General features: G+C 39.1%; 2 protein-coding genes across 2 annotated transcripts; both read right to left on the minus strand.

The window, feature by feature from the left end:
* Nucleotides 1–35,709: 35,709 nt before the first annotated feature.
* LOC137503224 (zinc finger protein 32-like) lies at nucleotides 35,710–36,210 on the minus strand (the record flags this gene model as incomplete). Its single annotated transcript, XM_068230764.1, has 1 exon — nucleotides 35,710–36,210. A coding segment is annotated over exon 1 (501 nt), but the record flags the coding sequence as incomplete, so codon positions are not given.
* Nucleotides 36,211–36,405: 195 nt separating this feature from the next.
* LOC137503225 (zinc finger protein ZFP2-like) lies at nucleotides 36,406–36,939 on the minus strand (the record flags this gene model as incomplete). Its single annotated transcript, XM_068230765.1, has 1 exon — nucleotides 36,406–36,939. A coding segment is annotated over exon 1 (534 nt), but the record flags the coding sequence as incomplete, so codon positions are not given.
* Nucleotides 36,940–288,358: the final 251,419 nt, after the last annotated feature.

The raw sequence follows: 288,358 nt of genomic DNA on the forward strand, positions 1-288,358 counted from the left end.
AAGAACATTCCACATCATTCTAGGCTCTGTGTTGTGGTGAGGCATGCTGTGACGTCACCCGCTCTCTACGTCACACGCTCGCCGTCCAGTCAGTCTTTCGTAGCCGGCCCGGAGCGTAACGCGTAAGTTTTTTTAAAGATTTCTATTACGGAGACTTAGTTTTGTACCGCCGTTACCGGTACAATATAAAGAGATAAAAGATTTAATACAATGTGTAAAGGTGACGAGAATCTAATTGTGATGGGAGACTGGAATATAGTGGTATGCAAAGGAGGATAAAGTAATATAGTAGGAGAATTCGGACTGGGACAAAGGAACGAAAGAGGAAGTTGGCTGGGTGAATTCTGCACTGATCATAATTTAGTCCTTGCTAATACTTGGTTCAAACACCACAAACGAAGGCTGTATACGTGGACGAGAGCTGGAGACACTGCAAGGTATCAAATAGACTTCATTATGATTAGGCAGTGATTCAGAAACCCGGTGTTGGGTTGCAACACTTTCCTAGGAGCAGAAGTGGACTCCGACCACAACTTGTCGGTCATTAAATGCCATCTGAAGTTGAAGAAACTGAAGAAAGGAAGGAATGCAAGGGGATGGGATCTAGACATGTTGAATGAAAAGAATGTGAGGGATTCTTTCAAGGAACATTTTGCAAAAAGGATTAAATGAAAAGGCTGAAGGAAACACTATAGAGGAAGAGTGGATAGTCATGAAAAAAGAAGTCAGCAGGGCTGCTGAAGAAATGTTTGGAAGGAAGAAAAGATCAAGTAAGAATCAATGGATAACTCAGGAGATCCTAGACCTGATTGATGAACGACGAAAATACGAAAATGCTAGAAATGAAGAAGGCAGAAGAGAATACAAGCGATTAATGAATGAAGTGGATAGAAAGTGCAAGGTAGCTAAGGAAGAATGGCTGAAGGAGAAGTGCAAGGATGTCGAAGGTTGTATGGTCCTAGGGAAGGTAGGTGCTGCATACAGGAAAATTAAGGAAACCTTTAAAGAAAGGAAATCTAGGTGTATGAATATTAAGAGCTCAGATGGAAAGCCACTTCTAAGAAAAGAAGACAAAGCAGAAAGATGGCAAGAGCATATCCAACAGTTGTATCAAGGTAAAGATGTAGATGATTTGGTTCGGGAACAGGAAGAGGCTGTTGATGCTGATGAAATGGGAGACCGAATTTTGAGGTCAGAGTTTGACAGAGCTGTGAGTAATAAATAGGAACAAGGCTCCTGGAATTGATGACATTCCCTCTGAATTACTGACTACCTTAGGAGAAACCAGCATGGCAAGGTTATTCCATTTAGTGTGTAAGATGTATGAGACAGGAGAGTATAATTAATTTATCTCCCATTTAAAAAAATATAAGAGCGGAAATGATCAATCAAATCAAAATCACTTCAAATGCAATGGAGGTGTCTACCTTGGTGGCAAATGGCACAGAAAAATACCTTACTATGAAGCATTAAATTGTCAATGAACAGACAGGAAGACAATTTCCTAAAATACAGCATAATACAATTTACACTAACTTTTTTCTTTTAAACACACAGCTCATCATTAATAAATTTACAATATTTACAAAATTTAACTAATGATGATGATGATGCTTGTTGTTTAATGGGGCCTAACATCGAGGTCATCGGCCCCTAATGGTACGAAATGGTATGACAAATTAAGTCCAAAATTCTCCACTGACCAGAACTCAATACGTGAGGACGAAGAATGAATGAATGGACATGAATTTAAAGCAATCAGTGGATGCGACCCGCAATGCCTTACATTCACAGAAACTTACGTAAAACAATAGGATTACTGACCAAGGGACTGTTGCTATAGCGTAACACTGAATGGATGATGCTTGCAGTCTAAAGGGGGTCGAAAATCCAAGTTATCGGCCCCGCATAACGCTACTTACCTCTAGGAAGGTAGAACATGGTATATGTCATGTTGCGGTACTAATCAAAAGTAGCAGAGACTCGCGGTATTCCACACATTATGGTACTACACACAGGTTATGAAATTCGACATGCAATACAGACCTATGGGTTTTCTCACCTTGCAGCGCCATTTACAGGCAACGCAAACCTATGGTGTTCATCACATAAGAGTACTAGCCACAGGGACCTGCACTATCCTGCGGTGTTCCTCATAGAGTGGGTACTAATAACAGACAAGGCAGGACCATGGTAGCTATCATCTCATGGTCCCGCTCATATGGTGGTACTAATCACAGGTACTGCAGAAGCCGATCGCACGGTGCTCCTATGATACTAATCACAAACCTATTTGGTACCTAATATAGTGGTACTACGCGCAAGTAAAAGCGAACCATGATGTTCTCCGCATGGTGGTACTAATCACAAGTAGTTTCGGAGTTCCTTGGTCGCCCCTTACGACAGGCAGGGAATAACGTGGGTGTATTCTTGGTCTGCGTCCCCCAACCCACAGGGGGGTTGTGTGTTTGGTCCGCGAGAGGTATTTTATTTCCCTCAAATCCGCCAGCAAGCCGCTTAGGACCCCCTATCCGCCAGCTGGGACGCGCACCGTGGGAGTATCACTTCTCCCCCTGCTACGCCAGCGTAGTAGGTTCGTGGAAATTTTACTCATAATATCCTCTGTATTTAAAAACATTATCAAATATACAACATGTGGAGTTATTTCAAACATACAACTGCTATTAGATTAAAATTTACGTTGCATTTATATATTTTATTTTCTTATACTTTTTGGAACCTAACTTGCATAGCGACCTGCTGCGTCTTAACCCAAGTCCTTTCGCCACTGCTTTTTAGACAACTGATAAGAGATAGGAATGTGAAAAGCGACACACTGTAGGATAGCAGTAGACAACTTAGCGTAGAAAGAACGGAACATTTGTAAATATGTACATTTAAAATTACCTATATATTTGTGAATATTCAGCGGAGAATATGCACACATACATACGGGGATGGAGGCACTTCCGTGTATTTGTACATGTACAATTTTAGGAAAATAAATAAATAATAGTATTAATAATAAATACTATCTCCAAAATATTACCCAATACTATTCCTTGCTTCCTTTTTCCTTTCTGCTGATCCCTATTTCAACAATGACTAGCTATTTTATTTATCCTCTTATTACCGGAGTAATAATGTATATCCTCTCTGTGAATACTTCAGTGCTGGCGGCATGGCCATTGAAATTCGTGTCTTTAATGTGGTTTGCCGCTGCGTTATTCATCAAGTGATTCATGGTCACAGATACTATGGTTTTCAATATTTATAAACATTAACTTCCACCGGCTTTAAAGTTATTAATGAGCCCATCTGTGGTGTATGGCCAGACAGTGCCTTTTCCAGTATTCTTCTGCATTCTAGTGTCGTCGGTATGAACTATCTCGCCACTCTCCCCCTCCACCGAGCGAGTATGCGCACGTAAACATTGCGACTGTGGTCTGACTTCTGGCTTCCGGGTTGTCGCCAATAAGGTTCTGTGATGGAAGGACGGCGTGCTTCTCCGCTTGGCGGGGTGGATAGACCCAGGGTGAAGTTGGTTTGATAGGGCTTACGCCCTCGTCAACTTTGCAATTTAATTTCAAATTTTGTTATCATTTAATGCACCTCGCCTGGAATTTTTGAGTGCACTCTAAGAGTTACCTTTACCATACGTAAGTAAGGATATTATGCTGAAGCGTACTGACGACTACGGCAAGATACTACACTGTAAGTGGTTTTTTTTTCAACTCATCGTTAACTTGTTCCAACTGGTGAACTGAATATTTCTAAATGCCTTGTTCCGCCATTGTGAGGGAATCCTGAAACGTGAAATTTCTGAAGCTATTTCGAAGAATATAAGGATTACGGAATTTCATGAGCTTGTACTATCAAAATTTATTCCTTCATTAGCACTGCAAAATTTGTTTCCTCAATATTGTTTTAGGACTCAACTATATCTTAGACTCGAGGTTTTATTGCAAGGTATTTCGAATTTCGGCGCAAGAAGAAGAAATGGTGGCACATATTCTGAAAAGTTTTCCTCCCTCCAAACGATCCTACCTCTTCCTCAGGAAGAGTCCGACTAATTTTGTGGAATTAGAGGCTGCTTGTACCTTTGCTGAATATGTCAAGCACGGGGACGCGGCCAGACCGATCTGCCACCCTCCTCCTTTTAACCCGGCCTCGCCTCGATCTAGGGATAGTGGAAATCTTAAAAATGGTATAATTTTGGATTACGTGACCACCTTCGGAATGCTCGCCCGTCAATAAAGCGTAGTACTGGTCCTTGTTCTTATTTGTGTGGGTCGAGGCAGCATATTAAGCATAATTGCCCAACCTCTTTAAAAAAACGCAAAAAAAGTCTAAAGGTTAATAGTAATACTTGTGAATCTTGCCCCTGAATTTTCTGTGGATTCAGAGAGTGTTATTTGTCGGCAGGAATGTAATATAAATCTCCGATTTGGTTGAGTCTAAAAGTACCTTCGCGAAGGCAGAGCTGAATAATGAACCGATTGTTGCTTTAAATGACTCAGGTAACGTTGTCACTTTAACATATGATGATGCTTGTTGTTTTTTTCTATTTGCTTAACGTCGCACCGACAGAGATATGTCTTATGACGACGATGGGCTAGGAAAGGTCTAGGAAGTGGCCTTAATTATGGTACAGCTCCAGCATTTGCCTGGTGTGAAAATGGGAAACCACGGAAAACCATCTTCACGGCTGGCGACAGTGGGGCTCGAACCTACTATCTCCCGATTACTGGATACTGGCCGCACTTAAGCGACTGCAGCTATCGAGCTAGGTGCTTATCGTCTTTCACCTCCTCACATCGAAGGTCAACGGCCCACATTAATTGATGCCAGTTGGTATGATGAAATAAGTTCCTCTTGTAAACTGCCTCAGTTGCAGAAAGTCAAAATTGCATGTGTCACGGCTAATAAGGATAATATGGAAATTTTTGGATCTGTTGACGTGATATTGCGTATTGGTAATTTTACCTGGAAGGTTCATTGCTTGGTATCTCCGAAGCTAGCTTGTAGTATTATTTTAGGCACTGACTTCTTGTCAAGGACCGGATTCGTTTTAGACCTCCAGGCTAGACAATTCTACTTTAAATTTTCCTCAAATTGTAACGTCGATATCACTGATGCTCCTTTGGGTACCTTCAGAATTTCTTTTGTAGGTAGGCCGCTACCAGGGAAGAACAATGAAATCGATCAGTTGGATCTTGATCATTTGGATTATCAACAAGCTAATAAAGTCCGTAACTTGTGCCATGAATTTCCTGAGGTATTTACCAACAAGTTAGGACTGACGGATGTATTGGAGTACGATACTGAACTGTCTGACAACCAACTTGTTAGAACTCCTCCTTACCTCTTTCACCTCCTCGCATGCTAGAACTCTAAAGGATTATCGACCAAATGCTTGCCAATGTTGTCATCAGACCGTCCATTTCTCCTTATGCCTCTCTGGTTTACCTGGTACCTAAACCCTCTGGAGGATACCGTGCCGTTATCGATTACAGATCCCTTAATCGCACAATCATCCTGCAATCTATTCCTTTGCCAGATTTACATGTTTTGGGTGGTTCTCCGCCCATGTTCTTTACCGTGTTAGATCTAAATCAATCCTATTATCAGATTCCGCTCTCTAAAACTTATATTTCCCTGAACCGCCTTCATCACGGACTGGAATATTTATGAGTACCTCAGGTTGACGTTCGGACTATCTTGCGGAGCAGCTGTTTTAACTAGATTTCTGAATTCTACTCAAGGGGATATCAAGTTTAAGTTTGTTTTCAATTACCTTGATGACATGTGATCTTCTCGAATACCTTTGAAGAACACGTGGATCATGTCACGGAAGTCGTTGAGCGTTTGAAATAGGCTGGTCTTACTGTGAAACTATCCAAGGTAACCTTCGCCAAGCTATATATATCCTTTCTTGACCATGTCGTGTCGCCCGACGGAGTCTCCGTTGATCAATCTAGGACCCAGGCTATCAGGGAATTCCAACCACCTAAGGACGTAAAAGTTGTTGCACGCTTTTTGGGTACGGTAAATTTCTTCCGCAAGTTTATCCCGAATTTTGCTGTGGTACCTCACCCCTTAACTATCTGAGGCGTAAGGATGTCGAGTTCATCTGGTCCCTCCCAGCAAGAAGCCTTTGAAACTCTGAAACTTGCCTTATCGAATGGTCCTTGTTGGCCATACCCGACTTTAGTAAACGTTTCATTGCACAAACTGATGCCTCTGGAGAAGCTGTTGCTGGTGCACTCTTTCAGGAACATGAGGACGGTCGTAGACTCGTTGCCTATGTGTTTAGGATACTCAATAATCTGGAGAGTAAGTACTCAATCTATGAGTTGGAATGTTTGGGCGTACTGTTTGCACTTGAGAAATTCAGGCCCTTTATTGAACATGTAATTTCGACCTTGAACCGACCCAAAAGAACGGGCAGAATCACTAGATGGGCACTTAGGATTCCCGCTTTTAGTTTTCAGGTTAAGCGTATCAGAGGTTCGGAGAATGTCACCGCTAACAGCTTAAGTAGAATGTTTGACGGGAGCTTTGGCCTTGATGTAAAATCTGAAGTTGAAGAAATTGATGAAACTAATATTGTTAGTGTGGGCGCCATTCTTCCGGATCTACCTTTGTTATACCATGAGTTTGGCGATCAAAAAGCTGATCCTGAGTTGAATGAAATCACCGACAAGATTAGTGACGGAATGGTAGTAAAACCTTATTCTCTGGTGAAGGGTGTTCTATGTTGAAAAGGTCGAATTGATGCTAATTTCATTATTGTTCTTCCCAAGGTCCTAGTGCCAATCATCTTCAAATATTATCACTGTTGACGCATTTGTGGTCACTTAGGCACATTTAAAACTAGGCAGAAAATTAGAAAATTCTTCATTTGGAAAATGGTTAAGTCCTGTAAAACTTGTGCCATCAGTAAACCCAACCTGAAGAACCGTGTTGGTTTATTTTCATCTTCAGAAGCCTCTCGGCAGATGGAAAGGTCATTCATCGATTTTGTAGGTCCGCTCCCTCGCTCTACCTTGGGAAACATTCATATCTTTGTGTGTATTGATGCGTACTCGGTTTTCCGGGATTATTCCCACCAGATTTATGACTTCTCGTACGTCTATTAAGTTGCCTTAATTCTATCTTCGCATCCTTTGGCCCTCCCAAGTTTCTGGTTTATGACAATGCCAGTGCATTCACTAGCCACTTGTTTAAGAAGTACCTATTCCAGTTGAGCATTTCCCATGTTACTACAACTCCAAACTATCCAAACACATCTTACGCCGAGAGAATGAACAGGAACCTGAAATCTTCCCTGATTGCATATCATCACAATAACCAATCCAAGTGGGATTCTTGCCAACACTGGTTAGCCCATGCCTTCAATTCTGCCTCACACGAATCTCATAGTAAAACTCCCATGTTCCTTATGTTCTGTTACACCCCGTATTCTCCTATGTCCAACGAACTTGGTATTGATAATATTCCCGACCTGTCTAAACCCAACTATGTTCAGAAGAAGAAATTGTCGATATCCTGTAAGACAGGCAGAGATAAGTACAACGAATGTAGAAAGTCAACTAGGTTGAAAGTTGGTGATCAAGTTTTTGTCAGGTCCTATACCATTAGTACAGAAATTAACAAATTTTATGCTAAGCTTGCTCCTAGGTATCAAAGTCCCTGTACTATTTTACAGTTTTTGTCTCCAGTATCGGTACTGGGGAGTGACCCCATCACCAAGAGGATTAGGTGATCCCTCTTCTCTCTTAAGGGCTTCTTGATAATACGTATGGTATGTAGTTCGGACCTGCGAATGAGGGCTACATTTCAGTGAGAAAATTTGTTTAATTATCTTTAGATTATTTTGTAACTATTCTGGTTGCGTGTGAATTTTATTTAGTAACTTTTCCATGTATAGTATTTTTGTTTTGAGTATTGCTTCCTGGCCGTATGACCTTTTTCTCTCCAGAAATTGTTGTTTAGTAGTGTGCGAATTAATTACAACGTGTTATGATTTTCTGCACCAAATCTTCTGCATTCATGTCTCATGTGAATCTTAATATCACTGTGTACTAGCTTAGTACCGTGTACTTGTTACCATTGTATTTTAAAATGTGATTGTGGTTCGTGGCGTGTGGATACTTTCACTGGCGCTATTGGCACCTATTTATTTAATCGTTAATATCTCATTGCTCCTTTGGTTTGGGTGCATGCCTGCTCTGTCCATCATAAATTGATTCTATCCTGATCATTGAAGATTACTAAATTTTCATCATTAATTTAATTACTATTATGTAGTAGCCTTTGTCTTGTAGCAAATTTTGGAAAATTGTATATAATATTAGGTCTGTGCATTGTTGTTCACTGGTATGAAAACTGTTAAGGTGTCCTAGCCTGTATTTATCTTTAACTGTTCTAGTATTCTATTGCCTATGTCTTGTTATCCGACTTTAATTTGGTGATATAACTGTCTATTCCGGTTGTGGTATTGTTAGGTGTGCATTAAACGAACCGAGTAATCTGTTAGGTTAGTTTCTTTATTTGGGGGTAGACTAGGAACTGGATAGTACCCGGTGTTAGATCCTATTTGTTGAGTTTTGGATTTGCCTGTGGATATTGGTTATTGCGGAACTCTGTCGATCGGACTTGGTGGTGGTTGGCTGTTTGCCTTTACGGCATGGACTTAACTGTCTTCACTGCTTTCGGTCTCCAACTTCTGGTGGTACGATTTCCTAATTTCCGATTGGTCTCATGCTCAACTTTTAATCATTTCTGTAATCAGTTGTGAATTACCCGTTAACTGAGTGATCTATTTCTAGTCATTCCTGTCCTTTTGATTTTCTGGTGAGTATAATTTTACCCTATGTACCTTCTCAAAATTAGGCATCTGGGTTTTCCTTTCTGGTAATGGTGGTTAACTACGTTGTTATTTGTTGTATTTTTGGGGTGCATGTGGTATCAATTCTGCATTCTTCTACAGAACTTACTTGCCTGGTTTCTGGCTCTAAATTGGTGTATTATTCATGAAGTGTGTTAATCTATTGAGTTGTAACGTCCATGTCGTCCTACCTCGTCTACTTGTTATGGTGGTGTTATTTTTCACAAATTGCACCAATGGATCCTCTCCTTTCGAACCTAGTAGGTAATGGTTTTGGTCCTGAGTTAGTTATGTTGTAACGGTACGTGATTTCGTTTTAAGGTTGCATTGTGAGGTGGCATGATGGCTTCACGGCATGTCGTTGAGGATAGTTAGTGCTCCCTTCCCCCCTTTTTTGCTAACGCATGTCCGTTGAGATTCATTAAGGTTGTATTGTTATTGTGCTGTATAATTAAATTGTTATAACACTTCGGTATGGTCGGTATTGCATTTAATTTACCCCCGTGTGCCCGTAGATTGGGAAATAAATCCCGGCATGGGTTTACCACTCTTCTTAGAAAAAACCTGGTCTGCTTGCATGTAATTTGTGATTCCTGTATGACCTGGTCTATTCTTGTTTTGTTTTAATTCTCTGCATACCCAGGTAATCTGACGTCATCATGTATTTATCCTGTAATATAAAGTCCATTTTGGATTAACCTGCCAGTCTATTGGTCCTTTTCTCTCCGGAGTGTTAGTATCCGTTGCTATTAATTTTTGGTCATCTTGCCGTTCTGCGGGGCGCCAGTTGAGTATGGGATTAACTAGTGCTTCATAGGTGGTATTGAAGCCTCCCACTATTCGATGATCGGGTCTTTTCGTGTTGTTTTCTCCTTCTTCACAGTTCTATTGAGCGTTTTCCGTCGTCCTAGTTCATAATCTACCATTTAAATTTTATTTACCTTGTATCATATATATTTCGCACGGTATCTGTGGCTGTGTGGCTACAGTGTGAGTCTACGGATGTCACTTGTTACTATTTCGGATTTGTCCGAGATCCCTTGTGGATAACCGGTAGGGAATCGTGTCAGGTCTCTGCTCTCATTTCCAAATTGGCCACTTAATTGAGGGGTATTTCTAAACCATTTATTTAAATGAGTATTCCATTGTTGATGTATATGTTTGAAAATTCGGTGAAGTTGTGAGGAATATAATTTAAGATTGGGTGCACTTCTGAATTTCTTTCTGTCATTTTCTGTCCTGCTCCACGATAGTGTTAATGATTGTGTTATTATGAGTTCCTATATCCTAATACTATTCTTGACTTGGTGTTGCTGATACGCGTATCCACCATCTGAAAGATCTTGAAGTCTCCAACTGCAGCTAACTATATTCATCTTGCCTTGAGTAATTATTTACCGTAACCCATGGATATTGATCTTTTTCTCATATCCAGTTTCTCAGTGTTTCTCTTATTTGTGAGTATAACTATATCTCATCTTATCTCTTCATCAGACGGGTTATGCATGGAGTGTATACGTAGCATTAAAATTGATTAATTGCAAAATATAATTACTAGATTTTGGTCTTGTATTTAACCCTCAAGCACACGCGCCAGATCTTAGGACGCAGACACACGCGTGGGGGTGCTTTCCACCCCACATACCATTGTATTATAAAATATGAATTACTGTATTAATTTGATATTTTAAGATAGATTATGTAAGAATGACTCTCTCTGCGGGGATCCAGCCAGAAAGGTACAAGAGCGGGGTGAGCACAGGAAAGTTATTTGTACATTTCACTAGGAAATAAAATGACCTGGGGTGGATTCCACCCCATACGCGTGTGTTTGAGGTTTAATGGGTTAAAAATTTATATATTGGCTCACTGATTAGTGATTCTACTCTACTGATTTAAAAAATTAATTGTAATTTTAATTAACTTGGATTACTGTGTAATGTGTTATTGCTTCGCAACATGTTCTCCCTTGGTCAACGTCTGGTTATTTTGAAATTATGTGTGGATTCCTGTTCTCTTAGTATTTCAATTCTGGAAATGATTTGACATCTCTGGTAGGTCGTCTATATGAAGAGTACTGTCGGTGTGGCTGTGTTCGATAATTTGATGTGTTTCTTGCTGTGTTGTTATCATGCATTGCTGGATCAGCTGTTATGATCTGTAGCGTGTTCTTACTTGATTGATGCCTGGACTTATTGAACTTACCATGTTTGTGGTTTGTTGTAATCTGTCAGTATCTTCTTTCCTAAGCTTAACTTATTTCCGTGTATTGTGTATGTTTGAAGTTGTATGTCTATGCAACGGTAGCCTCTCGTTTTCATTGTTGCTGGTGGTGCCTTTATTATGTGGCATTCCGATAGGGTTGCTGACGTGCACAGAAAACTAATTTGAGGAGATGACTATCTTTAATTTTCAAGTTAATTTCTTCCTTATATGTTGTGCATAAAATTTCTGCCGATATATTTAATTTTAGCATGATATATTTATGGTTATATATTTCCTAGTACCTGGTCAAGGGCCGTTTAGGTAATGATTGTATTCTATTTGAATCCTGTTCTCCTTTTGCTTCTACTAGTAGTTTTTTTTGCTAGGGGCTTTACGTCGCGCCGACACAGATAGGTCTTATGGCGACGATGGATAGGAAAGGCCTAGGAGTTGGAAGAAAGCGGCCGTGGCCTTAATTAAGGTACAGCCCCAGCATTTGCCTGGTGTGAAAATGGGAAACCACTGAAAACCATTTTCAGGGCTGCCGATAGTGGGATTCGAACCTACTATCTCCCGGATGCAAGCTCACAGCCGCGCGCCTGTACGCGCAAGGCTAACTCGCCCGGTACTAGTAGTTTTATCCAATGCCATACTGTAGTCTTAAGTCAAGTTAATCCAGTTTAATATTATGTAAAGGATTTACCTGTTGGATCTTGTGATCTTATTACATGCTCACCAATTTTGTTTTCCTATATTTGTTCAGTTTTTCTTGTCCTTCTGGGCGTTTTTAATTTGTTAAATTGGTTTATGCCACCCTGGCAATAATAATAGAATGGAAATCAAATGAAGGCGTTTCTTAACTTACGCAAGTCCGATAAACAATACTAAAATGAATGTCTAACATGTGATAATCTCAATTTGGGTTTATAATCGCGTACATTTAAATCTAAGAAGGTTTATTATTCTACCAGTTAACATTTAAGAAGTTGTTCAGTTGTGTGTGTGAACCACAAAGTAACGAAATCTTTGGACAGTTGATACATATGAACTTGCGAGACTTGTTCATTGGAATTAAAACTTAGCAAATGATCTGGAGCATGAGTGTCACCATTTATCTAGAACATTAACAGATTTACCTGCGACTTGCGTGTAGCACCACTTTAATGCATGGGACTTCTTAATGATTGAAAGTAACTGGACAGCTAGTGTCATTGAAATGCACTCAATTGTTTTTTACTCAATTCATATATGTTTTGGTTCTTAATTGACTATTGGATTCATCTTGCTGGTGGTGCATAAACTGGGACATGTGATCGGTGGTCATTTTCTTATTCGGACTATTCCATTAAAGACTCAGCATGTATCCAGACCACCACCTTATGAAAGTCATTATATGTTGTATATGTGGAGCTTCGGGGAGGGAGACTATTACCGGATTAAGAATTTATACCTCTCTGTGAATACATTAGTGCTGGCTGCATGGCCATTGAAATTCGTGTCTTTAATGTGGTTTGCCGCTGCGTTATTCATCAAGTGATACATGGTCACAGATACCATGGTTTTCAATATTTAGAAACATTAACTTCCGCCGGCTTTAAAGTTATTAATGTGCCCATCTGTGGTGTATGGCCAGACAGTATTCTCATGCATTCTAGTGTCGTCGGTATGAACCATCTCGCCACTCTCCCCTCCACCCAGCGAGTATGCGCACGTAAACATTGCGACTGTGGTCTGACATGTAGGCTTCTGGCCAGTCGCCATTAAGGTTTTGCTAGTGAGCTGTGATGGAAAGACGGCGTTCTTCTCCACTTGCCGGGATGGATAGAGCGATTATCATGGACCCATGGTGACGTTCGCTTGATACGGCTTATGCACTCTTGAGCTGTGAAAGTTAATTTTAAGTTTTATTACCATTTAATGTACCTCGCCTGGAATTTTGGAGTGCACTCTAAGGATTACCTTTACCATACTGTACCATTACGTTACATTTGAGGCTGTAACTATTATGGAAATACAGTGGACAAATATGGCGCAGAGCAGCTTCAGGTGGCGTAAATGCGAACGGAATATAATCTTACTGCAAATCGATATTGATCAGTAGGCGGAGGTCGATATTGACCAGCAAAAGAGTAAAGAGTTTCCAAGATTGAACAACTATGGACCATGAAATAATTGAATTGACTCGATTCTTGGATACCTTGAGAAGAAAAACTGCGTGAAGGAAGAACTGTACGTTTTACAACGAGATAGCGAAAGAAAATCAACGAATTATAAATACTAAAGTAATTTATATATAATAAATCGAAGGAATAAACCTCCAATATCTGCAGGATAATTAAGGAATCAAAGAAAAACGCCAAGATATTGAAGTAAAGTGTGACTGCAGCCGAGTCAGATATCGACGTAAAGAAAAAGGCCGGAATAGCATAATAGGTGGCCAATCTACACTAAAAAACGCAGAAAAAACTATTTCAAGTTATAAGCAGTACCTGTTTAGGCGACATAATTGACGAAAAGCAGACCAAAATTAAGGAAATATATAATTTAAGAGAAATATTTCTATCAGTTATAAAATATATAAACTCAAGTACACGTATTGGAAAACCTGCAATTCATCAGGAGAAATATGTATTCTACAAAATATTTACTGTCTTTTCGTTGCATGATCCCTGGTGACGTAATGAATCTCGCCTAAACGGATGGAGGAAGATTGCGCAAGATGAACTCAGCTCAAGCCAAGATGCCCAGCCGAATCCAGCCGTGACGTGATCCTGGGACATGATTAACTACTCCGAGATGTCCTAGTCGATGAAGGAGCCAGCAACGGGAAAGTCGACACGAGATAAGTAATATGGTTTCGAACTATACATTATAAAATTTTAATTATTCGCTAGGATATACTTATTTGAGTGCAGAAGTGCCTACAGATATATATAAAGTGCCAATAAGTGAATACTATGGTCTGGATTTAAATAATTAACCGCTGACATGTGCTATTTTAAGTAATACAAACCCTGTGCTCGTGAGATATTTGTAGGTTGTTATAAACAAGATCAATATGAGCATATCCATGTTTTATATGCTAATCTACTTGAGAAGACCGATTAATATCGAACTATTTGTGGTTAAGAGGAATGTATGCGATGTACGTAACGTAACCTAGTTTTTATGAGCACTTGATCGGCAGACATGGCCAGTACGATTATTGTATTGAAAGGAAATGATGAAATATTAGGGAGTTGCAGTTTATGAATGGAAACTCAGGCTATTGGACTGTTTTCACCGTAACACAGAGGTTATTGAAATGAAGTTGAATTTGTATTGTTTTTATATGAAGGTATCGGGAAGAATTGAAATATGAGAATTGCATAATGTTGTTAGCCTGAGGAAATGTGAATTGTTCTCGGCGTAAGAAAAGCCTAGATGAGGTTATTGCGAGTTTCTGTGTCGGTTACGGTTTTTAATATAGAGGTTAACAATGCAAGAGATGGAATTAGGTCATGTTTATGTGAATGTATGTTACAGTCCAAGCGTTATATGATCGATAAATAGCATTGATGCCAGACATATCGCTAGGTTATTTGTATATTACATGCAATATAATCTGAATATACGTACAGATGAAGGAACATCGCATAACTAAATGTCTTATTATGTGAATGTATATCGGTAGAGTAGGTTTTTAACCTAATTTTGGCACAGCGGTGAATAACATGAGAGTTGGTTTTATATGCAATGGCACGTATTTATGAAAACATTTGGCACAACTTACGCGTTTACAACTGATTGATCATCGTAATGGTGGCACTCTATAGTAAGAATACTTGAATCAATCTTGCACATATGAATGTATATAATTATAATAAGCTTGATATCGGTATCGATAGGTACATTTATAGTTGCATTGATATATTTTTAAAACCATAATTAAGAAACATATTACTTATCTCATGTCGTGAAGAAGTTATAATGAAAATCCAGACCAAAAATTTCAAATGAGAATCCAGTGGATGTCCCAAAGCTAGCCCAAATAATACTAACAGGAAGATATACCACTCCCTCCATGATAAATAAAGAATTATCCCTCTCTTACCCAATGAAACATATTAAAATAATGAAAATGGTTATATGACCGGATGATATTCAGTTAAATGAATATAATATGATGAATTCAATTAGGCTTACCATGAAGATTACGAGCCCAAGAATGATATTATAATATGAATCCAATTTCTTTTCACTATTGCTAATAATTTAATTCCTATTTTAATTATAAAACATCAGAATGCTAATAAATTAGATCTAGGCTTATTTATCTGTTTCTTTTCCCAAAGTAACTTATAATACGTAGAAATAGGATAGTATTAGAGCTATTTAAGGTTAGATATGCTGAGTAATGAACCTCATATCAGGTTTTCACCTACTCGCGTGGGAATTGAATGATTGATTAGAATCATGACTACTCTTCAACGGAACTTACGACTGTTTTGTATAATTTGAGAGTTTAATGAGATGTTTTACCCTGAGAACCGAATGTATACCTCCGACCATCGTACTTATACATGCGAGAGACCCCCGCGTACATGATGGTTATCTTAGTTTTGGGTCATTTGCAGCCGAGGCATGATATTATGATCGCCCAACGAGAGTTATGAGTAGATAGGTGCCGATGACAGGAGAGAAGTTGGTAGGAAAGGTGTAATACGTAAGTAAGGATATGACGCTGAAGCGAACTCACGACTATGGCAAGATACTACACTGTAAGTGTTTTTCCAACTCATCCTTAACTTGTTCCAACTGGTGAACTGAATATTTCAAAATGTGAAGTGCGTACCGCAACAGGATGTAACTTTGCATCAACTAAACTCTACATTTTAGCCCTGCGGTGTTTGAACACTTTTCGAGTCAAAAACTTATATATAAACTACTTTTGTTTACCAGGGACTTGCACCTGCTGTGAATTAATATTAATTCTTATTCTTGGAAATTGCAAATTGCAAATTTAATACTCAATGATTGGTAGCGGCTTTCTAGCCCTAATAAGTAGGGGTTAATGCAATGTTTTGGCAGGGTTATTAACCAAGCGGGTTGCTGCAAGGATGTGGAACAAACGTTCGTTTTCCATCTTAATTTTCCTACTTCTGGGTTATATTATTAAAATAATTTGTTTAGTATTTTCGTGATTTTTCCACGTCCTGTTTTTCTTTTGTCTCTTAATATGTACATGCCTATTGTTGTTTGGTGGAGAATGATTGGCCATTTTCCTTAACTGCCTAGCGTATTTTCGTTGCCATGAGAATATTATGTTGATTGATGGAGATGTTGATTGTTGATGGATGTTGGAGGAAATGAATTGATTTCCCTGTTATGAATTTAGTATTGTGGGTGGTTTAACCTGTTTTCCTTTTAATTAATTTTGGCATTTTTCTCTCCCTGCTGGCATATTTTTCTACCATGTGTCGCGGACCTTATTATTATTATTTTGGGGTAAACTAATTCTTGGAAAATTGATCGTAATATTCCACCCTTCCTTGTGGGAGCTCCTTGGAATATACCCCAAATAACGTTTCAGTATCAAGAAAATCACTATTTAAGTACAACTATATAACCATTCTCTAAAAGAGGGGGTGTTTCACTGACATGGACATGACACATATGAAAAAGATTTCAAAGTCTTTTAAGACTTTCTGGAATCAAAACTGATAACCTCCCTAAAACCAGTAGCTAATTATAATGAAACTGGAGCGAATATTTATTTAAATCAAGATAATTGGTCAAACAGACAAAGGTCAGCCTTCCAAAAATTAAAATTACCAAGTTTCGACAGAGACATAATGTTGTGACTATACTTCAAGGGCAATTTTTAAAATAAGATCACTAGAAATTAAGGCCTAACTGGAATCAAAAGTTTCAAAATATCACCTTGTCCCTGAAAGTTTAGACAAAGAAAACCCTAGTAAAACATTGCCATGATTGAACCAAATATAACCATACTGTAGAACTTATTTCATAACCACTACCACTGCCCTAAGCTGATTGCATTGGAGTATGCGAAGCACATCCTTGAATGTACAAATAAGCTCTGCCCCACTTGTAGCATTATAATGAAGTGAGACATTATTATCAGCATCTCGACATGTTCATTAAGGCTCGTCTCTACCCCATTTAATCCTTCTAATCTGAATGCGTTGCATCGACACAGATTTAATATTCAATTGCTTGTAACTGACAAAATATGAACTGTATATGCCAAAAAACTTGTGTATTTGTTCATCTCCTTTAGTAGGTATTGACACGATTTTAAAAAAAATTCTTCAGTTGCTGACTACTCTATCAGTTCAAAAAATTACATATATGATGAATGGATCAAAAGGACATATCCATTAATATCAATGCTGCCCTACCTGCTGGTCACTACACAAACAATGTTCGACTACCCCCACGACTAGGGAGTGCTGCAATGTTTCTGTGATCAAATATGGATGGTCATCAGCGGTTAATGAGAAATCTATATGAAATATTGTACCGGTTACGACCTGTACATAAGTATTTTTTGAGCATAAGTTACGTTTATTTACCACGCGTAATGTTCCGAGAGCGCCCGGTTTGTTTACCAGCAGCGAGGACCAGCTAGCGAGTGTATGACGACTGTGAGCTGTGACGTAGCCACACGGGCTAGCTAGACCGCCCGCTCGTCTCAACACGTGTTACCAGCCTTGACTGGTATTTTCTGGATTCCACGTCACTTGTTCTAGAGAGTTCGATGGAGAAAATTTTGAAATTTATATAATAATGATGCTAGCGAATCGAGCGATATGTCATCTTGTTTGGGATCACCTAAACGTCCCAATGCTCGAGATTCAAGCAAATCCATCGAGGGATTCGGGAGATATTTAATCAAACCGTATTATGACGTAGACGTCCCGAATCGAATAAAAGGAGGACCTACTGTAGTCTATTCACACAGTCTCAGCTGAGTAGTCAGCGGGGACACTCTTCCTGCTACTATCATCGTGGAACTCTGTCGTTCTACAAGTGTGGGAAGACGATTCTTCCAAGTACTATAAAGTGGACTCATAAGACTTCGAGTGTTGTAGAAAATTTTCTAAGTCTTCGTAATTGAACTTAGAATATTTACAAGTGTTAATTAAATGGACCTGTATTATTTACGTGCCTTCGAGTCTAAAACTTTTCTAAGTGTTTGGACTTGTATTATTTACGTGTCTTCGAAGCTGGAATTTTTCTAAGTGTTCGTGAAATGGACTTGTATTATTTACATGGGTTCGAGACCAGAATTATTCTAAGTGTTAATTAAATGGACTTGTATTACTTACGTGCCTTCGAGACTGAAACTTTTCTAAGTGTTCACTGAATGGGCTTGTATTATTTTCATGTGTTCGAGACCAGAACATTTCTACGTGATCATTGAATGGACTTGTATTATTTACGAGTATTCGAGATTGGAATTTTTCTAAGTGTTCGTGAAATGGACTCGTATTATTTACGTGGAATATTTGCGACTGTTGAGGAACTCATCCTTCTAATAGACAGTGATTGTTTAACATTGCTAGTGATGAACTTTAAATTTCCAATGGCTTTAAACGAAGTTAGGATGTTTCTTACATTTACTCAAAGACTTGTACATTTGCCAGTGTTGGGTTAAAAGACTTATACATTTCGTCAGTGAATTTATTTATGTGGAAGGACTTGTGTTTTCGTCAGTGGTCGCTCAAAGACTTTATGAATTTCACCAGTGATTAACTTTAAATATATTCAAACTTCCAAGTGAATGGACTTGTGTTTTCATTCGAGTTTAGGCAAAGACTTGCACCTTCGCCAGTAATGAACTTTGAGTTTAACTATAATTTCACAAGAAGGGACTTGTATTTTTCGTCGCCAAAAGTTATTCAGGGACGAGGATTTTCCTAGTGATGAACTCTAAATTATTAATGCCACTCATATCGTATTAGGAGTGTTGGAAGTCTTGATGTACAATTATCAAGAACTCTGCTTATAAGTTGATCATCCAAGGTTTTCATGGACTCAGTGCCACTAGTGACCTTGGGAACATCAATCCTCTCAGTCTCATTGGGCTGAGGTTGTACATGACGATCTACGACATCGCCTGGATCACTGGGGTTCAACCCGCCCTCAGAGATCGAGACATCTATACTTGCCGTCAATCCAGACAGTCCAGCCGCCTCTGTCTGGAGTATCTGGAGTCCCTGGAATCCCTGGAGTCCCTCTGGAACGTGCTTCAACCAGCTTGGCTTGCTGAGCTGGAGAACCCGAGCCATACTATTGGAATACGAGGAAGTCAATCCATTTCTGCTTAGAGGTGATGTGCAAATTCATGACTTATTTGAATAAACTCTTGTGCAATCAGAGTCAAAGTTTTTCTGTAGATAGGACCCTACCTCCTGTACCGAGCCCTAGCTACAATTAATCCAGTTTTTCGCCCTGAGAACTATATTCATGCTACTTTAAAATTTAATCTGAGAATCGGGCTCTTTTACTGGTACAGAGAGGGGGTAGTATACGTGGCAGCCTACACGTAGGGGCTCCATAGCTAGGTCAACAGTGCTATCAATTAAGAGACAATTATAACACCCTGGACGTGGTGTTCTTTCTTTCTTTATTTGCAAAGTGAAATTTAAGCCCTGGACGTGGCAAATTATTTGTGTTTTATGTGTTCTGTGTCATATGGTTGATTTCTATGTGCTGATATGTGATGAACTGAGTGCTTTTGAACTTTAAAGCCATTGATATTTCAATTTATATTTGAAATTTTCTAAGTGTCACATATTGAAATATTTTCATTACTCTCAACATGGAAAATATATTAGCAGCAATTGAAGCCTTTAGGCTTAATATGAATGAAGTTAACGCCAATTTAGAGACTAGGCTTACTGCAACATGTGCTAGCTTAGAGCGACGCCTCACTGAAACTAGCTGACGCTAATGTGCAAACTAATGCTAATCTTGCCAATGTAGACCAGCGTTTAAGTAACTTAGCCCAGGCAAATGTGGAATCAAATACCAACTTAGATAGGCGAATAGCTGAAGCAAATGCCGAAACTAAAGCCACTCTTGCCAACCTAGATAAGCGAGTGACGGAATCTAACACCGAAACGAAAGCCATTCTTGCCAACCTAGACAGGCGGTTAGTTGAAGCTGACGCCAGGTTAGATAAGCGTTTACATGACGTGGTTCAATCCCAATTTACGGAAATGAACACAAAATTAGAATCTCGTTTTGAGCAAGCAAGTGTTCGAATAGAAGAAAGATTCACTGAGATCCACTCCCAATTTACTCGCAATATCGAAAAGATTAAAAATACTATTCAAGACCAAGTCTTAGAAGCTGTTAAGGAAGATTTAAAGAAGGTTGCTCCTTCCGTTCAACAACTTTCACAGGGCATTGAAGAATTCAAGGCCGAATTTCAGGAGTCTCATGGTCAGCTTTCGCAAATGCAGGCCAAGATTGTTTCCGCCCAGGATACGTTAAGGGAGACAGTTAAGAATGACATTTCCAGAGTTGGAAACGAAGTTGCTCTATTAAAATCTAAACAGGGCGAGTTTGACAAACGATTCACTCAGCAAGCAGATAATACGACCACACAAATTAGTCGTATTTGCAAAGATGTGGGTGAACTTAAAAGCGAATTGAAGAACGATGTCAAACAGGTCGAAGGAGTAGTCCAACTCCTATTAGGAGATGTCAAAACTAATCTCGAACAATTAGCCACTAAGGTCGTTAATCTTGAATCTCGAGATACTTCCAGACCTGTCTCTAGTTCGATAGAAGGAGTCGAAGGAACGTCGTACCAGACGACTATTGTTAAAATCCAAGAGGAAAAACCCCCTAAATTTTCCGGTAAAGAAGGCTATACTGCTAAGGAATTTCTCATAAATGTAGCGGAATATTTTCAAGAACATAAGATTGGCGAAGATAGAAAGCTAAGGACAGTTGCCCGATTACTAGAGGGCAAAGCTCTTTCTTGGTTTTCCGTATTCAAGTCCAATTTCAAGGCATATTCGGATTTTGAGAAGGCGTTAATTGACCGTTTTTGGAACGCAGAAACGCAACACCTTATCAAACTTCAACTGTACTCGTGAAGGTATAACACCTCCATCAATACTTCTCGATACGCAGACTTTCTACTATCCCAGTTGAAGAAAATGCAATACTTAGATCCTACGTTGCCTGAGAAGGAACTTATTGAGGTTATTACTTTGCAATACCCTTCTCACGTCCAAGAAATTTTAGTAGCTGCTAACATACAGAAATTGGATCAATTCGACGCTGTATTACGACGTCTGGATACTGCTCATGCACAGGGCACTTTAAAGCCGAGCAAGAATAAAGACATAGCTGCTCACCCAGTGCAGGTTAATGCTTCTGAGCAACCACGTCAAAGTCCAGAACGAATGGATAACAAGGAAGAGAGAGATACTCAATCATCACCTCCGCGGTATAGAGGGTATAGAAAACGCCCATACCGTAGCCATATGCCATACCCAACCAAACCTACTTGATTGAAACAAGAAAGAAAACAAGAGAGTAGAGACTCAAATAATCCGGACTTACACAAACAATGGAAGGAAACACAGGACTACCTCCATCAGTTGAAACAAGAGGGTCATCAACCTGGAGCGACTTCTCTTGAATATCAAGAATATAATAAGAGAAACAACACCTTTGGACAAAGTCCAGAATCCACGGGTGATGTTACCAAAGAAACTTAATTTTTTCCAAAACAAGATTGCCCGAAAATGAGGAGGTTGGGTCGTTTCACGTCGATATAATAAATTATTGGCACATCGATGATGACTTACTGTTTGAGGACGAGTCAACTATTCGACAACAGGTCCAACGAGGTTTACCTATAATTAATATTACCATTGGGGGAGTCCAAGTATCATCATTGGTGGACTCGGGAGCGCAAGTGTCCCTGATTGCGGACAAAATGGTAACATTGATTAAGGATGAATGTGATCTTCTGATTTTGCCTGTTGCACAAGTGAAGATCAAGGGCATTATTCCTGACCAGAATATTAAGTGCAAGCAGCAAGTATTCCTTGAGTTTACCATAAATGAGGAAATGTGTGAACATGTCTTTCTGATAGTTTCGCCTATGAAATTCAACCTTATTTTGGGTTCAGACTTTTTGTCTAAGTATAAGGCTACTATTGACTACTCTGCCAACACCATTCATCTATGTAGGATTGGGTCTGTAGAGTTGCAGCTGGTGGATGGTGAAGACTATAGGCTTCAAGAGGTTGATGTACCCTATACCCAAGGCGATGGTGTGATTGGCAACGCCGCCCCAGCCGACCAGGTATTGAGAGAAGAGGGTGATCCCGAGGAAGAAGAGGGACCCGTGTCAGAAGAAGAAGGAGATCCCGATGAAGAGGGACCCATTGAGGAAATTTACATGACAAAGGGCCCGATTTTCTCACTTATATCTCCAGTGTAACTGAAGCGCCAGATCACCACCCTGACATAGCAGCGGCAGAGGAAGAAATCTATCAGGCTTATTCGGACGTTTTAGATTAAAAGCCTGGAGAATTTGAGATTTTTAAGCACCACTTCAACGTCAAGGATACTTCGCCTTATAAGCGCAAATCATATCCAGTGCCCGAGAAGTACATGGAAGAAACCAGGACACTGATTCGCCAGATGGAGGCTGATGGAATTATTTCCAACTGCGTCACGCCTTATATTAATCCGCTCACCATAGTAAGGAAACCCGATGGTAAGCTTCGTTTGTGTTTGGACGCTCGTGTCTTAAATGACCGACTGATCCTTGAATATGACCACCCTCCTCCGCTTAAAGATGTCATTAAGCGATTTTATGGAAAGAAGTATTTTTCAGGCATGGATATAACATCATCCTACTTCCATATTGTACTGGATGAACATAGCCGGCTCTTCACTGGTTTTATCTTCGACAATATTACCTATGTCTTCAACCGGCTACCCTTTTGCACTAAGAACTCGGGAGCCGTTCTAATAAGAGTATTGAAAAACCAGTTGTCTGATGAAGTGAAAGCCATCGCCACTATTTATGTCGACGATATCTTGATAGCATCTGATACATGGGAGCAGCATTTGGAAGATGTACACAAGCACTTAAGGAATTAAGGGAAAAGAACTTTAAAATTAATTTGAAGAAGGGTCAATTTTTCAAGACGGAAATTCTTTTTCTTGGGCACGTGATTAGCGGAGAGGGCATCCGCCCAAATCCTGCTAAAATTCAATGTATTACAGATTTTCCTAGACCTTGTAGGATTAAGCAAGTGCGGCAATTCCTGGGACTTCGCCGATTCTTTTCGCAACATTGCCCTCAGTACACTGAAACTGTAGCGCCTCTCCAGGAATTATTGAAGAAAAACAATCGCTGGAAGTGGACTACTGAATGTGAGCAATCTTTCATTGCTACTAAAAGGATGCTCAAAAATTATGTGCAGCTCTGCTATCCTAACTACGACTGGCCCTTCCATATTGAATGTGACACCAGTAAGACAGGAATTGGAACCCTTCTCTATCAAGTCGACCCTAATAGGCCCGATGTCAAGTTGTTCATTTCGTTTGTGAGTCGTAAGCTTAGGGCTCATGAAAAGTCATACACCATTACGGAGCTAGAAGCCCTAGCGATTGTGTACTCACTTTTGTATTGGAAAAAAGTTATCTTTGGATTTCCAATTACGGTTTACACTGACCACAAGGCACTTACCTTCATTCTGTCTTCCGACCTCACGAGTGAACGAGTCACCAGATGGGCATTATTCATCCAACAATTCTATGTCTCTATTGTGCATCGATCTGAAAAGAACTACATATTAGCCGACGCTCTCAGTCGGAATCCTTCCGATGCAGCTGTAGCTTGTCCAATTTCAGTCACTAATAGTGATGAAGATGAATTTCTGAGAAAACTTCGATATCTAGCCCATGCCCAGCGGAGAGACCACAGGCTAAGAGAGATAATTCGTTTCTATGAAGGTTCAATTCCACAACATGATCCATACTATGCTCGGATCGAGCAAGGAGCCCAATCTTTTTCTTGGGACAATAACCTACTCTAGAAGTGCATTAATACAGCCAAGACTGCTAAAAGGATTTATGCCCCGTCTAAACTTCGGGAAGCCATCATCTGGCATTGCCAATTCATCACTGGACATGCTGGAGTAGACAAAGTGGCTAGTGTGATTAAGGAGAGGTTTATCTGGGAATACCTCCGTAATGACATCAGAATGACCATAAAAACCTGTGACTTGTGCCAACGGATTAATCCAAATAATTACCTCATGAGGGTGTATCCGAGGCCTATCATTCCGGAGAAGCCTCGGGAGGTGATGGCGCTCGATCTGTACGGCCCACTTCCAAAGGCGACCAGGGGTAACAAGCACGTCTTAGTTATTGTTGATGTATTTTCAAAATTCACCATGTTGTTACCTATCCAGAAAGCAAACACTGGAAATATTTTAAGGAGACTCCGCAGGAACGTCTTTCCTGAGATGGGGAAGCCAACATTTCTGCTAACTGACCATGGAAGCCAGTTCACGTCTGCAGAATTCCAGACGGCGATAGAAGAGTTGGAGATTCATCATATAATGAATTCTATTCGTCATCCCGAAGCCAACCCTGCTGAGCGATTGGTGAGAGAAATTGCCAGATTCTGTCGAGTCTACTGCCAACAGGAACATTAGAGATGGATTGAAGTACTTCCAGTGATGCAGAAAATAGTCAATTCACGGTCCATGAATCCATTGGGGATATTCCGATGTTGGTGCATCATGGGCATATTCCTCATCGCCCTTGGGATGCTTTTCTTCCTGCTCCGCCTGATGCAGCCATCGGTCAAGAAGCAAGAATTGCTAAGGCACTGGAAAAATTGAGACACGCTGCAGATATCAGACAGCGGAGAAATAGGAACCGAAAATTCAGACCACCCTTGCAAGTGGGAGACAAGGTGTTGATTCGCAAACCTGCGAGGTCTCGTCCAGAATTGAGGATCTATGCTAAGTTTTGTCCCCTGTACTTTGGACCTTTCAAGATTTCTAGATCTTTGGACAACGGTGCTTATGAGATCGCAAGATTAGATGGCAACCTTGAAGGCATTTACAATGCTTCTAATCTCAAAAAATACTTCGAATAAGGTTCATTAAAGAAAATCCTCATCGTATTTCCTTTTCCCTCAGAGGGAGGCATATGTACCGGTTACGACCTGTACATAAGTATTTTTTGAGCATAAGTTACGTTTATTTACCACGCGTAATGTTCCGAGAGCGCCTGGTTTGTTTACCAGCAGCGAGGACCAGCTAGCGAGTGTATGACGACTGTGAGCTGTGACGTAGCCACACGGGCTAGCTAGACCGCCCGCTCGTCTCAACACGTGTTACCAGCCTTGACTGGTATTTTCTGGATTCCACGTCACTTGTTCTAGAGAGTTCGATGGAGAAAATTTTGTCTTTATATAATAATGATGCTAGCGAATCGAGCGATATGTCATCTTGTTTGGGATCACCTAAACGTCCCAATGCTCGAGTTTCAAGCAAATCCATTGAGGGATTCGGGAGATATTCAATCAAACCGTATTATGACGTAGACGTCCCGAATCGAATAAAAGGAGGACCTACTGTAGCCTATTCACACAGTCTCAGCTGAGTAGTCAGCGGGGACACTCTTCCTGCTACTATCATCGTGGAACTCTGTCGTTCTACAAGTGTGGGAAGACGATTCTTCCAAGTACTATAAAGTGGACTCATAAGACTTCGAGTGTTGTAGAAAATTTTCTAAGTCTTCGTAATTGAACTTAGAATATTTACACGTGTTAATTAAATGGACTTGTATTATTTACGTGCCTTCGAGACTAAAACTTTTCTAAGTGTTTGGACTTGTATTATTTACGTGTCTTCGAAGCTGGAATTTTTCTAAGTGTTCGTGAAATGGACTTGTATTATTTACATGGGTTCGAGACCAGAATTATTCTAAGTGTTAATTAAATGGACTTGTATTACTTACGTGCCTTCGAGACTGAAACTTTTCTAAGTGTTCACTAAATGGAGTTGTATTATTTACGCGTCTTCGAAGCTGGAATTTTTCTAAGTGTTCACTGAATGGACTTGTATTATTTTCATGTGTTCGAGACCAGAACTTTTCTACGTGATCATTGAATGGACTTGTATTATTTACGAGTATTCGAGATTGGAATTTTTCTAAGTGTTCGTGAAATGGACTCGTATTATTTATGTGGAATATTTGCGACTGTTGAGGAACTCATCCTTCTAATAGACAGTGATTGTTTAACATTGCTAGTGATGAACTTTAAATTTCCAACGGCTTTAAACGAAGTTAGGATGTTTCTTACATTTACTCAAAGACTTGTACATTTGCCAGTGTTGGGTTAAAAGACTTATACATTTCGTCAGTGAATTTATTTAAGTGGAAGGACTTGTGTTTTCGTCAGTGGTCACTCAAAGACTTTATGAATTTCACCAGTGATTAACTTTAAATATATTCAAACTTCCAAGTGAATGGACTTGTGTTTTCATTCGAGTTTAGGCAAAGACTTGCACCTTCGCCAGTAATGAACTTTGAGTTTAACTATAATTTTACAAGAAGGGACTTGTATTTTTCGTCGCCAAAAGTTATTCAGGGACGAAGATTTTCCTAGTGATGAACTCTAAATTATTAATACCACTCATATCGTTTTAGGAGTGTTGGAAATCTTGATGTACAATTATCAAGAACTCTGCTTATAAGTTGATCAACCAAGGTTTTCATGGACTCAGTGCTACTAGTGACCTTGGGAACATCAATCCTCTCAGTCTCATTGGGCTGAGGTTGTACATGACTATCTACGACATCGCCTGGGTCACCGGGGTTCAACCCGGGCCTCAGAGTTCGAGACATCTCTACTTGCCGTCAATCCAGACAGTCCAGCCGCCTCTGTCTGGAGTATCTGGAGTCCCTGGAATCCCTGGAGTCTTCTGGAACGTGCTTCAACCAGCTTGGCTTGCTGAGCTGGAGAACCCGAGCCATACTATTGGAATACGAGGAAGTCAATCCATTTCTGCTTAGAGGTGATGTGCAAATTCATGACTTATTTGAATAAACTCTTGTGCAATCAGAGTCAAAGTTTTTCTGTAGATAGGACCCTACCTCCTGTACCGAGCCCTAGCTGCAATTAATCCAGTTTTTCGCCCTGAGAACTATATTCATGCTACTTTAAAATTTAATCTGAGAGTCGGACTCTTTTACTGGTACAATATATTATATAAAATTAGTGAGAGTAAACATGAAGAGGAAGCTGATGATGCATTGGCTGATCCTGAATTTGTTTTTTCCAAAAAACTGATGACGATCACGTTTCTCTGGAGGGAGAAGAAAATGACGAGCTCTAAGTATCTGGTTATAAACTAGAAGATGAGATTGACTCTGTACAAAAAGAAGTGTACATATCTCGAAATGGGACGGAATGAAGAAAACAACCATATTGACAATCAGGTGTAAGGTACGTTCCACATTCAGCAGAACCCCTATTTAACGTTTTAGAGGGACCTGAATTTTTATTGTTAAATGGGGGTTAACATGAATTGTGCCATCATACGTTATTTACACAATGACAGCAAAAAAAAGAAGGAGATATCTACATTATACACTGTACTGTAGTTACAGTTTGTGCTTCATTTTGTCAATTTTCTGTTGGTGAATGCAAATCTCTTCAGTTTAAGGTTTTTCTTATAAGGTTATGCATGATTTTTCATAAAAGGCAGGAAAGATACCGAACTCACACAAACCCATTAAAATTACTACAGAACAGCAATCAGTTTGTTTAAACATTATTGCAGATGTTTTCCAAGCAGCAGCCGACTCATTAGAATGTATTTTCTAATTCCAATAGACTGAACACCCATATTACATTTCCATCTTAAGAAATGCAATAGCATCAGTCCAGAGGATTGTTGCAAAAATTGCCAGTTTCCTATTTCAAGCGGCATCACCTAACCTAGGTATCAATTGCAAGAAATCAGCTTCATTTCCCGTATCAAATCCTATTTACAAAGAAACAGTAACAGTAAAAATTTTCACCTATTTGATACTTATATTTGCATTAAGCAAATCAATTAATCACACACAGTACATGTTTCATTTACACAATTTGGAAACAACAGCAGTTTCTGTCTTTTGTTAACTGCTAATAGTCACAATCAGCAATAACATGCAGTTATCTATATTTGCAGGCTTGATTTTGCTGGAGTCTACAAATCAGTGGGCAAATCACTTCGAGAAGTATGGAATGAAGCAGACGGTCACCATATCCTTCGAGCTACAACATCTCTTCAATGGTCCCAAATGATAACCGAGTTTTGAGCTTCGATAATACGGAAGAGAGACTAGCCCATAGATGTAATGGCAAGTTAACAGCAAAAAGAGAAGTTCATGACATGTTCGTTTCACAACTACCTAAAGTGTTTGTTCCATTTGAAAATAATACTGTGGATGAACATCTGGCTTCCTTTAGGGAAAATGCCTCTTTAAGCAGTATTTATCTACCAAACCAAGAGGAAAATATGGAACAAAATTATGGATCCTCTCGGATTTGGACACGGTTTACGTCTGCGCCTCTGCAGTTGACAACGCTACACCAGTAAACAGAGAGAGAGAAGTGAACAATGGAAGGAATGTGGTATTGAGACTTGTCAAAGATATTGAGGGAACAGGGAGAAACGTCACTAAAGACAATTTCATCACCGATTTTACCCTGGCTAGTGAGCTTCTGAAAAAGAACCACAATTTCAACAATGCCAATTTCCTACCGGAACATTCCTAGAGACTTAACACTTGCTGATCCCATTTTGCATACTCCTCAAATGGACCTATTCCCAAGAACTCAAATTTTCATACACCATTTAATAATGTATCAGCAAACTCACAAAATCTAACCAGTTCTCCAAAACACAAAATTGAGATGAATCTCTGATGGACAGGTTAGTACAATTACTTACGAAAAATAAAATGTGAACATCAAAGAGACATATGCACGTGCTGGCCAAGAAAGGTTATACTATGGATTGTACACAGGGCTAAGATATAAATAATGCACAAGCAGTTAGGAAAATACAAGGACACTAGTGCATGAACAAGAACTGGCTACTTCGGATGTATTGAAAGACAAGGCACAACAACTTACAAACAGTACAACACAAAAAAAATCAAAAGGTAATTCACAACCAAACACAAAGGAAACATTACAAAGATCAGTGAGAGTTTCACTAACATTTACAATTAGTTTCATTAAACAGAACTGACATTTCCTAACCAACTGTACAATGAGAAATAAAGGAATATTATGTAACAAATAAAAAAAATAAGAACAGGTGACTGAATAAAAGATCAGCATTTTCAATTACAAAATCTGGGCATACAGTAAGAATTGAAATGACTAGAAAATATAAGCGAAAGCAAGTTCAAGATAAGACTATTATGCAGTTCAGGAATGTCAACAAATTTTTAATTCCAGGATTTTTGAGAGAATTGACACACAGAAAGTTCATTTTCACATAAATTTCAAAAGCGTTCCAATTAAAGGAAATTTTACCACTCAAGAGTCTTGATGATGATGATGATGATGATGATGATGATGACGATGCTTGTTGTTTAAAGGGGCCTAAATCTACGGACATCGGCTCACTCGAGAATCAAGCGCAGTTTACAATACCTTATGGTCAAGAATAAGTCCCATACCAGTGTGAAAATTTACACCAGCATAAGACAAAGATTTTGCCCTCTGTCCAACAGCCAAAGAGTGAATCAAGGTAACAGGTAAATACAAATACTTATAAAGACGACATGAAGAGGGGAGGTAGAGGAAAAGTCATGACACATGGCACTAGAAACGCCGAAAACATCCATGAAGAGTGTACAGTGTACAATCTAAAACCGATGATGCCATCCATATTTGATGCAGGTAATCGGCTGAATGCAGTCCCATAACTGCAGCAGTGTGCACATGTCAAATGCCAGGAAGAAAGCAGTGGTAAATGATGAATGCGGCAGAGGTGAGTTGACAAGATAAAATCTATGCCTCATCAATCTCTACTCGTATGCAACCTACAAAACAAAATTCACTATTTTGGATAACACAATAGAACAACACCAATGGAAAAACAGCATGAAGCATACTTCCAGCAACACATGATGACAGACACGTCAGTTAGATACACTGTATAACTCCCTGTGAAGAAATGCTTTAAAACTTAGTTGATCTGAACAAATGGCAATTAAGCATGTCCTGTCCCTGGAAAAAAACATCTGAAAAATAAGAAGTTTTGCCAGGAATATATTAAATTCATGTTAGAATTCAAATCACTTGATAACATGAGAGGAATGTGAAAACCTGCAGGAAGAAAATCACTATTAAATTCCACATTACCCTGTCATAAATCATTCAAGTAAAACAGCAAAAACACTTGTTAAAATCAAAGCTTCAGTCAAGACTGACAATGGCATTTGTCCCAACTACATACACCATGAAGGGTCATCCACTCAAGAACATCTCTTCTCTATAATCATCTGACTGCGGGCTCAACAAATAGCATTTACGTGTGTATGTCAGATTGTTTAGCAATAAAATGTTGCTCTATGTAAAATGCAAGGCAGCAAAGCTTAAAAAAAATGGTTTTTCATAACTCTCCCTTCAAAATCTGAGATTTGCGGAGCCTTTCTTTTGAAAAAACTACTCAAAGAAAACATTAAAGGCTCCCAGTTTGAAGTTGCTAAAGATACAAATGAGTGGCACCATGTGCCTTCCAAAGAGAAACCCGCTGACTCAGTGTCCAGACGACCACAAATGAACACAATTGTCAACAATACAGTTTGTTGGCATAGTTCTGGATGGTTGAATCAAGATCCTTTGAGTAGGAATAAATGAAAACGTGATGTTCGAATTAATCTTCCAGTTCAAAAAATGCCACAAATGCTTCTTAGAGACTTGATGATGACTTATTCATAACAAAAGTTTCAAGATTAAAAAAGGTACAGAGAGTAGCTGCATATTGTTTTTGATTTATCTCAGACTGTTATAAACAAGAGTGAAATTCAAGTCCATTGTTCATATCGGAGTTGAACCCTCCACTCAAATGTTGCATTAATGTTCTGTAGAAAATATTAAATTATATTGATTATAACCATAATCATAGATCAAGAATCCATCTCCTTGTCGGCATAAGACTGCACAATACCATAATTCTAGTGGGGAGGAAATATTAGATCATTCTGTATATATATCATCATCTCACTAATCTAATTATCATTGCGGAACAACTTCGACTACTTCATCATGACACTCAACCCTTAATCATATCTCTGAGAGGCAAGTTTCGGATCCCATCAGCAAGGGGGGCGGTAAAGAAGCAACATTTATGCACGTCTCAAGGGTCGTAAGTTGAATGCAGATACTTCTGAACAATTAACGCAAAATAAACAAAGTGTGCGTGTACCCATTTCTTAACACTAGAATAAACTATGCTGGCTCAATTCTCATAAACATTGGCGTGAGATGGAACAAGACCAGACTGCCTAGCTACCAAGTCTCTCTACATAGACATGATACCTGATCTCACAACAACTACATTGCTTGCCTCTTTTTGTTCACTTATTTTCACAGAGGTCACCCCCTGAACATTTACAGTGATAATGGCACAAACTTCTTCAGAGCAGCTAAGGAAATCAAGGCCTTTCTGAAAAACAATCCTGAGAAAAACCAGCTCTTCCCTGCAACTGCAGGCATGGGACTGATACAGCATTCCATCCCTCCTGCAGCATTACACTTTGATAGAAAACGAGAAGCAGCTGTCAACAGTCTGATATATCACCTTAGAAGAGTGGTGAATTCTTACTTCTTGACCAACAAAGAATGGACCACTCTTACAACACATACTCACATCTCCTCACTAAAGTTAAATGACAACCCTTTTGACACTTCTTACCTAACTACATCCAATTTCCTTGTAGGAGAGAAAAATACTACAATCCCTGATCATGATTATACTTCCTCTCTCATTATCCAGATGGCTGTATATTGAGCAGCCAACCCAGAATTCCTGAAAGAGATTGTCAATTAAATATCCCAATAAATACCCCATAACAACATAGTCACACTGAAAGAAACACATGCTATGCAGTGGACTATGGCAGTGATCCTAATTCATGTAACAAATGTTCAGGTGAGTAATGGGGAATATACAAAGCCTATTCACAAACACTGTCCTTTACCACATATGAAACAGAAACGCAAGATCACTCTTGAAGGGCTCATTTATTCATTGAAAGTTTAAGTAATATTATAAGTCACCATAGACTAGTATCATCACAGACCACATTAGGAGGGATAAGAATGTTTTCTACTTGCCACAAGATGGCTACAATGTGTGTAGTACGTAAGTGAATTCTGACAGTAAGCAAGCAATCACCTGCAACTTGTTTCTACAAATAATTGTATTATCTAGAAGTCAATAATTAATATAATAAACAAGATTACAATGGTGTTTCATTTGGAACAACTAGTAAAATACCCAGGAACAGTAACAAAAAAGTGCTCCTTATAGCAACTCTGTGTTTGAAAATATTCACTAAGTCAATAATATTAGTAGCAATGATACCACCTCCCAAATGATATACAGTAGAGGTCTTTGGATCTATCCCAACTGCTGCGTGATACATAATGCAAGATCTTAAAGAACATGAAGGAAACGTGAAAATTAGGTAAGTAAACAGTCAATCTCATAAAAAAGTGTATCAATCATATGTACTGAAATGAAGGGTCAACCACTGATATCTGTTCAGCAATTTTCTATTTTCAATACCTAACAATGGCTTATCAAATTATCTACATTACCTCAAGTGAGTTTTCCTGCATTGGCCCTGGCTCTGTTAACTCTGATTTGGCTTCTTTTTTCACTGGTATCATTTCTGATACATTTTCAATATTTTCCTGTGGAAAATAAGATACATAAGTTATGCACGTAACACACATCTACAAATACTGTCACCAACAAATGAGCATGATAATTTATTACTTCCAGGTATTACAGTTACTTTCAAAATTTTACTACTGTTTAAGAGAGATTTCTACCAGCAGAGGATTTCAAAACCAAAGGCTGCACTGAGAATGGTGTTATCATCCTTGCTCAAACCTAATGACAGAGAAAGCATGAGACTGAGAACCAAATATAAAGTGAGAAGCATTTTCTAGCCATATCAGAAGATATCCTACCAGAGTTGGAATTGGGACCATCTTGCACAAAATTTTGGAAGGAATCTGCCACAGACATAAACACTAAATTATATTAATTGATTTTATGTATCCAATTACGTCTATCAAATCACTGAGGTTGTTTGAATCACATCCAAGTATTAAAACTGTTCTAAATCTTTTGCCATACAGTGAGAAATATTAATACTATGCTCTTAACATACATTTTGTTTAGACAGACAGATCAAAATCCCTTGAAACATTTTAATCACTTTCTATAATCTGGTTTTTGCCCAGCTCACAGGGGATAAACACTGCATTGTGACAGTTCTGTTCATCCAAGAGTAAAAATAAAAAACGAACATGAAAGAAGCAGGCTTATCACAGTCATAGACCAGGGAAAGATGTGATGCAGGTCAAACATAAAGCAACTACAAATGAGATGTTTTACTACTACAAGGATGTTATGCAGTGTTCTGTGAAGAACTGTGGGGATGAGAATACCATCAGTGTTGGAGTGTACATCTGCAGTTACAGAAGCTCTTTCATGATCTACGAAGGTCATCCAATAAATAATTTTCCTTATTTTCTCTCTGCAAACCACATGTTTTAGAATTAAGTTGGTACTGTAGGAACTTCCACTGGCGTATGGCTGGGGTAAGGTGATCTTCAACCGCATGTGCTTGCTCTGTGTTCACCAGTACGGCGCTACCTGCCATGGAGCTACCAATTGAAAGCGTTTCCACTTGTGAACTCTGTCCTGTTATTCACTTTTCCACGGCAAAAAATGAAATGGCTACCAATATTCACTGTCATTTGGTGCGAGTTTATAGTGAAAAATGAATGCTGGCATTCATGGTTCCTGGAATGGCAGCAAGATGTACATGATGACAGCGCAGCGCCAGGCCCATTACAGCCACTGTTGGTCAGAATGTGGTGGACAAAGATTAATGCGTCAGCACTGATGAGATAATGAATCTACTGCCTCCCGGCACGGAAACTAGGCAGTCCTTTATTGCAATGATATTGTTGAATGTCTTGCAGTATTGAAAAGTCTGTGCAAGATGGGTCCCAAGTTTTCTTACTGATGCTCACAAGCAATAACAGAACGAGGTAGTCTGAGCTTTCCTGCAAATGCTTCAAAGAGAGGGAGATCAAATGTTTTCCCGCATTGTTACTGGAGATGAAAGCAGGGTGCATTATTCAACTCTAAAAACAAAACCACAAAGCATGCTATGGAAGAAACTTGGCGAACATGCTCATAAAAAAGGGCCAAGACCTCAGACTCTTTTTTACAATTTACATCGCACCGACACAAATAGGTCTTATGTTGACAATTGGAGAGGAAGAGCCTAGGAGTGGGAAGGAAGCAGCTGTGGCGTTAATTAAGGTACATCCCCAATACTTACCTGGTGTGAAAATGGGAAACCACTGAAAACCATCTTCAGGGCTGCCGACATTGGGGTTCGAACGCACTATCTCCCAGATGCAAGCTCACAGCTGCGCGGCCTTAACCGCATGGCCAACTTCCTCGGTTAGACCTCAGCCTCTGTAGGCATAGTTTTGGCTACTGCCTTTTGGGACTGTAATGATGTTGTATTGGTTGACTGACTGCCCCAATGCACTGTGGTCACACATAAGAGGTCCTCACGAAGCTCAAAGTTGCCTTTCTTTGTGAATGATTTGCCACAGAGATTGCACCTGTAAAACTTCCCGCCTGTATGGGTCCGCATATGATCGGTCAGACTGCCTTTCCTTGTGAATGATTTGCACAGACATTGCACCTGTAAGGCTTATCGCCTGTATGGGTCCGCATATGTTCGGTTAGTTTGCCTCTCTTTATGACTCGCCTGTATGTCTCCGCATATGTTCGGTAAGTTTGCCTTTCTTTATGAATGATTTGCCACAGACATTGTAGCTGTATGGCTTCTCGCCTGTATGGGTCCGCATATGATCGGTCAGACTGCCTTTCCTTGTGAATGATTTGCCACAGACATTGCACCTGTAAGACTTCTCGCATGTATGGGTCCGCATACGATCGGTCAGACTGCCTTTCCTTGTGAATGATTTGCCACAGACAATGCACCTGTAAGACTTCTCGCCTGTATGGGTCCGCATATGTTCGATTAGTTTGCCTCTCTTTATGACTCGCCTGTATGGCTCCGCATACGTTCGGTTAGTTTGCCTTCCTTTATGAATGATTCGCCATAGACATCGCATCTGTATGGCTTCGCGTCAGTATGGTTCCGCATATGTTCGGTTAGTTTGCCTCTCTTTATGAATGATTCGCCACAGGCATTGCAGCTGTATGGGTACGCATATGATCGGTCAGATTGCCTTTCTTTGTGAATGATTTGCCACAGACATTGCACCTGTAAGGCTTCTCGCCTGTATGGGTCCGCATATGTTCGGTTAGTTTACCTCTCTGTATGAATGATTTTCTACAGACATTGCAGCTGTTTGGCTTCTCGCCTGTATGGGTCCGCATGTGAACGGACAGACTGCCTTTGGATGTGAATGAGTTGCCACAGACATTGCAGCTGTAAGGCTTCTCGCCTGTATGGGTCCGCATATGTTCAGTTACATTACCTCTCTGATTGAATGATTTGCTACAGACATTGCACCTGTATGGCTTCTCGCCTGCATGGATCCGCATGTGAACGGACAGACTGCCTTTGGATGTGAATGAGTTGCCACAGACATTGCAGCTGTTTGGCTTCTCGCCTGTATGGGTCCGCATATGTTCGGTTAGTTTACCTCTCTGTATGAATGATTTTCTACAGACATTGCAGCTGTTTGGCTTCTCGCCTGTATGGGTCCGCATATGACAGGTTAGGATGCCTTTCCGCATGAATGATTTGCTACAGACATTGCAACGGTATGGCTTCTCGCCTGTATGGGTCCGCATATGACCGGTTAGAACGTCTTTCCGCATGAATGATTTGCTACAGACATTGCAGCTGTTTGGCTTCTCGCCTGTATGGGTCCGCATATGAACGGTTAGTTTGCCTCTCTTTATGAATGATTTGCTACACACATTGCAGCTGTAAGGCTTCTCGCCTGTATGGGTCCGCATATGTTCGGTTAGTTTACCTCTCTGTATGAATGATTTTCTACAGACATTGCAGCTGTTTGGCTTCTCGCCTGTATGGGTCCGCATGTGAACGGACAGACTGCCTTTGGATGTGAATGAGTTGCCACAGACATTGCAGCTGTAAGGCTTCTCGCCTGTATGGGTCCGCATATGTTCAGTTACATTACCTCTCTGATTGAATGATTTGTTACAGACATAGCAACTGTATGGCTTCTCGCCTGCATGGATCCGCATGTGAACGGACAGACTGCCTTTGGATGTGAATGAGTTGCCACAGACATTGCATTTGTAAGGCTTCTCGCCTGTATGGGTCCGCATATGTTCAGTTACATTACCTCTCTGATTGAATGATTTGCTACAGACATTGCAACTGTATGGCTTCTCGCCTGCATGGATCCGCATGTGAACGGACAGACTGCCTTTGGATGTGAATGAGTTGCCACAGACATTGCAGCTGTAAGGCTTCTCGCCTGTATGTGTCCGCATTTGTTCAGTTAGTTTACCTCTCTGTATGAATGACTTGCTACAGACAATGCAGCTGGATGGCTTCTCGCCTGTATGGGACCGCATATGATCGGTTAGTTTACCTCTCTGTATGAATGATTTGCCACAAAATCGCGTGTCACCAGTCAGCATTTTCCTCTTTGTAAAGCAATTATCAGAAAATCCGCACACTTGGAGCGGGTGGATCCAGAGGTGTTTCGACAAGCTGCTTCGGCTACATAACACCTTTCCGCAGTGATCGCACTTGAAGGGTCGATCTTCCTTGTGTCTCTTCAGATGTCGCAAGAGGTCAAACTTCCTAGCCAGAACTTCACTGCACACAGTACACCTAAAACTAGATGATCCGCCGTCCGGAGGTTGATGATCTCTATAGCTCACCTCGGGTCTCGATCTACAGTGACAAATTAAAACCATGTGACCAATAGTTCAACAGCCAAATCCACTACAACTCTCACACAGGGGATTTGCTACTGGACATTCCAATCACTGATATCCAGTGCAGAGAGCTCGTTACTCATAAACATTACATTCCTGAGAGTAAACATCATCTGAGGTTAAATTTCGAAAGCTCTCACTTGTTACGAGAATATGTTGCGTCTTTTCTTAATCACGATATCAGGCGCAAGAAACTTGTCATGTTCAGAAATGTACGAGTTAATAGACAACCTCATTTCAAGAAAGCATGAGAAGTGGTCCAGCCTAAAAGGGTAAATACTCATACAAGCTCTTTAATCCAGCACATATGATTCTATCGAAATCCGTAGTCTGTTCTCCTATATAAAGAACGGCATATGCTTCGGAGTTTTGATCTTGTTGAAGCACTCTGCGCTTTGTTGCAGGGAAGTAATAATTTTTGTAAAGGACCTTGTTCTTGAGGTTCTTTGAGGGAATATCTGTGCTGTAGATATTAATAAAGTTGAGAACGGTTGCCGACATTCAGCAAGATCTGTTGAAACAGGGCTAATCTTTTATGAATATTATTTTGTCACACAAATATACATATTGTATTTGTACATTGTTATATCACTATAGCATTTTATTATGTCACTGTGTCGCTTTTCCGAAATATGTATCTTTGATGTGCAATCGAACATAGCCAACCTATATATAGGACGGTAGGTTTATACAAGGACGTTCATACTTACTACCAAGTACTACAATAGTCTACGTCTTAATTCCTGTATTTAACACGGTAGCCACTAATCCTGATGAAATCCTGGCAAAGCTGAAATATAACAAGTATACGACGGCTCTCTCGCTAGCATTGATACTGTCTTTTCTCCTGAAGACACTGCTGTTAAAGACATTATGAAGGCAACACAGAATATGGCATTGGTGGTAGCGTTTTATTACAATGTCCTAATATCCTAATTTTGAAACCAAACGTAACCTATCATGCCCTTGAATATTCTTACAAATATTACTTTAACAATACGGATAGAAGGAGCATGAAAATCAAGGCCTGAGCCAAAATTGGAGATGACAAGACGTTGAATTGCACCGTAGTGGATATTGCTGCTACGTAAAAGAAGGAATATTATTCTATTTATTTCAAAAGATCACCGGCAACGTGATTATTTTTAGTGGATTCATAACATAGTTGGATAGCATTCAATTCTGAGCCTGTCTCCCCACCACAGAGTAGTTCTACATATTCTACGGAAGAAGGGCGGGAAATGCAAATTTCTTGGTTAAAGGTGAGATCCGCTTACAACTGCGACATGGGAAAATCGATCACGCAGGCTAAAATATATCGTAACATGGACTGGTACTTTCCAATTCATGCTGTATGAACTGAATTCACATTGCCCATTCGAATGCATGACTGGCTCACAAGCAAAGTAATGGGAGGCTCGACCATGTATTGTTACTGCACTCTTTGGAGAAAATAAGTGGACAAATAAAAGGGGGACATTGATTCCAGATATGACAGACTACATCTCTTGATCATCAAACAAGATATTGATGTTGACACCACTAGACAACAGGGGCCGAAAATACGGCACTGGACGGTATGTCATGCGTTTTGTGGGATATCACACCAAGCAAAGGTGCAAAAGTCTGTAACCCTTCTTCTTTACGTGAATACTTGATTCCTGTGACAAGTAATTTATCAGGTTCACAATTAGTTTTCAGTAAAATAATGTTTCATTTAGCATTGATAAATATTCTACACCAAACAGCTATATTGCTGTAACACGTGGCGCTTCCCAGGTGACGGATACGGGTTCCCCACTGGCCTGCCGATGAACTTGAGCAAAATATAAAAGCTCTCGCGTACCAAACATGTACAAAGTCTTTAATGGCAACTTTGGCGGAGATGGAGACGTTTACTAGGGACCAGATGGCGGAAGAGGTACACTAAATTTCTGGAAGTTAATGCAGAAAAGAGGGTAGCGTTTCTTCTCTAGAGGAGTGGCTGCAAAAGGCATCTGTTCTCCATGTCCGCAGCTGCGTTACTACCTTCCGTCATGAGCACTTAAATGCTTCAAGACAAGCCGGCCGTAAAATAATGCCGTTACATCATTACAGAAATATGTCTCATGGTATCGGAGCCAAGCTTAGTGCAGCCCGTGGAAGGGACGCGCATTGGCAGTGCCCAGTCAGCATGAAAAGTATGCTAGGGTTACCGTCGCACGGGCTGTGACGGCTAACCATGCTAGTACCCCCATTTTGTATCCCATCATTGAATTATGCCTGGGTGAAGTAGCGAATACGCCACTGCACTTGAGAGAAGGCTTGTTGGCATCTGAGAGGTGCGGAAAAAAAGATGGAATGGAGAAAAGTCATGTGAAAAGAGGTGTGGTTACTAACTGGTGTACAACAGAAACCGAAGAACAGCTCATGGTGTTGACATTGTCATATCAGCTAAATTTGACAGTTCAGTTTCCGAGGTGCAAAAGTTTGACAATCGCTTGATGTAACTCGTCCGCATTGGAGAGAGAAGGAAATTCCAATTATTCAGCGCAACGCTCCACAACTGACGTGCGCATGGAGACCAAAGATGCGTTCTGGGCACCGCCTGACAAGAAGACCGCTGACTATCTTATCGCTGCCGCTGATCTGAATGGACGTGTCGGACAGAGGAAAGAAGAACAAACAGTCCATGGCGTTCATGGATATGGAGAATAGAACGACGATGCCCAACAAATTCGCGATGATGCAGAAACTGATCACCGCAAACACACGGTTCAAAAAGAGTGATATTCATCTACTCTGTACTACAGTGGCTTCCATCCAATTCGCATTGACTACATCCTTGTGAGAGGGTGAAATCTCGAAGATGTTCTAGAGATAACAGTTGTCCCTTATTAAATCCTTGCGATGCAACAACGACCAGTCATCTAAGCTGTGGATAAAGTCACCAAGAGCCCAATACTTCACAGGAAATAGACAAATTGGGATCAAATGGTTGCCCCTGTAGAAGGAGACTAACGTCGTTGCAAAAGTTACAGAGTCACAAATCACCATAGTTGAAGTGAGCCGGACTAAACTGAAAGACGCCTTTCGCTCTATTCCTGGAACAATTAAGTCAGGGCGACGACAACGAAGGATTAAACATGATATATGGCTAAGGAATGAAGATGTTAAATATGCAGTACGGTTGAAGAAGCAGCTGTACCACGAGTTTCTTGCTCGTTGGAATGCCTACAAAGCAGCCACTCGTAAAATGAAGGAGGTATTTGCCGTAACAAAATCAAACCGGTAGGCAGGTCTATATGTGAAACATGACATGCGCGAATTCGAGCGGAATTTTTAACGGCTAGTCCAATCGAGACATCGCAAAACGTCAGAAGTCCAACGTTTTTACGGCATCAATGAGGAAACAGACGATTTGCTACTGGACAGGCGGGAAGCGCGAGTACACTGGTGGAACTATTTTGACAACATTTCAAACATGGAATTTCCGTATCGACCAATCCTAATCACCTTCGCTGTTGAAGGTCCAACGTAGGAAAATGACGTCACTAAAGTCCAGACTATGCTGAAGGAAATGAAACCAGGGTAAGCCATCTGTCCCGATTATCTTCCAGCAGAGTTTTGTTTCTCTCAATGGGGGGATGCAGCAGTGTGGCTAAAGCAAGCTTTTCAACCATATCATCAAAGAAGGTCAAAAACAAACAGACTAGCGACGGATTATCAATTCAGAAATAGGGGAAGCCCTGCCAATTTTTCTAATCACGGCGCGAACATACTTCTGAGCCTCGCAATGAGAGACTTAGAACAAATCTTCGACAAAAGGATTAGCGATTTAGACAAACATACAACAAGCCAAGCTGGATTTGTGTAAAATTGTGGCGCAATAGGAGAAACCCATGCTGCCTGACTATTACTTGAGAAACACTGTGAAAAGAATAAGAGGCTTCATGACAAATGTCTGGACCCTTAGAAGCCCTTCCATCGGGTACTTCATGACCTAATCAGTCAGCCCTATAAGTACATGGCATTCCAGAGCACCTTGCTGAGAGGGTATAATTGCTCTACAAAGAACAAATGAGTTGTGTTCAAGCTGCCGCAGGAGCGTCTGATGACTTCCGCATAACTGTAGGAGTCCATCAAGGCCCGGGCTTATCACCACTGCAGCTTATTCTTGTGATGGACATAATTACCACAAACCTGCGCAGTCCAATACCATGGGCACTTCTCTAAGCAAATGATATCATTCGGCTGAAGAGAATAAGCTAGACCTGCAGCGTCAAACAGAAGACTGGAACAATCGACTAGCGCAATAAGCCCCGCGCCCCAACAAGAAAAAGACAGAATACGTTGCATTCCATCGTCGAGAAGTTGGAACCATGCATGTTGACGTTGAAGATATTGCACGAGTAGAGATATTTAAGTATATTGGCTCCACAATCTATGATTATGGCCGACTTACTGATGAAATCAACTTAAGGATATACAAAGCCTGACTGAAGTGGAGAATGACAACAGGCGCCCTTCCGAACTTTGGACGAAGGGCCATCTCTAAACTAAGTTCTACCGAACTGATATCTGTCCTATCGATATCCATCCTGTCGTTTTCTACGGCAACGAATGCTGACCAGTTCTAGAGGTAGAACGCCAACTAAGCATCATGGATACAAAGTTGTTTAGGTGGAAGGCTGGCATAATTAGACTAGATCACATTTCAAATGATGTTATTAGAAAACGTTTTGGCATTGCAGCGATCCAGAAGAAAATTGGGGAAAGGCGTGTGCGCTGGTTTGGTCATGTGTTGCGTGTAGACGACGATACATTGGGAAAGTCAGAGTATTACACAGAAAGTCGGTGAAAAGAGGCGCTAGGGGCGAACCAGACAGCATAGACTGCTAAAGTGCACAACGGCCTGAAAGTTGGAAGACTACATGCAGACATGGCCCGAGACCGAACTAACTGGAGTCAATGAATCACAACACCGGACCCTGCCACCAGATGCAGACTGATGAATATTCTGTTACAAAAATGGAATGCAATGGATATTTTACACATCCTAACATTCAAATTAGTTTATTGTATGTTCAATTTTTCTCCCCTAATGCCTATGTCCGATATCTATAAAAACTTATTTTCACAAAATAGTGTTTGAATGGCTGAACGCTTCTGGATTTCGTGTTTAAGTGACTCTTATAAATGCATTGTGAAGAAAAAATTATAACTCAAAAAAATAAAAAATGGGTATATCTGTGTTAAATGTGAAGGACAGTTTGAATATCCGGTGAAATTCTACGAGTACCTACAAGAGGGGAGTCCGTGAGTGTATTCCAGCCTGAATAGAATTTTGCAATTCATATTTCTGCTTACATACGTCATAGACAGCAGACGATCATATTAATCAGTTTGTTATTTTCACTCCGATCACGCCTATAAATATGAAGACCATGGAGGAGTGGCACAAAGTGGTCAGCTCAGGGCCATGTGACACTCAACGCTCTAAAGCTGGAAGGAAGCCACATAACTAAGTGGTTAGTTCAGGACCATGTGTCTCTACACAAACGGAAGTAAGCCTCATCACTATTTAGCTCAGGACGATGTGTCTCTCCACAAATGGAAGGTAATCTCATCACTAATTGGTAACCTCAGAAATACGTGTATTTCCACAAGTCAGCAATTAGGAAATTTTATGAATCTTAAAATCTTTTATTATGTAATTCAATACCCAACTGGCATGGCAAATAGTTTAGACATTTAAAAAAAGGAAGTCATTTTGCGGCATGATATTTGTAGACTGCTGAAATGAGAGTGAGGAAACAATAGCGCCTGAGGTGAGATATAAAACAAAGTGGGAAGTAGCAGATAAGATCCGGTCGACTGAATCCTTCAGAAGCATCTAAAATCTATGATGTAAAATGGACTAAGCTACGTAGACAATGGACTGACCTCTGACATATATGCCAAGAAAAAAGAAGACACATAAAATGCATGTCGCTTTGCTGGTCTCTGCACAAAATATGTTTAGAACGTAGAAAGCTTATTTAGACTCCATCAAAAATAGAAATATGATTTTGTGTGTGAAAAGGATTCATAAGCAACATTTTTACTGGTGGTCATAATACAAGATTGTTCTCTAACGTAGCCTATTGTGTCCTGTTACACATGAATTACAAAGAAACAGAAAGTGTGAGCTGGTACTTGGTAGTTCTGAGGACCGACATGAATATTTCTTGCCACTAGTTGTGAAAGTACAGTAGGAACAAGTCAGTGCATCACATAAGAGTCGAGAAGACTCTAACCACTCACAAAATCAAATAAACCATTCAGGATTCATAATTTCCATCACAAGTCTGGTTTGAAGTCAAACCTTAGGCTATGACTAGCCATCGCAGGACCTACTGATACAAGGGCTTGGTTAAGAGCACCAATCCGAGACTATACAATCATTTCCCACGCATTATCAAAGATCATTTCACACAGTAACCAACAAAGGTGTGACAGCAAAAAATTAATTAGCGATGTCACAATTACAGTTCAAAAACACTACTGCATTAAATGTTTTAAAACAGGACATACACTTGTGGTACTTTGTAAGGTCAGTGACAATAATAACACTTTTGAAAGAATATTATATCACTACGTTATTTACCTATTATTATTATTATTATTATTAGTATAGGGCAACAAGTTACATACATATATACAAATATATAGTATTTACAAATGTACACAGACAAGAAACATGTTTTATAGCAGAATGTCCAGTTGAGTGATCCTCTGTATAGCTTCCTCTGTTGGTTCCAAAAAGTCACTCGGGCTACCTGTGTAGGAACGTCGTGTACATTCACTTACAATATGGGGATCATCTGTCGAGATGCACCACACTCGCACTCTGGTGATGAGATATATTTCCACTTATAAAGGGCATCCCTGCGTCGTCCATGATTTGTTCCCACCCAATTCAGAGTGGTCCAAATCTTACGCGGTAGATGACGTTCACTAAAAAAGATGTTGTGTAAGGAACTGTCTGTGGCAACTTTCCAGCGACTTCTCCATTCTTCTAAAGGGTGAAAATTCCCATCAGCCAATGCGACAGCATCATGCAAAGATGGATGTCGTGACTCCAACCTCGTTACCTTGAGAACAGGAATATCATCCAAAACAGGCAGTTGAGGCTTCATTTCTATCTTCTTGAACTCTCGGATGGGAGCATTTTATCTTTTTAAAACAGGTGGCATTATACCTGACAGAATTGGGAGCCAATAAAGGGATGTGGACTGGATAGTACCAGATATTAACCGCAAGCTAACTTTCAGTTGAGTACCAATTAGTCTTGTATATGGGCTATCCAGCCAAACTGGTGCACAGTACTCACCACACGAGAATACCAGTCCCAAAGCAGATCAAAGTCTTTGCTGGTGAACCCCAACTTGAGCCATACAATTTCTGAAGGATAATATTACGTGTTTTGAGCTTTAATGACAGATTCATAAGATGTTGTTTGTAAGATAGTGTGCGATCAAGTGTAATCCACAAATATTTGGGATAGCTGCTATGCCGAAGTTCCTGGTACAAAAACGTATGTGAAGTTTAATGCCAGCTTGGCGATTATTCAGGTGAAAACATGACACTTCTGTTTTGTTAGAGTTAGGACACAGTTGCCATTCCTTGAAGTACGTTTCAAGTGAAAGCAAGTCTCTCTGTAGCACTTCTTCTGTCACACTAAGGTCTCGATGTTGAGTGGCTAGTGTTATGATATCAGCATAACAAAATGTTTGCGATGATGTTTCTGGGAGATCGGAGATATACAAATTGAACAGTAGGGGAGACAGTACCGATCCTTGAGGTAATCCATTTTTGAGCTTCCTTTCTCTACTCATACTATTTCCCATACACACTCCAAATCTTCTGTCATTGAGCATATTGCTTATAACCTGCACGATGGTCCTACGGGGTGCAATTCGGAGAAGCTTGTAAATTAATCCTTCCCTCCAGACTGCATCAAATGCTGCTGTAAGATCAATGAATACAGCTGAGGTCTTGAGTTGTTTCTGGAAACCTGCTTCCATGTGGAATGTCAGTGAAAGCACTTGTTCGCAGCAGCTGCGATTTGCCCTGAATCCAGCTTGATCAACTGTAATACGCTGAAAAATAGTTGCGCTGATTCTGTTGTGGAATAGCCTCTCAAAAAGAAGGGCAACTGGTCTATAACTGCTTGGGTCATTGGCAGGCTTACCTGGTTTCAAGATGGAAATCACTTTCGTTCGTTTGAATTCTGCCGGGAGTTGTCTGTTCTGTAGAAGGTCGGTAAAAAACCTTAACAGCCAACTTCTTGCATTCTTCCCTAAATGAATGCGAAATTCTGGATGAATGTCGTCAAAATCTGGAGCTGTACTTGGTTTAACGTCTTTGAGAGCAGCATTGATGTCTTGCACCGTAAGCAGTTGTGAATACCTTGATGTGCATGGTGTTCTTGATTCCAGAGTTTGGAGCTGGCGCCGTATGTATTTGGTATGTTTCTTATCTGATGGAGTTTGGGAAGTTGTGATGATGTGAGATGCTACTTCATCCGGAGTAACTCAAGGCTGTTGCTTCACCAAAGGTGCCCTTCCTCCAAGTTTTCTGCGGTGCCCCCAAGATCTTCTACTGGAATGAGTTAGGTCGATATTCTCCACTGTCTCAACCCACCGTTCTCTCCGGGTAGTATCCATGCTGGAAAGAAGTTCATTAGCTATGTCTTCATCACCAGTATGCCGATATTCGTTATAGAGTGCATCAGTCTCTACATTCCAACCAGGGATGTATTATTTTCTATGGCATACTCTTCTTAGCCGCCATCATAACTGCATCTACGAAACGCTTGTAATTGTGCTTGGGAGCAATCCACCGAACACATTTATCCAGTTCAGTGGTGAATGTTGACGAATTTGCTTTTCTGAAGTTCCTCCGAGCATGTGGTATCGACCGTACAACAGGAATTTTATGCCAATATCCACTACAATGGGGCCATGTTGACTGTGGGAAAAATGTCTGAACACTTTACGACTGGTATGTAAGGGCTGTCCTGCATCATTGCAGCTAACAAATCACAAGTCAGGATTGAAATCCCTATTTCATGCAGCTGACTGGAAAGTACCAAGATCTTTTGGGTCAAAAATCAGATGGAGATTGTTCATTTCTCTCTATTCTACGAGTTTCTTTCCACAATCACTGTCATCCGAGTACTTCCATAGTTCGTGATGGCTGTCGAAGTTGCCTATATAAACTGCAGGGTGTTGAGCAGTCGGGAGTATGGTACCTGACCACTGTGCGTTTGGGGGTTTATAAATGTTACTAATAGTAACATGTGCCACTCGCACAGCAACACAATGGATGTCTTCGTCTTCGTTTTGAAAGAGCAGTGAGGCATCTTAGATATTATTATGAACATAAGTAGCTATACCATGTGCACTGTGATATGTTGCACCAAGAGCTGTGAAACCATTAATGCGGCCCCATCTCCGAAACTCTTCTTCATTGGCTGTATGGATTTCATGTATACCCACAACACCTATATTATTATTCAGGATAACTTTCGACAGGTAGTCACATTTTGCTCTGCTGATGCTTTCTACGTTAAGCTCGAAAACATGGATGAAAGGTCCGATGTTTCTTGTCTGGTAGCTCTGAGAAGAGCCATTTCCATGAAATACTTCTGCCATTGCTGGAGGATCTTTAAAAAGATAGGTCCAGCAGCCACAGTTATTGCTTTCTTAGCAGCACCTGGGGTCACGTGTAGGGCACTCTGAGGGTAAACCTACAGACGTGAAGCAATAATGTACCGCCTATTTATCTACTTTTATGAGATAATAAATTCACTTACTTGAAGAATTCTGAATTTTTTAGGCAACCTGCACAAATTTAAAACTCCACTTGTACCTGTCCATTTTATTAGTTAATACTAATTGTGTAAGTATGTTTGCAATCAACACACTAGAAGCACCTGACTGACAATGAACACTAAAATGAATCAGAAAGTGTGACCGCATCACTGGAATGAACATAAATTCAATAGCACAATTTTTTATGCTTACAACAATGCACAAGTTTTATTTGAAAACTATGATACCGAAGATGTAGCATAACTGACCTCAAAGTTTCATTTCTACAACACATTATCTGCTTTGGCGTCCACAAATGGAGGAATCTGACTTAACACACAAGAGAACAGAAATGTTCAGAAAAAAGGAATCTAACCAAATAATTTCAAAATGACATTCTTTGAGTCATCACATTATTGAACTCAGCCATCATTATAATGAAACTGATTATGTTAGTTTTAAATATGTATTGTTTACAATGTACATAAAACTTAACAATTTCGAATTTGTAGATTTAATTTTTAATCTACAAATATAGCTTTTTCTGTGTGTCACTGTTGGCATGAACGTATAAAAATATTACTCAGAATATCTGGAAGCAATAGTTTCAGATGATACGAATGTGATGAACAAATGATGCAGAGAAAGTGAAAGAAAAAACACGTTTTCATGGTTGCTTAAAGGTATTGTAAACAAATACACTTCAAAAATATCTAGCTTTACCAGAGATTCTTTTTGTAGATATATATTGAATAAAACTACGAGTACATGATGGAACATTAAAAATGATCTTAAAGTTCCTGAATATTTTAGATAATTTTAACCAATAGAATTTTCAGATATTAGTGTTTAAATGTAACCTTGTAGAGACAGGATTGAACTGATGAAAATGGCCACTTTTGGAGAAAAACCAACCACTACTGAACACAACTGTGAATAGGTACAACATATTCCATATGTTATAGGACTTGTAGTAATACATACTTTGTTTCTTCTTTGATGTATGGCAACAGCTGATCATCAGTATGTTCCTCTATGAATATTTCCTCCTTAGTATCTTCGGAAGGCTGTCAGTAAGAAATAAGAAAGGTAGAATAAAGAAGTAAGGAAATAAAGATATATAGGCCTAAAAGAGAAACAGCTGAGAAAATAAATTTCATAGTGGCACAAGAAGAGTATAATTAATTTATCTCCCATTTAAAAAAATATATAATGGAAAGGAACAATCAAATGAAAATCCCATTAAATGCAAGAGAGGTGTCTACCTTGGTGGCAAATGGTACACTAAAATACATTATTATCAAGCACTAAATTTTAAAAGAACAGAGAAGAAGACAATTTCCTAAAAACAGTATTATACAATGTTTGCTATTTTTTTCTATTAAGCACACAGCTCATCCTTAATAAATGTATAGAATTTACAAACTCTAACTCATAATATTTTCTGTTTTACAAACATAATCAACACACATACCACTTGTGCAACTACTTCAAATAATACTATACAAATTCTATTAGGTTAAAATTTACATTGCATTTACTTATTTATTTGATTTTTGACCCTTTTTGGAACCTAACTTGCATAATGACCTGCTGTGTTTTAACCTGAGTCCCTTTTGCCACTGCTTTTCAAACAATTGATGAGATATAAGAACATCAAAAGGAACACACTGTTGGACAGCAGTAGACACACTAGCATAGAAAGGGAGGAACATTGCAAATTTCTAAATTTAAAATCACCTACATATTTGTGAATATTCAGCAGAGTACATGTACACATACGTGTATGTCAACATGCACAATTTTAGGAAAATAAATAATAGTAAGCAGTATCTCCAAATCATTGCCCAATACCATTCCTTGCTTCTGTTTCTCTTTCTGTTGATCCCTAATTCCACAATGACTAGCTATTTTCTTCATCCTCTTATATTCATATTCCCCTGTTCCCATCTTCCTACATATGACTTGACTTGTCACCTCTTTGTTCATTTCCATGTTTCTATTTACTTTCTTTCCAAAAAACACTTCACTGTAATATCAAATAATCCCACAGTACTCCCACCACTTTCCCAACAAGTGGACAATGCTTATATCATAAGCATAGAAATATCCATCATCCCCCTCTGTACATCACATTAAGACCAAAAGCATAATTCTGTTAATGTCCCAATCAATGAATGAATCAATCAATGAATCAATCAAACCACAGCAATTAGGGCTGTTGGTTGTTTAAATACAAAAAAGATTGTGGAAATATATGAAACAAATTATTTCAATCACTAAATCGTCTTTCTATAAGTGAACATTTGCCAAAATTTGTCCCCTTGAATTCAAACTTATCTTCATGTTGCGACCTTTCCTAGACTTAAAGAACATGATTTAAATGTATTCATCAACTAATGTCATTCCAAGCCATCTCTCGAATGACATCTCAGAATATACTGCTTAATCAAACAACTTGTCTCCTTTCTCCAAGTCTCCCCAGCTGAAACTTTGCAACATCTCTGTAACACAACTCTTTTGTTAGAAATCACCCGCAAGAAATGGAGCTATTTCTGTGGATCATTTCCTGTTCTCTACTCAAGTAATACTGGTGATGGTCTCACACTCTCATTGTGGCTTTGCTGGAAATTTATATGCCCTCTCCTTTACAACCCCTAAAAACCCTCATAATCATATTAAGAGACTTGTAAATTTTATTTTCAATATGTTTAAATGATTACCATAATGAAGCTATATCCTTATTAAGAATAGCTAGGTACTTACAGAGATCCCCATGAAGAAATTTCACCCATCAATACAATAATACAACCGGAGAGGACTATTTCTATTTGTGAAACAAAGAAACTGACTTTTCACCACGTTTACAAATATAGAATTGCCCGATGTCCATCTTACAATATTGTCAAGGTCTTTTTCAGTTACTCATAATCTTGAAACTTATTTATTACAAAGAGCCTCATCACTTATTTCAGTTCATTATTCATATTGTTTAATATATCAGAAAATAAAGGTCTCATAATACTGCCCTGTTGGACCCAATCCCATAATTGTTACAGGATCAAATAAAGTTTCACCTACTCTAATGCTCTGAGTTCTATTTTGTAGAAATACACCAGACGTGGCCAAATGTTAATGGTAAAAGGTATATTTCTACCTTTATGTAAACTATTGACCTTTATAGCCTAATCCTTGAATTTGTTTGGAAGCAAAGTTTCCACTTGGGATATCCTGGTCCACACTATTGTATTTTTTCATACAGTGGCTACAGTGAGAACCACAATGTAATTTCATTATTCACATGGTTTTGTGTCATTTTTGTTAGTGATCATGTTCTGTTGTTTATCTTTATTATCTGCATATTGTTGCTGTTTGGAAGTAAATAATGTGACCTATTGTTAAGACTGTGCATTCTGTAGATTACATGTATTATTGATACTATTCAGGAGTTCAGTTGTATTTCTTAAGAGTGGTTCTAGAGAACTGTCAAATTTTGAGGTTATGGGAAGACGAAGAGACCTTTCGCCAAGAAAGGCACTGTCAGAGAGCTACTTCTTGAGAAACGTCATTCACAACAAGAAATAGATTCTAGATTGCAAATACCACAGCAATCTGTAAGTAGAATTTTTAAATGTGAAGATAACGGGAAGACAAAATGTGATGATGATGATTGTTGTTTTAAGGGGCCTAACATCGAAGGTCATCGGCCCAAGACCAAATGTCAACAACGTGTTGGAAACTGTGGGCAAAAGAATAAACCAACCCCAAGGAGGAACCAAAACCGATTAATTTGTCAGTAAACAACCGCAAGGTTACTAGTTTGGATTTACGTAAGAAATTAGAAGAGTATGGGTCATTTGTATTAGCCAGGACTCTGAGGCGAGAGCTGTTTAATGCTGGAATGAAAGCAAGATGACCTCAAGGCAAAGCAAAGTTTACTCCTGCTATGGCTGCAAAGAGGTTCCAGTGTGCCATGACTCTCCAGAATTGGTCATCTGATGAATGGAAACAGGCAAGTCCATGACAATTACTGTAATTCCAAAATTATCATTCATTATTCCATTACAACCCAATCTAAGTGATGTAACCGTACAGCACAGTAAATGAATGAAATTCTTCTTTTAAACCTTACAGCTTATTGCATTTAATGCTAGGCTTATTTGTTTTATTTATTTCAGGTTTGCTTTAGTGACGAATTGGTATATCCTGTCGAAGAAGAGACAAGTCAATATGTCAGAAGATAAGGAGAAGCATTCCATCCAGATTGAGTGGGGCATCCAACTTCAGTGATGGTCTGGAGTGTGTTTTCTTGGTATGGCCGTGGACGATTATATATTGTAGAAGGAACTATCAGACGTGAACAGTATAGTATTAAGAACCCGTTTGGTAGCTCAAGTGCAAGAGTAGGTTGGCCAAAGTGAATTTATTTTTATGCAAGATGGGCCTCCTTGCCACAAAGCCTAGAAACAGTCAAGACATGAACCCCATAGAATATTCTTAGCAGATAGCAAAGAAAAGTCCAAAGAAAAATAACGACAAAAATTGGCTTGATTGAGAAGCTCGGTCAGATGTGGTGTCATGATGACGATTTAAAGAGTCAGTGTAAAATACTGTTTGAGGGCATGCCCAGTCTAATCAAGTCACTCATGAAAGCTAAGGGGGTGCATACCTAGTACTAATGACATGAACTTAAAAATTGGTAACATCTCATGTGTTCAATTCTCAAATTTTTAATGTTTAATAATTTGGCCATATTTTTATAGTCACCCATTTAGCCATTGTTTTATCTATCCCAAACGCACTAATTTTTTGTCAGTAGTTTCCCGAGATCTACCCTAAGAAAATCCTTAGATATGTCAATTGTGATACATTTCACTTCCTGAATCTAATATATCTGCTATATCCTGCTGGAATCCACAAGACGAGCTTCAGTGGAATAATATTTCCTAAACCTGAACTACCTTCTATCGAGCCAGTTGGTAATTTCTTAAATGTGTATAACATAATCAGAAAGAATGCATTCCAAGAGCTTGCATGCAACACAAGTCAAGACGACTATTGTGTAATTACTAGCTTTAAGCTTAGCACATTTTCTCTATACACAGAGTGCTACTACACTAAGTATTCATTCATCTGGTATAGCTGTTTCACACATACTCTAATCAATATCTCAAAGAACTGACTTTCGTATATGCCAAGAAATTTTACCCATCCCAGGAGCATTTCTAGTTTAAAAAATTTGTATATTACCTTCAATGTTCCTTATAGTGGATATTGTAAAGTAATTTCAAAGGATTAAGTGAAATTGTCAACTGCGTCATGTACTGCAAAAGGACATGATCATACCATTGGTGACATATCCTATGCATCACGAGGGATGGCTGCGATGACCATCGACTAATGAAGTGTACACATTCCCATGTTGTGTAATTGCTACTTCATACCTTTCTTAATCTGTCAACATTCAACACCGTACACAGCAACAAGCCGTAGTAACACGGCTGAAAGTAATTCCAGTATCAAGGAAAACAATGTACACTGCCGGCTGGTGCTCTCAGTGCTTTTCAATTAGCATTCTGGCAGTGAAAATTGCATGAGTTGTTCCAACACCCTTAATGAAGATGCATTGGATAGCAATAATGCCGGCGATTTCACCCAGTCAATAATGAAGGCTACTCTAAAAGAACTTCTCATGTACAATTGGGTGCAATTTGGATGGTAATTTGCACATTCTGCTGAATCGTCATTTTGCTCAAAAATAGGCACAAGGATGTTTACAGCCCAATGACTGGGAACAGAGCCAGAGTCAACTCTGGCACTGAATAAGCTTGTCAGCCAGTTGATAATGAGTTCTTTAAACTGCCTCATCTTCCAGAAGTTTGCTGGATGGTCATCCGGTCCTGGCGCTTTTTGGTCCTTCATACTCCTAATGGCACACTCCACTTCCTTTGATGTGATGCATAGGATGTGACTTACCATCAGGAATAGGGTGATGTGGTAATTCAATGCAGGAAATATCTACAAATGTTGTTGGCAATGATTGAGGATTTCTTGTTTGTCCTCTAATCACTGGTCATCTTTGTCTCTAATGCAGACAGTATGCTCAATACTTGTGTCAATTTTCGTCAGATGGAAAACAGTTCTCTTCTTCTTCCGTTGAGCTCAGTTGTGTACAGAGTTTATTAGGACAACGCCGATAAAAATTCAAGGATGCTCTTCGTATGATGTTAAGAATAATGGTTCAATCAGACTGGCGGGAAAAATTATATTTTTGAGAAAATGAGGTTAAATTGTTACTTCCTGGTGCGCGATTGAAATTGAAGAGCTGCTGCAGCCTTTCAGGGAAGACAGGGTTAGGGAGATGTTGTGGAGTGTATGGGCAGACAGAGATAATGCTTCCTCATACGACTTCGAAAGGATTGTCTCTAACAGGCAATATCCACAGTCCATTTATCTAATAGCCGTAACTGCACACACAGTTAAAGAACACACTGTATTTAAGACACACATGTAAGTCAAGGAAAGCACCAGATTGTTTCTCCTCTCGTATGTTTGCCGCAGTAATATTCTATATTAATTAACATGCTCGAAGATTGGGTATTCCTTCCCTCAAAATATTGTAAACTCAATGAAATACTGAATGAAGGAATCAACACGCCCAATGATTTGATTACAGTGTATGTTCAATAAGGTCCCCTCCTACTTTGGTGTATAGTTCACTATGGCGTAGTAGTGAGTGATCATGTCCGGGATGTGTAGTGTGTGGCTGCCTGTATTCTTGTTACAATATGTCTTCTCTTTCTATAGGGTTCACATAGTAGTCAATTCGTGTAGAACAAACTGTAAACTGCCTACCGGAGTGTGGAAGCGACTATGCGAGAAGAACGAGAAACTTGTTCATTCGCATCGAGAATTACCTATTTCTCCAAATTTCACTTCCCCTGCCTTCTCTTTTCTGACGCACAGCGGCTGACTCTCTGACATAGCAAATAGAGCAAGTTCATCAATCTGAACTGCATGACCGGAAGTAACAAGGTCACTTTAATTTCCTCAAAAGGAAACATTTCCCCGAGAATCTGACTGCACCATCATCCTCAACATTCCACGAAAAGCATCCCTGATTTCTCTGTCAGTATAGTTCTGATACACCTTGTTCACAGGTCATTACAGTGAGTGCGTCTCGATTCAGCGGCAGATTTCTTAGCCACAGGTTCCTCAAAGACAATTCTTTCCCTGTGTTCTGGAGTCTTTTTTGAAAGCCAATTTATATACAGTATGCCTTCGTCTTATCCTACAACTCTTCTTGGACTGCAATCATCCATAGGAACGTTAGATATTCAATACAAGAAGAACTAGGTTATATCGTACCCAAGTTTACTGTGACGGTTGCAGTGAAAGATCTGTAGAATGTGTCTACATGTTGTCAAATGCATTAAGATCAACAAGAGGAAAATTTATGTTGTTGCTAGGGTCTCCTTCTAGTCTTTAAGCTTCCACCACTTGATGTTCTCAGGGGCATAGAGGTCCTTAAATCCGCTATGCCTACCTTATGCAGAGGTGGAATACAGTCAGATGATATGACATTCACATCCTTTCTTCGTCGTAGATCACGGTGCTGAACAACGATAAGGTCAATTTGCTTGCTGCAGTCACCACAAGTGAAACCTCAAATATGAGTTCCATCATCATATCAGATACCGAAGGTATTACCACCATGGCAGCTATAAAAATTCTTAGTGACCATCATGCGCATTAAGGTCATCACAGAGAAGTGAAAACTCATCTTCAGGGTACGCTGCAACATGACCTCGTAGCTCCTGCCAATGCTCTTCCTTATCCAGGTCATCACAGCCAGATTGTGACATAGAAAACACAAGTTCGAGAGGATGCAACGTCGAATGTAATTCACATAAGGCTGTCGAAATAGCGCTGCAACTCAGCAACTCAATCTTGCATGCTTGCGCACACAATGAAATCAACACCATTCCTGCTGGATGTAACCTGGCAGATAAGTTCACAGACATCTTTGATGTCATGAGATTTCTGGCCTTTCCAAAGCGAGCAACTTAAAATCTAATTACATAGCTACACTTCAATTCTAAACCGGACTTACATTATCCAAATTGCAACAGGTTAACAGGAACAATAGAATGAAAAGATTAATAATAAAGCAATAATGATATTTACTAATAAAATAACTATTCTACAATAATTCTAAGCCACATTTAGATGTATCCTAACTACAATAGTTTAACTGAAGCAACAAATATTCCTAAAGTATGAATCTATGGAACTTATGAGAATGTAAATATTCATTGACTATGTACATAAAATTTAGTTTCCTTGATTTATCAAAGAGACAAAAAGGTGAATAGTTTGAATGTAGTTATCAGTCAAGGAACAGTGGCCAGTTATAATCATAAATTTAAGCCATATTAATGAAAGTTAATTGAACATAACCTACGACATATTGTTTATTTGATGGTTTCTACCATTTCTCTTTCACACCGACACAGATAGGTCATATGCCGATGATTAATAGCTAAAAATGGCTAGGAATGAGAAGGAAGCAATTGTGGCCTTAATTAAGGTACATTCGCACCATTTGTTTGCTGTGAAAATGTGAAACATGCACTTCAGTGCTGTCGACAGTGGGTTCGAGCCCAGCATCTTATAAATGCAGACCTAGAGCTACATGGCCATTTATTCAGTATAACAAGGAAGCAATTGCTTGAATTCCTTCTCTTCCAATACTTTTTTGAGAGTATCTTAATATGTAATTTCAAACAATACGTTAAAAAGTAAGTTTTTATTTTAAAAGTTCAGCTTTCACAGTTCCCCAGATGTACATGCACATTTGGACATAAGTTTTCATATACATGTCCAAAATAATACGATACATGGGGTTACTTTGGAAAAGTAAAGAGTAAAGTAGAATCCCAAAATTCTATGCAGAGCATGCTTTCCTCCCTTGAAGTCAAGATGGGCTGCCTACGTATGCACTTCGGATCTAGGATCGAGGTGGCCCTTACTTCTTCGCAGCTTCTATGTATGCCCTTCACCAAGAATCGCTTTAAGAGACTTATCAAGCCTATCGGCATTGTAATTACGATAGACAATGCTTCCAAATGTATGCTCGTATTCTTGCAACACATTCTGAAGTAACCCCATGAAAGATCCCCTGCTCAGAAGAACAGCCAAAGACATGATTCTTGAGGTGATCAAGCTAATGCAAGTTGAACCTAACAGAACTTCAGTTAGAGTAGAACAATTCACTTCAACTAACATTTCTTGACAATGAGAACATTCGGTACCACACGATACAAGCAAAGTCTCTCACTGAGGGACAAAGGAAAAGAGACAACAATCAAGAAAAAGGTTTATCACAATAGTTCTATGAACTTTGACTGTCCTACATCAACACAGATCTATCCATATTAAGAAACAAAGTACAAATTTATGTGAAGATAAACCGACGTCCAGAATTATCGAATGGAATATTTGGAAGCTAATACTCAGAGAAGTGTACGAAAATACTAGTAAATTGCAGGGTATATGCTGTAAACGGGAATCATGCATCAAAGGTATCTGGGCATAGAGAAATACTCACGGGTCAATTTATCTCCAAAATGAGGAGACAGGGTTGGATCAAACACATTTCAATGACACATGGGTGAAATATCAATTAAGAAATAGTAAATGTAATGATTATCATTATTTTACTGTAAAAACTTATAGTATTAACATTAACAGCTAAACGATAGCTGGGCATCTCAGAGAAGTTAACTGTTAATAATGTAGAATGACACTGCGTAAGCACTATACAAGTCTACAGATAATTTCACCTTAAAGTTCTACACAACAATCTATACTGAAAATGCGATTTTCACACCACACACAGGATTTCTGCAAACGAAATTTACTAATTTAACAAGGCATCAATAAATCAAAATAATGCACTTTTAATACTTCTGTATAATTAATACAGCAGTATATACTGTGGAAATAAATCTTTCATCTACAACACACTGCACCCGAAAATGGCATAATTGGAGTTAAAATTGAGATTGCCGCAAAAGCTTAATTTAATTCGGTCAATGGGTCATTTATAACAGCTCTGGTGAAAGCCAAGATCTGATAACCTTGGAGAAATTCGCCTTTAAGCTCATAGCTGCATGGTCGTGTGGCGACCCGTCCCTATTTTCTTATTGGTCAGGAGGTTAACATGTGACAGATATGATGCACCCGTCCACCTCCCGAGTCCCAGACTAGCATTTATCTCAGGGGTGTCGGTTCATTATTTAAATCATCAAATATAAATATAACGGCATAATAGAACACGGGGATGAACGGAGCAACTTAAAATTAAAAGGGGGAAGGCTCGATTATAACTTGAATTTAAGGACTCCATGATAGGACTAGGAAGTGACTATTACTTTAAAAAGGGCATCATCTAACTACAATAAAAAGATTATGAGAGTGGATTCCTTTGAAATAATTTGCCAGAAGGAGCGGTTTATTACGCCATTTGACGTATAAAACTTTGATACACGTGGCAACAATATTTGAATTTACACACATGTTACATATATAAATCACTTGCCATACCGCAAGTGGTATCAATATCTTGCTGCGTTGCTTCTGAAATAAAATGACATTTTGGAGGTATAATTTACGGATCGATTCCATTTGAATCGAACCGTTACTCAAGGATATAGCTTCCTTCTATCGGGAGCCCGAGCATAACCCATGTTACGGTCGGCTTCCCGATTTAACTAAGATGACGTACTCCGGCTATATACATTTTTCCGAGACCGGTACTCGGACTGGGTAATGTTTCTCGTGAAGTGCGAAAACTGGATTCCACGGACAGTCCCTATCTTACGATATCCAGCTGACGCCATACCAATGAATTAGCATTTACATTTTATTTACATGTGATCTGAATTGTCACCAGTTAGCCTCAGTAGACTACTGACACAGATGAGATAACGAGAAGCGGTGGGAAATACCGTGGCCAGTGACCCCCCTCGCATCGCGAGCGAAGTAAACAAACACGCAAGTATGATTGTAACATCGTCCCGTACGGAGACCGTACAATAAAGAGGTACCAAATGACTCTAATATTATCATTCTCATTGTTCAAACATACGAATAGAGGGATATCGTCACCAAATAATTTAATTCACGATATTATCATCCTCGAAATTATTATTATTATTATTATTATTATTATTATTATTATTATTATTATTATTATTATTATTATTATTATTATTATTCAACGGTTCCTGGCACTGTCACGTTTATTAATATCGTCATTATTATGCGGGATGCAAACACCAAGTGGTTATTACTGTTATTATTATTATTATATCCCCCTCGTGGTTATTATTATTATTATTAATGAATAGGTGACTCAAGATATTATTATTATTCACGTCACTTAAAAGGTTATTATCATTAATGAACCGGTCACTTACGCCAAAACATATATATTAAGATATCGGTGCAATTACAAACATTTCACTGATCAACCAACGACATCATTACAGTTATTATTATGACAATTATTATTAATCTGACCGCGATGATTTAACATCGTCCTTACATTGTTATTATTATTATCGGTTGCATATTATCATTTAGATTCCCGTTTAACATCCTTATCAACGCTCATTTAATTAAGGCGGTCCAATCCTTTATCTGCAATATTTATTATTATTATTATCACGACATCATGATTGTCCTCACTCGTTATTACAATGAATACAATATACGACCATTTATGTGGAATCTGAACTCTCATTATCCTTAGATCCGTTGTATCTCAACGAATAGCTGTACAGTCTATTTATTTCGTACATGCTGTCACGGGTTCGAATTCTACCCGCTCTGTAACTCAGTATTTCTCTGTGACACTGCCCGTACATTTTACACTCATATCAATATCCTAAGTGTCTCTCGTACGGAATTTATTTTCCTCTCTATCTCAATATTCCTCGATTCATTTATTTATTCCTCACAGAATTATCAACTGACTTATTTATTCATTTCGGACATCGTACGACGTTTTATTATCTGACTGCAAATTCTTTCACATTTTCTATCTCATTTGGATCTATGCCTTAGTTCATTCTCCACAAATAATCGTAACATCTTGAAATTATATTTACCAAAATTTGACAATCATGGTCTCGTAATATTAGCACTACATGTTCCGGCTAATGAATCGCAACTTCAAAACGCGACATTTATACGTAAAAAAAAAATTGGACCGTAATTTAAACCACACGTTCATTAACATGTACGGATTATTAACACCGATCTACATTTCAATATTATTAATCGATCAAATTAAGTTATCACGCACTTTAATTCCAAATTAAAACGACCTCCCGTCATTAAATGATTCCCAATAAACTCAACACTTGATCACATGAATTATTATTATCTCCAAATCATATAAAAAAATATCTTCACAAAAAAAAGTAGTTATATTATTTATTTATTATTACTATTAATATTTAAAAAATAATAATTTCGCCTGTAATACGGTAGTCCACTCTTATTATGTTTAACGCATAACCCCTTTTACAAATTCAATTTATTCTGGCACTAAACACTCCAGATATGATTTACTTGGAAATATTATATTAATCGCATCTCACAAATTTAACAACTTCACTTTGAAAATATGACCATATTAATTCCAACAAAACACACTTGGTATGGCGAAGCTGGATTTTCCTTCCATGTCATTAAATGGCTCGTTAAAATGACAAAACATAAAAGCACATATCGGGTCTTATTTAACTAGCATAATCAAAATCAAATGTAAAGAAAATTATCGACTACAAAGAAAATATGAATGCATGCATGACTTAACGTACTACACTATATATACAAATTTACATCTCCAACAAACTGAATACATAAAAGACCCGATTATTTACATTATTATGATTTACTACTGTCCGTGCTACAAATTTAGGATGGGGTCGTTAAGCGACCCATCTTGTTACAGAAGGTAACCAAGTATGACCAAATTATTCCCATTTTTCCCATCACGATAACATTTCCCAAATATATTTTACAGTTTAGTACTCATCTTAGTTATCGGTATTCCATTGCAGCTTTGCAGACGAGAGGCTTCATCCAGCCCCTCTCTGCGTTTTACTCCTCCATCCTTGATGGCGTAGTTTCACAAAAGATTTCCTGGCACATTATTATTTTACACTCATATCTTGACTGCCACAAACCTTCACCATTTACAACGTTAACACAACAAATTTCTATCCTAGACCCAAGAATTTAATATATTTACACTATTTAATCTTCGTCCACCTACCGCACAATGGACCTGGACACGTACGACGTGGTGTCAACTATTACGCCCGCCGCGATACGCCCGATTTATACGGCATTCTTGACGTGTTCATGACATCGGTTCGGTATAGCTAAGTACAGGCTACTACTTCCTTAAAGTACTGTTCGTCACACAGTCTATTATGTACGTACTTATGGTGATATATTTTATACTACTCTCTTGCAGGGTAATTACTTTACGTCACTGATTATTCATAAATAAAAAACACTATCCTACGTTAACTATTTCCAGATTTAACATGTTGCTTGAGCGCGATCACACTTTACAAACACTGGCGGATGCTCGCGCCATTAAATGACTGTACGTCCGTAGAATTATAAGTTACCGGCGACCAACAGTTCAACTCCCGATATTCAATTCACGTGTGCTGGCGACCGTCAATTCAGCTCCAACGATTCAAGACAAGTGGCTGGCGACCGTCAATTGCCCCGTATATATGGATGAAGCCTTTTTCCCGCGGATTCGTTGACGTCATGCCCCTTAGGGAGGGGGTGGATTTTTAATATCGGTACTTGCACTCCGAATTGGAAGTTAAAATTTACATCAAATTAATCCACTCCGCTAGCATATCTGCTGGATAAAATATGAACTCCAGGTGATCACAGATTTAGGAGATATGGATGGATTTCGCTCCTCACATTTCGCGCCTTCGTAAGCGTCCCTGACAACGTGGTCTCCTTTCAGCCAATGAGATTCAAGCTGTCCGGTTTCCAAGAAATCCAGCCTTCAATTTAATTAATTTGCCAATAAGTATTGATTATTTTTCCATGCGTGACATCTAATAAATTCATTACATTCATCCGCGTACTCATATTAATTTATTACTGATTACTTTCGTAGTTACGAAAATATCTCATCCATCATTCCTTAAGATGGTATCACTGAGTCTCCCATCAAATTTTTACTATTGGCCGGCAAGCGGTCACGTGATTTAAATCTCCACCTGCTCGAACTTAGGCTAGCGAACGTACACTCAGCCGCTGTAATTTTCCATGAGGTCATGGAATTTCCGTCCTACCAAAAATATCCCAAGGTCTTACTCATGTGGTGGGTTTTCTTTGTATGATTCTCCCCCTTCCTCTTTCTGACCAAGACTTATTTGTGGACTCTGTATTTCCTTGTACGCCAACTAATGATATTCCCTGCTGTGAAGTAGCTAAAAGTTGTCGGGTTGAGCTAATCCGTCAGGCTCCAGTCTGTCGTCCTTCCTTCGCTCTGATTTCAACATTACATAAACGAAATATTTTCAAATACACTCCTCTGTATTTCAATAAATGTATCATATTATTTTACCGATCAAATCATGATTGATTATGGGCCTAAGTCACTCGGGTTCAATGAACAGTTAAAATTTTCAAGGCTAACACCGCCCCGCAAGTTTTCAGAATTCTTCACAAGACCAGTTTTGAACCATGATACTATAAGAAGACGTGAAGAAATGTATGATTGGTTTCCTACTAATCAAACCTTCTAGACTGAGGACTGATAAAATCAGTGTGAAACCGACGCTCAACTTACTCAGATTTTATTCTACTGTTTTCATACTGCTCTACTTTAAAGCACAACTTCACTTCGCTTTCCCACTATAATTCGACAAGATATTCAATGCCAAACGTCGTTTATTAGCCGTGATGTCTTACAAAGGGAACACATTATTTCGTCTTCTGCGCGACATAACCACTACAATATTAATTCCAGAACACGTGTGGTGTGCAAATCATCTGAACCCGCAAGTTACCTGTCGACTGACATTTAAATAGGCATGGTTGGAACACATATTAATGTGCCATTTTAGTTTCAGTATGTGTATATGTGTGTGTGAGGAAGCCTACTGTTACAAGAAGCCTGCAAGACAATGAACAAGGGGAATCATCATGCCGCTTGCAAGAGGAATCTCTACTTTCATCATGGTGCACCTTGCAAGGGATATTACTTCCGGAATGTGCCACTAAAAGGGGAGATCCCACAACATCCTAAAGGGTGCTAAAGGGACCAATCGTGAGACGTTGCCAGCCAGGACTTAATCAACTTCCATCATAAAAGGTAGAGAACCTATTTAAATATTAATTTCCTTTTCAGAAGGACTTCATTCTTGAAATAATATCTTCTATTATTTTGTGTTGTTACAGATTCTTACCGCTTCTCATCTACTTATTGGTGTTGGTAAATTTTGTGAATGATTGAAATACACTCATGCCCATAAAGTCCAGAGCACCTTGAAAGACTAGGAATAGGAAGTTCATATTCACAGGACATATGCATTAGTATGTTCTGAAGAAACGATTAGCATTTGAAACATGCAGATTCTCAGGTTCAACGTCCACATCGATATCCCTGCGCACAACCACGGACTCGTAAATTGTGCCTGCGGCTCTCGTTGTCACTATAAACCAAAGGTAATGGATCAGCGTGACTTGAGCAGACGTGCCTGATGTCTCGCAGACGTATGCAAGAAAAGTATTGTCAAGTTAGTGAGTTTGAAAGAAGGCGAATTATTGGCATGAGAGAACGTGATACATCTATCTGGTAAACTGCAGCTTGTGTGCGAAGTGTGTCGGCAGTGCAGCGGGTGTGTACAGAACGTTCATAGAAGGCCGTTGATCACAACGAGATGGGTCCGGTCACACCAACCAGAGAAGATCGACACCTCATCCGGATGGCATTGCAGCACAGATTTGCGTCTTCCTCGGCTCTGGCGCAACAGTGGAACAGTGGAACACATCGTTCACTACCAGGAGTGACAATCCGTCCCCGTTGATTACGATATGGGTTACCAGCGCGTCTTCCACTTCTCCGCCTAACTTTGACCAATGTGCATAAACATGCTAGACTGCAATGATGTATGAAACGACGTCACTGGGGACAGGAATGGCAGCAGATAGTGTTTTCGGACGAATCCAGGTCCTTTTTGTTTGAAAATGATGGCCGCATTTTGGGTCGCCGCAGACAGGGGGAGAGGCATCACACTGACTGCTTTCACACAAGACATACAGCGCCAACTAAAGGCGTTATGGTGTGGGGTGCTATTGGGTACAACCACAAATCAGAGTTGGTGTGTGTCCAGGTCAATGTTACCAGTTTGACCTACGTGAATGTCATCCTGCGAACAAAGCCACACCCTTTCTGCACAACACCCCAGACGCCTTATTTCAGCAGGTCAATGCGCGATCACATGTCGCTGCATGAACACGTGCTTTCTAGTTGTCACAGAATGTCAGACGGTTGCCGTGGCCCACCTGATCATCGGACTTGGCGCTAATTGAAAATGTGTGAGATATGGTGAAAGGACGGGTGTGGAGCTCTGACCCAATGCCAACCACCAAAGATGAACTGTGGAGCCAGGTGAATGCAGCATGGATGACTATAACCCAGGACCCCATCTGTGCCTTATAGGTTTTGATGCCATCACACATGGAATAAGTTATCAGTGCCCCTGGAGGACTCAGCGCCTACTAGGCAACGGGGCACATGCCGAACCTGGGGTACTGAAATGCTAATCGTTTCTGCAGAAAATACTAACGAACATGTCCTGTGAATATGAACTTCCTACCTCTAGTCTTTCTGTTGTTTATGAAGATGAGTGTACTTCTAAGAGTTGAAATGTGTTGATATTGTAATAGTTCTATTATTTGAATTTCATTAACAACGTAGTGCACTAACAATTAAGTGTTAAAAATCACAGACCAATTTGTTTAACTTAGAACCTAAAACACTAACAGGGATGGATACGGTGCATTCCTTTGTGAAATTTTTACATAATATTACACCTCATCTTGCATAATTTCATCAATGAAGTATAAATTGTCACCCAAATGTTACTTATGTACATTAGGAACTACACTTATGATATAAAGGTAAGTTATGTTAAAAGTAATGAACGTGGATGTATATGAAGGAGTGTTAATAATAGGCTTTAATAACATACGATGCTCTATTTAAGAAGGCGGTTAGTGCTCAATGGAAATAGCCTAGCCTTCTTAAGTGACAGAATGGAATGATAGCTCATATTTATGAACAGTGAGGAAGTAGCAACCAATATTGCATTATGGAGAGTATATTATTGAGCATATGAAGCGAACAGCACAGTTTAAGGTAATAAATCACTCTCTGTGCTCACTCAACAACACCAAGCTTGTCTAATTAAGGAAACGTATCTAATTAATGCAAATATTAAACCATTATTAGGCTATCTTCTATAATGTGGGAAGATAGATTGACAAATCATCTCAATGTGCTAAAGTGATCATTCTTCTAGTTATTCGATCATGATTCTTATAGTGAGAGAGACATAAGTTCTCGAATGTTCAATAAATGATGAAGAACACACGTAATGCAATAATCATGCCTAACTAAAATGATTAACCTCACATGACCTAACTTTTGGAGGGTGGGGGTATTTGAAAAGTAGGGCTTAGCCAAGAATGCAAACTTAACCTAATATGCATGGATTCGACCCGAGGCCTAACATCACAGGCCATGGACTCAACCTTAGGCTTAACTTTTCAAGGTCATTAGCTTCACAGACTCAAGTTCGATGTCCAAGGGTGCTGGCTTAAGCTATCAATCACGGATTTGCTGCCCGGCTTAACCTTACAAGGGCGTTACAGACTCGAGTTTGACATTCAACCCCAGGCTTAACGTAACTAGACAAGATGAGACATGGTGCATGGGCTTTAGGAGCTGAGCTTCGTAGTGCATGGCGGCTATTCACATTATTTTAATAAGACAAGGCAGATGGTGTAAAGCTTAATACATGTGCTTTATTCACGGGGGCCTAACGCGGAAAGGTGACATCAGGTCATGGAGCTGAGTGACTGCAAAAGGCCAAAAGGGCTACAAACTAAAGGGCAAAAGGGAATGAGGTATGGTCTAGGGCACAGATCTGAATGGGGAACAAGATGATGGTATGGTTTTTTTAGTGTTTGGAACTCTAAATGTTTATTGTAACAATTCGAGCTCAGAAATTTGAATTTTAGAATTATTCTAGAATTCTTTTTTTGCTAGTTGTTTTACGTCGCACCGACACAGATAGGTCATATGGCGACGATGGGGCAGGAAAGAGCTAGGAGTGGGAAGGAAGCGGCCGTGGCCTTTATTAAGGTACAGCCCCAGCATTTGCCTGGTGTGAAAATGGGAAACCACGGAAAGCCATTTTCTAGAATTCTAGAAATATAATACTATTGATATCACTTAAGAGATTAAAACGTAAGCGTTCAGAACATAAAAAAATGTTCACTACATGTGACTGGGACTGCTGAGTATCATGCTAAGTAAATGAGTGCACGCTGAAAGTTTCTATTTAATTCTAAACACCTAACATTTGAGCTGCGTGAAATTAAATAATTCCCCACACCGACTGGAAATCTAACTCAGCAATCTTTCCGTTGGACTGCTGTCTACCATAGTAACTAAATTATTGTGTGTTAAGTTCAGAAACACCCAACGTTTGAGCGACAAGAAATGAAAATTTCGCCGACCCGACTAGGATTTGAACCCGGGACTCATTTAGTTGGGAAGCAAACAACCATGCTAACTGAATGACTGTACATTAACAGCTTATGTGTTTCACTGAAGCACCTAGTTTAGCGTTACAAGATTCAAAGGAAAAAGCACTAGCAATACTAGGATTTGAACATGGAGCACGCTTGGACCCAAAGCTGAAGTGATATTCAAATATCTAACTCCAAAAATTCAAACTTCTAATTCTGAGCGAAGAAAACAATCGCTGATTTGGGTTCTCAAACCTGGCGCTACCTTCGACTCTGAACTAAAGGTCTTAAGTTCATAAGAAGAAAAAAATGTTGAAAGACCTCAACCTGACCCGGAGTCGATGACAAGCTTTTCTTTCACTGAAGACTAAGTGTGAACGATTGGCACAAACTAAGTTAACTGAATGTGGAAAGAGAATGCAACAAATTTTGTATTAAGTAAGGTCGTGACACATGTACGTCTCAGCAAAAATGAAATTGATTGTAGGAATATTCTGATTAGACTTGGAAATATTTGCTGTGACATGAAATACAAAGTTCATTGTTTTTGCAATTAGCCTAGTATGCACATCTTAGAAAAAGAACATTGGCGGTACGAGCAAGTTGACCAGACTTGGAAGTAACTTAATTGCTAAGACAGGGAATACAAAGTTTATTGTTCGCGCGTCGAACTGTGGGCTGCAGATTTGAGACCTGCTGAAATGTTTACATCACATGGCACCTAACATTAGAGCAGGGAGCAATTAAAAAATCCCCAGGCCACCTGGTAATCAAATTCAGCACTTTCCCTTGGACTGTTGACTATCATAATAGCTAAAGGATTCAATACACACAACCATCGAGCTAAAAGAAATTAAAAATCACCGACCAGACTAGGAATCGAACCAGTGGCATCTTTACATTGGCAAGAAACAAGAATGCTAACTAAAGGACTGTACATTAAAAGCTTGTTTGTTTAATTGAAACACATCAAATTCGAGTTCCTTTCACGGGGGTGGGGGGGGCGCAATAATAATATTCTCTTTACGTCTTACTAACTACACTCGAAAGTTTGAAAAGTTTGCAATAATAATTTTGAAGAACAAAACTGCTTTCATGCTGAATAGTCAACGTTTACGCACAATAAGAAACATAAGGCCAGCACTTTAACCTCTTGAGCTACTCAGCTCCGCAATGAATTTGCTAAGTGCAGAAATTTCAATCCCCGCTTTAAACAATTTTTCAAGATGCCAATGTGCCAGAATTTAGTCCTGCAAGCTTTCCTTCATGTGCCAGTAAATCTAACGAAACAAGGCGGACGTATTTGAACACTTTCAAATACCATTGGGCTGAGCTAGAATAAAACCTGCCAAGTTGGGTTTAGAAGGCTAGCGCCTTAACCGTTTGAGCTACTCAGCTCGGCTATTCAATTATTAAGTACCATAGAAAACCCACACTAATAATGATAATAATAATAATAATAATCATAATAATAATAATAATAATAATAATAATAATAATAATTTGGAGAATCCAACCCACAAAGAAATGTTACAGTTTTCGTGTTTTTATTGTTGGCGAAAAACATTACAAAATGAGGATCGTGATAAGGTTAACTATGCAGGGAACCACAGCTGAGTACTCTCTAACACTACTGATGAATGATATAAGGAGAAGAAGAAGAGGAGGAGGAAAGGCCAGGATGAGGAGAAGAAGGTGAAGAAGAAATCTGTCGCTCTACAAGCTCGTTTCATAGAGATATTTTTAGCACATACTTTTAAATCTTCCTCGGTTTGATATCCCTCTGACCTCCTGCAGAAGGAATTTCCATTCACGGCTGGCCACAACAGTGAAGGAATTATTGTAGGAAAATGATTTTTGCTTAGGAATAGCGAGCAATGTCGAGCTCAGCGCTCTGGTGTTTTTATCATGGTGTTCAGAAAGGCTATGAAATTGTTCATACAAGTAAGATGGGGATTGTAAGGTAAGGATTTGATACAATGAAGTTAGGGCATGCAGCTTGCGTATGTCTTCAAGGCGTGGCCATCCGCGGTCGACATAAGACTGGGTAAAATGATCTGAAAATATCAGATTAAATATAAATCTTACACAGGCATTCTGTGCACATCGTAGTTTATCCCGAAGATCGGTTTTCATGCCTTTGTAAACTACGTCACAATAATCGAATATTGGAAGAACGAGGCTTTCAACTAGTTTCTTCCTTAAGCTGAATGGGGAAAATAAATTTGAAATTGTTCAATAGGTGCAGCATCGCGAAAAATCGTCTACTCACAGATATTGTCTGATCCGTCCACGAGAGGTGCTGTTCAATGACCACTCCGAGACTTTTTAGAGTAAAGCTTGCTTTTGAAGTCATACCTGAGGAGTGGGCATGCAGTAATTAGTGGAAATAAGTCTTGAGTGGGCAACTGCTATGGTTTGGGATGTTTTCGGTTTAAAATAAGTCCATGCTGGGAAGATCATTAGCATATGGCTTCTAGTGTGCCGTATTCATGTGTGACATATGCTACAGCGCAAACAAAACCAACTAGCATGAGGTCCGGAAACATGGCGCCGGAGCAGTTTAGACGAGGACTGGTTTATAAATGTCGAATACGCAATGAAGTGATTGTGAAGAAAGGACTTTACTTTCATCTCTAAGCGGAGAAAACGTGTATATATGTGTAAATATTGTTAGAATTAAATCAAATGTAAAATGTAGAATGTATGAAAACAAGACGAAACCAAAGATTGAACACATAGGGTAATGTTACGGAGTATAAAATATCGATATTTGTTAATAAGAACGGTAGCGACATCTAGGTGTCAGTTGATGTAAGTAAACACCTAAGATAGAGTTCCACATCTAGTATCTAATTTTGTTATTCTATGACTTGTGTAAAACGTTAAAAGTATTCTTGTTCATTGTTAATGTCAATGTGATGGTAGTATGGAAATGATACGTAAAAATTAGAAATTGTATGCAAAAGGAAGTTATTAGGGGATATGTATATGCAGTTAAGCGAATGCACCTGGCCTAAAATGACGGTGATATGCTTATGATTGTATAAAGGCCAAGCCATTACAGAAGGAGCAATACGATATATAATAGAGATTGTCCGTATCGTAAATAACTTCATATAATCAGAAGTGTATGCGTAATTGATTTACTAGTGGCTCTGTGTGTTGTCAAAGAACTAATATTAACCTTTTTCAGGTGTAATCTGCATGAGTCTAAAATGATGTTGTCAGAAATGTATTCAAGAAGTACTAATTCACAGGAGAATATGGAGTGCTAAATCATGTACGAGTAGGTCCAGCTGAGATGATGGAGTGGTTACCGGGATGGATAACCTAAGCCAGTGATTCATATAACCCTGGCCATTCAAGTCAGTAACTGCTTTCCATTATAATGATGTCTTTTTACTGTGTGCACTTTATTTGATGCAACATGCATCTGTATTTTATTTTAGTTACTAGTTTCTTTAATGTAGGTAGTAATGTATATGTAGTACATGTTCTGAAGTAGTTCGCCAAAACGTAATAGTAATTACACCTCGAGCGGCGTGATATTATGTTATTTGGTATATAGGAATTCTCATATGCGTTTGGCGACTCGGCATTCGAAATGATACGATACCGTGCGAGTGAATGAATGGTTATGTTAGTGGATGACTTCGACATCGCTTATAATGTGTTGTAGTGCCGTGATTACTGGAAGACACGAGCCTATGTATACATATGTAACAACATTAACATAGAATCAGCATATTTATCGTGAAGCTAACCTTGGTAATGCAGGTAAGTGACACAAATGTAGTAATGTTGTGAGTAATGACACTAGTGTGAATCAACGTGAGATAATAATAATAATGACAATGATGATGGTGTGAGTGTCAAATATATTAAGTACCTGCGATGATGGTGGTCATTGTGTTGATGAATAATTCAAGTGTATTAAGTGCTTGTGGTGGTAATAGATATTATGATGATGAATAATAAAACATGGGGATGATATCGTGATATGCCACTGATGTGTGGGTTAGCTTACATAAAATTTAGTGGTTGAAATAATGAAAAGTGCTGTGCTGTGTGGATTATTTAATAAGATGGGAGGTGACAATGAAGATTTATCTTGATGTCGCTACATAGAACGTATTATTTAATTGCGTTATGCCAGTGTGAAGTTAGATAAAGCAAAAGGAGGTGTAACACTCGTATATAAGCTAATGCTGAAATTGTAATGCCCTGGTATAAGATGATGTTAAGGTTATAATACTCTTACATGATTGTAGGCTAAGATGGTAAGACAGATAATTATTAATTGCGATGAGATGTCGGTCACAATTCTCCTATCGATTATCGTTACGTTTCGGATGTCATATTCAAAATTTATGTCAATCATTAGGGTTTTTAGTCAGTATGACGGCGACGTGTTTGAGGCGTGCATAAGGCTTACAACGCGTACGGCTTCGAGGATATATGACGTGATATTAATAAGTTAGATGTTTACTTCATGGACATGGTAGTTTAGTAGATGTAGTAGAGATGTCGTATGTGGTTTTATTAACATTTGAGAGTATATATTGTTGTCCTTATGTATATTATCTTTGATTATTTATTTTATGCATTAGCATTAAGGTAACATGATCCTCGAAGGTATGCGCGAGGATGGACGTGTAATTATTGTCGCGTTGAGGCGAACCTCATCAGGACGTACGAGTTAGTTAAGGTGGTGATGATTATTTATTTTAATTAGGTTAGGCATCACATATAAAAAGACATTATTATCAGCTGAATTTGACATGAACGAGATTCTCCTATTGAAAATCAGACATCAAATCAAAACTGAAGGAATAAGAATACCTAAAACTTGTGGAGTAAAAGAAAGAACACGGTCATAATGGTAATTTTCCAGGTTTAGGCATGTTATTGAATTAATATAGATTTAGGTTTGGAATTTCAAATAGCTATTATAAAATGAGGAATGATCAATTTGAAATCACTGCATTATGTTGAATCGGGTATAAATTAATTAAATTACGACAGCCGTTTTATGCCATTACCAATTTGTTTTTCGGTAATATTTGAAATCTGGGTTATACTTTGGTTTCGTCTTAACTAGTAGGATCATTTATATTAATAAATATAATCCGATCCAGAATATCTCCATCTTTTCATTATGAAATAGATATACATGGCCTTACTTATGAAATTAATTCAAATTCCAAGATCATATTTGGTATAATCAATTTTAATTCAAGACAAGGTCTCGATTGTTACAAGCATGTCATAAATTATGAAAATAGGTGATGCAAACATAACGGCGATTGGCTTAGAAACTTTAATATAGAAATTTGATAATAAGCCGCCCGATAGGATTCCGAATCCAATTTTCCACCGTTGATGCGATTTCTATTCACCGGAACATATTAGCTAGCTGAGGCACATACAAAGTCCTGTGATCCTATGAAACAGCCCCACAACAATAAAAGAACCCGTCAAGACCCTCGGTGTAGAGTGCTCCCAATGCTAACCTATGGGGCAATGCCACGAGGAGGGCGTACTAGATCCATGCTAATTTCCTCGATTGCTTCCGAAGCGTCTGTTGGTTTTGCATGGATATACAATTGTACGTTGCCAGCAAAAATGTGACATTTACAATGAGTCAGCTGTTTAGCTAAGTCATTGATATAGACAGAAAGTGGCAAGGGAGCTAGGGTTGACCCTTGTGTTACACCTGTTTTTACATATTGCCACGAAGAAAAGGTACCCTGATTGACGACACTTTGGTGACGTTCGCGTAAATAGGCTCCCATCCATTTCAGAGTACTGTAGGAGAACCCTAGGCGATAAAGTTTGGATAGAAGCAACTCATGGTCTACAGAGTCAAATGCTTTGCTGAAGTCCAACAATACTAGAATTGTCAGCTTTTGCTCATCAGTAGCCTCATCACTCACGCTTAATAAGGTAGTATATGTACTGTGATTTCGTCGGAAAGCTGACTAGTGTGGGTCTAGTATGTCGTGGTCGTTGAGATAGTTCGTGATTTGATTATGCACAATGTGTTCGAGTCCTTTGGCTGTTATAGACAGTATATTAATACGTCTGTAGTCACTGTTTAGACTAGGAGATTTTGTTTTTGGTAAAGGATGTACCAGGGTCATTTTACAGACACTTGGAAATACACTGTTTTGAAGGAAGAAGTTTTATATGAATGTCAATACTGGAATAATGGTGTCGATAATTTTCCTTATCATTATAATGCATATGTTGTCCACCCCTGTGGATTTAGTTTTAATTTGCAAGAAAAGCGCTTTCATTTGCAGAGGTGAGACATGACTACAATAAAATTTGTCTCTGCCTATGCGTAGTGGGTGGTAATTTGCACTCAAAAGATTTTCTTTTGCTTCTTCGTTTAACTGAACATGGGAAGTCATTAAGTGATTATTGAATTCATCAACAGAAAACTCCAAATCGTCTACCTTGTTCGGTTTATTTAGTCCGAATTGTCGGATTGACTTCCATAAGGTCTTACGTGAGGTTTTATAATGTCATGGGCGTACGATAGTCGAGCGTTTCTTACTGTATCGGCCGTTTTAATACATAGCCATTTGTAATAAAGTTTTCCTCTGTCGGGTAATGTTTATATTTCCTATGAGCTGCATCCCGCTTGGCCATCATTACTTCTAATATTTTTTATCCACGGAGGAGTCTTTTAAAGATGCGTGCTCTTCATAGAGGGGCGTGTTTGTCAAAAATGTGAAATATCATGTTATTGAAAGGGTTGACCATGTTGTCAATGTTAGTTGTATGAGTTATCTCCTGCCACAGCATCGAAATAGCGTCTTTCAATAATTTTTCGATGTCAATATGGCTATAGTCTCTGTAAGTCACATATTTAGGTTTATGTTTGGGGTATTGCAGTGCGTAAGACATAAAGATAATGTCATGGGCTGACAGTCCGGGAGGAGATATCTGGCCATGATGTAATACTCTGTCAGGGTTGTTCGTTACTATTACGTTCAGTAGTGTGTGTGAAGTTTTAGTGTGGTGAGTGGGAGAAAGTAGGAGGATCGCATTACTGCATGCCAGAAATATGTTCAATAGATGGGTGGTTTTGGAAGGATCTGAATCTAGAAGATTTGTATTGAAGTCTCCCATCATTATAACATGTTTGTACATAGGTTCTGTTAAGATCTGTCTCTAAGTCATTCAAAAGGTGAGCTTTAGGTGGATTGTATACAGCACCTACTAAGCATTTCACAGTAGAGACCTGTATCTCTATGAACATGTACTCAGGTTTTCGCTCATACGGTTGAGGAGACTGACAGATAATTTGAGGTATCAAGCACGAGGAGACAAAGCACAGACCCCACCTCTCCCTTTGCCAAGTCTCTCATTTCTCAGAAGGCAGTAGCCAGGTAATTCCAGATTCTTAGCCTGCTGTTTGACTTTGAACCAACTTTCACTGCATAAGATTATATCAAAGGACAGTAGTATGAAAATCGCTTTTAGTTCATGTATACGAGCTTGAGAAACTAAACTCTTTGCATTAAGGTGACATGTGAAGTGCGCTTTTATGTCTATTTAGGGCTGACTGGAGAATGTGTGTTGCAGCTTCAAGGACTGGGGATTGGGTCAATGGACTAGCAGGTAGACAGGTGGAAGGGATGGATTGGGAAGGGGAAGTGTGACAAGGGAAAGTATTGCTATGGTCATAGGGAATACGGCTGTGGTATGCATTGCCAATTAGTAAAATAAAATTAACTAGAACACAGCATGCGACTATATCCTATGAATGGTCAGCAATTAGCATATTTTAGATAGTGAAATTGTCCGTAGTAGTAATAATATTAATAATAATAATAATAATGTGCAACAGCAGATTAGGCATACAGAATACACAAGTAGGAGCTTATTGTACGTAGTGTTGGTGTGAGATCTATGTGGACGTAATATGGAGGCCTAACTTAAATTAGAACCAGTTAGGAAAATTAATAAAAAGGGTAAGTAGATGGACAGGTGGTATGATCAGAAGGGAGATAAGCAAATAGATATTTAGATAAATAGATAAATAAATACAGTAAATGGATAGATAAGTAGAGAGCTAGGTACATAGATAAAGCTACTTGAAAAAACTAGGTTCTCCGCTGTGACTTATGTTGAAAGATGGGAGTGGACTCACATTGCCAAGTGATAAGGCAGCACTGCAAGAGAAGCTTATGCCATAGAAAGTTCCATTAACTGGCACACTCTTAATTTCATCCCGTCGGCATTTTTGATTACAATGTCTCCTGAGTAAGTCAAAGTGTTTGTACAACCAAAATGCTGAATTGCCATTTTCAAGATGGACATTCTGATAGCCATTAGATCTTCATGGATTTTCGTGGATGAGCCTTTCACTTTCCTTTTCCTAGTGAAGATATCCTGACATGAGCGATAGGACAAAAATTTCACTAGGATAGGTCTCATTTTCCCTGGTGATCGAGGTCCTGCTCCGTGACACCTATCAATGCCATTAAGTCTAACATCTACACCTACTGCTTTGCACACGTTCAGCACTGGTTCATCACAGCTTTCGTTCGAACATTCAGGGATGCCGAAAATTCTTACATTACTTCTGCTGTATTGCTCCAATGAATCACACTTGGCATCCCTATCCTTCTTCAGTTTGTGGATTTCTGTCTCCTTCTTATCAAGTTTTTTAGGTAACTCTGAAAGTGTTCTGATATTAAATTTTAAACTTTTTTCAAGTTCTTTTATGACCACTTCTGTTATGCAGGTCAAAATGGCCTGCACAATTTTTTCAAGGAAGCTGTCCGAATTAATGAAGTCGTCCACACACACATCATGAGGCAGCGTATGTTGGCAGCACTGGTAGTGGCTGGGCTTCCAACTCCATTGTTTCGGTGGGCCATTTTCTTTACAATGAAAATTTGGAACAAAAAGAAGATCAATACCGACAAAACATGTGGGTATATACAAATGTAACATTTCTGCACGTTTTTATCACTTCCACTGCTGTATAACACCTTCAAATCACTTGATTACTGTGGAGCCTCATTCACTCACGTCCGTCACCAAACATTTCAACAGATAGGTTAGAAACTATACATGGTGCGGCCTGAACGGTGTCCTGATGCATTATACATTTACACAAGATTTACCTACATCAGTACGTTTAATAATTGTAATAATAATAATAATAATAATAATAATAATAATAATAATGAGCACTAGAATGAGTATTAAGTTTCAGCGAATTTCACACTTTCCTGCATTCTTGTTGTTGTTGATGCTTGTTGTTTTAAGCGGCCTAACATCGAAGGTCATCGGCCCATTTCCTGCATTCAGTCAGTGTTTTTTGTCAGTATATACATTTTACGAGGTAGTGACTATCGCACATGTCATTTCAAAGTAAACAAACAGTCATCTGTTGGGTTGTGGTATTTTGTCTATATGCAAATTTTGTTGTGGAAGCAATGTATTTCAGCGATTAGAAAATTGAGAACGCAATGTAGGCCTTGCCATTCCCCAACAACACAGAATATACAATAGTAAGCAGATCAAAACATTGAAAATTCGATCGATCAGTCGATCAATCATAGTCGCTACTGCTTGCTATAGCCTATCCATATAGCTACTGATGCTATTGATTACTTCACATTCAAGATCACACTTGTTTTCTTTAATTTTTATTCAGATTTATTTACAATTTATTCCTGGCATAAAAGACATACCCAAGATTAATGTTATAAAAATTGAAACATGTGCTTCTATTAATGGATAAACATGGTATGACCATTTCAACTGGTAGAAGAACGAATTTCGAGACTTTTTTTCTGAATTCCCTGTTATTTCCTGGATTTCCTGCTATTTATTGAATTCCCTGACATTCCCCGGTTTCCCGTATGGGCGAAACTCTGTTAAACCTGTATTTGGATGGTGAGGCCAGTCTTCTTTTTTTTTTTTTTTGCAGAAGTGAAAAGATGTTCATGAATGTGTGTTAATGTGTATGTTTTTACTAGCTGATGTGATAACCTCCTCCTGTCTTATTAGTCAAATGGGGACGCTCATGCTTGAAGTTGGCTACAGCTTCAATGTTGAAATCTACTATTGAGGCATGTGTGGTAAAGAATCTGTAACGAGAGGAGGGTAGGAAGATATTCAAGATTAGGAAATAAGGGTTAAATTTGACAAAAAACGCTGTGTATACATTTACTTACCCCCTCGACCTTTCTGGTGTTAATTAGTTGCCTTTGCAGCATCAGAACAAATGACACTTCCACATCTTGTATTGTATCTGTGTGGCATTTAGGGAACGGAGTGTGGCGGAGGAGAGGAGATGGGCGGAGCATTGAGCTTATGCAGTGTTGGCTGTAGGCTGAACATTTACACCGATAACGGCAAAACTTCTTCGGAGCAGCTAAAGAAATCAAGGCTTTCTCGCAAAACAACCCTCAGAAAACCAATTCTTCACACAACTGCAGGCATGAGACTGACATGGCATTTCATCCCTCCTGCAGCAACACACTTTGGTGGAATCTGGGAAGCAGCTGTCGAGAGTCTGATATATCACCTCAGAAGAGTGATGGATTCTTATCGCTTCACCAACAAAGAATGGACCACTCTCCTAACACATACTTCCTTTCACCAAACATCCTTTAGACGTGCCTTAATTGTGTAAATTGGAATTTGTGAATTTAGATATGTCTTAATTGTGCAAATTGTCATTTGTGAAATTACAACAAGTCTCCTCATATTTATAACACACGTTCCTCTATGTAACACTTTGACTAGAGTGATCAGGATCGTGATTTTTATCCCTTAGGAATGAGATCATGGCTGATGATGCCCATGCAATGGGCAAAACATGTCTCCTTAAATTAGTATGACAAGATCAAAATCTTAATATTAAGAACCCAACGTGTACTGAATACATGGATTTCAATAAACTTTTGTAACATTGTTGAATTAATGTACATTTTAATACGGACCAGTCATGAGATTTGTGACATATAATTATCTGAGATTGTTGTAAACAACCCACGGAGTGAAATTAAAGTCCACTGTTTGTATCGGAGATGAACCCTGTATACAAATGTTAGACTAATGTTGTGTAGGAAACTATCAACTCATATAAAGACTATACATCCAATCATACATAAGGAAGGCCATCTTCTTGTCGGTGGAAGACTGCACAATACTCCAATACTAGTGGACTGGTAGAAATAGAAATTCTGCTTCATCTCACAAATATAATTATGATGGCAGAACACCTTCATCTACTTCATAATGGCACTCAACACACTGAGAGAAAAGTTTAGGATCTCATCAGCAAAGGGGACTGAAAGAAGCCACACTCATACACATCTCAAGTGTTCTAAGTTGAATGCAGATAACTCAGAACAAAATTAATGCAAAATACACAAAAGGTGCCTCTAACCCTGACATACCCATTTGTTATAACTAGCATAGAGTATGCCTGCCCAATTCTAGTAAAAAATCGTGTGAAATCGAACAAGACCAGACTGCCTATCTACCAAGGCTGTCTAAATAGACATGATACCCGATCTCACCACAACAACATTTCTCTCCGCACTTTATCGACTTAGTTCTCATAGAGGTCAACTCCTGAATATTTACAGCAATAATGGAACAAACTTCTTTGGAGCAGCTTTCTACAAAACAACCCTCAGAAAACCTACTTTTCACACAACTGCAGGCATGGGGCTCAAGTGGCATTTCATCCCTTCTGTAGCACCACACTGGTGGAAACTGGGAAGCAGTTGTCAAGAGTCTGATATATCAGCTCAGATGAGTGATGGGTTCTTATCGCTCCACCAACAAAGAAGGGACCATTATTACAACACATACTCACATCCCCTCACCAAAGCTAAATGATGACCCTTTTGACACTTCCTACCTAACAATATCCCATTTCCTTATAGGAGAGCCAATTACTTCACTCTCTGATCATGATTATACAACCTTGCCCACAAGGCTATACTTTCAGCAGCTAACCCAGAACTCCCAGAAGAGATGTTGAAATGAATATCTCAATAAATGGGCAATGAAATATCCCATAGCAACATAGTCAAACTGAAAGAAGATGACACGAATGCTATGAAATGGGCGATGACAGTGATCTAATGTGTATCCTGGTAAAACCAATATAAATGGTCCGTTATTGGACATTTGGACGGACCTTTTATATTGGTATTATAAATTTACTCATTCGGAACAAACGTTTGAGGTTCGCTATGGGAATCAACAATCAACATATCCTGGTAATGACGAATTCATTCATGTAACGAAAGTTCAGGTGAGTAACGGTGAACTTACTAGCCTTATTCACAAACACTATCCCTTACGAACTACGAAACATAAAGGCAAGATAACTCTTGAATCGCTTATCTATTCCTTGCATGTTGAAGTAATATTGTTCCGGGATTATCTGTGGAACGCAGAGAGGTGAAAAATGGTGTCGGCTTTGAATGGGTCTATCTACGATATCAAAGATTAATTTAAACATTAAAATAAAGGTTATATTTCTTCTCAGATCTCAAACTTAACAAAAAATTTCACTAGGTGAAGGAACAAAATGTCAGATACAAAATAGCAAACAAAAATAGAAACGCAAGGGTTGGAAATTACAAGTTTTGAGCTTCCAGCTCCAATTTACAAGTTTACAACTTCACAAATGTTGTGTTTGTTTAGATAACGAGAGATATCCCCCAAGACACAGTTCAAGAGCACCTTGCTCCAAAGGTTACACGTACAGCCTTCCGAAGGCCCCCTCAATATTACACCAATATCACGAAAGAGTTTACATGCTCTTTAAATTCAACCAAGGAGGCTATGCTCAAACCTTACAATTTCTTGCCTCTTAAGGCACAACGTACAATTTACAATTCCTTTACACAGGGGTATCTATTACCCATACTACTGGGCCTTTGTGGAAAAGAAGAACAGGATAAAATACTGGCCCAAACTCAAAATGTATGGAGCCGTACACTTGCGCTCCTTTCAAACCAAGATTTAATACACTACTTGGCCTTGTGGCCCGATGATGCAGAGGCTAGGGAATCCCACACTACTGAGGTGAATAGAAAACGAAGTTAATGAGTGATTTACAGGAGGAAAAAAAGTTACAAAATCGTAGCCACCTCAAGATAAATTGAAAGAGAATTCGAGATGGTAAAGAATTCTCTATTAACCGATTTACAGTTTAAGTCTGTATGAAATTTTACATTAGCAGAAAGAAAGTTTACGTTATAGAAAACAGATGATTACATAGTTAAATATAAGAACCTACCCCTCGGGTGAGTTTGCGGAAATAGATACAGAGATAGAAAACTGGTGGCTTTTAACTGGGCTGATGTACTTCCTGCCGAACAATTAGGCACACCGCCTCCTCTATTAACACACACACTCAGAAATTTGACGAGTTTAGACGAGGTAACTAGAAAAAGCCGCGGCATTTATACCCGAGGGGAGGGTTCGAGAAGGCATCAGACTAAATCCGACCACACTCTCTCAATTTATTGGATACTCAAGTAGATACAAGAAGCTTATGATTGGCCAAAAAATAAATACAGAAAATTTGTGATGGGCCAGACTCCAAAGCTGGCAGGATGAGAAGGAAGTGTCGCAAACCATGAACTATCAAAATATATGACAGTCAATTTAGATGAGAAAACTTATAAACACAAGACTTCTTTAAATCATTAATCATTACACCTTGCACCAGAGTGCATGACTTCAGTTTTTTGTACGGACATCTATGGAGAAAAGTTCAAACTTCTAGATGTACACCAAAACAAAACAAAGAAATCCAGTCAGTTTAAGTAACTTTAAAATAAAATATTACTCAGTTATTCAGTAGTGACATCTTCTGATTACTACTTTATGCATTAGCAGTTTCAAGTTTTGTTCAATAGATAGTGTTTCTTAAGGCACATCTATTAAATGTGCGGGGTTGAGGTGTACTTCCTGGTACAAATATTATAAGTCAAAATGGACTAGTAACGCCACAGACCACATTAGGGAGAATAACAATATTTTTCACTTCCCAAGAGATGGCTGCAATGTGTGTGGTATACAAGCGAATGCTGACAGTAAACAAGCATATAACCTACAACTTGTATGAACAAATTATATAGAAATCAATAATTAATATAATCAATAAGATAACAAAGTTGTTTCATTTGGAATCAACTAGTAAAATATCCTGTAACAGTAACAAAACAATGTGTCTTTTAGCTACTTTGTGTTCAAAACTATTTACAAATTCAAAAGTATTAGTAGGAATGATACCAGATCCCAAATAACATGGAATAGAGGTCTTCGGAATAATACTCACTGATGCACAAATCATAACGCAAGATTGTGGAACAACTTGAAGGAAAAGTCAAAACTAGGTAAGTAAACAGTCAATCTCATAAAAAAGTAAATTTTCTGTAGGACTATCAATCAAGTGCCCTGAAATGAAGGATCAAACCCTGGTATCTGTTGAGCAATTTTCTACCCAATTCCATTTCCTGATGATGGCTTATCAAATTATGTACATTACCTCACGAGAGTTTTCCTGCGATGACCCTGGCTCTGTTAACTCTGATTTAACTTCTTCTTTCAGAGCTATCACTTCTGATACGTGTTCAAAATTTTCCTGTAGAAAATAAGATATATTAGGTATGCTCATAACACACATCTACAAATACTGTCACTAACAAATGAGTATGTTAATTCATTGATTTCCAGTATTACAGTTACTTTCAGAATTTCACTGATGTTTAAGGATGATTTCTACCAGCAGAGAACTGTTATAACCAAAGGCTGTACTGAGAATGGTGTTACTATTCTTGCCCACTCCTTATGTCAGAGAAAGGATGAGATGGAGAACAAAATATAAAATGCAAAATATTTTCTAGCCATATCAGAAGATATAATACCAGGGATGGAATTGGGGCCATCTCACACAGAATTTGGAAGGAAGCAGCGATAGGCATAAACACTAAATTGTATGAACTGTTTTCATATGTACAATCATATCAATCAAATCATAAAAGTTGTGTGAACTAATTAGAAGTGTTACAACTGTTCTAAATAATTTTTTGTTCTCAGCATACAGTTTGTTTATAGACAGATTAAAATACCTTGAAATAATGGAATCATATTCTCTACTCTGGTTTTGCTAAGATCACAGGGGCTACATAAACCATTAAGGCAGTTCTGTTTCAAACAGCATATATCAATGCTTCCAAGTTTAAAATGAAAAAAAATAAACATGAATGAAGCAGACTTATCACAGTCATATACCAGCAAAATATGTGATGTAGCCCAAAGGAAAAGCAACTAGAAATGAAATATTTTACTACTATAAGCATGTTATGTAGTGTTCTGTGAGGAGCTGAGGGGATGAGAACACCGTCAGTGGAGAATCAGCAGTGTTGGAGTGTATATCTGCAGTTTCAGAAGATCCCATATGATCTACGACAAAACATTTAAATTTTTCACTTGGATTTATAAAACCTTGTCAACAGTAAAGGGGGGGAAGGGACTGTGAATGAAAGCCCATGTTTTAATATAAGTTAACCTACTACTAAAAGTGAATTAAAGTATCAAGTTCTACAATATACCAACTTAACGCATTCAATATAGAAGAGAACAGTAGCTGAACTAAGGAATGGATGAAAAGGATGAACAAAAAGGACAGGGAAATAATGAAAAAGAGGAAAGAAAACCTCTGTTTAATGTGCCTTAAGAGCCTTAAGAAATTCTTCTCAGAAATCCTGATTTCTAGAGCCCTTAGACATGGTTCTCTATATAACATAGGCTGACCTGCATTTGAGGAATAAAATGAGCTAATCACTACTCAGCCTTTTTGAATGAATTCAACGCCTGAGCAAAATACTTATTTTGAGATAAGTATATTCAGATTTTGAGCTATTTTATCCCTCACATGTCATAGGCAAATCTGCTCTTTCTTCAACACACATAATATCTTCCAGCACATTGTGGATGAGAGGGTAACCCAGAATAATCACACCTGTGTTGACTTTTTGTTCAGCAGACTGGCGTATCGTCTCAAAAACACTAACGAATGATTTGTGATTTAACTTCTTCTACACTAATTATGGTAGGAGTAATCATTTTTAACATGTGGTGCTAATGGTGGTGCAGTACTGTTGGAGAATATTAGTTTTAAAATCAATACAATGGGCCAACCATCCTCTATTATAATCGGAGGGGGAAAATAGAAGAGGTGCATTCCCTACAGGAAAGTTATTTAGATACTGACAGTAAAAAGTACAGACTAATCCAACCACAACCTTAAGTTCCTAAGAGTTGGCAGCTTTGTGTAGCATGTTGTGGTGTATTCCAAGACAAAGAAACAAAACAGATTCATACTACACTTAGATGTCCATGCAGCAAATGGTGACTGCTAGTGTTAATATTGGGGAAGCACATAGTAAATTATACCTCTGTCAAACTTATTGAACTGCTAAGAGTAAAATTCTATAACGTTGTCTGGAATGAGACTTACAAGTGATGCATTTGTTGTTCCTTCAAGCCCGGCTGGTTCCTCTTTGATCTTTATTTCCAGGTCCATTTCGTACTGCAACTGAAGTAGAAGGTACTGGGATCGTTGATTACTTCCAATGACCTTACACTGAAACATAAGCCAGAAAAATATATTACCTTGTTGATGTCATTGCTACTTATGTTGTTTGTCAACAGACTAAGCAACAAGCTTGTAATTTTACATGATCATCATATTATGATCATAATGAAGAACTCAAAATTTGATATGCCTGTTGATATTGTGATCATAGCTAAGGACCTCAAGTTTTCTATGACTGATACTTCGATCATAGCTAAAGGCGTGTAGTTTTATATGACTTCTAAAACAGTGATCACTTAAATAGGAAATATAAGTTAACATATCTGTCAATATCAAGATCATAGTCAAAGGACCCCTAGTATTATATGACACCATATATCATACAGTTTTATATGGAACTGAAACCGCAACAAGATGACCTTTCTTATTAAAAATCCAATGCGCATCGCTTGTGATCGAAATGCACAAAACTTCTTGAAAATTCAGTGACTATTCCATTTGCATATCACTCTGATCACCTGGGTCCATATCTTGAAATCTTCCTACAATTTATGGAAACCTATAACTTGTTTTCCGGTCATTGACCAGGTCAGGGATGGAATGAATGAAGAAGATGAAGGCTATTAGTATGATAGGGTCGCCACTCCCAAAGTGATTTATTAATGACTGATAGTTGCTATGAAATGAGAATGGAGTGTGTTGCTGGAATGAAAGATGACAGGGAAAACCGGAGTACCCGGAGAAAAACCTATCCCGCCTCCGATTTGTCCGGCACAAATCTCATATGGAGTGACCGGGTTTTGAACCACGGTATCCAGCGGTGAGAGCCCGACGCGCTGCCGTCTGAGCCACGGAGACTCCCTTCATACAATTTATATCCTTTGCAATTAGCTTCAGAACTAACTGAACAAGATGACAACTCTTTGAGATTTGTTCTATCAAAATTTTCCTTCTCAGGATCAAATTATCTCAAAACATTCTCCCCTCATCCAGCTGATTCACTATTTCTTTATTTGAGACATTTTCTATCAATCTGATAATCAAGAACTTCTGATATCATGGCCTTTCAAAGGATTCAACTCTGTGTTTTCGGCATCCGTGTTTCACTTCCATATGGTGTCGTACTCCATATTCAGTGTAAACATAATTTTAAAATTTTTCAATCTGTGAACCTAACGAACGTGATGGAGAACAGATGGAAATTTAGGCTGGATTCAGCGATGATATTTATCAATATTTACAAGGCATGTGTTAGTGTACCATGGCACGTGATCTCGGATGCATTGATAAAAAAAGGGCAGGGATAGGAGAACCAATTATAAAAGCCATGAAAGAGAAGTGAGTAAGTAGTATGAATACTACGATGGGACAAACTATATGGTTCAAAGTAGAAACAGGACTTCAAAAAGGATGTGTTTTATCCCCTCCAATCTTCACTACAGTCATGGAAGAAATCCACAAAAGTATACAAAAAATGGGAATCAAGAAGGCATCTCTGCAGATGACACAGTAATATGCGGAGAAGATGAAATGGAAGCACAAGAACAAGACACTGTATGGAATTAGGAGATAGAGGAATATGGAAAGAAAATAAGTATGGAAAAGTGTATGGTAGTAGTGGTGTCGAGAGGTAATAGAGAAGGAAGTGGGAATATTGAAGTAAATGGAAGACCACTAGAAGTTGTGGAAAAAGCTTCACGTATTTGGGGAGAATAATTGCAGAAGATGGGAAAATAAATTAAGAAATTGGAAAGAGAATTGAACAAGCCAATGAGTTTTACTAATGTGTGAGATGTATAGTCTGTAACTGGGACATCGGAAAGGCATGTGAGAAAATTCTACACCCAATGTATTAAAAACAATTTTGACATATGCATCAGGCACATGGACAACAATAAAACATGATGAAAGCAGAATGCAAGAGGCCAAGATGAAATTCCTTAAGAGAAATAATAGGGAGGGCAAGAAGGGATAAAGTCAGAAACATAGACATCAGGGAGTGGATTGGATTCCCTGAACTGAAAGGCAAGATAGAGTCCCGTAAGCTAAAATTGTATGGACACATGATGAGAATGGAAGAGGATAGAGTACCAAAGTAAGTATTTACAGAGAAAGTCATAAGAGAAAGACATCGGGGAATGCCCAGAAAAGGGTGAATGGATATGGAAAGGAGAGTACAGACAAGAATGGAGTAAATGTAGAAAAAATATTCGAGGAAGGAAGGGAGTGATGGAGAAAAACTGAGGAGGTACTTGATTCACATTTCAATGCAAAAGACTGGAAATGGAAAATGAAGAAAATTCTACTGATATGAAGACAAAAATTTACACAACCGTCCTATCAGCTCATTGCATTGAGCAATGCCATCAGCAATTACTTAAGTGTCCTTTCTTTATTTTTCTGTGCATGTCACGTCTAATGACATAACCGAGTGGTGTTTACCAGAGCGCCCCTTGTAGGGAGTTCCATGCCAAACAATTGGTTTAAATGTTTAGCAGTTTCAATCAATCAATACTGATCTGCATTTAGGGCAGTCACCCAGGTGGCAGATTCCCTATCTGTTGTTTTACTAATATTTTCTTAAATGATTTCAAAGAAACTGGAAATTTATTGAACATCTCCCTTGGTAAGTTTTTCCAATCCAAAACTCCCCTTCCTATAAATGAATATTTGCCCAAGTCTGTACTCTTGAATTCCAACTTTATCTTCATATTGTTATCTTTCCTACTTTTAAAGATGCCACATAGATGTTCAAAATTTTAAGGGGACAAGTTCCGCCCTTCCCTTATTTGGCATCATCAGCCTTATTTAATCTTAAAACAAACATTATTTAGAGGACAATAATATTTATGTTTTCCAAAATTTGAACTGTGATGTCTTAAGGTTAAAAACACTAAGAAATAGTAGGTACAATATATGACGTTGAGACATGACATATACAGCACATGTTAAAATCATTGTAAACAATTTTAAAATCTTTGTCCAAAAGCAAATTTGTGTCATATAAAATTCTAAAAATAACTCTTGTCTGGAACTGAAGTGGATCCTCTTCGTAAGAAAATTCGAGCATATGTTAGCTTGAGGCAATTGTCAATACAAGTCTTCAATTGAGTAGCTGGTTGAAACGTAGAGGCTGGATTTTGTTTATTTTTGCGAAGAGGAGCTAAAGAATATTGACCAGGAGAAGAGGCGAATGTTTCAAATTATCTTATTAAGTTGATTGATCCATAAATTATCGTAATATATAGTAATATAACCTATGCAAGGAAAGATGTTGTGCTGGTTGAAGCTGCTTTTGGAACAAGTATATCTGGTATTTGACAGGTATGTTTGAATTTCTCGTGAAAGTGTATTCCCTCTAGAAGATGTAGACCATCGTGGAAAAGGATGTGCATATACTGTAATGAAACAAAGAAGAAAGACGTGTAACACGGTGTGTGTTTTACCTTCCCCTCAACATTCCGATCCTCCTCTACCACATCGATACAACACGAGGAGTAGGAACTCCAGACAGAACAACGCTGCTAATACACAAAGATATACATAGTTACGGCGAATGAGTAAGTACCCGTTTTACATAATACAGAACTCTTGGATATTAGCATACAATTTAAACACACACCGTCATACACGCCTTTCTTTTTGTTTGTTTCATTACAGTATAACCACATCCTTTTCCACGATTCTCTACGTCTTCTAGAGGGACTACACTCTCACGAGAATTTCGAACATACCTGTCAAATACCAGATATACTCGTCCCAAAAGCAGCATCAACCAGCATATCAACATATTTTTGCATTGGTTATATTACGATAATTTATGGATCAACGAACTTAATAAGGTAATTTAAAACATTCGCCTTTCCTCCTGGTCAATATTCTTAGACTACTGTTCACAAAAGGATACAAAACCCAACCTCAACGTTTCAACCAATCTAGTCTATTGAAGACTTGTATTGACAATTGCCCCAAGAATTTAAATGAAACAGATTTTCTTTTGGGCAAAGATTTTAAAATTGTTTACGATAATTTTAACATGTGTTGTATATGCCATGTCTCAACATTATATTTTATAACTACTATTCCTTAGTTTGTTTAACCTTAAGAAAACACAGTTCAATTTTTATAAATCATAAATGTCAATGTCCTCTAAATAATGTTTGTTTTAAGATTAAATAAGGCTGAAGATGCCCAATAAAAGTAGGCGAAACATGTCACCTTAAAATTATGAATTTCTATGTTTATTTAACCACATAACATAGTGTAATGGTTGTAGAGTCGGCCACGCTAACTCGCTACGGCCGTGGCGTCACCCATCGCCCCACCCCTTTACGCTCGAGCGCGCCAATCCGCGAGCAACACTCAAGCGCTGGGCCAGCCCTTCTCACTTCTATCCGTGGTCGCGCCGCAGCGAACTACGGAAACGACTGGAAGATTAATCTGGAGTCTTCTATTTCGCGAGGTTGCTCGATCCATCGAACATCCGGACTATTCCAGAAGGGCTGGCGCAGGTATAAAAGAGCAGTTACTTGCCTACAGTCAGTTAGTCAGTGAGAGCTAGTCAGTGAGAATAGGAGAGTGACAGTTAGTTAGTGAGTGAGTGGGAGCGAGATTGAGTTGACTGGAGAGCAGTCAGTGATAGCCTGGGAGAGTGCAGCCTGATCGACTATCTGTCTGTCGGAGCCGACGACTCATTCCTGTCTTCCTGATATCGTGTGTGTGTGTGTCCCTTGAGACTGGCTGCTGGAGGAGAACCTGGAGTGTTCTGGAGCGGCGAAGAAGGGAACACTAGGAGACGTCGTGTGAAGACTGCGGAGTTCAACGGGTTGAGTGAACAGCGGATACTATCCCGACCTACGAGGCTGACGTGTAAGCTGTGGACCGTGACAGCGCTAACGAGTGTGACTGAGTGGCTGAGAGAGTGTACTGTAAACAATCGATGACTCTGTGCATGTGTGTGTCATTGGAGATGGAACCTAAGAGAAACTAAGAGAGAGAGAGCGCGCGAGCCGTAAGTGTGTAAGTGTACTTGTGTAACTTGTAAGCTCGGCTATCGTCTGTGTGTGTGTAAATCTGTAATTATAGTGCTTAGTTAATAAATCTTAGAAATAGGTTGCTACCAGGTGCTGTATGCATTTATTTACTGAGTTACCCCACCAACACGTTACAATAGTATTAATTGTATTGCATATGTGGGGTAATAAATATACTCCTTTTGTAAACTAAGTGACATACCACTTAGCCGAGCAGCTCGTCTTCTTTCTCCCAATTCTTCCCAGCCCAAACTTTGCAACATTTTTGTAACGCTACTCTTTTGCCGTAAATCAACCAGAAAAAATCGATGAGCTGCTTTCCTGTGGATTTTCATTCCATGAATCAGATAATGCTGGTGAGGGTCCCATACACTGGAACCATACTCTAGTTCGGGTCTTACCAGAGAATTATATGCCCTCTTCTTTATATCCTTACTACAACCCCTAAACACCCTCATAACCATGTGCAGAGATCTGTACCCTTTATTAACAATCACATTTATGTGATTACCCAATGAAGATCTTTCCCTACATTAACACCTAGATACTTACAATGATCCCTAAAAGGAACTTTCACCCCATCAATGCAGTAATTAAAACTGAGAGGACTTTTCCTATTTGTGAAACTTACAACCTGACTTTTAACCCTGTTTATCAACATACCATTGTCTGCTGCCCATTTCACAACATTATCGACGTCACTTTGCAGTTGCTCACAATCTTGTAACTTATTTATTACCGGTACTCTATACAGAATAACAACATCCAAAAAAAGCCTTACCTCTGATTCCACTTGTTTACTCATATCATTTATATACAAGAAAACATTAAGGTCCAATAACACCGAATTGAGGAATTCTCCTCTTAATTATTACAGGGTCAGGTAAAGCTTTTCTGAGATCTATTTTCTAGAAATATAGCAACCAATTCAGCCATTCTGTTGTCTAGTCCAATTGCACTCATTTTTGCCAGTAGTCTCCCATGATCCTCCCTATCAAATGCTTTAGACAGGTCAATCACAATACAGTCCATATGACCTTCTGAATCCAAGATATCTGCTATATCTTGCTGGAACCCTACAAGTTGAGCTTCAGTAGAATAATCTTTCCTAAAACCGAACTGCCTTCTATTGAACCAGTTATTAATTTCACAAACATGTATAATATAATCAGAAAGAATGTCTTCCCATAGCATACATACAACGCATGTCAAACTTACTGGCCTGTAATTTTCAGCTTTATGTCTATCACCCTTTCCTTTATACACAGGGGCTACTATAGCAACTGTCCATTCATTTGGTATAGCTCCTTCAAGCAAACAATAATCAAATAAGTACTTCAGATATGGTACTCTATCCCATCCCATTGTCTTTAGTATATCCCCAGAAATCTTATCAATCCTAGCTGCTTTTCTAGTTTAAACTTTTGTATCTTATTGTAAATGTCATTGTTATCATATGCAAATTTGAATACTCTTTAGCATTAGTCTCCTCCTCTATCTGGACATTATCCTTGTATCCAACAACTGTTTATTGTTCCCCAGGTGGTACAAAAATTGTCTATGTTGAATACCTCGAGTAGTGCCTCAGGGAATTCATTTCACCCAATAGCAGTGTTTTTTAATCACTTTGTGATACTTCACTGTAAATGTAAACTTACTGCACTAACAATGAATACTACAATTTCTCCTACAGGTAATACATAAACATTGTTACTGTGGCTAATTGAGTCGATTCTTACACATTGCCGGGGAACAGATTTCTATCTAAACACATATCTATTCAGGAAACTATGCTCAATAGTATTTTGTATATTTCAATGTAGGGGACACTACTGAAATGTACTGTGTTTACTTGTTCTGGCCATCACAGGTTATTCTATTAATATGTTATTAGCTTTACTTTCAAGCAACTACTTTTACAGCTTCCACAGCCAGAATGTATTCCTGAGGATTGTTCTTCCATTTCTGCTAGCAGTTTAATGTTGCACCAACAACTCCAAGAGAAAGGGATTAGATTAGGGACGCAGCAGATTTAATTAGGGTTAATTAATGATAAAATGGGGAAAACACGGAAACGTTTTCCAGGGCTGCAGATCCTAGGATTCGACACCATGCAAACTCACCGCCACTCGCCCCTGATAATCTTCTACACACCAATAAATCAGAGAGGCAGCCAACTGTTACCTACATCATCATGAACAAAAACCAGATTTAGCTGCTGTGGGATAATGATGTCATACTGAAGAATCTCCGTAACAACACTGATATAACAAGATACAGATATCCTAAACGGAAACATTTCAAGATTTGGTACCCTACTGCCATATGTCGCAACCTGTAGTGTAAAGAACAACTCAACATTCACAGCGTCACTATAAAACTGCACACAGAGCTAAATAACACAGCAAAACAATAATTAAAATTACACACTACATACTGAATTTCTTTCTGAAACTACCATCCGCAATCCTCATCTGCGAAGCTCTTCAGAAAAAGATCGTCATTTCACTAAATTGAGATATATTGCTGCTACACACATCTTGCAGGTACTTGCAACGCACAGGCTAGGAGTTTTTTAAAAAGCAAGCTAGATATATGCGTATTCATTTTGAATGCTTAATTAAAATAAAATTTAAGAAAATTAATAAAATTAAATAGTAAAAATTAGGAGAATGCTGAAACTGAGAAAGATTAATATTAACTTCTAATATTCTCAATTGAGATCTATATATTTAGCAAAAGTATATGACTTAACTTACCGACAATATGTTACTGGTTGTGAACACAGTGTAGAATGATACAAATCACAATTCCTCAAAGAAGAAAATCCGTAAATCACTTAACGGAATAAGCTGTAGAATTGGCTATTACGCGCCTTGTATAACAACATATCAGCCACTTCGAAACAGAACCGGATATTTGAATGTTGATAAATCACCTACAACAAACTCTTGAAGAACAAATTTGATTTGCAACAGTCAGTAGATCAGGCTGAATTTAGGAAAGGATGTATTACTAATGACCACTGCAAAGTATGCGATACTTCTTCTGCTTCTGCTTCTGCTTGAAATGTGAATGGGCTTGTTATATCACCCAGTTCCAATACTTGTATTAAATCACACTGTAACACTCATATACAGTATACCAAAATACACAACTGTGGGGAGAGTTGTAGTTTAACATATTCGTAATGTCTACAATTGCAGTATGCGACACTGGGTGCAATGTCCTGCTAAGTCTGGCTCAAGGAGGATATGTAAGAGAGAAGGAACCTCTCCGGGTGAAAAAGGGAATACCAAAGCAGGTCCATAAGTCTTAACGAGTGTTATGCCATGGAAGGAGGGATCAACTGACTGAATTTTACGATCCAATTATTCGTACACTAGGGGAAATAAAATCGTCCGGCTTTTATACATATATACATGCATTTTCATTATAGTCCGTTATGCCTTCCATCGTTCAGTCTGCAAGCCTCTGTGAATTTACTATACGTCGCGAAAATCCTCTATTTGCAACTAGTGCCGTGACCTCATTTAATTCTATACCTCTTATCTTTAAATCGTTAGAAACTGAGTAAAACCACTATCATCTTGGTCTCCCTCTACTCCTCTTACCCTACATAATAGCGACTATTATTCTCCTAGGTAACCTATCCTACTCCATTCGTCGCACATGTCCCCTCCACCAAAGACGATTTACGCGTACAATTTCATCCATCGAGTTCATTCCTAAATTAGCCGTTATCTGCTTGTTCCGTGTACTCTCCTGCCATTGTTCCCACCAGTTTGTAAAATCAATAATTCTCGCTACTTTCATGTCTTGTACTTCTAACTTATAAATAAGATATCCTGAGTCCACCCAACTTTCGCTCTCGTAAAGCAAAGATGGTCTGGAAACACACCGATGTAAAGACAGATTCGTCCAGGAGCTAACTTCCTTTTTACAGAACACTGTTAATCGCAACAGCCAGCTCACTGCAATAGCTTTACTACACCTTGATTCAATCTCACTTACTATATTACCATCCTGGGGGAACACACACACACACACAAAAAAAAAGAACTTAAAATTATCTACCTCTTCCAGCTTTGTATCACCAATCTGACATTCAATTCTGTTGACTTTCTTACCTACTGACATCAATTTAGACGTGGAGAGGCTAATTGCCATACCATACTCATTGCACATGTTTTCAAGTTCCAATACTTTAGACTGCAGGCTTTCGGCACAATCTGCCATTAAGACGAAGACGTCAGTAGAGGCCAGGCTGCTTACTACATTTCCACCTGCCTGAATCTGTCCCTGCCAATTTATACCTTTCAGCAGATGATACACGTAAATTACGAAGAGCTAATGAGAAAGATTACAGCCTTGTCTAACCCCTGTAAGCATCCAGAACCAAGAACTCATTCTACCATCAATTCTCACTGCAGCCCAATTGTTATCATAAATGCCTTTGATTGATTCTAATAATCTACCCTTAATTCCATAGCCCCTCAGTATGGTGAACATCTTTTCCCACGTTACCCTCTCATATACTTTCGCTAGATCTACGAAACATAAGCACAACTGTCTATTTATCTCGTAACATTTTTCAATTACCAGGCGCATGCCGTACCGAAAGTCGGATCCTGACAGCTCCTCTGTGGTCTGTAACCACACTGGTTTTCATCCAACTTCCTCTCAACAATTGATCACACCCTCCCTTCCAAGATGCCAGTGAAAAACTTTGCCTGGTATAGTAATCAATGAGATACCTCGATAGTTGTTGCAATTCTTCCTGTTCCCTTGCTTATAGATAGGTGCAATTACTGCTATTCTCCAATCTGAAAGTACCTCACCAACACTCCATTATAATCTTACTATTCTATGAAGCAATTTCATCCCTGCCTTGCCACTATACTTCACTATATCAGTTCTAATTTCACCTATCCCTGCTGCTTTATGACAATGGAGTTTATTTACCATCCTTTCCACGTCCTCAAGCGTAATTTCACCACATTATGTTCTTCCTCCCCATGAGCTTGGTTGTTCGCGACACCACCAGGAAGATTTCCTTTTACGTTGAGACGATTTTCAAAATATTCCCTTCACCTGTCCTGTGGTTCCCTGGGATCTATTATGAGTTCACCTGAATTAACCAAAACACAGCTCATTTCCTTTTTCCTTCATTTCCCAAGATTATGTATTTCTGACTAGGAAGGTTTCTCTGATGCTTTAAATAGCCTTTCTAGGTGATTACCAAAATCTTCCCACGACTTCATTTTGGATTCAACGACTATTTATTTCGCTCTGTTTCGTTCTTCTGCGTACAATTCAATGTCTGCATTGGCCCTTGCTTGGAGCCATTTCTGATAAGCTTTCTTTTTACGTTTAGAAGCTGCTGTCACCTCATCATTCCACCTAGATGTTCGCCTTTGCCCATCTTTACACACAGTCGTTCCTAGTCATTCCCTTGTTGTTTCTGCTGCAGCATCCCTGTATACCACACATTCTCTTTCTATATCAGTAACCTGCTTACTGTCCACTGTTCGAAACTTGTCACTAATAATATCCATGTAGGGCTACTTCTGTCTAAATTCCTCGTCCTGGAGATTTTCTACACTTATCCCTTTGCAGACAGATTTCACTTTCTCTGTCCTAGGCCGTTGAGATACTCGTACTTAGTTCACTACAGATCAGACGTGCTCTGTATAACAGAAAAGTCACCGAAAGACTCATACATTCCTAACAAACGTCCTGAATTTGAAGTCGGTTAATATATAGTCTACTCTATGAAACTGGTACCCCTAGCCTTCCACGTGTAGCGGTGAGTAGCCTTACGCTTGAAGAATGTAGTCATAACTGCTAAACACATACCAGCACAGAACTCCAGCAAGCGCTTCCCTTTCCCATTAGCTTCCATGTTTTCCCCATATTTACCAATCGCCCCTTCGAATACTTCAGTTCTCTTTCCAACTCTCGCATTGGTATCGCCCATTAGCACTATCCTATCTTTGCTGTTGACTTTGACTGCGATGTCACTCAATGTTTCATAAAACTTGTCAACTTCATCCTCATCTCCACCCTCACATGGTGAATAAATTGAGACAATTCTCGTCCTAATTCCTCCAACTGCCTAATCTACCCACAACGTTCGCTCATTTACGTGCCTAACAGAAACTACGCTGCGTACAATAGTATTCCTGATAAACCGTCCTACCCCATACTCTGAGTTTCACCTTTTTAACACAAATCAAGTATACTTTATAATCTCCTGTCTCTTCCTCGTTATTTCTTCTTACCCTTAATTTCACTTACACCTAGTACATCCAGATGCATCCTATTTTCTGACTCAGCCTGTTCTACTTTCTTTTTTCCGTAGCTCCCCATCGAATTCCATTTCTTTACAAAGTTGTTTCCAAGGAGAACCTCGCCTGTCAAGTGAGAGTGGGTCACCATTACTCCCATAGGTCCGAGGCTTTCTTAAAACGTACTGAACTTGGCAAATCCATTAAGCAGGATGTCACCCTACTTACACATAGTCCTGGTGAGCATTTTTCCTCTAACGGGTTAGGGACCACCGGTGGATTGTGTAGTCCTAGCCGCATGAGCGAATGAAGGGCCATTATACAGAATATCTCTGAGGACCCACTCCTGTTCCGTAGCAACTGGTATCCCGACACTCAGGACCACTTACTAGGCCACTCAGCTGTTGCCCTTGGTTCACGAACTAGAACGTGACTACAGTAACGTACACCATGAACCATCTAATATTATTATTCCGGAAATACCGTGCATCACAGAGGTGTAAGAAGGTGTTGTGCTGAATGGATGGACAAGGAATTGACAAGAGCATAATTTAATGCCCAAAATTTTGAAATTGTATTCCTTCCGTCTTGTTCTCTTATTTAAAATTTGGTAAATAGAAGATCTAAAAAAAGCAATAACAATATAAAAATGAACTCGTTAGTTCCAACAACAACGACATAAAGTCCAAAATCAGGTACAGAAGTAGAGAGAATTATCAGGATGATAATATACGATGGATGAGTATTATTAGCTCTGAAACAATTGTACTATTTTATAAGAGAAGGTTTGCTCCATTAACTTCCATAGCCTAAGAGTCTGAGCTCCTAACTCAGAGGCATAACTTTCTTGGAGTGCACAAGGTTATACAATGGCAATCTTCAAATAAGGTATTTACAGTCACTTCTGCTTTTTTCTTTTTTTTTCGGAAACGTAAACAGGGGCGATGAGTGCCCATAATAAATTGCTATGATGTAAAAAGGTAAAGGTTGATAAAGATCGGGGGAAAACAAATTCCATGAGGGCGAAAAACCTGCGCTCCTTGTAGAAAACTCTTAAAACCTCAAGTGGGCTTATGGCCCAGAGGCTAAGCGTATTGTGCGCCGGGGAGACTAAATGATAAACATTAAATACCAAAATCTGTTAATAATTTTAGAGGATAAGAAACTTTAGTCACCCCATACCGAGATGAACGGTAGTCAACAGAGGGTAATCACTCTTGTCCCCTTACATTATGTATTTCCCAGTAGGGAATAAAACAGATTACTTAGACTGGCGAATTTTTTTACATTTAAACAGCAGAGTTTAGTAATGTACGTGAAATAAAAGAGTTTTGAATCATTTCATATATTAAGAAAATTCTGCCATTACCTTGAGTTGCTGAGCCTTTGAACGCCGACTGCGTCCTCTGCCACTTTAGTATACGCCGCACACAATAAACTGGAGCCATGACCATGACAATACAGCCTTAAAGCGCTCAGCTTTTATAGTATCTGGAGGGGAAGTTCCAGAACTCTTTACAGATAGGCTGGGTGCTTGTACACACCCCAAAACAAAATTTATTTGGCTAGAGAAAGTATACACAAATTATCTTTAATCCCGGCGGAGAGGACAATTAGGCCGATGGTAGAGACATCTATTAGATGAAAATCCAAGTGTATTGCATAACATTAATTCAAGTTCAATTACACAGATGGCCTTATAGAAGGCACGCAGTCTGACTGGACGGAGAAGGTGCACCCCCGGTACCCTAAGGTTTTGCCACGGTATGAACAGCTTTGAAATCTTGAATCTTGCCGTACATAATTTTTGATAAAACATATATAAGTTGGATTATCACTTGATAGATTGGCCTTTCATGTTTAGTTGTTGAAGTAAAGTAGTTTAGATAGTGTTTGCGAAGTAGTAGAAGGTCGGGGTGTTGCGTCTAGAGTCGATGGCAAGAACGGCCGCCGATGACGATGTCAGGATGGGGTCGCCCGGGCCCCCAAGGTACCCTCAGATATCATCCTCCCGTACATTTTGAGGAGCAACCAAGGCGATGGTCACAAAGTACCAAGTAGCATTGTTCGGGCCAAATATAGAGTGGGCGGTTGGATTCCAGCATCCAAGCCATTCCACAGGATGATATTCCCAAAGGAGTCAGTTTGGACGGAGTCTCGGCCGGAACGAGGCGGGTCCATACCCCGCGCCGGCATCTCTCGCTCATTGACACGACGTGGCCTCAGGTGAAAATATGGCAGTGTAGTATTGATTTTTGGGGCAATTGTAACTTACTCACAGACAGTGTTACATGTGGTCCAGGTACGGTTGTCAACTTTGGAGGAATAGTGCACGGAGTTTCGACACAGGTTTGGAGGCAGGGTCCTTAATGGCTGAAAAATAATGAGATCATTGAAGGGAAGGTTTAAAAAAGGATTTAAACAAAAATGAAATTTTAGTTATGATTTTACTTATATACATACAATATTTCACAGCCAACAGGGGCAGCAAGACTCCTTATTCTAACTTGATTATATAAAACTTAAACTAATAAGATGCTAAGGAAGGAAATATAATTAAATCAACAACATCATCCCTTGGTGGCATATACTGAAGAAGCAAATGCCTTTACACAGGTTTTACGTGACACAGGTGTAGCTCAAAAATCTTTTCATTTCATTGACAGGAGTAAGGAAATCAAGCCTAATGCAGGGTTAATGAAATCTGAGGGCAAGCTTGCCCACGGAAACAAAGTTTTTAACAATTACCTGATCTCCAATTTTTTACTTGGTGGGTCTTTGTCCACGGTCATACCTCATTTTTACTCTCCGGTGAGAGGCCTTAAGATTATTTCTAGCTTTTCCCCATAAATCTCGGATATTCTCTGGATCTATTGTCTGTGGCAAAATCTCATTGGTCGACTACGAATTTGACAAATGAGTATTTGGGACAAACTTAAACATAAGAGAAATTGGAGAAACTTGTGCTACCTATGAATGGCCGAGTTAAATGCTAATGATAACCAGTGTAAGGAAGTGTCCGTTTGGGAGTGATCTTCGTGGTGAAAAGCAATAAGGGCAGGTCGAGGATTATGATTAACCCGCTCAGCTAGGGATGGTTGTAGGTGGTGCGCAGACGTCGTGACATGCGAGATAGAGAGATCGAAACAGAACATACGAAATCAATTACAGGGGAACGGCTTAGCGTTATCAGGAACAACATATTGACAGGGTTCAAAAGACGACAAAACAGAACTGAGACAAGAAATAGTAAACTGAGTAGTGGCAAGCCCAGTCGGAAACAGCCATAAAAACCGAGTAAAACCACCCGCAACACACAAGAATGAATTTATTCCCATTCCCTTTATATTGGGGAAGGGTGTGATGTAATCCATGTACAATCGCACCATAGGGCGAGATGCTTGGTGTGAGGACAATAGTCTTTAATTAGCTGACAACATGGGCTTGCTAATCAAACAAGACTTACATGCCTTAACCAGTTCCCTAATCTCGCCATCCATACTCTTTCAGATAAACGTCCCTCTTATCTTCTCTCTGGTTTTATAGATGAATAGATTTCCCCTAATGCGATCTCATGGTAATACTTCAAAATCATAGGTACTAGCACTGCTGGAACGACAATTTTTGTCTTCTGATCGTACCTCGAAGGGCCACACAGATCTCCATTCCTCAAAACATAAGAGACGAAATGTTCCCCAGAAGAAAGGGTTTCCATAATAGGAGCATGCACTGTGTCTCCACGCTGGCATTTGGCTATATCGTCAAATAATAAAGGGGCATTAGTCAAAAGTGCACTTATGCAATTGGTTTGAAAATAGAAGGGGAACGTCTTTCCTCCGGATCAACAGAATTAGAATCGCCGGAAAACATTCGGCTTAAGCCACTGCGACTTCGTTCTCCGACACTCGAATGTGTAGCACGTCAAACTGAAAAGCTGAAACCCTAGTCGCCCAACGGGTGATGCGTCCGGTACAACGGGGCCTAGGAAAAATCCAGCTCAGAGCCTGATCGTCGGTCTCCAATTAAAATTTAACGTGCTCAAGGTAGAGGCGGAATATTTCGAAGGCAAATCAGACGGCCAGTCTTTTCAACTCATATATAGAGTACTTGGTCTCTTGAGTTGACAATGTTCCAGGCGCATTGTTAGTTGGGCGCTTTCCGATTTCATATTCCTGAAGAAGAACCGCCGCACCGCAGATAAAGCGGTGTCTGCCTGTAAAGTTAACGTTTTGGAGAAATCTGGCATTGCCGAGACCGGGGCGTTACACAGAGCTGATTTCAGATCCTCAAACGCAGCTTGCTGTGATGTCCCCAATTCAAACTGGGCACCTTGCCTGCGGAGAAAGTTTAGGGGTTCCTTCCTACTAGCAACGATTAGGAATTAACCATGCTGATGAATCTGGCAACACCTTTAGCATTTTTAGGAGGCTCGAATCTACGGATTACGTGAGTTCTGAAATGATCGACCGAAACTCCAGTAGGTGACACAGTATGGCCCAAGAAGGACATGGATGGTTTAGCAAAAGGTACCTTTGACAACTTGATCGTCAATCCAGCTTTACACAAGTGTTTAGAGCTTTCTCTAGACGAGCGAAGTGTTCTTCAAAGGTCTCGGAGAAAACAACATCATCCAGATAATGGTACAGATAATTAAATTTAATATTGGAGAAGATACTAACTAGCAGCCTATTAAAAACCGCCACGTCCCCAGGGAGCCTGAAAGGCATCCCGTTGTATTCATACAAGTTCCATTCACTAGCGAAACCAGTCAGATATTTCGATTCTTCCACCAGAGGTATCTGGTTATAGGTTTGGTTAAGATCTAATATGGTGAAGAACATGGCCTTACGTTTGAAAATATAAGAACAGTCACGTCCGTAGGGAGCCAGAAAGGCACCCGGTTGTATTCATGCAGGTTCAATTCACTAGCGATAGCAGTCAGATATTTCGATTCTTCCACCAGAGGTATCTGGTTTTAGGCTTGGTTAAGATCTAAGATGGTGAAGAACATAGCCTTACGAAACCAAGAAAGACACGAATGCAAGTCGGGAAGGGGTGCTGATTATAGAATTATCTTACGATTTAATGCCCTCTAATCAAGCCGCCTTGAGGTTTCTGAACCAGAAAAATGGGTGAAGAATACGCCTACTTGGAGGGTCGAATGATACCATACCTCAGCATTTGGTCAATGATTTCCTTGAGGGACTTTGTTTCAGGTGGAGATAGCCTGTACAGAGGAAATCTTAGACGGACCGAATCCGGAAACTCGATTTTGTATTCAAGTAAGTCAGTCACACCAAGATTTTCGGAAAAACGTCCGAAAATGACTGACATAATTTACGAATGCAATTAGCCTGTTCCTCAGGTAGATGGCTAACGTCTAACGACATCTCACTCCCGGTAGACGAAATAACAGATGATGATACAGAATTACATTTTAAATGAGGTATATGGAAATTAATCCTAAATTTGAATGTGCAGGAGTTACTTTGAAAATCGAGCACGATACCGGAATATGACATAGGCTATGACAGATTTTTACCGACAAATAACATAAAATTAGATGTAAATTTAGAAATACGAAGTTTCACCTGAGTAAATCTTAAAATTTCTAGTGGGCAAGAGTTAGCGAAAACACATCTTACAGAAGGAGAAACTTATTCAGGAAATTTACAACTAAGCTTTAATTTTGAATACCATTCTTCCGAAACAATAGAGTGAACACTTCCGGAATCTAAGAGGGCAGTAACATGTTCATTGCCTATTTAAATTTTAAGAAACGGAACAAAATCTGAAGTTTCGGAGGCAATCTTGAGGCACTCTTTTGGACCTTCAAAGATGGTCTTAGGCGTTCTTCCCTCTTTAGAAGATATGATTTCCGATTTAAACTGGGCTGGGCCTTGAGGTGCAGATAGTGGCGCGGACTCAGCCGAGCACCCTAGTCATTTTCTATTGCTGTGGTTAGCAAAGGTAAAACCAGAAGTAGGACAAGAAGATATACTATTTGACAAGTTACAGTTCTTAGCCTGGTGTGTGAATGGCCCACATTTGGAACAACCTTGAGAAGACGATCCTCTTCCGTACTGACTTTTAATGGGACAGCATAGTCCCCATTTCTACCCGCAGACCCTGACATTAATTTATTAACTTTATTAGACAGTTCATAAATATGTTGAGCCAAGGAGTTTGGCATATTTTAGTGCTCATCTCTGATTTTAAGAGGAAATAGATCCCCTACACTATTACAGAAATTAAAGAGTATAGCCTGAACACGTTTAAGCTGGTTTACTTTCCGGGTTGAACCGTGTTGTCGTTTTTTGTACATTACATACAGTTTGCTGACGTTTCGAATACATCGCAGTATTCTTTGTCAGGGCGACTGAAATACCCCTACTCGATCCGAGGTAACCAGTCTCCCAGGCAGCAATCCCACTACAAAGCGTGGTTCCTGACCTTGATCTATATATCCTAGCCTTTCTGGCTGACGTAAGCAGTGAAAAAAAAAAGAGATCTACATCATTCGGAATTCTTTCATCCGCACGAAGAAAATGCTTTCGAGAGCGGATATGAACTCATCATCATCATCAACATCCTAAACCATCTCCAGTTTCCCGGGTGAGGTATATGTACCATGTGCCTTGTATCATACCTCCTCCACCAACTTGTTGCAATCATGACCTCTCAGCAATACATCGTTCTTAACTGAATCTATCCATTTCCTTCGTGGCCTTCCCACTGGTCGTCTTCCTTACTTTTCTGTCAAATTCCTTCCTTGCAGTTCTGTTAACTGGCATCCTCTTCATGTGGTCAAACCACTTCAGTCTTGATATCTGAATCTTATTGAGGAGAAAATCATCTATTCCTACTTCTTCTCGGATTTTCTCATTCCTAACCTTGTCTTTCCTGGTTTAATGGATCACAGTGCGTAGAAGTTTCATTTCAGCTGCCTGGAGTTTGTAATTATCTCTATTGGTCAGTGTTGTGGTTTCGAGACTGCATGTAAGAATTGGTGTATAATAGGACTTGTACAACGTCATTTTTGTTTTCATAGGTATTTGCTCATCCCACAGCATGTGTCTTACCTGGTGGAAAAATTGCGTTGCCTTATTGATTCGATTGTTCACCTCATGTTTTGCTAGGTTGTCATTTGATAGAACGCTACCCAAAAAGAGCGGAACTGAACTAAGCTAACTAATTAAGGAATATTACAATGTAATTAACATGCAGATAGTTATGATAACCACACCTGATGATTTATTGTTTGTATAAAAGTTCTAGTCTTCTCTCTTTAGCTCTTGTGTACTGCTCTGTTTCTTTCTTATTAAACTCCGGGATGTTTCCCAAGGCTGAACAGAGCCATCTTCTCACAGTGTTTCTCAGAAAAATGTCAACCCCATTTTGAGTTGAAGAACGACGTTAACTTTCAACAGTTGGCATGTGTATGGTGACGGTTTTATTCACAGCATTGACGCATTACCAGAAAGTTATTCCGAATGAAGAAGCCTTAACAACGTTTTAGCACCGGCAGCCACTCGCAGACCTGGTCTTGAATATAGAACTTGCGATTCTGTTTTCAGTTTTTGTTCATTGAGAGAAGGGTAAGCTTGAAGAGTGACTAAAAAGTGATGTTCAGGGAATGTCACGCTATACTGCTCAATATTGCTAAAAAGAAATAGCTTTGGCGAACTCAGATGACTAGAAAATTGAACATTACTGCAATAATTTGCACAATAACATCACGAAATTCAATAGCAGGTGTACGATTATATGCCGATCCTACCTCGTTCCTACATCTTTGTTTGTTAAAGGGTTCGCTTGCATTCTCGTCGTATTTATAATCTCTATGCATTGCTCTTTGTATCGAGATATCGATTATAGGAAATACCTTAGCATTGTTGATTTTACAGCGGTGTGAAAATTATTAGAAAAATTTGAAAATTTTGTATAAAATCACTTTTATTCATTGATATTTTTCTTCCAATTGAAATTAATCACATATTTAGTATTTGGTATGCATTCTCTTTGATTATATGGCAGATTCAGTGCGATATGGCATGCTTTCTACATTTTTTTTGCAGGAATCTTTGATTTGCTTATCATAGTGCCATTTATTAATAAGTGTCTCTATGATATTTATCTTTGTTGTAATGCTGTTTTTCTTCAGTTTTCATTTCACAATGGCCCAGAGATTCTCAATGGGGTTTACATCTGGACTACTGCAGGCCAAGAAAGTGCTTTTACTTTGTTTCCACTCAAAAGCTTCGTCACAGACTTCGCTTTATGGCAAGGAGCAACATCGTGTATGAATACAAAGTCACCATTGGGAATCCACTCTCTCGTTTGCGTCAATAATCTTCTCTCAAGTACTGTTTTGTATTGAGGCTGGTTCATCATACCCTCTACAATATACAGACGTCCTATACCACGAACTGACGTAACACTCCAGACCATAACCTGGATGGGATGCTTGGGGCAAGAACTCTTCATCAGTGCTTCTCCTCACGTACTCACTACTTTCGCCTGTTATTGCAAACAATGGTTCGTCGGAAAAACATGCCTGGAAAATTAAAAACATATCTAATACCAAACACACATCAGTATATGAAAATTAAATGAATAAGTTTCTTGCAAGGGGAATTTCATTCATTTGTGTTAAATTTGGAATTTTCTTACTTCAGAATATCGTATCATAATTCAGGTTCATTGACTGGTATTATTATAAGTAATCAATTATAATTTTATAATACCTTGCTCCAGTCATCTCCGAATCGTTCACTCACGTCTTTTGCCCACGCTTCATCCAGGTGTCAGCGCAAGACACACACAAGCCAGTAACGGGAACATCTGATTCAGTTGTTTCCAAATCACTGTTTAGGTTCACAGCTTCCTGCACTGATGATGTCAGATTATCCTCACATTACTTCTTTTTGTATGAGTCTACCATGCAGCTGGGGGTGGCATGTTCATAATTCCACAAAACAAGCTGGTATCTTCCCTTCCAATACCTGAACATCTCATTCCATAGCACAATCTCAGGTTGCTTCATAAGTCCAGTTATTCACTTCAGACGTTCTAGAAGCAATATAAAACTGACAGCTGTCACAATACAAATATAACGTACAGACTACACCAACCCTCTCTTCGTCATCATATAACTTCAAATCTCGCGCACAACAGTTAGCACATGTACAAGCTGAACGAATAACTTCTAGGAGAATCCTCAAATCTATGAACCTAAACCCACTTGAGGATTTATCTTCCGTCTTGTATTCATCGAACGGAATGCCTCAATCAATATTCGTCTCAGCAGCACTGGATATCTTGAACGAAGTACTGCGGATACTGGTATCCTGTTCTGTGCCTTGCCCTGATACATTCGATTTCTTTTTCGTAAACCGAGAAGAACTGTCCTTTTTTTTTACTTTCTTCAAAACTCTACGTTCACCTCAAGGCATACTCTTACTTTGAATAACATACAACTAACAAAATTAGCAATTGGTAAATCGGATATGAAACCACAGCAACACATATAGATAAATACGCTGTCAACAAAGGAACCTGAAGAATGCGGCGGCCATACTTTTCCACAGCTTTATTGATGACAGGTCTCCATGGAAGAAAGACAAACACGTGGAAATTCTCCGTAAGAGTAATGAAAAAACTCGTCCTACAGAGTTGGACGTGGCAGTATACAAGCAGTTACAGATACTCATTTTTCTCATATTTACAGATGGCATTGACCTGTAATATTTTTTATTAAAATCCTGACATGTTAAGGTATATTATGAGCAAATAAAAATTGGCTATTTTTACTCATTTTTACGTATGTTCCCCCTTAAAAGGTGTTTTATGGGTATCATAGGTAGTTTCAGACAGTATAGTACATCATCTGTGTCAAGACACATACAAAATGTAGTTACTAAGGAGACACTCTAATATCAAAATAAAGCTACACTAGAGGGTTCGGTCAAAGCTTTAAGAGTATAATGTCAGCAGATTGGAAAAATGGAACAATACCCACTGGCTGGAAACGATCCATCATCTACGTTCCTATACCAAAAAAGGCGATCTGTTGGACTGCACAAACTACAGTACGCTTGTTCTAATATCACATGCTAGTAAGATGTTGTTAAAGATTATGCAACGAAGATTAGAACTTTAATTGTCTAAACCTCGAGCTCGTTTTAGGATAGATATCATTAATAATATGCGTTGGATGGTAGAGGGAGCACAGGAGTTGGTCATCAGAAGGCCTTTTATAGTGTAAATCACAGGACCATGAGGGATGTCCTTAGACGGATTAACATCTCTCTGTTTTGGATCCCAACTACCGATTTAAATTCACACTCTTGACTTAGTTATATGGTTCTCCTAGTACTGATATACATTTTACGTGGACTTTTTCTGACCGTAATTTGGCAGGTGCGATCCTAGCTCAGTCAGGTGGTATTTGAAGGTGTTCAAATACGTCATCCCCAAGCTGGTAGATTTACGAGCAGGTAAATGTGCTCTTGCGGGACTAACTTCCGGCACCTTGGCGTCTTCGAAAACTGTACAAGTAGAGTAGTTAGTGGTACGTAAAGCCAATAACAAAAATATTCAATACTATTGTTGAAATTGTACTTTTTCTGTTCTTCTGGGTTTATTTTATCTTACTGTATATTATTTACTTCTCATTGGCAGCGGTGAGGTTTGGACTCGTGGTTCCTTCTTATAGTTAACCCCAGGAATACTAACGGGGGGTACATTGTGCCCACCACCTAATATTGATTGCTCTGTTTCTTTTGACATTTGATATTAAAAGGCTGTAAAATGTATTCATTGTTACCAACTCCGAATGATGTATTTGGTTTGCTCATTTTTGCCGTCTGAAGGCGGCGCAGTCATTCAAACATGAGTGAGCAAGAAGTAACCCCTTCACTTAATTAGTATTGGCAGGATTTATAGCGTTGTTGGCCACTCACAGTAAAACTGAAATAGTTTCTTTCTTGACTGCTACTAGACATTACTAACTGGATAGTTCTGTGTGTACTCCAAGAGCATTGCACCTGATGGATGGATGCTGGAATACTCTCCGAGATAGCTAATTCGTCTGAAGATGACGACATTGATATTACTGTTAGTGAAAACGAAGAAGGAACTGAGAATATATATATATATATGTATTAAAAAAAGCGAGCTGGATTACCATCATGCAAGAGATACACAGATAAACCCAGTTTCAAAACTGTTATCTGCCAGACGCGTAGAAATGATTCATCAAACTGAATGTAGAACATTGAAAATATTTGCACTTTAACAATAGCTCAGTCAGCTGTTTATTTATGGGGTTGAGAGCTGATAATGTTACCAAGTTGAAATATATTTCTTTAGTTGATTGTAAGGAATGTGAAATAAGTTGGTAAATATCTCCAATAATAAACATCAGAGATTCACAGGAACTTGACTTTAAGTGCTCGTCACAAAGTGCACTCCCGTTGGTATACAATGACATTAAAAATAGGGTTGATATTCCTAGGGTTAAAATTGAAAGTCACGCAGATAACAATAGAACAACAGTGGAAGCTATTGGATGAGGGTGACAGTGTGTTGAGTGAGAAGACGCATGCATAGAGCGGAACTTCCTTTCACACATCACAGGAAAACTAGAATCCAGCTTTGAATTGTTGATGCTAGTAAAATAAATTTTAATTTATCTTCTGGGAAAATAAATTGTTAGATGATGCAAATATCTGTGAGTTTTCCGCAAATGTGTAGTAAAGCTGGAAATATGGTCATAATAATTATAACACCAGCTGCGCGGCGGAAATACTTGATGCGAGTCCCTCGACCTCTTGACGCGAGTGTAACGTCCAGCCGTCAGAGCAAATGAACACTATGACTACCTCGAGGAAGAACATCTATACTATACACTCTTATGCCTTTCAGCGTTCCGTCTGCAAGACTTGTGAAGTTACTAAACGCCTCAAGAATAATCTATATTCAACAATCCCTCAGACCTCGTTTATTTCCATATTCTTATCCTTAAAACTGATTCTGACCATCGTCTTCTGTGTTTCCCTCTACGTCACTTACCTTCCACAACTACTTCATTATTCTCCTAGACAACCTACTGTCCCCTTCAAAAGTGGTAATAATTTATTAAAAAGAAAATGATTTATTTCATCAGCGTGTTGGGTCATTATTTTAATCGGCAAGAGGGTGAGATTCTGTATTTCGTGCTAGTGCGAGCCAGTCACTTCGCGAACCGGTTTTTCCCGACCTACACAGAGAACGAGGAAGCAGGGTGGAATTCCTGTTATGTGGCCTTCAGACACATGTGTGCGTACCACGTGACCCGGCGAGCAGCCTGATCTCAATCGATCAATAAATGGAAAGTCAAGTGACGTAAAACTGGAGCAGCCAATAAAAGTGACAATCTTCACAGGAATTCAACAAATCCACCAATTAGATGTAATTAAGAGACACACCTATGTCTTAAGATAGGAAATTAATGGTAATTCCAGAGGAAAATTTTGTAGAGGGTTTTATACTTCTGAACGCTGAATTTGAGCATTACTCTGACTGCAGCAACGGAAGAGACTGGACGTCGTTTGCTTCATCGGAAGACTTTACATTAGAGAAGGCATCGAGGACTGTATAAACAGCAATTCAGACACTCGAAAAATTCACTACGATTTATTTAGGGTTGTCCTAAGATAAGTGTCTTCATCCAAATTATAAAGCATCGTGAGTGAATCCTGGGCTATTTCTAAGACTTTTGTTAGTTTCAGCTTTCTACAAGAACTTGGAAGAAGAAAGGTCCTTAGTTCGAGTTTACTGCAAGATGGTTATCCAGTTCCGCGAAGAATACTGCAAGTTCCTGTATATCGTCAGCTCCTCCATGAGTCACTAAACATGTAAGGCATCGGACATGGGCGAGACTTCGTTCGATGGAAGGTGATGTGACCACGTGCTAGGTCATCAGCCAGAATCCAGTTCACACCAGTCACATGAGTATTCTTTAAGAATTCAATTTCTTTCTATCTTTGTAAAACGTTTGTAAGCGCAGCCTTGCCTTATTCATTTAGATTTCTATTAGTTTTGCAGTAGTTTGACTTTTCATTCTTCTTTCTTTGGTGAGAGGTAGTTAGTGATTTGGAATGAGTGTGTATTTATTCTATTAGTTAGAAATGAGTGTGTGTCATCGAGAGAGACCTTAACTGTCCTAAGAATTTAGAAGGCAGGAGAGATAAAAATAAATGAACACCGCGTTAATTTTGAGTAGTTTGAAATAATTTGGAAAATTAATTGAGACAAATTAGGACAGTGTTCTAGTGTTTTTCTTAATGTAGAATTTCATTTTACGATTGTACGACATGTTTGTGGGTTCGAGTTTGTTTAGGGTCATCCGAATAACTTCACACGACAACTTTGCGAATGAGATTATGCACGGTCAGGAATATAATAATAATAATAATGAGTAAAAATAATTAAAGCTAATTACGGGCTAAAATTATTTAATAAGGTCATGGGTTTAATGTTAGTTATTCTTGGAAAGTATTATCGTGTGCTCACTTTATGTAAAGTAAGCCTGGGACATGGCAAATTCTCCGGACGGAGTATCGACAAATTATATGTATGTTTTCTGCGCTATTAATTTGAGTATGACTTGCAGATGGGCATTATATTTTGAGTAATAATTTATGCACCCATTAGAGTCAAATTTGGGAAGAGATGTGTCACTGGACATGATTTCTTCGAGCTTCTGTGCAGAATAATTGAGAGCTACGACATTATGATGAATAAAAATAAATACCGCAACTCATGTACCGTAAGCGCGTATTCTAATATTTTGACCTGTGTTATAGTTATTCTACTCGCTTAATTGGGATGATTTCTGTTTAAAATATTCCTTGAACATCGTTGTATAGTTAATTTCTTTGTATAAGTGATAACCTTAATTCTATCACATTCTGAATTGATACCTGGGATGTGTGTGATAGTGTCATCTAGAGAATGATTTCCCTAATTTGCAATAAATCCTAAATTTAATAATAATGGGTTAGTGTTCGTGTAAATAATATTATAATAATGCCGTGTACCCCTGTGTGAATGTGTGATGTGAGATTTGATCCTATTCTGTGTTTTTTTTGAATATTTCTTGTACGATTTTGTGATGATATCATCCATTATGTGCGTCATTTTTTGACCGACTTGTATTATTTCGCGTGTCCGTAATTGGATCAATTTTGAATCTTTAGAAGATTTTATCGTAATTTAAGGTTGATTAGGGCCTAATTTACTAAGTTAAAGTGAATAAGAGAAGGCAACGTCCGTGGACTGATGTCACGAGATTTAATTATTAGTTATTGTACAGTCACTTTCTGCATAAAATTGAGCAAAAGTTAGGATGATATAAGTTCAAGTAAAACTTTATTACAAGAAGTTTAATCAATTAATAATTATGAAAATGAAGTAATTATAAAAGGGAAAGTCTAAGGAAGACGTGCTAACCATAAATTAATGAATTAAATAATTTTCAATAATTTAAATAAGGAAGAGGAAATAATCAATTTCTTGGAAAATAAGCACAGAATATTTTAATTTAAACGATTTGATTACCATTATAGGAGAACGATATGAGATATTTTTTTTTTCTTCAATCAATTTTACAGTAAATTAATGATTCCTATATTTGTTATTACAGAAAGAACAATCATTGAAAATTTATTTGAGCGAGATCCCTCATGAATGATAGCACGAGGAGAAGATGTTTTCAAGAATCAAACCCAGATTTTGTGAATTTAATTGTTTCTTTAAAGGAGTGTCAGTTTTAATAAATGTGTAAACCTATTTTAGTCTCCTTTCATTTGTCGCTAGTCCTTCATCTATCCCTGCCTTTAAAATTTTCTGCACAGCCGATAGCGAACGGTCCACCACTGAGACCCTCGCTCTCCGGCGAGCTGAGCCCGGCATGAAGGGGGCAGGTATAGATTTGGCGGCCAACGTGGTTAGGCCCGATTTATTGGCTGTACCAATAAAAGGACTCGATCTTGTAGTCCAGAATATGGACAAAAACAAGATGCGGCGACAAATAAATTTTTTTCCAGGTTATTTTTGAGACATTTATTAGCCCAAAATTTTGTGGCGAACTACACTCAGGTTAAGTTTAGGAAGGGCCTTGTTGTTTAATTATAAACAAAATCTGGATGATAGTTGTCAAAAATTTTTATAGCGGCTATTTTCCGCATAATTTGGACTTAGGCTGTAGGATTGTATTTTGCGACGTCAATCTTCTCTGAAGGCTGTGACATCAATCCACTTGTGGCTGATGAATTGGATTCTGGTATGTGGCCATCGAACTTAGTCCTCCCATGTCTGAATTGCCGTTTATTTCAAAGAAAAGTGAGTACTGTAACAATGGAGGATTTACGTAGACTCCTAGACGGAGTAGTGACAGACTTACATAATAATTTAAAACGGGAAATGAATGAGAATCAAACTAAATTAGAGGAAAAACTCAGTGAAAATAGCATGTCATTAGAACAAAAACTTAGTGAAAATTTAGAGCATAAACTTAGTGAAAATAATGAACTATTAGAACAAAAACTTAGTGAAAATTTAGAACAAAAACTTAGTGAAAATTTAGAGCATAAACTTAGTGAAAATAATGAGCTATTAGAACAAAAACTTAGTGAAAATAGTGAGTTAATAAAACGGGAACTTAAGGATGAACTTACCGAAAATCAGAACCGGTTAAAGCGGGAACTCAGAGACACTATTGAGGAAATTCAAAGCAAGACAGAGGAAAATATCGAAAAGCTACACATGGACGTTAAATTATTTAATGGGAAGTTAGCTTCAGTTCAAAGTGAATTGGTATCTGTGAAACAAAATTTTTCAAATTTAAAGGGAGAAATCCAGGTCGGAATAGACAATGCCATGTCAGCTATGTCTAATGAATTCAGTGAAAGACTAGCTAAAGTACAAACTGGGATATTGCAAGGATTAGGCAAGTATAAGGATGAGGTGCAAGATAAATTTCAAGCGATTGAGGAGAAAATCGATGAGAATGCACAGGACTTAACAGCAACCAAAACAGCATGGTCTAGGAAATTCACGCAAATTTTCGAAACCGTGAAACAGGTAGAAAAGGGCGTTATTGCTGAAATAAAAGTAGCCCAAACCACCAACTCAGAGCGACTTGAATATTTTTACGAAACGATTGAGGAGACACAACAGAGTTTGCAAACTATGAAAACCTCAATAGATAAAGAAATAGGAGAGGTCAAAGCTAGTTCGGAATCTTATAAACAAGAACTACAGAATGGAATTCAGGAACTCACTAAAGAATTACAATTACTTAAATTGCAAGGCGAAAGTCATAATATTGTAACCAACACATTGTTAGAGAGGCAAAGTAATTTAGAGAAGAAGGTATCCGGAGAAATCTTATCTTCAACTCCGAAGCAGGACGACCAAATGAATGTCCATAACAGTGTAAATGTCACCAATCCAGCTCAAGGATATAATAGCGGAGGAGTAAGTCAGCTTAATACGTCAGGTCAAACGCAAATAGTAAATATAATTCGAATGCAGGAAGACCATCCAAAAAAATTTAATAACGTAAAAGGGGTAACTCCCAGGAGTTTTATTAATGAACTACAGGAATATTTTGGGGATAACAAAATACCAGAAGAGCGCCAACTGCGAGTAACGGAAAGATATTTGGAGAATTCTGTATTGACATGGTTCACAGCGTTCCGATATTCATTCGACAATTTCGAAGGATTTAAGAGGGCTTTCCTAGAAAAATATTGGAACACAGACATTCAACATAATCTCAAGACAGAGTTGTATGCTAAGAGGTATGCCTTATCCACGCCAACACGATTTTCGGAAATTTTCTCCAGTCAGCTACGTAAGCTACGAGAGCTAGACACACCGCCATCGGAAGCTGAATTAATAAAGGTTATTACCAGGCAACTTCCAGCAGAGACGCAACGAATTATGATTGCCTCAAATGTACAAACCGCAATTCAAGCTGAAGCCATATTACGACAGCTCGACATGACATCTAGAGAACCACAGAGGCGAAATTCCGGCCAAGAACAACAAGTTTTCCAAGCCAATGTTGCCAAACCTGAAGAAAGGAACATTGCTAACCAAGGGAGAAATTGGGGTAGAAATATCGAAGGAAGACAACCCAGAGACCGATCTCCGAGACCAGGACGCCGAGATGATGAAGAATGGAATTATTCCAAACGTAATGTCCGAAGAAGACCATATGAAAACAATAGGGACAGATGGAGAAGAGAACCAGAGAATAGAAGACCTGAGAGACGGAAGAGAAACTGGAGAGAGGAAGAGAGAGAGAAGTATTTGCGTGAACTCCAGCAGTCCAGTCAAGAACGTAAGAAATGGCATCGGGCTATACATGAGCAGGACGTCAACCCTGATATTGTTGGAGCGGAGAGTTTGGAGTACCAAAGAGCAAAACAAAAGGAAGATAAGGGATATTCGGAAGATGATGGGTACAATCAAGGTGCCATCAAAAAAAAAACCCCTGAATTAGTAGGAGATAGTCTCGACACTAACCCTTATAGTAATAGTGAAACGCAAGAGTGGATTATTGTTCAAATTGATTCCTGGATGACAAGATCAGATGACCTACTCGAAGAAAATCTGGAGTCGAACACGAACTACCTAAAAACACTACCTATAATTTCGGCTAGAATATGTGGCGTAAAAGTAAAATGTTTAGTGGATACTGGATCTACAATTAGTGTCATTTCAACTTCTTTCCTAAATGATTTAAAGGACAGACATGATATCCCGATTATACCAGTATCTCACATTAAAATAAAAGGAATTATCCCGGATAAGACTGTGGCATGCAAACTACAGACACTGTTGGATGTTGAAATTGGAAATACAAAATTTCAGAACGTATTCTTGGCTATGTCAAATATAAAATTTAACATCATTCTAGGAGTTGACTTTTTGACATCTTACCATGCCAATATTGATTTGAATTCCAACCAGATTCTTTTTCGATTGGATGAGACATTGGAAACGGCTATAGTTAATCCAGCCGATATCAATGATCAGAGTGTGTTTCTCATTAATAACGCCTCGACACCGTGGGAATCCGAAGACCAGGAGGCCACAGAAGAGGTAAATCAGGCTCTGGATAATATTATAGAAGAGGGCGACGATGCAACACACCCGTAATTTAATTCCGCATATGGGCAAGCCTAAAGCACTTCTCACTGACCACGGATCGCAGTTCACATCTGCAGAATTTCGTGAAGCCATGGAACAGCTTGGGATTAAACACATATTAAACTCGATCCGACATCCATCTAGTAACCCGGCAGAGAGAGTGATGCAAGAATTATCTAAATTTTGCAGAATATTTTGTGGAAATGCACACTGGCTTTGGATCGATGTTCTACCCATTATGATGGAATGTTTGAACAATACAGTACACGAGGCTACGTCACAGATTCCTGTTACTCTTCACTTCGACCGACAACCGCATCGAGCTTGGGACGATATTGTCCAATGCCCCGATAATCTGAAGCCTACGCTGGAAGAAAACATTCGGAAAGCCGCCACTTCATTGCGCGAACAAGCTGAGCGGAGACAACGCAGAGTGAAGGATAAAAAGTTTCACCGAACCCTCAGACTCAATGAATATGTTCTTTTGAAAAAGCCAGCTACGTCAGAAACAACCAGCAAATATTACGCCAAATTTGCAGCACTTTTTATAGGTCCTTATAAAATTATAAAAGTTTATGGGAATAACGCGTACAGAATCCAGAGTCTAGATAAAAATTATGAAGGTATTCATAACGCCCAGAATTTAAAAAGTTATTATTCTTCTAAACCTGTAGATGGTCGTCATATCAATCTCATAATAGAAGAAGAAACACCGCGAGATATAGATGAAGATCCAACCTACCACCATGTTTCGACCCAAGCAAATTTACAAGATGAGATTTGTGAAGAATGCCGTGAATTGCAAGAGAAGGTAATGGATCAACTTCGACGGCTTGGTGCTGCACTCGAGGCAGACAACGCGAGGCTTCGTGCTGGAACAGAACCCTAAATTGAGGTGACACATGATTACCACCTAAATTTTCAGGGAACATGTTAATTGGAGATTTCCTGTAATAATGATTCCATCTTCAGATCAAATCATTATTTAACCAAGGGAGAAATATGTCCCCTTCAAAAGTGGTAATAATTTATTAAAAAGAAAATGATTTATTTCATCAGCGTGTTGGGTCATTATTTTAATCGGCAAGAGGGTGAGATTCTGTATTTCGTGCTAGTGCGAGCCAGTCACTTCACGAACCGGTTTTTCCCGACCTACACAGAGAACGAGGAAGCAGGGTGGAATTCCTGTTATGTGGCCTTCAGACACATGTGTGCGTACCACGTGACCCGGCGAGCAGCCTGATCTCAATCGATCAATAAATGGAAAGTCAAGTGACGTAAAACTGGAGCAGCCAATAAAAGTGACAATCTTCACAGGAATTCAACAAATCCACCAATTAGATGTAATTAAGAGACACACCTATGTCTTAAGATAGGAAATTAATGGTAATTCCAGAGGAAAATTTTGTAGAGGGTTTTATACTTCTGAACGCTGAATTTGAGCATTACTCTGACTGCAGCAACGGAAGAGACTGGACGTCGTTTGCTTCATCGGAAGACTTTACATTAGAGAAGGCATCGAGGACTGTATAAACAGCAATTCAGACACTCGAAAAATTCACTACGATTTATTTAGGGTTGTCCTAAGATAAGTGTCTTCATCCAAATTATAAAGCATCGTGAGTGAATCCTGGGCTATTTCTAAGACTTTTGTTAGTTTCAGCTTTCTACAAGAACTTGGAAGAAGAAAGGTCCTTAGTTCGAGTTTACTGCAAGATGGTTATCCAGTTCCGCGAAGAATACTGCAAGTTCCTGTATATCGTCAGCTCCTCCATGAGTCACTAAATATGTAAGGCATCGGACATGGGCGAGACTTCGTTCGATGGAAGGTGATGTGACCACGTGCTAGGTCATCAGCCAGAATCCAGTTCACACCAGTCACATGAGTATTCTTTAAGAATTCAATTTCTTTCTATCTTTGTAAAACGTTTGTAAGCGCAGCCTTGCCTTATTCATTTAGATTTCTATTAGTTTTGCAGTAGTTTGACTTTTCATTCTTCTTTCTTTGGTGAGAGGTAGTTAGTGATTTGGAATGAGTGTGCATTTATTCTATTAGTTAGAAATGAGTGTGTGTCATCGAGAGAGACCTTAACTGTCCTAAGAATTTAGAAGGCAGGAGAGATAAAAATAAATGAACCCCGCGTTAATTTTGAGTAGTTTGAAATAATTTGGAAAATTAATTGAGACAAATTAGGACAGTGTTCCAGTGTTTTTCTTAATGTAGAATTTCATTTTACGATTGTACGACATGTTTGTGGGTTCGAGTTTGTTTAGGGTCATCCGAATAACTTCACACGACAACTTTGCGAATGAGATTATGCACGGTCAGGAATATAATAATAATAATAATGAGTAAAAATAATTAAAGCTAATTACGGGCTAAAATTATTTAATAAGGTCATGGGTTTAATGTTAGTTATTCTTGGAAAGTATTATCGTGTGCTCACTTTATGTAAAGTAAGCCTGGGACATGGCAAATTCTCCGGACGGAGTATCGACAAATTATATGTATGTTTTCTGCGCTATTAATTTGAGTATGACTTGCAGATGGGCATTATATTTTGAGTAATAATTTATGCACCCATTAGAGTCAAATTTGGGAAGAGATGTGTCACTGGACATGATTTCTTCGAGCTTCTGTGCAGAATAATTGAGAGCTACGACATTATGATGAATAAAAATAAATACCGCAACTCATGTACCGTAAGCGCGTATTCTAATATTTTGACCTGTGTTATAGTTATTCTACTCGCTTAATTGGGATGATTTCTGTTTAAAATATTCCTTGAACATCGTTGTATAGTTAATTTCTTTGTATAAGTGATAACCTTAATTCTATCACATTCTGAATTGATACCTGGGATGTGTGTGATAGTGTCATCTAGAGAATGATTTCCCTAATTTGCAATAAATCCTAAATTTAATAATAATGGGTTAGTGTTCGTGTAAATAATATTATAATAATGCCGTGTACCCCTGTGTGAATGTGTGATGTGAGATTTGATCCTATTCTGTGTTTTTTTGAATATTTCTTGTACGATTTTGTGATGATATCATCCATTATGTGCGTCAAATTTTTGACCGACTTGTATTATTTCGCGTGTCCGTAATTGGATCAATTTTGAATCTTTAGAAGATTTTATCGTAATTTAAGGTTGATTAGGGCCTAATTTACTAAGTTAAAGTGAATAAGAGAAGGCAACGTCCGTGGACTGATGTCACGAGATTTAATTATTAGTTATTGTACAGTCACTTTCTGCATAAAATTGAGCAAAAGTTAGGATGATATAAGTTCAAGTAAAACTTTATTACAAGAAGTTTAATCAATTAATAATTATGAAAATGAAGTAATTATAAAAGGGACAGTCTAAGGAAGACGTGCTAACCATAAATTAATGAATTAAATAATTTTCAATAATTTAAATAAGGAAGAGGAAATAATCAATTTCTTGGAAAATAAGCACAGAATATTTTAATTTAAACGATTTGATTACCATTATAGGAGAACGATATGAGATATTATTTTTTTTTCTTCAATCAATTTTACAGTAAATTAATGATTCCTATATTTGTTATTACAGAAAGAACAATCATTGAAAATTTATTTGAGCGAGATCCCTCATGAATGATAGCACGAGGAGAAGATGTTTTCAAGAATCAAACCCAGATTTTGTGAATTTAATTGTTTCTTTAAAGGAGTGTCAGTTTTAATAAATGTGTAAACCTATTTTAGTCTCCTTTCATTTGTCGCTAGTCCTTCATCTATCCCTGCCTTTAAAATTTTCTGCACAGCCGATAGCGAAGGGTCCACCACTGAGACCCTCGCTCTCCGGCGAGCTGAGCCCGGCATGAAGGGGGCAAATTTTTGACCGACTTGTATTATTTCGCGTGTCCGTAATGGGATCAATTTTGAATCTTTAGAAGATTTTATCGTAATTTAAGGTCGATTCCTCCGCTCGCTTCACATGACCTCTCCACAGAAGCCGGTTCACGTGTACCGCTTCATTTATCGTGTTCATTCGTAACTCAGTCTTAGTACCTTCCTGCCATTGTTCCCACGTGTTTGTAGCAGCTATTTCTAACAGCAAACAGACTGGTACACAGATAGACTTCTTTCTTACAGAACACTCTGGCTGCGCGGTTAGAGTCACACACCTGTCAACACCACTGTCGGCAGCCCTGAAGCTGGTTTTCCGTGGTTTCACATTTTGATACCAGGCAAACGCAGGGGCGATTCCTTCCCTCTGCTGTCCCGTCGTCATAAGACTTATCTGTGTCGTAAAGCAAATTGTAAAATAAATAAAACACACACTGCGAGCTTCACACTTACTGTGCTACCATCCTGGGAGAATACACATCCTAAATAGCTGAAGTGATCTACCTGTTCCAGATTTGTATCACCAACTTCAGATTACATTCTCTTAGGTTTCTGGATACTCACTGCATTAGCTTTGCTGTACCAATCACACTTACTGTGCTACCATCCTGGGAGAATACACATCCTAAATAGCTGAAGTGATCTACCTGTTCCAGATTTGTATCACCAACTTCAGATTCAAAAATTCTCTAAGGTTTCTGGATACTCACTGCATCTATTTTCAAATTACTACTAGGCCACCATATCTCAGTGTTAGAGCAACCAACGCGAAGTTTCTAGATCCCGGGCTTCAGCAGAGTCTGCCAAACTGCTTACTGAATCCCTCCCTGTCACTTTTTACTTTCCAGTAGTTTATCCATTAAAAGTAGGAATAACAAACAGCTTTGTCTAATTCCGATAACTCCTTGAACAAAGAACTCATTTCGCTCTCCGTACCCCAACTGTCATCATAAATGCCTTTGATTGCTCAATTATAGTATATATATTATTTGCTTTACGCCGCACATAAACTCAGATAAGTCTTATGGCTTCGCTGCGATAGGAGAGGCCTACGAGAAGGAAGGAATCTTCCGTGGCCTTCATTAAGGTACAGCCATCTTTAGGGCTGCCAACAGTGGGGTTCGAACCCACTATCTTCCGGATGCAAGCTCACAGCTGCGCGCCCCTAACCATACAGCCAACTCACCCGACAATTATAGCATATTATATTATGTTATATTATAAGAATAATTTAGTGTGGCTATTTCTAGCCTGGTGCAACCCTTGTAAGGCAGACCCTCCGATGAAGGTGGGCGGCATCTGCCATATGTAGACTACTGCATTATATTGTGGTGGAGGATAGTGTTAGGTGTAGTGTGTGAGTTGCAGGGATGTTGGGGAGAGCACAAACACCCAGCCCCGAGTCACTGGAATTAACCAATGAAGGTTAAAATCTCGACCCGGCCGGGAATCGAGCCCGGGACCCTCTGAACCGAAAACCAGTATGCTGACCATTCAGCCAACGAGTCGGATAGGCCTTCGAGTAGGAGCAGATGCATAAAAACAGCGATTTTTTTTCACTCGGTGACAAATTCTTTCTTTCTTAATCAGTTTACCCCACAGGGTTGGTTTATTCCTCGGACTCAGCGAAGGATCCCACATCTACCGCTTCAAGAGCAGTGTCCTGGATCGTGAGACTTTGGGTCAAGGATAAACTGGGAAGGAGGACAAGTACCTCGTCCAGGTTGCCTCACAAAAGATCAAATAAAGCGTATAGGAATGTTTTGAGATATTAGAGAGCTATCGGCTGTCCTGAAAATACTTTACTGCAGTTTCCTATTTTACTTGCAGGCAAACAGCCGATTCCTTCCAACTCCACACCCAGTTCCATTTCGTCTTCATTTTTCTAGAAAAATGTTCAAATGTTGAGGATTTTTCCTTCATTAAAAATAGTTTACACCTGTTCAAGCAATTTTGCTAATGGGCCTTATTTTTTCAAAATTTAACGATTAAAATCTCTCATACTTTTGTAGTCACATTCGCGCAGATACTTGTGGCTTGTAGTCGCTACGCATTCACGTTTGGAGCTGAAGGTTTCAGCACTGTTTTCTTTTACTTATGCATCTATTTTATTTTATTTTCTCAATAATTATTTTTTTGTTGTGTTCTCTTTTGTTTTAGAGCTATCTGCAATATTTTGAACCATTGTTACTCCTTGTTGCTTGACGTAAGTCTCGTCTTATTCGTTAGAATTTAAATGCAGCGCTGCGCTACGTTCATTCGCACTGCAACAACGCACTTTGCTCCACAATCAAGCTAAATTCTCTGATTCATCAGCAACTTTCATCTAATCTTATTGTAGGCATGATAATGTATTGTCCACAACGTCTACAGAAAGACAGTAGTGTAAGAGAAAATGGGGGATAACCGTTCGTTTTTTCCTATAAACACCCAGTCTATTCAAAGATTTTAAAAATGATGTGCATATCAAAACCTTCCTCCGGATGTGTATACACTAAATATGAGGCTTGGTCGAGATCCATCCAGCCGTTTCGCCGTGATGATGGAACAGACAAACAAACAGACATATAAACGGACACGAAAAATAAAAATCACCGGATCGGTATTGAGTTGACCTAAAACGGATAAATATCTGAAAATTTGGCAAAACAAATGAAATTACAGACAGCGGACCGCCTACAACTTTATTTATATAGATAAGCATGGACACGTCCAGAAGTGCAGACCTTTATTTCGAGAGTCGCTGCTTTGAAACTGTACGACATATCTACAAACGGACCTCACCATCAGACGTCTCATTAAGTGTTTACATGGTTGGCCCTACGACATCTTCTCGTATCACCTATATTTATGGGTTAGATTGAGTTAGAGTCATTGAATTGAGTAACATTTTGTACAGTTTTATCACTCATGTGACAGCTAGAATCACAAAATTTGGCTATCATATGGCAACTGGTCATGTCAACATGCGAGCTGAATGTCGTCACTATATTATGTATCTATAAGTGTGCGAAGCGAGAACATAATCGTGTAAGAAGTACAAAATTAACTTGAAATCGAGAAATACATCTCTATTTAACGTATAAGGGATAGAAATACGACCAAAGTTGTAGATCTCACCAGAATGCAAAAGATTGTGCTTTCTGTTTTGTGAGATGACTTACCGCTTAGCCACCAATTATCCCGAAACGAAGGTCTGCACCGTCGTTAAAATTTCATCCCTATTCCGATATTTTCCGGCGCCAAAATTTATACATTTACATAGCTTAGAATATTTTCTCAAAGAAAGAGTGTCCAGGCTTCGCGATTAGCATTCGCATATGTATGGAAGAAAATAATACAGTTAAGAAAGTTGAAATTAATAGAAAATAGGTCAATAATTGAGGACAGTCGGATAGGACAATAATATGTAAACACCAAGTGAATGTATTGGAAAATCAGATGCTGCTCAATAAATTATGCTGATATGAGTTAAGGATATCAGAAAGCGGTAACAGATGGGAAATTTAGGCGCAGGGATTCTTAGGTAAACACATGAGAAGATGACTAATGGTGTTATTACTTAAGCTATTCGATGACGGTTATAACCTCCAATGATATTCTACCAATATCCCGCAAAATGGCCGATTGACGTCTCTCTTGCTTTCTACGCAAGGGACAACCACGAATTTACAGGAATGATGACGAAAATGGCAATACGCTACTTCCTTGCTGGCAAGCAGTCAGAGAAGTTGCCATGGTAACCTGTAGGTTCGTTGTCGGTCTGTCGGTCACTCAATGCAGAGCATGATAACCGCAGAAATTAGTAATTTTCTCCGTCATTTGAAGAGCAAGGTCAATTATGAACATACTATAAGTTGTTTATAATGAAGAGATGTTTCACATACAGACCACGACGTTTACAGGAAGACAGTAGTATAACAGAAAATGGGGGAAAACTGTTTGGGTTTTCCTATAGACACCCAGTCTATTCAAAGATTTTAAAATGATACGCATATCAAGACCTTCCGCGGGATGTGTATATACCAAATATGACGTTTGTTTAAGATCTATCCAGGCGTTTCACCGTGATGGTGGTACAAACAGACAGCAAACAGACAAACGGACAAATAGACACGAAAAATAAAAAACACCGATTCGGTATTGAGTTGACATAAAACGGATAAATATCTAAAAATAGGCAAAACAAACGAAATTTCAGACAGCGGACCCCTACAATTTTATTTATATAAATAACAGATAACATTTATGAAGCGAAATGAGAATATTTGCATGGTAAAATTTTCTATTAATTTGATGTATAACGTTTAAATGAGGTACCTCGATTATTTAACTTAAATATACTAAGTACTTACAACCAATAATTCATTATTTAATAAATCTTGAAGGAAACTGATTACTGCCAAATGGGTTAGAGCTCAAATTCTGGAATCCCCAAATTACAACTGTTTGATCAATCAATCAATCAATCAATCAATCAATCAATCAATCAATCAATCAATCAATCAATCAATCAATCAATCAATCAATCAATCAATCAATCAATCAATCAATCAATACTGATCTGCATTTAGGGCAGTCGCCCAGGTGGCAGATTCCCTACCTGTTGCTTTTCTAGCCTAATCCTAAATGATTTCAAAGAAATTGGAAATTTATTGAACGTCTCCCTTGGTTAGTTATTCCAATCCCTAACTCCCCTTCCTATAAATGAATATTTGCCCCAGTTTGTCCTCTTGAATTCCAATTTTATCTTCATATTGTCATCTTTCCTACTTTTATAAACGCCACTCAGACTTATTCGTCTACTAACGTCATTCCACGCCATCTCTCCGCTGACAGCTCGGAACATAACACTTAGTCGAGCAGCTCCTCTCCTTTCTCTCAATTCTTCTCAACTCAAACTTTGCAGCATTTTTGTAACGCTACTCTTTTGTCGGAAATCACCCAGAACAAATCGAGCTGCTTTTCTTTGGATTATTTCCAGTTCTTGAATTAGGTAATCCTGGTGAGGGTCCCATACACTGGAACCATACTCTAGTTGGGGTCTTACCAGAGACTTATATGCACTCTCCTTCACATCCTTACTACAACCATTAAACACCCTCATAACCATGTGCAGAGATCTGTACCCTTTATTTACAATCCCATTTATGTGATTACCCCAATGCAGATCTTTCCTTATATTAACACCTAGATACTTACAATGATCCCCAAAAGGAACTTTTACCCCATCAACGCAGTAATTAAAACTGAGGGGACTTTTCCTATTTGTGAAACTCCGTTTATTAACATACCATTGCCTGCTGTCCATCTCACAACATTTTCGAGGTCACGTTGCAGTTGCTCACAATCTTGTAACTTATTTATCACTCTATAGAGAATAACATCACCCGCAAAAAGCCTTACCTCCGATTCCACTCCTTTACTCATATCATTTATATATATAAGAAAACATAAAGGTCCGATAACACTGCCCTGAGGAACTACCCTCTCAACTATTACAGGGTCAGACAAAGCTTCACCTACTCTAACTCTCTGAGATCTATTTTCTAGAAATATAGCAACCCATTCAGTCACTCTTTTGTCTAGTCCAATTGCACTCATTTCTGCCAGTAGTCTCCCATGATCTACCCTATCAAACGCTTTAGACAGGTCAATCGCGATACAGTCCATTTGACATCCTGAATCCAAGATATCTGCTATATCTTGCTGGAATCCTACAAGTTGAGCTTCAGTGGAATAACCTTTCCTAAAACCGAACTGCCTTCTATCGAACCAGTTATTAATTTCACAAACATGTTTAATATAATCAGAAAGAATGCCTTCCCAAAGTTTACATACAATGCATGTCAAACCGACTGGCCTGTAATTTTCAGCTTTATGTCTATCACCCTTTCCTTTATACACAGGGGCTACAATAGCAACTCTCCATTCATCTGGTATAGCTCCTCCGACCAAACAATAATCAAATAAGTACTTCAGATATGGTACAATATACCAACCCATTGTCTTTAGTAGATCCCCAGAAATCTGATCAATTCCAGCTGCTTTTCTAGTTTTCAACTTTCGCATCTTATTTTAAATATCATTGTTATCATATGTAAATTTTATTACTTCTTTGGCCTTAGTCTCCTCCTCTATCTCGACATTGTCCTTGTAACCAACAATCTTTACATACTGCTGACTGAATACTTCTGCCTTTTGAAGATCCTCACATACACCCTCCCCTTGTTCATTAATTATTCCTGGAATGTCCTTCTTGGAACCTGTTTCTGCCTTAAAGTACCTATACATACCCTTCCATTTTTCAATAACATTTGTATGACTGCCAATTATGCTTGCCATCATGTTATCCTTAGCTGCCTTCTTTGCTAGATTCAATTTTCTAGTACGTTCCTTCAATTTCTCCTTACTTCCACAGCCATTTCTAACTCTATTTCTTTCCAGTCTGCACCTCCTTCTTAGTCTCGTTATTTCTCTATTATAATAAGGTGGGTCTTTGCCATTCCTTACCACCCTAAAAGGTACAAACCTGTTTTCGCATTCCTCAACTATTTCTGTAACCCATCCCAGAGTCTGTTTACATTATTATTTACCGGTTGCCACCGATCATAATTACTTTTCAGAAACTTCCTCATGCCTGCTTTATCAGCCATATGGTACTGCCTAATAGTCCTACTTTTAATACCTTCCTTTCTATCACATTTATTTTAACTACCAAAAAACAGCTTCATGTTCACTAATACCATCTATTACTTCAGTTTCCCTATAGAGCTCATCTAGTTTTATCAGCACCACATCCAAGATATTTTTCCCTCTGGTTGGTTCCATCACTTTCTGAGTCAGCTGTCCTTCCCATATTAACTTATTTGCCATTTGTTGGTCATGCTTCCTGTCGTTCGCATTTCCTTCCCAATTGACATCTGGCAAATTCAGATCTCCCGCTACAATCACATTTCTTTCCATGTCATTTCCAACACAGCTAACTATCCTATCAAATAGTTCCAAATCCGCGTCAGTGCTACCCTTTCCCGATCTGTACACTCCAAATATATCAAGTTGCCTGTTATCTTTAGAAATGAGCCTTAAACCTAGAATTTCATGTGTCTCATCTTTATCTTTTTCGTAGCTTACAAATTCTTGTTTCACCAGAATGAACACTCCCCCCCCCACCATTCCTATCCTATCTCTACGATACACACTCCAGTGCCGCGAGAAAATTTCTGCATCCATTATATCATTTCTCAGCCATGATTCAACTCCTATTACAATATCTGGTAAATATATATATATATTAAATTTCTTAATTCTATTCCTTTCTTTACAATACTTCTACAGTTCAACACTAACTATTTTATGTCATCCCTACTTGATTTCCAGTTCCGTGTTCCCTTACAACCGCTCCCTAGGCCACCCTGTTTACCTGAATGTACCTCCCTATTACCCTTCCAAACAAATTTCCTAACTTATACGTACCACTGCGGTTTAAATGAAGGCCATCTGAGCGCAGATCCCTATCTCCTACCCACCCATTAGGATCTAGAAATTTCATTCCCAGTTTCCCACATACCCACTCCATAGTCTCATTTAAATCCCCAATCACCCTCCAGTCAGTATCCCTCCTACACAGTATTCCACTAATAACATCTCCGCTTTCTTAAACTTCACCCGTGCTGCATTTACCAGATCCCACACATCTCCAACTATGATGGTACTTATATCAGCTTGCCTTACGTTGTTGGTGCCAACATGAAACACTACCACTTTCTCCTTCCCCTCCTCCCTCTCTTCTACTTTCTTCAACATCTGCCTCAACCTAATTCCTGGATAACATTCTACCCTGGTTCCCTTTCCTCCACACACTTTCCCCACGTGTCTAACGATGGAATCCCCCATGACCAGAGCCTCAACCCTACCCACCTCATTTGATCCACTCCCCTCCTGGTCAGCCCTATCTTTCCTGATAGCTGCAGAAGCTACTTCCTCCTCCCTTCTCTCCTTCCCGTGACCCTGTTCCACCTGTCTTTTCATATCCTCTACTCTACATTTCCCTTTCCTACCTTTTCCCTTCCTCCTACTTCCACACATCTCACCAACAGTTCCCTGTCCGTCACCTTCCCTCTGTTGTTCTACCTGGAGTGACTCGTATCGATTTCGCACAGACACCTGTCCTGAATTCTGATTCTGAATAGAGCCCTTAGCCTTCAATCTCCTTCCCCTTAGAACATTAGATCACCTGTCTTCTACAACTCCCCCTCTCCTTCCCCTCCTTCTTGTACACCTACTGTAACCTGTACATTGTTTGAGGGAGTCCTATATTCCTTCCTGTCTTCTGTGAGAATCCTAATTATCTCCCTCAAACTTTACAACTCCTCCCTCATACCCGTCATTGCCTCGCCACACCCACAGTTCGTATACTCGCGCTCCTTAGCCATTCTTTACGGAAAAAATGAAATTAAAAATAAAATAACTTATTTACAAAAATAAATGAACGGAGGGATATATTGTCTGGGATAGTACTCAAAGATCACACAACAATAGGGTAATTAATCTACGACTACACTACAATACTACTCTATTTTTTATCCTACAACCTGTAACGGGATAAAAACTGCTGTTAATTACTGAATATCGAAAATAATACACAAGAACTACACAATTCCAAACTGCAATTAAGCCTATCCTAATAACAACAACAGAATTTTTAATAAAAGTTTCTACGGATACTTCTACTACACTAGTACTACACAAATATTTTACAATAATAAAATAAGCACACTAAATTCTAATAGGATATTACTCGTATACTACTGTACAGTACACTACAGTAATTTTTAAACTATTTTCAGACGTATCCTAATTTCGATACCGGTACCGTATGTCACTACTAAGCACAAACAGATATGAACTTTGCAAGAACTACTGTACTCACAGATTACCAACAAAGCTAAATGCTTAGACAAATTATTATTAGTATTACGGTCTAATAGATACACACGAAAGATAACACACGAATATAGCAGGCAAGATACGGCACTATCTAAATGTACTGTACCTATACTACAATGTATCTACACTACACTACACTACGTTTGGTTAAATTCTTAAGTATCGAAAGGATTGCCGTATACGAAGAAAAACACGAATATAACTGGCAAGATATTATCTAATATATTATACCTTATCTTCACCACAATTCTACTGAAATGTGGTTACGTGATTATTACAGCTGGTGGATTACTATTATTTTCCCTACTCCACGTGACTGAGAGTAAAAGTGTCCTTAATTAGGCCTACTGAAAAATACGAGGTTGTCTACAATAATTTCTCAAATATTTCTATCAAAACTACTCCTACTACTCCAGGGACTCCAACTGCAATTAGGCCTACTTGGATATATGAACTTTATTATTATTAGCTAACCGCTCATAAATACTGAAAGATCGAGGGAGTGAAGTATAAATTACGGATACTTTAACCTACTCAGAAGTACAAATGATTTGAATACAAGGCCAGCTGATTTATATTTATATTTACTTGACTACACTACTGCCTTTGTTCACGACTGTAGCCAACAATGCAATATTTGAATATGAGGAGCGACAATAATCAATAACAGTACAACGACTGTTAACTACTACCGTGTAATCTCTTTAACTACTTTTTAAATGGAAGACAGGCATATTGTCTTTTTTAAATGTAGTAAATTATTACCTTCGCGATAGTTCGGACGGATATCTATACGAAATACCGGAGGAATTTCGGCGGAAGTTACGGTACTATTCCTTATGATAAGCTGCCTTTGTAAGTATTATACCAACGAACCTACAGATATTCACAAATATTTTAAAAGTTAATATTATTACCTAAAAGTGAATATTATTACCTAAAGTATTTACTAAACCTAAATTCGAAACAAGGTACACCTAGCTAGCCTACTTAACCTAGAAAACGTAAATTACTGAAGACCAACTGAATTACTTGTTATAAAATTTAAATAAATATCACTACCAACAAGCACTAAACACCACTATATAAATAGCACTAAATGAATCACAAATACAAAATATTAAGCTATTTCAATAGATTTATACTACTTTATCACTACAATAATGCAAGAGCTCTCTCAACAGCCAACCGTTCTCAAGCGCATCCAACAATGCAAGGCCAGATCAGGAAATAATTAAATCTCAACTTTTACGATTAACGTATTGAGGTGACAATTAATAAATAGATAAACTAGCATCAAATCAATTACTATTTAGGACACAACCACGAAGTGACAAGCGTGAAGAATGTATGTTATAGTCATGTGGTAATGATCAGCACATCAGTTGTCTTTCATTATTTTTTATAAACAAGAGAAAGGGCAAAAAAGTATTCATTAACAAAATAAATGCCATTATAAGGCAACAAACCTGAACAATAGACAAGGCATACTATAACGTACTGTAAACTAGTTTTAACCCTAGAACACTAACCCTTCGTAAATTTTACGACAGTAGGTAGCAGAACGGTATAGTTTAATGCCTTCCGCGCGTGCGTGCGTGCCGCTATTTTGTGTAGCTGATTTTTTCGAGCAGTTATTGACTGTGGCATGTGCGATTGTTGATATCTTTGCTCATTCTTGTAATAATTGGGTGGGTGTCGTCATATTCACGAACGGTTAGTGATAGTGTGAACTTATAAGTATAATGTTTCGTCATGCCTTTTTTACATTTATACTTATTTAATTTATTTTCTTGGTAGTTTTGGTTTCTTTGTGATGTAAATAACCTACATTCATAATTTAAGGGTTTATTTTAATATGTTGTGTTATAAAATTATAAAAATTTCTTTCTATAAAACGTGTTCATTTAATATTTTTGTGCGCCAAGTTTTCTATATTTAATAAATAATCACATAAAATTGTTTAATATCTACGTATTTTGATTCATGTTAAGTTCACGACACTATAGGAACTCTTAATAACGAAATTCTTGCCAAATATAAGCTGTTCCGTAGAAAATATAACAATTATAAATTGGAGTAGTCAAATTTACGAAGGTTTTGTAATAATGTGTGGCGAAATAACAATTTTGAGGCTTCGTTTACATCAGTAGAAAATAATGTGACGGTATATTATTAGTCCCATCCTCGCATATAAGAAACTTCGATAGACCTTGAATAAACTTTATGCAAGAATCAGATTAGAAATTATGTTAACAGAAGAAAAATTTGGTCCGAACGGTTATTAAGGATTCCCAATTTTATAATCATGAGATCGAACTATAGCTATTTTATCTGCTTATAAAACCGATACAGGAAACTTCTATTCATAAAATCTTTATTTAAAGCATGCCAATAACAATATTAGATCATTAAGTTTAAGGTTCCGGAATCAGCACTTACTTAGTTAAGCTGATTATACATAATGAAATCAAACTGTTACAAGGGCATAAGAAAACATAATTGCCCAAAGTTAAATCAAAATGGAATAAAACATTTTGACGCCTAGCGCCGATGAAAAGTGTTTTTCTAGCCTGAAACCAACTGATATATTTAGCCAGGAACATAATCCAATCCTCTGAACAGCGTCTTTCGCCAGGAACACGAATATCCGCCTGCTGTCGACTCCATCTTACTCCAGACTACATGGGTCATTAGTATTTTGTTTGTATCAGATCATTTGCCACATTGTCGCAATTATGAATAGCGGCCACCAGGTGCGCCACCAACTTTAGTAAATAGTCACGCCAACAGGTAGCGTTCAAATGCACACCAGCTGCACAATAGTTCCTAAGGTTATCAAGTTCCGTATTAACGTTACAAACAATATTCCTACAATAATAGGACTTTCATTCAGAAAATGTATTTGTGAAGCACGTTCGATATTTTCTGTTTATTTGTGATAACTTTTGATAGCTCTGTTCATAAGACATTCTTTCGAAATATGTGTTTATGAATCAAGTTCTTTTTCTGTTTATTTATGAACATTATGAAAACTAACCAATCTCATTTTCAGTGTCTGTGTCGTTCGTCTTCCCTCTTTGACATCCTGCCAGTTTTTCCTGAGCCCGTCGAGCAGCGCTTTCTTCCACTCCTGTGGTAAAGGGCCTGTCTGTCTTCTGGGTGCTGTCTCCGCCTAAAACCCTGATAGCTTTTCGTCATACTTCTGAAACAACCCGTCATTGATTTCATCCTCACCGAGCTGAGTGGTTCAGACGGTTGAGGCGCTGGCCTTCTGACACCAACTTGGCTGGTTCTAACTTGGCTCAGTTCGGTGGTATTTTAACGTGCTCAAATACATAAGCCCCTTGTCAGTAGATTTAATAGCACGTAAAAGAAATCCTGGGGACTAAATTCCCGGACCTCGGCAAATCCCAAATCCGTAAAAGTAGTTAGTGGGACGTAAAGCCAATAACATTATTATATCAATTTAGGAAGGCTCGGAACATAATGGGCTGACTCGGTCCATGCAAGGGGTCACACTCTTGAGTATGAAACTATAGGGACATATATTAACAGAAATAATTACAATATATACATTTACTAGCGCTTTGCCCGCGACTTCGCTCGCGTCATAGTTGAGTTATGTCCCATTATATTATTTTATTTCCCATTTTCTTTTGAAGTCCACTGAACCAACCTTACGCGCTCATCGACTTTTGTACGAAATGTAAGACATGAACGTAAATGATGTGTTTTCCCGTCCCGGCTTCGGTCGGAATTGGAAAGTTTCACGCGTGTTCCAAGTTTGCTGTTAAATGAAATTCTCTTGTAATAACTGTAGCTTCTGTTATTTTTTAACCCCGTCCCACGTAATCTAGTGCCATTGCACAACTTAGGTGGTTTGAGGTTACGTAACAACATTACAGGTGCTCCTACTTTCAAACGAAGTTTGTGAGATGGGAATCCTGGAGGATTAAGGTAAGGTAAGGTTTGTTCTGCCCGAAGGCAAGTCCGAACCTCCGCAGAGGTGTCCTGAGCCGGAGTTTACGTGCGGTAGGGTGGTCGGTTCCTTTCCGCTCCTCCATTCCCTTACCCCCACCAACAGCGCGTGGCAACCCATCCACTTCTCGATCACGCCCGATGTAGCTTAACTTCGGAGATCTCACGGGATCCGGTGTTTCAACACGGCTACGGCCGTTGGCGGAGGATTAAGAGTATTTAGGAATTCTACTGGATAACTGAGAGCATCGTCCGTTTGTAATACCGTGTCGACCGATTTAGTCTCTATTTCTTCTGCATCAAAATATGTAAGCAATGCTTCATTTAATTCAGGGACTCTCAAACGCCCAAAATCTCACGCGTGCAAATCGAGGCGCAAGAGCTCCGTACACTGTGCATCGGTCCCGCTCGGCTCGGCTCGCACCAACGCCTCGTCTCTGGGCTACTCGGCTAAGCTCGGCTCAACTCGGCTCGGATTTGGAGCGCTACGGAGCAAGTAGGGAAGAGGGAGACAGGGGGAGCGAGCGAGACAGGCGTGGGGAAAGAGAGAGAAAGCGCTATTGCTCCAAATTGAGGAGTGGGGGTCTGCACTCTGGTCATCGAAGCGAAGTCGTCTTTTGCACCGTGCACAGTGCATACACCAGGCGCATGCACCCTGAGAGGCCCTGATTTAATTCATTAGCCGTCTCATTAAAGTAAACCTGCAAAAATCCAGGATCTTGATGAGCATTTGGCAATAGACTGCCTATGGAATACTAAATTTGACCTTGTACTTTGAAAGTAGGCGTAAAGCCGGGTTGGATGACTTGCTTAGCACCAAAAGATGTCATTTGAAAACAGCTGATATGTTTTCTAATTCGATCAAAAAAATTACCATGATCTGGATGGGCACCCATTAGTAACTGTACAATGGTTCAGGTGGAGATTAGAGTGGTGGCAGCAAAACCTTGCCAGAATCGCAACACATGCCTGGGGTTTCATCTTTCCACTTGAGAGCATTGCAGAATTGGCATTTATGGAAGGTTGTACCAATGGTTCTCAAGCTGTTATCTTCGTAATTCATTTCAGGATCGTAAGACATCCCGGAACGAAACTTAATTTTACATGGACGCAGTCGTCTTTCTTTTCGGACCCCTGGGTGATGTTGCTCATATCGCATTTGAATTGTCCTGTGATATAAGCGATTATTTTGCTGGTGTGTAGCTGCCGCTGCTCTATGAAACTCGGGATTATTTTTCTGGTATGTCAGTGCCGCTGCTCTGTGAACCTTGGGGTTATTCTTCTGGTACGTGACTGCCGCTGCTCTATGAACCTTGAGATTATTCTTCTCTTACGTGTCCACTGCTGCTCTATGGACTTCGGGATTTTTATTTTGGTATTTACTTCCAGCAATGGTACCGTACGTGCGGAAGGATTTTTTTTGTAAAAATGTGGCTGCTTCTTTTTTAAATTGTATTTTTCTCGTACCGTTTGAGTATCGAGTACGACGTTTTTAAGAAACTTTTGTAACAACAAATGAAGCACTTGTTTCTTCGCACAGACATTCACATACAGTACGGTACTTCAAAATGTCCGTTAGAGAGATTACCAGTAAATCGCAATCTTTTTACGGGATTAGCTTCATCACTAAATATCCAGTATAACTTTATATCACGATAAACTTCAAAGCGGAATGGAAATATTTTGCCACCTGCCGTCAACTCACATGTTCCACCACAAGTTGAATCTTCTGACACGATAAGTTGGCACTATTATGAAGAGGAATAGTTATTAGCAAGATGATTTTCGGACAAAATGGAAACAACTTACGAAACAATAGCTTCAAGAACTTCATCAAACCGTAACTGAGTAGAATATAAAATGTAAGAAAGAGATGTAAATAGACACGCACCGCCACCTACAATAGAAACAATGTTATGTGGCAACACTTCACCATTAATGTTGAGATAAGTTACTGCCATTATGCTGTGTGCAGTATTCTTTTAAAATCGCGCTGCAGTCTGTTATCTGTCTCCTTGAAATATCACACACCAGTACGTTGTATCCTCTGGTATGAAATGTTTGTACTCTTCTGAGGAGTAGTAGTTGTTAGCAAGGACTGCCAAGGTTCAAACCCTTATTGCTCAAGAGTTCTATGGCACTCACTTCATTACTGGTCGACAATATTATGCAAGTTGCCTCCGGTCTCTCCTTCGTCAATATGAGCGACATATCTTCGAACCATAGACAGCTTTGTTAATGACGCATGCTCGTGCCGAACTGGTACTGCTTTCGCCTAGCCTTTTCTACCAGTTGTATGGATGAAACAATTCATTTAAACTGTAAGCGGCTGCATAACTCACTAACAAAATATAAAACCGTAATAAATCTCATTGAAAAAACAATATTCCTGAGGCTGCCCACAGGCAGATTCGAACCTGCATTTATGCAGTCTGCACTCCGTTGACTTAACCGTTGCGCTATCAGCACAACGTAATACAACCTCTCACGAATTTACCCACAAACATTCGTATATGTAGGCCTATATACTGTTATTTGTATTTTCTTTTCTTTAAGGATTTGGTTCATTACCGTCTTAAAATACACGGAAGCGGAGTGAATCGGCACGTACACTTATGTGTTGGAGAAAGTGCCGCTGCCACTTTTAATTGGCAAAAGCCAAAGGTTCATGCGCGCAAGGCAAGCATTTCATCTGGAAAATCTTGAAAATACATATATTTCCGTTGACTTTTCAAGAAATGCAAGATTTTTGCTGTACTATTGAGACGATTTGGAAGACTGCATGAATATATATGTAGAATATTGTTAAAAAACGGATATTTTGAACACAAATGTAAAACCACACATCACCCCTTTTCACCCCTTTGAAATCGAAATTTTAAAAATTTCTTTTAAAATAGTATTTATGATTTATGGAAATAAATATGTGAATGAATATAAGTACCTACAATATTTTTCACAGAAATGGAGAAAATCAACAAAAAAGTAAAATCACCTTTCAACCCTTTTCACCCTTTAAAAGAGGAATTTTTAAAAATCCTTTCTTAGTGCGCATCTAGGCCACGGTAGGAACATGTCCTCAAATTTTCATGCAATTATCTCCAGTAGGTTTTGCTGTGCGTTGATTATCAGTCAGTCAGGACATCTTGCTTTAAATATATAACTTAGATGCAAGAAATATGCACAGATGATGTCGCTAAACAACTCCTTATCTCCCCGTTTGGGAATCTGTTCTTCAGTATTACTGGAACTGCGGCCTGGAACGTCATGCTGTTTGGCGTAAGTCAGAGGAAAAGTTGTTCCTAGAAACTTTCTCAGAATGTGGCAGGTGCTCTTTCTGTAGTTCGACGTATGTGTGATGATGCAGGTTTAATGCGGCCAGAGAGCTGTGCAACCCTTCTGGAATAACACCGGTACATGATATTACTGTTGGAACTGTCGTGGCTGATTCTAGTTTCCACAGGCATTGTATTTCTATTGCCAGTTCTGTGGATTTTAATATCCTTGTGGCTATTTTTTTTATCGACTAGAACAATATCTGGCCTATTGTTGCAGAGCGTGACATCGGTTATGCCTTCTTGGTACCATAGTAGTTTGTATGAAGAGTTTTCGAGAACGGGTGGAGGTGTATATTTCCAATATGCAGTTGATGACTGAAGAAATCCACATTTTACAGAAAGTTTCTGGTAAATGATTTTAGCTACCTGATCATGTCGGTGCTTATAATCGGTGTAGGTCAAGGACGGGCAGCCGGAGATGACGTGCTTTATGGTCTCTGTAGTTCTGGAACAGCGGCGGCAGTTGTATGAGACGAATCTTGGATCATTCGTGATGAATCTACGGTGGTTCCGTGAAGCAATTACGTGAATTTGGATGGCCAGAACAAATCCTTCTGTTTCAGAGAAAATACCAGAGTAGGTCAGCCAAGCGTGCGACGGTGGTTTGTCGACATGAGGCTGATCCAGTTCGTGGGGGTATTTCCCGTGAAGAGGTTTTTCCTTCCAAGTGTCCATATTCATCTCCTTTGTAGGTGGGGTAGAAACAGGCATTTCCGTCGACGATGGATTGAGAGTTGTATAGTTTATGTCAGCTCTGCAAACAGCTTGATGAAGACACGATGTATCAGCTCTCGAGTGGAAATATTCTCTTAGACTTGATATCAAATTGCTGTGTAAATTGACAATGGGTACGAAGCCTTTACCACCTTCTGATCTCGGGAGTGTAAGACGATTGATTGCAGATTTAGGATGGTGCATATGGTACCGGGTGAGTGAAAGTGCTGTTTTCGTCCGTAACTGCTGAAGTTCTGATTGGGTCCATTTTATGACGCCAAAGGAGTATGTGAGCAGTGGTACGGAGTACATTATTATTATTATTATTATTATTATTATTATTATTATTATTATTATTATTATTATTATTATTATTATTATTATTATTATTATTATTATTATTTTTTCATCCTCCGTAATGCCCACTTCTCTCAGATTTTCCGTAGTAGCCTGTGTTCTCTGTTAAGTAGTTTTATTATTGCGCTGGTTTCATTAATTTTTGTGAATATTGATAAGATGTTTGCCCTCGCATATTGCCTCCTAAGTAATGGCCCTGGATTATATAATGAAGTGTATCACTACCTATTGTTACGTGCCAGCCCTGTCGTAGTCCCTTTCACTACTTGCTGAAAGGCCTAAGGAGTCAGATGACCGGGGATCTCCCAGCTGGCCAGGACTTTCTGTGAATTGTATTCATTGGTTGGTTTCCCATTGAGTTTCTGCGAGATACGGAAGTGTTTTGTCTCTAGCCATATCACGCGACCTATAGAAAGGAGGCTAGCTGCGAACAGTCAGCGTTGGGTTACATATGGCAGAGGTGTTGGCGTCCCTGGTGACCCACGGGGAGTTGTGGTCCCTGTGTTAAGTGAAGACGGCTGTGGGCTGCCATCGTCGTTTCACTGGAGTCACGACATTCTTGGGTATGGGACGGAGTACTGTGTGTGCTTTTCTGTGGACTGCGAACTGTCATAGAGTCAGCGCTGGAGCCCAGCTACCGTGAGTAATTCCTGCTGCTCAGCACTGTTGAATAGTTGCTGTGTAGTTGTTAATTGTATGCGATAGTAGAGGAGCTAAGGCGGTCACAAAGCCACGGACTGTCTGCCCTCGGGTTAGAACCAGCATTGTTCCCAACTAGGGGTCAATAACCCCTAGTATAGTAGAGGTACAATGGCGATTTTGCGGATTTAGCATAAGAGAGCGAGCCTAACATCACAGTCGCCATCATGAGGGGCCTAACTACACTTTAACAGCTAGTTACACTTCCCGATGCCTAAGAGAGCAAGCCTAACCTCATGGAGGGGCCTAACCTTAGTTGTACGGCTAGATGCGCTTTCTGACGTGAACAGTCGTTATCTTGGAGGGGCTTAACCTTACAGGACGTAGTTTTACGGCGATATGACTTTCCCGACGCTATCTTGAGTGGTAGGACAATGATGATTCTCGCGACGCTATCTTAAGTAGTAGGGCAATGGGGATTCGCATAAGAGAGCCAACGTAATCACATGGAGGAGTCTAACTACGCAGGGCCATAGTTTTACGGCCAGATGCGCTTCCCAACGTGACTTGCACAAGATGGCGGCCATACACAGGTTCTTATAAGACTAAATACTAGAACCTGAGTTAGAGGTTACTGTGCAATATGGCGGCTATACATACGCTCTTACGTGGCCAGCCAGGGGTGCTTGCGCAAGATGGTGGCTATACATAGCCTCTTATGCGACGGCCAGAGGCACTTGCGCAAGATGGCGGCTGCACACGGTTTCCTATAGAGAAAGATGACGGCCATTGGCGTTTGCGTAAGATGGCGACTATACATAGGCTTTTATGGAGAATGATGACGGCCATGGGCGATTGCGCAAGATGGCGACTATACATAGACTCTTATAAAGATGACGGCTATGGGCGATTGCGCAAGATGGTGGCTATACACAGGTTCATGTGGAGAAAGATGACGGTTATGGGCGATTGCAAAAGATAGCGGCTATACATAGGCTCTTATAGTCTCCTCCTACTCCGACAGGACACAGCCGCCCTCCTCCTCATCCTCCTCCTCTTCCTCATATGTATAGCAAACGGGCAAAAGGGCAGGGGACACAGCTGCTCTCCTCCTTCTCCTCCTCCTTATCCGTATAGCAAGAGGAGAAAAGGGCACAGGACACAGCCGCCCTCCTCCTCGTTTTCCTCCTCCTCATCCGTAGAGCAAAATTGGAAAAGGGCAAATAGGCTCCTCTTCCTGGCAAAAGAGAAAATGGGAAGAAAGGACACCTCTTCCTTATCTGTGGGGCAGCAAAGGCAAGAGGGCTCCCCTTCCCGGCAAAAAGGCCAAAGGGCAGCTCCTTATTCGTGGGGAAAAGGGCAAAAGTTTTTCCCTACATTATCTGTTTGGCAAAAGTGTAAAAGGGCTTCCCCCTCGTAGCAAAATGGCAAAAAGTCTCCTCTTTGTGGCAAAGGGGCAATAGGGCTCATGATCCCTACAAAAGGGCTCCTCTTCCTGGCAAAAGGGCAACTCCTCCTCCTTACAGCTACTGAGGTTTGCTCAATCCCTCTTCCTACGGACAGATGCCTACTTACGTTATTAAACTAATGTAGCGTTATCATCTTGTTCTCGTCGCAAACGTTTTTACCCTTTTCGATTGACGAGGTTGCGGGAGCGGTTGGAAGATGATGAGGTAAGGAGAACGTAATAGTTTTTCGATTGCAATTGAAATGAAAACCTACAAGCTGTTTTCCAGTCATTGACCGGGTCAGGGATGGAATGCAAGAGGCAGATATAGGCTGTTAGTACGATGGGGTCGCCACTCCCAAAGTGATTTATTAATGCCTGATGGATCTTATGAAATGAGAATGGAGAGTGTTGCTGGAATGAAAGAGGACAGGAAAAACCGGAGTACCCGGAGAAAAAAACCTGTCCCGCCTCCGCTTTGTCCAGCACAAATATCACATGGAGTGACCGGGATTTGAACCATGGTATCCAACGGTGAGAGGCCAACGCGCTGCCATCTGAGCCATGGAGGTTCCTCGATTGCAATTATCATGCAGAAATATAGAACTGAATGTAGAATAAGTAAATGTTGTATGTTAATATCCGACAAGGCAAAAGAGGTTCAATGGAGTTACAGAATGCAATTAGCAAAAATATAGATCTGACAAGCTAATGCTGTATGTATTCATCCAGCAAGAGAAAACATGTTGACTGTTAAACATAAAACACTTATAACGCAAACACAATAGTTACTGTGTTGTATGTGTCTATTCGACAAGACAAGTTTAATCCTGTTACAATTAGCACACACTAGAATTGATTGTAGAACAAGCTAATATTGTATGTCTTTATCCGACATAGCAAAACATATTGAGAATTAGTGTTGAGAACAGAAAACTTTTAACGCTACTGTGCTGTATGTTTCTATTCGACAAGTTACAATTACCACACACTAGAATTGATTGTAGAACAAGACGAAACATGTTTAAAATTAGTGTTTAGAACAGAAAAACTTATAACGCAAAATACTATGAGATTTAAAATCTGCGTTTTAGGATTAATCTGTGTTGACACAAGCGCACTTTTATGCAGTCAGCCTGCACACATAGAATTGCAAATGTTGTATATCTCTATCCGACGTACAGTTGTACATCATCTTAATTACTGCAGATGAAATGATTACTACATAGCAGGGGATACCTATGTTCTAAGGAGATTGATTTTGCGGGATTCGAACACATGCAACAGAGAAACAAATCTGTATAGCGATTTAGTTACCGTAACAGAATAAAAAAATCATTCTACTGTGCAGATAAAATCATTTTAGTACTTACCAGGGGGTACCTTTGTCCTACATCATATTGTGTTAAGGATAAAATTTATGGATTTAAATACTGTTGTAACACTATAAAAGATTTTTGGGATTGAAACCTTATTTACAAGGGAGGGGAATAGAAGTGTACTTCCTCTTAAATCAAAAATCGCTACTATTATGGAGATAAAATGAGCTGTGAGAGGGATCGGTAATGTATATTGTTAACTTACCTTTATTTTAGGGACGGCTTAGTATTTTGAACAGAAACAATTATAACACGAAACATTATAAGATTTGAACTCTGCATTATGAGATTAATCTCTGTACTGATACAAACGCACTTCTATGCAATCAGCGCGCACACACATACACACATGGAATTGCAAATATTGTATATTTCCATCCGACGTACTTCTTCTTAATCACTGCAGATAAAATGATTTTACTACTAAGCAGGGGATACCATGAAAAATCTTTGGCATAAGGATATGGATTTTTGCGGGATTCGAAAACATGCAACAGAAAAAATCTGTATCGATTTCGAACTCTGATTTAGTGGATTTCAAAACCTCGCTCTACGTAGTTAAATTAGTGCACATAGGTAGGAAGTTGGTAAGATAGCAGGTGTCACCTTAACGACGTAGGCGCACGAAATTTAAAATCTGCATGCTTTTTGACAAGTTCTAGCGACATTGGCGTCGATTTTGAACTTCGTGTGCCAACGCAGAATACCATGTGACCGTGACATCACGACCACGTGCTCTTGTTTGTAAACAAAGCCACGTGCTTGGCCACGTTCTTTTTTGAAAGCTCACATCTTAGCGGACCCTAACCTCAATTTTAAGGACAATATATTATCGCTAACCTCACTGCTACCATATTCACGGTGCTAAACCTCATTGCTGTTAACTTGTGCACGTGGTGGCCAGGAATTCAAAATCCATGTGCTTTTGTAACAGCTGTCAAGATAACAGCTGCCATCTTTAACCACGTTGGTGCGGTATTCTAAACAAAAGAACGTCGCTAACCTCACTGCTGCCATCATGACGAGGCTAAACCTTACTGTTGCCACTTTATGAATGTGGTGGCAGGCAATTTAAAATCCACGTAATCCTAACTCGGTACAATATTCCACGAGAGCCAGCCAGCTCGCTCCATGGAAATATTTACTTTGAATGTACTGTGTGTTAAATGTAGATCTGTTCTTTTCCATTTCAATATGTAAGTATTGTTAATCTCAGGAAATTGTGTGCTTTTCTACTGTGCGGTGCTAATAATTTACACGTCAACGCCTTCGAAAACAGGATGCTTTTTGTGTATGCATGTGTAGTTTTACGATGCAGAGTAATAGTAGGCAGTGATTATTGTTTTACCGTTTATTCACACGCTACTGCATGTAGCTATCAGCTTGGAGCGGGCAGGCTTGAAGATGCGTTTCCGTAGTTTCTGATTTTTGCACCAGGTAAATAATATAAGTTGTATCTTAGCTGTAATCAATTTTAGACTTTTGGGTTGACGATGTGTTAGCCTCCGGTTCAAACTGTAATGTTAATCGTGGTAGTGGTGATTGTTGTTTTAAGAGAAATGTAACGTTTAATTCTGTATTTTTGTAGATCGATTTTAAACATTGTGTGTTCTAAGCATGTGCTGTAAGTGTCGAGACCGTCCTACTGTGTGGCTGGGGGCTCGATTAGTGATTGTAGTGTTTCTTGTTTTATGAGGAAGTATATCTCTCCACTATTTATATCGTTCCGGTGACTTGGAGTTGCCCTTCTGTCAATGATTACAGCGTTATCGTATCACAATTAATTAATCACGTTTTCGATTCCCGGGATTACAAGAAGATGGTAAGTGTAGCCTGTTGTGATGTTTTTAAATTCTAATATGAATATCGACAGAAGATATAGTTGCAGAAAATCGCATTTTTGCACTATTTTTTCTGCATAGTGGTAGTGATTATTGATTTATGAGGAAGTACATCAATTCCTCTCTCCCTGGGATCTAAGGTCGAATCCTATAATTATTTTTTCTTTCTCTATGTTATTTGCGATAAGAGAATAGGGTTTGAATCCATGTTTTCTTCTATTGTAACTAAATCAGACTTCGAAATCCATACATTTTATCTGCAGTGATTAAGAAGAAGTATGTCGAATGGAGATATACAAAATTTGCAATTCAATGTATTGTGTGTGTGTGTGTGTGTGTGTGTACGCTGAATAAATGGAAGTGCCATTTTATCAATAGAGAGATTAATCTCATAATGCAGAGTTCAAATATCATAATGTTTCGCGTTATAATTGTTCCTGTTCTAAACACTAAGCCGTCCCTAAAATGAAGGTGTGTTAACAATATACATTACCGATCCCTCTCACAGCTCATTTTATCTCCATAATAGAAGCGATTTTTGATTAAAAGGAAGTACACATCTATTCCTCTCCCTTGTAAACAAAGTTTCATTCCCAAAAATATTTTATAGTGTTACAACAGGGTTTAAATCCATAAATTATCTTCTTAACACAATATGAAGTAGGACAAAGGTACCCCCTGGTAAGTAGTAAAATCATTTTATCTCCACAGTAGTATTATTTCTTATTCTGTTACGGTAACTAAATCGCTATACAGATTTGTTTGTCTGTTGCATGTGTTCGAGTCCCGCAAAATCCATTTCCTTAGAACAAAGGTATCCCCTGCTATGTAGGAATCATTTCATCTGCAGTAATTAAGAAGATGTACAACTGTACGTCGGGTAGAGAGATACAATATTTGCAATTCAAGTGTGCTCGCTGATTGCATAGAAGTGCGTTTGTATCAACAGTAAGATTAATCCTATAACGTAGATTCTAAATCTCATAATATTTTGCGTTATAAGTTTTTCTGTTCTAAACACTAATTTTAAACATTTTTTGTCTTGTTCTACAATCAATTCTAGTGTGTGCTAATTGTAATAGGATTAAACTTGTCTTGTCGAATAAACACACACAGCACAGTAATTATTATATTTGCGTTATTTTTTCTGTTTAATAGTCAACATGTTTTCTCTCGTTGGATGAAGACATACAGCACTAGCTTGTCAATTCTGTATTTCTCCTAATTGCATTATGTAGCTCTATCGAACCTCTTTTGCCTTGTCGGACAGTAACATACAGCGTTTGCCTATCCTACATTCAATTCTATATTTTTGCATGCTAATTGCAATCGATAAAATATTTTCTCCTTACCGCATCATCCTCCTACCGCTCCCTCCTCAATCGAAAAGGGTAGAAACTTATGCGACGAGAAGAATAGGATAACGCTATATGAGTTTAATAACGTGAGTATGTGACGTTCAATTCTATTTGCGCAGGAAGGCATCTGTCCGTAGGAAGAGGGATTGAGCTAACCTCAGTAAATGTAAGGAGGGAGAGTTGGCCTTTTGCCAGGAACAGTGGCCATTTTGCTAGAAAGAGGAGCCCTTTTGTAAGGAGGAGGAGCACTTTTGCCACAAAAAGGTGCCTTTTTCCCCTTTTGTTAGGAGGAGGAAGCACTTTTAGCCTTTAGCCAAACAGATAATGAAGAGAAACACTTTTGCCCTTTTGCCAGGAAGATGAACCATTTTGCCCTTTTGCAAGGAAGAGGATCCCTATTGCCCTTTTGCAATTTTGCTATACGGAAGAGGAGGAGGAAAAAGGGGAGAGCGGCTGTGCCCCGTGCCCTTTTGCCCTTTTGCTATACGGATAAGGAGGAGGAGGGCGGCTGCGTCCCGTGCCCTTTTGCTCTTTTGCTATACGGATAAGGAGAAGGAGGGCGGCTGTGCCCCGTGCCCTTTTGCCCTTTTGCTATACGGATAAGGAGGAGGAGGGCGGCTGCGTCCCGTGCCCTTTTGCTCTTTTGCTATATGGATAAGGAGGAGGAGGGCGGCTGTTTCCCGTGGCCTTTTGCTATACGGATAAGGAGGAGGAGGAGGAGGGTGGCTGTGTCCCGTGCCATTTTGCTCTTTTGCTATATGGATAAGGAGGAGGAGGGCGGCTGTTTCCCGTGGCCTTTTGCTATACGGATAAGGAGGAGGAGGAGGAGGGCGGCTGCGTCCCGTGCCCTTTTGCTCTTTTGCTATATGGATAAGGAGGAGGAGGGCGGCTGTTTCCCGTGGCCTTTTGCTATACGGATAAGGAGAAGGAGGGCGGCTGCGTCCCGTGCTCTTTTGCCCTTTTGCTATACGGATAAGGAGGAGGAGGGCGGCTGTTTCCCGTGGCCTTTTGCTATACGGATAAGGAGGAGGAGGAGGAGGGTGGCTGTGTCCCGTGCCATTTTGCCTTTTGCTATATGGATAAGGAGGAGGAGGGCGGCTGTGCCCCGTGCCCTTTTGCCCTTTTGCCCTTTTGCTATACGGATAAGGAGGAGGAGGGCGGCTGCGTCCCGTGCCCTTTTGCTCTTTTGCTATACGGATAAGGAGGAGGAGGGCGGCTGCGTCCCGTGCCCTTTTGCCCTTTTGCTATATGGATAAGGAGGAGGAGGGCGGCTGTTTCCCGTGCCCTTTTGCCCTTTTGCTATACGGATAAAGAGGAGGAGGAGGGTGGCTGTGTCCCGTGCCATTTTGCCTTTTGCTATAGAGATGAGGAGGAGGAGGGCGGCTGTGTCCCGTCGGAGGAGGAGGATGCTATAAGAGCCCATGTATAGCCGCCATCTTGTGCAATCCCGCATGGCCGTCATCTCTCTCAATAAGAGCATATGTATAGCCGCCATATTGTGCAATCGCCTATGGCCGTCATCTTTCTCTATAAGAGCCCATGTAAAGCCGCCATCTTGTGCAATCGCCCATGGCCGTCACCTTTCTCTATAATGGCCCACGTATAGCCGCGATCTTTTACAATCGCCTATGACCGGCATCTTTCTCTATAAGAGCCCATGTATAACCGCCATCTTGCGCAATCGTCCATAGCCGTCATCTTTCTCTGTAAGAGTCTATGTATAGCTGCCATCTTGCGCAAGCGCCCCTGGGAAGTCTTATAATGCCTATGTATAACCGCCATCTTCCACAGTAACCTCTAACCCAGGTTCTAGGAATTAGTCTCATAAGAACCTGTGTATAGCAACCATTTTGTGCAATTCACGTCGGGAAGGGCATCTGGCCGTGAAACTATAGTCCTGTGTAGTTAGACTCCTCCATGTAGTTACTTGTGCTCTCTAATGCGATTCTACATTGCCCTACTACATAAGATAGCGTAGCGAGAATCATCATTGTCCTACTACTCAAGATAGCTTCGGGAAGGGTATCTCGCTGTAAAACTACGTCCTTTAATGTTAAGCCCCTCCAAGATAACGACTGCCTACGTCAGGAAGAGCATCTAGCCGTAAAACTAAGGTTAGGCCCCTCCATGAGGTCAGGCTTGTTCTCTTAGGCGTCGGGAAGGGCAACTACCTGTTAAAGTGTAGTTAGGCCCCTCAAGATGACGACTGTGTTGTTAGGCTCGCTCTCTTATGCTAAATCCGCAAAATAGCAATTGTACCCCTAATATACCAGAGGTAATTGACCCCTAGTAGGGGAGCAATGCTGGTTCTAACCCAAGGGGAGACACTCCGTGGTTGTGGGACCGGCTTAGCTCCTCTATTTGCGATTGTGGAATTTCTCTGGAGATGAACCAAGGACCGATCATCGTGTGTCGTTCCTTCATTCAAACCCAGCCATCTTCTGTGTGAGGTGAGAGCACCCTGTCCAACTGAGAGAGTGTGCTCATTCACGTTGAATGGTGTGCGTTATCCTGAAATAAATTAGAGTAATACAGCAAACGGTGAGCGATTTGTGAAACTAACAATTGTTAAATTTCTCTTTTGAACTTAACCTAATATGTGTCGTATTGCCGTTACAAGTGCTTTAGGCATCCCAGCCATTAGGTCAGAGGCATCCTGAGTTGGAGTTTACTTGAGGTGGGCTTGCTCCTTCTCTACCCAACAGCTTGTTGTGACCAGTTTCCGACTGTTTCCAGACAAACCGCACTGTACCAAATGCCATCACTTCGAGGCCTAATGATATATTTGATTCATTTTCATACCATAATATTTTAAATTTCATAACCATTTTATACGCACAGGATGAGATGGGTATCTCCCTATGGTAATGGAACAGACCATACTACCAGCAACTCTACGCCGAGTGTCGGGTAGTGGAAAATAATCCGACTCCCTGACAGAGTGGTTGAACTATTCTGCGTGGAGGAATTTCCACTAAGTTTGATTACAAGGCATCTGACTTTCCGTTTCAGGAGAACCTTACAAACAATGTAATCCTACTCCTCACTATGTTTAAGGGTGAGAAAATACCTTTACAGACAGATGAACTGGATATACACCTCGCCAGTCACGTAGGATTTAGCAGGCAAGGGAAAATCTTCTAAGTATTCCCCCAGCAGTGTGTTTCGTGATGTAAATTTGGCTACCTGCCATGTATAGCACAAGTTGAAGCCAAGTGATTTAAGTACTAGTGTGACAGCTGGGCGAGCATGAGAGGGGATGCTGTGAACGCAACGTTACCGATGTAGTGAAGCGCAACGGTCATAGCCAGCTGTTAACACTATGAAAAAAATTTTCTGTAAAAATACACTTCTAAAAGCAGTGATTCTAAGTCATCATATTAAACAATGAATACCCAGTTCAGATGTGACCTCACAATGCAATTAAGTTGCCAGCAGAGTAGAACTCTCCACCATTGTGCACTGAACTATCATGTTCAGAGATTGAATCGCTATTCCTGTCACTACCAACATGTATTTTGAGTTCTCCGAGCTACACATTCCTCATCCAGTACTCAACTCTTAACTTGTATGCAAGTTCATACTCATTCCATTCCTCACTTGTAACGGCTGCAAAAGCACTGTGGATGCACTTTTTATCCCTGAGTACCTGGTACATATTTGTGTCAGCAATTAGTTGCTTCACAATACTCCAATATGTCATTAGCTAGTTCTCTTAATTCGTATTTATTGCCAGATGTTGAAGGTACTTCATTAATCTGATGGGTGTAGTACAACACGTTGTCACACTTGATATGTTTGGTACCAACTTCAAGTCATGAAGTTATATACCTTCATTTCATCATGGTAATAACATTTCGTTTTCGATTTGAACATGCAGAGTTCTCACTACCTGCATATCACCTGCACTGTCCAAAGAGAGAAAGTCTAGTGAATTATACTCCCAAAACTTCATTACAGTATAGGATGGACGGAAAAACGTTTCATCTAAAAAAAAGGACCGATCTCTTGTCTTTCTCTGCTAAAGTTCTCAAGTACACCAATCTCTTAAGCAGAATTTAGTTTCTTCCATGTTCTTCACACTTATTAAATTTAAAGCCTATTGAAAGCAATACTTACCTCAGACGTTTGCGACTCGCCTTGTAATACAGCAATCTTGAAACGAAATGATTCTGGATCCACCTTATTCAACACCAATGCGTATACTGTTGTCAATACAGGACAGCGAATATGAGATTTATAAACTGCAGATCGCCTAATTCCGTCTGATGATGCACTTACCTGTATCATCTAGTACGTTTTCATTATTCACTGCTCCATTTTACCCAGAGTGGATAGCTTCATCCCATTATCACCTCCCTTCTGATTTTCTTAATAAATGTCTGATGTTTCCTTACCAATGAAGATCGTTTACTTGCTTGAAAGAAACGCAAGCTAAAGGAAATTGCACTATTTTCTAAACCACGAAAAGCAATTACATTCCCTATGAACAACCTTGTTTTAGGACTTACCATCACCTAACATACGGAGACAATACACTTCCGAAGAAATACAATACATTAAATCAACGGCGTCAGCTAAAATATCGCACAAGACAGTTCAACATTCGGCATGCAAAAGCAGACTGCACAGCTAATTAGGCACCTTTCCCGCCAGTACATACCTCGTTCTTACCAAGCTGTGCACAGTACGGACGAGAATTTCTTTTCGTCGAGAGTCTAGAGAAAAATGGCTAAAATGTGTAGAATCTCAAAGCATCTCGAAATAAATGTAATGGTGCCACATTCCCTTGAGCACCTTTGCGAATTGCAACAAAATGTTGGTGTTAGAACTTCTAGTTCAAAGTGCGGCATTTGAGTTATTTTAAACAACGGCATTTTTTGTCGATCTGTCCTGGAACACTTGGATTATTTCTTTTGATCTTATATTTAAGTTTAAATGAACACATGAAAGAATGACATAGAATAGAACTTACTTTAGATGATCGTTAGAAATGAACACAATAATAAAAATCAAACTTTCGCAATGGTTTCATGGGCTGTGAATTAGTGGAACATCCTTTTACATTATTTTAAAGACGTAATATTTATTATGAAATGTAAATTTCTCGAACATATGCAATGGTAATTACTTCGTATGTACTTTTTAGAAAATGGAAATTGCAACACCATGAAGGCATAGAGTCGTTTGTGTTGATTTTCAAGACATGGAACGATGCCATGTAGGTATGTAACCGATTAAAGTTTCAGACCCATTGGATTGTTGCTACAAGTCTCCCCACGTGATTGGTCGCGGAGGAATCAACTCCAGTATACGGACTCTGGTGTGGCGTAGTTGACTTGCAGTCTGTGAAGTGTTCCCCGTAAAACATGCCTCGACGTCAGAGAAGAGCACGCTATCAATAACCGTCGCCGTTTGAGAGGGCTCGGATAATTGGGCTGTGTGAGGCTGGATTATCGCTAAGGACTGTCGCTGCACGTGTTGGCCGACAGGCAACTACAGTACAACGTGTATGGCAGCAGTGGTCAAATGAATGTACCTACACTCGTAGACCTGGCACAGGCCCAGTGCGACAGACAACTGTGAGAGAGGATCGCCGCATCATTCGGATGGCCCGGATGGAACCCCATGGAACAGCAGCGCGAATTCGAGCAGTTGTTGCACCCCACGTTACACAACAAACAGTTGGTAATCGCCTGCGTGCAGCTGGCTTACGAGCCCGTGTCCCTGCATAAGGTGTTCCATTGACCCCACAACAGCGACGTGTAAGGCTGGCCTGGTGTCGAGAAAGATCGACGTGGGTCGACGAATGGCATAGGGTCATCTTTAGTGATGAATCGCGCTTCTGTCTTGCCCGCAATGATCGCCGGAATCGTGTGCGCCGACGTACCGGGGAGAGGGGCCGCCCAGATCTTATTGTCGAGAGGCACACAGGGCCAACACCAAGCAGTATGGTCTGGGGAGCTATTGGCTTTAATGTGAAATCACAATTAGTGCTTGTTGAGGGCACTATGACTGCTCGACAGTACGTTGATATGGTACTCAATCCAGTGGTTGTCCCTATGATAACGAACATTGCTAATGGGATGATTCAGAAGGACAATGTCCGGGTTCACACTGCACGCATCTCCAGAGAAGCTCTCCACGACATCACAAACTTAGAATGGCCCGCCAGATCCCCGGACCACAGTCCTATTGAGCATGTGTGGAACATGATGGGTCGACAACTGGACAACCGTCCTCAGCCACCCACAACTCTGGAACGACATACCCGTGCAGTGCAGCAAGCATGGTTCGCAATTCTTCAGGAAGCGATCCATGCTTCGAGGAATTCGTCAATGTATTGCAGCTCGTGGTAGGCACATCCTGTATTGATTGTTGTCCAAACTTGCGGTCAGAAGGACCTGAAAGTGTAATAATCGAATCACAACCGAACACTCGTCCTGCATGTTCAATTGCAGCAATGTATCACCACTCCTTCTGGGTGTTGCAATTTCCATTTTCTTCAGTGAATTTCTGGAGCAGATGTCATAAAATCAGATGTCCGCTTCACACTCGCTCGAAGATACTCCCACTCTCCCCCATTTATTGTAAATAATTCACTTTACAGATATACACAGTGAGCAACATAAACATTGAATCATACAATAATGTTGACTGGACGAATCAGGCAACGTGATCTTGCTGCGACTACCAGAGTCAAGTTTTGTGTGTCATAAACGTGTTAGATTGTTAATAACGTAAATCTAAATACAGGATGTAATGAAAGTAACATGAACATACACTTCTTTAACATGGCATTGCAGTTTATTTTCTGGGTTATCCCTGAAATATTTACGGGCCCATGATTTCCTCTTGGTAGCTATCATATGCACTCTAAGAACTGCATCGCAGTCAAATGATTAGGCTTAAATTAAATGACTGACTTTTACTCGTAGGTTAAGTGTGATGTTGCATACCTACTTACTTCCCCGTGAATAGAAGGCCAAACTTCCATTCACGACACAACCTGTTGTCCCGTTGCGCACGCTGTCAAAGCCTGTCGTTCTCAGTGTGCCACGTAACTGTGGTGTAAGGTGCGTGCTTATGTCCTCGAGAGCCTCGTGAGGCACGCTTTTGTGAGAAAAAGCATTGAGAGGTTCTCGAGAAACTTGAGAGATGTCCTCTTGTTTCCTATCCCTAGAGCATAGTGACAAAGCATGGAACTAGAGCTATTCAATACTGGCTTAACGGAAACGTCTCCCATGAGACCTGGGTGAGCACTGACCTGCGTTCACCGTTCGACAACATTGGGCAATCTTCCCTTTTATTGGCTTGTGACGGTACACTCCCCTGTGCAGATTAGAAAGCTATTAGTCTTGGATGACTAGGGCCAAAAGAGCAGGTAAGTTATCGAGAAGTTTGCATTTCCCAGAAGTTTCACTTGGAGTTGCTGAGGTCTAGATAAGGAGGTACAGGCCTCACATGTGCTATTGGTGACTTGATCCGGCATGTGGAATGCGGTATCAAGAGTTTTAGTTCCAAGGTAGACATTTGTGGCTTCCCCAGAACACATTAGCAATATTGAGACACAACACATCGCAAGGGAAACATTCCTCTACACGATCATGATCGTGTTGATCACCAGTCATATCAGTGCAGAAGTATGGAAAATCACAGACGTTGATCTGAAAAAGCAAAGAGGGTTCGGCTAGGACTGAGAAAGGAGAATGCCTCATACATTTTGTGATTTAGACAATAACACTCTTTCAATTCATGTATATTACTATTAGTTGCAACATATAAAAGAAACAGAAGAAAAATTCTACTCATGGCATCTCTAAAATACAAAATGAACTAAGATTAGCACAAAATCACATAATCTCTGTGTCACAAAACAATCAAGATCTCGCAAGTTAACATAACACATCTCGTTCCATAAGCTGTAAAAATTCTTCTTTCTTGAGGAAACCACTTTTCATTGCTCAGAATTTAAATCCAGACCTCCTCGATAACCAACCAATGGCAATGTTATCCAGAAATCATGCCCCACTAAAATGATATTGTAAATGTTATTTAAACACCACTACTAAGTATGTTTTAGATTCACACAATATACTATTCCTCATTCAATTCTGATAGTCTTTTATTTCAGCAATGGTCCGAGGATTTTAAAAATAAACAGAGTCCTTGACGACATCACGTAGGAAAAAATCCATGCACGTGATATCTGGTGAACGTGGAGGCATGTCACCCTTCGACCAATCACTTTTCTATGGAAAGTTTCATTTAAATAATCGCGGACGGCAGTGACAAAATTTGGTGGTGCCCCATCACGTTGAAAGTAATTTTCTTGAAAGTTTTCAGCACACGCTGTAAGTCCTGGTAACAGATAATTCTGAAGCATGTCCAAATACTTATCCACTGTAACTGTTCCGTCAAAAAATATGGTCCAAATACGCCAAATAGTGATATTGCCCCCAGACACTCACACCAGGTTGATTTACTTGTTCTTCTAAGAAAAGATGCTTATTCTCAGTATACCAGTACGTGCATTTATGTCCGTTAACTTAAAATTGGCGTCATCAGACTACAGAATGCTATTGAATAGGTTAGGATCATCTTTTTGTTCGCCAAGCATCAATTCACAAAACTTAAGACGATATGAATCGTCTTCCTGTAACCCATGTCGTAAACGTGGTATGTTAATTTTAAACTTCTGTTTGTGTAACATTCTTTGCACTGACCCTCGTGATAAAACCAGCTCAGCTGCTAATCGTCTGGTTGATTTCGCGGACTTCGGGTCACAGCTAAACTTACACGCAATTCATATTCCTCAATTGTGACTGTTCTTGGGCGGTCAGATCCCGGTGCATCCATAACAGATCTATGTTCTTCAAAACTATTTCGTACGTCGTACGCTGTTTGTCTAGACGGTTGTTTTGATCTAAAGTGTTGTCCCCGTTCATTAACAACTGCAGTAGCACCACTTTTGAAAATGACAAAATTAAACCAAGATTCGTTGGTAAATCACATCAATGCACACCATATTACAAGAAAAACACAAATTACTTAGGACAATGAAATAACATTCTCAACAAATATACATTCACCAGCCTAGTGATACTTGAAATACACAATTAAATGTGCATTTATAAGAAAATGATAATTATTGATAAACAATTTGCTAACACCTTAATGCACATTTCAATCATCGTTTTCAAATTCATACTGCAATGACACTTATCAAGGTTACAAAAACTGCTCTCAATTAGCAGAAATCCTAACAATAGCACTGCCTCTCTTTGATTCTGTAACTTAGAAAATTCTGGTTTGTAACTGTAACCAATTAACACATAGAAAATTCTGAACAGTTTGCACAGTGGCGGCTGTAAACCATCCCCACTCCAAAAAATACAAATATTTAGAAACATACCGGTGTGTGGTTTTCTTTCTTTGCCATTTGCCTTACGTCGCACCGACACAGATAGGTCTTATGGCTACGATGGGACAGAAATGGTCTAGGAATGGGAAGGAAGCGGCCGTGGCCTTAATTAAGGTACAGCCCCAGCATTTGCCTGGTGTGAAAATGAGAAACCACGTAAAACCACCTTCAGGGCTGCCGACAGTGGGATACGAACCCACTATCTCCCGGATGCGAGCTCACAGCTGCGCGCTTCTAACCGCACGGCGTATTCGCTCGGTGGTATGTGGTTTTCAAGGGGCTCTCCACTGAGTTTTCCACACTGAACGAACACGCAAACAACCCCAACACATATACACATTCCTCATAAAAAACTATAAACCTATATAATTAAACACAATAACACCTGCAATGGCAAAATATTCACCAATTCAAACACTTGGTGTGAGCGCGCAAAAACGTAACTTCTTAATGTTACCAACATCATTGAAATAAAACCAGCAACGTCGTAATGCAAAATTACATGTTATGTTTTTATATTGACATTTATAAACTAGAGATTTTTAATTAAAGAAAATCACAATATCATGTCCTTATTTTGACAATATAAAAAGTACAACGTTTAAGGTTCATCGATTTACAAATGTGGCTATGGTGGTATTCTATCCTCTTTGGTATTAAAAGACCTGGCGGGAACAGCTCTACAGCATTTTGTGTTCCCGTTTGCTTTGAGCGATCCCCTCTTAAATACTACCGCTGAGTCAAGAGGGTGCCAGCTGCCACGTTGTCATATCGGTCGTAATGCAAGTGCTGCCTCTCTGTGGTCGAACGAAGAATTGCTGTGAAGTGATGTCTTGGCTGTTGTTTCCACAGCCTGTCGGAACACATTCTCTTTGTATCGAAAAAGTTGGGCACGCATGCGCAAAAGGCAGAGTTCCTGGTTTCTGGCTAAAAGCTTAACTCTCGCTGAGCTGTGACCACACAGCACTCGGCGTGCAGCGCACCAGTAGTAACCTGGTTGTGAGGGGAGTTGAATAATTTCTTATTCTTTTTCTGACGCCTTTTCCAATGCACTGTATTTGATTGTAGATAATATTTTTAAACTAATTTATTTTTCCAATAGGCAATGTGCTGCAGCACATAAGGTACGGCCGCCACACAGGACATGACCATCAATGATGGACACTTCTAACCACCTCTCTACACTACTTTGGAATACATCAGCATTTCCCTGTCACTATCCACAAGCAATTTCGTTTCAGCCTGCAACATTTTAATGCAGACATCACACTTTTTAAATGATATTTTAATCACTTGCAAACTGGTGTAGCTGGCAATGCAGACTAAAATCCATTGTGTTTCAAGGGGAACTCTGATATGAACTACTTCTTCTAATGCAAGCTCTAACTCATCTAAATTATCAATAACTGTATCATGGCTATTGATATAAACATTATGAGCAAAGTCTTTCAAAGTAAATTCACGAAGTTTTGCAGACCTCATCTTTAATACACCTAACAGTTTGATCTTTCTTTCAGACTCAAGAATTCATTCGACAGAGGCATTAGAAGTGCAACCACTCAATCTCCTGTAGACACCAAATCTTCCCTCTGAACTGTCTGTCTACAATCTTGTAGTAAACACATAAGACCAGTGGTAATTATTGAAAACACATTGTGGTAAGTATGTTTATCAAAGTAGTGTATGTTTCACTTGTCAATCTTCTTTCTCTTTATGACATGTGCCTAAGTCCATATATGTTTTAAATATGTAAGGAATGACAGGTTCATGTTACCAGGACCAGTAATTGGACTAGCATCTTCATTCCTGGTATATGTATCTTTCATGGGATGCTATGCCTTACAGACTGACCACCACATTTGAATTAATTTTAGGAACTGGATTGTGCCATCAGAAACATCTAAACCTTGAGCTTTAAGCAAATACAAATCAGCAACATTCTTACGATCAAAGACTTTACTGCTAATGATACATTCTGTCTCTATTGTTGTTGGATACAGAGCCATCCTAGATAAATTTGAAGCCATTTTTAGTAACAATTTCTTCTCCGAACGAAATAGCTCTTTATGATCTGAAAATTTGGCCTGAGTAGTTATAATTTACAGACTGGCTCTGTACCAACGCCAACACTGACCACATCACTTACAACATCAACTGTCTTATCAAAGTTTGGTATAATAAGAGAAAGTCACTGCCCATATCATTAGTTCTGGAGAGTATCTTATTTGATTAATTACAGTGAGCTCTAACTGTTCCGGGACAAATTTTACTTCACTAATTCTCTCTGCATTAAACTCACAGGTCTAACTCAAGTGCATTTTTTTTAAAGGTTCATAGAAAGAATCATCAGAATAACTTGTGAAATGACTTAGCAAAGTGTAAAACTTCGTCCATCTGTCATATTTCCGGTCTTCACAAGCACTTAAATGCTCTGTAGACAAACACACATTTTTGTGAAACATTTGAACTGCAAATGAACTTGAAACTTTAAATCTCAATGTTGCAACCTTAATACATGACTCATCATCCACCTTCACTAACAATGCATAATCTTCCTTCACTATTCCATTGAATGGTTCAACGAATTTCTTCTGAACTTCACAGATGAAGGAGGTAAAATCTGTAAAATTGTCACATTCACACTACTTAATGAAATAACGTCTAAATACTAAAAACACCGCAACGCATAAAATATCTTGATAACCGATAAAAGGACACTGCAACACTATTTAACACATAAAATATTCGGTGGAAAACAAACCAAAACCAAACCCCATGGCACTACAGCCATGAAGGGCCTTGGCCTACCAAGCGACCGCTGCTCAGCCCGAAGGCCTGCAGATTGCGAGCTGTCGTGTGGTCAGCACGACGAATCCTCTCGGCCGTTATTCTTGGCTTTCAAGACCGATTCGGTGGAAAATAAAAATCGCGAATTCCAGTAGCAAGATAACCTCAACCAACCACACACGTGAGCGGTACAAACCGAACTGAATATAAACACGCCCCACACGCCGTCTACACGTGGCCCAATGTGACAGCCATTTTGTCACGTATCTATGTATGCATTCCGGTCTGATAATATAGTAGTTGATCTGGGTTCATACGTGAAGAGAAATTGACAATCCTTTCCAACATACGATAAGTCAAAGACGCCAAAATTTGGTTGTTTGAGATGATAGACGACGTGAGGAGGCTGGGTGGTGCGCATACGGACGTAGAAGTATCGCACGGTTGAATTTACTGAAAAGTGTTTCTTATTCCTAAAATAAGGAGCAACATAATAAATATAAGAGATCGGTCCAACTCCTTGGCTGAATGGTCAGCGTTCAGGCCTTCAATTCGGAGGGTCCCGGCTTCCAATACCGGCAGGGTCACGATTGTAACTGCTTCTGGCTCGAGGACTGTGTGTCCCAACACTCTCCTCTTCATATTTATGCAACACTACCAACACGTAATAGTGATTACATCCCATCACGTAGGCTTGGCGTCGGGATGAACATCAGATCGTAAAACAGAGTCAAATCCACATGTGAGACACATCTTGCACCCACTACCCCAATGCTGTGGGAAAAGCGATAAAATATAACAGACCCATGTCATGGCTGCAATTGACTTATATTAAATTATCGACAAGAAGCAGAAACTTGTAAAGAGAATACACGATTATGTAACATACGTCGCGCGCAGTTGGTACGATCTCAAAACTGACCCTCTTCCTTTCTCCTTACGAGCATGACGATGAAGTGTTGTAACTGCACGTACAGTATATTTTAATTATTCAAGTTAGTTCACTTACGTAGATTACTAAGTACTGTTCATTTGCTAATTAAATATTTCATGAAGTTCATATTTTCTCGTTGTCAGAACGTCGAACATTTTCTTCAGTAAATTGGACTTAGCTATGAAGCATGGTTCATTTACCACGACGCCATCAAGAAACTGTTTCTCTTGCATTCCGAGACGGAAGTGCGCTGTGTGTCGTCACACGGCTTCGAGGAAATTCGCTGTGGCGCATCGAATGTTTCGAAACAGTCAGCGGTGACATTTAGCCCATATTTACTGTTAAAACTGTATTTAAATATACAAGAGGCGGAATAATTCAGGCTTATTGCATTCTATGTTGTACATATATAATCACGATATAAAACTAGCAAAAATTCTTCTTCTTCTACTACAATTTCCTCATCGCATGTCCGCTGTCATCACAGCGATCAACTCTTGTTCCCAGCAAGTCGGAAAAGTGTGGTGGAACGAAGCCCACAACATTCTCGTAGATTATGTACGCAAGATTTTCTCCTTTTTGCCCTACTCCTCTTTCCTTAAATGTCATCTATAAGATAAACTTCAGGAGGTCACTTATTCATTTGAGCCAGTCCCATAATACAGTAAAAATTGCAAGAAAGATGATACATATTAGAGTGGTGCTGCCTAGTACCAGATACTAGCACTAGTATCAGAGGGATGTTTTTCTTTACGTTGTCCTTGGACCTCCCAATTCAGTTTAAAGACTTCCATGTCGTCCAGGACTCTTCGTAGTAACAGAGAAGCTTCTGTTCAAGTTTCTCAAGTTCCAAGCGATCTGGAAATTTGCGGTTCCTGGTTCAAACATGGTTTCATTTGGATCTGCAAGTAGACAAGGTGATGTCTATGGAGAGGGCGAACTGTACGTCTCCACATTCGCGGCTACTTCACGTCGAGTGTCAGGTGGAGCTATTAGTTTTAGTTGGTTGGTTTTAGATACCCTGCGATCAGTCAGTAAGCTTCTACGAGTGCAACGTAGAACTTCGTGGCATGTACAGATTTATACCATACAGCTGTGGCACTGTTTCTGGATGAGCGGCCCAATCTGATCATGTCAAAGCATTGTGAGAGGACTTTTGCCTCGGTGTTGCCACAGTGATAAGTGCAAAGCTTGACCTCAGATACTTAGGCGTATCACTGTGTTCCAGTACATTTCCCAATCACTTCACCTGCAACTTTCAGTATTCCCCACGTGAAAAGCATATGTCTGGTTCTTTGATGGATTTGGTTTGAAATTATTATTCCCTAAACGTATAAACCACCACATTACCTCACAATTTCCAATGACATGACCAAAGTACTCTACTTTCTGATATTGTACGTGACCTCCAGCTCGGAGTACTGTAGCCCCACATCTCGAAGGATGGTGTGCAGGCGTCAGCAACATAAAGTAAACCGGACGAGTTAGCCATGCGGTTATGGGCGCGCGGCTGTGAGCTTGCATCCGGGAGGTAGTGGGTTCGAACTCCACTGTCAGCAGCCCTGAATATGGTTTTCTGTAGATTCCCATTGTTACATGGGGCAAATGCTGGGGCTGTACCTTACGAAGGCCACTACCGATTCCTTCCCACACACAGGCCTTTCCTATCCCATCGTCGCCATAACACCTATCTGTGTCGGTGCGACGTAAAGCAAATAGCAAAACCACCATAAAATAAGACAGGACATACACAACACTGAAGTAAAAAGGAACAGAGAAAACGAAGTGACACGGGATTTAAATCATTATCTTGAATGCAGTCCTTGGGAACTAGTTTCAACAGGACTGCTCATGCTGTGATCAAGTACGCAGGTGAGAGACCTAAAGCACTGCACATGCTCCAGTGATGTGTCGGGTACTGTCAACTTTATGGGTTGAATGGCATGTTTTCTTACCGTCACTAAGTTAGTATTTTTCGTGTTTAAACCCAGAACTTTTTTTGACCAATCAATTTGCCAATATCTGTGGATTTTCATCACTTACTGCAAACAGAAAAGTATCATATGCATATTGCGGATTATATATTTATTTAATTTATTTATTTATTTATTTATTTATTTATTTATTTATTTATTTATTTATTTATTTATTTATTTATTTATTTATTTATTTATTTATTTATTCATTTATTCATTTATTTATTTATTTATTTATTTATTTATTTATTACGATTTATTACGATTCAATGGGATGGGTTTAAAGCAATTGTTGAGGAATGTGAAAATAGGTTTGTACCTTTAAAGGTGGTAAGGAATGGTAAAGATCCCCTATATTATAACAGGGAAGTAAAGAGACTAAGGAGGAGGTGCAGGTTGGAAAGAAATAGAGTAAGAAATGTCTGTGGAAGTGAGGAGAAATTGAAGGAACTTACTAGGAAATTGAATCTAGCAAAGAAGTCAGCTAAGGATAACATGATGGCAAGCATAATTGGAGGCCATACTAATTTTAGTGAAAAATGGAAGAATATGTATAGGTACTTTAAGGCAGAAACCGGTTCCAAGAAAAACATTCCAGGAATCATTAATGAACAAGGGGAGTGTGTATGCGAGGATCTTCAAAAGGCAGAAGTATTCAGTCAACAGGATGTAAGGATTGTTGGTTACAAGGATAATGTCCAGATAGAGGAGGTGACTAATACTAAAGAAGTATTAAAATTACCTATGACAGCAGTGACATTTACAGTAAGATACAAAAGTTGAAAACTAGAAAAGCAGCTGGAATTGATAAGGTTTCGGGGTATATACTAAAGACAATGGGTTGGGATATAGTACCATATCTGAAGTACTTATATGATTATTGTTTGCATGAAGGAACTTTACTAAATGAATGGAGAGTTGCTGTATTAGCCCCTGTATATAATGGAAAGGGTGATAGACATAAAGCAGAAAATTACAGGCCAGTCAGTTTGACACGCATTGTATGTAAGCTTTGGGAAAGCATTTTTTCTAATTATATTAGACATGTTTGCAAAATTAATAACTGGTTTGATTGAATTTTGGCATTTAATAGGGTAGATCATGGGAGACTATTGGCAAAAATGAGTGCAATTGGACTTGACAAAAGAGTGACTGAATGGGTGGCTCTGTTTCTAGAAAATAGAACTCGGAGAATTAGAGTAGGTGAAATTTTATCTGTCCCTGTAAAAATTAAGAGGGGAATTCCTCAAGGCAGTATTATTGGACTTTTATGTTTTCTTGTATTTATATCAATGATATGTGTAAAGAAGTTGGATCAGAGATAAGGCTTTTCGAAGATGACGTTATTCTGTACAGAGTAATAAATAAGTTACAAGACTGTGAGCAACTGCAAAATGACCTCGATAATGTTGTGAGGTGGACAGTAGGGAGTGTATGATGATAAACGGGGATAAAAGTCAGGTTGTGAGTTTCACAAATAGGAAAAGTCCTCTCAGTTTTAATTACTGCGTTGATGGAGTGAAAGTTCCCTTTGGGGATCATTGTAAATACCTAGGTATTAATATAAGGAAAGATCTTCATTGGGGTAATCACATAAATGGAATTGTAAATAAAGGGTACAGGTCTCTGCACATGGTTATGAGAGTATTTAGGGGCTGTAGTAAGGATGTAGAGGAGAGAGCATATTTGTCTCTGGTGAGACCCCAACTAGAGTAGATTACTTGATTCAGGAACTGGAAAAAATCCAAAGAAAAGCACCTCGATTTGATCTGGGCGATTTCCGACAAAAGAGTAGCGTTACAAAAATGTTGCAAAGTTTGTGCTGGGAAGACTTGGTAGAAAGGAGACGAGCTGCTCGTCTAAGTGGTATGTTCCGAGCTGTCAGTGGAGAGATGGCGTGGGAGGACATCAGTGGACGAATAATTTTGGATGGTGTCTTTAAAGGTAGGAAAGATCACAATATTGTAACAGAAAATGTGGTACTTCGGTAGTCATGAGACGCAGGGCGTGTACCATTCGTTAAAGTGCGTACAGAGGGAGAGGGTTTGTTTAGAAATAAATCTTAAAATTTTTACTCTGAGTTTATTAATAAATTCAAAGTCATGTCACCTCTGTACAGCAGATACAGTAGAAAAAGTTCCTCGTCCTAGGGCTGGCGATGTCCTTGGATTCCGGCAGCTCCTCCTTTTCCCATACCAGTGAACCACCATTCCTCCCCCGATGGAAGTTCTAGAAGATCCATCCGATGTCTTGAAGATCCATACGGTGCTGATGAAGGGCGTTGAAGTAGTCCTCGTAGTGGATGAACGTGAATGAATTTCGTTAAGCCTTCGGGCGAGTTAATGCAAAGACTGCTTCTGCACAGATGAGAGGAAAGTTTATCAATGGTTTTAACAAGGTTCAAACACGAAAAAAAAGTATCTTAGAGAGTTTATCACACGGTGAAATGTCACTAAATTTTGTGCCGTGTTAAATGAAAAGAAGGCCACTAGACTCGAATGAGCATGTAAGTTTAATACTCATAAAAATAAAAGTCCACTCGAAACTTATCGTCGAATTTTAACAGAGTCACTTGAAGTTTGTGGCACTTGGCATAATGTAAAGTAATCCCGCACGACTTAGTTCTTAGTTTGAAACACTGTTCAACGAAATTTAATTGGATACGAAAATAAAGATGTTTCACTCGTGAATTCGAACTCATTCACGTATTGATAATAAGATGAAATTAAAAGACGAAATTAATCATGTATTGACAGTCCTCGGTTCGACTGTTCGTAAAATCGAAACGCACAACTGAATGTTCGTAGAATTGAAATGTGCTGTTTAACAGAATTGAAATGCACAGTTCACACGTGCACAGTTTACAATTCATGACCTAAAGTTCATGAAATGGTAAATTAGTGACGTAGTCATGCTTGCAATCGAGTAAATCTGGATTAAAACACAGTCTCATAAACTTGAAGTATTTAGTACTCTGTAAGGAGCAAACTGTCCTAAGTCCTGTCCATAACATTAAACTTCAAATTGCGAGCACTCGAAAACATTCGCAAGTCTTAGACACTCGTGTAGAATAAACAGTCACTTGATAATGTTCAGACGAAGCACAATTTATATCACGTCCCGTCGGAGTAAAAGTTTATCACTCACAGTATAAAGAAATCCGTACAAGTCCATATTCGACGCGATTGGGTTAAAGTCCACGGACTCGAAGATTGATAGCCGCTTCACGCTAGATCACGGTCCTCGCGAACCGACTGTATGAACTCCACTGCCTAGCGTGCACATACACACTCTGGCCACATACTCAGGCCACACACTGCTCTGCTGAGCGAAGCAGTACTGTATTTATATCTGATCCGGGCCTTCACATCTCGTTCCATAACTTCATCGCCTCATGCCAGATTTACGTGAAACTCTGCAGGAACGTAGATAAGGGATCGGGTTACACGATGATATTGTTAAATTTGTTTAATTATTATTGTGGGGAAAGTTATTACCCATAGGAACTCGAAGAACATTCCACATCAGTCTAGGCTCTGTGTTGTGGTGAGGCATGCTGTGACGTCACCCGCTCTCTACGTCACACGCTCCCCGTCCAGTCAGTCTTTCGTAGCCGGCCCGGAGCGTAACGCGTAAGTTTTTTAAAGATTTCTATTACGGGGACTTAGTTTTGTACCGCCGTTACCGGTACAATATAAAGAGATAGAAGATTTAATACAATATGTAAAGGTGACGAGAATCTAATTGTGATGGGAGACTGGAGTATAGTGGTATGCAAAGGAGGATAAAGTAATATAGTAGGAGAATTCGGATTGGGACAAAGGAACGAAAGAGGAAGTCGGCTGGGTGAATTCTGCAGTGATCATAATTTATTCCTTGCTAATACTTGGTTCAAACACCACAAACGACGGATGTATACGTGGACGAGACCTGGAGACACTGGAAGGTATCAAATAGACTTCATTATGATTAGGCAGTGATTCAGAAACCCGGTGTTGGGTTGCAACACTTTCCTAGGAGCAGAAGTGGTCTCCGACCACAACTTGTTGGTCATTAAATGCCATCTGAAGTTGAAGAAATTGAAGAAAGGAAGGAATGCAAGGGGATGGGATCTAGACATTTTGAAAGAAGAGAATGTGAGGGATTGTTCAAAGGAACATTTTGAAAAAGGATTAAATGAAAAGGCTGAAGGAAACACAATAGAGGAAGAGTGGATAGTCATGAAAAAAGAAGTCAGTAGGGCTGCTGAAGAAATGTTTGGAAGGAAGAAAAGATCAAGTAAGAATCAATGGATAACTCAGGAGATCCTAGACCTGATTGATGAACGACGAAAATACGAAAATGCTAGAAATGAAGGAGGCAGAAAAGAATACAAACGATTAAATAATGAAGTGGATAGAAAGTGCAAGGTAGCTAAGGAAGAATGGCTGAAGGAGAAGTGCAAGGATGTCGAAGGTTGTATGGTCCTAGGGAAGGTAGGTGCTGCATACAGGAAAATTAAGGAAACCTTTATAGAAAGGAAATCTAGGTGTATGAATATTAAGAGCTCAGATGGAAAGCCACTTCTAAGAAAAGAAGACAAAGCAGAAAGATGGCAAGAACATATCCAACAGTTGTATCAAGGTAAAGATGTAGATGATTTGGTTCGGGAACAGGAAGAGGCTGCTGATGCTGATGAAATGGGAGACCCAATTTTGAGGTCAGAGTTTGACAGAGCTGTGAGTAATAAATAGGAACAAGGCTCCTGGAATTGATGACATTCCCTCTGAATTACTGACTACCTTAGGAGAAACCAGCATGGCAAGGTTATACCATTTAGTGTGTAAGATGTATGAGACAGGAGAACCGCCATCCGATTTTCGGTAGAATGTCGTTATACCTATTCCCAAGAAAGCCGGTGCTGACAAGTATGAAAACTACCGCACCATTAGTTAAGTATCTCATGCCTGCCAAATTTTAACACGTATTATTCACAGAAGAATGGGAAGAGAAGTTGAAGCTGAGTTAGGAGAAGATCAATTTGGCTTCAGAAGGAATGTAGGAACACGTGAAGCAATCCTGACTTTACGGCTGATCCTAGAGGATCGAATTAAGAAGGAGAAGCCCACGTACATAGCGTTCGTAGATCTAGAAAAGGCATTCAATAATGTTGATTGGACCAAACTATTTAACATTCTGAAAGTGATTGGGATCAGATACCGAGAACGAAGAATTTTCTAAAATCAGTCTCCAGTCATAAGAGTGAGACAAAGCTGCAGGTTGTCCCCCCTCCTTTTCATTGTTTACAGTTTACAAAGAATAGGCAGTGAAGAAAATCAGCGAGGGATTTGGAGAGAAAATCACAATCCAAGGAGAGGAAATCAAGACCTTGAGATTTGCCGATGATATTGTTATTTTATCAGAGACTGCAGAAGATCTCGAGAAGCTGTTGAATGGTATGGACGAAGTCCTGGGTAAGGAGTACACGATGAAAATAATTAAGTCCTAAACCAAAGTAATGGAGTGCAATCGAATGAAGGCAGGTGATGCAGGAAATATTATATTAGAAAATGAAGTCCTAAAGGAAGTAGATGAATATTGTTACTTGGGTTTAAAATAACTAACGATGGCAGAAGGAGGAAATAAAATGCAGACTAGCACAATCAAGGAGGAGCTTTCTTAAGAAAAGGAATTTGCTCACTTCAAACATTGATACAAGAAATAGAAAGACGGTTCTGAAGACTTTCATCTGGAGCGTGGCATTGTATGGAAGTGAAACATGGACTATTACCAGCTCAGAAAGAAAGAGAATAGAAGCTTTTGAAATGTGGTGTTACAGAAGAATGCTGAAGGTGCGATGGATAGATCCAATCACGAATGAAGAGATACTGAATTGAATTGGTAAGCGGAGATCGATTTGGCTAAATTTGACGAGAAGAAATGATACAATAGTAGGACACATCTTAAGACACGGAGGACTTGTTCAGTTGGTTTTGGAAACAAGTGTAAGAACGGTAGGGGTCGACCAAGGTATGAATATGGCAATCAGATTAGTGCAGAAGTATGATGCAGTAGTTACGTAGAAGTGAAAAGGTTAGCAAATGATAGGGTGGAATGGACAGCTGCATCAAGCCACTCTATGGACTGATGACTCAAACAACAGCAACTTGTGAGATGACTTACCGAAGTGCCAAACTTCGTCCATCTGTCATATTTCAGGTCTTCACAAGCATAAGATTCCAATATAAAACTAAAGTGCTCTATAGGCAAATACACATTTTTGTGAAACATTTGAACTGCAAATTAATTTGAAACTTAAAACCTCACTGTTGAAATGTTAGTTAATGGCTCTCCTCTTAATGAATACGCTACATTACCATCGAATTGTTTTGAAAATAAAATACAGTCCGTGATTACTCACTGGTAAGGTGAAGTAATTTTTAAAATCGGTAAGTAGTTTTTGACTCTATCCCTTACAAACAATATTCTTTATAATATTAGTATAGATTTAATACATGGACCTTCAAACATGACACCTGACTAACTTTATTAATTCTGCTCATCACTAACTAACCGCTTAGTGCTAATTGAAAATTTTAACATTATTTCAGATGGTGGACACGTTAGCTATTTCAACTCAAATGCTAGAAGGATTTGTCCGTAATTCATCACCTGCAGATCATTTCTCGTTTTCAGCAGTAATCATGTCAGCGTCACACGAAGAAGCCTCAACTTCAGAATGTTAATTTTTTTAAGTTATTAAATTGTGACACTAGAACTATTTACGTTTGCTGCTAACCACATAGAAATTGGTAAATTTTCTGTTAATATTTTATGTATTACTTGTGAAATAAACCTACTTTTGAAACCCATAAACTGTGAGTGTTAATGCGAGCTCCTCGTAACTTGTTGTAGAGCACTGTATCCGTGCGGTCGCTGAAGTAAACATGCAGCCTGCTTTTGCCTATTGTTGTCAACAGCCAGGAAGAGTCCAGAAGTTCAAATTCACGGGATGTATGCTTTGGTGACATACGTATTTAAGGCAGCAATAAAGCTGTTAGCACAGCGTATACCAGACAATGTGTTTCACATCACCTGTTTGAGTAGACTATAGTATTGCGCTATGCAATATAAGGTACTAAGGAAAAGAAGATTTATTTCTGTCATTCTTATGTAGCACTCTAGATAATTTCCTTACCAATGTAATACACACACAAATTGTTATGTTCAGGTCTAGACACATAGTCTTACTAATAAACATCCTTATACACTTGTTTAACACTTGAATACACGTTCATGGACATTTTTTCTGGTTAGGCCGATCTGTATATAAATCTGAATATTATCGGTTGACATAGGTAAATATCCAGTTATGTACAGTATTTCAAGCCGCATCTAATGCCGTTAACAAAAATAATGTTAAAAAAGGAATCGAGTGTGAAAATATTAACATAATGGAAAGTTACTTCGGATAAAAAATCTTCATAGCATGGAACCTATTATGTCGTAACTCCCATTTCATCTTCATTATGTTTTAAATTATTTCACAGGTAGTAAAGAAACATTTCGGCTCAACGTAGATAAGTTTGATTTTAAATTTGAATGATAAAATATCAGTACGTGCCATTCCTTACAGTCATGTTCAGAAATTAGTGTGCGCAAGCACGAAAACGTCAGTCGCTGGCCAATGTCTTTACTATTAACTCTACATTGAGGGGAGGGGGAAAGCAAGGCAAATGGTCTCCGGATACGGAAGTTAATTTTAAAACAAACCTCAAGTTTTTATCTCGCTTAGTTCTTAATTTGTGACAGGAAGAACGTCTCGTTTGTTTAGGTTTCACGCGTGATGTGCCAGTAGGGATCTCACATTCAGTGTGCATTTAAATCTCCAGACAGTCGTATGCGCTCCAGTGTTCATTTTATTATCAGTACAATACTGATGAAATAAAAATCAGTGATAAATGAACTCTTGAGGACAAGTGGATTGTGGTTGTGAAGTTTTGTGCAATTTGAGAGTGCGTGCTTTTGCGTGGGGATTTTCAGTTCATAGCAAAAAGGCAGAAGCCTGCACAATGGATCTTCAAAATAAGAAGAAACGTTCTATAGTGATAATTGTCACTGATAATAATTACAAACCTCTTTCCTCGCTTATGTCCGCAGTGCTGTGAGAACTTGAATTTCGCAAGATATGAAGCCGCCTCTAGGATCTTTCATTAAGTCATTTCTGGCTGTGTTAAGGAGAATTCGAGCATGCGCCTTCGTAAATCTACATTTAATTTTAAAACTTCCGTCATAATAATAAAGATCCTTACATGAGAGATACTAAGAACTAAAGCTGAAATTGTTAAGGAACCAGGGAATACACAAAGAAGGTAAAGGTTTCGGGATATAGTTGGGTATCTGAAGTACTGATTACAGTTTGCAAAAGGGAACAAAACTAAATGCATTGAGACTTGTAATGTGCAAAGTATGGGTTGGTTAACATAATGTGGGTAATTAGATGTCAGTGACATGTAAGGTGTGGGAAATAATTATTCCCAATTATATTTAACACAGCAGTCGTCAGGATAAATGGGAAGATATCTGAAATCTTCAAGGCACAAAGGGGCTGTATATTTTCCTATTGGTCGCAAAAAGGTATCGGATCTCCGATATGCAGATGACACTTTATTGATTGCCATGGATGAGGCAGAAATGACAGAGCTTTCAGACCGGGTCAGAACTGAGAGCATTAGTTTGAGTTTGCATATCAACATGCTAAAGACAAAAAAATTGGTAGTTTGTAGGCCTGGCAAGCTGAACAACCTCAGTGCCTTCAGCGAAATGGAAATGGTTTCTGAAATGTTTTACCTGGGTGTCATTATAACTAGCAATTACAGCTGTGAAATAGAGATCAGGAGAAGGATTGTCAGTTATCTCATATTTGGAACGATCGCTACATTTCTGTAAAGCTGAAGATGAGACTCGTACAGACACTGGTACTCTCTGTCTTCCCCTATTGTGCTGAAACGTGAACCTTACGAGCTTCACATTTGAATAAGATCAAGTCTTTCGAGAAGTGGTGCTGGAGAAGAATGCTTCGCATTCCTTGGACAGCATTTCCAATCAACGACTACATCCTCAAGGAGCTGAGCATCAATACCAGGTTATCGGCAAAATGTCAACAGAGGATTCTCGAAATCTTTGGTCATATTATGCGTCGTGGAGAAGGAAGCCTTGAAAAGCACATAATCTTGGGAAACGTGCCTGGAAAGAGGGAGCGTGGGCGAGCACCTATACGCTGGACATGCAACAAAGACATCGTTCATACAATCTACCGATACAGCAGAAGACCGTGGAGGATGGAAACGGATACAAAGAAATATCTTCAGAGATCACGATCCTCAGGATTGAAGGACCGATATAGACCGACATATTTAAGATGACATGTGGATGAGGACTCCCTTGATGTTAGTTGACAGTTCTGTTATTTTCTAAAACACCATTTAGCGGGAAACCATTAAAATCAGCTCCCTTACGATTACCTCTTCTTTTGCTATTAAGCCTGTTGATAGGCTACGTGCTGTGCAGTGAGGGCTCGTGAGGGATCACACAGACGACAGCAGAACTAAACTAAAGGAAAATAAATTAATTCGTAGGTCAAGACCCTTCACTGAACATTCACGGTCTTCGAAGACGCTGAACCGCCAGAATTTTGTCCCGAAGGTGTTCGTTTACGTGGCAGTAAATGTACCGAGACGAGGCTGACCGGACTGAACCGGGTTTGAACCCAGCAAATTGAGTTCTCTACAGTAAATAATAATCTCAGAATACAGTACGTTGTATAGTATATAAACCAAGAATATTGTATAGTAAATAATGAACGGAGATTACAGTACGTTGTATAGTAAATGCACAGTGTATTGTATAGTAAATAGTAAAACAGTACGTTGTACAGTATATAAACAAGTATATTGTATAGTAAATAATGAATACCGAATACAGTACGTTGTATAGTAAATACACTAAGTGTATTGTGTAGTAAATAGTGATCTGATAATACAGTACGTTGTATAATAAATACACCAAGTGTATTGTATAGTAAATAATGATCTCAGAATAGAGTACGTTGTATAGTATATAAACCAAGCATATTGTATAGTAAATAATGAACATAGAATACAGTACGTTGTATAGTAAATGCACCAAGTGTATAGTAAATAGTGAGCTCAGAATACAGTACGTTGTATAGTAAATACACCAAGTGTATTGTATACTAAATAGTGATCTCAGAATACAGTACGTTGTATAGTAAATGCACCAAGTGTATTGTATACTAAATAGTGATCTCAGAATACAGTACGTTGTATAGTAAATGCACTAAAAGTATTGTATATATAACAGTGATATCAGAATACAGTACGTTGCATCGTATATAAACCAAGCATATTGTATAGTAAATAATGAACATAGACTACAGTACGTTGTATAGGAAATGCACCAAGTGTATAGTAAATAGTGAGCTCAGAATACAGTACGTTGTATAGTAAATACACCAAGTGTATTGTATAGTAAATAATGAATACCGAATACAGTACGTTGTATAGAAAATACGCCAATTGTAAGTTATAGTAAACAGTAATCTCAGAATACATTACGTTGTATAGTATATAAATCAAGTATATTCTATAGTAAATAATGAATACCGAATAGAATACGTTGTATAGTAAATGCACAAAGTGTAATTTGTAGTAAATAGTGATCTCAGAGTACAGTACGTTGCATATTAATACACCAAGTGTACTGTATAGTAATTAATCAATTTAGAATACAGTACGTTGTATAACAACGGTTACGGTAAGAATATCAGAGAGAGCAGAGTCCATATCTATATCCATAATGCAGAATTTTCTGTTGTATGTGTTAGAGATTTTCATTTTCTTAATCTGGCATTCAAGAGAGAGATCAGTGTAGGAATACATCAGGGTAATAGAGACTTTTTATAGTGGTTATATGTTTGTGTCATAAAATTAACGCTGTATTGATTCATATGTAGACAGCACATGAAATAAGAAGTGTGGTGGTTTTTTATTCTTGCGGTATTCAGAGAGATCAGGGTTCGAAATCCATGTGATGCATGTATTAGAGATTTTTATTCTAATCTTGAACAGAGAGAGATCAGTGTTGGAATCAGTGATTATTCATTCTGTTACGGTGACTGTTGTGTTTGCGTCATAAAGTTGATGTTATAAAGAGGCAGAGAGGGGTAGGTTTTCCATGCAATCAACATCATCTGCCTGCATGACAATTTTTGTTGTTTAGCAACCCCATTAAGAAGAAGAGGCCTAACAATGAAAATACATACATAAGCAAAATGAAAACAAATCACAATTACTCACCATGAGGGCAGTAGCACAAAATACAACGCGTGAAGGGCCAAAACATGAAGGATAAAAGGACTGGATCTTAAAATTAACGCTTGAAAGTTTACCACGTCAATATCACTAACTACTAAATAAGAAGCGAGATTAAAGTTAAATTTAAAAAAATTACTTAATAAATTAAGCTTTACATTTCATTATACAGTATATATATGTACAATGAAATATATTTTTGAAAAACAATAACGCAAAGAAAATTAAATTGTGAAATAATACTTCATAATGAATTTTAAGTAGACATAAATGAAGCTGATACCAGCATTGGCTTCTTTAAGGAATTAAATATTTGGAGGGCTTGAAAACTTTTATCCTTAATAATCTGGTAAACAATGTTTAATTAAAATATTGAAGAGCTAGAATATTAAAAAAAAATAGGTTGCAACCAATATCATGTATAAATACTTGAACCATAAATACTTGATAATTAGTATACGGGCCCGCAACTACTAACACTGTTTAGAATTGATATTTGCTACACTTTCCAGATTAATAATTACAAGTAAAACACAAGGACACACATACTACAATCGACTGTGGCTCCAACCGCGAATAAATATTAAACAATTAAATGAAAGAATATTAAATGACAATAAATATATAGCAGAAAGCTTTCCCAACCAAGTCAAGCATTACAAGGGAAAAAATAAAATAAACGTTCCACACTTAACAACAAAACACGGAAGCAAACAACAGAAGCTAGTCGTTACCGACGCCAAGCCATCATCCCGTAAAAGTCGTCAAAGCCACCAAAATTAAAAATGTGTCCATCAGATAAGATAATATGACACATTATGTAATAATAAACGAAGGCAAAGGCCCCAAACAATGGATAGTATGTGACAAGAAAACGTCAACAGAACGGCATATATTAACTTAAATGTCGACCAGCAAATTTAAATTTTTTGCAGACTCGATGTTATTAAAAGCATAGTAAGAATAATTATAATTACAGTTTTGGATGATAGTACGAAATTACTTTTAACTTTTAAACAGTTCGCCAAAAGCTTAGATAATTTTGAATGGAGGGGGCTTTGGATAATGCCAGATGCATACGTGAGGTGTTTCAATTAATGTCGAGAACAACGCAAAAAACGATCTGATACAAATCATCAGGCAGCAAACGCAATAGCAACACAGTTAGAAGGCAAATTCAAACAAGCAAGAAAATTAGGAAGGAAAACACACATCAAAATTAAAATAATAATAATCACGAAGAATGAATCAATGACAATCAAGCACGAACGATAAGACAATAAATTTAAACAACTCACACAAAACACAACCTCATAGACGCATCACTAGCGATTCCAAATTCCAACATAATTTAATTATATTTACATTTAGAAATTTAGTACATAACCAATACAAGAACATTTTGTTTACCAAAGTTCACAACCGACGTTGCCAAAAAGAACACAGTTCAATTAAATAAAGAAATGTTGTCGATAGGATCAATAAAATTATAGGCCAAATTCACGGTAAGATTTCTTACTTCTAATCATCCGCGGTCTTAAAAGATCTGCCGTAATAATTATGATTTTCAAGTACTTACATTTTGTAACGGTCGACACTCACAATACTTTCTATTTACACAAATAAATCAAACTTCAGGTTGGAGCTCACAGATATATAAGAAAAAAGACACAAAGGCGTAGCCTTAGTCGTCCCATACTTAACCAGGAGTATTCCTCTCCATTTGTAACACGCTCCGGGTATCCCAAAATGTCTTCCCACGGACAAGGCAGAACACAGCCATCTTTGAAAGGTGGCACTTAAGCACTTTATGCAGCAGGAGAGTTTGGATGCCTTTTCCTCTCATTGGTAAGTTTAAACAAAATTCTCAGAAACTTTCAATTTACTTTTGTTTTACTTCATAACTAAAACATTTTTGAGTTATCCTGATGAAAATTTGTATGCGTATTGTGACATTTTAGGTCTATTGTAATTGGCAGTGAATTTTATGTGACCGGACTGTACGCCATGTGTTCCGCGCAGAGTGTCGGCGGCGGAACCTAAAGGGATGACTTCTTTTTTCTTTTTGTATAACCTGTTGTGGGGTGAAAGACAATGTTGTCACCGCAAGAGAAGACGGGAAAATGTTAATACTGCTGAACTCTCTATCCATGAGAAGTACTACATTCAAAATATTTCGTAATATCACGTGTTAATAAACATTCTCCAACAAGCTTTGATATCACATTTCAGGAAGGCATAAATAATAATATTTGGAAATTAAATTAATTGCGGAATTAATTAACTAATTAATTAACCCTTTTGGACCCAACCCCATTAAAAATTTGTTTTCACAGTTTATCTTTATTTATTTATTTATTTATTGACATAATTTTAGACTGCAAAACACATTTAAAAGAAAATTACATATACTAATATCTTCAAAAATGGATGTTCCCATTTGGGAACAATGGTCCCACACAATAGCTATATTTAGTTATTTCACTATTGAGTCCAGTCTTCTTATCTTGCACTGTGGAACAATGGTGAGCAGTGAAGGTGCAACAGGACTGGAATCTGTGCACTACAAGCTGGTACGAGATGGTGTGCTCCACCGGTTCTCTGTACAAAAGAAAGTGATCCTGAAGGTCCAGTTCTAGGAGATGGTGGAGTGGATGTAAACATACCACTGACTAGCATTCTGGTGAAAACAAAGTGGTCCAGCTTTGACTCTGCAAAGAGCAGTGCGTGGATCCGCCAAGCAGCAATTCTCAGCATACTGATGCAATTCATGAGTATAGGCCAGTACCATTTTTTTGACGTTATTACCGGCCTATACTGCGAAGTAAAACGGTCAAGTAAATCCACTCCACCCATATACTTGTTGTAAGGTTTTATTAAAAGAGGCTGGGTAACTTGTATATGCTTTTTCTGACTTTGGTTATACCGTTTCACCTGCTGGGTAGGATGCACTTTATCAAAATTTGTTGCAACACAAACAACTTTATTGTCTTTCCACTTTGCTGCGAGGACCCTTCCATCAGTTCTAAAGTCGTATGTTCCTCGAATGGACTTGTCTGTTGAGGTAATATTCTGGAGAGGGCAGTTCTTGAGTGTCACCTCGCGCACTGTTCCCGTAGCCCTGAATCCAAGAAGACGTAATTCAGCCAAGATATCATATGACGTGAAAAAGTTATCCATGAACACAATATGACATGGCGGGTTGAGTACACAGCTCAACATATTTTTCACCACTTTAGTACCCAAAGGAATACCAGATTTCTGATTATTGATGTCTCTACCACAATATGGATCAATATTGAATGGATATCCAGGAGATGAACATAACATCCAAAGTTTGAATCCGAATCTGATCGGTTTACCACGCAGGAATATATTGCAACTATGGCGCCCATAGCAAGGTACCTTTTGTTCATCCACACTCAATTCTCTTTCAAAAATCCCGAACTGTTGTAAAGATTCATTCACAGCCTGAATGAGAGGTCTCACTTTTACCATTTTGTCTCCAGGTGTCAGGTCTTCATTGTTGGCAACATGAATGTTTCTTTTCATCGCCTGAAATTTGTTACGACTCATTTGCCTTGAAACAAATGGAACAGAAACATCTTCTGCCTTTGACCAATACAATTTTTCTCGTGATAAAGAATGATATCCGGACATAAATATTATTCCAAATTTTTTTTTGCACATCTGTTTATCACAGTAAAAATTAGTCATATTTTATATGCGTATCTTTTCATTTCCCTTACAAACATGTCCAAAATACGATTATTGAAAAAATAACGGAATAGGGAAAACGGCTCCAGTCCTACAAGGTGAGGATGACTTTGTTCCAAACTGTCAATAGGAGTTTCTTGTAGATTGGCTATATATTTTTCCGACTTCTTCCATTGCGGTGTAATTCTCTCTCTCTTGCCTTTACTACTTGCCGTTTTACTGGAAATGCGTGGATTTTTTTCAGACCTAGCCCTCTTAGAATGCGATTCACCGCCATCATCAGTATCATCTTCAGTAGCATGGTGTAGTTCCACCTCTCCACACACTTCTGCAGGCAGATTTTGCTCATCGGTGCATGTTACGTCATCGTCACCAGCTTCATCATCTGTCAAGTTCCCATCTCCTCCTTCAGGGGGCATTATAACAATATCTACTTCACCCTGTAGATTGTCATTTTCTAATTCTTCTAAAATCTCTTCAAGTTTCAGGAATTTCTTGAAAGACATCTGAAATAAGAGAGAAACGAACTTATATGAAAAACGTGAAGTGAAGGGGATGTTACATCGAACCAGTTATATATACGAAAAAGTCATAGAAGTTTTACTGATTAAATCCTAAGAAAATGAGCATTGATAATGCGTTTGAATTTCTCACTAATCTTACTAATACAGATATTCAAATTTGATAAATGTTAAGTTGTCAGTGGAAATGTTACTGTGTCATACAGGAAATACACTATATGCAAGGTCCCATTGTTCCCATTTGGGAACAACAAAAATGAATCCTTTACCATCCCCCATGTATCGTGTTCTTAATATTTACTTTGGTACATTGTAAACTCCAGAGATAAAAAAAAACATATTTGTCACTAATTTTTAAACAAATATTATAACTTACTTCAAACGTAAGTAAGAACGAAGTCTGAAGACATTCGGCTGCAGCATGAATATACAACAACAAAATGACTGATGTCGGTACTGTATAAAACCTGGAACAGAGTTGGAACTCTCAAACGGAATTCAACACTAGGCGCGAGTAACAATAGAACAGCCTTAACTTAGCTTATTGTTTCCTGACAAGAATAAGAAATCATGTTCCGATTTGGGAACAATTGGATCAAATAGGTTAACAAGATATTAGGGGACATGTTAATTACAACGTCGAGGAAATCAGGACGTCAATCGAATCACGAGGTATGACGTCAGAGCTCAGAATATAGGTGGCGAACCGAACTAGGATTTTCTTACTCTTGCTTATCTGCTGGCTACGCGTGTTTCTCGGAAGCTCACTACGCAGGGAGGTCTTTTATAGACCTGGACAGCTGTTACTTGCACCACGAGGAGAACAGTGTCATTTCTTGGCAGTTTAACAGACCATCTACAATCATAAGAGACGTCAATAGTGTCTGGGAAGAAAGTTCGTATCATTACATGTCAACTGTGAAACCACGAGTGGGGAATTTGTACTAACATTTTTGTGAAAGTTTCAGTGAACATCAAGCAGTACCAGTTCGATACCGGTCAAGGCAATGAAGACCTACAGTAAGAAATTCGTGTGCCCCGGAGACACCGCCCACATCAGGATGCAGTACAAAAAGACGGGACCAATGCCGACAGCGTCCTAATGCCATGAATCCAGCCTAGAAGGAGACCAGGGTCAACAAGACATCCAAGTTAAGTCGACATTACATTCATACTGGGTATTATCTGTTCTATGTAGCTGTAATAAGTAGTTAACTTTCTTCTTGAAGGGATTATTGATTGAACAGTAGTTTGAGTAGATTTCTAGTATCTTTACCATGTCATTTTCTTGTGTTATACGACGTTGAATTTGTATTTTATCCTACTATTCGATTTTAAAGTGCGTGATGACGGTATGTCAACGTCATCGACCACGCGGGTTTCAATAAGTCATGTCATCGGACAAGTATCTGATTTAAATATCAGCCATCAGCTAACCTTTAAGGAATTTTACGTTTCCATTCAATTACCATAATATTGAGGATTGTGTACGCGTGATATTTTTATTCTTCGGAACTTATTTCTCCTATATTTTACCGAAAGTGGTTGCCACGTTTTTTATGAGGGAGCAGGCTCATCTGACATATTAATGCTACGCTAACGATACAGATTGCTTTCTTTTGGATCCGATTTCATACTTTTAAGGGAGGATATTGTCTGATTGTTATATTTACGTGAGGTTCCAGTCATTTATGAGAATTTTCCCGTGATATTTTTGACGGATGTGGCGAATTATTTTCGATATAGTACCTCTCACGTTGTGCCACGTGGAGAAATGTTGCATGGATTATGGTGATTTTATGTGCTATTTGGGGGCGAATCTTCGCGTCTCTATGATCAGAAGCACATGCAATCTATTTTCTGTGATGTTGTGTGCAACGATGAATGGATATTTAGGAATAATTTATCGTCATTTTTGATGTATTTGCGAGTAGTTGTTTTCGTGAGAGAACTATAGGCAATAGCGTCTTCATAAAATATTATTGAACCACAAGGTAAACCACATGTCTTCCTACAAAATAAAATTGAGCGTATGAGATTGTTAGAGCCTTTTGTCATACTGCATGAGCGTCATCGCAATAATATCAAAATCGTGGCTGTGTAATATTACTCAATGCCTAGACATTTGATAAATTTTGGTAACGTCCTGAGTTCGATGTAGATATTGATGATATTATCAGACACCATTACCCAGACTATTTGTACCTGACGGATTATTTCTATGTGCAAACCATTATTTACGGGAGTCTTCCATTTCCATAAAATGGACGTATAACGTGTGGACGTGTGTGTATATTTGTAAAATAGTACCCTTAGTTGTAGTTGGTTCCAATTCTTTCCTTGGTGGATGAGGGTAGGGGGAGACTTATTACGTGCATTTTATTTTGTTATTTCCACAGGTTGAGTGATCTTTTATTGTTATGAATTTTTGATGTGTGTGTTACCACCGTTGTTCTGAGTTTCGGCGTTGTGTTAAGATCATGACACATGGTTAAAATTTTATTTAATTTTTTTCCTCTTTCTTGCTTACTTTTATCACGTAAAGTCACGTGTATTCTGAGGTTACACTGAAGAGATAATCACTGAAAGGTCGCTTTAAATTGGAGAAATAATTAGCAAGTGAAAATAATTTTTTAATTATTAATTTTTTATATTGCATCTTTTTGACCAGTCATGTAACTTAAGCATTTAAAATCTTGTTCCAGAATTTCCAGCATGATTTGAAATGCGTACGAGCATAATTCTCTAACAAAATCAAATTTAACATTCAAATAATATTCGATAAAATATGACTTTTATGAAAACAATGTCTGTCAGAATTAATAAGAAATCATTAACATGTACCATCTCATTTGCTTTAATTTTTGGATGTACAGCAAGAGTTAACGTAAAATTAAAACTTTTAGTGATCATCTCACACAATCATAATTCTTAGAAGGACGGAATTATTTTGTAATAAATCATCCACCATTAATGTGTATTTCGACGGTTCATTATTTACTGATATCTGTCCATTTCCTTGATCCACACCATCTTTTTGTTGAACATGTCAATCCCTTACTGAGCACCCCTGAGGGTGTCTTATGTTTCTAATGTGTTAGTCGTGGCTTAAACGGGCAGAATATGTAGTTTTTGCTTCTTAACAAATGAACTAGAACCATTACTCTAACTTTTGTTTTTGGTATTTTTTGGGGAGAAAATACTTCAAGAGAATGCCAAAAAATTACACTACTCCAATCAAAAAGGGAGAATAAATATTATTTCAAAGGATAACCTAAGGATCATAGTTCACATTGTTAACACAAGCATTGTAAATATTCTAAAACAATCATATTCCAGTAATATGAAAATGTGTAGAAATTATCAAGGAAAAGCATAATGAACGTAGAAATTAGTCCAAAATTTTGAAAATTAATTTTTATTAACATGGGACAATTACAAATGTTCAAACGGAATACTAAAGAAGAAGGACAGTACTATGAGTGTGTTAAATTTCATTTCAACAGAACATAGTGTTACAGAGAAATAAAAGGTTAAATGTTGTAGATTATTATACTTGTAAAAGTGTACCTTCCCCCTTACCCCATTTTTTGTGTTCTATCATAACAGGAGCATTGTCGGAGCAGAAAGCCACACAGTTTTCAGTTGGTATGTTATGAGAGTTCAGCTGTGTTTACATCAGCTTACTTATGTTTCGCCCTGTTGAGTCGCTTTCTAACGCTGGTATGGGTAGCACAATGCTCACTACTTTTCCCTGAGGATTATCGGAGAATGTAACAACAATAGGATTCAACTTGGCATTCGTAAACTATCTTCCATCCGTTGTCAAAGAAAATGGTCCGTTCTGAAGGCACTTAACTTCAGAAGATGCATTTTTGCCATTTTATTTAAAAAGCATGTCGTTTTCGTGCGACCACAAATGTATTTCTTTGCAACTTCTGATGTGGGAAACATCTTAAATAAAGCACCAGCATGATCAGCGGCACTTAAAGGAACATTGCATTCCACCAAAAAAGGAAGTAAACAGAAACTTGGCCCTAATTACGTCACTGTCAACGTTTCCAGACTTGGCAAAAATGATGTTGATTTTCTTGTTATCTTCCTTCGATTTAACGTAACATAGGTATTTACCGCACTTCACACGATCACCTAAATCATTTCTTCCACTGTGTGCAATATTAATATCACACCCACATACAGTGCAAAGGCAAATTTTTCTCCCTTTCTTGATTTTAGTAAGCACGGAAAGCAACATAATATGATTTTTTAAATGTCTGGAAATACTGTATCTTGTTGGATTTATACATGATAATCTACAAATGGAATATAGTGTATGAAAATGTTCGAGAAAAATGTCTCTCTATCCATTGAAACATCGAAAGGAACCTGGATCACTGAACGTCACATAAAATTATAACATAAACACTCAAGGCAGGCAAACACTTCATTAAAACATGGCAAATCACACAAAGTCTTAAACCATTAAATGAACACGACGCCAACCTCGTGAACGAAGAATATGCACATGGTAAGGACATACACACGTGGAACGAATGTAATTACTCTTCTTCATTTTAATAATTTAATGGGCTGCGCGAATAGCGATATACCCAGTCAATGGAACGAGTATAATTAGTCCAACGAATACAGTGAACTGCGAGGCACTAAGTTATTACAAAAAAACTCGAACACTTCATTAAAATATATCATAACCTTAAAAGGCCAACAAACAACAACAATCACGTTGTCAAAGAATATAGGTTAAATCACAAAAAGCGAATGGAGCGGAACAAAGAATTTGCAGAGCAGAGTCCGTCGACACCTAAGATTCACTCGGAAGATCTGTTATCCTGGCTTTAAATTCAATTCCATTAACGACACAAACATCACATAGTTAAAAATACCGATCATATCAAAGAATGTGTTATCGACTATCGTGGATTTGCCTTCGACCAAGACCGAGCGTGCTTCGACTCACGCAAACAATCGATTGTACGGAAGTGGAGCAATTATCGAATGTTACAAGTTCGGACTTACGTAAAAAATTAGAAGAGTATGGATCATTGGTACCAGCCAGGACTCTGAGGCGAGAGCTGTTTTATGCTGGAAGGAGAGCAAGACAACCTCAATAAAAACCGAGGATTACCCTTGCTATGGCTGGAAAGAGGTTCCGGAATTGGGCATCTGATGACTGGAAACAGGCAAGTCCATGACAATTCCTGTAATTCGTAAATATAATTGATTATTCCATGTTTACCCAATCTGACTGATGTAACCGTACAGTACAGTACAAGTATGAAATTTGTATTTGAAACTGTACAGTTTATTGCATTTAATGCTACGCTTATTTATTTTATTTATTTCCGGTTTGTTTTATTGACGAATCGGAATTCAGGTCGAAGAAGGGACAAGTCAACATGTTAGAAGGAAAGGAGGAGAAGAATTCCATCTACACTGTGTGAAGCAGAGAGTGAAGCATCCAACTTCAGCGATGGTCTGGAGTGCGCTTTCTTGGTACGGAGGTGGACGAATATATCTTGTAGAGGGAACTATGAGACGTGAACAGTATAGTATTAAGAACCCGTTCGCTACCTCAGGTTCAAGAGTGGTTTGGCCAAAGTGATATATTTTTAATCATGATGGGTCTCGTTGGCATAAAGCGAAGGAATTAATTTGATTTTTAATGGAAAACAACACGAATGTGCTTGATAGGCCTAGAAATAGACCAGAAATGAACCCCATAGAAAATATTTGGGCGATAGCAAAGAAAAATCCGAAAAACAAATAAAACAAAAAATGGCCTGATTGAGAAGCTCGTTCAGATCTGATTTCATGATGACGATTTAAGGAGTCAGTGTAGAATAATGATTGAGGGAACGCCCAGTCGATTTAAGTCACTCACGAAAGCTAAGGGGATGCACACCAAGTACTAAAGTCATCAACTTAAAAATGGTAACATCATATGTGTTCTATTTTCAATTTTTTTAATAATGTGGCCACGTCTTTATAGTCACCCATTTAGCCACTATTTCATTTTGCCCACCTGCACTAAATTTTTTCAAGGTCTACCCCAACAACATCCTAAGATATGTCAATCGTGATACTTTTGACCTCCTGAATCTAATATATCTTGCTGGAATGTACAAGAGAAGCTTCAGTGGAATAATGTTTCTGAAACCTAAGGAACCAGTTGGTAATTTCGTAAATGTGTATGATATATTCAGAAATATTGCATTCCAAGTCCTTGCATATAACACCACTCAAGACGACTAGTGAGTAATTATTGGCTGCTACGTTAATCCCTTTTTCATCTGGTATAGCTGCTTAATACATACACTAACCAATTAAACACAACAGATTTGGTTCTATATCTCAACGAATTGACTTTCGTATATGCCCAGAAATGTTACCAATCGCAGCAGCATTTCTAGTTTTAAATATTCGTTTCTTATTTTCAATATCTTCTTTTATCGAAGGTCCATGTGAACACTGCAAAGTAATTTCAAAGGATTAGGTGAAACTGTCAACTGCCTCAGGTACTGCAAAAGGACATGACCATACCATTAGTAACATATCCGATGTCTCACGAGTAACGGGTGCGATGCTCATTTGCTGGTGAACGGTGTCTTTTTTACGTGATGCAGGACTGCGATGCCCATCGACTAATGGAGTATACACATTTCCATGTTGTATAATTGCTACTCCATACCTTTCTCAGTCTGTCGACATTCAACACGGTACACAGCAACAGGACGTAGTACCATGCAGTATATTCCGGACTTCAGATGTAGTGGCATCCTTCAGTCACAGAGTATGCCTCTGACTTCGCGTCATCTCATCCATGCTGCCTTTTTCATAATTCGCACTTCAACAACTACCGCACTAACAGAGTGTAGGCAAAATCCTAGATACCTGAATGAACTTGAATGGAGCCATTGGACGGTTCGGATGATTCCAGGTATTCACTCTTAATTTTTTCATTCTAAGTTTTTTTTAGAAACAAGTATACTAATCTTCACAATGATCCTGCAGTCCGTTTCTGGGTTTATCAGAAAGTGAAACATCATCTGCATAAATTAGAGTCGTAGGAACACTCCTTTGCAGGTCCCATGTGGTGGTGTCCATGCTGAGGACAAGGGACAATGGGGACAGAGTGGAACATTGGCGTACACATCAACATTCACTGAGAAGCTCTCCGAGACGTTTGGCAACGCAACATACACAACCTCTCGTGTTCGTGTATAGCATCTTGATCCAAATTATAAGCATTTCTGGAACACCATGGTCACGAGTGCAGACTAGATCACACGGTGTGGAACACGGTCGAAAGTCATTTCAAGATCAAGGAAGACAAAGTACACTGCCTGCGGATGTTCTAAGTGATTTTCAATTAGCATTCTGGCAGTGAGAATTGCATGAGTTGTTCCAGCACCCTTAATGAAGATGCACTGGTTAGCAATAATGCCGACGATTTCACGCAGTCAATAATGAAGGATACTCTCAAAGGTCTTCTCATGTGCAATTGGAGGCAATTTGGACGATAATAAGCACATTCTGCTGGATCGTTATTTTGCTTAAAAATGGAACAAGGATGTTTGTAGCCCAATGACTGGGAACAGAGCCAGAGCCAACTCTGGCACTGAACACGCTTGTCAGCCAGTTGATAATGAGCTCTTAAAATGGCTAAAAATTCCACAGGTTTCTGGAAGATCATCTGGTTCTAGCGCTTTTTCGTTCTTTATACTCTTAATGGCACTGTCGACATTTTTTGGTGTGATGGATAAGATGGGTCTTAGCATCTGCAATACGGTGATGTGGGAATTCAAAGCAGGAAATCCCTACAAATGTTTTTGACTTTTGAAGATTTCTTGTTTGTCCCGTAATCACTGGTCATTTTTGCCTCTAATGCACACAGAGTGCTCAATACATGTGTCAAGTTTGGTCAGCTGGAAAATAGTTCATTTCTCCTTCGTTTGAGTTCAGTGATGTACAGTGTTTATCAGAGCTATACCGAAAAAATTCAAGGATGCTCTTCGTGTTATGTTAAGAATAATCGATCAATCAGGCTGGCGGGGAAAATTATTATTTTTGAGAAAAGTAGGTTAACTTTTTACTGCCCGGTGCGCGATTCGAATTGACGAGCTGCTGCCGTGTTTCACGGAAGGCAAAGCAAGCACCAGATTGTTTCTCCTCTCACCTGTTTGTCGCAGTAATATTCTATATTAATTAACATGCTAGAAGATGCAAAGCTGCCGCGTCGCGATTGTGTATTCTTTCACTCACAACATTGTGAATTCATTAAATACTGATCGAAGGAATCAACACGCCCAATGTTTTGATTACAGTAGATGTTCAATATGGCCCCCTACTACTTTGGTGCATAGTTCACAATGGTGTAGTTGTAAGTGTCTTTGGTCTCTGTACAGGATGTGTAGTGTGTGGCGAACGGCTTGGAAAACTGCTTGTATTCTTGGTGCAAGTATGTCTTCTCTTTCTATGGGGTTCACATAGTAGTCAATTTGTGTAGAACAAACTGTACACTGCCTACCGGAGCTCGGGACTATGCGAAATGAACGAGAAACTTGTGCATTCGCACCGAGCATTACCTCTGCCTCCCACTTTTCACTTCCCCTCCCCTTCCCTCTTCTCACGCACAGCGGCTGACTCTCTGTCATAGCGCATACAGCAAACTCGTCAATTTGAAATGCACGGCCGGAAGTAACAAGGTCACTTTACTGCCTCAAAAAGGTACATATCCTTAGCAATCCAACTGGATCATCACTCTCAATATCACACGAAGAGTATGCCAGATTTCTTTGTCAGTATAGTTCTGATACACTTCGTACACATGTCATACAGTGAGTGCGACAGATTTCTTAGCCACACGTTCGGCAAAAACAATTCTTTCCCTGTGTTCTGGAGTCTATTTGAAACTCAGTTTATATACAGTATCTCTCTGTCTTCTTCTTCAGCTCTTCTTGGACTTTAATCATCCATAAGAACGTTTGAATTTCAATGCAGTAGGAACTAGGTTATTTCGTACCCAAGTTTAGCTTCCACCACTTGACCTTCTCGGGGGTATTTATCCTTCCACCTGTACAATGCATTAAATTCTCTGTGACCAGCTTATTCTGAGGTGGTACACAGACTACATGATATTCACATCCCTCCTTAGTCGGAGATCACGGTGCCGATCAGAGATAAGGTCAATTTGGTTGCTGCAGTCACCACAAGTATAGGTAAAGAGATGATTGATGCACTTTTAAAGAACGTATTACCACTAAAAGCAAGACATTTGCTTCTGAAAACCAAAATACGAGTTCCATCATAATTTCAGATACCGCAGGTATTACATCATTGCAGTTATAACCATAATTTGTGTGACCAACATGCGCATTAAGATCACCACAGATAAGTGGGAACTCATATTCTGGACACGCTGAAACCTGATCTCGTAGCTCTTGCCGATTCTGTTCCTTATGTAGGTCATCACAGCTGGATTGTGACCGAAAAAACACAAGCTCGAGCGAATGCAACGTCGATTGTAATTGACATAAGGCTGTCTGGATAGCACTGAATCTCAGCAACTCAATATTGTGGGCTTGCGCACACCATGAAGTGAACACCATTCCTGCTGGATGTAACCTGGTAGATAAGTTTATAGACATTTCTAACGTCATGAGATTTCTGCCCTTTCCAAAGCAAGCAACTTATTATCTAATTAACATAGCTACTCTTCAATTCTAAACTGGACTTACATTATCCTAATTACAACAGGTTATCTGAAACAGTCGAATTCAAGTGGGAACTAAATTTCTAGGGACATATTTCCCCTACAATAAAAATATAATGTAATAATGAAGCAAGAATGATATTTACTAATAAAATAATCACACTACAATAATTCTCATGTACATTTGGTTGTATCCTAATTACAATAGTTTAACTGACACAACAAATATTCGTAAACTATGAATCTATGGAACTTATGAGCCTGTAAATTTTCATTGACTACGTACATAACATTTAGTTCCCTTGGTTTTTGAAAGAGAATATAAGGTGAAAAGTTTGAATGAAATTATCAGTCAAAGAGCAGTGGTCAGTTGAAATCATAAATTTAAGCCCTACTAACGAAAGTTAATTAAACATAACATACGTCATATTGTTTTTAGGATGTTTTTATGATTTTACGATATCAGGCATTTCTCTTTCAAACCACACAGATAGGTCGTATGGCTATGATGAGCTTGAAAATGGCTAGGAGTGGGAAAGAAGCAACTGTGTCCTTACTTAAGGTACAGCCGCACCATTTGCAGCCCTGAAGATGGTTTTCCGTGGTTTCCCATTTTCACACCAGGCACATGCTGGGGCTGTACCTTAATTAAGGCCACGGCCGCTTCCGTACCATTCCTAGCCCCTTCCTGCCTCATCGTTGCCATAAGACCTATCTGTGTCGGTGCGACGTAAAACAAATAACAAAAATGAAAATGTGAAACCATGGAAAACATGCACTTCAGGGCTGTCGACAATGGGTTCGAGCTCAGCATCTCCCAAATGCAGGCCGATACGTACACGGCCAGTTGTTCAGTACCATAAAGAAGCAATTGCTTGAATTCCTTCTCTTCCAGTAATTGTTGTGAGAGTATCTTATTATGTAATTTCAAACATTGCGTAAAAACGTAAGTTTTTATTTTAAAAACTTGGTGTTCACAGTTCCCCAGATTTACATGCACCTTTGGACATAAGTTTTCATATACAGGTCCGAAATTTGACGATACATGGGGTTACTTTGGAAACGTAAAGAGTAAAATAGAATCGCAAATGCATCATCTTTCAAAATTCTATGCAGAGCATGCATTCCTCCCTTAAAGTCAAGGTGGGCTGCCTACCTATGCCCTTCGGTTCTAGGATCGAGGTAGCCCTTACTTCTTCGCAGCTTCTCCGCATGTCTTTCACCAAGAATCCATTTAAGAGATGAAGCTCCTCGGCATTGTAATTACGATAGACCTTGCCTCCAAGTTTATACTTATATTCTTGCAGCACAGTCCGAAGTAACCCGGCGAATGAACCCTACTCAGAAAAACTGCGAAAGACATGATTCTTGAGGTGATCAAGCAAGTTGATCCTAACAGAACTTCAGTTACAGTAAAACACTCGAAAACAAGTCACTTCAACTAACATTTGTTGACAATGTGAACATTCAGTACCACACCATACAAGAAACAAATTCTCTCACTGAGAGATAGAGAGAGACAGCAATCAAGAAATAGTTTTATCACAATAGTTCTATGAACTTCGACTGTCCTATATCAACACAGATCTATCTATATTAAGAAACAAGGTATACACTAGTTTGAAGATAAACCGACATCCAGAATAATCCAATGGAGTATTTGGAAGCTAATATTCAGAGAAGTGTAAGATACCACTAGTAAATTGCAGGGTATACGCTGTAAAGGGGAATCATGGATCACAGGTATTTGGGCATAGAGAAACGCTCATGGGTCAATTTATCTCGAAAGGGAAGTGATTAGGTTGGATCAAACACATTTCAATGACACTTGCGAGAATTATAAATTAACAAATAGTAAATTTAATGATTATCGTTATTTTACTGTAAAACCAATTACAGTATTAAAATTAACAGCTAAAAGATAGCTGAGCATCTCAGAAAAGTTAATTGTTATTAATGTATAACTACGGGACTCATACGAGAAGTCTCGCATGTTTATAAATGTTTTCAGTTGAGTAGCCGCTGGTGAACTAAGGAATACACAAATCAGTACAATATTCGTCAGTCGTACTTACAACTTAATATAATATTTTTTTTACATTTATGATATCAACTTGAACGTAAGCAAATGCAAGTGCATTACTATACTGACGAATGTTCCGGAAGTAACTTTTGGTTTTACTATCATCCTTTGCTTAACTGATCATTACAGCATATCATAATGACACAAAACAGGCGTCCCAACGGCCAAATGTGAAGTGGACACCAATGATGGCGCGTATTTCCCTGCAGTTAACATTTTCAAGGCTAACACCGCCCGGAAAGTTTTCAGAACTCTTCACAAGACCAGTTTCGAACCATAATAATTTAAGAAGAAATGAAGAAAATTTATGATTGTTTTCCAATTATTCACACCTTCTAGGCCGAGAACTGATAAAGGCAGTGTGTAATCGACGCTAAACTTACTCAGCTCTTACTGTACTGCTTTCGTACTGCTCTACTTTAGAGCACAACTTCACTTCGCTTTCCCACTACAATTCTACAAGATATTCTACGCCAAGCGACATTTATTAGCCATGATGTCTTACAAAGGGAACACTTTATTTCGTCTTTTGCAAGACATAACCACTATAATATTAATTCCGGAACACGTGTGGTATGCATAAATCATCTGAACCCGCAAGTTAATTGTCAACTGACATTTAAAGAGGCATGGTTGGAGCACATATTAATATGCCATTTTAGTTTCAATGTGTGTGTCTGTGTGTGTAGATGGATGTCTGTGCGCGTGTCAGAAAGCCTACTATTACGAGAAGCCTGCAAGACAAGGAACAAAGGAATCATTGTGCAGTTTCCAAGAAGAATCTCTAATTTCATCATGATGCACCTTGCAAGGGCTATTCATTTCCGGAATGTGGAACTAAAAGGGGAGATCCCACCACACACTAAAGGGTGCTAAATGGACCAATCGTGAGACATTGTAAGTTAGGACCTAATCAACTTCCATCATAAACATTTAAGTACCCTTTTTAAATATTAATTTCCTTTTCAGAATGACTTATTTATTGAAATTATATTTTCTACTGTTTTGTGTTGTGACAGATTCTTATCGCTTCTCATCTACTTATTGGTGCTGGTAAGTTTTGTGAATGATTGAAATACACCCATATCCATGAAATCAAGATCACCTTGAAAGACTAGAGATAGGAATTCACACTCACAGGACATGTGCAATAGTATGTTCTGAAGAAATGGCTGGCCTCGACCCTCAGTTTCAAGGCGCACCACCACCGACGTGTAAATTGTGCCTGCGGCTCTCATTGTCGCTATAAACCTAAGGTAATGGATCAATTTGTCCTGAGCAGTGCAGTACCTACAGTACTGTACATGCTCCAGTGGTGTGCCAGGTATTGTCACTTTTATAGGTTGGATGACATATTTTCTTACGGTCACTAAGTTAGTATTTTTGTGTTTAAACGCAGAACGTTGTTTGACCAATCAGTTAGCTAATATCTGTGGATCATCAGCACTTATTGCAAACAGAAAAGTATCATATGCATCATGCAGATTATTTATTACGATTCCATTAACAATGATGATATCCTGTTTTCCTCGCAGTGCTTAAGAAAAACACCCTTTCACAGTAGATACTGAAGAGGAGTTGAGTTATAACAGAGCCTTGCCTCATCCCTTGCTTTATTTGAATAGTATGGTTGTTGGTGTTATCAACATTAACAGATGAGGACTGATTTTAATACAGGTTGGCAACGGTTGGTATGTCTTTTTTATCCAGACCAATATCTTATAGTTTAGTCAATTTAAGAGGTAACTGAAAAGTATCTAGACAACTGGAAATAAAGCAACACCAAGACGAATCAGTCTCTTGTGAAAGGAAACATGCTGTCTTTCCTGAACATAGATACCTTGATCATGACCAAGGGTTTCTAGTTTAATGTGGAATCCGAACCAGAAGGATGTCTTCTTAATTTAATGACTCCCACATTCCTTGGCCGGAACTCTACCCACAGCCAGCTCAGCGGCAATGATACTAGGCAATCATGCCGCCTGATCTTAGGTCAGCAATAACCTTACACCTGTCTCGGTCGAAATGGGCCTGTACTTTGTATTGAACTTGGATCTCATCATTAAAGGCAACTTTTGGGTGGTCCAGTGACAGAGAACACTAGCAAAAGATATGTGGAGCTACAGGCAAGAGACCAAGAGAATATAGAGTTTGGGTAAATGTGTTGCAAGGAAGATATTTTAAGATGTCGTTGGTAATGTGGGTCATCACTTCACTAGTGCCCGCTCCTAATGCTCGAGAGCTTCCGGAACCCTTTGAGATTGTCGGTATAGTCTTTCACGGCCAGTGTCTTCACTGTATACTGCGCTCGAATTGCGTTAGTAGCTGCCAATGTTTCGCCGGAAACTGAGCGCAGCATTCTCAGGAATCCGCTCTGTATGAACGTCAGTAGTGTACACAAGGTGTGGTATCCAGTAAATGGAAGAGTAACCCGAAGTGGCAAGAAATGTATCTGAAAAGAAACATAAAACACATTGTTGGTGTAGCTCCGAAGAAGTAGCAGATGGAAACTGATGTGAAAGTGAGGATCTGGCAACGCTTGAGGCCGACGTGTGGAATGGACGTGTTCCTACAAGCTGGGCTCAGCTTACCTCGCCTGTCCGTTATGTATAACAGAGTAACAGAGGAGGGACTGTTGACAACTTGGCCAAGTGTAGATCCTTCAAACGGCACTCGTCATACAACAGCCACGCCCAGATATCTCCTGAGCTGTATAGATTACTTTCCTCATGATGGATCTAGAACTTGTGTAGCAATTAGTCAGGTATATTCCATCTCTTCGTGAAGTTATTATTATTATTATTGTTCATAGTGGCCTAGAATCTAGGTTATCGGCCCCTAATGGTACGAAATGTAATAAAAATTTTCAAGTCCAAAAATTCATCCACCGGCCACAATTCAATTCTTGATTATGAATAATGGATGAATTCGAAGGTAAAATTATCAGCAGCTCACAGTATTAAAATTTACAAATAATTTCAAATCAATACTCCGATTCCAATTAAAGAAACACGACGACGAACAATGATTATGAACTTAAAACAATGGTATGTTCTGACCAAGGTGCTGTTCCCAAAGCACATCCCTGAATAGATGATATTTTTGTTGAAAATACAAGCCAACGGCCCCTCATAATGGTATGTATCCCTAGTAGAGCAGAACCATGTTCTTTATCATATAGCGGTACTAAAGTATACTCACGGTGTTTTTCACTACGCACAGGTAATGCAGACTTATGGTGTTCGTCACATTAGGGCCCCAATCATACGCAATGCAAGAATGGCGTTCCTAACATAGTAGGTACTAATTACAGGGACCCGTACTATCCCGTGGTGTTCCTAACATAGTGAGTACTAATCACAGGTAAACACCAGACCCGTAGATTCTGTCACAGTTCCGAATGGGGATATGAACACAGTTATGACAACGGCGAGCTAATACAACAATGGGCAGATGCTACGGAACTCTCTCTTATTCATGATGGCAAACAGCCACTTTATTTTAACAGTGGCCATTGGAGAAGAGGATATCATCCAGATTTGATTTTCGTCACTAATAACTTAGGAGAACAATGCAGCAAGGGAGTATGCAACCCAGTACCTAAGTCTCAACACAGACCAATCCTGTCAGTTTTACTCCGTTATCCGACCTCTGTATGTTCCCTTTCGTCGTAGATACAACTTCAAAAAAGGGAGATTGGTCAAAATTCCCTACTTTACTGGATGATACGGTCCAAAACATCAAACCAATTCCTGAATCATATGAACAGGTCACTTAGGCTGTTAAGGAAAGTTCTCGTAAATCTATTCCCCGTGGATGTCGCACTAGTTACATCGAAGGTCTTAATCTGGATGCAGTCTCGCAACTAAATGACTACTACAAGCTATTCAAACAGAAACTAATAGGTGAGAAAACTATTACAGCAGCACACGCCCTAACTTCTCTAATAGCCTCATCGAAAATAGAGAGTTGGTGGTTATGACGCTGAGCAGCCAAAAGGCCTGAAGACTCCTAATGAAGTTGACCAGAGGTCCAACCTTGAGTAACACACATTCTTTTGTTACAGTGAATCAGATTGCCCACCAACTTCTCATGAATGGCAAAATAAAACAAGAAGCCAAAACCCGGAGAGCTATGTTGAAGGTACCTGCTGGTAGGGATGAAGAAATTTCTGAGCTCATGCAACATTTCAATTTCACTGAGTTGGAAAATGCAATTATCAAGTGCAAATCAGGTAAAGCTGCGGGTTTGGATGATTTACGAGTTGAGAAAATAAAGAATTTTGGAAGAAACACGAAAGAATTGTTGCTACAATAACTGCTTACAGATGTCCAATATTGTGGAGCAAAGCACGTGTAATTGCTGGTCTAAAGCCTGGAAAGGACAACAGAGACCCCAGAAACCACAGACCAATATCTCCTCTGTGCCACCGATATAAGATTTTCGAAAGAATGATACTCAACAGACTCATCCAGACTATCAACAAAAACCTCATTCCACAAGAGGAAGGTTTTAGACCAGGCATGAATGCTGTTGCACAAGTTCAAACCTCACGCAGTACATTGAGGACGGTTTTGAAAATCGATAAATTACAGGGGTAGCTTTCATTGACCTCAGTGCTGCATATGATAAGAGTGAACCACCGTATACTGCTTCAGATCTTTACACTCATGAAATATTCAAAGCTTACCAGATTGATGTCAACCTTGTTAAAGAACCGCAGTTTTTTTATTTTCAAGGACAAAGAATCAGATGGAGATCACAGAAAAATGGATTGCCCCAAGGAAGTGTACTGGCTCCATTGCTATTTATTAGTTATACCAATGACCAACCACTCCTTAACAAAACAAGAAGTTTCATATATACAGAAGACCTTTACTAGCCTGCCAGTGTGCATTTTGAAGAGGTAGAACTTACACTTGACAGCGCTCGGAAGGAATTATTCACATAATACAAGGCTAACCACCTAAAGCCGAATCCGTCAAAATCTCTGCTTTGTGCTTTCCACCTCAAGAACAGAGAGGCATCAAGGAAATTACACGTCTCTTGGAATGGAACCCTCCTGGAACATTCTTTCACCCCAAAGTACCTAGGCGTAACGCTGGACCGCTCACTTACTTTCAGAAAGCACTGTTTCAACATCAATCACAAAGTCAATGCCAGAAACAACATCCTGAGGAAGCTGAGAGGTACAAACTGGGATGCAAAGCCACAAGTTCTTAGAAACACTGCATTGGTTCTGTGTTACACTGCTGCGTAATACGCATCCGCTGTGTGGTATAGATCAATACACGCTAAGACTGTAGACCTGCCCTGAATGAAGCTTGTAGATTAATCACAGGATGCCTGAAACCTACCCCTGTTGAGAAGATACACTGACTTGCTGGCGTTGCACCTCCAAGTAATCGTCGAGAAATCGCTGCTGATCAAGAACGACTAAAGATTGAGAATGTTGAAGCTCACCCGGTGTTTGGTCATCAACAATCTCAATCTAGGCTGATATCCAGGAAAAGTTCCCTCCAGACATCAAATCCCTTGAGGACCACCAGAAAAGGCAAGACATTCCTTATGGAAATCTAAGCACCAATAATGGATGAGGCCACGTGAATATCTTCCGGCTGGGTGTAATGAAGACTGGAGTGTTTGGAGGTCCCTTAACCGATTAAGAACTGGTGTCAGCAGGGCGAAGTAATCACTTAAGTTATGGGGCTTCACATCAGAGGACAGCAAGTGCGACTGCGGTGAAGAAAATAAACAGTGATCCATATGTATCAATGTCCTTTCAGCCCATTTTCATGCTCAGAGCATGATTTAATGCTTTCTGATTACAATGTCCTAGGTGTGGCTGAGTTTTGGAAAACACCATCTAGATGTAAAGTAAATTTGGTCAATTTCCTATGTTTGTTAATTTTTGGAATTTTCGTAGTTTGAAATTACTTTACTTTTACTGTATGATTAAGTATGATTCTGACACGAGTAAATAAATAAATAAACCAGACCCGTGGTGTTCCCCAGAACGCAAATCCATGGTGTTCGTCACATAGTTCTACATATCTCAGGGACCCGTACTATCCCGTTGTGTTCCTCAAATAGTGGGTACTAATGATAACTAAAACCCAGACCCGTGTTATTCCTCGGAACGCATTCCCATAGGTTTCCTTCATAGTGGGTCTAATCACAAGGATGATGGAAATAAACACAGGTAATTTGGTCGAACATTCAGCATCCCTTGGACTCGTCCCCACCCACAGAGGTTTGATTGTTTGGTCCGCGAGATAAATTTTATTTCGCTGAAGTCGGCCGGAAAATCGGGTAGGACTCCCCCTATCTGCCCCCTGGGACGCGCCATGTTGGAGTTATCACGACAGCGTAGTATGTTCGAGGTTAATCTGCTTTAATCTGATATCGTATATCCCTCCCGGCTCACCGCTAGAAAAGCCGCATATTTTTTTTGCTAGTTGCTTTACGTTGCACCGACACAGATAGGTCTTATGGCGACAATGGGACAGGAAGGGGCTAGGAGTGGGAAGGAAGCGGCCGTGGCCTTAATGAAGGTATAGCCCCAGCATTTGCCTGGTGTGAAATTGGGAAACCACGGAAAACCATTTTCAGGGCTGCCGACAGTGGGGCCCGAACCTACTGTCTCCCGAATATTGGATACTGACCGCACTTAAGCGACTGCAGCTATCGAGCTCGGTGAAAAGCCGCATTAGGTGACTAAACTGTAATTCTTCTGACCGTAAAATTTTGAAGTGTGATGGTGAGGTTTACCATTCTCAACGAGGTGGCGGACAATATTTTTAGATGTTACATTCGCATGACCCTCTCTAGCTGTTAGGTTTACAACTCAGATGCTCAAGAAACCTCCAGGAATTGTGGCTGCTCTTCCTTATATCAGTCTCCTCCATTCATCCTGTTATTAGATATCGCTTTTAAGGGAAATTCCCCAGCTTGGACGGTTTCGGAGCTCAAAGGATCGTTGTCAAAGAGATCACGATAGTTTCACAATATTCCCCTAGTTTCTGTATATAGTGTGCAGCCTCAGGGAATTGAGATACGAGAACAATGCTTCACGATATTTGCAAAATAATCATATGATTCAGTAAAAAGCTCTACGTTCAGAATGTTCTCGTCCAGTGAAATGGTACATTTCTCCTAATCAGCCTTCATAAAATGATATCTTCTTCGAAGAGGAACTCAGATTCTAAAGATTTAAAGGTAAGACGTATGAATCTAAGACGAAGCCACAGAACTGGTTGCAAATAGAGGATTATGGGGGCGTTTAGTAAATTCACAGAGAGTAGACGGTTGAACGCTGGAGGGCATAACAGTCTGTAATGAAGAACGATGAGGGATTTTTGCCCCACTTATTTCGCTGATAACTGAGATATGTTTGCTTACGCGGATACTGTAAGTTAATATCTGGATTATATCCATGTTCCACCTCGCACTGTTGAATGATGCTGGAAGTTTGTTATGCAGTATAATTAGATCGCACGAATCTGCCCATCCTACGCCAGCCTCTTCTATTTTGTCGGTACCTGGGTAGCCCCATATTGTATTCTGACTGTTGAAATAACCAAACACAAAATTCTCATATTGATGCCGGAAGGCTCCACAAATCTAAACACAGTATCTGATGGCTTATTAATTGAGCACTACTGTGGGAGTTTCAATGTCATTACGGGGGAGGATCTGGATGTTGGATAGCACTGAGGATCTTCAACCACTATGCCCTTGATTTTTCAACGGCGAAGATTCTAGTCTCGGTGAGTTTCTTGAATGCATATTTTTAGCGTGCGGAGAAAATGCGAGGGTATATATTTTGTGTTCTTTTTCAGATTCTTGGAATTCAATCACTAATAGAAATAAAATAATGAAATTGCAAAATATTATTATGCAAAAGTGCGTAAAATAAACCAGTATATCCATACATACAGAGGACGACGAAGAGCAGAAATTGAGCGGTGACAAAAGGTAAATACTGGTTGTTTATTCCAGTAACATCTACAATGTCGTCCGGTGACTTTGCTATGTGTAGAGCTGATATGACCTTGTATTATTTTAGGAGAAGTTTATCACAGCTACAACTATTAATTTCTGAAATTAAATTGAAGCAAGAAATTAAGTGGTTCAACCTATTCAATGCAAGTAAATAAGAAATGTAGTATTACATTCTTATTTGGTTAAAAGAGGTACCGGTTTCGACCACCAATCTGGGTCATCATCACCCAATTAAAAATATAAAAACAATGAACAGGGAAACAAAAAATTAAAGGATATGTCTTTCACAAAAGCAGTTCATGAAGCTTTATAAGACAATAGGGGTTAGGACTGTCCGATTTTAAATCATAAAATCCAGATGAACTCGGAGAACAGTCACTTATTTGTGTCAAAGCGCAAGTCCCTGAAGAGTGGCACAACACACGCGATGTCCGGCACTGTTTTCAACCAAATAAGTATGTAACACTACATTTCTTATTTACTTGCATTGAATAGGTTGAACCACTTAATTTCTTGTTTCAATTTAATTTGTGATACAGTTCAATACGGAACATTATGAGATTTTATGAATTTCTGTGTTGAGAGGACACGAGGCGAAAAGTACGATGCTTGCGTGCGTTAGAAAATTTCGTCAAATTATTATTCGGCATGGGACGTTAAATTTAGTGCATTTCTCATCGAATTCTTTCAGACGTAATGAAGCACGTGTTTGCATTAGACCAGTGAAATTTAGAGGAATTTTAAGTAAGTTAATTTGCGAGATTTCATGAGCACAGACGTACAATCAGTTATGTATACAAATTGAAAAGTTTTGGTCAACTTGTAATTTATAAACGTCAATAATGGTAATAAAAATTATTTATTTGGCGTATGGCTACATTACTAAAATCAATTAATATTTACAATAATGATTTCATACTAATAACAACAATAATTGATTCTATCACGCTAGTATGTTGAAGACAGGGTAGGGTTAGATTTTAATCTATCTCAGCAGTATAACTATGGTATTTAGCATTAGAGGATGCCTCAAAGCATTTCCTGGCAAGCTGGTTAATGATAAAGTTCACATCAAATGTTTGGCCATCACATATTGTCTAGTTGATTTATCCAACAATAGGCAACAAATTTAGTCCCTAGAACAACTTCATGAAACTGCATCTAAAATGAATCCAAATCTCATAATAGAAAAGCCGATACACGGAAGTATCTACTCGGACAAACAAAACCGGGTAACTCAGTTTGGCGAAATTCCTCACGTAAATAATTTCTAATACTTGGGGAAATTCTCCAGCAATCCACATTAAATCATGAAGAAAACAGAAAATGTTTTGTATAGTACAAGTAGGTCATAGTATCACATGGAAAAGGTACAAAAATTAATATCCTGGAACGCTAAATTAATATATTATAACACGTAATTAGGTCTGAAGCATCACACATGTCAGAAACATTGATCAGACTGGAGAAAGATCACTATCTAAAATTATCGAAAAACTAAAAGGAAATATCCTGACGGACATGTTTGGCCAGGTATGCATAGTAGGGTGTGGATGAATAGGAGGTCTTAGGAATTATACCAACATGTTGAGAAAATATCGGACACAATTGGAAAAAGGCGATTGAAATTTGATGACCATATTCAAAGAATGGTTGATGAATAACAAACTAAAAAGATATTTAAGTATTCCTCCACGCTATAAGGCAAGAATAATTGGATGATCTACAAGAAAAGGACTTCGAGAAATCAGCATTACAGATTAAAGTACATGGGACAAAGCGAAGCATTATGATAAAAAGCCAGGATGAAAACAAAGGGATGGACCGCTCTCCGGTATACACCTTGAGGTGTGACGAGGAGGCGCCGTTGTGGCTGAAGAACTTATTACTTCACTACTGTGTGCGACCGCATGTGCCTGGCTACATCTCCAGAATTTGAGATGGTCCTATTCGTTCAGTAGTCAGTGTGACTTGAAACAAAACCACAGTATTAAATCACGTGCGGCTTCATCCCGGCGAGACGTGACGCTCGAGCACCGACAGCGTGGTGCTGCGAGCGAAGATTTGCCACAAAACACGGCACAGGTTATCTCTCGAGTGTGGTTCAAATGTGCGGCGTTAAGTTACATGAATCTCTAAACATTTTATCATATTACTGAGAACACGTGTGCTTTTACACCAGTGTGTGTTCGGATCTGAACTGCTAAATTGATTTTCTGGCTGAAGATATGCGACAGATATTTCACGATATGGCTTCTCGCCAGTAAGCGTTTTGGAAGTGCGATTCTTCCGTTGAAGTGCTTACTACAGATACTGCTTTGGTGTAGCTATTCTCTCGTGTGAGTTAGTATGTGACGTACCAGTTGGGATTTTCTGTTCAATGATTTGCCACAGAAATTGCAAACGAAGACACCTCGCCAGTATGAGTCCGCATATGACGTGACAAGGCTGATTGCACACGGAATGACTTGCTACAGATAGTGTAAGCGTATGGCATCTCACCAGTGTGAGTTCGCATATAACAAACCAGGCAGGATTTAGTGATGAATGGCGTGCCACATATACTGCATTTGTACGGCGACTCACTGGTGTGTGTCTGTATGTGACGTGCCAAGTGTGATCTACTGCCGAAAGCCTTACGACAGTGCAACAAAATGGCTTCTCGCTGTGTAGGATATCATGTGACCCGTTACTCGGGATTTCATGGTGAATAATTTGCCACACACATTACAAGGAATGTGGCTTATTGCCCATGTGAGCCCGCAGATGATATTTTAGAACGACTTGCTCGCTGAAGGAATGCCGCAGACATTACAGCAGTATGGTCTCTCGTTCCTGTGAGTCCGCATATGTTGCGTGAGTCCATCTCGTTGCGTGCAGAGCTTACCACAGATACTGCACCCGAATGGCTTCTCGCCGGTGTGAATCCGAATATGACGAGCAACACAGGATTCCTGCTGAAGGATTCGCTGCAGACCTTGTACCAGTGTGGTTTTTTTCCCGTATAACTCAGCATGCGACGTGTTAGCTGTACTTTTTGTACGAAGGATTTTCCACACACATTGAATTCTTGCCGCCTGTGGTCTGCGTGTGTTTTGATGTGACGTGCTAAATGGCATTTTCAACTGAATAACTTGCCACACGCATTACATTGCAGTGTCTTGTCTCCGTATGAGTCTGTATGTGATATGTTAGCCCAACATCCTGGCTAAAAGATTTGCCACAAATATTACCTAAATATGGCCTCTCGCCAGTATGATTCCACATATGTACCATAGTCCACTTTTATGGATAAATTGCTTCCCACACATAGTGCAGCAGTGTAGCTACTCAGCCGTGTGAATCCGAACCTGATCACGTAAGAGAGAATTCCTGCGGAAGGATTTGTAACCGATATCACATCGGTATGGCTCGTCACCCGTGTGAGATCACATTAGAGCGACTACGCATTCTCTTCGGGTGAAGGATTTGCAACATAGATGGCAGCAGTGCGGTTTGACGTCCATGTGAGGTTTTAGGTGAAGTGCTAAGTGAGATTTTCCACCGAATGACTTGTAGCATATATTGCAATAGAATTGCATCCCGCGTATGTGTGTCTGCATGTGAGGGTCTAGTAAGGAATTCGCGAGAAACGACTTACCACATACAATACACCCATGAGGCCTTTGGGCTATGTGAGCCTGAATATGTATTGAAAGGTGGCATCTATTGCTGAATGTCTTGCCACACAATTTTCACCTAAAACAGGTTGCTTCACCATCCGGAGGTTGATGATCTGCATAGCTCATCTCGGCTCTTGATCTATATAGACAAATTAAAACCATGTGACGAATAGATTAACAGCCAACTCAACCAGAACTCTCATACAAAGGAAATGCTACTGTACATGCCACTCACTAGTATCCCACGCAGAGAATATCATTACACATGAACATCACATTTCTCTCACTTGTTACGAAGATGTGTTGCGTCTTTTCTCTCGAATTACGATATCACGCTCAAGTAACTTGTGACGATGTGGGAATGTACAAATTCATAGACAACCTCACTTAAAGAAATCAATGATAAGAAGAGGTATACTCTAAAAAGAGGATAACAAGCTCTTTAATCCGGCACACATTTATAAACTGAAATCCGTGTATGTCCGTTCTCCTACATAATGACGGCATTAGCTTAGAAGTTTTGATGTTGTTCAAGTGCTCTGCACTTTGTGGCAGTCAAGTAATAATTTTTGTAAAAGCCCTTGTTGTTGAGGGTGTTTGGGAGAATCTCTCTGTTGTAGATATTAATAAAATTGAGAACATTTTTTGCCGACAGTCAGCAAGATCTGCTGAAGCAGGGCTAATCTTCTATGAATGTCAATTACTGTCACGCAAAACATACTTATTGAATTTGTACATTGTTATCACATCAATGTAGCAGTCTATACTTCAGAGTCTGGTCATTTCTAATTACGTAGCTCTGATGTGCAATCAAACAGAGCCAACCCACATACAGGACGGTAGGTTTATACAAGGAAGTTCATACTTACTACCATGTCATCAACAGAGGCCACATACAAAATGGAAACCACTCATCCTGATGAAATGCTGTGAAGGATGAAATATAACAAGCGCATGACAACTCTTTCCCTAACACTGACGCTTTCTTTTCTCCTCCAGATACTGTTGTCATAGACATTATGCAGTCAACAATGAATATGGCTTTGGTAGTGTTTCATTACTATGTTCTGATATCCTGAATTTGAAACCAAATTCAAGCTATCGTGTCTGAATATTCTTACAAGTGTTCCTTTAACACTACGGCTAGAAGGAGCATGAAAATCAAGGCATGAGCCAAAACTCGTGAAGACAAGACTTTGAATTGCACCCTAGTGGATATTGCTCCTATGTAAAGGAACGAATGGGATTCTTTTTATTTCAAAAGATCGCGGACAACGTGAATATTTTAGTGTCTTGATGACATAGTTGAATAGCATCTAAGTCTAAGCCTGTCTTCCCACCGCATATTCTATGAAAGAAGAGCGAGAAATAAAAATTTCTTGGTTAAAGGTCAGAACCGTTTACAACATGCAAATGGGAAATGTCGATCACGCATGCCAAAGCATATCGTGAAAAGAACTGGTACTTCTCAACTCATGGTGGATGCACTGAATTCTCATGGCCCAGTCGAATGCATAACTTCGTCACAAGCAAAGTAATGGGATGCTCGACCACGTGTTGTTACTGGTATTTCATTTTACATTAATAAATATTCTCCACGAATCAGCTATATTGCTGGAACATGTGGCACGTCGCAGGAGATGGACACGGGTTGCCTACTTGCCTGCCGGCAGAATTGAGCAAAATATGATAGCTCTCGCGGACGAAACACGCATAAAGTCTCTAATGGCGATTTTGGAGGAGATGGAGACGTTCGGTACGGAGCAGTTGGCAGAAGAGTTACTCTACCTTTCTGGAAGTTATTGCAGAAAGGAGCATAGCGGTTCAACTCTAGAGGAGGGGCTGCACAAGGTGTCTGTTCCCCATGTACGCAACGGCGTAACTACCTGCTGTCATGAGCTCTAAAATGCTTCAAGACACGCCGGCCGTAAAATAATACTGTCACATGTTTACAGAAATATGTCTCATGGAATCGGAACCAAGGTTAGTGACGGCTAGGCAAGCGAGTACCACCATTCTGTAAGCCATCACTGAACTATGTCTGAATGAATTAGCAAATTAGCCACAGCACATGAGAGAAGGCATATAGGCATCTGTGAGGTGCAAAAAAAATATTGAGGGGAGAAAAGTCATGCGAAGCCGGGTGCGATTACTAACTGATGTACAATGGAAGCCGAAGAACAACTAATGGTTTTGGCAAGGAAACCAAAAATCCCTTCTGAGCACTACCTGACTAGAGCACTGCTTACTATCTTATCGTGGCCGGTTTCTCTGAATGCACGTGTCGGACGGAGATAAGAAGCACACACAGTCCACGGCCTTCATGGATATGTTCAGAAGAAAGATGATTGCCAACAATTTCCCGACTATGCAGAAACTGATCATCGCGAACACACGGTTCAAAGAGCGTGATATTCACCTAGTCACGTACTACAATCGTTCCCATCCAACGCACACTGACTACATCCTTGTCAGACGAAGGAATCTCAAAGATGTTCTAGAGACAACAGTTGTTCCTTACGAAACCGTTGCGATGCAACATCGACCAGTTATCTGTAAGATGCGGATAGTCACCAAGAGCTCAATACTTCGCAGGAAAAGGACCAAATTGGATCAAACGGTGACGCCTGAAAAAGGAGGCCAATATTGTTGCAAACGTTACAGTGCCACAAGTCACCATATTAGAAGCGAGCTGGACTAAACTGAAAGGCGCCGCACGCTCCATTCCTGGAACAACGAAGTCAGGGCGACGACATGAAGGATTAACAATGACACGTGGTTTCGGAATGACGATGTTATGTATGCAATACGGTTGAAGAAACAGCTGTAAAACGAGTTTCCTGCTCGTTGGAATGCCTACAAAGCAGCCAGTAGTAAAGTGAAGGAGGTTGTCGTTGTAACAAAAGCAAAGCGGTAAGCAGGTCTATATATGAAACTTGACATGCGCTAAAACGAGCGGAATATTTAACGGCTAGTCAAATCGGGGCATCGAAACACGGAACGTTCTACATCATCAATTAGGAAACAGACGGTTTTCTACTCGACTGGCGGGAAGCGCGAGTACACTGGCTTAACTACTTTGACAAAATTTCAATCTTGGAATTTCCGTACCTACCAATCCCAATCACCGCCGCTGTTGAAGGTCCAATATAGGAAATTGACGTCACCCAAGTCCAGGCTATGTTGAAAGAAGTGACACCAGGGAAAGCCGTCTGTCCTGATTATCTTCCGGCAGAGTTTTTTTTCTCTCAATGGGTGGATGCAGCAGTGTGGCTAAAGCAAGCTTTTCAACCAGATCATCAAAGAAGGTCAGGAACCAACAAACTGACGACGGAGTATCCATTCAAAAATAAGGGAAGTCCTGCCGATTTTTCTAATTACCGTCCGATCATACTTCTCAGCCACGCAGTGACACATTTCTAACAAGTCATCGACAAAAGAATTAGCGATTTAAACGAACACACAACAAGCCAAGCTGGTTTTGTGTAAAATTGTGGCGCAACAGGAGCAACACACGCTGCAAGGCTGTTACGTGAGAGGTATTTCGAAAGGAATAAGAGGCTTCATCACGACTTTCTGGACCCTGAGAAGGACTTCCATCCGGTACATAATAACCTAATCAGTCAGCGCTACAAGAGCATGGCATTACAGAGCACCTGTTGAGAGGGAATAATTGTTCTATGTAGAACCGAGGAGTTATGCTGAAGCTGTAGCAAGAGCGTCTGATGATGTCCGCGAAACTGTACAATTCCACCAAGGCCCTTCCGTATCACCACTGCTGTTCATTCTTTTGACGGACACCATTACATATGACCTGCACATTCCAATACCATGGACACATCTGTATGCAAATGGTGCAGAGAATAAGCGCCAAACGGAAGATTGGAACAATCCACTAGCGCATTACGTCCCGCGCCTCAACAAAAAGGATAGAGAATACATGACATTACATCGCCGAGAAGTTGGAAGCATGCATGATGACGGTGAAAATATAGTACGAGAAGAGAAATTTAAGTATCTTGGTTCCAAAATCTCTGATGATGGCCGACTTACTGATGAAGTCCACTAAAGGATAAGCAAACCCTGGCTGAAGTTGAGAATGGCAACGGGCGCCCTTGCGACCGTCGGATGAAGGACCACCTGAAATCTAATATCTACTGAACTGTTATCCGTCCTGTCGTTTTCTATGGCAACGATTGCTGGCCAGCTAAAGAGGAGGTAAACGCCTACTAAGCATCATGGATACGAAGTCGCTTAGGTGAACGGCTGACATAACTAGACTAGATCACATTTCAAATGAATGAATGAATGAATGAATGTCGTATGGCTTTTAGTGCCGGGATATCCCAGGACGGGTTCGGCTCGCCAGATGCAGGTCTTTCTATTTGACGCCTGTAGGCGACCTGCGCGTCGTGATGAGGATGAAATGATGATGAAGACAACACATACACCCAGCCCCCGTGCCATTGGAATTAACCAATTAAGGTTAAAATCCCCGACCCGGCCGGGAATCGAACCCGGGACCCTCTGAACCGAAGGCCAGTACGCTGACCGTTCAGCCAACAAGTCGGACATTTCAAATGATGTTATTAGAAAACGTTCTGGCATTGCACCGATAAAGAAGAAAATTTAGGAAAGGCATGTGCGCTTGTTTGGGTATATTTGCGTGCAGAGGACGATATATTGGGAAATTGAGCGTATACATAGAAAGTAGGTGAAAAGAGGCGCAAGGGACAAACAAGACAGCATAAGACGAATGACCTGAAAGCTGTGAGACTACATAGAAACATGGCCCGTGACCGAACTAACTGGAGACAATGAATCACAACACCAGGCAGGACTAATTTTAAAAGAGCAGAATAACAAGAAGCAGGTTGATGAATAATCTGTTATAGAAAAGGGATACAATGGATATTTTGCACATCCTAACATTTAACTTACTATGTTCAAATTTTCTCCCTTAAAGCCTATGTCTAATATCTATTTCCACTAAATAGTATTTGAATGACAGAGCACCTCTGGATTACGTGTTTAAGGTATTCATAAACGTTTGAAATGGCGTATTTAGACAGAATTTTCACTTATTCATTTTTGTTTCCTGATGAAAGATTTATTCTTCTACTTTAAGAAAATGTATAGTACTTACATATTTCGTGCATAAATATGCTCAGAAAATTGATATAAAGGGAACGGTGCACCCGTGTCTCGGTCTAAGATGGGCGTGGCTTCGCTTCACGGAGAATTTCATGGTTCCTTTCGATTTAATTCAAGTTTGGCGCTCGTTGTTATAGAATAGCTCTCCATAGATGGCTCCACATGCGTATTCTTTGTATGCAACAGTAATACTATTTGGTATTGAGAGCTTCCATGGTTTCCATAACTGCGTGTTTTTAGAGAAAAATATTGTCATGTTGCCTGTTTGCCTGTGTGCCTTTGGATGTATATTCGTTGTTGAGATAATGTCCAGAAACTGTATTGGATGTAAGAAACATTCAAATGATTATAAGCATTCCCCATTCTATTTAGGTTGGAAAGCTGGATCATGCTGCAGTCTTTGCCAAAAATTACAGTGGGACTTCGCCTAATATGGAACAGTAAAAATATTTTCTCGCTCGGGTGAGAGTAGAGGTCTGGAGTATGTAGATTTCTACGGGGATGGGGATTCGAAAAGTTACAAGGTAGTGTGTGATTCCAATCCATACAATGGTAAAGAAGTCAATAAACTGGAATGTGTTGGCCACTATAAAAAGCATATAGGAACAGCTCTTAGAAAAATTGTACAACATAACAAACCATGGGCGGTAGAGGCAAATTAACTGGAACACTGATAGACAAGTGTCAGAATTATTTTGGAATTGCTTTGCGTTCCAATTACAGTTTCATAAAAGATATGACAAATGCTGTATGAGCAACATTGTATCATTTGACTTCCCATAAAGCGCCTCCCCACCACAGGTGCCCTATAGGAACAGACAGCTGGTGTTTATACCAACGAGCCACAGCTGGCAATCTACTTGAAAATTATAACCATAAAGCAGGAATACCACTGGAAGTCCTAATGCAATGGTAAGGTAAGGGTTGTTCTGCCCGAAGGCAGGTCCGAACCTCCGCAGAGGTGTTCCTGAGCCGGAGTTTACATGCAGAAGGGTGGCCAGTTCCTTCCTGCTCCTCCATTCTCTTACCCCCACCAACAGCGTGTGGCACCCCATCCAACTCCTGACCAAGCCCAATGTTGCTTAACTTCGGAGATCTCACGGGATCCGGTGTTTCAACACGGCTACGGCCGTTGGCACATGCAATGAAGCCTGGGTATGAAAGGCTCTGTAATCCAAAAATGTTATTCAAATGTCTTCATGGTTTGACTCAAAATACCAATGAGTCATGCAATGGTACGGTATGGAAGAGGTGTAGAAAAGATACATATGTGGGGCTATCCTCTCACAAACTGGGTGTCATGGATGCAGTTTTACACTTTAATTGTGGAAACAAGGTTGAAATAGAGGTTTTAGGAAGAATTAAGATTGTGCCTGATATGTACTCAGCATCAGGAGTGTCACAAGCTGATGAGGCATGTGTACGCATAAGTCAGCCTCAGAACACTTCTGAACAAAGACAGCAAAGGAGGTACCTCAAGGGAAGAAGAAAGCTGAAATAGGACAAGAAACTTGAAGGGGAAGGTCGCACCTATGCGGCGAGAGAATTCTAATACTTTCAGGTAAAAAGAAACAGGTCTAATCATAATACAACCCTTTAAATATACTCAAAACTAAAAACTATGTTTTCTTTTCAGGTTCAAACAACAATGAGTCGAGTTCTAAATCGGATATCTACCTAGAAATGTCTCAAATTGATGATAATTAATTTAGGAATATCTCGTACTAGAACTGAGAAAAAAATATATCCCCGTTCAAAAACTGAGAACGAAGAAATGAAAAATTATTTTTGAAATTTCGAATTTTTGAAATAAGGTGTTATAATTCTTTGTGAAATCGTGATAAACTAATACATTTAGTAGGAGACATCAAGAACACTAACGATGATACTTCGGCGAAAGAAACATTAAAATAAATGCATTTTTGTAGTTGCTAGATAGTCTCAAAAATGTGCCATTTTTGTTAACAAAAAAATCTTGGACAGCCCTTAAATGATAAAGTGGGCAATCCTATAGTTAACAGTCTTCATTTACCTTCCTGTTAACTACTAACACAATTTTAAAATTTTTGTGTAAAATTATGGATTTTGTAATGAAGCGAACCGTGGACAAATAAGACAGCATAGAACAAGTGACCTGAAAGCTGTGAGACTACATAGAAGCATGGCCTGTGACCGAACTAACTGGAGACAATGAATCACAACACCAGGCAGGACTAATATTAAAAGAGCAGAATAACAAGAAGCAAGTTGATGAATAATCTGTTATAGAAATGGGATAGAATATATATTTTGCACATCCTAACATTTAACTTACTATGTTCAAATTTTCTCCCTTAAAGCATATGTCTAATATCTATGCCACAAAACAGTGTTTGAATGGCAGAACACCTCTGGATTACGTGTTTACGTGACTCCTATAAATGCATTATAAAGAATAATATATAGCTCAACAAAATAAAAATTCAGGAGTATCTGTTTTAATCGGGAGAGACAGTTTGAATATCCGGTGAAATTGTATGAGTAACAACAAGAGGGGAGACCATTAGTGTATTCTAGCCTGACTGGAATTTTGCAATTCATATTTCTGCTGACATCCGTCATAGATAGCAGACGATCAAAATAATTAATTATTTTCACCCTTATCACATCTATAAATGTGCAGACTGTGGAGGAGTGACAAAAAGAGGTCGGCTCAGGGCCTTGTGACACTCGACATCTACAAAGTGAAAGGACACCGCATCACAACCTGTTTAGTTCAGAACTATGTGTCTACACAAACTTAAGTTAGCCTCATCACTAATTATTTATTTCAGGGCGATGTGTTGTTCCAAAAATGGAAGGAAATCTCATCCGTAATTGGTAAGCTCATAAACATGTGTCTTTCCACATGTCAGCAATTAGGAAATTTTATGAACCTTAAAACCTGTTCATATGTAATACAGTACCAAACTGACAAGGCAAATATCTCACACATTTTAAAAGAAGTCATTAAAGTTGCTGCTTGATATTTGTAGACTGCTGAAATGAAAGTCAGGATAACATAGCACATGAGGTGAGATATAAAACAAAGTGGTATGCAGTAGATAAGGTCCGGTCAACTGAATCATTCAGAAGCATATATAAATCTGTGATATACAATGGCCTAAGCTACATAGACCATGGACTCTGCCTTATATACCAAGGAAAAAGCATACACACAAAATGCTTGTCTCTTTGCTGGTTCGAGACTGCATCTGCACAAGATATGTTTAGGAAGAAGGAAGCTATTTAAACTCCATCCAAAAAGAGAAATGTGCATTTTGCATGTGAAAAGTATTCATAAGGAACATTTTTATTGGTGGCAATAATATATGATTGTTCTCTAACAGCGTATTGTGTCCAGTCACATAAAAATTACAAAGAAACAGCAGAATTTCCTCTTCAAAGAGTTGTATTTGGGCGATCTTCAGTTGTGTGCATGGTTCTACTCTGACTAATGAAAGCATGTAAGCTGGTACTGGGTAGTTCTGAGGACTGAAATGAATATTTTTTGCTACTGGTTGAAAACGTACAGTAAGAAGAAATCAATGCATCATACAACAGTCAAGAAGACTCTAACCACCCACAAAATCAAATAAACCTTTCAGAATTCATAGTTTCCATCACTAATCTGGTCTGAAGTCAATCGGCTATGACTAGCCATTGTAGGACCTGCTGATACAGGGGCTCAGTTAAGATTACCAATCCGAGATTATACCATCATCTCCCAGGTATTATCAAGGATTGTTGCGCACAGTAACGAACAAAGGTGTGACAGCACAAAATTAATTAGCATATAGTCAAACAAACTACTGCATTAAATGTTTGAAAACAGGATGTACACTTGTGCTACTTTTTAACCTCAGTGATAAAAATTACAATTTTGAAATAATATTATATCATTGCATTATTATTTACCTCCTTTTACGAGATAATAAATTCACTTACTTGAAGTATTCTGAATTTTTAGGCAACCTGCACAAATTTATAGTTCACTTGTAGCTGTCCATTTTGTTAGTTTATACTAATTGTGTAAATGTGTTTGCAATCAACAAGCTACAAGCAATTGACTGACAATGAGCAATAAAATGAAAAGTGGGAATTCGCGACAATCAGCACGTGTGACCACAACACTGGAACAAACATAAATTAAATGCCACAAATTTCCTTTGCTTACAAAAATGTGGACGTTTTATTTGAAAACTATATCTAAGATGTAGCACAACTGACCTGAACGTTTCATTTCTACTACAACTTATCTGCTTTGGGATCTACAAATGGAGGAATCTTACTTAACACACAAGAGAACAGAAAAGATCATTAGAAAGGAATCTATCAAAATAAATATTTGAAAATGGCATTCTTTGCGTTATCACACTAATGAACTCAGGCATCGTTATATTGATTAATGAATCTAATTATGTTGGTTTAAAATTATTGTACTGTTTACAATGTACATAAAACGTAACAGCTTCGAATTTTTATATTTAGTTTATAATCTACAAAAATGGCTATTTCTGTGTGTCACTTTTGGTACTGTACCAGGGAAAATTAAGGATATGGGCATGAGAACCTTGTGAAGGGGGGGACGGTCCTTAGGGAGCAGATACAAAGAGATTTCGATGCAGAGCAAAATAATGGATAGATTTTAAAACTTAATTTATTCACCTGGAGAATTTGATGAATAAGTTCCCTATGATTTCTGACTCGTAGCATTAAACCAAATTAAAATATTGTCTGAGCAAGTTCATGTCGCCTGGCTAATTGAAACAAAATAAATATGTATGAATGTCCATCTTTTAACATGAAACGATTATTTTTCGTTGAAAATCATTAAGTTGTTTCCTGATAATGTTCATAAAGTTTTTCAAGTATTGGTTCAAATGACGAAAACTGAAAATGAATGTAACGCCCTTTCACTTGAAAAATTAATTTCCCTACACCACTTTCAATATTTTAACACTTCAGAATTTGGCAAATTTTGTCTTCTTCTAAAGTTCGGTGCTATAGTCTATTTTAGAACTGTCACTCAACATTTATAAAATTTAATGTGAAATCCAATGAGGGAAATAGTTCGTTGAATTATGAATGAAATCACTGATTCTACAGTTCAACTCGTAATATAGTCTGTTTAAATCTCAAGTTTGTTTACAGTGGCACTCATATCACCAGAAACATCCAAATATCAAACTGAAAATGTACAGAAATGCGGTTCAACGAACATCATATGAAGTCCTCGACAGCTGGTGTTGTGATGCTATCCCCACGGTACCACATCTGATTCCCGCGTAGTAACCACGTTCCGAATCCAACCTCAAACCGCGCTCCATGTCCCGCTTAGTAACCACGTTTAAATTCTATGAAGTCACCACGTTCCAACTCCCACGTAGTCGAAATGACAGCAGCATTATATGACATAATAGGCACTCGGTCAGGGTTTCAGTTTGTCACTTATAAAATTTATAAACAAGAAAACGTTCAACTGACAAGATTAACTTGTGAGTGTTCTATGCTTGTAAGTCGTAAAATCGGCACTGTATTTTACTACGTGAATTTCCTCTAATATTTAATCACTGGTAGATAATTGTTATTGCTCATTAGATTGAATTCACTGTTTATGTTGAAGTACAGTTATAACATATTTACACACGAAAATCAAAGTCTTATCCACCATAACGAAATACTTAATTCGCGGATATTTACAAGTTCCTATGACACGCAATGTCATGCAATGTCAAATACTGTTCACTTGTGATGAAGGTTTAACCGTATTAAAACTTCAACCAGTAATTATTACACACGTACTTAAGGTAACTCTATGAAATAGATTAGTTTGACAGATTAAATGTTTAATTATTTCACTTGAAAATCGTCTTAATATTCATACGCTTATTTCTCATGAATGTTTAAAGTTAGTTTCATTTGAATATGAATACAAGTTTAAATCAATTAAATTGGTTCGATTTGGAGTGGAAGGTACTAAGTCTGTAAAGTGATTACATATCATAAATCTTTGACAACACTTTGAAATTATTAAGTTAGTATCATATCACTAGAAAAGTTTCTAAGTTTCAACACGAGTTATTGTTTTATAAGTCTTGGCGAAAACTTTACCGTAGAGTTCGTACGATGTGATGTTTTAAGTTCGAACCTCGCGAACCCGTTCATGTGAAACAGCATGACTATACGACGGCAGCGATTTGAGAATTGAACTGACTTGACCTGGCAAAACTCCGTTCTTTTATACCAATCTGCCGAGCTCAGCTTCCTCCTCTCGTAGAAAAATCAAGTTTTTTATATCTGAATTACTCTTTAAGTCCGTAGGACGACATTAATGAAATTGCAGTATGTTTGCCTTTAAATAATGGGCTATACGATGGCGTATCTCATTAATTGATATATCAGTGGGTTCCAAAGTTATAACAATTTCTTGTAGTATGTTCGACAATATCAGGAGTGTTCACGTGATAGCTGTATCACGCGCTGCGTGACGTATCTTGCTTGCTGTACGCATGCTCGAACCGTTCTCTTGCACTACATCGCATGCTAGGGTCCCCCCGCTGCGCTGACTTCCATTAAATAAAATTATGTTCCAGGCCACACATGGTTCCTGGCAGAGTACGAACGTACAAAATTACTGAGACTATCTGGAGGTAATAGTTGCAGACGGCATTTCAGATAATAAAAATGTGATGAACAAATGATGCATTAACAGTGAAGGAAAGAACACATTTTACATGGTTGCTTAAAGGTATTGTAAAGAAATACACTTCAAAAATATCTAGTTTTACCAGAGATTATTTTGTATATATATATATATATATATATTCAGTATAACTACATGACGGAACAAAAATATGATATTACATTTCCTGAATATTTTAGATAAATATAACCAACATAATTTTAAGATATTAGCGTTTAAATGAAAATTTGTAAAGAAACGATTAAACTGATGAAAATGGCCAGCTTTTGGACATAAACCAGACACTACTGAACACAACTGTGAATAGGTACAATATATTCTATATTGTATAGGATTCGTAGTGTACGTACTTTGTTTCTCCTTTGATGTACGGCAACAGCTGAACATCAGTATGTTCTTCTATGTATATTTCCTCCTTAATATCTTCAGAAGGCTGTAAGTAAGAAATAAGAAAAGTAGAATAAAGAAGTAAGGGAATTAAATATATAGGCCTAAACAAGAAACAGCTGAGAAAATAAATTTCACAGTGGCACAAGGAGAATATAATTAATTTATCTCCCATTTAAAAAATATAAGAGTGGAAAGGAACAATCAAATCAAAATCACTTCAAATGCTATGGAGGTGTCTACCTTGGTGGCAGATGGTACACAAAAATACCTTACTATCAAGCATTAAATTGTCAATGAACAGACAGGAAGACAATTTCCTAAAATACAGTATTATAAAATTTACACTAACTTTTGTTCTATTAAACACACAGCTCGTCATTAATAAATTTACATTACTTACAAAATTTAACTCATGATGATGATGATGCTTGTTGTTTAATGGGGCCTAACATCGAGGTCATCGGCCCCTAATGGTACTAAATGAGACGAAATGGTATGACAAATTAAAAGTCCAAAATTCTCCACTGACCAGAATTCAATACGTGAGGACGAAGAATGAATGGATGGACATGAATTTAAAACAATCAGTGGATGCGACGCACAATGCCTTACATTCACAGAAACTGACGTAAAACAATAGGATTACTGATGATGCTTGTTGTTTTAAGGGGCCTAACATCGAAGGTCACCGGCCCAATAGGATTACTGACCAAGAGACTGTTGCTATAGCATAACACTGAATGGATGATGCTTGCAGTCTAAAGAGGGTCGAAAATCCAAGTTATCGGCCTCGCATAACGCTACTTACCTCTAGGAAGGTAGAACATGGCATTTGTAATGTTGCGGTACTAATCAAAAGTAGCAGAGACTCGCGGTATTCCACATATTATGGTACTACACACAGGTTATGAAATTCGACATGTAATACAGACCTAGGGGTTTTCTCACCTTGCGGCGCCATTTACAGGCAACGCAAACCTATGGTGTTCATCACATAAGAGTACTAGCCACAGGGACCTGCACTATCCCGCGGTGTTCCTCATAGAGTGGGTACTAATCACAGACAAGGCAGGACCATGGTAGCTATCATCTCATGGTCCCGCTCATATGGTGGTACTAATCACAGGTACTGCAAAAGCCGACCGCACGGTGCTCCTATGATACTAATCACAAACCTATTTGATACCTAATATAGTGGTACTACGCGCAAGTAAAAGCGAACAATGATGTTCTTCGCATGGTGGTAATAATCACAAGTAGTTTCGTGGTTCCTTGGTCGCCCCTTACGACAGGCAGGGAATACCGTGGGTGTATTCTTCATCTGCGTCCCCTCCCACAGGGGGTTGTGTGTTTGTTGCGCGAGAGGTATTTTATTTCCCTCAAGTCCGCCAGCAAGCCGCTTAAGACCCCCTATCCGCCACCTGGGACGCGCCACGTGGGAGTACCACTTCTCCCCCTGCTAAGCCAGCGTAGTAGGTTCGTGTAAATTTTACTCATAATATCCTCTGTATTTAAAAACATTATCAACTCATGTACAACATGTGGAGTTATTTCAAACAATAATATACAACTGATATTAGAATAAAATTTACGTTGCATTTATATATTTTATTTTCTTACACTTTTTGGAACCTAACTTGCATAGCGACCTGCTGCGTCTTAACCCAAGTCCTTTCGCCACTCCTTTTTAGACAACTGATAAGAGATAGGAATGTGGAAAGGGACACACTGTAGGATAGCAGTAGACAACTTAGCGTAGAAAAAGCGGAACATTTGTAAATATGTACACTTAAAATTACCTATGCATTTCTGAATATTCAGCAGAGAATATGCACACATACATACGGGGATGGAAGCACTTCCGTGTATTTGTACATGTAGAATTTTAGGAAAATAAATAAATAATAGTATTAATAATAAATACTATCTCCAAAATATTACCCAATACTATTCCTCGCTTCCTTTTTCCTTTCTGCTGATCCCTATTTCAACAATGACTATCTATTTTATTTATCCTCTTATTACCGGAGTAATAATGTATACCCTCTCTGTGAATACTTTAGTGCTGGCGGCATGGCCATTGAAATTCGTGTCTTTAATGTGGTTCGCCGCTGCGTTATTCATCAAGTGATTCATGGTCACAGATACTATGGTTTTCAATATTTATAAACATTAACTTCCACCGGCTTTAAAGTTATTAATGTGCCCATCTGTGGTGTATGGCCAAACAGTGCCTTTTCCAGTATTCTTCTGCATTCTAGTGTCGTCAGTATGAAGTATCTCGCCACTCTCCCCCTCCACCGAGCGAGTATGCGCACGTAAACATTGCGAATGTGGTCTGACTTCTGGGTTGTCGCCATTAAGGTTTTGCTGTGATGGAAGGACGGCGTGCTTCTCGCTTGACGGGGTGGATAGACCCAGGGTGAAGTTGGTTTGATAGGGCTTACGCCCTCGTGATCTTTGCAATTTCCTTTTAAATTTTATTATCATTTAATGTACCTCGCCTGGAATTTTTGAGTGCACTCTAAGGGTTACCTTTACCATACGTAAGTAAGTACATGATGCTGAAGCGAACTGACGACTACGGCAAGATACTACACCATAAGTGGTTTTTTTCAACTCATCTTTAACTTGTTCCAACTGGTGAACTCAATATTTCTAAATGCCTTGTTCCGCCATTGTGAGGGAATCTTGAAACTATCTGAAGCTATTTCGAAGAATATAAAGATTACGGAATTTCATGAGCTTGTACTATCAAAATTTATCCCTTCTTTAGCACTGCAAAATTTGTTTTCTCAATATTGTTTTAGGACTCAACTATATCTTAGACTCGACGATTTATTGCATGGTATTTCTAATTTCGGTGCCAGAAGAAGAAATGGTGGCACATATTCTGAAAGGTTTTCCTCCCTACAACCGATCCTACCTCTTCCTCAGGAAGAGCTCGACTAATTTTGTAGAATTAGAGGCTGCTTGTACCTTTGCTGAATATGTCAAGCACGGGGACGCGGCCAGACCCATCTGCCACCCTCCTCCTTTTAACCCGGCCTCGCCTCAATCTAGGGATAGTGGATATATTAAAAATGGTATAATTGTGGATTACGTGACCACCTTCGGAATGCTCGCCCGTCAATAAAGCGTAGTACTGGTCCTTGTTCTTATTTGTGTGGGTCGAGGCAGCACATTAAGAATAATTGCCCAACCTCTTTCAAAAAACGCAATCAATGACTAAAGGTTAATAGTAATACTTGTGAATCTTGCCCCTGAATTTTCTGTGGGTTCAGAGAGAGTTATTTGTCGGCGGGAATGTAATAAAATCTCCGATTTGGTTGAGTCTAAAAGTGCCTTCGCGAAGACAGAGCTGAATAATGAATCGATTGTTGCTTTAAATGACTCACGTAACGTTGTCACTTTAATACATGATGATGCTTGTTGTTTTTTCTATTTGCTTAACGTCGCACCGACAGAGATATGTCTCATGGCGACGATGGGATAGGAAAGGTCTAGGAGGTTGAAGTGGCCTTAATTATGGTACAGCTCCAGCATTTGCCTGTTGTGAAAATGGAAACCACGGAAAACCATCTTCAGGGATGGCGACAGTGGGGCCCGAACCCACTATCTCCCGATTACTGGATACTGGCCGCACTTAAGCGACTGCAGCTATCGAGCTCGGTGCTTACCGTCTTTCACCTCCTCACATCGAAGGTCAACGGCCCACATTAATTGATCCCAGTTGGTATGATGAAATAAGGTCCAGTTTTAAACTGCCTCAGTTGCAGAAAGACAAAATTGCATGTGTCACGGCTAATAATGATAATATGGAAATTTTTGGATCTGTTGACGTGATATTGCGTATTGGTAATTTTACTTGGAAGGTTCATTGCTTGGTATCTCCGAAGCTAGCTTGTAGTATTATTTTAGGCACTGACTTCTTGTCAAGGACCGGATTCGTTTTAGATCTCAGGGCTAGACAATTCTACTTTAAATGTTCCTCAAATTGTAACGTCGATATTATCGATGCTCCTTTGGGTACCTTCAGAATTTCTTGTGTAGGTAGGCCGCTACCAGGGAAGAACAATGAAATCGATCAGTTGGATCTTGATCATTTGGATTATCAACAAGATAATAAAGTCCGTAACTTGTGCCATCAATTTCCTGAGGTATTTACCAACAAGTTAGGACTGACGGTTGTATTGGAGTACGATACTGAACTGTCTGACAACCAACTTGTTAGAACTGCTCCTTACCTCTTTCACCTCCTCGCATGCTAGAACTCTAAAGGATTATCGACCAAATGCTTGAAAATGGTGTCACAAGACCGTCCATTTCTCCTTATGCCTCTCTGGTTTACCTGGTACCTAAACCCTCTGGAGGATACCGTGCCGTTATCAATTACAGATCCCTTAATCGCACAATCATCCTGCAATCTATTCCTTTGCCAGACTTACATGTTTTGGGTGGTTTCCCTGAACCGCCTTCATCACGGACTGGAATATTTATGAGTATCCTCAGGTTGACACTCGGACCATCTTGCGGAGCAGCTGTTTTAACTAGATTTCTGAATTCTATTCAAGGGGATATCAAGTTTAAGTTTGTTTTCAATTACCTTGATGACTTGTGATCTTCTCGAATACCTTTGAAGAACACGTGGATCATGTCACGGAAGTCGTTGAGCGTTTGAAATAGGCTGGTCTTACTGTGAAACTATCCAAGGTAACGTTCGCCAAGCTAAGTATATCCTTTCTTGGCCATGTCGTGTCGCCCGACGGAGTCTCCGTTGATCAATTTAGGACCCAGGCTATCAGGGAATTCCAACCACCTAAGGACGTAAAAGGTGTTGCACGCTTTGTGGGTACGGTAAATTTCTTCCGCAAGTTTATCCCGAATTTTGCTGTGGTACCTCACCCCTTAGCGATCAGAGGCGTAAGGATGTCAAGTTCACCTGGGTCCCTCCCAGCAAGAAGCCTTTGAAACTCTGAAACTTGCCTTATCGAATGCTCCTTGTTGGCCATACCCGACTTTATTAAACGTTTCATTGCACGAACTGATGCCTCTGGAGAAGCTGTTGCTGGTGCACTCTTTCAGGACCATGAGGACGGTCGTAGACTCGTTGCCTATGTGTTTAGGATACTCAATATTCTGGAGAGTAAGTACTCAATCTATGAGTTGGAATGTTTGGGCGTGCTGTTTGCACTTGAGAAATTCAGACCCTTTATTGAACATGTAAATTTCGACCTTGAACCGACCCAAAAGAACGGGCAGAATCACTAGATGGGCACTTAGGATACCCGCTTTTAGTTTTCAGGTTAAGCGTATCAGAGGTTCAGAGAATGTCACCGCTAACAGCTTAAGTAGATGTAATATTGTTAGTGTGGGCGCCATTCTTCGGGATCTACCTTTGTTATACCATGAGTTTGGCGATCAAAAAGCTGATCCTGAGTTGAATGAAATCACCGACAAGATTAGTGACGGAATGGTAGTAAAACCTTATTCTCTGGTGAAGGGTGTTCTATGTTGAAAAGGTCGAATTGATGCTAATTTCATTATTGTTCTTCCCAAGGTCCTAGTGCCAATCATCTTCAAATATTATCACTGCTGACGCATTGGTGGTCACTTAGGCACATTTAAAACTAGGCAGAAAATTAGAAAATTCTTCATTTGGAAAATGGTTAAGTCCTGTAAAACTTGTGCTATCAGTAAACCCAACCTGAAGAACCGTGTTGGTTTATTTTCATCTTCGGAAGCCTCTCGGCAGATGGAAAGGTCATTCATCGATTTTGTAGGTCCGCTCCCTCGCTCTACCTTGGGAAACATTCATATCTTTGTGTGTATTGATGCGTACTCGGTTTTCCGGGATTATTCCCACTAGATTTATGACTTCTCGTACGTCTATTAAGTTGCCTTAATTCTATCTTCGCATCCTTTGGCCCTCCCAAGTTTCTGGTTTATGACAATGCCAGTGCATTCACTAGCCACTTGTTTAAGAAGTACCTATTCGAGTTGAGCATTTCCCATGCGTCTACAACTCCAAACTATCCAAACCCATCTTACGCCGAGAGAATGAACAGGAACCTGAAACCTTCCCTGATTGCATATCATCACAATAACCAATCCAAGTGGGATTCTTGCCAACACTGGTTAGCCCATGCCATCAATTCTGCCACACACGAATCTCATAGTAAAACTCCCATGTTCCTTAGGTTCTGTTACACCCCGTATTCTCCTATGTCCAACGAACTTGGTATTGATAATCTTCCCGACCTGTCTAAACCCAACTATGTTCAGAAGAAGAAATTGTCGGTATCCTGTAAGACAGGCAGAGGTAAGTACAACGAATGTAGAAAGTCAACTAGACTGAAAGCTGGTGATCAAGTTTTTGTCAGGTCCTATACCATTAGTAAAGAAATTAACAAATTTTATTCTAAGATTGCTCCTAGGTATCAGAGTCCCTGTACTATTTTACAGTTTTTGTCTCCAGTATCGGTACTGGGGAGTGACCCCATCACCAAGAGGATTAGGCGAGTTCAATTTTCCCCGTTAAAATCAGGTTATGTGTGATCCCTCTTCTCTCTTAAGGGCATCTTGATAATACGTATGGTATGTAGTTCGGACCTGCGGATGAGGGCTTCATTTCAGTGAGAAAATTTGTTTAATTATCTTTAGATTATTTTGTAACTATTCTGGTTGCGCGTGAATTTTATTTAGTAACTTTTCCATGTATAGTATTTTTGTTTTGAGTATTGCTTCCTGACCGTGTGACCTTTTTCTCTCCAAAAATTGTTGTTTAGTAGTGTGCGAATTAATTACAACATGTTATGATTTTCTGCACCAAATCTTCTGCAATCATGTCTTATGTGAATCTTAATATCACTGTGTAGTAGCTTACCACCGTGTACTTGTTACCATTGTATTTTAAAATGTGATTGTGGTTCGTGGCGTGTGGATCCTTTCACTTGCACTATTGGCACCTATTTATTTAATCGTTAATATCTCATTGCTCCTTTGGTTTGGGTGCATGCCTACTCTGTCCATCATAAATTAATTCTATCCTGATCAATGAAGATTACTAAATTTTGATCATTAATTTAATTATGTATTATGTAGTAGCCTTTGTCTTGTAGCAAATTTTGGAAAATTGTATATAATATTAGGTCTGTGCATTGTTGTTCACTGGTATGAAAACTGTTAAGGTGTCCTAACCTGTATTTATCTTTAACTGTTATAGTATTCTATTGCCTAAGTCTTGTTATCCGACTTTAATTTGGTGATATAACTATCTATTCCGGTTGTGGTATTGTTAGGTGTGCATTAAACGAACCGAGTAATCTGTTAGGTTAGTTTCTTTATTTGGAGGGTTGACTAGGAACTGGATAGTACCCGGTGTTAGATCCTATTTGTTGAGTTTTGGATTTGCCTGTGGATGTTGGTTATTGCGGAACTCTGTCGATCGGACTTGGTGGTGGTTGGCTGTTTGCCTTTACGGCATGGACTTAACTGTCTTCACTGCTTTCGGTCTCCAACTTCTGGTGGTACGATTTCCTAATTTCCGATTGGTCTCATGCCCAACTTTTAATCATTTCTGTAATCAGTTGAGAATTACCCGTTAACTGAGTGATCTATTTCTAGTCATTCCTGTCCTTTTGATTTTCTGGTGAGTAAAATTTTACCCTATCTACCTTCTCAAAATTAGGCATCTGGGTTTTTCTTTCTGGTAATGGTGGTTAACTACGTTGTTATTTGTTGTATTTTTGGGGCGCATGTGCTATTAATTCTGCATTCTTCTACAGACCTTACTTGCCTGGTTTCTGTCTCTAAATTGGTGTTTTATTCATGAAGTGTGTTAATCTATTGAGTTGTAACATCCACGTCGTCCTACCTCGTCTACTTGTTACGGTGGTGTTATTTTTCACAAACTGCACCAATGGATCCTCTCCTTTCGAACCTAGTAGGTAATGGTTTTGGTCCTGAGTTAGTTATGTTGTAACGGTACGTGATTTTGTTTTAAGCTTGCATTGTGAGGTGGCATGATGGCTTCACGGCATGTCGTTGAGGATACTTAGTGCTCCCTTCCCCCTTTTTTGCTAACGCATGTCCATTGAGATTCATTAAGGTTGTATTGTTATTGTGTTGTATAATTAAATGGTTATAACACTTCGGTATGGTCGGCATTGCATTTAATTTACCCCTGTGTGCCCGTAGATTGTGAAGTAAATCCTGGCATGGGTTTACCACTCTTCTTAGAAAAACTTGGTCTGCTTCCATGTAATTTGCGATTCCTGTATGACCTGGTCTATTCTTGTTTTCTTTAACTCTCTGCATACCCAGGTAACCTGACGTCATCATGTATTTATCCTGTACTATAAAGTTCATTTTGGATTAACCTGCCAGTCTATTGGTCCTTTTCTCTCCGGAGTGTTCGTATCCGTTGCTATTAATTTTTGGTCATCTTGCCGTTCTGCGGGGCGCCAGTTGAGTATGGGATTAACTAGTGTTTCATAGGTGGTATTGAAGCCTCCCACTATTCGATGATCGGGTCTTTTCGTGGTGTTTTCTCCTTCTTCACCGTTCTATTGAGCGTTTTCAGTCGTCCTAGTTCATGATCTACCATTTAAATGTTATTTACCTTGTTTCATATATATTTCGCACGGTACCTGTGGCTGTGTGACTACAGTGTGAGTCTATGGATGTCACTTGTTACTATTCCGGATTTGTCCGAGATCCCTTGTGGATAACCGGTAGGGAATCGTCTCAGGTCTCTGCTCTCAGTTCCAAATTGGCCACTTAATTGAGGGGTATTTCTAAACCATTTATTTAAATGAGTATTCCATTGTTGATGTATATGTTTGAAAATTCGGTGAAGTTGTGAGGAATATAATTTAAGATTGGGTGACACTTCTGAATTTCTTTCTGCCATTTTCTGTCCTGCTCCACCATGGTGTTAATGATTGTGTTATTATGAGTTCCTATATCCTAATACTATTCTTGACTTGGTGTTGCTGATAGCTCGTTGCTGATACGCGTATCCACCAACTGAAAGGTCTTGAAGTCTCGAACTGCAGCTAACTATATTCATCTTGCCTTGAGTAATTATTTACCGTAACCCATGGATATTGATCTTTTTCTCATATCCAGTTTCTCAGTGTTTCTCTTATTTGTGAGTTTAACTATATCTGATCTTATCTCTTCTTTAGACGGGTTATGCATGGAGTGTATACGTAGCATTACAATTGATTAATTGCAAAATATAATTTCTAGATTTAGGCCGTGTATTTAATGGGTTTAAAATGTATTTATTGGCTCACTGATTAATGATTTTACTCGACTGGTTTAAAAAAATTAATTGTAATTTTAATTAACTTGGATTACTGTGTAATGTGTTATTGCTTCACAACATGTTCTCCCTTGGTCAACGTCTGGTTATTTTGAAATTATGTGTGGATTGCTGTTCTCTTAGTATTTCAATTCTGGAAATGATTTGACATCTCTGGGTAGGTCATCTATATGAAGAGTACTGTCGGTGTGGCTGTGTTCGATAATTTGATGTGTTTCTAGCTGTGTTATCATGCATTGCTGGATTAGGTGTTGTGATCTGTAGCGTGTTCTTACTTGATTGATGTCTGGACTGATTGAACTTACCATGTTTGTGGTTTGTTCTATTCTGTCAGTATTTTCTTTCCTAAGCTTAACTTATTTCTGTGTATTGTGTATGTTTGAAGTTGTATGTCTATGCAACGGTAGCTTCTCGTTTTCATTGTTGCTGGTGGTGTCTTTATTATGTGGCATTCCGATAGGGTTGCTGACGTGCACAGAAAACTAATTTGAGGAGATGACTATCTTTAATTTTCAAGTTAATTCTTTTCCTTATATGTTGTGCATAAAATTTCTGCCGATATATTTAATTTTAGCATGATATATTTATAGTTATATATTTCCTAGTACCTGCTCAACGGTTGTTTAGGTAATTATTGTATTCTATTGTAAGCCTGTTCTCCTTTTGCTCTTACTAGTAGTTGTATCCAATGCCATACTGTAGTCTTAAGTCAAGTTAATCCAATTTAAGATTATGTAAAGGATTTACCTGTTGGATCTTGTGATCTTATTACATGCTCACCAATTTTGTTTTCCTGTATTTGTTCATTTCTTTTCCTTGCCCTTCTGGGCGTTTTTCATTTGTTAAATTGGTTTATGCCACCCTGGCAATAATAATAAAATGGAAACCAAATGAAGGCGTTTCTTAACTTACGCAAGTCCGATAAACAATACTAAAATGAATGTCTAACATGTGATAATCTCAATTTGGGTTTATAATCGCGTACATTTAAATCTAAGAAGGTTTATTATTCTACCAGCGAACATTTAGGAAGTTGTTCAGTTGTGTGCGTGTACCACAAAGTAACGAAATCTTTGAACAGTTGATACATATGAACTTGCGAGACTTGTTTATTGGAATTAAAACTTAGCAAATGATCTGGAGCATGAGTGTCACCATTTATCTAGAACATTAACAGATTTACCTGCGACTTGCGTGTAGCACCCCTTTAATGCATGGGACTTCTTAATGATTGAAAATAACTGGACAGCTAGTGTCATTTAAATGCACTCAATTGTTTTTTACTCAATTCATATATGTTTTGGTTCCTAATTGACTACTGGATTCATCTTGTTGGTTGTGCATAAACTGGGACATGTCATCGGTGGTCATTTTGTTATTCGGACTATTCCATTAAAAACTCAGCTTGTATCCAGACTACCACCTTATGAAAATTATTATATGTTGTATATGTGGAGCTTCGGGGAGGGAGACTATTACCGGATTAAGAATTTATACCTCTCTGTGAATACATTAGTGCTGGCTGCATGGCCATTGAAATTCGTGTCTTTAATGTGGTTTGCCGCTGCGTTATTCATCAAGTGATTCATGGTCACAGATACCATGGTTTTCAATATATATATAAACATTAACTTCCACCGGCTTTAAAGTTATTAATGTGCCCATCTGTGGTGTATGGCCAGACAGTGCCTTTTCCAGTACTCTCCTGCATTCTAGTGTCGTCGGTATGAACCATCTCGCCACTCTCCCCCTCCACCGAGCGAGTATACGCACGTAAACATTGCGACTGTGGTCTGACATGTAGGCTTCTGGCCAGTCGCCATTAAGGTTTTGCTGGTGAGCTGTGATGGAAGGACGGCGTGCTTCTCCACTTGCCGGGATGGATAGAGCGATTATCATGGACCCAGGGTGACGTTCGCTTGATACGGCTTATGCACTCTTGAACTGTGAAAGTTAATTTTAAATGTTATTACCATTTAATGTACCTCGCCTGGAATTTTGAGTGCACTCTAAGGATTACCTTTACCATACGTAAGTAAGGATATGACGCTGAAGCGAACTCACGACTATGGCAAGATACACTGTAAGTGTTTTTTCAACTCATCTTTAATATGTTCCAACTGGTGAACTGAATCTTTCAAAATGTGAAGTGCGTACCACGACAGGATGTAACTTTGCATCAACTTAACTCTACGTTTTAGCCCTGCGGTGTTTGAACATTATTCGAGTCAAAAAACATATATATAGAAACTACTTTTGTTTACCAGGGACTTCCACCTGCTGTGAGTTAATATTATTTCTTATTCTTGGAAATTGTAAATTTAATACTCAATGTTTGCTAGCGGCTATCTAGCCCTAATAAGTAGGGGTTAATGCAATGTTTTGGCAGGGTTATTAACCAAGCGAGTTGCTGCAAGGATGTGGAACAAACGTTCGTTTTCCATCTTAATTTTCGTACTTCTGGGTTATATTATTAAATTAATTTGTTCGGTATTTTCGTGATTTTTCGACGTCCTGTTTTTCTTTTGTCTCTTAATATGTACATGCCTATTGTTTGGTGGCCTATGATTGGCCATTTTCCTTAACTACCTAGCGTGTTTTCGTTGCCATGGGAATATTATGTTAATTGATGGTGATGCTGATTTTTTATGGATGTTGGTGGAAATGAATTGATTTCCCTGTTATGAATTTAGTATTGTGAGTTGTTTAACCTGTTTTTCTTTTAATTAATTTTGGCATTTTTGTCTCCCTGTGTCGTGGACGTTATTATTATTATTTTGGGGTAAACTAATTCTTGGAAAATTGATCGTAATATTCCACCCTTCCTTGTGGGAGCTCCTTGGAATATACCCCAAATAACGTTTCAGTATCAAGAAAATCACTATTTAAGTACAACTATATAACCATTCTCTAAAAGAGGGGGTGTTTCACAGACATGGACATGACACATATGAAAAAGATTTCAAAGTCTTTTACGTCTTACTGGAATAAAAAATGATAACCTCCCTAAAACCAGTAGCTAATAATAATGAAACTGGAGCAAAGATTTATTTAAATCAAGAGAATTGGTCAGACAGACAAAGGTCTGCCTTCCAAAAATTAAAATTTCCAAGTTTCGACAGAGACATAATGTTGTGACTATACTTAGGGCAATTTTTGAAAAAAAGATCACTAGAAATTAAGGCCTAACTGGAATCAAAAGTTTCAAAATATCACCTTGTCCCTGAAAGTTTAGACAAAGAAAACCCTAGAAAAACATTGCCATGATTGAACCAAATATAACCATACTGTAGAAATTAATTCATAACCACTACCACTGCCCTAAGCTGATTGCATTGGAGTATGCGAAGCACATCTTTGAATGTACAAATAAGCTCTGCCCCACTTGTAGCATTATAATGAAGTTAGACATTATTATCAGTATCTCGACATGTTCATTAAGGCTCGTCTCTACCCCATTTAATCCTTCTAATCTGAATGGGTTGCATCGACCCAGATTTAATATTCAATTGCTTGTAACTGACAAAATATGAACTGTATATGCCAAAAAACGTGTGTATTTGTTCATCTCCTTTAGTAGGTATTGACATGATTTTAAAATACTTTTCAGTTGCTGACTACTCTACCAGTTCAAAAAATTACATATATGATGAATGGATCAAATGGACATATCCATTAATATCAATGCTGCCCTACCTGCTGGTCACTACACAAACAATGTTCGACTACCTCCACGACTAGGGAGTGCTGCATTGTTTCTGTGATCAAATATGGCTGGTCATCAGCGGTTAATGAGAAATCTATATGAAATTAGTGAGAGTAAACATGAAGAGGAAGCTGATGATGCATTGGCTGATCCTGAATTTGTGTTTTCCAAAAAACTGATGACGATCACGTTTCTCTGGAGGGAGAAGAAAATGACGAGCTCCAAGTACCACAAGATGAGACTGACTGTGTACAAAAAGAAGTGTACATATCTCAAAATGGGACGGAACGGAGAAAACAACCATACTGACAATCAGGTGTAAGGTACGTTCCACATTCAGCAGAACCCCTATTTAACGGTTTTACAAGGACTTGAATTTTTATTGTTAAATGGGGGTTAACATAAATTGCGCCATCATACATTATTTACACAATGACAGCAATAAAAGAAGGAGATATCTACATTATACACTGTACTGTAGTTACAGTTTGTGCTGCATTTTGACAATTTTTGTTGGTGAATGCAAATCTCTTCAGTTTAAGGTTTTTCTTATAAGGTTATGCATAATTTTTCATAAAAGGCAGGAAAGATACTGAACTCACACAAACCTATTAAAATTACTACAGAACAGCAATCAGTTTGTTTAAACATTATTGCGGATGTTTTCCAAGCAGCAGCTGACTCATTACCATGTATTTTCTAATTCCAATAGACTGAAAACCCATATTACATTTCCTTCTTAAGAACTGCAATAGCATCATTCCAGAGGATTGTTGCAAACATTGCCAGTTTCCCATTTCAAGCGGCATCACCTAACCTAGGTATCAATTGCAAGAAATCAGCTTCATTTCCCGTATAAAATCCTATTTAAAAAGAAACAGTAACAGTAAAAATTTTCACCTATTTGATACTTATATTTGCATTAAGCAAATCAATTAATCACACACAGTACATGTTTCATTCCATTTTGGAACATCTTCAGCTGTATTACATTGCTTAGGTGAAAACATTAAGTATTTATCTTTTTAAGAACATCTCAAACAGGTACCTTGTTTTTCTTAAAATCTACATAAATTTAAAATTAGGAATAGATTAAAATCAACGTGGATGGTTGAATGGGGTGGTGAAATGAGAGGGAAATGGATCTGCTTACGGTTAGCCTATTAAAAAAAATTATATTCACTTGAACAGATGTTGTAAAAAAAATTCCAGTACTTTTATCACCAAAATATTCTGCTTGTCTTCTAAAAAAAGTCTTTTGAAAATATAACTTTCCTTTGTCACTGTTCTGAATATTACAAGGTGTTCTCTTCGTTTGCTCCTTCAAAGGTGATTGCTATTTGTTTTAAATGTACAAAAATATCCCTTGAATTTAGTTGGTTCAGGATCCCTGAAGCTGATTGCTGTTTTACTATTAATAAAAGAGCTTCCCCGTAATCTTGTTGCTAAAATCTACTATGTCCTTCGAGGAGTGCAGCTAATGTATCCTTCGACCCCATTCAACCATCCTCATTCATTTTAATTTATTGTAAATTTTCAATTTACGTAGATTTTAAGAAAAACAAGGTACCTGTTTGAGATATTCTTAAAAAGATAAATACTTAGTGTTTTCACCTAAGCACTCTAATACAGCTGAAAATGTTCCAAAATGGAATGAAACATGTACTGTGTGTGATTAATTGATTTGCTTAATGCAAATATAAGTATCAAATAGGTGGACATTTTTACTGTTATTGTTTCTCTGTAACATAGGTTTACCGCGCACATTTTATAAAAATAAATTTCAAGCTCCCTGTAGAATAATAACAATCTATATAAATAAAATTGTTTCTGTTTGTCTGTTTGTCTGTCTGTTTGTCTGTTCCACCATCACGTCGAAACGGCTGGATAGATCTCAACCAAACTTCATATTTAGAGTATACTGACCCCGGGGAAGGTTTCGATATGCATATCATTTTAAAATCTTTGAAAAGACGGGGGTTTTATATGAAAAATGGTTTTCCTCCATTTTCTCTTATACTATTATAGGCAAAATATCGAATTTGTCGTATAAGGACGAGACAAAGCTCAATTTAATCCTCTTGACGCAAAGAACAAAACTCGGTAAGCCCTACGGCTTCGTAACGACTGTGTACCTCTACACTGACTATTTTGGCGAAATTTTCGTACAGCTTTCCGTTTAAGGGGTAATAATAACAATCTCCATAATTTTTGATTTCCTGAAAGTCCTAATTTTTACCCGCCTCGCACAAAATCCACATTGTGGCATAATCTGCCAGAAGAATAAGAAGATAATTGAAATTTGACAAAATTATACGTTTTAGCCTGTAACGAATGAAAAATCCTATATCATTAAATTTTTCATTTTTTATCCCCGAAGAATATCGAAATATGCAGGCAATTTTAATGATGGTGCAGACCTTCGGAAATTCCTATCACGTAACGGATTGCACAATCTCCGTTCAATTTGGAATGATCTACAACCTTGGTCTTATGACTTTATGCTGTATCTGTATCCCTTTTACGTTTGATTTTTCTCTATTAATCGATGTTAAGTCAATTTGGAATTTTCACATGCATTATTCATACTTTCAATTACTTATATGAAATACAGAATCATCAAACTCTTCACGAAAATTGGCCCACTCAGTAGCCATATGTGAGCCAAATGCTACGTATGTAGCTGTCACATTATTATCCGAAAAGTAATGTAATGTGAGATGATCTTACAAAACCTTTACCCTGTTCCACGTTTCTAAATCTGACCCAAGAATAGATGACATATCATTGGACCAGCCATTTAGGCCACTAAATCCGGCGTGTCTTATGGTATAATCCTTTGTCGATATGACGTACGTTTAGTAGCAGTTAATCTGTAAATGAAGGTCTTCAATATTGTAAACACGCATATACTTTCGTATGTCGATCTATATATATTCACTGATGTCGATTTAGCGATCGAGAAAGGGTCGGTCTGCTATTGTAATCAGTACTCCCCACACCGACTTTGACTGGCAGTAGGAAAGGGTTCCTTCTCCAACTCCTGTGTAACTGTCATTAGTAAGGAAGGCCTACAATTGTAATGAATAGTTCCCTTCTCGATTTGACTTGCAGAAGGTAAGTGAGCATGCAGTTTTGTTTAAAACTCCCCTACCCGATTGTGTTTGGCAGTAGGCAAGGGTGCCCGCCATTATAAAGAAATGTACTCATCTAAAATGTGACTGGCATTAGGCATAGTGGCCTGCTATTTTGATGGAAACTCACCAACTTGGTGTGACTGGCAGTACGCTGGCTGGCAGTAGGAAAAGGGGCCTGTCATTATAATGATAACTGCACAACTCAATTTCGAGTGATAGTAGGGTAATTGCCTGCCATTATAATAAAAACTGTAATCTGTCTGGAGGTAGGAAAGGGGGGCTGCCATTTTAACGAAAACTCCCCAAATCGATTCTGTCCGCATAGTAGGCAATGGGGCCTGCAATTATAATGTAAACTTCCCAACCTGATTGTGAATGCCAGTAGGCAAGTGAGCCTGCCGTTATATCACAAATCCGTAACAAACACTTTACATTGGAAACGTACGGGGACCTCCCCATGCTCTTTCTCGGATAACGCTAAGAGACATGCAATTTTAAAACTATCTTATTTACTGCATGTACACTATTTACTTCGATATTCGAATACAATGTAGAATACCGTAGCGAAGCACGGGTACATTCGCTAGTTTTACTATAAACATACATGGGAAAAGCTATTCTGAAATTTAACAAGATGCGAAAGTACATAACCTAACCTCTAAAATTAGTTATGCACACCACTGCATCCTGAGAAGTATCACATTCTAATTTTATTTCAGAACATAGTAAATTAATCAATCTTTTACTTCAGCTTTTATTTCTAAGAGTTAACAAGTACTGTCATTGAACTTATTGCAAAAATATGTTATCTCTATGTTTAATACACCAGTCTGTGTTGTGAGAAGACCTCAGACTCACTCAAGATCAATTCACTCACGCGTAGCAATGAATCAACACAGAAGGCGATTGATCACATTCAATATAAACCCTGGAGTAGAGTGTATGAATATTGGTAATGGATGAAAACTAACATGCCTGAATTTGCCTGTGATAATGGATGAAACGGTAAAAGGATTCTCATTGTATTGTAACTAAAGGATATTGCACAGATTAATACAGGAATTTTCATAGATTATAATAACATTGTCATTAAAACGGGGGTTCTGTTCTACTACATCGGCCGCGTACAGATGTAAATCAGAGTCAGACATCTCACTTTAGCTCTAAGTGCCCATGCTCCAAATTCCTCTTCTGCCTTGAATCATCCTTAGCAAGCTTATGACGTCTTTTGCAGTGGTTCCTAATGTCCCATAACCAAAATGAATAGAAATATAGGAAAATTTTAACATTTCCTGAACGCTAAATGCGAGTTTTGCCCTACAGTATTTTGAATTATGTAAAATTGAATATAAAATTGCATTGCTCTTATGGAATAATTTTCAGGACCTGAAATTTCTTCCATTAAATGCGGGTTTATGTTAAATCGAGGTCACACAAAACTGGGGTTGCACTGTAATATGAGCAATGCTATTGCTTCATTTACATCATGGACCTATATCTATAGGCCTATATGCTCTTCAATATTTTAGTTGTTTATATCAATAATACTTCAGAGAAACGTAAATTTCAATTATGCGTATTCCAGATTGAGTACCATAATGAGAATTGCACCTGGACCCACGAGATATGCTCTTCAGAGGACAGGTGATCCCAGATGTTGGCAATGAAGTTATTCATCATTGATAAAATGCTGGAAACCACTTTATGGGAAACAAATTTTGAAATGAAGAGGGTTTTTGCAGATAAAGGGAAAGCTACAAGCCCATTTCTTTGATAGAGTTTGAAGCATTTCTAGATATGTACGATTTACACAATTTGGGAACAATAGCAGTTTCTGTCTTTTGTTAACTGCTAATAATCACAATTAACAATAACATGCAGTTATCTATATTTGCAGGCTTGATTTTGCTGGAGTCTACAAATCAGTGGGCAAATCACTTCGAGAAGTATGGAATGAAGCAGACGGTCACCCTATCCTTCGAGCTACAATATCTCTTCAACGGTCCCAAATGATAACCCAGTTTTGAGCTTCGATAATAAGGAAAAGAGACCAGCCCATAGATGTAATGGCAAGTTAACAGCAACAAGAGATGTTCATGACATGTTCGTTTCACAACTACCTAAGGTGTTTGTTCCATATGAAAATAATACTGTGGATGAACAGCTGGCTTCCTTTAGGTAAAATGCCTCTTTAAGCAGTATTTATCTACCAAACCAAGAGGAAAGTATGGAACAAAATTATGGCTCCTCTCGGATTTGGACAGTTTATGTGTGCACCTCTGCAGTTGACAACGCTACACCAGTAAACAGAGAGAGAGAGAAATGAACAATGGAAGAAATGTGGTATTGAGACTTGTCAAAGATATTGAGGGAACAGGGAGAAACGTCACTACAGACAATTTCATCACCGACTTTACTCTGGTTAGTGAGCTTCTGAAAAAGAACTTCAATTTCAACAATGACAATTTCCTACTGGAACGTTCCTAGAGACTTAACACTTGCTGATCCCATTTTGCATACTCCTTAAATGGACCTATTCCCAAGAACTCAAATTTTCATACACCATTTAATAATGTATCAGCAAACTCATAAAAACTAACCAGTTCTCCAAAACACAAAATTGAGATGAATCTCTGATGGACAGATTAGTACAATTACTTACGAACATCAAAGAGACATATGCACGTGCTGGCCAAGAAAGGTTATACTATGGATTGTACACAGGGGTAAGATATAAATAATGCACAAGCAGTCAGGAAAATACTAGGACACTAGTGCATGAACAAGAACTGGCTACTTCAGATGTATTGAAAGACAAGGCACAACAACTTACAAACAGTACAACACAAAAAAATCAAAAGGTAATTCACAACCAAACACAAAGGAAATACTACAAAGATCAGTGAGAGTGTCACCAACATTTACAATTAGTTACATTAAACAGAACAGATATTTCCTAACCAACAGCCTTTCTCTTGTCAAGACTATTCAAAGAAAACATTAAAGGCTCCCAGTTTGAAGTTGCTAAAGATACAAATGAGTGGCACCATGTGCCGTCCAAAGAGAAACTCGCTGACTTAGTGTCTCTATAGAAAAAATATAAGAACAGATGACTGAATAAAAGATCAGCATTTTCAATTACAAAATCTGGGCATACAGTAAGAATTGAAATGACTAGAAAATATGAGCAAAGCAAGTTCAAGATAAGACTATAATGCAGTTCAGGAATGTAAACAAAATTTTAATTCCAGGATTTTTGAGAGAATTGACACACAGAAAGTTCATTTTCACATAAATTCCAAAAGCATTCCAAATAAAGGAATTACACATGCAGCTGCACCTTTATGGATACATAATCAAATATTACCATTCAAGAGTCTTGATGATGATGATGGTGATGATGATGATGATGATGACGATGCTTGTTGTTTAAAGGGGCCTAACATCTACGGTCATCGGCTCACTCGAGAATCAAGCGCAGTTTACAATACCTTACGGTCAAGAATAAGTCCCATACCAGTGTGAAAATTTACACCAGCATAAGACAAAGATTTCGCCCTCTGTCCAACAGCCAAAGAGTGCATCAAGGTAACAGCTAAAGACAAATACTTGTATAGACGACATGAAGAGGGGAGGTAGAGGAAAAGTCATGACACATGGCACTAGAAACGCCGAAAACATCCATGAAGAGTGTAGAGTGTACAATCTAAAACCGATGATGCCATCCATGTTTGATGCAGGTAATCGGCTGACTGCAGTCCCGTAACTGCAGCAGTGTGCACATGTCAAATGCCAGGAAGAAAGCAGTGGTAAATGACGAATGCGGCAGAGGTGAGTTGACAAGATAAAACCTATGCCTCATCAATCTCTACTCGTATGCAACCTACAAAACAAAATTCACTATTTTGGATAACATAAGAGAACAACACCAATGGAAAAACAGCATGAAGCAAACTTCCAGCAACACATGATGACAGACACGACAGTTAGATACACTGTATAACTCCCTGTGAAGAAATGATTTAAAACTTAGTTGATCTAAACAAATGGAAATTAAGCATGTCCTGTCCCTGGAAAGAAACGTCTGAAAAATAAGAATTTTGCCAGGAATATATTAAATTCATGTTAGAATTCAAATCACTTGATAACATGAGAGGAATGTGAAAACCTGCAGGAAGAAAACGCTATTAAATTCCACATTACCCTGTCATAAATCATTCAAGTAAAACAGCAAAAATACTTGTTAAAATCAACGCTTCAGTCAAGACTGACAATGGCATTAGTCTCAACTACATACACCATGAAGGGTTATCCACTCAAGAACATCTCTTCTCTATAATCATCTGACTGCGGGCTCAACAAATAGCATTTACGTGTGTATGTCAGATTGTTTAGCAATAAAATGTTGCTCTGTGTAAAATGCAAGGCAGCAAAGCTTTAAAAAATTGGTTTTTCACAACTCTCCCTTCAAAGTCTGTGATTTGCGGAGCCTTTCTCTTGACAAGAGTATTCAAAGAAAACATTAAAGGCTCCCAGTTTGAAGTAGCTAAAGATACAAATGAGTGGCACCATGTGCCGTCCAAAGAGAAAACCGCTGACTTAGTGTCCAGACGACCACAAATGAACACAATTGTCAAGAATACAGTTTGTTGGCATAGTTCTGGATGGTTGAATCAAGATCCTATGAGTAGGAATAAATGAAAACGTGATGTTCGAATTAATCTCCCAGTTAAAAAAATGCTACAAATGCTTCTTAGAGACTTGATGATGACTTATTCATAACAAAAGTTTCAAGATTAAAAAAGTTACAGAGAGTAGCTGCATATTGTTTTTTATTTATCTCAGATTGTTATAAACAAGAGTGAAATTCAAGTCCACTGTTCATATCCACTCAAATGTTGCATTAATGTTCTGTAGAAAATATTAAATCATATTGATTATAACCATAATCATAGATCAAGAAGCCATCTCCTTGTCGGCAGAAGACTGCACAATATCTTAATTCTAGTGGGGAGGAAATATCAGATCATTCTGTATATATATCATCATCTCACTAATCTAATTATCTTTGTGGAACAACTTCGACTACTTCATCATGGCACTCAACCCTTAATCACATCTCCGAGAGGCAAGTTTCGGATCCCTTCAGCAAGGGGGCGGTAAAGAAGCAACATTTATGCACGTCTCAAGGGTCGTAAGTTGAATGCAGATACTTCTGAACAATTAACACGAAATACACAAAGTGTGCGTGTAAGCATTTCTTAACACTAGAATAGACTATGCTGGCTCAATTCTCATAAACATTGGCGTGAGATGGAACAAGACCAGACTGCCCAGCTACCAAGTCTCTCTACATAGACAGGATACCTGATCTCACAACAACTACATTGCTCGCCTCTCTTTGTTCACTTATTTCTACAGAGGTCAACCCCTGAACATTTACAGTGATAATGGCACAAACTTCTTCAGAGCAGCTAAGGAAATCAAGGCCTTTCTGAAAAACAATCCTGAGAAAAACCAGCTCTTCCCTGCTACTGCAGGCATGGGACTGATACAGCATTCCATTCCTCCTGCAGCACTACACTTTGATAGAAAACGAGAAGCAGCTGTCAACAGTCTGATATATCACCTTAGAAGAGTGATGAATTCTTATTTCTTGACCAACAAAGAATGGACCTCTCTTACAACACATACTCACATCTCCTCACTAAAGTTAAATGACGACCCTTTTGACACTTCTTACCTAACTACATCCAATTTCCTTGTAGGAGAGAAAAATACTACACTCCCTGATCATGATTATACTTCCTCTCTCATTATCCAGATGGCTGTATATTGAGCAGCCAACCCAGAATTCCTGAAAGAGACTGTCAATTAAGTATCCCAATAAATAGCCCATAACAACATAGTCACATGCTATGCAGTGGACGATGGCAGTGATCAAATGTGTATCCTAATTCATGTAACAAATGTTCAGGTGAGTAATGGGCAACATAGAAAGCCTATTCACAAACACTGCCCTTTACCACATATGAAACAGAAAGGCAAGATCACTCTTGAAGGGCTCATTTGTTCATTGAAAGTTTAAGTAATATTATAAGTCACCATAGACTAGTATCATCACAGACCACATTAGGAAGGATAAGAATGTTTTCTACTTGCCACAAGATGGCTACAATGTGTGTAGTACGTAAGTGAATTCTGACAGTAAGCAAGCAATCACCTGCAACTTATATCTACAAATAATTGTATTATCTAGAAGTCAATAATTAATATAATCAACAAGATTACAATGGTGTTTCATTTGGAACAACTAGTAAAATACCCAGCAACAGTAACAAAAAAGTGCTCCTTATAGCAACTCCGTGTTTGAAAATATTCACTAAGTCAAAAATATTAGTAGCAAATGATATACAGTAGAGGTCTTTGGATCTATCCCAACTGCTGTGTGATACATAATGCAATATCTTAAAGAACATGAAGGAAAGGTGATAATTAGGTAAGTAAACAGTCAATCTCATAAAAAGTGTATCAATCATATGTATTGAAATGAAGGGTCAACCACTGATATCTGTTCAGCAATTTTATATTTTCAGTACTGCACCATTTGGTTAATTAATGTTCCCGCGGTACCTTCCTCAACTGCGCCGCGTTGGAGCATTAATTGAATATACACCTATTTAAACATTGCTCCGGCAACGAAATTCATAATATCGGGTTAAGAGTCATACCTAGACTCTGTATTATATCCTTAACAGATAAAACTCTGATATCATATGTATGAACATGAGCAATAACAACATGGTGCATATTCGTTTCTCAGGGTAAATTACTTTCATTGTATTCCAGATTTTCCAAATAATTCGTAGATTCCGTTGAAGAGTAGCTATACGCTCAGCCCGTCATTCAGTCTTCATATATTTTGGGAATTGCCTGATCAATGCCCATTATTCGGCATAAATAAATTCAATTGACCTATGTATTATCTTATCACTACGTACTATAAGTTACTTTAGGAATAGAAACGCAATATTACTACAATATCTAGTTTTTCAGTTTATTAGCATGCTAATATATTATAAAATGGAATAATAATTCATTTATCGGCAATAAAGAAAAGGAAATCGTTTGAAATTACAAAGATCATTCTTAAACTCATGTCTTCTGAGATAAACATATTTGAAACATCTTTAAATTACCATTATATTGGTTTACGTTTACGTTAACCTTCCATAAAATTTCATATTCTCAGTGTAAAAGTTGCTTTATGGGGAAAAGTAGGGACCAAAACTTTAGTCATCATGGGGGAGTGGAATATCTTCCTGTTAGTACTGTTTGGGATTGTCTTTGGGCATCATTTAAGTTTCCATCTTTCTTTTCGGTCTATTTGTCCGAATTTATTTGGATACATGTTTGGTTTCTTGTTTGGAATCTCACTTCTGACTCATCACGTTACGAGTTAAGCATTGCGTTGTTTAAATATTGGTTCAAAACACCAATGCAGTAATTAACATTCGTATCATATCCAAAATTTAGCAAATTAAAAACTGTACACCAACATATGTACATAATAACCAAATATTCTTACAACAGAGTGCCATAGATATAATAGTAAGTCAGTCTAACCTGCGAAAATCGTGCCATGAATTCCTAATCATATGCCAATGTCTTTACTTATTCTCAAATATCACTTCGCTGTGATAATATTTTGTCAAGGAAAACAGCTCATCATTATTAGCGTTGTCGCGCTGAACTTCCAATATACATATATGCGAGACTCCATTTTATTCTTGTATATTTATATTACGAAACGTATAACAAACACGTACCCTATCAATACCTTCGCCTTGAAAGTCACTACGAAACATATTATGTTCGGCTGAAGTCATACACTCAACTTAACATGGCCTGAATCCTTCATTTGCAGTGCTAATCCTCATATAAATACCATATGTAACACAGGAATTCGCAATTCAACCATCTATCCCTTACTCATGCAACGAACAGTAACATATCTCCTTATTCTAACCATATCTTGCCACAATAACATTCAATTTCCTTCATATATACCTCCATATTTAAAACATTTTCATTAACTCCATTTAAATAACCTCTGTGTTACGGTAGAATTACTTAATAGCCTGAATATTCTTTCACACACTGCAACTCCGCAATAATTCAACATTTTCTTACAAAACAATTATCATACTGGCCATGACTATAACTTATATTGATCTTAAATATTAGGTTACGTGTCGTATCTCGCATGCATCTTCTACAACCACAACAAGCTTAACGTTTCACGGTCTGCTCGCATAGACTAGCATTACACGTACATATGTGCTCAATCTGACCTTGTTTCCATTAACCTAAAATTATCTCACAAGCACCATGGTTATATTGTAGAAATTGGCACATATCATCGGTTAATAATTGGCATTTACTCTAGTATCCGTTCATTGGCACTAAATCTCTTACTTCTAGCACTCCTGCACACATATGAAATATTTTTCATCAATTAATTTCAAATTCATTACGATGCAACTCATAATACTTATCCCGTAACGGGATTTTGCTGCTGGTTTTCTTCTGGTCTAGGACATCTTGGAATAGGCAGCCCTTGCGGTCCAAAGTTTACGTCATCTGCGGCTCCGGCTGAGGATCTTGGCTTGAGCTATTTCATCTTGAGCGATCAATTCCATCTGTTTAAGCTGACTCCATCTTGTCACCAGTTCTCATGAAATGATAAAAGAACAAATACATGGTAGAATACATATATCTCTGGTGATCAGTAGGCTATTCAATACGTAAATTGCTTTGTGATTTTCGTATTGTTCGTAATATTTTTCTTAATTTGGTAATTTCTATAATTTCGGCCTACTTTTTGTTAACTCCAGCTTAAACAGATATTGCTTCCCACTTGGAAACAATAAATTATGCCTTCCTTAGCGTTAATTTGCCGCTAATATATTGACTTCGGCAATATTCAACTCGGCTGTAGTCTCTTTTAACTTCTGAATTTAGGTGTTGTAATACTAAATATTCTCCTTAAAATCTTCGTTTCTTTTGCCGATATTCTGCAGTTCAAATCTACAACGACGTCTGTATGTTACTGCTTTAATATTTAACGCTGCGCCAATCCTTCTCTTCTCCTTCAATATGTTGAACAGATCCTCTTCTACTCGTAACTTTTCCTCAAGGTAGTAAAGAATCGGTTCTATTCAAATTTTTTTATAGTCCATCATTATTTAATCTTGAGACTCTTTTCTTTGCGACCGGTCGATATCGATTTATTATATCTCTACTCTGTGCCTTTGGATATTGCCTGAAGCTATTGTACGCCATATTTGTCCACTGTTTCCATGACATTTTCGACCGCTAATGTAACGTAATGGTACAGTACCTAACAATGGCTTATCAAATTATGTACATTACCTCAAGTGAGTTTTCCTGCATTGGCCCTGGCTCTGTTAACTCTGATTTGGCTTCTTTTTTCAATGGTATCATTTCTGATGCATTTTCAATATTTTCCTGTGGAAAATAAGATACATAAGTTATGCACATAACACACATTTACAAATACTGTCACCAACAAATGAGCGTGATAATTTACTACTTCCAAGTATTACAGTTACTTTCAAAATTTTACTACTGTTCAAGAGAGATTTCTACCAGGAGAGGATTTCAAAACCAAAGGCTGCACTGAGAATGGTGTTATCATCCTTGTTCAAACCTAATGTCAGAGAAAGCATGAGACTGAGAACCAAATATAAAGTGAGAAGCATTTTCTAGCCATATCAGAAGATATCCTACCAGAGATGGAATTGGGACCATCTCGCACAAAATTTTGGAAGGAATCTGCCACAGACATAAACACTAAATTATATTAATTGATTTTATGTATCCAATTACGTCTATCAAATCACTGAGGTTGTTTGAATCACATCCAAGTATTAAAACTGTCCTAAATAATTTGCCATACAGTGAGAAATATTAATACTATGCTCTTAACATACATTTTGTTTAGACAGATAGATCAAAATCCCTTGAAACATTTTAATCACTTTCTATAATCTGGTTTTTGCCAAGCTCACAGGGGATAAACACTGAATTGAGACAGTTCTGTTCATCCAAGTGTAAAAATAAAAAACGAACATGAAAGAAGCAGGCTTATCACAGTCATAGACCAGGGAAAGATGTGATGCAGGTCAAATATAAAGCAACTACAAATAAAATGTTTTACTACTAAAAGGATGTTATGCAGTGTTCTGTGAAGACCTGTGGGGATGAGAACACCATCAGTGTTGGAGTGTACATCTGCAGTTACAGAAGCTCTTTCATGATCTACGAAGGTCATCCAATAAATAAGTTTCCTTATTTTTTCTCTGCATACCACATGTTTTAGAATTAAGTTGGTACTGTAGGAACTTCCGCTGGCGTATGGCTGGGGTAAGGTGATCTTCAACCGCACGTGCTTGCTCTGTGTTCACCAGTACGGCGCTATCTGCCATGGAGCTACCACTTGAAAGCGTTTCCACTTGTGAACTCTGTTCTGTTATTCGCTTTTCCACGGCAAAAATGAAATGGCTACCAATATTCATTGCCATTTGATGTGAGTTTATAGTGAAAGATGCATGCTGGCATTCATGGTTCCTGGAACGCCAGCACGATGTACATGATGACAAGCGCAGCGCCAGGCCCATTACAGCCACTGTTGGTCAGAATGTGGTGGACAAAGATTAATGCGTCAGCACTGATGAGATAATGAATCTACTGCCTCCTGGCACGGAAACTGGGCAGTCCTTTATTGCAATGATATTGTTGAATGTCTTGCAGTATTGAAAAGTCTGTGCAACATGGGTCCCAAGTTTTCTTACTGATGCTCACAAGCAATAACAGAATGAGGTAGCCTGAGCTTTCCTGCAAATGCTTCAAAGAGAGGGAGATCAAATGTTTTCCCGCATTGTTACTGGAGATGAAAGCAGGGTGCATTATTCAACTCTAAAAACAAAACCACAAAGCATGCTATGGAAGAAACTTGGCGAACATGCTCATAAAAAAGGGCCAAGACCTCAGACACTTTTTTACAATTTACTTTACATCGCACCGACACAAATAGGTCTTATGTTGACAATTGGAGAGGAAGAGCCTAGGAGTGGGAAGGAAGCAGCTGTGGCGTTAATTAAGGTACATCCCCAATACTTACCTGGTATGAAAATGGGAAACCACGGAAAACCATCTTCAGGGCTGCCGACAGTGGGGTTCGAACGCACTATCTCCCAGATGCAAGCTCACAGCTGCGTGGCCTTAACCGCATGGCCAACTTGCTCGGTTAGACCTCAGCCTCTGTAGGCATAGTTTTGGCTACTGCCTTTTGGGCCTGTAATTATGTTGTATTGGTTGATTGACTGCCCCAATGCACTGTGGTCACACATGAGAGGTCCTCCACGGTCCTCACGAAGCTCAGAGTTGAAATCCAACGAAAACGTTCTGGTCTTGTCTCAGAAAATATTGCCCATTCAGCTCAAAGGACGCAGGATTTGCTGCAGAACTTCAAAAGGGACCTTTATCCCCATCCACCTTATTCTGCGGAACTTGCCCCGAGTGATTTCCATCTCTATCCACAACTCAAGTTGCACCTTGGAGGTAAGCGGTTTGCAACTGATGAAGAGGTGGAAGAGGAAGTGCACCGCTGTCTACAGAGATGGTACCCGACCCGGTATGATGAAGGTATCAAGAAACTGCTGCCAAGATAACAAAATGTTTGGACTGAAATAGTGACTATGTGGAAAAGTAGTGTACGAGTTGTAGAATGAAAATTAAATATTTCTCAAAGGTAAATAAAACCAAGCACCATGGGGCAACAGCCCCCGTAGGGCCATGGCTTACCAAGTGACCACTGCTCAGCCCAAAGGCCTACAGATTACGAGGTGTCATGTGGTGAGCACGAACAATCCTCTTCGTCGTTATTCTAGACTTCCTAGACCAGGGCCACCATCTCACTGTCAGATAGCCCCTCAATTCTTATCACACAGGCTGAGTAGACCTCCAACCAGCCCTCAGATGCAGGTAAAAATCCCTGACCTGGCCAGGAATTGAACCCGGGGCCTCTGGGTAAGAGGCAGGCATGCTACCCCCACACTGCAGGGCCAGCACTAGTGTAAATAGCCTGCTTGTATTTTTTGTAAAATAGGGAAACCTATTTATCGGATGGCCCTCGTACTACGAGACCTTTAATTTTTCACTTGGATTCATGAAACATTTTGACACTACAGGGGTGCAGGAGGAACTGTGATCAGAAGCTTACATTCTATTACAAGTTAGTTTACTAATAAAAGCGAATTAAATTATAAAATTCCAGAATATACTCACTTATCCCATTTAATACAGAAGAAATCGAACAGTAGCTGAACTAAGGAAAGGAAGATAAAATTACGCACGAAATGGAGAGTTTGTTAAAGATGAAGCCATACTTTCCATTGTAGACTTAGTTAAATGTAACAAAAAGCTTTCTAGTTTGTCAAACATACAATTTTAACATAAATTATTACATTATAAACATACCTGTAAAAATAAACACTCTATTATACAAGGAATGACATGTTTCATTCTACAAGAACATCCTCAGATTCTATGAAATCACACAAAATATGCATATATGTACAGCATTGTTTACGTTGCATAAACTTGTCAACGATAGAGAGTTCAGTGATAATATGAGCCAGTACTGACAAATAAGAAATTTACAAGTATTAATATATCGAGAAAACTCCTGAACTTATCTAGACTGCCAATATCAACTTTGTTGTCACCAAACACTATTTCAGGACTGTGGTCATGGAGAGGTAAATGGAAAGTTTTGAGTATAGCACAAACCTTACGGAGAGGGGAAGGGAAGCATGAGAGGGGAGTGCCGAACATAGTGGATCCCTCCTACTGGATGTTAAAATCTAGTACACTGTACCATAGAGAGGAGAGGGGGAAGTAGGATGGAACGAGTGGAGCACTGTGGAATACTCTTTCCACACTGGAGAGGGGAGAGAAGGTTATTGACCTACTTCATGTTATAATGTACTTTTATGTAAGATGGATGAATGCAACTGAATGATTTTAGATGAATAATGTATGGAATTGAAATAGAGAATATCTATAGGATATTATTGTGATAAATGCCAATTTAATGAGTAAGTATGGTACAGATATCATGCGAGTAGAGCGATGTGCGGGGAATTTTTTAAGTGTGTATGGTCATTTAAGTTGGTTACGTTAGCACTTTTTGCGATGTAGATCTCGATTGCTTCCCTCATATTCGAAGATTTGATTTTATTTTCAATGTGTAAAATTTTTAGATCTGTGTTGATGTCTGTGAAATAGTGTGAACTGTCGTATATGTGCTCCCCAAAGGCTGAATGCTGATTATATCTGATCGTTTATTGTGTTCTTTGAATCTTGTGTGGAAATTTTGTTTTGTCTGACCTATATACGTGGCATTGCAGTTAAGTTCTTGGCACTTGAGTTCATAGAATCGTGACTTTGAGAAAGGGTCTTTTTTGTTTAGGTGCACTTGTTGATGTGTCTCTGCAGTGTGTTGTTCATCCTCAAGGTTAACTAAAACCCTGTTTCCTAAAGATATAACCTACTTTTTATGTGTTATTATTAATGTAGTTGAGAACCAAGTGTGGTGGTTTTCCAGGGACTTTTCTTTTGTTTGTTTAATATTTTGTCTACTGTGCCTGGAGGGTGGTTGTCTTCTTTCATGATTTGTTTGACAATTCGTGCCTCTTCATTGAAATCCATTGTGCTCATTGGTATGGAAACAGCTCTGTGTATCATTGTATTCAATCCTGCTATTTTTAGTGTGTATGCATGGTTAGACTCGTCAATAGTATGCAACACCTGAGTGGGCTTTGTTTACACTTTGTAAGACAGGTTGCCATTATTCCTGCTGATTGTGGTGTTATTTTCTTATTAGATTCTTGCTCCATTGTGAAGCTGGTGGAATTTTGTAAATAATTTAGTGTGTTTAATAACTGGTGTGCATTAGTGAAGTCATTATCATATGCACATGATGTCACCTACATACCTGCTCCAGTACAATATTCCTTTTGAATGCTGATACGTTCAGAAGATGTTTTCAAAGTTATTCAAAATAATGTTTGCTATTATACCTCATAATGGTGAGCCCACGGCTAACCCTTCTTTGTGGCAATACATCTTGTCAGTGAATGCAAAGCTATTTTGGTGTAGCATTGTTCTAATAAGGCTAATTATTTCTTTGGTTTCCTGCAGTGAAGTATTTTCTGTATGAAGATTTTCGATAATTTTAATGGATTCATCTATTGTTACGTTGGTGTACATGTTAGTGATGTCAAAGGGTATCTTTAACCCTTTACCACCCACATTTTTGCTCCGCTTATCCCCAGGTTTCAACCTATTAATTAGGAAACATTCAAGCAGAGCACACCGTTTCATTTTCAATAACATTAGAAAACATGCCATCATTTACAACATTTAACATACCATCATGTCCATTTCTCTATTCATTTAGTCATAAGTTTGTCTGTTCAAACCCCCACCCGTGCTGGAGATACTCAACACTGAGGTAGGCTGTATTTGTCATATTCTCATGTTGTCTAAATCCCCCTAAGCCAATAAAGATGAGATTCTGGAAGTGTAATGGTGACCTTGTATATCAACTTTCATTTCCTCTAGCAAGTGTCTTCCCATTCTGTTTCTATTTTACTGAAATGCGCCTGTTTGATTGCTGCATTGATATATACGCAATCGGTAATGTCCCTGAATAGATCGTCTCCGCCCAACATATGTAAAAATATAACCTATTTCTCATAATACTCTTTTGAAATTATTGATAGGTTCAACATCATTGAGTAATGAAACAAAATATTTGTGTTACCTGAATTGCAGCCGCATCATCATCAGGTTCGATTTCTAGATATCCGTTTTCACTTATATCACAGTTATCAGTAAAATTATCTTTGTTGATATGTTAGTAACTCACTAAAATTTACCTCCACCCCTGCTCAACAATTCTGTGTCATTTCTTATGCCGTTATTCAGCTCAGTCTCAATATCCGCAGTATTCAATCCCGTCATGTTTGCGAACTAAACAGCTGACCAGCACTCGCGGAAGTTCAAGTCCGTTGCCTAGACAACTTCAAGACGAATTCTCACTCTTCTTTTATTTCCTAAGCCTTGTATATTGTACTGCATGTTCATCAAAGCCTAATAAACAATTCACTACCAAAAAATACAAAACTATTGCAAAGATTGCACACGTATGCAGATAATGCAGCTGGGTGTTTTCGGGCAATAAGGACCGTAAGGCAAAGTGAACAGTCGGGCGCTTTCGGGCGGGAGGGGGTTGATTAGTTCTAGGCTGGTTTTAATTTATCTGTCTTCTTTAAGTGAGATTTTCTCTTTTAGGATTTTTTCAGTTGTTAGCTTAAATTGTAATTTGGCACATCATAATTTACTATTGGTCTAATGGGACATGAGCTTTTGTGTATTTTAGGGATGGTTCTTACTGTGGGGAGTTTGGGATTTTTTGATGGTGAGGCTTTCTTTTTCTTGTTCTGTGAGAATGAAGACTGTTTGCTGGATAGCTTGTTTTATTTTGTTTTGAAATTTATTTGTAGGGTCACATTGTAGTTCTTGAATTCCGTGGTTGTTGATGACAGCTATTGTTTCTTTCTATATATCCAAGAATAGAACATAACAAGAAGTGTCAAGAGTATAGATCTTGAAAAGCAGTGCACTCGCATCTCAGATATGTTCAGACACCATTCTCTTCTGTAGTGTCTGTAATTTAGAACTCAACCAGCACACATTTATTCAGAGAACAGTGTGCATAAGCTGCAGAATTTCACCTTTAAGCAACTCCTGGACAATATCACATCTATAAATTAGCAGTTCACAGTGTTGGGAGTAGATTTTTGCTGTCGAGTCACAATTATTCATTGAATATCCCTCTTCCAACTCTCAAGGTTTTCAAAGACTCGGAGGTGCAAGAATGATGTGCAGGAATTCACTTTTATGCCAGTATAACTACAGACGTGTGCTGGGATATTCAGCTTCATCAAATACCTCCAGAATGGACCCAAATTACACTCGCCAACATGAAAGTAGAATGTTATCACATCACCTTGTAAGCTATCAGATGAAGAGAGACTGAACTGTAAGCCACACATTCAGAAGACTACAATTTACTGTGTTTACAGTAGCAACAGACAGAGCAAGGAAAGATGATGACAATAAGTCGCTTCTTCTCCAAAATTATTTCACAGCTTCTCCGCCAAGGCAGAGTTTTACTATGAGATCACCCAAAATTAGTAACATTGTAAAGAAGTTTAAATGATGCAAATCTTACCTGGAACTTCTTTTGGAGGAAAAATATGTTCACTATGAGATTCAAAGGCCTACTGGCCGTAACCGAATTAAATACAGCACCCACAATTGTCCTTCAGTTCAGCAGCTACTAGCACTAAAATTGGATAATGTATGATAGGAGATGATGTCAATCCCACAACGATACCATTACCAAACCATGGAGAATAAAAACATAACCAAACAACCTACAGAAATCCATTTCAATAAATGCCAGAGGTAATCAATAAACAATAAACAGTCATTTGATGGGTACTTAGCTCATGAAATGTCCTGATGCCTCGATCTTGAAACGCTGCCTGTCACAACTTCATTGGTAGCTGGACCTAACCAAGGTTCCTTCACTATCAAGTCCACAACTTTAATTCAGCTTTTTGCCACTATCAAACATAGCATGCACTGCCATCTCCCTAGTAAATGCTAGAGGCCAATTGTCCACTTGGCGACCATAATCTGGGGGCAGGTGCCACCAGAACCCCTTTCCTTGCCCCATGTACAAAGTTTCTGTCACTAGTTGGACCTATAGATGTATATAAATACTGTTGTTTGTACTTCCTAAGAGTTGGCTGCCTTGCGTAGCACATTATCACATACTCCCAGATAAAGAAACAAAAGAGAGACATACTTTTCCTAGATGCCCATGTAGCAAATGGCGACTGCTGGGGTTAATATTGGGGAAGCACATAGAAAATTATGCCCCTGCCAAACTTATTCAGCTACTAAGGGTTAAATTCTGATCTCTATAAAGTTATTTGCCATGAGACTCACAAGTGATGCATTTGTTGTTCTTTCAAGCCAGGCTGGTTCCTCTTTGATTTTTACTTGCAGGTCCATTTCACACTGCAACTGAAGTACTGGGGTTATTGATTACTTCCAATGATTTTACACTGAAACATAGCCCAGAGAAATATATTACCTTATTGCAGTCATTGCTACTTAGGTTATCTCTCAACAGACTAAGCATTATGCTTGAAATTTTATATGACCGTCAATATTATGAACATACCAAAAAGACTCAAAATTTTACATGACTGTTAATATTGTGATCATACCTATTGGATTTTCTATGACGGATACTATGCAGAAGAATCTCTATAACAACACTGATAACCATAACAAGAATTCTACATATGATATCCTAAACGGAAACTTCTCAAAATTTCGAACCCTACTACCATATGTCGCAGCCTACAATGTAAAGAACAACTCAACATTCACAGCGTCACTATTAAATTGCAAACATAGGTAAATAACACAGCAACACAATAATTAAAGTTATGCACTACATATTGTAATTTCTTTCTGAAACTAACATCCGCAATTCTTCACCTGCGTAGCCCTTCAGAAAAATTCTTCACACCAAAAAATTTTGATAGGTAAGGTAAGTTACGTTATATTGCTACAACACACGAGGAACAGATTTGCCGGCACTTGTGACACAAAGGCCAGAAGTTTTCAAAAAGAATGCCAGTTATATGTGTATACAGTTTTAATGCTTAAGTAGAAATAAAATTTAAGAAAATTAAAAATATTAAATGTTAAAAATATGTAGAATGCTGAAACAGAAAGATTAGTATTAACTTCTTACTCTTCCCAACTGAGATCTATAATTTTCGCAAAGTAAATTATAGAACTTGAACCTTACCGACGATTGAGATTGTGGACACATAGTAAATGATAGAAATCACAATTTCTCAATGAAGAAAATCTGTAGCACAATAAATTAACGGAATAGGCTGTACAAATGGCTAATACGCGTCTTATGTAACACATACCTCACACCTAGAGACAAAACCTGATATTTTAATTCAGTGTAATCACTTAAAACAAACACTTAAAGAACTTACTTGATTTGTATCAGTCAATAGAACGGGCTGAATTTAGGAAAGGATGAATTACCAGTGAGAACTCCAGAGTACACGACACTTCTTGAAAACAGCACTGGGTGCAATGTCCCTTTATATTTCTATCAACTATCAATACAGTCCTGCTCTAGTGGGCTTTACACGTGGTCAAAGAGAATGAGTAAGAGATGACTCTCAACGTTATTTTTCACTTCTGAACGCAACGGCTGCGCAAAAATCGCCAGGAATTGCACACCAGCGCCTCTAGTGTAAACAGGGCTGAACTAAAATTACCGGGCGTGTGATTTAAATCGTTTAGCGCGCGGAGGGTCCCCAGGTTCTCGCCCACCTCCACTCTTAAATATTATATTAAATATATTTTTTCTTTTTTTCTTTCTCTTCTATTTTTCTTTCATTTCCTTTTCTTTCTTTCCTTCTTTCTGTTACCTTTTTCTGAAATACTGCATTCTGAACAACAATACACCTGGAGGTTGGGCTGTGCTTTATTATTATTATTAATAAATTTTTTGCTGGAGAAAAGAAGCTTACCAGCTTCTGCTGCTTATTATAATTATTTCAATTATGGAGCTATATTTTATTTTTACTCATTCACAAAGCCTTGACGGATCGGAGTGACTGGCCTTGCCTGTGCTGCTTTTGTTTGTTTCTGCTGAGGAAAAAGGAAGCTAACTCACAAAGGGAGGAAGGAAGTGACCAGAAGGTGAGTGGGATTGGCAATCCTTATCTCAGATTAAGACCTACGACAGAAATAGACACTAACATCCCCTCGTACATCAGTCCTCTTTAACACTACTTAAGCCAACTGTAACAGTCAATAGTATCAAGATATGCCACTTATGCAGGAAATAAAATATAAATACAATGTAAGAAAGAAAACCATATACAGGAACCAAAATGATGAAAGGAAACTCATATGCTAAGGAGGGAGTTTGTAGGATTCAAAGGTAAATTGTAATGAAACATGATCTTTTGATTTATGGAGCTAAATTCTACCTACTATCCACAGTGTTACAGGTATAAAATTGTGTAGAAATTATATTCAGCAGTGTTAATCATCAATTAATACTCATCAGCCAGAAAACTATTCAATACAACACAAATACAAGATCATTCATTTATGAAAGAAAGACTGGAACTGACAAGGTACAACATAATACTTTTCTCTCTTATTGCAGTTTAACGTTGCACTGACATTGCAAAAGTTATCAGCAACACCATTTGTATTTTCCCAAGGAACTTACTATATGATACATCTTTCAGTCTGTCAAAAGAGGCACCCTGGGCCACACACTGAAAAATATTGAGATTTGTACTTCTTTTGCATCTACTAGAGGATGGCAAATCTCTGGCAGAGTAGTGTTTGAAGAAACCAAGACATGATAGCACATACTCTGTTCCTACATACTGCACCAAAACACAACATATCATTCAATCAGTCATCTGCATTTAGATGATAAACAATGTCAAGCTACAAAATTGTATGCATCCCTTGTATTCATTGATCTACACTATTTACAATAAAAATGTTCTATTTTATGTGGCAGTAGGATATATAAAAAAATTCTGCTATATGGAAAAGGATGGAATCATGAATATATTTGAGGGTTTAAAAGACAAGAGAGAGATTGCAGATTCTGTGATTGCTCGCTCTTACAACATGCAGGAGGTACAAATAATGCTTCCTTTCAGTCCATCCGCAGGAGAGGAGTTCTAATAAATTTGCAGAAATATGTAGCATCAGGATCTACATACAATAATATGGCAGCTGATCCAGCACAAAACATTCCCATGTCAAGTCGCAACATAGCTCCACCTATTAAGAGCTATGTCCAAGGAATTGCTTGCTAATTTAGTACAGTACTATGAACAATATGCTGCTACTTCCACAACATTACGGTGTGCAAGGGACTTTGCTGTGACCTAGACGAAATGCCAGTTGAAGACAGTGGAAACTCACTTCAGACAGTGCCATTTGTACCTACTGTATATCGAAGGCAGAAATCTATGTTGGTGGTTGCAGAGTAGGCTGATCTGTGGTCTGACAGCATGCACTCCAACTGGCCAACCAAGCAGAGGAGGGGTGGCTATGATTCCACCGTGTTTCTACACCTCTGCATTTGGGACACAGAAACGGGCTGTTCCCCTACCACCGGCTGTCCTGAGATTGGTTTTTCCTTTCGCCTGCAGTAAGGCGAATGATGGGACAGTTCCTAGTATATGTCATGGCCACCAAATATCTTGCCCTCACCACAAATCTCGTTGCTTAAGATGATGATGCCTGTTGATTAAAAGGGCGTAAAATCTAGTTCATTGTTTTAAGAGAAAGTACAACTAGGCAACCACCCCCTATATATATTAGTAATCGGAGAGAAGAAATGGAAGGGGGATGACACTAGGAAAAATGATGGTATCAGCTAAGAAGGACCATGCCCTTTTAGAAAAATAAGACTCCCTAGGACTCCATACATAATATAATCTGGAGCAGAAAAGAACAGGTCGTGATTGAGGTAGATCAGATAGGATAGATGAAAGTGGGGAGCCTGGCACAAGTAAGCGGAAGCAGTGCCAAAATTCAATTAAAGGCTCCGTGGTCGCCTACCCAAGCTCCCAAGTACAGAGCCCACATGGGACCCCTTTTAGTCGTCTCTTACAGCAAGCAGAGGATGCTGTGGCTGTTATTCTACTGCCCCTACCCACAGGAGGACAACTATGATAAGGCTAGTTGCTTTACGTTGCACCGACACAGATAGGTCTTATGACGATGATGGGACAGGAAAGGCCTACGAATGGGAAGGAAGCAGTCATGGCCTTAATTAAGGTACAGCCCCAGCATTTGCCTGGTGTGGAAATGGGAAACCACAGAAAACCATTTTCCGCGCTGCCGATAGTGGGGTTCGAACCTATCTTCCGAATACTGGATACTGGCCGCATTTATGTTTCAAAATATCCGAAATTCATTTGCCTTCGTGTGGTATGTTTTCATGTTCTGGCCTCAGGAGATTAGTAAAACAAGAACAGTAAGGATGCTTACCTCAAATATCTTGTACTTTTTCTTCAAACACGCAAACGAAGATAACAGATAAACGCATACAAATCAAAGTAAAGCAAAATATCACAAACGTCAAAAACGTGGTCGTCCCACCTGGTCCAAGTTGTCAAACTCAAATCGACCAATAGCAATCGGGAGATGTTTCTACCAATAGGAGCTGCCGTATTCGTCACGTGGGCTTAGGTGAGTGACGTGATGTACAACAGCGCGCCCACGCGAGTGGAGGGCAAAAGTATTCAGTCTGAGCCGGACCCTCGGAAGGGTAGGACCTATGCCGCTGTCAAACCCTTTCACGTGGTAGTGGTGGGGGTAAGGTTCGGCAGTACGGTTCACTGCCCTCTCAATCCTACATATTTAGATTGAGACGGCGGTGGTTCGGTTATTGATGTTGGGGAGGAAGGGGCGTTATCGTTGAAGGAGGGATTGGATATGGGTGGGGTATAGTAGCCATTACTGAATTAAAACAGCTCATTTGCGAGCTTTAATCTGAAAATGCAACAACCCGACAACATTATCGAGATCATTTTGCAGTTGCTCACAATCTTGTAACTTATTTATTACTCTGTACAGAATAACATCATCTGCGAGAAGCCTTATCTCTGATTCCACTTCTTTACACATATCATTGATATATATAAGAAAACATAAAGTTCCAATAATACGGCCATGAGGAATCCCCCTCTTAATTTTTACAGGGCCAAATAAAGCTTCACCTACTATAATTCTCTGAGTTCTATATTCTAAAGACAGAGCCACCCATTTAGTCACTCTTTTATCTAGTCAATTGCACTCATTTTTGCCAGTAGTCTCCCATGATCTACCCTATCAAATGCCTTAGACAGGTCAGTCGCGATACAGTCCAATTGACCTCCTGAATCCAGGATATCTGCTATATCTTGCTGGAATCCTACAGGTTGTGCTTCAGTGGAATAAACTATGTAACAGTATGGCTTCTCTTCTGTGTGTGTCCGCATATGAACAGTTAGGTCGGACTGCCTTTCTTTGTGAATGATTTGCCACAGACATTGCAGCTGTAAGGCTTCTCGTCTGTATGGGTCCGCGTATGTTCGATTAGTTTGCCTCTCTATATGACTCGCCTGTATGGGTCCGCATATGTTCGGTCAGAGTGCCTTTCTTTGCGAATGATTTGTCACAGACATTGCAACTGTAAGGCTTCTCGCCTGTATGGCTAAGCATATGATCGGTCAGACTACTTTTCCTTGTGAATGATTTGCCACAAACATTGCAACTGGATGGCTTCTCGCCTGTATGGGTTGGCATATGTTCGGTTAGTCTAACTCTCTGTATGAATGATTTGCCACAGACATTGCATCTGTAAGGCTTGTCGCCTGTATGGGTCCGCATATGTTCGGTTAGTTTACCTCTCTTTATGAATGATTTGCCACAGACATTGCAACTGTATGGCTTCTCGCCTGTGTGGGTACGCCCATGATCGGTCACAGTGCGTTTCGTTGCGAATGATTTTTCACAGATATTACAGTTGTAAGGCTTCTCGCCTGTATGGGTCCGCATATGATCGGTCAGACTGCCTTTCGTTGCGAATGACTTGTCACAGACTTTGCACCTGTAAGGCTTAACGCCTGTATGGGTACGCATATGATCGGTCAAAATGCCTTTACTTGCGAATGATTTGTCACAGACATTGCACCTGTAAGGCTTCTCGCCTGTATGCGTCCGCCTATGATCAGTCAGACTGCGTTTCCTTGCGAAGGATTTGTCACAGACAATGCAACTGTAAGGCTTCTCGCCTGTATGGGTCCGCCTATGATCGGTCAGACTGCGTTTCGTTGCGAATGATTTGTCACAGACATTGCAATTGTAAGGCTTATAGCCTGTATGGGTCCGCATATGATCGGTTAGGTTGCCTTTCGTTATGAATGATTTGCCACAGACACCGCAACTGTATGTTGTCTCACCTGTATGGGTCCGCATATGAACGGTTAGATCGCTTTTCTTAATGAATGATTTGCCACAGACATTGCAGCTGTATGGCTTCTCGCCTGTATGGGTCCGCATATGAACGGTTAGATCGCTTTTCTTAATGAATGATTTGCCACAGACATTGCACCTGTTTGGCTTCTCTCCTGTTAGAGTAAGCTTGTGATAATTTAAACTGCTTTTCTTGACAAATGATTTGCAACATACAGTGCAAAAGTTAGGCTTGTTGCCTGTGTGAACACCCATGTGACCTGCTAGTTTTTTCCAGCTGAAGGATTTTCCACAGACGTTGCAGCAGTATCGGTTCTCGCCCGTGTGAGACCGCATAACGTCCGGCCTTATCCTGAAATTTGAATGAGATACTGAGCATTCGTTTATAATCCCACCTTTATGCAATCGCGTGTCCCCAGTCAGCATTTTCCTCTTTGTAAAGCAATTATCAGAAAATCCGCACACTTGGAGCGGGTGGATCCTGAGGTGTTTCGACAAGCTGCTTCGGCTACATAACACCTTTCCGCAGTTATCGCACTTGAAGGGTCGATCTTCCTTGTGTCTCTTCAGATGTCGCAAGAGGTCCAACTTCCTAGCCAGGACTTCACTGCACACACTACACCTAAAACTAGATGATCCGCCGTCCGGAGGTTGATGATCTGTATAGCTCACCTCGGGTCTCGATCTACAGTGACAAATTAAAACCATGTGACCAATAGTTCAACAGCCAAATCCACTACAACTCTCACACAGGGGATTTCCTACTGGACATTCCAATCACTGATATCCAGTGCAGAGAGCTCGTTACTCGTAAACATTACATTCCTGAGAGTAAACATCATCTGAGGTTAAATTTCAAAAGCTCTCACTTGTTACGAGAATATGTTGCGTCTTTTCTTAATCACGATATCACCCGCAAGAAACTTGTCACGGTTTTGAAATGTACGAGTTAATAGACAACCTCATTTCAAGAAAGCATGAGAAGTGGTCCAGCCTAAAACGGTAAATACTCATACAAGCTCTTTAATCCAGCACATATTATTCTATCGAAATCCGTAGTCTGTTCTCCTACATAAAGAACGGCATATGCTTTGGAGTTTTGATCTTGTTGAAGCAATCTGCGCTTTGTTGCAGGGAAGTAATAGTTTTTGTAAAGGACCTTGTTCTTGAGGTTGTTTGAGAGAATCTCTGTGCTGTAGATATTAATAAAGTTGAGAACGTTTGCCGACATTCAGCAAGATCTGTTGAAACACGGCTAACCTTTTATGAATGTTATTTTGTCACACAAATATACATATTGTATTTGTACATTGTTATATCACTATACCATTTTATTATGTCACTGTGTCGCTTTTCCGAAATATGTATCTTTGATGTGCAATCAAACATAGCCAACCTATATATAGGACGGTAGGTTTATACAAGGACGTTCATACTTACTACCATGTACTACATCAGTCTACGTCTTAATTCCTGTATTTAACACGGTAGCCACTAATCCTGATGGAATCCTGGCAAAGCTGAAATATAACAAGTATACGACGGCTCTCTCGCTAGCATTGATACTCTCTTTTCTCCTCAAGACACTGCTGTTAAAGACATTATGAAGGCAACACAGAATATGGCATTGGTGGTAGCGTTTTATTACAATGTCCTAATATCCTAATTTTGAAACCAAACGCAACCTATCATGCCCTTGAATATTCTTACAAGTATTACTTTAACAATACGGATAGAAGGAGCATGAAAATCAAGGCTTGAACCAAAATTCGACATGACAAGGCGTTGAATTGCACCGTAGTGGATATTGCTGCTATGTAAAAGAAGGAATATTATTCTATTTATTTCAAAAGATCACGGGCAACGCGATTATTTTTAATGGATTCATAACATAGTTAGATAGCATCCAATTCTGAGCCTGTCTCCCCACCACAGAGTAGTTCTACATATTCTACGGAACAAGGACGGGAAATGCAAATTTCTTGGTTAAAGGTGAGATCCGCTTACAACTGCGACATGGGAAAATCGATCACGCATGCTAAAATATATCGTAACATGGACTGGTACTTTCCAATTCATGCTGTATGAACTGAATTCACATGGCCCAGTCGAATGCATGACTGGCTCACAAGCAAAGTAATGGGAGGCTCGACCATATATTGTTACTGCACTCTTTGGAGAAAAGAAGTGGACAAATGAAAGGGGGACATTGATTCCAGATATGACAGACTAAATCCCTTGATCATCAAACAAGATATTGATGTTGACACCACTAGACAACAGGGGGCAGAAAATACGACACTGGATTGTATGTCATGCGTTCTGTGGCATATCACACCAAGCAAAGCTGCAAAAGTCTGTAACCCTTCTTCTTTGCGCGAATACGTGATTCCTGTGACAAGTAATTTATCAGGTTCACAATTAGTTTTCAGTAAAATAATGTTTCATTTTGCATTGATAAATATTCTACACCAACCAGCTATATTGCTGTAACACGTGGCGCTTCCCAGGTGACGGATACGGGTTCCCCGCTGGCCTGCCGATGAACTTGAGCAATATATAAAAGCTCTCGCGTACCAAACATGTACAAAGTCTTTAATGGCAACTTTGGCGGAGATGGAGACGTTCACTAGGGACCAGATGGCGGAAGAGGTACACTAAATTTCTGGAAGTTAATGCAGAAAAGAGGGTACCGTTTCTTCTCTAGAGGAGCGGCTGCAAAAGGCATCTGTTCTCCGTGTCCGCAGCTGCGTTACTACCTTCCGTCATGAGCACCTAAATGCTTCAAGACAAGCCGGCCGTAAAATAATGCCGTTACATCATTACAGAAATATGTCTCATGGTATCGGAGCCAAGGTTAGTGCAGCCCCTGGAAGGGACGCGCATTGGCAGTGCCCAGTCAGCATGAAAACTATGCTGGGTTACCGTCGCACGGGCTGTGACGGCTAACCATGCAAGTACCCCCATTTTGTATCCCATCATTGAATTATGCCTGGGTGAAGTAGCGAATACGCCACTGCACTTGAGAGAAGGCTTGTAGGCATCTGAGAGGTGCGGAAATAAAGATGGAATTGAGAAAAGTCATGTGAAAAGAGGTGTGGTTACTAACTGGTGTGCAACAGAAACCGAAGAACAGCTCATGGTGTTGACATTGTCATATCAGCTAAATTTGACGGTTCAGTTTCCGAGGTGCAAAAGTTTGACAATCGCTTGATGTAACTCGTCCGCACTGGGGAAAGAAGGAAATTCAAATTATTCAGCGCAACGCTCCACAAACTGACGTGCGCATGGAAACCAAAGATGCGTTCTGGGCACCGCCTGACAAGAAGACCGCTGACTATCTTATCGCTGCCGCTGATCTGAATGGACGTGTCAGACCGAGGAAAGAAGAACAAACATTCCATGGCGTTTATGGATATGGAGAAAAGAACGACGATGCCCAACAAATTCGCGATTATGCAGAAACTGATCACCGCAAACACACGGTTCAAAAAGAGTGATATTCATCTACTCTGTACTACAGTGGCCCCCATCCAATTCGCATTGACTACATCCTAGTGAGAGGGTGAAATCTCGAAGATGTTCTAGAGATAACAGTTGTCCCTTATTAAATCCTTGCGATGCAACAACGACCATTCATCTAAGCTGTGGATAAAGTCACCAAGAGCCCAATACTTCACAGGAAATAGACAAATTGGGATCAAATGGTTGCCCCTGAAGAAGGAGACTAACGTCGTTGCAAAAGTTACAGAGTCACAAATCACCATAGTTGAAGTGAGCCGGACTAAACTGAAAGACGCCTTTCGCTCTATTCCTGGAACAATTAAGTCAGGGCGACGACAACGAAGGATTAAACATGATATATGGCCAAGGAATGAAGATGTTAAATAAGCAGTACGGTTGAAGAAGCAGCTGTACCACGAGTTTCTTGCTCGTTGGAATGCCTACAAGGTAGCCACTCGTAAAATGAAGGAGGTATTTGCCGTAACAAAATCAAACCGGTAGGCAGGACTATATGTGAAACATGACATGCGCGAATTCGAGCGGAATTTTTAATGGCTAGTCCAATCGAGCCATCGCAAAACGTCAGAAGTCCAACGTTTTTACGGCATCAATGAGGAAACAGACGATTTGCTACTGGAGAGGCGGGAATGGCGAGTAAAATGGTGGAACTATTTTGACAACATTTCAATCATGGAATTTCCGTATCTACCAATCGTAATCACCTCCGCTGTTGAAGGTCCAACGTAGGAAAATGACGTCACTAAAGTCCAGACTAAGCTGAAGGAAATGAAACCAGGGAAAGCCATCTGTCCCTATTATCTTCCAGCAGAGTTTTGTTTCTCTCAACGGGGGGATGCAGCAGTGTGGCTAAAGCAAGCTTTTCAATCATATCATCAAAGAAGGTCAAACACAAACAGACTAGCGACGGATTATCAATTCAGAAATAAGGGAAGCCCTGCCAATTTTTCTAATCACGGCCCGAACATACTTCTGAGCCTCGCAATGAGAGACTTAGAACAAATCTTCGACAAAAGGATTAGCGATTTAGACAAACATACAACAAGCTAAGCTGGATTTGTGTAAAATTGTGGCGCAATAGGAGAAACCCATGCTGCCGGACTATTACTTGAGAAACACTGTGAAAAGAATAAGAGGCTTCATCACAAATTTCTGGACCCTTAGAAGCCCTTCCATCGGGTACTTCATGACCTAATCAGTCAGCCCTACAAGTACATGTCATTCCAGAGCACATTGCTGAGAGGGTATAATTGCTCTACAAAGAACAAATGAGTTGTGTTCAAGCTGCCGCAGGAGCGTCTGATGACTTTCGCATAACTGTAGGAGTCCATCAAGGCCCCGGCTTATCACCACTGCAGCTTATTCTTGTGATGGACATAATTACCACAAACCTGCGCAGTCCAATACCATGGACACTTCTCTAAGCAAATGATATCATTTGGCTGAAGAGAATAAGCTAGACCTGCAGTGTCAAACAGAAGACTGGAACAATCGACTAGCGCAATAAGCCCCGCGCCCCAACAAGAAAAAGACGGAATACATTGCATTACATCGTCGAGAAGTTGGAACCATGCATGTTGACATTGAAGATATAGGGATATTTAAGTATATTGGCTCCACAATCTATGATTATGGCCGACCTACTGATGAAGTCAACTTAAGGATATACAAAGCCTGACTGAAGTGGAGAATGACAACAGGCGCCAGTCCGAACTTTGGACGAAGGACCATCTCTAAACTAAGTTCTACCGAACTGATATCTGTCCTATCGATATCCATCCTGTCGTTTTCTACGGCAACGAATGCTGACCAGCCCTAGAGGTAGAACGCCAACTAAGCATCATGGATACAAAGTTGCTTATGTGGAAGGCTGGCATAATTAGGCTAGATCACATTTCAAATGATGTTATTAGAAAACGTTTTGGCATTGCAGCGATCCAGAAGAAAATTGGGGAAAGGCGTGTGCGCTGGTTTGGTCATGTGTTGCGTGTAGAGGACGATATATTGGGAAAGTCAGAGTATTACACAGAAAGTCGGTGAAAAGAGGCGCTAGGGACGAACCAGACAGCATAGACTGATAAAGTGCACAACGGCCTGAAAGTTGGAAGACTACATGCAGACATGGCCCGAGACCGAACTAACTGGAGTCAATGAACCACAACACCGGACCCTGCCATCAGATGCAGACTGATGAATATTCTGTTACAAAAATGGAATGCAATGGATATTTTACACATCCTAATATTCAAATTAGTTTATTGTATGTTCAAATTTTCTCCCCTAATGCCTATGTCGCATATCTATAAAAACTTATTTTCACAAAATAGCGTTTGAATGTCTGAACGCTTCTGGATTTCGTGTTTAAGTGACTCCTATAAATGCATTGTGAAGAAAAACTTATAACCAAAAAAAAGGGTATATCTGTGTTAAATGGGAAGGACAGTTTGAATATCCGGTGAAATTCTACGAGTACCTACAAGAGGGGAGTCCGTCAGTGTATTCTAGCCTGAATAGAATTTTGCAATTCATATTTCTGCTTACATACGTCATAGACAGCAGACGATCATATTAATCAGTTTGTCATTTTCACTCCGATCACGCCTATAAATATGAAGACCATGGAGGAGTGGCACAAAGTGGTCAGCTCAGGGCCATTTGACACTCAACGCTCTAAAGCTGGAAGGAAGCCACATAACTAAGTGGTTAGTTCAGGACCATGTGTCTCTACACAAACGGAAGTAAGCCTCATCACTATTTAGCTCAGGACGATGTGTCTCTCCACAAATGGAAGGTAATCTCATCACTAATTGGTAATCTCAGAAATACGTGTATTTCCACAAGTCAGCACTTAGGAAATTTTATAAATCTTAAAATCTTTTCTTATGTAATTCAATACCCAACTGGCATGGCAAATAGTTTAGACATTTTAAAGGAAGTCATTTAAGTAGCGGCATGATAGTTGTAGACTGCTGAAATGAGAGTGAGGAAACAATAGCGCCTGAGGTGAGATCTAAAACAAAGTGGGAAGTAGCAGATAAGATCCGGTCGACTGAATCCTTCAGAAGCATCTAAAATCTATGATGTAAAATGGACTAAGCTACGTAGACAATGGACTGACCTCTGACATATATGCCAAGAAAAAAGAAGACAAATAAAATGCATGTCGCTTTGCTGGTCTCTGCACAAAATATGTTTAGAAAGTAGAAAGCTAATTTAGACTCCATCAAAAATAGAAATATGATTTTGTGTGTGAAAAGGATTCATAAGCAACATTTTTACTGGTGGTCATTATACAAGATTGTTCTCTAACGTAGCCTATTGTGTCCTGTTACACATGAATGACAAAGAAACAGAGAGTGTGAGCTGGTACATGGTAGTTCTGAGGACCGACATGAATATTTCTTGCCACCAGTTGTGAAAGTACACTAGGAACAAGTCAGTGCATCACATAAGAGCCGAGAAGACTCTAACCACTCACAAAATCAAATAAACCATTCAGAATTTATAGTTTCCATCACAAATCTGGTTTGAAGTCAAACCTTAGGCTATGACTAGCCATCGCATGACCTGCTGATACAAGGGCTTGGTTAAGAGCACCAATCCGAGACTATAGAATCATTTCCCAGGGATTATCAAAGATCATTTCACACAGTAACCAACAAAGGTGTGACAGCAAAAAATTAATTAGCAATGTCAAAATTACAGTTCAAAAACACTACTGCATTAAATGTTTTAAAACTGGACATACACTTGTAGTACTTTGTAAGGTCAGTGACAATAATTACAATTTTGAAAGAATATTATATCACTACGTTATTTACCTATTATTATTATTATTATTATTATTATTAGCACTGGGCAACAAGTTAGATACATATATACAAATATATAGTATTTACAAATGTACACAGACAAGAAACATGTTTTATAGCAGAATGTCCAGTTGAGTGATCCTCTGTATGGCTTCATCTCTTGGTTCGAAAAAGTCGCTCGGGCTACCTGTGTAGGATCGTCGTGTACATTCACTTACAATATGGGGATCATCTGTCGAGATGCACCACAGTCGCACTCTGGTGATGAGATATATTTCCACTTATAAAGGGCGTCCCTGCGTCGTCCATGATTTGTTCTCACCCAATTCAGAGTGGTCCAAATCTTACGCGGTAGATGATGTTCACCAGAAAAGATGTTGTGTAAGGAACTGTCTGTGGCAACTTTCCAGCGACATCTCTATTCTTCTAAAGGGTGAAAATACCCATCAGCCAATGCGACAGCATCATGCAAAGATGGATGTCGTGACTCCAACCTCGTTACCTTGAGAACAGGAATATCATCCAAAACAGGCAGTTGAGACTTCATTTCTATCTTCTTGAACTCTCGGATAGGAGCATTTCATCTTTCTAAAACAGGTGGCATTATACCTGACAGAATTGGGAGCCAATAAAGGGATGTGGACTGGACAGTACCAGATATTAACCGCAAGCTAACATTCAGTTGAGTACCAATTAGTCTTGTATATGGGCTATCCAGCCAAACTGGTGCACAGTACTCACCACACGAGAATACCAGTCCCAAAGCAGAAGATCATGAAGTCTTTGCTGATGAACCCCAACTTGAGCCATACAATTTCTGAAAGATAATATTACGTGTTTTGAGCTTTTTTGACAGATTCCTAAGATGTTCGTAAGCTAGTGTGCGATCAAGTGTAATCCACAAATATTTGGGATAACTGCTATGCCGAAGTTCTTGGTGACAAAAACGTATGTGAAGTTTAATGCCAGCTTGGCGATTATTCAGGTGAAAACATGACACTTCTGTTTTGTTAGAGTTAGGACACAGTTGCCATTTCTTGAAGTACGTTTCAAGTGAAATCAGGTCTCTTTGTAGCACTTCTTCTGTCACACTAAGGTATCGATTTTCAGTGGCTAGTGTTATGATATCAGCATAACAAAATGTTTGCGATGATGTTTCTGGGAGATCGGAGATATACAAATTGAACAGTAGGGGAGACAGTACCGATCCTTGAGGTAATCCATTTTTGAGCTTCCTTTCTCTACTCATACTACTTCCCTTACACACTCGAAATCTTCTGTCATTGAGCATATTGCTTATAACCTGCACGATGGTCCTACGGGGTGCAATTCGGAGAAGCTTGTAAATTAATTCTTCCCTCCAGACTGCGTCAAATGCTGCTGTAAAATCAATGAATACAGCTGAGGTCTTGAGTTGTTTCTGGAAACCTGCTTCCATGTGGAATGTCAGTGAAAGCACTTGATCGCAGCAGCTGCGATTTGGCCTAAATCCAGCTTGATCAACTGTAATACGCTGAAAAATAGTTGCGCTGATTGTGTTGTGGAATAGCATCTCAAAAAGAAGGGCAACTGGTCTATAACAGCTTGGGTCATTGGCAGGCTTACCTGGTTTCAAGATGGAAATCACTTTCGTTCGTTTGAATTCTGCCGGGAGTTGTCTCTTCTGTAGAAGGTCGGTAAAAAACCTTATCAGCCAACTTCTTGCATTCTTCCCTAAATGAATGCGAAATTCTGGATGAATGTCGTCAAAATCTGGAGCTGTACTTGGTTTAACGTCTTTGAGAGCAGCATTGATGTCTTGCACCGTAAGCGGTTGTGAATACCTTGATGTGCGTGGTGTTCTTGATTCCAGAGTTTGGAGCTGGCGCCGTATGTATTTGGTATGTTTCTTATCTGATGGAGTTTGGGAAGTTGTGACGATGTGAGATGCTACTTCATCCGGAGTAACTCCAGGCTGTTGCTTCACCAAAGGTGTCCTTCCTCCAAGTTTTCTGCGATGCCCCCAAGATCATCTACTGGAATGAGTTAGGTCGATATTCTACACTGTCTCAATCCACCGTTCTCTCCGGGTAGTATCCATGCTGGAAAGAAGTTCATCAGCTATGTCTTCATCACCAGTATGCCGGTATTCGTTATAGAGTGCATCAGTCTCTACATTCCAACCAGGGATGTATTCTTTTCTATGGCATACTCTTCTTAGCCGCCATCATAACTGCATCTACGAAACGCTTGTAATTGTGCTTGGGAGCAATCCACCGAACACATTTATCCAGTTCAGTGGTGAATGTTGACGAATTTGCTTTTCTGAAGTTCCTCCGAGCATGTGGTATTGACCGTACAACAGGAATTTTGATGCCAATGTCCACTACAATGGGGCCATGTTGACTGTGGAGAAAATGTATTAACACTTTACGACTGGTATGTAAGGACTGTCCTCCCTCATTGCAGCTAACAAAACACAGGTCAAGATTGGAATCCCAATTCCATGCAGCTGATTGGAAACTACCAAGATCTTTTGGGTCAAAAATCAGACGGAGATTGTTCATTTCTGTCCATTCTACGAGTTTCGTTCCACATTCACTGTTATTCGAGTACTTCCATAGTTCGTGATGGCTGTTGAAGTCGCCTATATAAAGTGCAGGGTGTTGAGCAGTAGGTAGAATGGTACTTGGCCACTTTTCGTTTGGGGGTTTATAAATGTTAAAAATAGTAACATCTGCCACTCGCACAGCAACACAATGGACGTCTTCGTCTTCGTTTTGAAAGAGCAGTGAGGTATCTTGGATATTATTACGAACATGAGTAGCTATACCATGTGCACTGTGATATGTTGCACCAAGAGCTGTGTAACCATTAATGCGGCCCCTTTTCCGAAACTCTTCTTCATTGGCTGTATGGGTTTCCTGTATAGACACAACATCTATACTATTATCCAGGATAACTTTGGATAGGTAGTCACATCTATGTTAAGCTGGAAGACACGAATGAAAGGTCCAATCCTTCTTGTCTGGTAGCTCTGAGAACAGCTATTTCCATGAAATACTTTAGTCATTGCTGGGAGATATTTAAAAGATAGGTCCAGCAGAAACAGTTATTGCTTTCTTAGCACCACCCGGGGGGTCACGTGTAGGGCACTTGGAGGTTAAACCTACGGACGTGAAGCAATAATGTACCGCCTATTTATCTACTTTTACGAAATAATAAATTCACTTATTTAAAGAATTCTGAATTCTTTAAGCAACCTGCACAAATTTAAAACTCCACTTGTACCAGTCTATTTTATTACATTATACTCATTGTGTAGGCATGTTTTCAATCAACACACTAGAACCACCTGACTGACAATGAACACTGAAATGAATCAGCAAGTGTGACCACAAAACTGGAATGAACAAGAATTCAATACCACAATTTTTTTTACACCTGCAACAATGCATAAGTTTTATTTGCAAACTATGATATCAAAGATGTAGCATTAATTATCTCAACGTTTCATTTCTACAACACATTACCTGCTTTGGCGTCCACAAATGGAGGAATCTGACTTAACACACAAGAGAACAGAAATTACCAGAAAAAAGGAATCTAACCAAATAATTTTAAAATGTCATTCTCTGAGTGACCACATTATTGAACTCAGCCATAATTATATTGATTAATGAAACTGATTATGTTAGTTTGAAGTAATTGTTGTTTAAAATGTACATAAAACTTAACAATTTTGAATTTGTAGATGTAATTTATAATCTACAAACATCGCTTTTTCTGTGTGTCACTGTTGGTATGAACGTAAAAAAAACTTACACAGAATATCTGGAAGCAATAGTTTCAGAAGGCATTTCAGATGATAAGAATGTGATGAACAAATGATGCAGAGAAAGTGAAAAAAGAACACATTTTTCGTGGTTGTTTAAAGGTATTGTAAACAAATACACTTCAAAAATATCAAGCTTCACCAAGGATTTTTTTGTAGATATACATTCAATAAATCTACATGAAGGAACATTAATTATGATCTTAAATAACCTGAATATTTTAGATAATTTTAACAGGTGGAATTTGAAGATATTAGTGTTTAAATGTAATCTTGTAAAGAAAGGATTAAACTGATGAAAACGGCCAGTTTTTGGAGATAAACCAACCACTACTGAACACAGCTGTGAATAGGTACAACATATTCCATATTGTATATAATTTGTAGTGTACGTACTTTGTTTCTTCTTTGATGTACGGCAAGAGCTGATCATCAGTATGTTCTTCTATGAATATTTCCTCCTTAGTATATTCAGAAGGCTATAAGTAAGAAATAAGAAAAGTAGAATAAAGAAGGGAATACTATATAGTCCTAAACAAGAAACAGCTGAGATAATAAATTTCACAGTGGCACAATAAGAGTATAATTAATTTACATCCCATTTAAAAATTATATAATTGAAAGGAACAATCAAATCAAAATCACTTTAAATGAAAGTGAGGTGTCTACCTTGTTGGCAAATGGTACACAAAAATACATTATTATCAAGCACTAAATTTTAAAAGAACAGAGAAGAAAACAATTTTGTAAATACAATATTATACAATACATGCTATTTTTTTCTATTAAGCACACAGCTCGTCCTTAATAAATGTATATAATTTACAAAATTTTACTCATAATATCTTCTGTGTTACAAATATAATCAACACGTATACAACTTGTGCAGCTACTTCAAATAATAGTATACAATTTCTATTGGATTAAAATTTACATTGCTTTTATTTATTTTATTTTTACTGTTTTGGGGACGTAACTTGCATAATGACCTGCTGCGTTTTAACCCGAGCCCTTTCGCCACTGCTTTTCAAACAACTCATAAGATAGATAAGAACATGAAAAGGAAAACACTGCTGGATAGCAGTAGACATGGTAGCCCAAAACAGGAGGAACATTTGTAAATATGTAAATTTAAAATTATCTACATATTTGTGAATATTCAGCAGAGTATATGTACACATACATGTATGGGTGGAGGCACTTCTGTGCATGTGTACATGTACAATTTAAGGAAAATAAATAATAATAATCACTCTCCAAATCATAACCCAATACCATTCCTTGCTTATGTTTCTCTTTCTATTGATCCGAATACCACAATGACTAGCTATTATCTTCATTGTCTTATATTCACATTCCACTGTTCCCATTTTTCTATACATGAATGACTTGTTACTTCTTTGTTCATTTCCATGTTCCTATATATATACTTTCCGAAACACTTCACTGTAATATCAAATAATCCCACATTATTCCCACAACTTTTGCAACAAGAGGACAATGTTTATAACACAAGCATAGAAATATCCATCGTCCCTCTCTGTACATCACATTAAGACCAGAATACATAAATCAGTCAATGTCCCAATCAATGAATAAATCAATCAATGTAACAATCAAACAACAGCATTTAGGGATGTTGGTTGTTTATGTAGAAAAAGATTGTGGAAATTTATGAAAAAAACTCTCACGGTAAATTATTTCAATCACTAAATCATCTTCCTATAAGTGAACATTTCACAGTCTAGCTCGAGCGGTCGAGGAGAGAGGTTGCGTAGTGAAGTGCGTGCTGTAAACATGGTCGGCATTGAACAGTACCGGGCGGCTATTGGGAAATGGCAGGCAAGGCAGAAGAAGGAGACCAGGAATGGATTGGTGATAAGTACGGACGGATTAAAAATGAGTGAAGCGGTGCTGGTAGTGACAGTGATAGCGGTGCTACTGGTTATTGGGGGGGGGGGGGTGGAAGTAAACCCAGGCCCAAGTACCAGTGGAAAATATAGTACGGAGGATTTGGCCGCACTCAGGGTGGTTGTAAGTGAAGTTATGCAGCAGAAGTGTCAATGGGACAAGGTGCAGGAAATAAAAGACATGATGGAGGAGCAGAGAAAGGAGATAGGGAACATGAAGAAATGGCTTGAAACGAAGACAGAGGAATCGAGCAGGAGAGTGGACAATAATGAGAAAGAAATCGAGTTATTGAGAGGGGAAGTGAAACATCTGAAAGAGGAGGTGATGAAGATGAAGAAAGAAGCGGAGGGGTACAGGCAGGAGGGATTGGAGAAAGTCATATTTATATATGGAGTTGAGGAAGGGGCGAGGGAGAGCAAGATTGAACTGATATTTAAGGTGGTGGAAGTTATACGTGATTCAATGAAGATAAGCTTTAGTCAGATAGACATAGACGATGTAGAGAGAATTGGTAAGACTAAAGGTCGGAGGCCAATTAGGGTAAAACTTTTATCTACCCCAATGGCAGAAATTGTGGTAGGTAACAGTAATAATTTACAGGGACAGAAAATAAGGGTGAAAAGAGACATGGGAAGAGAAGGAAGTGAAAATATGAAGATCTTGAATAGGCACCTATGGAGAGCGAGGAACCAGGGGCTAAAGGCCCGAATAAGAGGTCTGAGGTTGGAGGTGACAAGCGGGCGATGGGTTAGAGTACATTCAGTGACGAAGCTAAAGGAGATGGACGAAAACGAGAGGGTTGAGGGTTGTGAGAGGACAAGGCAAGATGGGAAGAAGAAAGAAGAAAAGAAGAGGAGGAGGGACGTAGCAGGAGAGGAGAGCATCTCAGAAGAGAATGGGCAGTGCAGCCGGGAGACAGAAGATCAAGATAGTGAAGTGGACGGTGAGAGTGAGCAGCAAGAAACTGGGAGAGTAGAGTGTAGTGTTGCAGTGAGCAAGAAAGGACAAGGGAAGGTGGATTCAGAAGTCCAAAATAGTGAGGGGGTGAGTGGGGGTGAGCAGCAAGAAGCGGTGAGAGCAGGGTGCAGTGGTGTAGTGAACAAGAAAGGTCAAGAGGAGACAGATCGACAGGAAGGTAAAAAAATTATGAGTAAAGTCACAAGTAAGAGCTTAAAAGACATATGGGGAAAAGAACGTAAAGGGATGGACGATACAGAGGACGAGAGGTCGATAACTACTAGAAGTAAGAATAGAGGGGGAGACCAAGAAGGGAGGGAGGGAAAGTTATAACTATATTGGAAAATAGGATGTGTGAATATTGAGGGACTAAGGAACAAATTAGGAAACAAGAAAGTTCGGGAAGTAATTGAAAGTTTTGATGTTGTGGCACTCTTGGAGACGTGGTTGGAAACAGGGAGGGAGATTTCATGGAAGGGGTTTGAGATAAAATATAAATATAGAAGAAAAGAGAGGAATAAGGGACGAGCACCAGGAGGGATGATAGTTCTATTTAGGGAAGAAATTAGTGAAAGAGTAGAGGATATAGAGACCGATATGATGGAAACCATATGGCTGAGAATGAATTTGGGAGGGGGTGAGGGAAGGAGGAAGAAAATAAATCTAGCTTTTGTTTACTGCCACCCTAGTAATTCAGCATATGCAAATAAATATTTTTTGAAGAGTTATTGGTGGATATTGGTAGGATAAGGGGAATGTATCCAGGTGAGGAGGATATGTTGTTATTTGGGGATTGGAACGCGAGAATAGGGGAACAGAGCCCAGTTTATAGTAGGGAGGATGGAATGTGTTTGTTGGAAAGTAGAAGGAGTGAGGACAAAATTACAAATAGTTATGGAGAGAAGCCCCTAGAGATGTGTGCTGTGGGAAATTTGTATATTCTGAATGGGTGGATAGAGGGTGACAGGATGGGGAAATTGACATATGTTACTGAGAAGGGTGGTAGTGTGATAGATATGGTTTTAAGTTCGGAAGGGGTGATTGAGGAAGTTGTAAGAATGGAAATAAGAGACTGGATTGAATCACACCATTTCCCGGTGAGGGTTATGCTGAAAAGGGAGGAAGAGAAGTGTACAATGAAGGAAGATGAGACAATTGATAAACGAGGGAGTGGTTATAATAAATATAAATGGACAGAGAAGGTGGGCCGGGATTGGAATAGGGTAGTAAAAGAGGAGTTACATCTTCTGAAATATGGGTGGGAAGGGGCGTTAGAAGAGAATAATACTGATAAAGCCTTGGAATTTTTGCTACATCTAATAAAGATGATAGCGCAGAAGGCGAAAGCTAGAAAGGGAAATAAGAAAGAGGGAGAAGTGTGGTTTAATAGGGAGTGTGAAGGAATGCGGAGGAAGGTGATGGACGCGTTAGGAGACTATAGAAGGAAAGGTGGGAGCCAAGAAAGGGAGTTTTTCTGTAGATTGAGGAAGGAGTATAAAAAGAAAATTTGTGAGACAAAAAAGACGTGGTTAGAGGAACAAATGGAAGCCATAAATAATGACTGCAAGACAAATAATTTTGAGAGAGTTTGGGATAAGATTAACAAAATTATTAAGGGTGGAAGGAATATAGAGAGAACGAGTATTGAGGAAGTGCAATGGGTCAGGCACTTTGATGAATTACTAGTGGAAAAGGGGGATGAAAGATGGAGAGGTTCGGGAGAAGTAATAATTTGGAGGAATAAGAGAGTGGCAATTTATGACCTGGATAAAGAAATCACAAGAGAGGAAATCCTGAGAGTGATAAGCAGAGCCAGAGCGAAGTCGGCCGGGGGGTGTAATGGTATAAATAACAAGTTTTGGAAGGAAATTAGTAAAAATGAGATAATGATAGAGGGCATGGTTAAACTATTCAATAGGATATTTGAGGGAGGTAATTACCCTAAGGAATGGGAAACAGGAATTATATGCCCTATATACAAGGGGAAGGGTAGTAGGAACAATGTGAACAGTTATAGAGGTATATCTCTGTTGGATTCTTTGAGTAAAATATATACTGGTGTGTTAGCGAACAGAATAAGCGAGTGGGCGGAAGAAAATGAAATTTTGACGGATTACCAAGGGGGATTTAGGAAAAAGAAAAGAACAGTGGATAATATAATGATAGTAAAGACTATTTTAGAAAAGTATAAGAATATGGCTAGAAGTACGGTTTATGTAGGAGCAATAGATTTTGAGAAAGCTTTTGACAAGGTGAATAGAGAGGCCCTATTAGAGAAATTAGGCAGGCTAGGGATTTCGGAGAAGATGTTGAGGGCAGTGGAAGGAATATATAGGGTTGTCAGGTTTTGTGTAAAATTGGGAGAAGGGAGACTGAGTGGACCATTAGAGTCCAAGGTGGGTTTAAAACAAGGATGCAAGTTATCGCCAATACTGTTTATTTTATTTATCAACGATATTTTAGAGGGGTTTGGGGCAGAAAATTGGGCTGTACCAGTAATTAATGGTTTTGAAGTACCAGAACTGATATTTGCGGATGGTGTGTTATTGATGACGCTAACCTCAGGGGCGATGAATAGGGCCTTAAAGTCAGTGACGCTATTTGCGAGGAAATGGGGATTGAGAATTAATGGAAATAAGTCTAAAATATTAGTAGTACAGGTGGACAAAAGAAGAAAGATAGAAGGTAATTGGGTAATTCAGGGAGAAAGATTGGAACAGGTAAGGAAGTTGGAATATCTAGGAGTTATTTTTAATGATAAAGGAACTTGGAGTGACCAGATCAAAAGGGTGAAATATAGAGGATTGGCAACCTTAGCCTCAGTCAGAAATTTGCTAGTCAAGTATCCGGGGATCAGTTATAAAACACTGAGACTTGTGTTCAGGTCGGTAATCGTTGAGAGGGTATTATACGGCTCAGAAGTTTGGGGGCTGGATGAGAAAAGAGAGGAACTAAGAAGGATTGTTAGTAGTTTTGCTAAGTTAGTAATGGGCTTACCGAGGTGTACAGCAAATGTAGGGGCGGAATTAATGTGTGGGGAGGATTTGGAATCAGAGGGTGTGAAAAGAATAGATAGATACTGGATGAATTTAAAAAAGACAGGAAGGTGGAAGAGTATTACAGGCAGCGTATGCACAGCAATTTAAGAGCATGTATAAGGGTGGATGGTTAGAAAAAATAAAGGGATATTTGGAGAGGATAGGATTAGGACACCTGTGGGGGGAGGTTTGGTCGAAGACAGAAATGAGAGGGATGAATATTCTGGAAAGGAGAATTAGAGATATCCATAGGCAGAAATTATTGGGGGAAAGCAGACTAAGAAATTCGCTGATGGTTTTGACGAAAATAGAGAAGATAGCAGGGTTGAATATTAGATACGTCGATAGGTCAAAACGGTATGGGATGATGTGGTGGCTTTTAGGTTTGCAAAGGAATACAGGGTGGATACAGGGGAGGGATAAGACAAGATGTGTACTTTGCGGAGATGTGAATGATGATTTTCACTTGTTAAGAGACTGTGAGGTAACGAGGGGGTTAAGACATGGATTATTGAGTGCCGAGCATCGGGAAATATTGGGGAGAGGGGATGAGAACGCAATCCTGAGATGGATTATTAAACAATGGGAAAAAGGGGGTGAATTTATGTGCGACAAAAAAGGCATGCGAGAGTAAAATGAAGGAGAGTGAGTTCGTGGGTAGGCAGGGGAATAGGGGGTGGAATAGTTATGTATATAAGGGAATGGGATAGTATGATAAAATTCTAATGGATTAGGGAATATAGGGATAGAGTACTTAGTTATGTGGAGTTGGTTAATGATACAGGATTGCATGGTCTGTTTGTTTTAAAGTTAGCTGGAATGCAAGTGCTGAAATGCTGAGTGTTGTTGTTTGATTTATTGATTAGGTGTAGGTCAGGAACAATAATGTGACGCAAGTACAGAGCACAATAAGGACACTGGAGGAATATGTTTGAACATTGAGTGACTGCTACAGCTAATGACTGCTAGATATTATTCTTATTATTATTATCCTTATTATTATTATTATTTATTATTTATTTAACTTTGCATGTGAACATGTATAGGGGCGAAGTCGCCTGTTATGTTCAATAAATGTATGTATGTATGTATAAGTGAACATTCGCCAAAATTAGTCCCCATGAATTCCAACTTATCTTCATGTTGTGACCTTTCCTATACTTCAACAACATGACTTAAATGTATTCATCAACTAATGTCATTCCAAGCCATCTCTCCAATGACATCTCAGAATATACTGCTTAATTGAAGAGCTTGTCTCCTTTCTCCAAGTCTTCCCAGCTGAATCCTTGCAACATCTCTGTAACACAACTCTTTTGTTAGAAATCAACCACAAGAAATGGAGCTATTCCTGTGGAGTATTTCCTATTCTCTAATCAAGTAATACTGGTGATGGTCTCATACTCTCATTGTGGTTTTGCTGCAGATTTATATGCCCTCTCCTTTACAACCCCTAAATAACCTCATAATCATATTAAGAGACCTGCAAATTTTATTTCTGATACGTTTATGTGATTACCACAATGAAAATACCCCTTAATAAGAATAACTAGGTACTTATAGAGATCCCCATGAACAACTTTCACCCCATCAACACAATAATTAAATTAGAGAGGACTCTTTCTATTTGTGAAGCACAGAACCTGACTTTTCACCCCATTTACCAATATAGCATTGCCCGATGTCCATCTTACAATATTGTCAAGGTCTTTTTGCAGTTACTCACAATCCTGAAACTTAGTTATTACATTTTTTTGCTAGTTGTTTTACGTCGCACCGACACAGATAAGTCTTACGGCGACGATGGGACAGGAAAGGGCTAGGAGTGGGAAGGAAGCGGCCGTGGCCTTAATCCTTAGTTATTACAAGGAGCTTCATCAGTTTTTCAGTTCATTATTCATATTGTTTATATATATCAAAAAATAGAGGTCTCACAATACTGCCCTGTGGGACCCAATCCCATAATTGTTACAGGATCAAATAAAGCTTCAACTACTCTAATACTCTGAGTTCTATTTTCTACAAATACACGAGACGTGGCCAAATTTTCATGGTAAATGGTATATTTCTATCTTTATGTAAATTATCGACCTTTATAGTTTAATCCTTGAACATTGTTTGGTGGTATAGTTACCACTTGGGATATCCCTGCCCACATTATTGTATTTTTTCATATAGTGGCTACAGTGAGAACCACAATGTAATTTCATTATTCACATGGTTTGTGTCATATTTTGTTAGTGAATATATCCTGTTGTTTATCGTCTATATCTGCATATTGTTGCTGTATGGAAGTAAATAATGCGACCTATTATTAATACTGTGCATTCTGTAATTTACGTGCGTTATTGATATTATTCACGAGTTCAGTTGATATGTCTTAAGAGTGGTACTAGAGAACTGTCAAATTTTGAGGTTATGGGGAGACAAAATGACCTTTCGCCAAGAAAGGCATTGTCAGAGAGCTACTTGTTGAGAAACGTTATTCACAGCAAGAGGTAGATTCTAAATTTCAAATATTACAGCAATCTGTAAGTAGAATTTTAAAATGTGAAGATAAGGGGAAGGCAAGATGTCAACAACGTGTTGGCAACTGTGGGCGAAAGAAGAAACTAACCCCAAGGAGGAAGCAAAACTGCTTAATTTGTTAGTAATCTACCGCAAGGTTACTAGTTTGGATTTATGTATGAAATTATAAGAGTATGGGTCATTGGTAGCAGCCAGGACTTTGAGACGAGAGCTGTTTAATGCTAGATTGAGAGCAAGACGACCTCTAAGAAAAGCGAAGATTACTCCTGCTATGGCTGAAAATATGTTCCAGTGGGCCACGACTCTCCAGAATTGGTTATCTGAAGATTGGAAACAGGCAAGTCCATGACAATTACTGTAATTCCTTAATTATCATTCTTTATTCAATTTTAACCCAATCTAAGTGATGTAACTGTACAGTACAGTAACTGTGTGAAATTTTTCGTCCAAACCGTACAGCTTATTGCATTTAATGCTAGGCTTATTTGTTTCATTTATTTCAGGTTTGTTTTAGCGGCGAATCGGTATTTCCTGTAGAATAAGAGACAAGTCCATGTGTCCGAAGAAAAGGTGAAGCATTCCATCCAGATTGAGTGAAGCAGAGAGTGAAACATCCAACTTCAGTGATGGTCTGGAGTGTGTATTCTTGGTACGGCTGTGGACGATTATATATTGTAGAAGGAACTATGGGACGTGAACTATATAGAATTAAGAACCTGTTTGGTACCTCAGATGCAAGAGTGGTTTGGCCAAAGTGAATTTATTTTTATACAAGATGGGCCTCCTTGCTACAAAGTCTCGAAACAGTCCAGACATGAACCCCATAGAACATCCTTAGGCGATAGCAAAGAAAAGTACGAAAAGCGAATATAACGACAGAAATTGGCTTCATTGAGAAGCTCGTTCAGATCTGGTGTCATGATGACGATTTGAATAATCAGTGTAAAATACTGTTTGAGGGTACGCCCAGTCTAATCAAGTCACTGATAAAAGCTAAGTGGGTGCTTACCAAGTACTAAAGTCATCATCTTAAAAATTGGTAACATCTTATGTTTTCAATTCTCAATTTTTAATGTTTAATAATTTGGCCTCGTCTTTATAGTCACCCATTTAGCCACAATGTTATCTATCCCAACCACACTAATTGTTGTCAGTAGTTTCCCAAGATCTACCCTATGAAAATCCTTATAGATATGTCAAACGTGATACATTAGACCACATGAATCTAATATATCTGCTATATCTTGCTGGAATCTATAAGATGAGCTTCAGTGGAGTAATGTTTCTGAAACCTGAACTACCATCTATCGAACCAGTTGGTAATTTCGTAAATGTGTATAATATAATCAGAAAGAATGAATTCCAAGCGCTTGCATGCAACACCAGTCAAGTTGACTGGTGTGTAATTACTGGCTTTATGTTTAGCACATGTTCTTTATACACAGGGTGCTACTACACTAATTGTTAATTCATCTTGTATAGCTGATTCACACATACACTAATCAATACCTCAAAGAACTGACTTTCGTCTATGCCCAGAAATTTTACCAATCCCAGCAGCATTTCTATTTTTAAATTTGTGTATAATATTGTCAATGTCTTTTTATAGTAGGTCCATGTGGACATTGCAAAGTAATTTCAAAAGATTGGATGAAATTGCCAACTGCGTTAGGTACAGCAAAAGGACGCCGACCAAACCATTGGTGACATATCCTATGATCATTTGCTGGTGAACGGTGTCTTTTTTTTTCTTACGTGATGCAGGACTGCAATGCCCATCGACTAATGGCGTATACACATTTCCATGTTGTGTAATTGCTACTCCATACCTTTCTCAGTACGTCGACATTCAACATCGTACACAGCAACAAGACGTACTAACATGCATTATATTCTGAACTTCAGACGTAGTGTTATACTTCAGTCACAGTGTGTGCCTGTGACTTCCTTTCAACTCATCCACGCTGCCTGTATCATAAACCGCACTTCAACATCTACCCCACTAACAGTCTGTAGGCAAGATCCTAGGTACCTGAATCAACTTGGATGGAGCCATTAGATGGTTCGGATGACTCCAGGTATTCACTCGTCCTTTTGTTCATTCTAAGTTTGTATTGTGAAAAACAGGTATTCAATCTTCACCTTGATGCCGCAGTCCCATTCCGGGTCTATCAGCAAGTGCAACATCATCTGCATATAACAGAGTCCTACAAACACCCCTTTGCAAGTCCCATGTGGTGGTGTCCATGCTGAGGACAAAGAGCAATGGGGACAGAGTGGAAGATTGGTGTACACACAAACTTTCAATGAGAAGCTCTCCAAGACGTTGACAGCGCAACATACACAACCTCTGGTATTCGTGTATAGCATCCTGATCTAAATTATAAACATTTCTGGTACACCATGGTCATGAGTGCAGACCAGATCACACGGTGTGGAACACGGGCTGTCATCAAACAACTCTCAATAACTATGATCTGCATTTAGGGCTGTCGCGCAGGTGGCGGATTCCGTATCTGTTTCTTCCTAGCCTTCTCTTATATGATTCCAAAGAAATTAGAAATTAATCGAACATCTCCCTTAGTAAGTTATTCCACTCCCTAAATCCAATTCATATAAACGAATATTTGCCCCAATCTGTCCTCTTGAATTCCAACTTTATCTTCATATTGTGATCTTTCCTACTCTTAAAGACACCATCCAAACTTGTTCGTCTGCCGATGTCATTCCACGCCATCTCTACACTGACAGCTCGGAACATACCACTTAGTCGAGCAACTCGTCTCGTTTCTACCAAGTTTTCCTAGCCCAAACTTCGCAACATTTTTGTTACGCTACTCTTTTGTCGGAAATCACCCAGAACAAATCGAGCTACTTTTCTTTGGATTTTTTCCAGTTCTTGAATCAAGTAATATTGGTGAGGGTTCCATATACTGGAACCATATTCCAGTTGTGGTATTACCAGAGATGTATATGCCCTCTCCTTTACACCCTTACTACAACCCCTAAACGCCGTCATAACAATGTGCAGAGATCTGTATCCTTTATTTAAAATACCATTTATGTGATTACCCCATTGAAGATCTTTCCTTATATTAACACCCAGATACTTACAATGATCCTCAAAAGGAACTTTCAGCCCATCAACGCAGTAATTAAAACTGAAAGGACTTTTCCTATTTGTGAAACTCATAACCTGACTTTTAACCCCGTTCATCATCATACCATTGCCTACTGTCCATCTCACAACATTATCGTAGTCATTTTGCAATTGCTCACAATCTTGAAACTTATTTATTACTCGGTACAGAATAACATCATCTGCAAAAATCCTTATTTTAGATTCCACTTCTTTACACATATCGTTGATATATATACAAACATAAAGGTCATATAATACTGCCTTGAGGAATTCCCCTCTTAATTATAACAGGGACAGATAAAGCTTCACCTACTATAATTCTCTGAGTTCTATTTTCTAGAAACATAGCCACCCATTTAGTCACTCTTTTGTCAAGTTCAGGTGCACTCAATTTTGCCAGTAGTCTCCCGCGATACAGTCCATTTGACCTCCTGAATCCAGAATATCTGCTATATCTTACTGGAAACCTAGAAGTTGAGCTTCAGTGGAATAACCTTTCCTAAACCCAAACTACCTTCTATCAAACCAGTTATTAATTTCACAAACATGTCTAATAAAAACAGGATCAATGCTTTACCAAAGTTTACATGCAATGCATGTCAAACTGACTGGCCTGTAATTTTCAGCTTTATGTCTATCACCCTTTCCTTTATACACAGGGGCTACTATAGCAACTCTCCACTCATCTGATAGAGTTCCTTCATGCAAACAACAATCAAATAAGTACTTCAGATATGGTACTCTATCCCAAACCATTGTCTTTAATATATCCCCGAAACCTTATCAATTCCTGCTGTTTTTCTAGTTTTCAACTTTTGTATCTTACTGTAAATGACGTTGTAGTCATAGGTAAATTTTAATACTTCTTTAGTCTTAGTCACCTCCTCTATCTGGACATCCTTGTAACCAACAATCTTTACATACTGTTGACTGAATACTTCTGCCTTTTGAAGATCCTCGCATACACACTCCCCTTGTTCATTAATGATTCCAGGAATGTCCTCTTTGGAACCTGCTTCTGCCTTAAAGTACCTATACATAGTCTTCCATTTTTCACTAAAATTTGTACGACCGCCAATTATGCTTGCCATATTGTTATCCTTAGCTGCCTTCTCTGCTAGATTCAATTTCCTAGTAAGTTCCTTCAATTTCTTCTTACTTCCACAGCCATTTCTAACTCTATTTCTTTTCAACCTTCACTGCCTTCTTAGTCTCTTTACTTCTCTGTTATAATATAGTGGATCTTTACCATTCGTTAAAACCTTTAAGGTACAAACCTATTCTCATATTCTTCAACAATTACTTTAAACCCATCCCAGAGTCTGTTTTCATTTTATGTACCGTTTTCCACCTATCAGAGTTACTTTCTAAAAACTCCCTCATGCCTGTTTTATCAGCCATATGGTACTGCCTAATAGTCCTAATATTAATACCTTCCTTTCTCTCGCATTCATGTTTAACTAAAACAAAAACAGCTTCGTGATCACTAATACCATCTATTAGTTCGGTTTCTCTATAGAGATCATCTGGTTTTACCAGCACCACATCCAGAATATTCTTCCCTCTAGTTGGTTAAATCACTTTCTGAATCAGATGCCCTTCCCATATTAACTTATTCGCCATTTGCTGGTCACCCTCCCGGTCGTTCGCATTACCTTCCCAATTGACATTTGGTAAATTGAGATCACCCACTAAAATCACGCTCCTTTCCTTATCGTCTCCCACATAGTTAATTATCTTATCAAATAATTCTGAATCAGCATCTGCGCTACCTTCCTGGTCTGTACACTCCAAAGACATCAAGTTGCCTATTATCTTTAGAGATGAGCCTTACACCTAGAACTTAATGTTTCTCGTCTTTGACACTTTTTCGTAGCTTACAAATTCTTCTTTCACCAAGATGAATACTCCCCCTCCTACCATTATTATCCTATCTCTACGACACACACTCCAGTTCCGTGAGAAAATATCTGCATCCTTTATATCGTTTCTTAGCCATGATTCAACACCTATTACAATATCTTGTGAGTATACACTCACTGAGGAAATTTCATGGGATAGCGGAGCACTGATGCGCAGGTGTGTTGTCTGCGCACCACAAGCCCCCTGTGCCAGCGGCAGTTGTATAGGAGACCTTGTGAGCAGTGGCTGTGCATGTGGCAGGTGTAACATGGAACGTCGTCCTGAGATGACACCGTTCGAACGGGGTATGGTGGTCGGTGCCCGACGGATGGGAAGTGCGATTTCGGAAGTGGAGCGGGAATTCGGCTTCACACGATCAACCGTGTCCAGGGTGTATCGTGAATGGTTGAATGCGGGTGACACCGACCACAACAGACGAACGACCGGCCGTCCAGCCACTTTCGATGACCGTGACCGGCAACATCTGAGACGGATTGTCAGTAGTGACAGACGGGCAACCGTGCAACATATCACGGCTCAATTCAACACAGGCCGTGCAAGACATGTCTCCCACTGGACAATCCGTAGGAAAATGGGTTCTATGGGGTATGGGAGCCGGCGCCGCACACGGGTGCCACTGTCAACCCAACGTCATTGGGCACAACGACGCGCATTTGTCGCCAGTCACCAGGGGTGGATACTGGAATAATGGCGTAACGTGACATTGTCGAACGAATCACGATTTCAACTGCACTATGCCGATGGAAGGCATCGTGTATGCGCAGACCACATGAAGTGATGGATTCCGCCTGCCAAGAAGGTGTGGTCCAGGGCGCTGGTGTCTCTGTTATGGTGTGGGGTGCATTTTGCTGGTATGGAATGAGCCTCCTAGTTGTTCTGGAAGAGACTTTGAATGGTACGCGGCATGTTGAGCTGCTCGGAGACCATCTCCAACCATTCTTGACCTTTCAGCGCCAAGACGGTTCTACGGTGTTTCAAGATGATAACGCGCCACCCCATCGCTCCCACGTCGCCCGGGAATGGTTCCAGGAACATGCAGCGGAGGTCCAACGACTGCCATGGCCACCCAGGAGGCCCGATATGAACCCTGTCGAGCATATCTGGGATGTCCTGGAACGCAGGCTCCGTGTCATGGATCTTGCACCCTCGAACAGACCTGCTTTGGCGGCCGCTCTGCAAACGACTTGGTGTCAGTTGCGTCCAGAGGACTACCAGGGACTTGTCCACTCACTTCCACGGCGTCTCATTGCAGTTCGCAGGGCCAGAGGAGGCCCCACACGCTATTAGGTGACTATCCCATGACATTTGCTAAGTCAGTATATATATATTAAATTACTTAATTCAATTCTTTTCTTTACAATACTTCTACAGCTCAGCACTAACAACTTTATGTCATCCCCACTTGACTTCCAGTTCCCTGCTCCCTTATCACCGCTCCCCGTTTCCCTGAATTTACCTCCCTATAACCCTCCTAAAAAAATTTCCTAACTTATATGTACCACTGCGGTGTAAGTGGAAGCCATCTGAGCGCACATCCATATCTCCTACCCAACCATTAGGATCTAGAAATCTCACTCCCAGTTTCCCACATACCCACTCCATAGTCTCATTTAAATCCCCAATCACCTTCCAGTCAGTGTCACTCCTACACAGTATTCCACTGATAACAATCTCCGCTTCCGTAACTTCATGCGTGCTGCATTTACCAGATCCCTAACTATCTTGGTACTTATACCTGCTTGTCCTACGTTGTTAGTACCAACGTGAAACACCAAGACCTTCTCCTTTCCCTCTTCCTTTTCTACTTTCATCAACATCTGCCTTAACCTAATTCCTGGATAACACTCTACCCTGGTTCAATTTCCTCCACACACATTCCCCACATGTCTAATGATGGAAGCCCCAGGACCAGAGCCTCAACCCTACCCCACCTCATTTGATCCCGTCTCCTCATGGACAGGCCTATCATCCCTGACAGCTGCAGAAGCTACTTCCTCCGCCCTTTTCTCCATTCCATGGCCCTGTTCCACCTGTCTTTTCCTATCCACTACTCCAGATTTCCCTTTCCTACCTTTTCCCTTCCTCCTACTTTCACACTTCTCAGCAACAGTTCCCTGTTCATCTTCCCTCGGTTATTCTACCTGCAGTGACTCATACCGATTTCTCACAGACACCTGTCCTGAATTCTGATCCTGAATGGAGCCCTTAGCCTCCAATCTCCTTCCACTTAAAACATTAAACCACCTGTTTTCTATAGTTCCACATTTCTTTCCCTTCCATTCCCTCATTTACACCCACTGTATCCTGTACATTGTTTGAGGGAGGCCTACTTTCAGTCCTGTCCTCTGAGAGAATTTTAATTATCTCCCTCAAACTCTCCAATTCCTCCCTCACACTCCTTATATCCCGGCCACATCTACAGTTCCTACACTTGCACTCCTTAGCCATTCTTTACTGAATAATGAAAAGAAAAGAAAAAATAAGATGACTGATTCTGTGCAAAATAAAAATGAAAGGAAGGAAATATTGTCTAAGATAGTTCACAAAGATCACACGACAATAAGGTAGTGAATATAGGCTACTACTACACTACAACACTACTTAGTTGTACGACTTTTTTTCCTACAACACCCTAACAGGATAAAAATTACTGTTAATTATTGAACACAGAAAATAATACACAAGAATTACACAATTCTAAACTGCAGTTAAGTCTACCATAATGACTACAACAGAATTCTGGTAAGAGAGCTATCACAGATAATACAGACCCTATACTACACAAATACTCGTATTTCAAAATAATAAAATAAACACACTAATATCTAATAAGATATTTACTATAATACATTACAATAATTTTAAACAAAGTTCAGACTACGTTCAGATACTACAATACACTGCAATAATGTTAAACTATGTTCAGACGTATCCTAATGACAACAGGTTATTACTAAGCACAAACAGAAATGGAAGTTACAATTAAAGTTTGAAATTCGCAAGACTACTCAAAATAATAGAATAAGCAATCTAATTTCTAATAAGTTACTGCAATACACCACAATAATTTTAAACTACGTTCAGACGTATCCTAATTACAATAGGTTATTACTAAGCACAAACAGAAATGAAAATTGCAATTGGGCCTAAAGTTTAAAATTCGCAAGAACTACTCAAGGATTACAAACAAAGTCAAACGCCTAGACAGATTATTATTAAATTAGTACTACCTTATCTTTCTATGCTCTAACAGAAATGAAACCTGCCGTATGTTAAATGCTAGAGTATCGAAAGGGTTACCGAACACAGAGATACACACAAATATAACAGAAACAATAGAATTCTAGTGATAACTAAATTTCTAAGGAGAAATCTCCCCTACAATGAAAAATTTAGTAATAGTACAGGAAGAATGATATTTACTAACAAAATAAATATTGTACAATAATTCTAAGCCACATTTAGATGTATTCTAATTACAATAGTTTAACTGAAGCAACAAATATTCCTAAACTATGAATCTATGGAACTTATGAGAATGTAACTTTTCATTGACTACGTACATAACATTTAGCTTCCTTGGTTTATGAAAGAGACAAAAGGTGAAAAGTTTGAATGTAATGATCAGTCAAAGAACAGTGGCCAGTTATTATCATAAATTTAAGCCTTATTAATGAAAGTTAATTGAACATAACCTACGGCATATTGTTATTTGATGGTTTCTACCATTTCCCTTTCACACCGACACAGATAGGTCGTGTGGCGATGATGAGCTCAAAATGGTTAGGAGTGGGAAGGAAGCAACTGTGGCCTTAACTGAAGTACAGTCGCACCATTTCTTTGCTCTAAAATGTGAAACCATGAAAAACATGTACTTCAGGGCTGTCAACAGTGGGTTCGAACCCAGCATCTCCCAAATTCAGGCCGATAGCTAAATGACCAATTGCTCAGTATCACAAAGAAGCAATTTCTTGAATTCCTTTTCTTCCAATACTTATTGTGAGAGTATCTTTATATGTAATTTCAAACAATATAATAAAAGTAAGTTCCTATTTTTAAAAATCGGTGTTTACAGTTCCCCATATTTACATTCACATTTGGACATAAGTTTTAATATACATGTCCAAAATTTTGCGATACATGGGGTTACTTTGGAAAACTAAAGAGTAAATTAGAACCCCAAGTGCACATCTTTCAAAATTCTATACAGAGCATGCTTTCCTCCCTTGAAGGCAAGATGGGCTGGCTACCTATGTTCTTCGTTTCTAGGATCGAGGTAGCCCTTACTTTGCAGCTTCTCTGTACGCCACTCACCAAGAATACCTTTACGAGACTTGTCAAGGATATCGGCATCAAATTACGATAGACCACGCTTCCAAGTATATGCTTATATTCTTGCAGCACAGTCCGAAGAAAACTGCACGAAAGAACTCTACTCAGAAAAACTGACAAGATATTATTCTTGAGGTGATCAAACCAATGCCAGTTGAACCTAACAGAACTTCAGTTAGAGTGAAACACTCAAAAACAATTCACTTCAACTAACATTGGTTGACAATGTGAACATTCAGTACCACACGATACAACAAACAAATTCTCCCTCTAATGTACAGAAAAAAGGGACAACAATCAAGAAATAGGTTTATCACAATAGTTCTATGAACTTTGACTGTCCTATATCACCACAGATCTATCCATATTAAGAAACAATGTATGCACTTGTTTGAAGATAAACCGTCGTCCAGAATTATTCCATGGAATATTTGGAAGCTAACACATAGAGAAGTGTAAGAAAACACTAGTAAACTGCAGGGTATATGTTGTAAACAGCAATCATGGTTCAAAGGTATCTAGGCACAGAGAAACGGTCATGGGTCAATTTATCTCCAAAGGGAAGAGATTGGATTGGATCAAAAACATTTCAACGACACTTGGGGGAATTATCAATTAACAAATAGTAAATGAAATGATTATCACTATTTTACTGTAAAACCACTTACAGTATAAAAATTAACAGCTAAAAGATCGCTGGGCATGTTAGAAAACTGTTAATAATGTAGAATGACACTGAGTAAGCACTGTACAAATCTACAGATAGTTTCACTCTAAAGTTCTACACAACAATTTAATCCAAAAATGCAATTATCACATCACACATGGGGTTTTTACAAAATATCAACGCACCAAAATAATACAATTTTAATACTTCTGTATAATTTATACAGTAGTATATACTGTGGAAAGAAATTCTTCGTCTACAACATATTGTATCCGAATATGGCATAATTACAGTTAACATTGAGACTGCCGCAAAAACCTTAGAGCAAGTCGCCTTTAAGCTCATAGCTGCATGACCGCGTGGCGATCCGTTCCTTTTCTCGTACTGGTCAGGAGCTTTGCATGCGACAGATATGAACAGCTAACATTTTCAAGGCTAGCACTGCCCAGCAAGTTTCCAGAACTCTTCACAAGACCAGTTTCGAACATTGATTTTTAAAGAAGACGTTAAGAAATTTTATGATTGGTTTCCAACTCATCACACGTTCTAGGCTGAGAACTGATAAAGGCAGTGTGTAATCGACGCTCAACTTACTCAGCTCTTACTCTACCGCTTTCATACAGCTCTACTTTAGAGCACAACTTCGCTTCGCTTTACCACTACAATCCTACAAGTTATTCTACGCCAAGAGACGTTTATTAGCTGTTATGTCTTGCAAAGAGAACACTTTATTGCGTCTTCTGCAAGACATAACCACTACAATATTAACTCAGGAACACGTGTGGTATGCATAAATCATCTGAACCCGCAAGTTAAGTCTCGACTGACATTTAAATAGGCAGGGTTGGAGCACATATTAATGTGCTGTTTTAGTTTCAGTGAGTGTATGTGTGTAAGCAAGGCTAGTGTTAAAGGAAGCCTGCAAGGCAAGGAACAAGGGGAATCATCATGTTGTTTGCAACAGAAATCTCTACATCCATCACGGAGCACCTTGCAAAGGATATTCCTTCCAGAATGTGCTACTAAAAGGGGTGATGCCACCACAACCTAACGGGTGGTAAAGGGACCAATCATGAGACGTTGCCAGCAAGGACTGAATCAACTTCCATCATAAAAATTTAAATACCTTTTTTAAATATTAATTTCCCTTTCAGAAGGACTTCATTCTTGTAATAATATTATGGATCATTTTGTGTTGTTACAGATCCTTACCGCTTCTCATCTACTTATTGGTGTTGGTAAATTTTGTGAGTGACTGAAATACACTCATGTCCTTAAAATACAGAACAGCTTGAAAGACTAGTGATAGGAAGTTCATATTCACAAGACATGTGGACTAGTATGTTCTGAAGAAATGATTAGCATTTGAACCATGTCGAATATCAGGTACAAGGTCCTCATCGATACATCTGTGCACCACCATTGGCTGGTAAACTGTACCTGCAGCTCTCATTGTCGCTGTAAACCGAAGGTACTGGATCAGTGTGACTTGAGCAAATGTGCAGGATGCCTCGCAGACGTATGCAAGAAAAGTACTGTCAGATGAGTGATTTTGAAAGAAGCATGAGAGAAAGTGATATATATATATATATTGTACCCGTCTAAATGGTACCTCAGTTAATTTGGGAAAGCTGGGAATATTTATTACGGAGCATTGCTTACGAGTGCGCGTGTACCAGCTGTGACATAGTTGTGCGAGAGCGAGCCGGCCGAAACTAGGTCAACAGCTGATCGAGGGTGACCAGAGCGCAGTTACGTCATGACACCAGCAGACGACAGAGGGGAGGAGAAATGTTCTCATAAAATCCACTCGTAGCGGTCAAGGACGAGCTATGGCGCAGGTCGATTACCAGCCAATAGAAATTGAGGAAAGTGCTGGAAATATTAGGATTGTTCTGGAAAAAAAAGTCGAAGGAAGTTCTTGGGTATGAACGACAGAACAGTTCAGGAGAAATTTTACGAGACGACGGCCAGAACAGTTTTCCAAGAGCACGTCGGACAGTAGTTTTCTTACGAGAAGTCGAACCGTGTATTCTCTACGGGAAAGAAGAATATTTTCAGACGACGTGAATATTAGTGTAATCCTTGTAGGGCACGATCATCACATTACTTGAATGCCAGTGTAATTCATTGTTAGCTCAACGCAGTATCCAGCGAGCTTATTACAGTCATGCATTCTCCCGGGTGGAAAATGTTAAACCACAGACAGTCAGCGTGCTCATTAAAGCCGATTCTTGCCATAGAAGCTTTAGGAATGTTCCATTGGACATTATGAAAGGAAGTCATGATCTCAAGTGGATAGGCGAGAGGAAATCTAACCTTTATTTAATCATCATAATATTCGGCCCTATTATTTGTCAGCCTAAGGCGCATCGTAACTTAATGAATGTGTTCAGAAGACGAAGCTTATAGTAATAATGGACCTGAAGTACATCGTTGCGCCAAGTTAAGTGTTGTAAATAACTTAGTGAGTTATAGCTAGTGTGGATCCCTGTGCTAATAGAATATTTGAGTTTCAGCTATCTCCGAGGAAACCAAGTTGTCGACATGCGGCGATCAAGAGGGAAATCGAGAGATTTTCTGGGACTTTGCTGGAATAAAAGGAAGACGCTGAATAGAGCTACAGTCATGAGGAACTAAATTCCAGAGTGCACGCCAACGCGATGACTTTGTACATCCGTAAACCACCATAGATGAGGCAAGAGATGTCGTCGCCTGGAGCAGCATCCCGACGCCAAGGATTCTCACCGGAAATATGAGTACCCTTGTAAAATTTCTTCTCTTTTAGTAGATGACTAGATTGTATTCTTGCGTAGAGTAAAGTAGTTTCCTTAGTAATTTTGTATTTAACGGTGATGGGAGAGCGTTCCTTACTTCGTTGATTTGTGATTTCAATATTGTTCTATCTTTGCATTTTCTTGGAATAATGATAATTTTATTTTTGGACGTGATGATGAATAATCTCAGTTGTTCTTGAGTTGACAAGAGTGAGTGATTATGATCTTCGAAAGTGACTTTAAGGGAGTAAGGTCTACTAACAATCATGATAATAATAATAATAATAATAATAAGAATAAATTAAACTCATAAAAATAGTAAATGAAGATATGATTAGATGTAGGAGTACACTATAATTAAATCGTAGTTTTAAAACCCTGTTAGTCATGTGTAGTGATTGATGGTAGAAGGGAAAGTGAACGACGAATGTGAGAAATATTCTTCGAGAGAACGATCTAGGAGCCATTATAGGATAATAATAATAATAATGCTAATAATAGTAAAGGTCGGATAATGTAAAAGTTGTTGAGATTAAACTTGTATGGTCATTGTGATAATGGAGTTCGCCATTAATGGACGACATGGGACTACTAGGGTGCATGTCGGGCCTAAAAGGTATTATGAGTCACAGTGATTGTAATGAATGATTATGGCGATAATGATTTATGAGGATGTACGAATTTAGGGACTAATAATAGGTCTATTTCTGGCTCAACAACTGAAATGAATAATACATGACTTAATCGTTATTAGATGTTTTCGAGGCTCGTGAGCTCTTATCACTGATGATGGTGATAGTTATTCTTCGAGAGAGAAATTTGGCTTTCTGTATCATCATAACTACAGTCATGAGCGAGTTTTTATTCTGGTCAGATGATTGTAAGGATCTTCAATAAAATTCAAGAGGAAGACGAGATAAATGACTGGATGATAATAATAATAATAAATATTACAGATTCATTGTGTGATAAAAATTTACTCAACCAGTTGGTAGAATTGGGTTATTTGGTGTCATTTACTTATATCATTCCAAGGAAACTTATCTTGTATATATTTTTTTTTTGTGACTGTGAAGCATTGTTGTTGTTGTTGATTCCGTGTAGGATCACATGATGCTCTATCCATCCATGAAATGCTAGGTAATTTAGAAAAGTTAAATAGAGTAAGGAAAGAATACAGTCAAGCGTAGTCTACGAGAGAGAGGGAGTTATGCCAAAGAAATTGTAAAAATATTTCCCAACACTAAAATGAAATTGTAAAGGAATTTTATGATGACAAGATGAGTTAGAGGATTTTTCACAGGTAGAGTGAATGAATTTTCAAGAGATTTCCTCGAACAAGTAAATGCTGAGCTAATAGTAATTTTTCTTCAAAATGTATGAAATTATTTTACCTGTAAATGACTAAACATGAGTTATAACGGGAAATGACAGCTTTGCTAATGTTGTGGTTCATTCGATGTTACAGAGTAAAATATTGGGTGGAGTTTCATTGAAGAAGCAATGGAATCTAACTCCAGAAGCATGCGAGGACTTATAGTCGTGTTCATTTATTCACAAGCCATTAAAGATTGAGATATTTCTTTTGTTGCAAAATCACATTGTATTTAAAAATTTTTTTTTTCTTTCATGCATTTGTCCAGACTGAGTTTCCGTTATGTTTTAATAAACGTTGTTGTTATTTGCCCTGATTTTCATTTATATTGTGTCACCTATCCAGTCACCAAGGGTCCTGAAAATATAAACTCTATGAAATTGTCCCTTAATAGCAAAATCGGCCCTGCGAACGGTCCACCCTTTTGGGACTCTCGTTCTGCCGACTGAGCGACCCCGGAGAAGGGGACATATTTCATTGGCGCCCCACTTTCAGGGCCAACCAAAACCCTCATTGCTTAGGCATTGATCGTTTTGGTGAGTTATTTCCAGGGCATATTTTTGTTGTTGTTGTTATATTTACGATCTTGTTGTTTCGGCGAACACTATGGTGGCGCAAAAGCAAGGAGATGGTAATTTTCATTCAGTTAAATGGTGACAATTAAATGGATAGAGATACCAAGGTTGGTAATGACATAATACAGCTGGACATTGCTTCGGTATAGGTCTATTTGTTACAGTACGGAGAGCATGCTTGTTGAGTTCATACTTTGTATTTTACAAATTCTTTGGCAATTTCCGGTGAAATTTAGGCAAATGGGGCAAAGATGTACAGGTTCATCGTTGTTGGCGAGCACAATGCTTATGAATTGTAATGGATTTGGATACTTTAGCTCGGATGATAGCGGAGATGAGAGCCAGCGCTGAGAAATTGGGAGCTGAGAATAAGGCTAGTATTGAAAGACTTGCACTTGCGCAATCTCAAATGTCGGCTGAGTGTAGGGCTAGTGCTGATTCTATGAAAGCCGAAACTAAAGCTAGTATTGAAAGACTTGAACGTAATCAATCCGAAATGAGAGCGGAAACTAAGGCTAGTGTTGATTCTATTAGAACTGAGTTTAAGGAGAGTCAAGCACAGATGTCACGTGAGTTCAAAGACAACCAGACTAGGTTAACCCAAGAAATTAAAGTGATGTAGCGTGATTTTAAAGATAGTCAGGCGAAGTTGAAACAAGAGATTGAACGAACGGTTACAAACTCGATAGCTAGCGTAGCGCAGGAGTTTACTGAGAGGCTAGGCACGCTCAAGAAATCAATTATGGATAATATGATCACACAGAAGACTGAGGTGGAAAGGAAAATTTCTGAACTTAGCAACCAAATACAATCGCATAAAGGAAATACGACCGATGTGCAATTGAGGTGGACTAAACGATTTAAGGAAGTATGTGATAGTATAATTCAGGTCGACAAGGGGGTCAGACAGGAAATTCAGATGAGCAAAGAAGTCATTACTGGTGAAGTAGAAGGTCTGAAAACAGCTGTAAATGACAATAAGAAAGCTATCGGAGAAGTTGTATCCAAGGTGGAACACGAACTTCTTGCGTCCCGTGGGTTAGTAGGACAAATGGAGGATAAAATAAAGGGGATGTCAGACGAAATATCAAATATGACAACGGAACTACAAACGTTGCGATCGCATAGTGACAGCACACGAGTTGTGACTGCGTCCGTAATTGAAAGGCAATCACAAATGGAGCAACAGTTTAAAGCAGGATTCATTTGTTCGACTCCTAATGCAGCACAGGAGATAAAAACTTCCGGTCGAGCTAAGAATAATACCGCATCTTTAAATCAAATGGACGATAAAGGGAACAGGCCGCAGATTGTGAATATTATACGTCTACAGGACAATCAACCCCGAAAGTTCAACAATCAAAACGGACCTACACCTAAAACCTTTATTAAGGACCTACAAGAATATTTTAAAGATAATGACATTCCTCCTGAACGACAATTACGAGTGACGGAAAAATACCTAGATTCGTCAGCTCACACGTGGTTTATGGCATTCCGGTACAGTTTCGATGATTTCGAAGGATTTAAAGTCGCATTTTTCGATAAATTTTGGAACACAGATATTCAGCACAATTTAAGGACGGAATGGTATGCTCGTCGATATGCTTCGACGCTGCCTACGAAATTTTCCGAGTTCGCCGCAAATCAGATCCGGAAAATTCGAGAATTGGACGACCCACTTCCAGAGGAAGAATTATGCCGAGTCATCATTCGACAGCTACCGCCGGACGTACAAAGAATATTAATAGCATCGAACATCCGAACAGCTATAGAGCTGGAAAGAGTATTAAGACAGCTAGATATGACGTCTAGGGATCATACCCGTAATACTCGAGCCTTGAGTCAGGAAATCAATTCGACTTATGTTGAGAAAGAAAGGACGGTGGTTCCACAGAAAAATAAAGAGGTACAAACTAAAGAAAGGTCCGAACGGAGTGAAACAAGGGATGAGCAGAGATTACAGAGGGGCTTCCATGGATTTCGACCGTATTCGATGGGATCAAGAGGAAGAGATCGATATTTTGGCCGAACTTCCCGAGGAATAAAATATGCCGCCGAGAAAAGAAGAAATTATTATCGGTTTTATCAACCAAGGGGGACAGTTGATGAAAACAAAGAACATGTCCGGGAACTCAAGGAGAAAACAGACGGAGGTGAAATATGGAGAAGAGCTATTTTGAATCAAAATACAGATCCCGACGTAACAGGCGCAGAATCCCTCGCATTTCAGGAAGAAAAAAAAAGACGGAAAGGAGAGGAGGAGACCGTCTGCCAGCCCGGAATGAGTCAAGGGGTGAAAAAAAAAACGTCAATTTTTGAATGAAGAAATACCCGAAATATTGGCGAATGGTCAAGGGGACTGCTTTGAGATAATTCAGGTGGATTCATGGCTCACACGACCGCATGATTTATTGGAAGAAAGACGCCAGGACAACAACCCGAATAAAGGTAAATTACCTGTCATTACAGCACGAGCATTCGACAGGAAGGTATCCTGTTTAGTTGACACTGGAGCTACCATTAGCGTTATATCCAACAGTTTTTTACAGGAACTGCAGGGAAAAGGAGATATACCATCAATTCCGGTATCCAATATGAAGATTAAGGGTATCATACCGGATAAATCCGTAGAATGCAAAGTGCAGGTTTTCCTCACACTTCAGATAGGAAATTCAGAATTTCCTCACATTTTTGTAGTAATGTCGCGGATCCAATACAATATGATTTTGGGAGTCGACTTCTTAGAGTACTATCAAGCTCAAATTAAATTCAAAACTAATCAAGTTTTATTAAGGAAAAACGATTTTTCAGAAATCGTATCCCTGGAAGATGGGGGAAAAATCTCATATCAAGAATTGGTCACCAACCAATTGTCGTCGCGGGAACATCTTTGGAATCAAGAACAGAATGAAAATCCTGACCGAATTCAGCACAACATAGTGGATCCTGAAGAAGAAGTTTCCCTAAAAGAGATAGAGACGAAAGCTCAAGAGATTGAAGGGACGGCTGAACAAAAATTGATAGTTACATCAGTACTGTTAAAACATAAGGTAGTATTTTCGGACAAACCTGGGGTAATTCCAGACTTTAAATACACACTGTTAATCAACGATTGGTCTCCATATAAGAGGAAAGTATACCCTATCCCAGATAAATATTATGATAGAGTGGGAAAGGTGATTGAGAGGATGGAGAAAGATGGTATTATTGAGAAAGCCCGAACTCCGTATTTAAATGCTATTGTTATTGTTCCTAAGCCTGACGGTTCCCTCAGACTGTGTTTGGACGCACGGGCTGTCAACGAAAGCCTAATTCCAGAGAATGATAGGATGCCTAATGTGAAGGATATACTCCGAAGATTTTCCGGCATGAATTTGTTGTCAATCATGGACGTAACGTCTTCATATTATCACATCGTGCTGGAAGAAAAGTCTAGGCTGTTTACAGGTTTCCTGTATGGACAACACACCTATGTGTTCGTTCGTCTCCCCTTCGGAATCAAAAATGCAGGGGCAGCTTTATTGAGGGCCTTAGATCGATGCCTGACGCCGGAGGTAAAGGAGTTCACCACTCGTTTTGTAGACGATATCGTCATCGCTTCTAAAACGTTTGAAGAGCACGTGATGAAGCTAGAAAAGCTACTCACAAATCTAGAAGAAGCAGGGTTGAGGATTAATTTAGGGAAATCCAAGTTTCTTCAGAAAGAAATCCAGTTTGTAGGCCATGTGATAGACGGAGGAAACATTAAGCCCAACCCCGTCAAGGTGACCGCTATTTGTGATTTTCCACGTCCACGAAGGATAAAACACGTACGTCAATTCCTAGGCATGTGTCAGTTTTACGCGAATTTTTGCCCAGGTTATACGAGAACGATCTCGCCATTGCAGGAATTATTGAAAAAGAACCAGAAGTGGAAATGGTCGGAAGTTGAAGAACAAGCTTTCATCCAGACCAAGGAAATGCTAAGGAACAATGTTAAGCTTAGCTACCCCAACTTCGAACGACCGTTCATTATTCAGACGGACGCCTCAAAGGTTGGAGTGGGAGCAGTCCTATTTCAAGAAAATCCAGAGAAACCGGACGTGAAAGACTTTATTTCGTTTGCAAGCAGGAAATTACGACCTAATGAGAAAGGATACACTATAACGGAATTAGAAATGTTAGCAATTGTTTACGCTTTGACGCAATGGAAAAAAATAATTTATGGGTTCCCCATACTGATCCGAACAGATCACCATGCCTTGACGTTTATGACGCGCACCACAATGAGTAGCGAAAGGGTAATGAGATGGACACTCTTTGTCCAGCAGTTTGATATCCAAGTCGAGCATTGCCCGGGAAAACAGAATGTGTTAGCAGACTATTTGAGCCGTAATCCGGAAGAAGATGTCGAGGTTTATTGGATCGAGCTAATTCCGGATGACCGGGAGCTCCTACGAAAATTACGATATTTTCCACAGATGCAGAAAAGAGATGCTACTTTAAGGCCTTTGATTGATTATTTGTCTGGAAAGATCGAACCGGGTGATCCCGGGTACAAAATGCTGAGGCGAAAAGCTAAACGATATCTTAACCAAGGGGGCATGTTATGTCAATTCGTGGACCCCATGAGGGTCAATTTAAAGGCCGTGGTGCCCATGAAAATTCGAGAAGACTTAGTATGGCATGTGCACAGAATTACGGGTCATGCAGGACTCGATAAAACTGTAGCAACTATCCAAGAAACCTTCACTTGGGATAAACTCCGCCAGAATGTACGTGAAATTATACGCACCTGTGATACATGTCAGAGAACGAAAGCCAGCTCACACTTTGCTAAGCAAAAACCTATTCCTATTATTCCAGAGAGACCACTAAGCTTATTCGCAATGGACATATTTGGCCCGATTCCAGCCAGTAAATTTAAACATAAATTCGTAATTGTGACCATAGATGTGTTTTCGAAATTTCTAACCCTTTTTCCAATTCAGAAGGCGAACACAAAATCGATCCTATGGAGATTAAAGAAAAGCATAATTCCAATGATGGGGAAACCCAAAGTCTTGCTGACTGACCACGGATCGCAATTCACGGCTGAAGAGTTCAGACGAGGCTTATATGAAATGGGGATCAAGCACACCATGAGTTCGATCCGAAATCCAGCCAGTAATCCCGCTGAGCGGGTGATGCAAGAGATTTCAAAATTTTGCAGAATTTATTGTAAAAACAGACACGATAGGTGGATCGCAGTGTTACCAATAATGATGGACGTGGTAAATAACACAGTGCATGAGGCGACGAAATTAATTCCCTCAGTCATTCACTTCAATCAATATCCCGTCCGAACTTGGGACAACGTAATTCCCCACCTGGATCAAAGACGTCCTACTCATGCGGAAGTAATTCTCCAAGCGAGAGAAAACCTTGTAGATCATGCCAACAGAAGACGGAGGAGAGTACGTAAGAAACGATTTCATCGTCCCTTAAATGTTGGAGAGTACGTATTACTCCGTAAACCCGCTATTTCAAGTCCTGTTGAAAAATTCTACGCGAAGTTCGCACCTTTATATGTTGGACCTTACAGAGTAATTAAAGACTTGGGGAACAACGCATACCAGGTAGAGAGCTTTGATGGACACTTTAGAGCTATTTATAATGCTGGGAATTTACGCGTCTATCACCAGTCCCGGAGAAATCCTAGAAATTAATCTTGAAAAGGAGCTGTTATGGTGCACATTTTCCGTGTACATTTAGAAAGTGAATTGAGTTGTTATGATTTAATCTGCTAATTAAATCCTAAATCAACCAAGGGGGATTATGTACCCGTCTAAATGGTACCTCAGTTAATTTGGGAAAGCTGGGAATATTTATTACGGAGCATTGCTTACGAGTGCGCGTGTACCAGCTGTGACATAGTTGTGCGAGAGCGAGCCGGCCGAAACTAGGTCAACAGCTGATCGAGGGTGACCAGAGCGCAGTTACGTCATGACACCAGCAGACGACAGAGGGGAGGAGAAATGTTCTCATAAAATCCACTCGTAGCGGTCAAGGACGAGCTATGGCGCAGGTCGATTACCAGCCAATAGAAATTGAGGAAAGTGCTGGAAATATTAGGATTGTTCTGGAAAAAAAAGTCGAAGGAAGTTCTTGGGTATGAACGACAGAACAGTTCAGGAGAAATTTTACGAGACGACGGCCAGAACAGTTTTCCAAGAGCACGTCGGACAGTAGTTTTCTTACGAGAAGTCGAACCGTGTATTCTCTACGGGAAAGAAGAATATTTTCAGACGACGTGAATATTAGTGTAATCCTTGTAGGGCACGATCATCACATTACTTGAATGCCAGTGTAATTCATTGTTAGCTCAACGCAGTATCCAGCGAGCTTATTACAGTCATGCATTCTCCCGGGTGGAAAATGTTAAACCACAGACAGTCAGCGTGCTCATTAAAGCCGATTCTTGCCATAGAAGCTTTAGGAATGTTCCATTGGACATTATGAAAGGAAGTCATGATCTCAAGTGGATAGGCGAGAGGAAATCTAACCTTTATTTAATCATCATAATATTCGGCCCTATTATTTGTCAGCCTAAGGCGCATCGTAACTTAATGAATGTGTTCAGAAGACGAAGCTTATAGTAATAATGGACCTGAAGTACATCGTTGCGCCAAGTTAAGTGTTGTAAATAACTTAGTGAGTTATAGCTAGTGTGGATCCCTGTGCTAATAGAATATTTGAGTTTCAGCTATCTCCGAGGAAACCAAGTTGTCGACATGCGGCGATCAAGAGGGAAATCGAGAGATTTTCTGGGACTTTGCTGGAATAAAAGGAAGACGCTGAATAGAGCTACAGTCATGAGGAACTAAATTCCAGAGTGCACGCCAACGCGATGACTTTGTACATCCGTAAACCACCATAGATGAGGCAAGAGATGTCGTCGCCTGGAGCAGCATCCCGACGCCAAGGATTCTCACCGGAAATATGAGTACCCTTGTAAAATTTCTTCTCTTTTAGTAGATGACTAGATTGTATTCTTGCGTAGAGTAAAGTAGTTTCCTTAGTAATTTTGTATTTAACGGTGATGGGAGAGCGTTCCTTACTTCGTTGATTTGTGATTTCAATATTGTTCTATCTTTGCATTTTCTTGGAATAATGATAATTTTATTTTTGGACGTGATGATGAATAATCTCAGTTGTTCTTGAGTTGACAAGAGTGAGTGATTATGATCTTCGAAAGTGACTTTAAGGGAGTAAGGTCTACTAACAATCATGATAATAATAATAATAATAATAATAAGAATAAATTAAACTCATAAAAATAGTAAATGAAGATATGATTAGATGTAGGAGTACACTATAATTAAATCGTAGTTTTAAAACCCTGTTAGTCATGTGTAGTGATTGATGGTAGAAGGGAAAGTGAACGACGAATGTGAGAAATATTCTTCGAGAGAACGATCTAGGAGCCATTATAGGATAATAATAATAATAATGCTAATAATAGTAAAGGTCGGATAATGTAAAAGTTGTTGAGATTAAACTTGTATGGTCATTGTGATAATGGAGTTCGCCATTAATGGACGACATGGGACTACTAGGGTGCATGTCGGGCCTAAAAGGTATTATGAGTCACAGTGATTGTAATGAATGATTATGGCGATAATGATTTATGAGGATGTACGAATTTAGGGACTAATAATAGGTCTATTTCTGGCTCAACAACTGAAATGAATAATACATGACTTAATCGTTATTAGATGTTTTCGAGGCTCGTGAGCTCTTATCACTGATGATGGTGATAGTTATTCTTCGAGAGAGAAATTTGGCTTTCTGTATCATCATAACTACAGTCATGAGCGAGTTTTTATTCTGGTCAGATGATTGTAAGGATCTTCAATAAAATTCAAGAGGAAGACGAGATAAATGACTGGATGATAATAATAATAATAA

Source organism: Anabrus simplex, chromosome X, assembly GCF_040414725.1.
Source record: "Anabrus simplex isolate iqAnaSimp1 chromosome X, ASM4041472v1, whole genome shotgun sequence".
Classification (NCBI taxonomy): domain Eukaryota; kingdom Metazoa; phylum Arthropoda; class Insecta; order Orthoptera; family Tettigoniidae; genus Anabrus; species Anabrus simplex.